The sequence below is a fragment of the Agelaius tricolor genome, unplaced genomic scaffold (assembly GCF_023055355.1).
Source record: "Agelaius tricolor isolate 1412-34295 unplaced genomic scaffold, bAgeTri1.0.p SCAF_14, whole genome shotgun sequence".
In the NCBI taxonomy this organism is placed as follows: domain Eukaryota; kingdom Metazoa; phylum Chordata; class Aves; order Passeriformes; family Icteridae; genus Agelaius; species Agelaius tricolor.
Window position 1 is genome coordinate 1,330,847 of NW_027269274.1, and position 284,913 is coordinate 1,615,759.

A 284,913-nucleotide genomic window follows, 5' to 3' on the forward strand; every position below is an offset into this window, starting at 1 on the left:
GTCCAGGCCATGAGCTGGTTTGTGCAGCTACACAGCCTTGCAATATTCCTCAGCTGCTTTCCTGCCTTTCTAAAGCCTTCCTCTCCCTGCACATGATAGCCAAGCATGAAACACATCCCTGGAGCCAGCATTTGACTTCACCTGTCCCAATGCATGTGTTCCATATCACTTGAGCACATTTCCTTTTGTAGAACCTATTTGGAGACAATTAGAGGGACGGATCCTGAAGATGCTGCTTTTCCTGGTGAAACTTTCCCAGGAACCATTTTCCAGTGGAAATTTTTTTCCTCTCTTAGAAACTGGACAAAGAAAATTTGTTCAGGTTTCTCAGCGCTAAGTGCACAGTAAAATATCTCTTGAAGAAATCAAGATCAAAGCTCGCACAATTAGAGACAAACCAAAATCAAGGGCACCTTTACCGAAGCTCATTAAAAATATCCTTTGTACTGCTCTCCTGTGTGGCACCCAAAGTCTCTTGAATACTGTGGTCTAATGAGAATGCAGTGAGGGTTTTTTCCCTCCAGTATTTTTCTTTTCCATAGTTAGCAACTGTCATAGTTTAATTAAGGGATGTCAGAGGCACGGAGCGCTGCCCCAGGATAATCAGACCCTGCTGGTAGATAACTGCTGAGGTGAAGACAAGCAGGAACAGCCACCGTGCAAGTGCCAAATCATCAAGGGAGGGCAAAGTTCAAAAATGGAACTGACAATCCTTCCTTTATAGAGGTGGGAGATGCTTTTGCCAGCCTTTGTGAATGGGCCCCTCCACCCAGGTCTGCCTCACAACCCTTTCTGAGCTCCTGACTCCTCTCCAGCCTCTTTTTGCTCCCATGTTGTGCCTTGCAGGAAGATTCACTGTGAAGTATCTCTCACAGACAGATGTGCTGCTGGCACAGTCCTTTCCTTGGAGCAGCCACTGACATGCCCTAAGGGAGGATCCCAGCTCCCACCTGGACACCCTTCAGCCATGAGCCCTGTGTAACCTCACTAAGAACTGACCCCCAGCCATTCAAATTTCTACAAAGGCTCCCACTGCCTTTAATTTAGTCTTTCAAAGCATTCACGTCTTTATTTGTTAATATTTACCAAAGCCCTTCCAGTCTTTGCTCTTTGATTTTGCAACCTTTTATGATTCTCACTAGATGAAGTTTTCTTTTCCTGAAAAACAACCCAGCCCCAGCCCAACCAGCTGCGTGCTCCTCTCTCCTGCTGTTTGTGCCTGCTTTCCTGGGAAGGTTGGCTCCCTCTCCTTTTCCCTTTCCACCCAGGTCATTATTGATCTGATCATTCCAGCAGCAGTTTTGTGCTAACAGCTGTCTCTGTGCTGTGCCCTCTGATGAATCCATGACCTGCTAACCATCCTGATTTCTTGCTTGTTGCCCTTGCCTGCGTTCATTCACAGATCACACAACAGTTTTTCATAGGGGTGGTCTATGCTTTATTTCACTAATTACTTCTATTTCTCAGCTTCTGTAGCACAACACCTTACGGGTTCCTCATCTCTTCAGAATTATATTCCAATTAGTGTACAGGTACTGTATTTCCAGCAAATATTTTTAATAGAAAATGTGCCCTAAAAATGGCATGCAGGAGTCCCTGAATAAGTTCATCAACACAAACTGCTCTGAAGATGGCTGGATGGGGCTCAGGTCCAGGCTCAATCCCTATTCCTGATGAGGAGCCCACCAGACACACAGAAATAAAAGAAAACCTCTCTTTTGGATTATAACACCTTGTACAATTTTCCCATGGCACTGGGGACAATGCCAGCATGGGGCTACAGCATTTTCAGACTCCACAGGTCAAGCAAGATGGATAATTTTTCTTGGATCCTGGCTGATCCCTCACTGCATTATTAACAGACAGCTGTATTTTGATCAGCTTTGAGATAAACTTTATCTGATCCAGTGGTGAGGTTCTTCAAGTGAGACCACCCCACAGAGGTCCCTGGGTGAGGGGTTCAGAAAATAATTGTGAGTAACAAAGAGGACCCAAATAATTCCTTCACTCTGAGAAATGGTGTGTGTCTTCTGAGCCAGGAAACAAAAGGATTTCCATGGCATTTCCGTACAAAAGTATTAATGATTTAATTTCCATGAAACCAGCTGCATAAAAAATTCTGTGGCTTTCCCAATAAACTGTGATAAAACCAAGCCCCCATACTGCTTAATTGCACTTATTAGCAAGCCAATTGTCTGTCACATTTATTTTGTTATGCAGGCCGTGTTTTGTCAGAAAGAGCATGAGGTTTTTAATCAAACTTGTAATAATCACCACAAGACAGATTTTTGAAGGGCACAACTTCACCCAAACAAGCACATTTATCATCGCTGAGGACACAGAAGAGGTGGCTGTATCTTGGTATATGAAAACAGCTGGTTGTATAAAGATTTATTTCTTCCATCCTATTCTGACCCTAATGCATTTGCAGACCTGCTTGATGGACCTTGGGGTGAGCCTGGGGCTCAGGTCCCTGCCCAGGTGAGGGGAGTCACAATGCACAGCACATAAATCATCGTCAGACACACAGATTTACATGCTCAAAGACTGTCACGTTGCTTCTTCTCCAGCTGGGACATCTGCATGTCTCTCTACCTGTTCCACCAAAGTTCAGCCCCACAGCTCTTCTCTGTCCTGAGAGCCTGGTCCAGCAGGGACGTGCTCAGCGAGCACAGGGCCGCGGGCAGAGGTCACAGCAGTGCTGCCTCCCTGGCAGACGTGGTGTTCCCAGTGGACTCTGGCCTCTCCTCGCTGTCACACCACCCCTGTCATTGCCCTCAAGGTGCCTGGCACGAACATTTCCTAGGCTGCAGAAAGCACCGCGACTGAACTTTCCTTCCAGACGTTTATCTTAATAACCCACACACATCCTTAGCACGCCTCCCTGTTCTTGTTTGTTCCATGAATATTCCAGATGATCACAAAGGTTGTCCAACACTCTCCACCATAAATCCTCGGTCTCAAGTTGATTACAACTTTGTAAAGGTTCACTGGCTCTCTCTGCCAAGGAAGCAAGGGGGCAGGGATATTTTGTCCATGCTAAAATAATTCTAAAATAATTTTTTTGTGAAAAGGTCTGATGCCAACATGCCAACAAAACCTGGCAGCGGAGAGAAGGGTTAGTTCTGCCATCTGAACGCTGAGGTCATTGACCTGATAAGCTAATAACTGATAAGCTTCCGAGAAGCTGCAGTTGTTGCATTTCTCAGCAGAGGTTTGATAGATGCTCCCAGCTGAATTCCCCGAGAATCTCATTGATGTGAGGGCCAGTGGGCTCTCCTCTGCAACTGCAGATGCTCTGGGCTCAGCCTGGGCACTTGGGCTGAAGATGGGATATTTAACTTCCTTGTTTTCCTAGGGATCTTTGGGGGTGAAGCTGCCCCACTCAAGCACCAGGAGGGCAACACCTGCACTTGTGTTCGAGAAACTGCAGTTTGTTCTAGCTCAAACTATTTTTTTTTTTTTTCAGAAACTGGTAGAGAGCAGTAGGGCTGGAAGGGAGATTAGGGGCCAGGCAAGGATGTAAGTGCAAGCAGCCCTAAGAGTGAAAGTCAGAGGAACAGGCTGAAGGACAAAGTCCTGATGGGCTCAAGCCCAATGTCTGGCAGTTCCCTTTCACAGCTTCAACCAGATCCTAAATCTTCTAACTCCCACTGCACTTCCACCATCTGCAAGTGTCCATGAAACCTTCTGGCCCTATGCAAAAAGCTGTGAGAGCATGGCTGACTGCCCCAGAGCTGGCTTGGGGCATGTGGGTCTCCCAGCCACAGGCAACACCCTGAGTTACAAAGGTAAAGCAGCACACCAAGTTCTTGCTCATTAAGAAACACCCTCCACTCTGCTCACCGGCTAGACAGGGCTCCGTGCAAAAAGCAGGAGATGAATATCTAATAAGGCTTCTAATCCATGCCCAGAGATAAGCCAAATTCATTTTGCACAGGCATCTCTTTTCAGTCCCGGATTTGGCAGCCACAGAATTGGCCTTTGAGGAATGTTTCATGACTGTGCTTTAATCATTTGGGGCTTCACTGTGCCAGCTGTGGTACAAGTGGGGACAATAATGACCAGGGAGACATTTCTGTGTGGCAAAATAGACCCAGCAGCCACTTTTGTGTAGTAAAAAAAAAAAATCCAGGTGGGTACAAGAGGCAGGAGGACACTGAGGTATCACAGGTGGGTGAGGGATGGTCACTAATGACTCATGGAGGCAATTTAGAGATTTCATGGAGGCAATTTAGAGACCCAGAGTAACCTTCCAGTATCTGAAGCGGGCTACAGAGAAGCTGGAGAGAGACCCCACCATGACCTGTAGTGACAGGACAAGGAATAATGGGTACAAATCAAAAGAGGGAACATTTAGTTTAGATATTACAAAGTACTTCTTCCCTCTGAGGGTGGGGAGGCCCTGGCACAGGATGCCCAGGGAACCTGTGGCTGCCCCATCCCTGAAAGCATCCAAGGATGGATGCTTGGAGCAACCTGGGGTAGTGGGAGGTGTCCCTGCCCATGGCAGAGGGGAATGGACAGGATTTAAGGTCCCTTCCAACCCCTTAACATTCTCTGATTCCATGAATTTGGAAAAGACAGTGAGCGTCCTTGCGCGCAGCACACGCAGCGAGGCAGCGCTGAGGCCGCTCACACACACGCGTAGGTGCGAAGAAGGAAATGTCACATTCATTTTACACCGTTTCCCACGCTCTACCATCAGCAGGATCGCTGCCCGGCCGGGACATCCACTGTGTCCCTGGGGAGCGGAATTCACACTATTTCTGAGGGGGGGTGAGGTGAAGGCTGAGCGGTGTGCGGCTGCCCGGGGCCGGGCCGGCTGTGCGGGCACGTTTGCCCCGGCGCGGTCCGTGAGGGGCGGACCGGGCCGGCTGTGAGGGAGCGTTCCCCGCGGCATGGCCCGTGAGGGGCGGACCGGGCCGGCTGTGCGGGCACGTTTGCCCCGGCGCGGTCCGTGAGGGGCGGACCGGGCCGGCTGTGAGGGAGCGTTCCCCGCGGCATGGCCCGTGAGGGGCGGACCGGGCCGGCTGTGCGGGCACGTTGGCCCCGGCGCGGTCCGTGAGGGGCGGACCGGGCCGGCTGTGCGGGCACGTTGGCCCCGGCGCGGTCCGTGAGAGGCGGGCGCTGCGCGGCCCCGAGCCGCCCCCGCGGCGGCCCCTGAGGGCGGGCCGGGCCATGCGGGGCGTGCCGGGCCATGCGGGGCGGGCTTGCCCGGGCCATGCGGAGCGGAACGTGACGGGGCCGCGCCGCTGTAGGAGCGGGGGAAGCGCCGCCTCCCGCCCGGCCCGGCCCGGCCAAGCCCCGGCTCCGCACGGGGACAGGCGGGCGGCCAAGGCGTGTCGCGGGCGTGCGGGCAGCCGGCTCCCGTCCTGTTTCCCTCCCTCCCGTCAGCCCGGCCCCCGCGGGCACGGCCCGTGTCCGCCCGCCTTCCTGCCGCCCCCGCCGCCGCCTGGCAGCCGCCCCGCGGGGCTTTCCAGCGCCGCCGCCGCGCCCGGCACGGGGGGGCCAAAAGGCGAGAAAAGCCCCCAAAACCACGAGCTGCGCCAGCCGCGGGGCCAGGAGCGCCTTCGGCCGAGCCCCGTTAGGGGCTGGGGACGGACGAGGTGCAGGTAGCGGCTGCCGCGCATCACCGCCCGTCCCCTGAGCCCTCCGCCAGCCCGGCTGTTCTCAGCCATTCTAAGATAAAATAAAAACACAGCACTGCTGGATTTTTATCTCGGAGCTGCCTCATGGGCAGGGATGTCACCCGCAGCCCCGAGAGTGATCCCGGGCTCCCGCGTAGCCTTGGACGCGCCCGCTATGCCGATGTGGCACAGCGCCGATGCCCGAAATCCCGAATTCCCGAATTCCCGAATTCCCCGCCCAGCGGAGCGGCTCGGTATCTTTGGAAATGTTGAGCTCACCTTTTGCTAAGCACACTCCCCGGGGATTTCGGGAGGTGCAGCAGGCATTTAAAATAGAAGAACATATGAGACCTTGTTCTTTCCAAAAGGCCTAAGCATGCAGTTGCATAATATTCAAGTGTTATCCCTGTAATTACATTAGGTTTTACTTTTCACAATAGTAAAAAAAAAAGAAGTTCAGTCAGAACTTCACTCTGCAGAAACTAATATTTCTTCTTTTTAACATTTTATATATTTTATTGATAATATTTTACTTTAAAAATTAAAAACACTGCTTCTCAAGCTGTTACCTTGCAGTTTATTATTTATCAGCGCAGAACTGCAGTTACTTGGGATCTGACTGATCCACTTGACTCGGGCTTGCAAGGACAATGTGATTTTCCAGATTTTATTATGTTGGGACTTATATATCTGGAACCCAGCGGGCAATTTATGGCTGCAACATCGCGCCTGATGTGCCAGTGCCATTAGTGGCATTCTGGGCTGGTCTTAAATGCTTCATCTGCCCCAGTCAATGCATTATAGTGGTTCAGCAGAAACTGGTAATTTAGCACAATCGATGTCTTGCTTCCTTGAAGAAAGAAACCTTTCAGAGTTTTTAATTCAATCTCTCCTAATCTGCTGGAGGTATTGTATTTCCCCAATATAATACTGAAAAAAACAGTTGTTTTTAAATAAAATATGCCTAATACATAAGTGATACCTTAAGTAAAAGTTGAGCCCTGATAGGGCACAGAGAGATACGATCTCTCTTTAAAACAATATGAAATGCAGTCCAAATGTGTTCATGTTTGTTCCAGTAATGAGGGAAAGGTGGTGGTGGTTAACAAGAACCAAGAGAAAAACCCCCGGCACAGTCATTTTTAAAGTCAAACTGAGGTCGTGCCAAGCCAAGAGGGAAAATGTTTTCTGCTGTATTTTCACATGACATCGAGGGGGTTGGAGAGGCTGCTGCTGCCCTGCCCTGGCACCAGGAGCATCCGTGGCTTAAACCTGAGTGTTCCAGGGTGGGTGCCCTTGGCCAGCTGGGTGCATGGAGGGGTCTGGGGTATATACACACACCTTTAAAAAGTGAGTTGACTACAACACAGGGATTCTTACATTAAAATAAAATTTTTAAGTGCATCAACAAATGGTTACTGCAAGTACCAGTGACTTTCCCAAACACCTTTTCATTTCATTGTACCAATTCTTCTACTCAGTGGCCACTTGCTATAGCACGTGTGTATCTTTAGAATGAGCAGGAAGCTTTTTCCATAGTGCAAGAGATGGCAAATCCAAATCCCAGCGGGGCTGGTGCAGAGAGGTGATAGTAAAGTGAAGAAACCTGGAACAATCTCTAACATCCCATGCCAGGAATCACCCTTCTCATCAAACGTGTGGAAGACAAATTGATAGTACAGGAATGGAGAAGGTCAAAGAAAGTCTATGAAATATTTGACCATTTTGTATTTAAATCACTTCTCTGTAGCTTGTATGCAAAGTGCCAGCCTGATGCAAATCAACACTGCTGAGTCATGGCCAGAGTGGGGAAAAAAAAGGTAATTTAAAGTGTGACCCAAGAACATTGTGAGGGAAAGAAAATCTTTTTGAGTTTGGAATTTGAACCACTCCTTCATGACAGTCACAGCATACAATTAGAGGACAGTATATCGAGATAAGAAATGCTTAGAATGACTTTAATCAAACATTTATAAAGCCCAAATTATTGTAAATATCAGGTAAGGAACTGCAAAAATATTTTTCATCTCAGCATTTTTCAACAGCTTAAAAAAGAAGCCCTCAACTTAAAGTCAAAGGTACAGCAGAGTAGATGGGTAAAATTCTGAATAGCAGCAAAACCTGCTATCAGCTCTGGGGGTATTTTGTATAAAATAAGAATGTATCAATGAAAAGGACATGATTTTCCTAGTCATTCTGGGTTCATGTCTCTAAATATTTTGGGGTTCATTCTACAGAGGTTCTGGTGTAAGGCTGCAGGGTTTATCTTAGCCCTGTTTTCCCAGCTGAGGATGCAGGGCAGTGCTGGAGGGAGTTCGTGTGAACACAGGGGAGAAAAGCTGCTTTGCTACTGCAGCAAAACAACTTCAGCATTCCGTGCTATTCCCCCTGCCCGTGGCTTTCTGAGAAGGGAGGCTGGGGCCGGCTCAGGGCAGGGGATGGATTTGGAGTGAGGGCTATCGCCGTCCTGTGTCCCGCTGGTGCTCGCAGGAGGGGAGCAAAGTCCTCCTCGTCACTCTGCCGTCACTCGGCACTTATCTTCAAAGGCCCCGTCGGTAGGGAGCTGTAACAGGGCAGAGGGAGAGAGGTGGCAACGAGGACTTTGGGCTGAACCGTGCCTGCAGCAGCAGGACTGCAGCCCACGGCGTTGAACTTGCGGTGTTCAGTGGGCTTTATCAACTCCCTTGAACTGGTAGAGGGTGCTGGCTCTCAGTTCCCGGCACAGCTCTTCGCTTGAATTCCCATTCCAATTGTTCTGCTGGCTGAGGTTTAGAAATCTGTTAGGAGAAAATTTTATCCCTGTTATTTCCTACCAATCACATCCTTCCACTCTGGCATTTTCCTGCCTTTCCCTCTCAGTTTGGGTGAGGCCACCTGAGAAGATCCCTGGCCAGAGTTTGGGCAGGAGCTCTGCCTCTGAGTGGGTGTTATGAGAAAAACCCCTGAGCATTCAAATGAAGGACAAGAGCAACAGCTGTAGTAGAGTTTATATTCCAGTGATCATGGGACTCTGGGTCGTTTCCTATCTGTTTTTCAGTAAGGTGTCCGGGGGTTATAAAATGAGCAGTATTTATCTGACCCGGGAGGCAGAGACATTACCTCATTGTCACGGGGTCAGTGGCAATTAGAGTGCAAAGCCCAGCCAAGCAGCGCCGCTGGGTACAATAGTCTGTGGCAGGCTTAACCTTTACGGTCACCGCTGCTGCGGGGGACAGCATCGGAATAGCCAGAGCAGAAATGCCCTTTCCTCCCCAAACCCCTCCCAGGCAGCTCACACACGCTCCTCCCTGGATATGTTAAAAGACTGCAATATATTAATTTAGGCAGGATGGACGGCTTAATGATTTATACCAGTCTCGATTTGGAGTTAAAAATTAAGTTCGTCCCCAAAAAGGTGTAGTAAGGACTGAGTGTAACACAAGGGCAGTAATTTTTAGACATCAGCCAGCTGGTGGTTACTGTAAACACGGTGTACAAAGGTGAGCAGCCAGGTCAGCAGCCGTGCCCAGCGTCACCAGCCCAATTTAACCTGCACCTGGAGACGATGACAACGGCACCGGGGAACAGCGACGGGCCCTACCCACTGCTGCCCACCAGCAGCTGAGCCTGTGCTCAAGGGCATTCAGAACTGAAACCAGGTGCTTTTCATCTCTGGAGGTGGCACCCTGATATTTCTGGCCTGTTCACACACAGTTGTACGTCACACACAGCTCCTGTCTGTGGGTGACAGGCTCGAATCACAAGGTAAACCCCAGCTGTGAACGTAAGGGCCATTCACTTTCAGAGAGCACCTTGAACTGTCACCCCAGAGGAGCCACTGAGGAGCGGCGCTGGTCACAACTCCCCAGTGTTACTCACTGGTGCCTGCAGGGCTTTGTCGGGGGTGGGCAGGATGCTGCGGGAATGCGCCGCAGGAGCTGTGCCTCAGCCTGGCCGCCTGCCACCAGGGCTTTCCTGCTCCCTGGAGTCACCCAAACCTCTGATTCACACTGTCTGCCCAGCCTGCTCCTGCACCACTTCATGCACCACCTCTAGGCTCTTGGCTCAGGAAAACTGAATGTTCTCCCTATTCATTTTTTCACTGTATAAAATGTGGGGTTTGGCACAGGCTGAGCTGACCCTGGTCTCCCAGAGAGACAAGTTGGGAGAGAGGGGAGGGGGCAGCACTGTAGGTACTGTACAAGCATATGATCTTCCCTCTTGCTTTACAATTCCAGTTACTCAGAATTAGGGTGAGGGTGTGGGTAAGGAGCAAGATTTTCTCCTACAGCCATGTCAGACTGAGTGCTAGACCCACAGAAAGACCAGGAACTAGGCTTAGAAAATACCTGAAAAGCAGAAATCTGAGAGTTTATGTTCTTACCTTGTAGGCACTAGCTCAGGCCCCGAGTTGGGGGGTCTCGTTTCTTATGGCAATGGGGAGAGAAAGGTGGGTGTACATGGGAGGCAGGAGAGCCTCTGGCACAGGGATGTGGCCTCTGGTCAGCACTGAATACACTTCCAGCTGCTTTTCTCCATGCTGGAATCACAGCTGGGAGCTCTGCCCAGGGCAAGGTGGGAAGCAAAGCGCAGAATGCACTGGGCAGCAGCCTGGAAGAGCCAGGTAAAAGCTTTAACTAGCAAGATGTCCCTGAGACAGGAGCTGCTTCATTCCTCCTTGGACACTTATTCCTTCAAACCGCTCCCAGGTGAGGGGATCCTGCAGCCCACAGCCTTGCTATCCATGCCTGCTCCAGGCAACAGCCAAGGATTTTTATTCACTCCACCCCTGCCCTGTGCATCTGTGGCAATGTTGAGGAGCAGTGGTTGGTAGAGCATTCCCTTAATAAATGGATTGCTCTGTTTGGGGTGGTACAAGGTGGCTCCTTCGGGGCCATCCACTCATCCCAGACATCCTTTGCACTGATGCCCTTGGCTCTGTGCAGGAAATTTTCACAGGGCCAGGAAGAAACTTAGGAGCGGCCGTGATGGCACTGACATCAAAGGGCTGCGAGGAACCTGCCTTTCCATCTCTTCCCAGCATTTACATTGAGCCGGTTTTAGAGGCCACCGTTTCCTTCTATCCCTCCCACTTCCTAATTTTAGGGAAAAAAGGGAACAAGCTCTGGTTGCCAACCACAAGCACACACCTTTGGGAGAGAGGCTCCTGACGCAGCAGAGCAGGATGTCTGGAGCACATTCAGGAGGAGCCCATCAGCAGCATTTCCCTGTGGGTGACTCACCCTGCCCGGCCAGCCCTGCCTGTTTGAGGTTTTCCATAGCCCTAGTCTTGGCTTCTTCCAGACTTGGAGCAGCTGTAGGTTTGGGGGTGTCTCCAGGGTGAGTCTGGATTTCCATGCATTTTGGGTTTAAATAGCTTAATTCTCTCATCAGCTCCCGATCTAAGTGGACACAATCCAGGTTGCTCTCCTCAGAAGTCTGCTGGCTGTTGAGGTGACCTTTTGTGCCAGAATGAGATTCACTGGCAGCAGAAATTCAAATTAAAGGCAATAAGTACATTTATCAGTAAAAGCAGTCGGTCACAGGGCCACATTGCAAAGGTCTACACCAAATTTAGCATCACATGGACATGTTCTTGAAGATGTGGGGCAGTTTTCCCACCACTTTAGGGCTGGACATGGGGAGATACTCTGTGATTTGAGTCCTGCAGGTAGTTGTGCTACTGCACAACCACAAGTTGCACCAGGGAAGGTTTAGATTAGATGTTAGGGAAATTTTTTCACAGAAAGGGCTGTAAAGCATTAGAACATGCTGCCCAAGGAAGTGGAGGAGTCACCATCCCTGCAAGTGTCCCAAAAAACCTGTGGAAGTGGCATTGAGGACATGGTTTAGTGGTGAACATGGTGGCAGTGCTGGGCTGACCATTGACCTCGTGATCTTAAAGGTCTTTTCCAACCTTAACAATTCTGTGATTCTACTTGATTATAATGGTTCTTTGGTTTGTGAATAATGAATGATCCTGTGATTAAATTGCTGTGAAAATTCCCGTGGTGTGTAAATAGAGGCAAGCTGCAGTTTTTAGCTCCTTTTGGGGTTGCTAACATCGAGGGGATAGAATTTTCTTCTTGGAATGTGATTGTACATGATGTTTGCACCCATCATTCATAAGGAAAAGTTTCTTACAGACTTAACAGATTGTGTTTCCATCTCTGCTGCGTAAAAACAGTGTTATGGACACAAGCGAAATGGAAATCATAACACAGCATCTCCACTATTTTAAGAGTCATATTGGAACACATGGAACAGAGATGGAATTCCGCTCTTCACTGCCTTCAGATTTGGTGTTCTGTGTATTTACTTAGCGCTAGAAAAGGAAAGTGAAAACAAACCCGTTGCCTCAATAAAGCCCAGGAACAGGCTCTGCTCCTGCCCATTCCCTTGGGACCAGACACCATTTCCAGGCAGTGGAAGGTCTCTGGGCAAGCAAGAGCTGCAAAGTCATTCCTGAGATGAGACAAGAAAAGGGAAAAAAAGGGCTGAGAGTCAGGGTGGGAAGAGCCATCTGAGGAGAACTAATTGGTGAGAAAGCCGAGAGACAGGTCTGAGGGATGATAGTGCTTCTGGAGGGAAGGGCTGCCTGGAAATGGGTCTGGCTGTTCCTGCTCCGTGGGGCTCCTGGGGAAGCACCTGCCTCGAGGCAATTTATTCAGCTGTCAGCATGTTCTCACACAGACTCTGGATGCATCCCAGCACTGGGAGCTGGGTTGCGCACAGGGTGCTTTTCCCATCTCCTGGTTATTGTTGAATTTCAGGCTTTTTTCCCGTGTTGTACTGGCTCAAACTGCTCCTGTTTCTCCCATGGAGACCTGAAAATAGGGAGAAGATTGGGCACTTCCACACCAGCAGTCAAGCTCTAAATCAATCAGATTTTCTGGGGGTTTTTTCGTTATTTTGCTGTTTTTTTTCCCCTGTAAACTTCTCCATGCAATTCCAGCTGCACCTCCTGAATTACTCTGATTTGGTCCAGAGTTACTCTTTAATTTTTTTTCCTTACACAATTTCAATTCCAAGTGTCCCCCTCATACACGTAACTGCAGCACAGCAGCCAGGATTGGGCAGGCTGCCCTGATCCAAGTGTCCGGCGTGGCACCTCCTGCGTGCATGTCACAATTTCGGGGTGACTAAGCACATTGGCAGTGGCTTTCAGTGGCATCTCTAGAGCACTGCTCTATATTTGTCTTTCCTTCCTCTGTTTGTGTCGATTTAAAAGAAATAAAGCGGCTCCAAGCTGCATGCTGACAAGATTTGGCGATTCTGGATGGCAGGAGGGGTACGAGGCTCAGCGCAGCGAGTACTGGAAAGATATTTGTCACTGCAGATTCTGCTTGTCATATGCAGAGATGACATGCAGATCTCCCTCTGACAGATTGATAGTCATTCCGAGATGCATCCACCCACAAAAACCACAGACATGCTGCTTGACTCAAATCTTGACTTTAACCACAACTTTGTGATGCAAAACTGGTGGAGTTTTTGGTACTTTTTGTTAAAAATGAAATCTTTATAGGGGTTTTCCAGCATCCTTGCTAGTTACTAAAAACAAACCAACATCAGCCTACTGGATGGGACAGCTCAGTTTACTCGTGGGTGGTTTTGACATTCAGCTCATTAACATGTTTAGTCTGAAAGAATGTTGGGAAGGTAGTAAATAAAAAATTGGATGGAGAAATACAGCATCTCTCCAGAAGTTACTCCTTATGTCGCAGTGACAATGCCAGTTTCACTTAGAAGGAATATTTGTCCTGATTTTACTCCAAATACCCACAGCTTGTCCTGGGCGAGCTCAAAGCTTGGTCGGTGTGTTTGTAGAAGTAAACGCACCGTGCTGGGTGTAAAGGTTACACTCTGTGCTGGCCGGGGCCAGGAAGTTCACAGCTTGGCATGGAACTTCCAGTGCAGCGTGGGAGAACCTGGGGACACGGGCCCACAGCCAGGGAATCTCCCAGGGAAACAGGGAGCCTCCCCAGTCCGTCAGCACCAGCTTTGTGTCCCCAGGTGGGGAAGGCACTTGACATGGAACTGGCCTTGGCTGTTCTGGCACGGGGTGGCTCCTCCTGTGCACTCCTGACAAGCTCTGGGATGGCGCCAATGGAGCAGGGATGTTGGACCAGGTGATCCTTCCCACCTGACCCATTCTGGGATCGGATCTGTGCCTGGAATTGCAGCCAGGGGGTCTGCAGAGCATAGAGAACACACATGGCAGTGTCTTCGGCTGCTTATGTTGGAAATGGGAAAGGGAAAGTACTCCAAATAAGTTTCTCTTGTTCGGAAACACAATGGGCAATTTAAAACCCCTATTAGGCATGTGTGTAGGAGCATTTCCCATCCGGGGAGACCAGGGGGATTGCTATGGAGCTGTATTATGACTTCCCTGATATCAATCAAGCCCCCATTATGTAACGAGGTCTCCATCACGCGCGCCCCAGCGCGAGGCCCCGCCGCGAGCACCGAGGCTGCAATCCCCGCTCCTTTGTCCTGCCCTCTGCCAATTTGCTGCAAAATTGAGGATGAGGCTTGAATTTGCCATTGTGGCGGTGCTGGGGCCGTGGCTGTGCTTTCAGAGCAGTTATTTGCATTGCCTTGATTAGCATGTCACCTGCTTCATTAGCGGAGAAAAGGCTCCTCCACACGCTCAGCCAGTCATGCAAATTGAGGAATGCACGGAGATCCTTCCCCTCTAGGACTTTCCATTATTAGCAAAATTGGTAGATTCGGTTTGTTCCTTCCTCTTCAAAAGGTCATTTTTGATTTCCACCTCCAAATGGAAGTTCTTATTTAAGAGACAAAGTAATCGTGGTCCCAAACTTTTAACATCCAGCAGTCCTGCTTAATGAAACCTGATGCCAAAGGAAAACCCAAGTGTGTGCAGGGCAGGTGGAACCTCCCTGGTTTCAATCTAATCCTTAAACCAACAGCCATCTCTCTGTCACCCAATCATTGATTTTACTGGATGTCAGCGATGTGTTTTCAGAGCCAAAAAACTCCCTCCTGTGCAGGACCTAAACTTACATTACAAATGCCTTTCTCAGGTTTTGGAGGATTTTTTTCACTTGAGAGTCCACTAATTGTGAATAAAGCTTTTTGTGATGTCAGAGATACTCAGCTTTTGTGGAAAAGAGTACCCCAAATGGGGAAATTAAACAGATCACTCACACAGCTTTTCTCTGAGATCAGGAAGTTGCCATGGGGCACCAGATCTCAGTCCAGAATGGGAAAGTCCTAACACAGATTTGACCTCAGAAGCTTCAGGGACAGAACCACCACCAGCCCCAGCAGAGTTTTCACCATTCCCTGTCTCTGCTGGCACAGCCATCATGGGCAGAGGAGTTCAGCCAGAAAGAAAAATTTAAAAAAGCTTAGAAAACCTAAGAGTGAAAGAAGAAAAAAGGAAAAATGTGATGGTCATGGATGAAATGTCACTGCAGAAATGAATCTGCAGTCAGGAATGACCTGTTCGTGGGCTGAGGGGAGGAACAGAGTCACTTTCCTCTGCTGACCAGATGACACAGCCTCTGCTCAGGCTGGGGACACAGTGTGACCTCCTGAGCCATCTGTGCCACCCCCGGAACCACCCACCCGCCCTGCATCCCCACTGCTGGGGTGGTGGCTGTGCTCTGCTTCTCTTGCTGCAGCTGCACCCGAGGGAGAGAACCTCCCCTTTTGCATCTCCCCACAGCTCCTGGGAAGGCAGAGCCGCGGTGAGAGGCCCGGGTTCCACCCTGCTGCTTTCACACGGATCACAGAGCAGAGCAGGGCTGTGCCGGTGCCCAGGCACTCACTGCTTCTGCCTTTTTAAGGTAAAGATGAAGCAACAGCGCCCATCCTCAGGGGTGCCCTCTCAGGCTGTGCTCAGCCGCCTCCCTCTCACCTGACTGGCACAGGCTCTGGGAAGCCTGACAAATTTGTGTGTCTGCTTATCCCTGGATGGCAGGAGGGGAAGGAGTGAGTCAGGTACGTGTCTCTGCTGCTCAGGGAAAACGAAATCCTGCTCCTCCACCGCGCCGCGCCGGCGGCAGCCGCAGCGCCGCACTCCCCCTGCACACACCTTGCTGCAGAGGGGAAGACAGATTTGCCAGGAGATATATATGGAAATACATGTGATTAAGGAGTCACAATCTCACCGATAAATCAGGCTGGGAGACTGCTGGTCAGGCTGCCCTCCTTCCTCCCTCCCCTCGGGTGCCCTCCCGCTGAGCTTTCCTGATGACCTGAGCTAGGGGCACGCACCCACCTCAGACAGTTGTGTGCACTTACCAGATTAAAGATGATTAATTGTACCAGGTAGTTCCTGCTACATCTTAATCAAATACACATAATCAGCAACGCTCCTGTGCACACGATCCTTGGAGCTGGAGGGGTTTTTAACTCTCGCATGCTCCCATGACAGCCACAAACCTAAACTATCAGTGGGGACAGTGTGAAGTATCCCAACCCGGAGTGACCACAGGTGAAGTTCCCTGGGTGCCAGTGCCTCTCACTGCTGGAAGAGGGACATGCTCTGGTTTAAAAAAAATCAACCTCTGGCCCTGTGGGCACCGGGAAAAGCCCCATCCTTACCTGCCAGGCCCCTGTGACACCACATCCCATGACACCTGTGTGTGACAGAACTGCCACACACCACCTTGGAGGGGACACAAACCACCAGCAGCCTCTGACCATAGAGTATTTTGCATCATTTATTTAAATACCTATATTTATGCATTTACAAATTTTCATAGCTCTTTCTGTAGCTTTTTTTCATTTTTTTTTCTTTTGTAGACAGTATTGCAGAGAAGTCAGCTTCTGTAAAATGAGGTCCATGTATAAAACTATGCAGCGGATCGGAGGAAAAAAACCAGCCAAACAACAACCCAACAAGTTTCCTTTCACACTCTGGAGAATCAGAAACCAAAGAAAGTGACCAAATGAAAGGGGGCAGGGAGAGGAAGGGGTGGGACAGAGCAGCCTCAAACCAGTGGCTCTCACACAAGCATTACACACATCAGTGCTCAGCTACAGGACACGTTTCAGTCGGTGCAGTGCCTGTTTGCTAAAGCTTTAGCAGGCACGTAGGTCTCTAATGAAAAAATAGAAGGAGAGGATCCTACACACTGAGAATGCAAAGCCTGGACAGCCTCGGCTCGGTCCTGGGAGACTGCACCGACTTGCCAGCAGTGCATCCTCATTCCAAACTTCATTTTGCATAAAAAGTTCCCTTTAAGAAATCTTAGCATTTAAAAAACCCGGCGTCTGAGCTCTTCTAGCTTCAGTACTCTAAAGAAATCTCTTGAAAAATACCTCCTGCTTTCCTCACTCGGAAGCTTCAAAATAATGTTTTGCTTTAATCGATACCAATCGAACAGCTCACGGAGTCCCAGCATCATCCCTGGGAGGAAGAGGCAACAAATATGGCATTGCAAGATATTTACACACATGGTACAAAAATGTCCAAGGGTATGAAAAAATCACCAGTTACACAATTTTGCAGCAGCCTCATTTACACCTGTAATTTTATACCATTTATTACATTGTACTAACACACCAGATCCAAAGATGTGCACTCCCTTAGGACATTCAGGAGTTCCAAATATATTGTGATTGCATAATTCATATTGCACAATTGTATAAAAACATAAATACTAGCTATTCTATTCTTTTTTTTTTTTAAATACAAAATACATGTCACATAGTCAAATAATCTTTTCAAGTGCAATTCAGGTGCTCTCTTAAGTCCTTCCAAGGAAAAGGCAATTTTGATAGTTTTGGCACAAAGTTTAACCTCTGTCCCGTGCCAACAGTTCTAATCACAATCCACGCGCCCCCAGCTTGATAAGAGTAGCAGTCATATACATCTAAGTATAAAACCAGGGTATTTACAGGATGCACAGAAGGTTCAGGGAGCAGCCTCCGGGCCGGGGGTGTTCGGGGTGACCCTCCCAGCTCAGGCTGGTTGCTGCTGCAGGTTCACATTCATGGGCGGGGGGTGTCCAAGGAGACCGATGCGCTGCTTCTGCTTCCTCTGCTCTGTCATCTGGAAAATTAACAAGTTTGCTCATTAGGCCCCGGCGCTTCCTGTGCGTCAGCTCGCCCGAGGGCCTGCTGTGCTTGGCGTTTGCTGCAGAGCCCTGGCTACAGCCAGCGCCTGCTCCTGGGCCAGGGGTGACTCCAGCCCCAGCATGGCCATGAGTGTCTGTGTGCCCGGACACTGCTGTGCCAGGGACAGCCCCTCTGTGTGCCCAGACACTGCTGTGCCACGGACAGCCCCTCTGTGTGCCCGGACACTGCTGTGCCAGGGACAGCCCCTCTGTGTGCCAGGGACAGCCCGTCTGTGTGCCAGGGACAGCCCCTCTGTGTGCCCGGACACTGCTGTGCCAGGGACAGCCCCTCTGTGTGCCATGGACAGCCCCTCTGTGTGCCCAGACACTGCTGTGCCAGGGACAGCCCCTCTGTGTGCCCAGGACAGCCCCTCTGTGTGCCCAGACACTGCTGTGCCAGGGACAGCCCCTCTGTGTGTGCCCAGACACTGCTGTGCCAGGGACAGCCCCTCTGTGTGCCAGGGACAGCCCGTCTGTGTGCCCGGACACTGCTGTGCCAGGGACAGCCCGGCAGAGCCCGGCAGACAGCAGGAACTGGAGCAGGGAGCAGCCTGCAGAAACCTCCCCTGTCAGGAATTCTCTGTAACCCGTCCAGCAGAGGGGGCGGAAAAAGGGGCGAGCCCTGCAGTCAGGCTGGGAATACCCTTGCCTTTGCTGGAAAATGCTGAGCACTCCCTGCTCTCATCCCGAGTGAGCCAACAGCCCTCCCCATCTGCCAAGGCAGGACTTAACCCCCTCACTGCCACACAGCCCAAACTTCAGCGTTCCCCATCTGCTTCCCTCTCATTAAATGACGTTCTTCCAATCGGTGAACCGTGAATGGGAAATGGATCACTGATATTACTGATATTGGGAAATGGCCACAAACCAATGGCTCCATTCTGGTTTTTTTAAAACTCTGGGAGGCTTCTGGCAAGTTACATAAGCCATGTAAGGAATGACTCTGGCTGGGCAGGGTCTCGGGTGTGAACAGCTGGATCCCACAGCTGGATCCCACAGCTCCCGCCACGCTGTGGCTGCAGAGGAGCCACAACACGGGATGGCTCATAGGGAACACCAGGCCAGCCTCATCCCTGCCCCACCGAGGGCACCTGGGCTCCCCCAAGAGCCCCCACACCCTCAGGGCTCAGCACTTGATCCACACTCCCATCCTGCTCCTGCTGCTCCTTCCAGCTACAGCCACCATTTAACTTCTCCAGTTTGTGCTGTTTAATGACAAATGCCAGCCAGTGTCACTGCTTGTGGCAGCAACCCCAGCAGAAGGGAGGTGGCGTGTACATGTTTAGTTCATCTGTCACGCATTTGGGATGATGGAATTGGTAAAGTTGGAAAAGACCTCCAAGATCAAATCCAACAGTCAACCCAGCCCTACCACCATGGTCACCAGGAAACCACTTGAGAGGGTCTGTTTAAAAGCCCAGTTCCAGCGCTGATGGAGTTTCCCAGCTGGGGCAGGGTATCCTGGTGGCTGGCCAGTGGCTGACCTGGAGCTTCTGTGGGAATGGGATTGCTACAGACGGGCAGTGGGGGACAGCCTCTGCAAGGCTCCTTTGGTGCACGCCCCACAGCTCACCATGTGCCCAGGGGCACTCCCTTAACCACCAGGAAAAGGGCTGAAACACCATCATTCCTCTTGAAACCATAATTAACCTTGACCTCAGCCCAGCACCTTGCTCACTGCCTGGCCCAAGGGGAGGCAGAGCTGCTGTTTTCCCTTTCCCCAGGGCTGACTGCAGCCTCCCGAGGCCAGGGCACACCTCCTGGAATTCTCTCCACAAAAAGCTTCTAATGCTCCACAGGGAATGGGAGCAGGAGGAGAGGGGAGGGTCCTCCCAGAGCTCCCTGAGCACACACACAACCCACTCCCTGCTGAAGCTGAATGTTAAACTGCTGCTAAGATAACCCACAAGTTATGGAAATGCAGAGAGGCCACAAGGACTTGGCTTAAAAATGCCCCTTGACATTAATTATCTTCACTGAGCAAACTGAGAGTCACAATCTCACACTGCAAATAAACTGATTCGGAGGATGCATGGAATAAAAATGGAAAGAAAGAGGAATAAATAAAAGGTACTGTAGGAGATATTTTTCAGGCTGGGTAGAAAAGGGATTGTGCACCCTGGTGCAGGTGTTTGTAGAAGATGTGGCTTTAAAAAAAGGGAAGAATAAAGCAACCAACCATAAATAAGAGGGAGAAATGCAATTTTGGTGTCAATGCTGAACATTATTAATCCTGCACTACGCTTAATGCTGTGTGGAGGGCACAGGGCTGCAGGAGGGAGCAACTTATTGCCATCACATTTACTGAAGAGTGAATCTCCTGCAAAAGCTCTCCAGTGACAGCTCACCTGGGCTAACAGGCCATAAAAGCCAGGCACAGCAAATCCCCAGGGAGCTGCCAGGCCCTGGAATTGTGCTGACAGGACCCAAACACTGCCCAGGGGGCCCGGGGTTCAGCTGAGCCAGGCTGGGCTCCCCAATAACGCCTGGGCCTGCCAGAGGCAGACTGGCTCCAAAGGTTATGGTGAGCTGGAGTCACCTTCAGGACAGGGCATCCCCCTGGACACAGCACCTGCCTGTGCCCTGTCACCCTGAGTCTCACCTGGAGCCCGGGGGGCTGTGCCCAGCCAGGGCCGGCCCCAGGAGCCATGCTCCAACTCTGGGAAGGATTTCTGGGTGATTACATCTAATCCCCTGCTGCTGCAGACAATTATGGTGTAATCTTTTCACACAGAATTAAAGTGATCAGGATTTTAATGGCTCTTGGTGCACTTTGGGGAAGCAGGCAGGCTGGAACTCGGCTTCTAATAATTAGAGTCTCCAGAAACCTAACAAGCTTGAAGAGCAAATGAATGAGAGGTTTTCCCTTTATTTAATTACAAGAAAATAAATACAAATAAAAATTCCCTGAGTTAGTTCCTTTCCTGGAGACAGTTCCTGATCAGGAGGAGGGATATACTGGCTTTGTCACATAATTGGAGCATCCTGCATCTTCAGCAGGGCTCTCAATAATGGTACTTAGGGGAATTCCTAAAAGCTATCACCACACTAATGAAGCTGGTTTCCTCTCTTGCTTTTACAGTCAAATAGCCCTCTAAAAGCTAAACCCTTCATTCTTATTGTCACAAAGAGCAAGGAGAGGTTTTAGCGCTTGGTCAGCCAAGAAGGCTGCAAGCTTCAGAAAGAAGAAATGTGTCGTGAGGCTGTGGCCAGTGGGGAGGCTCCTGTGCCTGCACTTGGAGTCAGAGCCTTCAGCAGGGAGACACAGGACACATGGGGCAGGGTAATTGTTTCCAGGCAGAACAGCCAAACCACTGCCTGGCAAGAATTAAAGCCCAGACAAAAGAGCAACTGCCTCTGCCCTCCATCCTCAGACCAACTGGAGCAAGGGGCTCTGTGGCACCGTGCCTGAGCACTAATTACAGCCCGGGGCAGCGAGGCTGTCAGCTCCCAGTCCCCCACATTAATCCCTTCCTTGCCTCCACAGGGTGCTGGGGCAGGGCCCAGCTGCAGCCCCAGAGCAGAGCTGATGGGAAGGCAGGAGCTGATCTCAGGCAGTGCTGGCTGCTAGGGCTCCTGACAGAGGAGTGCTGCATGGAGACACCCAGCCAGCCCAGCACAGCACAGCTGGCCAGCAGGGATGGCACTGGTGCTGGGAGAGGAACTGACCCAGAGCTGCTGGGCCACCCCTGCCCCGGGCAGCTCCATCCACCACCCAGGTGCAAGTCAGCAATTAATCCCAGCCAGTGCCAATACCTACATCAATTCACTAATTGAACCATCTGGCTCAGGTTATTAATACACAGAGATAAGCAGCCACCACAAACAGCTCCTGCCAGCACAGGCAGCAGTGCTTTCCCTGCTCCCTCCAGTCAGGCTGGAATCCCCAGGGACAGCACCAGCTGAAGCCCTGCTGCCTCTGTCCTTCACAAAGCCATCGCTGGGGCTGGGCTGGGCACAGCCCCACGACAGCCTCGAGCCCAGCCAAGGCAGAAGCCACCCAGCTCTTGCTGCAGAGAAGCTGCTGCACCAGAAAAACCCTGTGAGGTCTGTGGAGCACTGGCTGGTTCGCAGCAGCAGCAGCAGCAGCGTGTGGTGCAGTGCAAACCCTCCTGGGATATGTGAGCTGCAGGCTGAGGGTGACAGCAGCCAAATCACATCTGCTCAGCAGCACAGCCACAGCACAGAGCGACCAGCACCACCAGTAACCACTCGAGTGCTCCTCCAGTTTTCTCGGTGGGTTTTGAGGTGCACAGGGTGACACAGCCCCGGTGTCAGTGTCACACCCTCTGGCTGACAGGATCGCGCTCAGCTCTCGGGGTTAAAACCCCAAACAACAACAACAACACCCGCAGGCTCCCTGCCCCAGCCAGGACTGATTTAAGTTGACTCTGGTGATTTTTTTAACACAAGTTTTCCCTTTCTGATGTGGCCACTTTGGAACTCGCCAGCTGGGCCAGCACCAGGCAGGTCAGCTGGAGCATGGGGCTCTGGAGGGACTCTGGTTTGTTCACTGCTTTCCTACCCAAGAGTCACTCTGGGGAAGCTCTTCCTGGGGTCTGCAGAACCCCAGCTGCAGGAGGGGCTGGCAGGAGCCTGTGCTGCCCATCACAGTGTGTGCCTGCTCCTTACCTGATCCTTGAGCTCTGAGAGCTGCCCAGAGAGGTTGGTCACGAGCTTCATGGTGGACTCCAACTTCTCCTGCAGGTTCCTCAGCTCGTTCTGCTCTCCCTCCGAGTCGCTGCTGACCAGTGACATGGCCCTCATCCGGGGGAACCAGTCCAGGTTTCTCTCCTGAGGATCACAGAGCAGGGCACAATTAGCGTTTGCCACCTGAAAACCTGTCCCCAGAGCACGGCACAGCTCTGCAGCCACGGAACATTCCTCGGATGCAGCAGCTCTGTTCTTATCTGTAGCTATCTGCAGTTATCTGCATTTGCATCTCACTGGAAAGTTTGCAAAGTGCCAGCCCGAGGCACTGAGGCACTGCTGGGAATTGGGGCTGCTCATTTCAGGTTTCCTCTCCAGCTACTCACTGCCCCCAGCCCTTGCTCCCTCACATACACCTCAGCATAAATGCACAACCACTGGACATTAAACCAGCCCAGATGTCACGTCTGGACAAGCATTTCCCAGTGCTAGAAATCCGCTGCCATCTCACTATCTTTTCATTTGTGTTTGAGGAAGATTTTCTGCTTTTTTGGTCAAGCAAAGCTTGGCTGTGCTCTCTGATAAAAGAAACCAAGTTCTGGAAATTCTTCCATAGCTGAAATACTTCCTTTTTAATGAAAAAGAAAATCCTATTATGACTGTCTGGTTCAGGCTAAAATGAGGGACAGATACAATGCACTGCCTGTAGGGCTTTCCCACAGCCATACAAAGTCTCTCATAGTCCATGTGTAAGTTGCACTCAGGAGTGTCCCTGGACACAGGAATGTCACTGGACACACACTCAGGCAGAGGAGCCTGTACAGAGTCACACAGGCACTCGTGTACTCGCCAGAGATGTTAAAAATAAAGGCAGGAGCGGAACAGAAAGCCACAAAAGAGGAGGAGGGGTGCACCCCACGTCCTGACACCTTACACTTCAACATCAAACTGGTTTCCCATCCAGTCTGGTTCTCCTCCCACGCTGGAGATATGCTCTGAAATGGAAGCTGAACTCGGGCTGGCTGAGATAAGGTGTGTGTGCTCTCACAGGTGACACAGCTGGGGAGCTCTGAACACACCAGGCACACTGAAGGGCGACTGCATTAACACCAAGGGATGCTGTTAATCAAAAATCAATCAACACCGCTGATTAACCAAAGCTCACCCCACTGGCTGGCCAGGCTCTTCTCTGGGCTCCCAGCTCGTTTTTAAAGCAGCACTGCAAACTCCTGCCTTTTTGTCATTCCCTGCCTGAATCTCCAGCTCCAACCCCTTCCCTCCATGCTCCCCCTCATTCCCAGGAGCATCCATCCTGCTTAATCAGGGCTGTGCACCTCTACAGAGAGCTCCAGTCACATCCTCTCTGCAATTCAGATGCGATGCCAAGACTCATCAGCCTAAATTAGCTGCCTCTGATGTGCCTGGAGTTTCCTTTTGCCAGGATGAGAAGGCAGAAAGCAGAAAGCAGGCCCTTTCCCATGCAGGCACCACAGCATTCCCATGTGATGCAGAACTGCCAGGAAGGCTGTTTGCTCCTGATCTCTGTTTACAGGGCAGATGGTTTCTGCTAATAAAAGGGGGAAAAAAAAAATCTATGTACAAAAAAAATATGCCTTTACCAAGACAAGTGCCAAAATATTTTGGACTTTAGGGAACGGCAGTCCCACAATTAAGGTTTAATAGTAGGAACAGGCAGCACTGCACTGTGTTCTTCCAGCTGTAGTAAAAGCCTCATTAGGGAGGAGAGGGCAGCTCAACATTTGTGCTCAGGTCCAGCATCTCCCACCCAGGGAAAACCAACAACACCAGCTGCACCTCCTGCTGTTCCCCCAGGGAAGAAACAAGGGCAGAGGACGAGGAAAATTAGACTAAAATGCAATTTATATTGGCAGGATTACCTGGAGCCTCAGGTCCACATCCTGAGGTTTCTAGGCAGACACTGAAGCTCCTGCCTGCCCCATTCTTGCTCCAGAAATATTCTCCTTATTCCCAAAAACGTTTCTAAGGCCATCCCCAGAGTGTTCCCAGGCCCCTTCCTTGAGAAGGATGAAAGGGATGAGGGAAGCACCAACTTTCCCTACCTGCAGTGTTTCATAACAAATACCCCAAGCACTTTCCAACATTACTCTGCAATTTAAGCCAGCACTGCAGCTGCTGTAGAGGCTGTGACTTGATCCTTCCAGGCCTGGAAGGTGAAATCAAACAGCACCCACAGCTTCTGCAGCCTGCTCAGAGCTTGCAAACTCGCTGGGTTTCTGAAAGCCCCAGCCTTCAAAGTCAGGAAATCTTGGCTTTGATTTGAACAAAACCAACAAAGCACCTCTAGTTCTCATGTCAGGCTGAAAGATGAAAACCAAACCATGAACTCCAGAGGCTGAGGCAGGGGAAGGCTGAGGACAAGGAGACACAGCCCTGTGGGCATCTGAGCTGGGGCCAGGGCTCACACTTCAGCTGGAACTGGCAGTGCCCTCTAAGTGCTGACCCACCTGGGAAGGGTTAGGGGCACCTGGAAATTCCCTGTGCAGGGACAGCCTCAAGGAAGGACCTGGACATCCCCTGCCCACTGTCACTGATGTGCCTCCCCACTCCCACAGCTGCTGGCACCACCCTAACCCAGCATTCATCCGGACACATCCAACTGCCACCCAGCAAGAACCAGGGGCTGTCCACCCAAACAGGCTGGGAAAGCACGGGGAGAGAGGTGCAGCTCCATCCCCAGGATGCAGGTAGGGCAGGCACCAGGCAATGCTGCTGGCCCAGGCTGGGGCTGGTCTCTCCAGAGAGGACAGAGGGAAGCTGCCAGTACGGCAGGACACAGCTGTGCCTCCTGCACACACTCCTCATGCTGGATTTCCCTGGAAACCTTCAGCCTGTTCTTCAGCCCCCCCCAGCCCTGCAGAGAGGAGCTGGATGTGACCAGGCTGCTGACACACAGCCCATCCCTGTCCCTGTCCCTGCTGGGACTGTGGGGGTGTTTGCTTTCAAATAAATATTTAAGCAGAGCCAGCACCAACGGAACGGAGCAGGAATGCTGAAAGGTCAGGGGATGGTGATCCTGCTGGGCCAGCCTGGCTCCCAGCACTGCCACTCAGGGGTCAATAAAAGATTTATATCTCCATGATCCAGTTTCTGCTGAACTTCAGCTCAGCCCTGGGGTGCCTTTAAAGGCACAGCTTCATGTCCATCTTGGGGCTTTGGAGGTGTTTCAGAGGCACTGAGTGAGCCTGGAGAGGGGAGGCTGCCCGAGCTCCTGTGCAGCTGCTGGCACCCACAGACCAACGATGCCCTCTGCACCCTCTGCCCTGGGACACCGGGGTACAATCAGTTCCCCATTCCCAGGATCTTGGGGTACACTGTGCTCTTCTTCCCTTCCCAGGATCCAGGGCACCCTCAGCTCCCCATTCCCAGGATCCCAGGGTACTCTCAGCTGCCCATTCCCAGGATCCTGGGGTACCCTCAGCTCCCCATTCCCAGGATCCAGGGTACTCTCAGCTCCCCATTCCCAGCATCCTGGGGTACTCTCAGCTCCCCATTCCCAGGATTCGGGGTACTCTCAGCTGCCCATTCCCAGGATCCAGGGTACCCTCAGCTCCCCATTCCCAGGATCCAGGGTACTCTCAGCTCCCCATTCCCAGGATCCTGGGGTACTCTCAGCTTCCCATTCCCAGGATCCCAGGGTACCCTCAGCTCCCCATTCCCAGGATCCAGGGTACTCTCAGCTCCCCATTCCCAGGATCCTGGGGTACTCTCAGCTTCCCATTCCCAGGATCCAGGGTACCCTCAGCTCCCCATTCCCAGGATCCAGGGTACCCTCAGCTCCCCATTCCCAGGATTCTGGGGTACTCTCAGCTCCCCATTCCCAGGATCCAGGGTACCCTCAGCTCCCCATTCCCAGGATCCAGGGCACCCTGAACTCCCTGTTCCCAGCCCAGGCCCAGCCCTGGAGCTGCAGCAGCCGGAGCCAGCGCAGCACTGCCGGAAGCTGCCTGACCACAAGGGCTGGGTTTCTGGGTTTCAGGCTGCAGCTCTTTTCTAGGTAAAGTTGGAAAAGTCCCTGCTGCAAGGGCAGCAGCAGCAGCAGCAGTGTCACAGCCGGGTGGGGGTGCTGCCATGCCCCTGGGAAGGCAGAGGAAGCGCTGCTGCCATTCATTCTGAGAAGCGCCGGCTCCTCCCGCCTTCTGCCGAAGAGCTGGTTCTGAGAAAGGCTGAGAGGCGACCTCAGCATGGGCTGTGCCAGCAGAGGCATCCCCCTGCTCCTCCTGGGCAAGGGATGGCAGCTCATGGCAGGCAGTGGAGCTCTGCTCGCCCCAAGGACTCACCAGACCTCTCCAGGGTCCCCATGTACCCCGTGCCTCAGAGTTACGGGTGCTGAAGGGCTCATTCAGCCCTCTCCAAAATAAATCCCCACAGCTGCCAGCAAAGGGCTGCCCAGCAGCATCATTTACAGAATCACGGAATTATTTTGCTTGGAAAAAACCTCCAAGATCACCAAGTCCAAGCTGTGCCCCATCTCTACCTTTTCACCCAGCCCAGAGCACTGAGTGCCACGTCCAGTTGTTTCTTGAACACAAGCAGGGAAAGGCAGCAGCAGCAAATTTCAGTTTCTGTCATGGGAAGTTAAAAATCAGACCCACACAGCTACAAAAGAGCTCTGTGAAGCACTCTGAAAATGCATCTGTTTGTTTGTGGTGAGATGGGACTCCTCTTGGGTCTTTCTTGAGCTTCCTGGAAAAATCCCCACATCAGGTTCTGTCTCTGCTGCAAAGGGCTCACCATCACTTCTTCCACACGGAGCTGTACTTCTCCCCTCCATAAAAAACAGCTCCTGATGGTGTCTCCCCCCTCTACACAGAACATTCTAAATTCCTCCCATGCCCTGTGTTGTCCCACAGGAGGCTGACAACACAAGGTTCAGGGTGCAATAAGCTCCCTTTCTCTGTTCAATACCCAGGTGGCACTTGGGCTGGCGCAGGGCAGGGAACCCGGAACACAGACACCATTCCCAAAGGTGCAGGATGACCATGGCCCTACCCCTGGGACAGCTCTGCTGTAGGTGACTGCCCGGAGCCCAGCTGAGCACAGCCAGCCCGATGGAGCCCAGGGCTCCTGAGGGCCCTGTCCGGCCTGCCGAGAGGATAAGGCCACGTCTCCACACCATCTCCTCCTGTTGGGCTGTTTGATCCCACTGAAGTAGGGCACGCTACGCCCCCAGAGCTGGGCAGGACAAGCGATTCCCCAGCAGAGGCTGAGCTGCACAGCTGGTGGCAGTGGCTGCTGTCACCCACATCCTCTTGCACAAGGGCCAGCGGGGTCAGGGGATGACTCAGGGCCGGCCTCACCCCAGCCCGGGGCCACCTCGGGCACGCTCGGCCCCAGGGCCTTTCTGGTCCCAGGGTTTGTGTTCCCAGTGCTGGTTTGTGTTCCCAGGGCTAGTTTGTGTTCCCAGGGCTGGTTTGTGTTCCCAGTGCTCACCCCACGGTTTCCAGGCAGGAGCCTTCCCCCTCTCCGACAGGCACCCACCCTGGCAGCTGACTGGGATCCGCCCAAAGCCGGCATTATGCAAACATCCATTCCCCAGAACTGGCCTGAAGCCTTTCCTTCTGCTTTCATCCACTCAGGCCCTGCTCATACACATGCTCAGCCCAAGGGGAACCTTTGCCTGGTCAGCTGGGATGCCGACCCGAGATTCTCAGCATGGATACCAGGTGGTTTATCCCAGAAAATCAAGCACTGGGTTGGAAGGGATCTCAAAGCTCATCTTGTTCCACCCCCTGCCATGGCAGGGACACCTTCCACTGTCCCAGGTGGCTCCAAGCATTGTCTAAGCTGCCCTTGGACACTTTCAGGGATGGGAAGCCAGAGCTGGGGAAGATGAGGCTGACCATTCCTTTCTGCCAGTGCAGCTCCTGGTTTGCACCAAGGGTGGAACAGGTTCCTCCCTGTGTGAGCACAAAGCTCAGCCCGTGCCTATGACACAGTGTTTCCAGCAGCCCAGGGCCTGCTGCCAAACACTCCAGGCTCTTCCAAGCCTCTGCCATGATTTCTTGATTAACCCTGTAATTATATTGGCTAACTCTGGCCAGCTATCTCAAGATGCAGCTTGTTGGGAAGTTACCACCAAACAAAGCACTGTCAGCTCCAGGTCACATCCTGACCTCCTTGGTCTTCCTCCTCCTCCTCCTCCTCCTCTCCCAGCTTGCACCAGTACCACGGTGACTGGTAGCCCCAAAACCCCAATTTCCTCATCTGTAACCCAGTCATTTGCACGGGCTGCTCACTCCTGTGTCTGCAGCTGGTTTGCTCAATATTGATATGACAAATCTCTCCTATTTGACTCTGCCTGAAGTACAGGATTTCCAGGCACAAATGACAGATGAACATAACTACATTTCCAGCACTTTCTCAGACTGTAATTTCATGTCCATATGTCTTTCACCAGCGCTGGAATCATTAAGGGCCTTTTGGAATGCTTTGGGTTGGAAGTATCCTGGTGTGCCCTTGTCATTCCTGGGGTGCTGCAGTGCAAAGCCAGTCTTGGCCATCTCCAGCTGAACTGGGTTTCATGGAGAGCCTGGGACATGGCCACTCCTCAAAGCCATCACCACTGCTGAATGCCACCTTCCTGCTGGGTTTCAGAGCAGTGACTGTCCCTGCTGGATAACTCCCTGGGAAAGGCTTCAAGTCACACTTGCACTTCTAAAAGGATGCAGTTTAAAAGCCTGACACTGATGGAATCTCATCTTCACTTACCAGGAGGCTGTGCCTTGGCAGCAGTCACTCAAACCCAGAATCAGAAACACTTTACAGGACAGAGCTCAGGACACCAAAGCCCAAAAATATACTTTAAAAACCCCAATAATAAAAAAAGCCCAATAATATACATATACTTTCCCCAGTTGGGAAAAAGCCCAATAATATGCTTAAATCCCCAGCTTTGTACACAGAGGTTAGCTAAGGTACAAAGGGAAATCTGTAACCTTCATTCCTATTCCAAATTCCTTTAAGGCTACCTGTGCCATCACTCCTATTTGTAAATGGTTCCTTTTCAATGACAACACAATCCAGATTTGGAAGTCAGTGCCCTCGATCTGGACATGGAGCTTGGGCAACTGTGACACCTCTGCCTCATTTCTGCAATAAAGGCTGCTAATGACACAGATCCTGCTTGGACTGAAAACAAAGGGGAACTGCAGGAGCTAGTCAGGAAGATCCATGCTAACAACTTTCCCAAAGCAGCCTTTACTTTTTAATGAGCACATCTGCATGCACAACCCCTGACAGCCCAGGCTGCTCGAGGTGCAGAGCAGGGGATGCAGGAGTCGGGCATGCAAATATTTGTCTGTGCTGTGACAGCCCATGCAGCTGCCTGCAGACAGCTCAGGAATGCACACAAACCCCGGGTGCCTGTGTGGTTTTCTCCTTACCGAGCTGCAGAGTGAGAGATTTTACATATTCTAAATGCCTGCACACAGCTGGCTGTGGCAGAGCCCTGCCAAGGCCCCAGTGACAGCTGAGCTGGCAGGGCTGCTGTGCTGCCCAGGCTGCCACAGCAACTGCAGGCAGAGGGCAGAACTCCAGGAGGAATTCTCAAGCCAGGATGGGAAGATAAGACATTTAAATGAACTAATCTGCAGGGAGTTGCACGGAGTTCACATGAGTCATCTGGGTGTGGATGTCAATGTCTGGCCAAGGCAATAAGTGGATCCCCCCACCTCCCACACACAGGGTGTTATTCAGACATCACCTGATCTTCCTGGTGACTGCAGAGCCTCCAGAACCGGGGCCTTTGTTCCTGGGAATCACGGGAGGCACCCTCAGCATCCTTGCCCATGCTCCAAGCACGGAGCCAGCCCCTCTCTCTGCAGGATGGAGTAGAAACACCCCTGCTCTGACCAGCAGAGCTGTACAAACACCAGGAGCTGAACATCACCTCTGCCACCAAGAGACGCTTCCCCACATCCACAGCATTGTCTGTGCCATTAAACTGATATTAAGGAGGTGGCTCAGGGATGCAGTGCCAAGGGCACTGCTCCACGCCAGCTGCTGAGATCCCTTTGCCATCTCAGGGCACCACGAGGCTGCCAGGGCAGGGGGGCAGCAGGGCAGGGTGGCTCAGGGCAGCAGTGGGGTGTGCACAGCCTCAGCTTCCCCCACCCCACCCCTGCAGCCCCATTCCCTGAGCATCTCCAGCGATTCCCAGCACGGATTCCTGAGATGCCCCGAGTTTGACATCATCTGCGGCAGCAGGCACACGCTCCCCTCCTGATGAAAGAGAACATTATCCCTGTTTACAGCAGCAGGAATTCCAGCCTCCATCAGCAGCCTGGACCTGCAGCTACAAGCCCAGGGCAGCCTGGCCCTGCATGGGACTGAACCAAACCAGTCCAGATCCAGAGCCCAACAGCCCCAAACTGGTGCCAGAACAGGGCTATGGGAGGGAGAGTGACAGTGCCACAGCAGCACTGTCAGAACAGTTAACAGATTTTATTTTACAGAATCCCAGACTGGTTTGGGTTAGAAGGGACCTTAAAGCTCATCTCACTGGGCAGGGACACCTCCCACTGGTCCAGGCTGCTCAGGTCAGATCACTGCTGGGTTTTTTTGACTTTTTTGATCAATCTTCAGTGCCCTAAACTCAACTCTATTTCCCAGTGCACCTGTTGACTTCTTTCCTCGTGATGTGTTTGAACTTAATGAGCTTCTGTCTGTGAAGAAATATAAAATTCACTAAGGAATTGTAGTTAATAATTGATTTTCAAGGCTACAATTTCTTTTAATGTGGGGCCAGGATCGTGAAGGGTGCAGGATGAATGCTATGGGCCAGATCCAGCTCTGCCATACCCAATACAGTGGGAATCCTCAAAGCTGCCTTTCTATACACATTATTTTTAGACAAGAAAGCATCAAAATTCAAGATCACTTTTCAAGGTGCCTGAATATTCACTAACTGCATAAATGAAATTGTCCAGGATTCTTTTGATACCACAGTGCTTAAAATATTCTTAAAGCACTGCACAAGCAGCACTGGAAGCAGCTCACAAACTGACAGTGGATATAATTTAAGTGTCCTAAATTCTTTAACTTTTTTCTTTACTGTTTTGTAGTGTCATAACAACCCACAAATACTAAATGGCAAAGGCAATTTTTAAAATTGTATTTTCTTAATATTTTTTTCTTTCATTTACGGAGGGACAGAAATCCGAGTATTCTGAGGGCATTTTGTTTGGAGTCAGAGCACAGGTGAAACATTTGAGGTGTGTTCTGCCATCACAGGGGGACTTGGAGCACATGATGCTTCCTAGCCCAGCTCCTAAAAACGGGCACAAGCAGCAGCTGAACGCTGGTCCCACGCACAGACAGCCCGGGGAGGACGTGCCCCATCTCTGTCACTATCCAAGATGTTACAGTGCCACCTTCAGTCGGAAACACGGGAGGAAAATCCCTTTACAAGCCAGCCATGCCCCAAGGAGGCTTCCCAGGAGAGGCTGGTGGCTGCTAAGGCAGCCCCTCCACAGTGAATCTCTGCCCAGGCACTCATGGCATCAATTTAATTTAAAGCTTTCCTCGGTCTGTCCCTCTGCATGCACGGGATTTTGCCCAGAGAGGCTGGGGTTGGGGAGTCCCCATCCCTGGCAGTGCCCAAGGCCAGGCTGGAGCAGCCTGGGACAGTGGAGGTGTCCCTGCCATGGCAGGGCTGGCACTGGGTGGGCTTTGAGGTCCCTCCCAACCCAAACCAATCTGGGATTCTGTGAGCACAGAAAGCCTGAGGAACAGATGAACTAGGCCCCACCCAAATTATCCCTAAAAACACCTTAAATGGGAAAAACCCCACTTCTGGCTCCTCCAGCAGCATTTAAAACAGGTCTGGTAGAAAAACAGATTAATCATGTTTTACACCCAGATTTCAGGGCAGAAAAGGAAGTTCTAATGTTAAAGGACACTGGGAAGAAATTGATTTTCAGAGTAAGCTTTGCCAAATGGCTCCTCAGGAATCCATGGACTGCAGAGGCCTCCAGAGGCAGGGCACAGCAGCCTGAGCCTGGGGCAGGATGATGCCAGAGCACTGAGGTGAAATCCACATTTCCTGCCTGTCCCACACTCCTGCAGGCACACCCCACATTCACCAGCCCTCACTGAGACCTGCTCTCAGGTCTTCATTAAAAATTGGCTCATGAAATGCAAACCCCACCAACTACAGACACACTCCAAACCTCTACCTAGAGCACATGGTTACATAAAATTGCATCTGCATGAGACACTCTGGCTATGCATAATTTATCCCTACTCCCATGCACACACAGTAATTAGCCCTTGCTGACACTTAATGAATGGGAATTCTCATAAAAGTTCTCCAGTTTTTGTGCTTCATGCAAACATATTCAGTGACTAATTTTTGGTTCTTATCTAATCCAAGCCGTTCATCTGAAATAATGAATTGGTTGCCAACTGAAACTTTCTTTTAACTGCTTTTAACAACAACAAAAACACAGCACAAAATCATCTTTTAGAGGCAAAAGCACAACACAAAATTGTCTTTCAGAAGCAAAAGCCCTTCAGAAGTGCAGTGCTTCCCCCTGAAGTCATGCGTGCTGCGGGGGGATAAAGGAAGGGAGCAAAATAATCAGGCAGGCTGGGAAGCAGCAGTGATGCACTTGGTTATCTCACTGTGCTAATCCTCCATCAGGTGACTGCTCACAAGATTGCTTTAAGCCCTCATTACTGAGGGAGGACTCCAGAAGTAGGACGGACACTCTGGTGACCCCAGAATAACACGTTTGACCTTGGAGAGGGCTCGGGGGGATTGGCAGAGCCACCCCAGGGAGATGGAACCTCCCAGCAGATGTGCAGGGAGGGGGGCAGCAAAGTGCTCTGCTCTAAGGAAATCACCCTGAAATTCTAGAAATCAAACAGCTTTTGCTCCCCGGCCAGAAGACACAAATTAGTGCCTGGGCTTTGGATGTAATTCCAGGAGCTCTGAACCTGCAGCTTGGCAGAGATGAGGCTTTTAATTCTCTCATTAAAAGCCCTTCCAATTGAGTAGACATTAATTGTAGATTTTCACAATAATAAGCTCAAATCATATGACAACAAATCCTACAAGTCAGTTGGAGATATTTATACCAGGACAGGTTATAACCTGTTGGTTGTGCTTCAGACACTTCCACCAGCTTGAAAATACTCCCCCTAAATGTGAATTTAAGGCAGAACAGCTTCTCTTCCCCTGATCCAAGCCATGGGGAGTACCTGGCTGTCACCACTCACTGTCACCTACTCCAGCACACACAGAGAGGGCTCTGGAGGCTGGGAAGTCACAGGTACATTTACAAAATAAATTAAATACAATACAGAGCACTGTACCAAATATTCCACTGGATTGGTCTCATCTAGGAAAGAAAAAAGCAAAACTCCAAACTCACCTTGATCATTTCTGCCACATAACTCTCTGGTCCTGTGTATTCTGTGGAATCTTTGACTTTCACTAAGACAATAAAGCACAAATAGTGCCACATGTTGTGCTCTTCCTTAATGTGCTCTTCAAAGGTCACTGTCTTGTTGTCAAACTTATCTCTCTCCAAACCTGTGAGAGGACACAGGGAGAAGAACCCTGAGTGTTTGCCAGCTGGGGAGCAGGAAAATCAGCTCTAGGACAAAACTGATTTCTAAAGTCTGCTGCACTTCTGCAAGTCACAATCATTCTGGAATGGACACTGAATAGCAGGATAAAATGTGACAAACAGCCAGGGAGAGAAGGAAGGGGAGAAGGAAGGAGAGAAGGAAGGGGAGAAGGAAGGGGAGAAAGGAGAAAGAAGAAGAAGAGAAAGAAGAAGAAGAGAAAGAAGAAAGAAGAGAAAGAAGAAAGAAGAGAAAGAAGAAAGAAGAGAAAGAAGAAAGAAGAGAAAGAAGAAAGAAGAGAAAGAAGAAAGAAGAGAAAGAAGAAAGAAGAGAAAGAAGAAAGAAGAGAAAGAAGATAAAGGAGAGGAAAAAAGGTCAGACAAGAAAGAGAAGAAAGAGGAAGAGAAGGAAGAGAGAGTAAAGTGTAACAAGTACTGCTTATATTTATTATACATAACAGAAAAAATTGGTTAAAAAAGGCAACAACCCTGTAGCAAGCAGTTAGTTGGATTTCATAACACATCTCCTATTTTTGGGCAAACTGATAGCAAAAGCAACGTTTGCTTTGCAGCAAATTTCCAAAGGTTACCCCGTCAGGCTGTGTGTTATGCAACATGGCAGGACCATGTCAGTCAACCACAGCACCTCCACTCCCAACCTCCTGGTGGGAAAAGCTTCCACAGGCACGCTTGGAAAAAATGACTGCTCATAAAAATCCCTCCTGTTCCCATAGGAAACTGTTCTTCGAGGCAGAGGGGAAGCAAGAGCTGAAGTCTTGAGGAAAAATGGCATCCTGAGCATTCCCCATCTGCTCCTGCTGCCAAGCTGCAGTGCACGTGGTACCCAGGAACATGAACTGGCTGAGGAATGCAAGGAGGAACAGCCAGCAATTCAAGGCTTTTTCCTCTGAGCTTGCAGCTCTCCCTGGCTCACCCAGAGTAACCCCTTCTTGTTAAGTGTGTCTCCACACTTACCACAAATAAAGCAAGTTGTTTTTAAAATTTCCTCTTTCTTCTGTTTTTCACTCCTTAAATCAGCAAAGGTGTCAATGATCACCCCAAAAATCAGGTTCAGGACAATGATGATGACCATGAAGAAGAACAACAGATCATAGATCACTCTAGCAGCAAAGAGAGGTTCCTGCAAGATACATTTTGGAATTATTAACAGCCCAGTTAGGTACACATCTCACCCTTAATACAACCCTGCCCCACACTCCTTTGCCTGAGGTTCTCCCCTGCTGATGCTCTCCAAGGGGAACTCACAACTCAAAACATTAAATGAAACTAAAAAGCAAAAATCACTGAAAGAAAAGCCAAATTGATCAGCTGCCAGTGTGGGATCTCTGCAGAGCTGTTCTTCCTGTGTCCAAGACTTTGGACTTCTCTCACTTTCACAAGAGAAAAAACTCTTCTGTCACACACTGAAATTTGTTCTCACCCCTCCCTGAAGCCCTTCCATATTATATACTTATATTAATCTGCAGTGTATCAACAGAGGATCAGTGTGGACCATAAAGTTTTTAACTGGAATTTAATATCATTAATTGCATTTAATAGCTGTGTAAGTTGGACTTTTCAGTGCACATTCCACATTTACTGCAGGCCTGAATATCCAAAATATCCAACCCCCATTTTCACAATGATCCTGCCAGTCAAGAGTCAAATTTATTATTAAGAATTAAGTGACTTTGAAGGCTAAGTTTTAGAAAAAAACTTTGAAATGTCAGGTAAAACAAAAAAGCACTGCCCCCAGTGTGGCTTTGGGAGTGACAGCCTGAGCCTCAGATCACAGAACCAGCACAGAATGGCAGAATGGGTGGGAAGGGACCTTAAATCCCCCCCAGGGACACCTCCCACTGTCCCAGGTGCTCCAGCCCCAGTGTCCAGCCTGGCCTTGGGCACTGCCAGGGATCCAGGGGCAGCCCCTGCTGCTCTGGGCACCTGTGCCAGGGCTGCCCACCCTGCCAGGAAGGATTTCTTCCTAAATGATGGACAAAAAATCTTAAACAGCAGTCAGAGGGGGAGCCAGAGGGGTGTTATGGAAAATTCCTGCTGCTTAGCCTGGCTCTCACTCTGATGACAGCTCCAAACCACATCATCCTTCCTCCCCCACACTCCCACCAGCCCAGCCTGGTCCCTGTCCTCTCCCCCCTCCCATTGACACACTGCCTCTCCCTAGGGATGCTCCCACCAAAGCTGGTGCCCCTGGCATCCAGCAGCCACCTCAGCATTCCCTGAGCACCTCAGGCTCCTCCCTCACTGATCTGTGCTCATCTCCTTCCTTCAGCTCCCACTGCTGCTCTCTGGGCCCACTCTGGACATGCCAGAAGTGATGAAAGCCTGGGAGGTGTGGCTGGTGCTCGGTGTGACCCCAGGGATGTGCCCCAGGGATGTCCCCCCCCCCAGGGATGTCCCCCCCACCAGGGATGTCCCCCCCCCAGGGATGTCCCCCAGGGATGTCCCCCCCAGGGATGTCCCCCCCCAGGGATGTCCCCCCCCAGGGATGTCCCCCCCCAGGGATGTCCCCCCCCAGGGATGTTCCCCCCAGGGATGTCCCCCCCAGGGATGTCCCTCTGTGTGTTCAGAGCAGTGCACACACGCTCTCCCAGCAGAGCAGATGCCAGCCCTGCTCAGTAGCACTCCTCCACCCCCAGCCCTGGTAATTTACCTCTTTGGAAGGTTTCCTGAGCACATCACCTACTCCACCCCCGCTCCTGAGCCCGTGACTCAGAACAGTAACAATGCACATCAGCAGCGTCTCGCACGTATGCTCCTTGTTCTCTTCCTCCAGCTCCTCAGTGAGCAGCTCTGGGAACACAGCAAGCAAAGACACGTTTCACAGCCAAGATTAGCTCTAAATCCTCCTCTCCATTCTTTGCTGGGTATGCTTTCTCCCCCCTCACACTGCCAGCCTGTGCTGCCAATCCCTGTAGGTTCATTCCCCAAATAATCAAAGAGTAGTGTGGGTTGGGGGCACCTCACTCATCCAGCCCCTGCCCAGCAGGGTCACCTGGAGCAGTGACACAGAACACAGCCAGGTGGGGCTGGGATGTCTCCAGAAAGGGAAACTCCACAATTCCCTGGGCAGCTGCTCCAGGGCTCTGCCCCCTCCATGGAGAGAAGCTCTTCCTCGTGCTGAGGCAGAACCTGTTCTGGTTTATGGCCACTGCTCCTTGTCCTGTCACTGGGAACCACTGGGAAGGGTCTGAAAGCATTCTCTGACACCCCCTGGGGATATTGTAAGGATTGATGGGATCCCCTCTCAGTCTTGCCTGGACTAAACAGGCCCTAAACAGTCTCTGCCCATAGGGGAGATGCTCCAGACCCCTCCCCATCCCATGGCCTTCCCTGGACCCTCTCCAGAGCCCCCTGGGAGCAGATCTCCTCCCTGCCCTCCTCTCCCCACCACCAGTTTTCCTTTGTGCCTGAACTGCTGCCTGTGACTCGGTGAAATCTCTCTCCATCCCTGCTCTCATGCACAGCTCAGCTCAGCAGATGCCTGTTTATACAGAACCCGAGCTTTTTGACAGCTCAGAGGACAAAGTGTTGCCTCTTCCACTCTCCCCTGGTGCCTGACAGATTGCACAGCCTTTGGGCTGCACTCAAAATGGCAACTTCCACTCGGAGCTTTCAAATGGCTAAAAGATCCCTGCTTGTGGAAACAGCACTCTGCCAGAAAAGCAGCACACCTCTTCTGACCTTCTCTTCGCTCAGCTCGAGGCTCCAACTTCACTGCTTCACTTGCAGAGCTGCTAAAATCCACTCCCTAACCTCACACACTCCCCTGTACCCATTAAACAGCTCACAGAAACGCTCCTGAGCAGATCCCACCTTCCCACAGCCAGCCCTGCAGGGGCCCCAGTCCCTGTGCAACCCTGAAATAACCAAAACCCGAGAGCAGAGGCCAAATATGGGGCAGCAGGAACATCCCTGAGCACACAGGACCCTGGCACTATGCTGATTATTTGTCATACACAAACATCCCTGAATTTTCCTTCCTGCAGCCAGCGAGAAGGAGCTGAGAGAAGCAGCTTTTCCTGCAGCAAGGCTGAATTTTACTGTCTCAGAGAGGACCCCTGAGCCAAGCAGAGCCTCTCCTCCTGTGAGCAGGGGCTGGTGGCCATCGCTGACCTTTGGTGGCCATGCAAGAGCTGCCCTTCCCAGAGAAACTGGGATGTTCTGTCTGCCCCTCCCAGCCAGCACCGTAAATCTCCCACATGGAAATTGCATTTTCTAGGAATAAAACTGAAATATTTCAATACCCAGGTAATATCTCACTTTCTTGATCTCCCAAAGCCCCCCAAACCTATCCTTGTCTACTTAATCCATCAAGCACTTCCTGCCATGATATTAAAAGAGTTTCCTTAGTTTGAGACAGAAACAATGCTGCCAATGAACCATATTTCACAGGGCATTATCCTCTGAGATCACATTTAATAGCCTCATGTTTTAAAATAATAAACTTTGCAAAGAGGCAAACTGCATCTCTTCCTTCTGCAATTGATGCAGAAAATTAAAGAGTATGGCAGTGTTTTATGAAGTCTGGTTTAGTTGTAAGTTTCTCTGCTTTAGTCACTTCATGTAAAAGATGTTATTTATGCTGCTGGCCTCAATTAATCCTATCTCAAGTTAATCTCGTGATAGCTTTGTTCTCAAATTTATTGCATAGGATTTTCTAAAGAAGCCATTTTAATTGAAGGTGATTAAGTAAAAAAAGAGTGCAAACTCAGGGTGTGAGTTAGCAACCCCAGAGAGGTACTCACGGTCCGAGGGGATGATGGAGGAGCAGTTTTCACTGCTCCCTGCCTTGCACACATCTGAGTAGAGGAACTCTCCAGTCATGGTCTCACCGGGCTCTGTGCGATCTGAAACCACAAAATGCTGCATCAAAGGATGCTCCAACACCTTGCAAGGTGACTCCTCAGGTGTTGGGGCTCCCCATCACACTCAGTGTGCAATTACAAGGCATTTAGAGCAGTATCTTACCCTAGAGTTTAGAAGGGCACAGTTACATCCTGATTTACACACGCCATGGTTTTAAATTCAACCGCAAAACCTCTTTTATTTCACAGAATCCCAGATTCACTGAGGTTGGAAAAGACCTCCAAGATTCTCCATTTAGTGGCTGATGCCCCAGCCCAGAGCACTGAGTGCCACATCCAGCCCTTCCTTGGGCACCTCCAGGGATGGACACTCCAAACCTTTCTGGGCAGCCCCTTCCAAGGCCTGACCACCCTTTCCACGGAGAAATTCCTGCTGCTGTCCCACCTGGGCACCCCTGGCACAGCTGGAACCCATTCCCCTTGTCCTGTCCACGCCCTGGGGAACAAGAACCAACACAACCCGGGGGAAGGAGCTGCCGGCACTGACCTGGCAGCAGGGTCTCGTTGGGCAGCTTGTCCACTTCCAGGATGAAGTCATCCTTGAAGAAGAGGTAGCCCACGATGGAGAACAGGTAGACCAGGATGAGGGCGAGCACGGCCGTCAGGATGATGGAGCGCCCGTTGCGCGTCACGCTCTTGATGACGTTGAGCAGCGTCTCCTCCCGGTACACCAGGTCAAAGAGCTGGGGACAGCCAAGAGCAGCACGTGGGGCACCAGCAGCACTGCTGCCACCGTGCCCTGGCCCAGCAGCAGCGACTGAGGCAGCTGTGCCTCCCCTGCAGCAGCCCATGCTGCGGGCAGGTGCTCCTGCCCCGGTGCTGCACACACAGCAAGCTGCCAGCACAGACTGCTGCCTGCCTTTCATTTCATAGTATTATCTACCCCCTCACAGCCTCCAAACAGCTCACTGCACGTTGCAATTTGCTGTTTTCTTTAAATCTTAATTTATTGAGCATTTCATTAAGTAAGCAATATTTTCCCCCAAAATCTGTGTTTGGATTTCTCTGCTGATGTTTCCTTCATTTTTCAATGGGTCTGGGATAACCCACAGCAGAGCCCAGGCAGGTTGTGGCAGTGATCCTGATGGATCACAGGACAGGTATTTGTTAAACTAGACCCCCCTTCAGTGTTATTCTAGAAGCACTGTGCTGTGCAAGGTGAATCCCACCCCAGACAGAGGGAATGTGTGCCAGGATCTGTGTCCATCTGTGAGGGCTGGAGCCATGGAGACACTCCAGAGCCATCCAGCTGCTCAGAAAGCACAGACACTGTGCTACAGTTATTGATAATAACACAGCAAAGCATCTCAGCCCATCTCATTCTGCCCCATGGCAGGGACACCTCCACTGTCCCAGGCTGCTCCAAGCTCCAGCCTGGCCTTGGGCACTGCCAGGGATGCAGGGGCAGCCACAGCTGCTCTGGGCACCTGTGCCAGGGCTGCCCACCCTGCCAGGGAAGAATTTCTCCCTCATATCTCATCTAGACCTCTCCTTTTTGGTTTAAATCCACCCCCCCATGTCCTCTCCCTGTGTGCAAGAAGTCACACATCAGCAGAAAGGATGTGGCAGGAGTCCTGCTGTCTCCCTCAATAAATTCTCCTAAAGAAAACCTCCAGTCTGTGGCTCTTCCCAGTGTCTGTGCAACAGTTTCCCAGCAGAAAAGCAGAAATTTTCCTGGATATGCCCAAGATGGGAGTTCACAAACAGAGCAGATGATGTTCTGAAGGCCAAGCCAACACCCACCAAGAGGCTGTAAAAGAACTCGTGCACGAAGAGCCCCAGGGCACAGATGAGCAGGTACAGCAGGTGATAGAGGAACTCCACGTCCATGATCATGGCCTTGTACCCTCGCGTGAAGGTTCCGCAGTTACCCACAAAACTCATCAGGAAAATGATTTTATTACAAACCTAAGGGAAGATCAATCATAAATTAGTTACAATATCATGGAAAACAGGACTCTTTTTTCAAGCTGAGGGTAACTAGGCACTTTGCTGGGCAATCCTTTCCAATGCTTGACCACCTTTCCATGGGCAAATTCCTGCTGTGCCCACCCTGAGTCTCCCTAGCCCAGCCTGAGGCCGTTCCCTCTGCTCCTGTCCCTGTTCCCTGGAGCACAGCCCGATCCCCCTGGCTGTGCCCTCCTGGCAGGAGCTGTGCAGAGCCACAAGGGCCCCTGAGCCTCCTTTGCTCCAGGCTGAGCCCCTTCCCAGCTCCCCCAAATCGGACTCACAGTGCATCACTTCGTGAGCCTCACACAGCCCCATAAATTCTGAGGCACTTTGGGTGAATAACTTCATGCTTTAGGTCACAGACTCCTCTCCATGTTTGTCTGAAGCTGGAGCTGTTCCTGCACTGAGCAAAACCACAGCTCTGTCTGCAGACTGGGGAACCAGGATTAAATGAACGACTCAGAGCCCTCGTGTGAGGAGCAGCCCAAAGAGGGAATTACTCCTCCGAGCAGTCCCACCAGCACGTCCCAGGCTATTTCTGCTCCGCATTTTCACACAGGGGTAAGGAACCCTTACATCAGGGGCAGAGGAGGTCAGAGAAGCCCCCGGGTGCTTACATTGAAGGCTCCCAGCAGGAAGAGGGTGGGCTGCAGCCCCACGGAGAAGATGAGGCGCAGGATGGTGGAGGCGATGAGGGCGCGGATGCCGTGCGGCTTGGGCAGGGCGATGACGATGGCCAGGGAGATGAGCATGGCTGTCCACAGCAGCCCAGACAGGTGGGGCTCCAGCGTGCCTGGGCAGAGGCAGAACACACCATTGCTGCCCAGCCAAACCCAGCAGAGCACTGCCACGGGTCCTGCCTGGCTGGGCATCACCCACCCCTTCAGGCAGCCCTGGTGGCACAGCAGCACCTGAGCCCAGAGCCTGCAGCAGCTTTAATTACAAACTCGTTACTAAATCATTGTGCAGGTGATAAGTGCTACGGGATCTTCATTGTGGTGCTCACACCTGAGTGCTGAGGGCCCTTTGCAGCCCCTTTTGCTGCGCAGAGGCAGTGCCTGGGCAGGTGAGGACACTCCCTGACACTCCCCCTGATGTGCTTTTGGTCAGACCCTCACACCCACTTTTGGCATCTTTTGCTATTTCTGGGTCTATTTAGACTGTCCCCTGAGACTGGCTGCTTACACAACACTGAGCCTGTGTAGCTAAAAATACACTTCCCTGAAAGAGCCATAAAAAAGATCCAACCCAAAACACCATTTACCCAGGCCTATGCAGAATGCCAGACACCTCTTCCTCAAAGTGACTTAAAAAATTTTTGCCTTCAAGCAACTGGTTCCTCAACAGACAAAAAAGAGAGATCCCCCAAATTTCACAGCACTCTGCAGCCCTTCTGCAAGCACATCCTCACAGAACTTGTGTCTGACTGGCAAGATCCTCACCCAGGGCTTTTTCCCCCTGCTCCCAAATTCAGGCAGCCTAGGAAATATTACTCTCATCTGACTACCACGAGCAGCCATTTAATCTTGTTCCAAATCACTGCAGATTAATAAAGACAGCAGAGGATGGATGGAAATTAAAAGTTAATAAGCGTAAAGTTGAACAGCTGTTTTGGCTGCCTGGGGGGAGTTTGGGCTCCTGGAGCTGTCACACAGCACGAGGTGCAGAGCTGGGAATGGAGTCACTGGGTGGGAACAAGCACCAGCATGGGGAGGAACAGAGGAAATGTGCAGCAGCTTATTTAGGAACGACTTATCTAAAATCTGAATAAGATTTATTGGGAATTCATTTGCTTTCAGGAGTTGCAGCAGCTCCCAGCAGGCCTGAAGAACACCTGGAGTGAGTGAGGCTCTCGGAGGCTCCCTGGGACACCCAGAGCCCAGCCCAGAGCTCCAGGCTGCCCAGCAGCACGAGGAGGGCAGTGCCAGGACCTGCTGGGACCCAGCTGTGCCACCTCAGGGCCCCAGGCTCCCCTCTCCTCCCAGGGACAGAGGCTGGGAGCAGCATCCTTGTCCTGGAACACAGGGCTAAGGGAGGTCACTGCTCGACTGCTGCACCCACCCTGACCCCAGAGCCTTGCTGCAGCACAGGGACTCCCTGCACAGCCACTCCCATGCAGCCAGCAGGGACTTCTGCCTGTCTCTGGAATTCTCACCATTCCAGCACCAAATTCCAGGCATCCAGTTTTGTTTCTGCTCCTCAAGTCAGAAGTTTTACAGCTTCTGCTACTGTCAGATGCTCATCAGCTGCTCAGTTCACCGTGTCTGAGCAATTCAAGACACTGACAACTTCCCCCAAACAGTCTGTTTGGAAGAGTCTTTTTTTTTTTAAGCTAAATATAAGATACACATGTATTTATTTATTTTACTTTTTGGATTCTAACTAGGAGAGGAAGAGGTTTTATCAAAATGTTACCTGATAAATAAAGAATTTCAAATATGTAGGGTAGGGCACCTTCAGAATGCCAAACAATCCCCCCACAGCCTTGCAGTTTGTAATCTCAGAGAACTCATTTAACCAGCAGCTTTCCTGGCAGCCATAAATTCAGAGCTTTTAACTTGGGATCTTTGCAACTAGAGACAGAGATTCAGTTGCTCTTTGGGCTTCTTAGGACCTTCCAGCCAGGATCTGGGTTTGTCCCCACCCTGGGTGTGACACTGAGGAGCAGCAGCTGCAGCCACAGCCTGGTGGTCCTGATGGCAGAAGGCAAAACTGTTCTGGAATTTGGTCTAAAATCTCCCTCTGGCAGGCTTTTCCAGGATGCAAACCCCCTACACACCCTTAGGAAAAAGCTCCTAAGCAGACATTGCCATCCCCCTGCGAGTGATGCACGTGGCACTGCTGAGAACATCCCTGTGGATTTCCCAATGCAGGACCCAGCCCTGCCCTGCCAGGGTGCAGCTCTGGGAGAGGCTGCATCTGCTCAGTGGCCCTGAGAGCCACCAGGGGCCTGGCACTGTGCAAGCCCACGGTGCCAGCCCAGAAGTGGTGGCAGCAATGTGGCACCTACTCCCTGTGGGAATGCTCTGCTCCCCACACCCCGGGCAGGCAATGCTGGGAATGGGCTCCTCTCCCTCATCCTCCACAGATTCCTGCTGGGCACTGCTCCCCCTGGCAAGGCAGGGCAATGTCACCCACCCCCAGCACTCAGAGCCCTCCTGGAGCACCAGGAGAACTCTGTGGAAAATGCCATTGATAAACTGCAAGCTCAAGGAAAACAACACATTCAACATTTCACCTATTTTTAGCTCAATCCTTAATTACAGGACTTTAAACTGAAGTAGAATAGTCAAGCAATTAAGGGAGGATGTTTGTCTCAGGTAATTTTTTTCCCCTAGGAAAAAGCATGGCTCTACATTTTCCTTAAAAAATGTCTCAAGAAAGAGTAAGAGAACAGCAGAGTTTAAAACAAGGCAATTCTGTTGCCAGAAAGGCAAATTCTGTTCTCCTACCCCCACAGCAGTACACAGACACGAGTGGGGAGAGCAGGATTTGGCTCACTACACCTTATTTGTTCACATGCTTTTTTAGGTTAAACATCAGTACCTCCTCGAATTCCCTTGAATGGGTAGAAAAATGCCACGAGCAGGTTCATGAGGACAGCCAGGTTAAAGGAAATGCTGCTCCAGAAGGACATGTTCCGAGCACACCAGTACAGGAAAGGCTGAGCTGAAAGAGAGAAAAGAATTTCTTTTTAATGGAGGGTTTAGTAAAAATAAAGAGATCTCTATAAAAAAAAATGTTTCACCACCAAAACAAGTTTGTTTTCAGTTTGCCCAAAAGCACAGCATCAAAAGTAATAATATTCATGGCTTATTCCGAATTTTTTTTTTTATTATCCTTTATCTTGGGCACCCTTCAAGTTTCCTAGATGGTGTTTTAAGGCAAAGGATCCCTGTTTCCAACATGGTTTAGCAGCAGCAAGAGAACAAGCTGAGGAACTGCAGAGATCAAGCACTTGAGGTCTCACCTAATAATATACTTTGTACTCAGAGTCACACCAAGAGCAATTTGGAGGAGGAAAATGAGCTCCAGCCCCATCCCTCTGTGTTCTGCTGCTCACCTGCACCAGGCAGTGCCACCTGCAGATTCATTTTCTGCTGAGAACAGCCCAAAATAGCCCCAGAATAACCAAAGGGTGAAGCTCCCTGGCCTTCCCTCTGCCCTGGGGGGCAAAGGACTCAGCACATCTGCCCAGAGCTCAATGTACAACCAACAGCACATTTAAATCCTTAATGTTACCCAGAAATACTTCTCAAAATGACTCCTAATTTCAATAATCCCTGCAGCCAGAACCAAGAGGCAGAAAGCACATAGATTCCTTTGCTGAAGTGGTCATGGACCCAACAAAGCTGCCTTGCAGTAATTCCCTCTGCATCCAGGCAAAATCCCCCTGATTTTGGCTCCTGCAGGCTTACTGCACAGCAAACTGTGTCCTCCTGAAATCTGGGGTAGTGAAAAAAATCCATTCAAAATGCTCCCAAAGGGAAAGGACAATTTTGCCCTGGTGGAAGGAGGCAGCTGGTTTAGATATCAGAGAGCAAAGAAAAAGCTCTTAGTAAAATTTAGGAACAAGCTGAAAATGCAGACTTTGGGGGGAATGATAATTTATAACATGCAGGAGAGTTCTGAGCCTTGCATAGCCACCAGCTCTCTCCTCTAACACCCCCAGCTAACAAAGGGGTAAAGAATTCCACAATATCTCAATGTTCTCAATTTCCTTCTAACTGGAAGAATGTGTAACCAGATTTAATTAATTTATATGGGATTATATAAGGGGGATTATAAAGGTCCAGGTTTAACTTTAAACCTTCCTTTGGTGGTGGACACTGCCTCTCTGTCTGTGTAGTGCTTCTGCCTGGCTTTGGCAGCTCATTTCCATTCTTAATTAACAATTAAGAGACTTCTGGTGCTCAGATTGTGGGCCAGCACCATGAGCTGAAGGGAGAAGTATCTTTATTTTAGAAGCCTTTTTGAGGGTTGAATAGACTCTAACTGGCATCATGTGAGCACACACAACACTGCCAGAGGTCACAGCTCCAACACAAACTACTGAAAATGTGAGAAACGACTCCACAAATGCAAAAAATCAGAGGACAGGCAAGGCCTGGATATTAGAGACAGAATAAATGATCCCAGTTTCCTAAAGGAAAGAAAAAAAAAAGAAATATTCTCCACTTCTGCAGGTGGATCTTGGCTAATTTGTGGCCTGTTGTTAATGATGGATGCCTCCACAGCTTGCTTGGAGACAGCCTCGAAGACAAAGTGACTCAAACAACAAAACCTAACAGAATCTATGGATGCTGCTGAAACTGCAATTTGTTTAGGATGTCACACTCCCAGATTTCTTGCAGAGCTCTCAGATCTTTGGAAGCAGTCCCACATCTGCCCCAGGAGGGGGTTCCAGAGCAGTCCTGCTCTTGCCCTGGAGCTGCAGTGGGGCTGGAGCAGGGGAGGTGCTCGCAGATGGAGGGGCTGAGTCCAGCAGGAAGGAGCTGCCTTATCTCACACTTCACAGGGTCCCTGCTCCCAGCACTGCCCACTGAGCCTCAGCATTTGGCCTTCAGCTGAACAACAACAAAAATATTAAGCAAATGAACTAAAACATTTACTGGGAGACGTGGTGGCACTCTGTGAATTAAAATATAATTTTGAGGGATTTGCCAGCTGCCAGTGGGAACATCAGAGGGAAAATCAGAGCTTGAAAGCACCTGTGTTCAGACATTTTAGCATCACAGGCATGGAAGGGACTTATCAACCTGTCAGCCAGTCTACTTGCCAAAAAAGGATAAATTCTACTTTACAAGTACTCAGAAATCCATCTTTAACTTGTTCTTGAACATCTCCATCCCTACAGATGCCGTAAGTCCACAGAATCTTTATGATTGGAAAAGACCTTTACAATCACCAAGTCCAACCTTGCTGCATTCCCCAGCCTTACTCCCCCCTGCATCCAGCACTGCTCTCCTCAGCTGGGTCCTCCCTGAATCCTGAATTTGTTTTTACAAACAAGTTGTGGGTTTGCTGGTAGATAAAACTAGTACTGGGAGATCAAAGAAATAATGGGAAGGATTTTACTGATTGATGAATGGAAAAAGATATTTGTTTTACAAATAAACTTTAGGTTTGCTGATAAATGAAATGAGACATTGAAAGATGAAAGAAACAATGGGGAAGAAAAACTCAAATTCTGTAAGAATTAAAAATTAAAAGGGAGGGCTATACATTAGAGGGAAATTTTCAGTATCAGGTGTATTGGGGAGTTTGTATTTTTAAAGTATTTTACTTAATGGGGAAAGAGAGAAGGCAAATGCAGCCAGGAAATTGGGATAAAAAGGAGGCTGTATCTTCCAAAAATTGGAGAGATTTCAGGGGAATGTTTCATGGCTTCTCTCTTGATTGGAATCACACCTCAGCGCTCCGCCCCACGTGGAGCAGCACTGACCCACCTCGCAGTTTCTTCTGCCAGTTCATCTCGTTGAAGAGGTCCTCAGACTTGAGGAAGAAGTCGTTGATCTTGCTGCCCTGCTCGTCCCTCTCCGTGGTGTAGTAGATGCGCAGCTTGGACTCCTTGGTGAGGAACTCGCAGATGCTGGGCACGGGGAACACGATCTGCTCCATGGTGCGGTCCGACCTGACAATCTGCACAGCAGCCTCGTCAGCCCTTCTAAATGCTCTCAGCTCTTGGTTTTCCCCCTGTTTTGCTCCCCCCTTTCAAACCAGCACACACATTTCCAAGGAACAGCAGCTTGACACAGATTGCATTTAATTTACCTTTCAGGGCAGGTCTACATTTAGCTCCAGAATTGTAATTTCTATGCTGTGGTCTTACTCTGGCAGTACTGGTCTTAGCTGGGATTTCCAAGGGGCCCAGAGAATCCCACATCAAAGCTGGGATGGAGTTCAGAGCAATGTGGTGGCCCCATTCAAGAAAGTTGCCAAATCTGGGCCATAGACAAGTACAAGGAATAACAGTTGTATCTGTATTGCCTATTGGAGAGTTTTGGGAAGTCACAGAACCATGGACTGGTTTGGGTTGGAAGGACCTTAAAGCCCATCCAGTGCCAACCCCTGCCATGGGCAAGGACAACTTCCAGTGTCCCAGGCTGCTCCAAGCCCCATCCAACGTGGCCTGGGACACTTGCAGGGATAGGGCAGCCACAGCTCCTCCAGGAAATCTCCAGATCCGTGAACATTTTACTTTTTATAAAGCTCTTAGATGGCACACGAGGCCAAACTGTCATTTGAATCCAGAAAGAGTGGCAAAAAGCTATCACAAACTTTCTGGATTCAGCAACAGCACCGGCCAAAATGTAACAGAAGCGAAGCCACACTTGCTGCTGCCAAGAGAGCTCTGCTCAGCTCCATCCCCGAGCCCACACATGACAGCTCAGGAATAGCTCCCCCCGCCACTGCCAGGGAATTAAATAAATAACTCTGCCTGCATGTTCTGTAGCAGAGACAACAGTCCACAGGCAGGCAGGCAGGCAGAGCCGTGGCAGCACCATGAATAATGCCCTGGGGCTGCCCTCCCTGTGGCTCAGCCCCGGGGTTCCCTACCTCGATCTGTGCCGTGTGCTTGGCGTAGAACTCCAGCGCCTCGTCCCCCTCGATCTGACCCCCTGGCTTCAGCATGTTCTGCAGCTCTTTGTTGTGACGAGCCAACTAAAATAAAGGAATGCACAGGGAGTGGGAGACACCAGATGTCTCTCTGTGATATTAAATTTCTGATTTTTGGCATAAAAAAAGAAATAGTACGCAGTCAGCTGCTAGGAAAGGGCAAAGTTGACAGAAGGCTTGTTCTGTTCCAACCAGACACCCTGCAGCTCTATTTTGGGAGCAAGTCAGAATGATTCAAATATGTATTTCTTTAATGCCAGTGTTGTACTCCTCTTTTCCCCATCCTCTCCCACCCTTTGCCTGGAATCTCTCTGATCAAACAGAAATTCACATTTGGTCTGTCCTTCTACACCAGCCCAACCCAAAGGTGTGCTCAACACCCAAAGATCCAGGCAGGGACAAAGAGAAAATCTGCATCAACTGAGCAGCAGATGTCCAGAGCACTGCTCCAAAAATGCTGCTGGATGCTCCAAATTCATCCTGCAGCACAGTGAGGGTCTGTCTGCTCAGATGCTGGAGGAACAAGAAGTCTCTAATGCAGTGAGAGATGCAGCACCAATATATTAAGTAGATTTAGACACAGTTTTCTCTCCTTTGGTTTTTTGCCTTTCAAACACACATTGTATCAATACAATGGCTCTGCTTGGCTCCAGCAGAGAGAGAATGTGGCAAGGACTGAGATTTCTGATTACACTTTAATTGATCTGTGAGTAGAATTTCTTTGGGAGTATAAAGTAACCTTTGATACAGCTGAAAAATAATACACTGCTGCTCAGTGCTGCCAAGAATTGAGCCACGTGTCCTCAGGAACTCAGTCCAGAGCCTGCCTGCTTCCCACGATAAAAGAAAATTCCCAAAATTTTCTTGCATTGTACTATTTTTGTTTCCGATTAAAATTAGGATTCACTCTGATAACAGGAGAATGTGCAGTGAGTCTGCCTCAGCGATGAGCCATGAAAACAATTCCAGAGAAAAGCAGAGTCTGGCTTTTCCCAGTTTGGGACTCGTGGTGGAACTCTACCTGATGAGCCAAGATATAAATGTTGTGTCCCACGTTCCTTGGAGATGCAGCGACATCCTCCCCGTTCTCTCCATCCTCAAACTCCACCTCTCCCTGCAGATAAGCCTTCTTGATCACCTCCACCTGGAGAAGGAGACAGGCAAGGAGAGGAGGCTCAGGCAAAGGGTGGGAGCTGCTGAGGGCAGCACTCCCAGGGACGGGAATGGAGCAGAGCAGGGACATTCAACGGGAGCTCAGTGGATAGGACAGGATAAACTGAACTCAGCTCCAGCCCAGCTCACTGGCTCAGCAAACTGAACCTCACATTGCCCTGAAGGTAACATGTTCCAGGCCACCCTCTCTGCACCTGCATCACATTCTGAGCTCAGCTCCAACACAGCCCTGAGCACTGGGATGAGTCAATGGTGCCTGGGCTGCACTTCGGATCTCCTGCTTGTGTTTTCACCAGCTCACACATGAACCAGCCCCAAAACCCTGCTGGGGTTCACTGGACAGCTCTGGGGCCACAAGGGATTGTCACTTCTCTGTCTCCTGTGTGTCAGGAGCTGGGAAGGGGTCCTGGGACTCACCAGCTCCTTGGGCCTCATGTTGTAGAGGATCCTCTCTGCGTTCTCACTGTCGTGCCTGCTCTCCATGATGGCCAGGAGCAGCTTGGAAGCATTGTTCTGAGGGCAGGGGAAAGCAATGCAATCACTGCCAGGAGCCAAGAAATGAGGGTCCCCAGCCTGAGTGGCACCACTGTGCTGCCAGAAGGGCTTCAGGGACACGGGTGCCACAGGCAGCAGCCACTGCAGGCAGAGGGTGCCAGCCAGCCCAGGGCTCTCACCTCACCAAGCCCTCCCTCTCCTCTCATTACTGACCTACACAACTTATCAGGATACTTTAGCAGTTTATTTCCCAAATCTTACTCATTGAAAGACATCAAATTAACCCCAGCCAAGGTTTAAATTTCTAAAAATGCTGCTGTTTTCATGCTTGTGCTGTTTTGTTTTGATTTAAGGATGCTGCAGCATCACCACAAGCTCTGAGCTCCCAAATGATGCAGCTCAGCTCTGCTGAAGATGCTGCTGATTAAATCAAGGGACAGCCAGGGCTGAAGACACAGATGTGCTTTGCTGCTTTTAACTGAAATCACTCTGCAGTCTGCTCACGCCAAGGAACACAGGGAGGAAATGGGAAACTACCACAAGGCACCAGACTACTTTAATACGAACAATTAAGATTAAAATCCATCGTGCCTGACAATAAAACCCAATAAAAGTATTTAATTTTGAAGTATAACGCTAATCGAGTCTAAAAGCATTTTTTATTTACAATAATAAAAAACCCACATTACCCATAATAATGGTGTGAGTCGGCAACGGAAAACAAGGAGACACTGCAGTGTCAGGCAGGGCAATAAGTCAGAAAGGAAATATTTCTCATGCACAGGCTGAAGCAAGAGTCCTCTGGGACTGTTGTTGCTAGAGGGGAACCTGCTCCTGTGTTTTTGTGTTTTGAAACCAGCAGCAGGGCTAATTATTTCAGCATTAATATGGACAGCCATAAAGAATTGTTGATTTAATGTCAACCTATTAAACAACACCAATAAAGTGTTAGGAAAGTAGTTGCAACATGAGAAATTTCACTTCCACAGTCCATGTAAAAGCTCAGCAACAACAGAAGAGTTTTCATCAGCTTTAGGTTTTTTACAGGAAGTGATTTTAGGATTCCTCAGCATATTCTAACTGCCTGCATCCCCCATCTGAGAACTGGTGGCTCCATGTCATCATTTAAAGGATGAAATACCTGTGACAAACAATCTTTGGGCACTGCCTGCAGCTCACTGATGTGTATCATTTTTGGGCACTTACGAATATTGGGATATAACAAACACCCACATAATTTTAACAGGAAAATCACATTTCATCCCACTGTTAACGTGCCTCACACAGAGCATTCACTTGCCTTCAGCTCCAACACGAGGTCCATCCTCTTCTTTCCCAGAGGGTTGATGTCATTGAGAATTAATGCTGTGATGATGTCAATGCCGTTGGACTCGTGGGTAGCAATGCAGTTCTGTCCAAAGAAAAGTCATCAGCCTTCATTAATTGCCTGCACTACAAACACAGCCCGGGCCAGTGACCCCTCCGAGCAGCAGAGTCCCCTCTGTCATCACCTCGTGGGCTGCCCAAGCTGGAAAACTGCACACAGAGCTCCAGGCAGGGCAAGAACAAAAGATTGACGGCATTTTGTTCCAAGCTTTTCCTCTCCTCAGCCATGGTCCTGCTGGAGCCCCCGGGCTCAGGAAGCAGGAGAACCACAGCTGATAAATGAAGCATTTCCATGCCAAAGCTGCAGGCTGGAGGAACAGTGCTTTACTGAGATTAGGGAGAGTTTTCTTTATTATAAACGTGCCAATCAACACCTACTTCAGAGCTGTCTACACAAAGAAAGGGAATTTCCATAACCTCCTGCCTACCCTTCAGCCCTGCTCTTGGAATGGCCTGTGCCTAAAATGTACAAACAGCAGCTTGCTGCCTTCAAAATCCAGAGAGAGATTCCTGCTCTATCCTTGAACTCCACACCTAGACCACCTGAGGGGTTTTATTCCACCTGACCCAGAGAGCAGAGGGACACTGACAATTCCCCCTGGCATGCACAGCCTCTCACATTCTCTTGCAGAGACAAGAAAGACAGAAAAATCACATTTCAGTCTTTCAGGACAATATTATGGTTCAATTAATAAGGAAATTGAGAGAATAAGCAGAAACTGGCACAGGTGCCCAGAGCAGCTGGGGCTGCCCTGGATCCCTGGCAGTGCCCAAGGCCAGGCTGGACACTGGGGCTGGAGCACCTGGGGCAGTGGGAGGTGTCCCTGCCATGGCAGGGGTGGCACTGGGTGGGATTTAAGGTCCTCCCAACCCAACCCATTCTTTATTATATCAAGTACAGCAATTCCCCACTCTCCCTGTCCAGTCTAATGGAACAGATCTTAGCAAAGCAGAAACACTTCTACTGCTTTGAGTGCTTCAACTCCTCAGAGGGAGCCCTGAGAGAGACAAGTTGATTATGAGGAGTTTATAAAGGAAAAAATCCTCCAACCTGGGGGGGAAATAAAGTGTTGTAAGACAACAGCAGGCTAGCAGAGCTGGGGCCCAGGGAGAAGGGGGGATGCATTTGCCAGCTCAGGGTTCATTACCTGGTTCTCATGGCAGGGCCCCTGACAGTACTCAGTCAGACTTTCCAGCGTCTGGTTGATCAGTGCCACGTTTTTCTCGTTTATATACAGACCCAGCAGTCCAAGTCCCCCAGTTGTGCTCCCACAGATGCAGTCCAGGAACTGCAGTGTCTCACACACCAGGTTGTAGTTGGTCTTGTTGTTCTGGCAGCGCAGGAAATTCTGTGAGGAGAGGGTCAAAGCCATGAGGGAGGGGAAAAACCATGCAAAACGCTGTTTAGCTGATAGTATTTATTATGTTCACCCATCCCCAGTTCCACTGCATGGTGGATTGCTCTGGCTCACTGTACAAGCAGTTTAAGCCTCTTTTCAGGGCTTATTTGCAATGCTGCTCTCCTGAGCAGCTTGCTGGCCTCATGCTGTACAGCAGAGAACAGAGTGCATCCCATAAACACAGAGATCCATTAGAGCCTGACACACCCAGCACAGAGCAGGCACTCTGGGAAGCTCTCTGGGGGCTGGAAGCTTCACTCCACCTGCTGCACTTCCCTGCCCAGCATCACTCAAGGCTCCCTCCTCCTCCCAGACCTCTCTGGGTTCCCTGCCTGGGGCCTCACAGCAGCTCCACCTGCACAAGAGGCACCTGAGTGCACACCTTGAAGGAAGGTGCCTTAAGATGGAATTCTCTCCACTGCATTTCTTTCCACGTAATTATTGTGATTCCTGCTTGAAGCTGCTGATTGGGAGCAGCTCCTCTAATGAAAAGCCAGATTTGCCACCATGGATTTAACAGCTTTCTGCTGTTATTTCTCCTATATTCCAAATGAAGAAAAGCACCAAACCCACCCAAAACTGAAGGACAACTAATGAAAACCAATCTCCCAGTGACTCAGATGCTGTTTGCCAGTGCATTCCCAGCAGTGCTGCAAAGATTAGCAGCCACTACCACTTGCTTTTCCTTCAAGTTTCAGCGGGAAAACTCTTATTTAGCTTAATTCCAACAGTAACAACAATTCCAGGGTGAAAAAGCCCTCAGAGGAACAGGAGCCATGGAGTATGGAACCATCAGGGTCTTTCCTGCCAGCCCAGAGAGCAGCACTGTCCCTGGCTGTCTCTGCCTGAGTCAGACTAATGAGTCTTTTAAGGCAACCAGAGAGAGAAATTGCAGATTCAATGGAAGGCGAAGCTAAAAAAGGAAAACGCTGTCTATGAATGCAGACTAAAGGTGACAGTGATTCAGCACATTTCAGCTGATTGCTCATTTAGTATCCTGACTTCTGATTAACTTGTCAGAATGTAAAAAAGGTTGATCCTACAGAAATTGGAGCTCGTGCCTTCCCTCCAGGAAAAAAAAGCAAAATGAAAGGATAATACCCAAAGTGAGGAGGTAAAAATGCTCCCTGGCTGCAGCACAGCATTTATTCTAATTGCAGCTAAGCTGGTACCTGACCTGCTTGACCCACAGTCAGCAAGGAGAGAAGAGGAATGAGGCACAAGACATTGTTAGGCTGAAACAAGGGGAAGGAAAAGATTGTACAAAACACATCCCTGCTGCAGTGTGAGAAACTGCCCCAGGGAGTGTCTGCTGCTGTCTCAGCCAGGACAGAGCGAACTCCTCATTTTCAGTCCCCCAGAGCACCTCAGAGTGGGAACACAGCTCTGCAGTGCTGAGTGTGCCAGCCCACTGCACCCCATGGGAGTGTGCACCCTGGGACAGAGCCTGCACCAGGAGCAGCAGCCACAGCAGAGCCAGCCAGAACACCTGGGAAGCATCCACTGCTCATCCCAGTCCTTGCATTCATCTGGAGAGGGTACTGCAGCTCCTCCAGCCCCATGGAGGGCTGTGGAACAGCATCCACACTGAGCAAACTGGGGCTGTACTGGGAGGGGAAGGGAAGGGCTGCCTGATGCAGAGGGCACAGCACTGCAGCTGCCTCAGCACCCAGAGACCTTCCTCCTCCTCCTCCTCAGCACAGCAGCTCCTCCAGCACGACTGGCACTGCCCTGTGTTTGCCCATCAGCTCCCACAGCTGCCAACAGCCTGGAAAGGCTCGGGGTGCCCAGCACACACCTGCACCAGGCAGGTGATCCCAACTCCCTCATTGAAATGTCATGTGCAATTCCTGGAGAGCCCTTCCCTGGAACTTCAGGCAGCGAGTCCTCTGGCACTACTGCAGGGAGCTCAGTTACATGTACCAGCTGCAGACACCAAGATTTTGGAGGATCAGACACCTGTGCCTTCCCTTTGGGGCTGACGGAGAAGCACAAACCTCGAGGCAGAAAGAGGATTACACTGGAAAAGCTGCTCTACCTTTTTTTTTTTTTTTTTATTGTTGCTACAAAAAGAAAACCCTTTTTCTCTCAGAGCTGACTACAGCTACCTGCTGTTTGGGAAACGGAATTGTTCAGGCCGGGGAAGAGCTCAGGCCAAGTTTCTGCCCTGGCTGGAATTCAAGTGTGCTCCTATAGCTGCGGGTGCCTGGCCAAAGGCAGCAGCGCATCCTGCGCGTGCGGTTTGGAACCGCGCCACGGGAACGGCACCGCCAGCGGCACGAGAATCCTCTGACAGAACACACATCAAAGGGCTCTTTTCCTTCAAAACGAGAGAAAGGCTGATGTGTGTAACCTGGGCACTCAGAGATGCTCCCAGAAGGTTTCCATGCAGCTGGGATCCCACGTGCTGCCCTGCCGGGGCATTCCCGCTCAGAGGAAGCGATTTGGCAGCTCTGCAAAGCTCTCACGCAGGGTCCCACGCTCCTGCCGGCCACGGAACAATGGGCAATCAAGGCAATTATTGTTCTTTCTGAGGGCATTTAGCACATTGTACAGCGCCTCACCAGCTCCTCCATCCCAGCCCGGCAGCACTGAACAAAAATCATCTGAATTAGAGCGCCTTTGTGAGGGGGAACCTGCTCTGGGCTCCCTGAATTGTACAAACACATCCCAGGGCAGCACAGGACACCGAGGCTGCCAGGACCTTTGGACACTGCCAACTCCAACCCCTGTCACGAGGCAGCTGGAGCAGAGCCTGGCCCGTCCTCTCCACATCCCCCATCAGGTGTTTACACACATGGGTAGAGATCCTGAGCCTTCTCTCCAGCCTGACCTCTCCCAGCTGCCCCTGCCTCTCCTTGCCCATCAGATGCTCCAGTCCCATGGTCATCTCTGACACTCCCTGCTGGACTCAGAATCCAGGGCTGGAGCCAGAATTCCACAGAGAGCCTGGGGATCCAGCTTGTTTAGATGTTTCCCATCCCAATTCTCCACCAAGGGTAGGATTCCCTTGCTCCAGACCTCACCAGGGTCTCAGGGATGTAGGGTTGGTGAAGGCCAGTCCTACCAGTAAGGGGCAAACTGAAGGTGGCACTGAGCTCCCTGACTTTCTCCATGCCCTCTGTCACCAGGGGCTGTGCCCATTCCACAGCAAACCCCACCTCTACCTATCTCCTCCTGTGTGGATACAACCTAGAAATCCTTCTCACTGCCCTTCGTGTGCCTCAGCAGATTCACCTCCAGCTGAGGCCTTCCTGACACCTTCACCATGTGTTCAACTCTAGTTAGGCACATGAACAGATCCAAGAAAATCCAGGAGAACCTGGTTACTGGAAAGTTAATCTTGAAGGCTGCTGGAACCAAAGTCCCAATGCCCTCTTCATTTTCCTACATGATTTTTCTTTCTTTTCTTTCTCTCCCCTCTCAAAAGCAAATCAGTAACTTCACAGTACAACACCTGCCTGATTTTAACAAATACTTTTTAAAAACCCCAAGAAGTGTTGATCCCACCACCTTTAATGTATGCACCTTTCAAAGACCACTGGATAACTGGATTTGCTCGTATCAGCCCAGCAAGGTGCAAGTACTTTTTTTTGGATTAAAATCACGACCAAAGAGAATAATTGGTCACATAATCCATTTAAAAAGGCCTGGGGTGAGGGATAATGGTGTGGCAGCAGTGAGTGCAGGAGGCACCTGAGCACAGGTGCCCGGAACCAGGCGGTACCTGCAGGTCCCGGTTGTGGTTCTCACAGAGCAGCTGCAGGAAGCGCAGGATGGGCTGCATGATGGAGATGACAGCACTCATCTCCAGCTCATCTTTGCTCTTGTCTGCTGCAGCCTGGGCCCCCTCCCCTGCCGAGTAGTGCTCCTCGGGGTCGGCCTCTCTCCGGTAGGTGTTGTACGCCTTCCGCGTGGCCGCCGACGCCTCCAGCAGCTGGTCCCGCACCTCCTCTGTGATCTGGGTCATGGGCTCCCTCACTGCAACACACCAGCACACATCCTCCTCAGGGAAGCTGTGTGGGAATCTGTCCCCTGGCAGCTTCACCCGCAGGCCCAGCTGATGAGCAGCAGCTCTAGGTGAGTACGTTTAGTGTAGGTGAGGGGCTCGTGCCACACTCTGCACCTCGTACACCAACCACAGCAGGGTTACCAATCTGGGGATTAATTGGTTAGGGCACACACATCTAGCACGAGCAGGAGTTATGGTAAAAGGACCTGCTTCAGAACAAAATTAGATTTTCTTCACTTATTGTTAGAGAAGGCACTGACCACAACCCACAGCCCGGGGTTGTTCCTATGGATCACGTTTGGGCAGCTTGTCACAAGACAAGGCAGCAGAGTCTCAGCTCAGAAAGACTTTTCCTCATTTCAATAACACAACCTCACAAATGGATGAAGAGGGGATGAAGCTCTCGAAATCCTGAGCCAGGGCACCACTGATCTCTGAACTTTGCTCTGTGGGATCAGAGATCAAGGCATTATTGCATCAATTGAAATGAGTTCAAAACACACTCCCTGTCAGTTCAGAAGGGGAATGACTGGGGATTACCTCTTTTCCTGTTGGGGACATCTCTGTCTGAGTCTTCATCTTTCTTTTTGTTTCCTAAGTCACTGGTGTTGACTGTGACAGTTGCCTTGATTTCTTGCTGCGCCACTTTCATGCGGTCATAAAAAACCTTAAAGAACTTCTCAGATTTCTTATCTTCCGTCAGTCGGCAGAAGAAGGAATGCTACAAGAGAAAAGGAACAGCATCTGTAGCTCCACACGCAGGTCTGAACCCAGGCAATTCCACCTTTCTGCAATGTGTGGTATCCTGCAGGACTGGGAGCTTTGTTAGCAGTTAGGGAGCTGAAACTCACAGCAATGGAAACGTGAAGTTTACTGTGAGGCAGCTCCAGTGTCTCAGCTTTGTTAGGTCTCTCATTAACAACTTCAAATGCAGGTTTAAAGAGAAGTGAGGACAATAAATCGCACCAGCCTGATACAACTGGGCAGCACACCTCACTCTCAATGAGGGAGATAAGGTAAGTACCACAAATTAAGGTAAGGAGAAGGGAATTCCCTATAATTTGATTATCAGTGCAGAAACACAAGGGCATGGGCAAAATATAGAAGAAGAACTGTCCTGCCTTCTCACCCTCAAATCCGAGGGACTGTGACTCACAACAGGCAAAAGCCAATGTTAATCACAGTCCAAAAATGTACAAACAGGGCGATGCTGTGAGGGACATCTTGTGCTGAGTTTCCCCTGCCCTGCCTGCAGCAGGCTCCTTCAAACCCCTTTTAGTTCCCACCCCAATATATCTTTAAGTGACAGAAAAACTCAAAGCACTGACTACTTTTAAGAAGGTTTATTACTCTTCTTCTGCACATATGTGCACAGAGACAGAAAGTTCTCCCTAAAATCGAGAAGAATACAAATCATGCACAGGTCAAGAAGGAGCCAACACAGTGAGTGATCAGACAACTCTTGATGAAACCAATATGCTGTTACATAAATCAGGACCAGAGCTTAAACACGACTGAAGGATGAACTTGTAAGTGGGTCACCTTATGCAGAGCATTATGAAATTAGTTAGCATTCTGCAGTGGCTCGCCATCCAACAGCTTTACATGATGAATAGGAATGAAGGCTGATTTATTGAAAAAACAAATTAAAATGGGAACAGCAATATATCCTGCCCGCTCTGCTGTGGAGCACACGGGGCCGTGGCTGCTGCTGCCTTTGATCACTCCAGCAGCTGCACGGAACACACGGAGTGACTTTGAACACTCCCAGAGCTGTGCCTTTGATTACAGGCTGAGCAGGAGTGGGGCTATTTAAAGAACGTGGTCAATATTCAGGAGATACCCCTCCCACCACTGCAACACCTCCCACCTGCCCTTAGCACCTCAGGTAAACTCTGAAGATTGTGTTTATTTCTGGTATTAACAGAGAGGAGGGAAAAGAGAACAACCCAGGGCAGAGACCCCAAACCCAGTCACAGCAGTACCCCCTCCTGACACCCACCAGAGCCCAGCAGAGCTGCCAGAGCACTGCAGGACTCTGTGCCCTCTGCCCAAACACTGCTGGGCCTGTGATGTGCCCAGGCTGATCTGGGTGCCCAGTTCATTTATTAGCATTGCTACAGTAAAAATAAAATATCCAATCCAAGATTTTCTATCGACAATTTGAATGTTTTCTCATAATGTTTTTCCATGGCTTTAAACTGAACGAGGGCTGACTTAGATTAGGTATTCAAGAAATTCTCCCCTGTGAAGGGGGTGAGACTGATCAACAGCCCCTCAATAGCTGGGGGGTTGAGGCAGCCAAGCCTGAACTAACTCTGAGACTTGGTGGCTGCAAGGATAGAGAGAGGAAGAGTTTGTATCCAAGGAGCATCTTGGAAATTTCACTCTACAAAGATTACAATAGTAACAACAACAGCAACCATTTACAGATAGACCAGCAGAAACCTCAGGCTCTAAAAAGGCCAAACACTTTCTGAAAAATTTGGCTGTCAGGAAGTGATGGCCATGACCTGACTGTCACATCTGCAGAGCCCAGACAGGAGGAATTTCCCTGTGATGAAGCTGTGCTGAAGGAAAAGCCTTTTTCTAATGAACCACACCAAAGAAATACCTTTTATGAGAGTAATTACTTCTTGCTGACAGACTTGATTTTTGTCGTCTTTTCAAGCTTTTTAACTGAGTTTCCACTGCACTTCAGAGAAAAAGCCCCAAATGAAAGGAGCATTTCCAGTAAAGCTTTTTGTGCATGCTGTGCATACACTGAAGGGGTGTCACCAAATGATTGTTTCAGTTTAGGTCAGGATGCCTAACACCTTCACACATATGAATCAACCACATGCCAGCTCCCAAAGATACTGTATTTTAAGAGGTGTGATCTTGCAAGTTGCGCTTGAGCAGGTAACGGGTGGTGATAATTATGACAGAAATCCTAAAATCTTATTTACAGATATAGCCTCCAAGCAGAAAGTGGAGAAATCTCCCTTTTTAAAACGGAAATCGAGTGGCCATTTTAGAGCACCGTCTGCTGGGGTCCTGGCTTGTGTACAGACACCATGGAACCACAGGCTGCTGAAAGAGCAAGCGTGGAGGAACAGCCAACCTCCACACTCCTGTGGGATTTTGAGGAACAGAGCTTTAAACATAGCCCTGACACTGCAGCATCTGACACCAGCCATCCCTGAGGATCCACTCACCATCACACTGGGGTCTGGGAGCTCCTTGGAACCTGCTGCAGGCAGGGAGCTGTGTCCCATAAGGAACCAGCAGGGGCTGTGTCTGGCTGTCCCAGTAGGGAAAAGCTGTCTGAGAGGTGGTGGAGACACAGCTCCATCTGGTACTGGAGACATGGACAGTGAAGGCCAGAGAGGGATTTGTGACAAGAGCACAGGGAGTGGCTTCCCAGTGCCAGAGGGCAGAGTTAGATGAGATTTTGGGAAGAAATTCCTCCCTGTGAGGGTGGGGAGGCCCTGGCACAGGGTGCCCAGAGAAACCATGGCTGCCCCTGGATCCCTGGCAGTGTCCAAGGCCAGGCTGGGGCACTCTGGGCTAGTGGAAGGTGTCCCTGCCCATGGCAGGGAATTGGAAGCAGATGGTACTTAAGGTTTCTTCCAACCCAAAGCATTCTGGCATTCACACATTGTGAAACTACATTTTAATTCAACCTTGCATTGTTAATGTCTGTTAAATCCTCAGCCCTGCACAGGAGCCATGGCAGGGCCACAGCAGCCTGGGAGGTTTGCCCCATGGACTCAGGCTCAGCAAAGAGCTTTTCCAGTGCCCCCAGGCCAGGGAAGCCCAGCTGATCTCCAGAGCACAGCAACCACGGCTGGATAATGGGATGGTGATTAATTACACAGCCTCAGAAGGAAACACAGACCCTCCCCACATGACAAGAGTGTCTGACAGCACAGATACTCACTGTGAGCAAGGACATCACCACAGAGCCCTCCATCATTTCCAAGCAGGGAGCAACCAACCACCTCCTGCACAGATGCAGTGATGCACATCCCCACAGAGATGCCTGTGCTGGCTTCTCCTTCCATCCCCTTGAAACAGTGAAGATCCCCCTTGAATCATTCAGTGATGTTCAGTGTTCCAAGGGGATGGAAGGAGAACCCATCTGCAAAGCAGCCACGCCACTGCTCCTGCTGACATCCAGAGTGAAGCACCACAGAGCAGATCAACTGATCACACCAGCTACCAGGAAACCTGTGGAATAACTTCCTTTCCTCTCCATCACCCAACTCTGCTCCTAAGGGACTCCAGCCAGAAGCCTCATGCCCAGCAGGGCATCCCCCTGGGCCAGAGGAGGTCAGTAAGTAAATCCCATCATCACCTATGACTTTATCTCCCGGTGCACAGCACAAGTGGCAGAAGAAGGGCTGCAAATCCAGAGATGGATTTCTCTGGAAAAGAAAAACCAAAGGCCAAGTTCCAATTGCAGGACCTGGACCAGGAACAGCCCTGCCCACCCTGGAGCACCAGCAGCCCCTCGAGCTCCCTCACTGACTCTGCCTGTGTTTCATGTGTTTTTTGAGAAAATAATAATAATAATAATCCTGTCTTTCTTGAGGAAGTGTCAGAGATGATAAACTACATCTCTCTATGGTCTGTTCCAGTGGTTAACAACTGTTAGAAATGTTCTTTATGCCCCTAACTTCCAGTTACTGATGTTTTTTTAAGCCTGTGTCTCTTCTGTAGTTATTCCCAGGAACTTGGTCTCCTCTTCCCTTCTGACTATTTACATACTCTGTGAAATGTTTACCTAACGTTTCGTGCTAAACTGAAAATACCATTTTTGCTTGCTGACTTTTTATTCAGCATTACTATCATTTTCTGTGGTGGGTATTTTTTGGCATGTTCTTAAATATTGCAAATCATTAACAAGCTGGATTGTAGAACCACATTAAAAAAAAATAAATCACCAAAGAATGGGCACATTTCCTGGCATTAACATTTAATTCTAAGACCTTTGACATATGTAATATACAGAATTTCTAATGATGAGTGGAAGAGAAGCTCAGCTAACTCCCCAGCACTTCAGGGGGGATGGGGATTATGGAGGCAGGATAACCACAGGGCAGGGACAAATGCTCCTTAACATGTCTCTCATACCAGCAGTGGGTAACAAATTGGATTTAAGCCAGCAGAACTGACATCTGTCCTGTGGAGAGTGAAACCACACAGCACAGCAGTCTGGTACCTTTGTGTAAGGTGTACAGAGGACACACCCAGGTAACTAATCCACTCTAAATGTAACTAATCCACAGTAAATTTAATGATGAGTGAGCTTGTGCCCAGTGTAGGATTGTTAAATGGGAAAAAACCAAAAAGAGGCAGCAGCTGAAGGCAGCTGATTTCTAGCCCTTGCCTCTGAAAGCCTGGCCAGTTTGGGCCGTGTGTGCTGCCCCTTAACTGGGAACACCTTTCCCTACCCCGTCACCTGGCTCTGCCCCCAAGTCAGGACAGTTCTGCCAACCAAGAAAAGGAACAGCACTGGGACTGTTTCCATTGGAACACCTTGACTCGCTCCAGCCTGGGCTGTCTGACTGATCCTGGGAGAGGCAGCAGCAAAACCCAGCAGTTTAAGCAAACCCTGGGTTCAGGCAGGCTCTGCTGAGCTGTGTTTGCTCCCCAGGAGGGGTGGCCTGGCCTGAGGCAGCCCTGGCTGCAGGAGCCACCCCGAGGTTGCCGTCAGCCCACGGAGCTCGGAGCGTTCCCGGGGCCGCACCCTCCCCTGGATGTTTCATCAGCCACCAAGCCCTGCCAGACCATCCCAACGCATCCCAAAGAATTCCCCAGCAAAACAAGCTTCTGATTACCGAGAAACCACGGAAAGCAAAACCCCAGCAAGCACCTCAGCAATTAAAGCAAACTGCTTTAGCTGTTGTCTCCTTTCCTGTTTCCCAAATGCCAGTGAGCAGAAAATACCCCTGGAACTTGGTGAGCCAGGGAGATTGCAGAGAGGAAAGTCCCTCCAGAAGGAGGAGAAAGCTCAGTGATCTGGCTTCAACTCAGGACATTTTATTCCAACACTAGAGAGAAATCATTGCAGGGACCTCAGCTTGCTCGGGTTATCCAGCCAGGCTGCCAGCACGAACTAATGCAAAACTTGTGTGCTACTTCATCTCTGCAGGAAGTTTGCCACCCCCAGACGACTTCTTAGAGCTGGACTACTTCAAACAAGCCACATTTTAAGGGGAACTGCACTAACACAAGCACTGAATTAAGCACAAGTGCCAACCCTCTACATTCTGCCTAAACATATTGCGAGGGCTTCCACTGCAGAGAATTCCAACCTAACTCTGCTTTCGGTCCCTCCTCATTTATTTATTTTAAATATCACTAATCTCTCTCTCTCTCTCAATCTCTCGTACGTCCTGGCTCGCTGGAGATCCATCACTTTGGGCATGAGTGATGGATATCATTAGTCTTGCATAGCTTAAGGAAATGGCAGCTGAAATATTTCACACTGAACATACTTCACAGTTTGAAATAAACCCATAAGGAAAATCTGCCAGAACACCTCAATTGCCTGTTTTTTTTGCAAACTGTAAAATAAACTTTGTCCTGAAAGCAGAAGGAGGACTTCCCAGCTCTATTTTTCACAAATAAGACAAACTCTCCCTGCCATGGGCATCCACTCTCCACCCTGCACAGCTCTGCTCTTTGCTGAGGGTTCTGCCCACTTATAGGAGAATGTTTTTTGGGGGTGATGAGTGTACAGAGCCTGACCTGTGGAAATGCTTGCCTGTCCCAGCCAGCTTTAAATGAGACCAGCAGCACAACTACACCAGAAGAGCCCCTGTATCCTACTTGTTCTCCTACTGCAACACCCAAAATCTTGATGCAACTTAAAGTCGTCTCCCAGAAGAAAGCAAGAACAAACCTCACACAGAGACACTTCCCTCACACCCCTCCAGAGCCAGCATGAGCCCTTGGAAGGATGAGGTGACACTGGTGGAGGCACAGTGGGGGAACAACAGGCACAAACAGCACTGTGGGGTCTGGGCTCACAGATGGCCTCGGGAGCCTGGGAGACTCAGGGTCTGTCCTGCTGATTTGGGTTCCTCCTGCATCCCTGTGGGAACATGCAGGGCTGGGTCACTCAGCTCAGCCATGGCAGGAGCATGGGGCCCACATCCCATGGCAGGAGCGTGGAGCCCACACTCCATGGCAGGAACAAGGAGCCCATATCCCATGGCAGGAACAAGGAGCCCATATCCCATGGCAGGAGCATGGAGCCCACATTCCATGGCAGGAGCATGGAGCCCACATTCCATGGCAGGAGCATGGAGCCCACATCCCATGGCAGGAGCATGGAGCCCACATTCCATGGCAGAATCAAGGATCCCATATGCCATGGCAGGAACAAGGAGCCCATATCCCACAGCAGAATCATGGATACCATATCCCATGGCAGAATCATGGATCCCATATCCCATAGCAGGAGCACGGAGCCCATTCCCCACCGAACCGGCAAGTGCTGCGTAGGTGTGAGAAACAAGGAAGTCTGCAGACTCCCCAAAAGAAAAAAAAAAAAGTGTAAGATCTCCTTGAGAGACAGAGGAATTAAAGAAAACCATAGCAACAAGTCAGTCCACCTACCCAAACCACCCACCCACCACCAGTTTCATTTGCTGACGCACTTCAAAAACAAGCTGGCTCCTACCCGCTCTGGAAGGTGAGCAAGCCCTGAGAGCTCATTAAATTCCCTTCTCAGCTACTCTTGTGTGCCTGCAGCTAGTGAGCAAGTGGGATATAAATAGAAGTTATATAACAGTGCTTTGTTGATTCCTGTGCTTACCAAAAAAAAGGCAGCATGACCTTGTTTTGCTGAATAGCTTTGCCTCTGCCTGCTCCGGGAGGACTTTAATCCTGCTAGGGATCATCTTGAAAGTTTATGTTGGACCTGGATCCCATGGAGAGGAATTGGGAGAATTCCTGATTTACCTCCCTGCTCGCTCCTTGCAGGACCAGGATCCCAGTGGAATGCTGAGAGGAGTGCCACACAGGAGGTGGTACCCAGCCATGAACACCACGAGGCCACCAAGGCACAGCTGAACCCTGAGGTAGAGCCTCTTCTCCTTTTTTTCCACCTACACTGCTCAACCACACAGATGGGCACCTCAGAATCCAGCAGGAAACTTCTCTTTGGGAAAAAGACTGGAGGATGCTCTGCTCCAGGAATACTGATGGCCCAGACACACCTCAGGAAACAGCAGGAGCTGCAGGTCAGGAGCAAAGACAAGGTGCTATCGTTACCATCTCACCTCACCCAGCCTCAGTCTCACCTGGGCATCCCAGTGCCCTGAATGAAAACAGAACCTGCCCTGCAGGAAGGATTCCTCACACTGCATTAGCAGGGGGGCTGGGCTGTTTTGAACATGGTGGCATCCAACAGATGAGGAACACTGAGACTTCACCGTGCTAAAAACATCAAAATATACGAGGAGAAGATGGGTGTGCTCCCACAGGCTTGGCAGCCCCAGATCCTTACGTGCTGTGGAGCTGTACAGCATCAGGACAGAGGTTCCTCATGGCTACTGCAGGGCCTGTGCCTTCTCTGGAAAGCAACTCCACTGTCAAGGAGGTCAGGATCTGCACAAGGTTTCCTTCTGGAGAGGGCTCCTTCAGAAAAGGACAAGATCTCTGCCCACAGTTGATGATGCAGGTCCTTATCAACAGGTTTTTTAATGTCGTGTTCATGACATGATCAGATTTTTTTTTTCAAATGCTGTATTTTATCTTGAGTAAAAGCACATTAAAACAGTGAAAGACACAGGCAGGTGATTGTTTAACATGTGCCAAGAGATTGCTGGGTGTGCACTGGTTTCCTAAACAGGTACCATTAAAACAATGTAAAAAAAGATACCCCATCCTCTATCACAGAATTCTGTCTGTTAGAAGCAAACAGACAATTTAAGACTTGTTTTATCAATGATCAGAAGTTTTCAAGTGCTATTTACAGAAGTTTAGTGACCCAAAGACATTCTTGCCTCTGCAGCCTTTGCCATCATATACAATTGCCTGTGCTCACTGATATCTGTGACTGCTGTAAATCTTGCAATAAATAAATAAATCTGATTTTAGAAGTCCAAACCACAAATTAAAACACTATTGTATCACTAAGCCAACATCTCACCCCACCAGTACTTCTCTAATGTTTTGCAGAGTTTTCCCCTTATTTTGCAGGGCAGTTGCAGCCACATAAAAAAAGAAACAAAGTGTTCCTGCAACCAAATAGGACATTTTGGTCACAGTATTTCACAGCCAGTGCTACAATGAGCTCAAAGACATAAATTTGTCTTGAAGTCTCTGCTCTCTCAACCCCAAGGGCTGTGGCTGACCAGCACCAGTGGCTGGTACAGCCCAGCTCTGGGATTCCCTGTGTCCCCCAAGTGCCAGAAACACAAAGAACTGGACAACTCTGGATTCAACTCCTTTTGTGCATCAATCCTGCAATTATGTAATAACTATCAATCATCTCTGGACTGCTGGAGGCACAGAAAAGGAGACCACAATTCACCCTGGTGGAGTTTCCTCGCTGGTGGCAACGCATGAGGAGAAACGTTGAGAAACGTCAACTGAGTCCAAGCATGGAGCAAGACCAGGGTGGGATGGGAGAGTTGTGTGAGTCCAGAATTCCCTACCAAACCTGACTGCTGAGGAGCTGGCTGCTGAGATTCCTGTACCCACAGCACCTGTTCCAGGGACAGCACAGCCACAGCCTCCAGCCTCAGGGGCACTCAAGGGAGGGCACACGGATCCTCTGGGGAGGCTCAACCAAAGAGCTCTGGAGTTCAAACAGCTCCAAGCCTGAAGCTTTTTTCACTGTCACATCTCCAAGGAGCCTCACACACCCCAGTGAGCTCCAAGCCACCACTGCATACAGCACTGATTCACTCCTGCCATGCTGTGATGGAGGCACAACTCTCCACCACCAGCGGCTCATCGGTGCTGTCTCGAGCCAGGGTGGCCCCTGCTCCTCATCCCTTCCTCAGCTGCTGGGGAACAGAGCTGTGCAGCACATCCCACCATCATCCTCTGCAAAGAGCAGCAACTCTGCTCAGGTGCCTTAAAGCCAGGAGTAAATGCCACTTTCTGAAAAAAAAAAATCAGCTTTTCCTTGTGTGCCAACTCCCATCCTCTGTGACTGCAGCCCACCTAGGGGACAGCAGTGGACAAAGGGAACTGAGGCACCACCACTCTCAAGTGACAGAGGTGCATTGTGTCACCTTGGGGCAGCGCTTAAACACTGCCTGCAACAACCAATGTCATCAACCTCATTTTACCTTCCCCTGCTGAAAGCACCAACATGTGCATGTGGGTAATTTGTCACGCAGGCTGACTTTTGAGAAGATCCCTAATTAAGGGAGCAGAGTCTCCATGGAGAGGTGTTATGTAAGGGGCTTTACTTGCCATTAACTTCCACCGACCGAGGAAAGCCGAAACTCGGTGGAGGTGAGGCAGAGGAACAGCACATGGGATTTTTATTTAGCAGATGAGAGACGAGCGTTGCAGGACGAGTCCTCAGTGATCTCCTGCACTGTCACTCACTGGCTGTACCAGAGAGAGCCTGGCCCTGCTGCCATGCATGTGGGGAGGGACTGAGCGCTCATCCCTTCCCAAGGAGATGCAGCTCTGAGCAGCCAGCAGAGCATTCCCTGCTCTGGAGAAGGGAGCCCAAGGCAGCACCAGGACAGCAGCCAGGCAGTGGCACCAGGGAGCAGGGCAGGCTCAGCCCTCACCCTCTGGAGCAGAGCGTGGGGCACCCCCAGGGCTGCTCAGAAGCGCTGAGCCAGCGCTCCCCAGGGGGATGCTCAGGGTTATATAAATTAATAAAGGGGTTGATGTAATTTGCAGCTCAGTGAGTCGCAGCATTTGTCAAGTTAATTTGTTGTCTGGTGCTGACCCCGTGGTTCCACCTCTGCTTCTGTCTCTGTGCAAACGAGGGCAGGCTTCCCACTGAAACCCAGGGCTCCTGCTGAGCCGGAGTGACAGCCACCACAAGGTCACCACCATCCTGCTCCCAAAGAACCTGACAGCGTTTCCAAGTGAATTCCAAAAGCTAAAGCCCAGAAAGTTTCCACCCAGAGAGCTGGAAGCGGGCAAAGACCTTCCCAGAAGAGCTAATTTGCCACATTCACATTCACCCCTGCAGCAAAACACGGAGCAGCGTGGGATCCAGGGTGCCACACACCACCAGCTCAGCCTCCTTCCTGAGGTGAACCAGGAGCCTTTTCTCTTGTCCTGCTTCTCCCCCACATTCATTTTCTTAACAATACAATAAAAATCCCTCCTACCAATTACAATAAGGAACGTTTCGAGATTTGCTTTTCTGCTGGAGTTGGCAACCACCTACTTTGCCTACCCTTAATACTGGCCCTGCCTGCACCTAATGAAACAGCAACACCTATTGCAGTTATCCCTTCCCAGCATCATGGGGATCTGCTCTCCCACTGAAGCTCATGGGAGTTACCTGGGAACTCCCTTTATTAACCATATTACAATCATCATGTGCAAGCTCCTGTGTGTTGGTACAAACCTTCTGCTGCACTCCAGGCGGAATCAATTTCCCGTGTGAAAACCTGGAGTTAGGAAAATGCCATGCAGGGGTGACACATTTCTGGCTTTGCTGCCAAAGAGCCTTTTTTACATAACCTGCCCCTATCCCACCACTTTCCTATTCTCAAAGGCCTGTAGATAGAGGCAATTGAAGTTCAGTAGAAATGATTCAAACTGAGCACAGAACAAACTTGTTTGGAACACTATCAATCAAAAGCTGCTAATAATAACAAAAAATAAATGTTAAATGAAGATAAACTCTGTTAGACCTCAAAGACAAAGCTGGCTGGGTCAACTTTCTCAATGACAAATGCATCTGATGCAAAATGAACACAGTTACTAGTCCAGAGACTGGGGATGACTCTTCCACTGGCACTTACTGGAAATTGCAGAAGAACTGCAGAAAATCCACTCTGCAGGTTGCAGAGGTTGCCAAGCCCTACCTACCCACTCTGCAAAACTTATCGAGGAACACCAGAGAAAGACTGGGATAAAACACAAGGGAAATATCAGGTTAATTTTCCCAAGTGCATCTCGTTTCCATAAGCAGCCAAATTTTGCAGCGTGTTTTGTAGAAATTAATTCCTGCTAAGGGGAGGCCATCACTTTGCTGCACTCAGTAAATCTTCACTGTGTCACAGCCACAGGCTGCTGTACAAAACCAATCAGCTTTGCAGATGAGCAAGTACCCACACAGCTCCCCTGAGCAGCTGGGCTGCACCAGGGCCCTCTGCACTGGGAGCCTTTCTTCCTACATGGGGACAGCAAAGCTTGGGGACGAGTTCCCTGTCTCAGGATACCAGTTTAACCTGGCCATCCCATCCCTCAGCAATTACCTACCCTGGGAGATACAGCCCTGAACAAATGATTTCACTAAAGAGCAAGCCTCCACCTTTGCTTTGATTCCCAGTGTGGAGCCAGCTGCTCTCCCACAAGTCAAGCTTTGTGGTTGGTGTTTTCCCCACTGGAGTTCTCCTGACTTGGCTCTCTCAAGCCCTCCTGAGAGCTCAGAGTGCTGAGGACGTGCTGTTCCCAGCTGCCACTGCCAGCATCCCATGGGCCCCCATGTGCTGGAGCCACTGCAAGGCACCAGAAAACTCTCTCCCTACCACCAGGAGTTTAACCAGCATGAAGGAAAGGCACAGAACACGTCTGTGCACTGACCATGCTCCTTGTTTGCTGTTTGCCATCAAGTCCATGGAGTGTTGCAGCACGGAACACGCACATCCCAACAGCTCCACGGGATACTTTCAATAACATCCCATTCGTGCTTTGCATGCATGAGTAAGAGCTGCTGGGTGTGTCTGAGCCCTCAGAGCTCACAGCATTAGCTGTAGGCATCACAAGTCATTTGGTTCCTAAAACATTCTGTACTTAAAAGCAGCCCACACTCCAGCAGAGCCCCCTCCCAGCCCATCCTGCCGGAGCACGCACCCAGGGACTGCTGGCTGCGCTTATTCCTGACTGGGAAAGGATGGAAAACATCCACCCTAGGCTCTGGAAGCATGTTTGTAGAGGCTGGAGTGCAGCAGGAGCTGGCAGCAGTGCACAGTGTGGGGTGGAAGTGCCACTGCCCTGAGAGCCATCCATCACTCCTGACCACTGGGTTATTCCACAGCCTGCCAGCTCCTGCTCACAGACAGCAAATGCAAACTGAACTGCCTCCCTTTTGGGCAAAAAGGCGTCTTTGGAAAGGGACTGCAGACTTTCCTGTTGGTTTGCAGTGGGTGAGCTAAGGAATCTGCTTCCAACATGGATTTGTGCACTGTGCAAGTGACTCTGCCCAATCCTCTAGCACTGAGGTCCAGCACAAGCAAAGGATCTCTCCACCTCAGGCTGGTGCAGTTTGTTTTTCCTTCCAGCATGACAGTGAGAGGTTACCTGAGGCTCCCTGAGAGCTGCAAGGATGAAAGCTCAGCTTCCTTTACATTAGAGAAGAGCAGGAAATTTAAAGGAGTGAGTGTCCCCCAGGAATGTTAATCCTGTCATTGCAGTTTAAGGTGACACAGGCTTTTCAACACTCAGTTCCCACTTTATCCATTGCAAGTTTCATTCCAGAGCTTGTACACAGGGGATTAATGAGAGCACTGATTACAGAGACAGAGTGAAGGAGCCCAGAGACATTCCCTGTTCTCTCAGGGGAAGTTTGCATGGACACAGGAGGTGCTGCTGTAGGGATCTAGTGTGTGTTCCACCCACAATAATCAGTTACAACTGGTCAGGACTCAGCCCCACAGGCAGACTGCAAGCACAACACGTGCAGAGCTAAACAAATAAGATATCACAGATTCCATCATCTTTGTAAGCAAGTTCTGCTGTAATAAGGTTTTCCTTTCTGTTTGGAAGAAGGTAAGAGCTCGCTGGTGTGTGTTCATTAATCCACACCAGGGACAATCTTCTTTTAGGGGAATCTAATCCTTATTGAAAACACAGAAAGGAAGAACAGATTGAGATTGCTGGAGAATGGTGGTGGTCTGGAGTTTACCAAACCCTTATGTCAAATTCCAGTCTGAAATTAAACAGCTCATTGTAAAAGTCTCTGAGCATGTTACAGTTACTTAAGTTATTTGTAAGAGCAGTCAGTAACTTATCTACAAACCCATTTTATTACACATTCCTCTATACTGCCCTGGGAAAACACCTCATGTACTCAGTGCCCGTGCAAACATTCAATAAGTTCACTTTCGCATGGCAGACATTAATATTTCCCTTAATTACAGGTCAAAGATCATTCAGATAATTTCCCCTCCCGCCTCCTTGACCCTCTCAAATTTCCTGGATTTCATAAAAACATTTCCCTTCCCGACAGGGCTCAGTCACAAGATGGAGTTTTCCATTTCCCTACCTGTATCGTGGTGTTCCCACCTTCCAGCAGGGCAATGGCCAGCAGGATGCTCTCGTGGAAGACTCTGTCACTGGTGGCATTCATGATGAGATCTATGACCAGGTTGGAAGCACCCTCTTTATCCAGGTGGCACTGCACATCTGCCAGGCTCATCTCCCCTCGGCTCATGGAGCTCGACCCAGAGCTTCCTCCTGTAGAGTGACCAGGACAAACAGGTTGGCACTGCCCCCATGGGGGTGGCAAGGCCAGGGGGACAACAGCATCAAATTAAATAAATTTCACTGTACAACTGGCTTCAAATGGAATTTTTGTCCATCCTACCCCACCATCTCTGCAATACCATGAAATGGTTTTCTTTCAGAAATGGTTCATAATCTGACATCCTGATGGGCACATTTCCTAGATATTACCGCAAATATTAAATTGATCAGGATTTCTAAGTACGTTTATTCAAAGCAATGTCACAAACATCAAGCCAACCCAAGGCAGTCACTGAAAAGCACAGAGAGCTCTGTCTGCTAGATTTGCTCCCAAGTGCAGTCACCCACATGGACAGTTTTACTTTCTTTGGGAGCTCATAGACAAGACCATGAGGGAAAACAACCCAATTTGAGCCATAGGGTGCTGACTGGTCAGGAACACACATCTGTTAGATTTTATGAAAAATCCTTTTACTAGGATCTTTTCTCCTGAGAAGCCTCAGAGGAAAAGAAAAACAATAGGTATCTGCTGCTGTGGAATGCAACAGGTGCATCTTTGACTGGTCTCATGTGGTTGTTTTTAATTAATGGCCAATCACAATCCAGCTGTCTCGGACTCTCTGATTAGTCACAAGATTTTATTATCATTCCTTTTTCTTTCCTTGCTAGCCTTCTGATGAAATCCTTCTATTCTTTTAGCGTAGTTTTAATATATAATTTTCTTTTAATATATCATAAAATAACAAATTAGCCTTCTGAAACATGGAGTCAAGATTCTCATCCCTTCCCTGTGGGAACCCAAGAAATTCCTCTGGCTGCCCTAGAAGACTTGAGCCCCTGCCCAGGGGGCTCAGAGACCTTGGCACAGAGCCCAAGACCCCTGTGCCTTTGATTTAGCCCTTAGGAAAAACAATTACCAACCTTATATGAAGAATTACAAGCCATGGAAGTTTAAGTAGAATGATAGTGAATTTATCACAGGGTGAAAAATAGATTTTTTGGGGTTTTTAGAATGGGGGTTCAAGGGGCAAGATGGAGGAATGTGAGCGTGTCCAGTCTTTCTCTTCCTTCTTCTTCTTGGCCTCCATCTTCAGCTGTGATGTTGGCACTTTTAGATTGGTTTAGAGTAGAAGCTCACTGTCTAACATAGGTAATGGGTATTGGGAAGTAATTGTAAATATTGTACATTTAGTTTTTAGTATAAGAAGATAACATCACCCCAGGGTCAGGCAGAGTGCCTCTGACTGTCCTGCTGAGCGGACCTCAGCTGGACAGGAGAAAGAATTTTATAGATAAGATACAATAAACAACCTTGAGACAGAGAAATGAAGAGCTCTGACTCCTTCTTTGAGCATCAGGCTGGAAAAAGAGACTTTCCAACTTATCTCGAAGTCACTCTGAGCAGCAGAGACTCCAAGATTCCCTCATTCTGGGACCCCTGCGAACGCCACCACCCAGATCCCAGCGAGGGAGGGAGGCAGATGCCCTGGGGAGGCAGGCAGGGAGGAGCAGAGCGTGTCCTACCTGCCGTGGCAGCCTTGCCGGGGCCGCTGGCAGCCAGGGGCCCGTTGCCGAAGGCGGTGAGGCTCTCGCGCCGGCCGGCCGCGCGCACCGTGCCGTAGTAGCGGTTCACCAAAACCTGCCTCAGGGCCTCGCCCTGCAGGCAAAGAGCACAAGGAAATCACCATGGCAGCTCCACGAACAGGCCAACCACACGTGTTCATTGGCAGCAGTTAACCAGTTAGTTAACTGCTGTTAACCAGTACCCTTCTCGTGGTGAGGGAGGGGGAATGAAGCCCTGGAGAGTTGGAGAAATCCACCCAGCAGCTCCTGATGTGCTGGGGCAGGCTGGGACATTGGAGGGGTCTCATGGGGCTCAATAAGATTATGGGTTCCCCCATGCATCACAGAGACAGCTGCACTTCAGGTTTTGTGTACAGCTTTCTAGACAGATTTAATTTTCCGAGAGTTTCATTTTAATTAAGTTTTATTGTCTCGGTCTTAAACGCAAAGGAGTGGCATCTGTACAGCACCAACACAAAATCAAGAGGTGGATTAGAGGAACACCAGAAATGGTTTTAAGGAACAGTTTAATCTCCTCACACCTCTCCTGCCATCCCACCAACCCTGCAGGGCTGTGCTCCGCTGTCCCTCCATCAGCAGCTGACAGGACCCATCAGCTGCGAGCGGAAACCCGAGCGATCCCGCTGGATCCCGGCTCTTTGTTCCCTGCTGGCAGCTGCCCGAGTCACACCAGCCCTCCCACCCCAGCACCCAGCCCAGCACAGGGCAGGACCTCACACAACCCCAAATCCTGGAGCTCCCAGAGCTCCGGCACAGCCCCAGCACGAGCCAGCAGAGATCCAACACCTCCAGTCACCCCAGTGCTGCCACTGCAGCCTCCACAGGAATTCCCTGGGATATGGGGAGCTGGACAAAGCTGGAGGCACTGCCAGCACACAAACGCTGCACAGGGATTAAGGGATTTTTGTAAGGATTGTTGTCAATCCGGGAGCTCCTGCCCTGCTAATGGCAGTGTGGTTACAGCAGCACCATCCCAGGACAGAGCTGCAGAAGGGAGGGAAGGGCTTTTCTGGGGAGTCAGAAAAAAAAATTAAAAAAAATTTAGCCAAAAATAATTTTATATCAAAAATATTTCCAATGAACTAAAGCATCTTATCTTTAGTTCCATTCACAAAAAGTGCTTGTCGCTGATTTATTGATTTTCAGTTGTATTTCAAATGAAATTGGTTGTCTGACTATAGATTCAAGATGTCATTTAATACATTAGCTATCATAAAAGTGAAGTCTTACTCTTTAAAATTTCACAGGAGGCCTTTAAAACACAAGTAAATGGAACGACATAAATGGGCATTAATTGGCTTGTACAGAACTCCAGCCCTGCTGCAGTCCTACTGATTTTATAAACAGCTGGCACTCAAAAAAGTCACTTCAAGAGATCCTTTTACCCCAAAAGAAAAAAAGACAAAAGCCTGTCTGATAATAATCAAGTTATTTATCAAATTTCAGAAATCACTTCCACAGGGAGAAGCCCAACACATGCCTGAGCTGGTGAGGGATCTCTGCCCTCCCCACAGGGCTGGGGCTCAGGTCAGGGCTCCCACTGCCACCCTGTCACCACAATCCAGCAGCTTAGAAATGGTTCCTGGGGATTCTCAGTGTGAAGGCTGCAGCCCAGGAGCTGCATTTCATGGGATTAGATGGGGAGGGAGCAGGTGTCAGGGAACAGGATGCAAAATAAACACAAAGTCAGTGTTCCAACCAGCTGCTTCCAAAAACTCCCAAACAGCGGAAAAAAGGAAAACTCCTGTGGAAGCAACAGCAGGAGGAGATGAGCACTTCTCCAAGGGGCACATGCTTCCCATCACTGCTTGGGCCAAAGAGTGAACACGTGGCAGAGGCAAGAGACAGCTCAGGAGCTCCAGCAAACGCTGTCCTGGAGCAGCTCCTGCGCCTGACAGAGACATCAGAGTGCTCAGTGCACGAGGCAGGGCCTTACCCACCTCCCTGCTCCCAGCCTGGCAGGTGAGGGAGGCTGTGTGACAGAACAAGGCCAAGCCAGACAAAAAAACCCCTGAACTACATCTGCCTTGGACATGTGCACTGATTGGAAAGGCAGCTTGACACCCAGATGGGCCCTAGGACACAAATGGCTACAGGGGAGCTCTCACAGCACCTTCTTCCTCCTCTGTTGAACTAACTGGCAGTCATCCTGTCAAATGGCATTTAAACCAGGGATTTTTACTACTTATTACAAAGATAACACACATCCAGCCTCGAGAACAGCTGCTCAGCAAACTCCACCTTGCCTGAATTCAGGAGGGCAACTAAAGCTCTTGGAGCTGCCCCCAAATTCTCCTTTTGGCCCCTTGTGGAGCAGGAGGTGACTTCTATTCCATGGTCAAAATAGTTGGGGTGAGTGGAGACTTGAGCAGGACAGGCACCTCTGGTGTCTGTAGGTGTTGTGTATCCAAAACAAGGCAAATCACCCAAAAATACAGCAGGAACAAGTATCAAGCAGCTGTTTCTAGTCAGAGTGTGCTGATCCAGGCCTGGCAATACACAGTCACCAGCACTTCAAACTCTAACTGGAAAGAAAAGCTTTGGTTCCTACAAATTTATCCAAACCCATGGTATCAGCTAACAAAATACAAGTACGTGATCAGAGCAGAAGGGAGAAAAAATAAGTGGTATTTAAGAAATGTTCCAATTAATTCAGCTGCAATGCTTGGCTCCAGAACAGTTCTTTAACCATCCTGTTAGTGCTGTGCACCACTTTGACGAGGGCAGTGTGCAAACAAATATCAGATGTTTGGCACTAACCAGAAAAATCAAATATGGTACCTAGGGAAAAACCCAGCAGCATCCAGTTTCATCTGCATTCACACCAGGTAAAGTAAGGGTAAGTCACACAGAAACATCACTGTACCTGCATCAGCAATGCAGATGCAACACACAACTCCAAGTGATATCAGAAACTTGTTAGAAGCTTTAAAACAGAGCATCTTTCATGTTTTAGAGTGAAGCAGTTATAAGTTGTTGCTGTTGTGCTCCCAGCTACAAGAGCAAAGAAATGGAGAAAGGGACCAACGATGCTGATTTTGCAGCTTGGCTGGCTAGAAAGGGGTGGTGTGGCCAGAGGAGCCAGCTCCAGCAGCACTGATGGATGTCACTGCACAGCAGAGTGATCAGCACCCACAGGGAAGGTTTTGACAGTGGCAATGGACCAGACCAGGACCTGAGCTCAATTCAGAACAGCCAAGCACTCATTCCCCTTCCATGTAACCCAGAGAAGGGGCTGCAGCACCTCACTCTGTCCATAGGCTCATTTTTCGGATTTTCCAGCCAGCATTTAAACCACACAAGTTTCTTACATGACTTAGGCTTCACTGTTCACAGGGGAAAGGGAGAGATGAGTTCTGAATGTGCTCGACTGCTGTACATACCCTTCTATGATCCTCCAGTTGCCTCTGGGGTAGAGTTTGATCAAGCTCCTGCTGCACGTGCAGAAAGTTCATTTTAAAGCAGAACAACACTCAAGAGAGACCAACACCTTGGCACTCATGGGAATACTGGGGGAGTCACAGCTGGATGCGAGGCGGGAGATGAGGGAGATGGACTGACAAAGCACCAGAACAGGACACCTGCCCTCTGGCAGCCCTGACCCCTCTGCTCTGCCACCCTCACACACCCCCTGGCATGCAGGAGTGGCAGCAGTGCTCAGGAAACACGGCTCTGCCTGGTGTCACAGCTCCACACAGCTCCACACAGCTCTGGGGGCTCAGCCCACGCATGCCCATGCACAGACACACAGAGCACCCCCAGCCCCCTGGACACACACTCTGGGGGTGAGGGACCCCAGCACATCCCACTGTGGTCACTGAAACTCATTTGAGACTGGGGAGGGCTTCTGGCCCAGCCTGGGGGCTCCCTCCCCATGGCCAGGATGGCAGTGGGGAGCCACTGAGCTGCCCCTCGGCACAGGCACATCTCCAAATCAAACCCCTCTCACTTGAGAAATTCATTTCCAGGAATGCAACTTCCACTTTGCAAAGCTGAAGCACGTTATGGTTTTGCTGCTTTAAGGCATCTCCAAAGGTGTAGAATAACAGCTCTGTACAGGGACCCATCAGAAACCAGGAGCCATCTCCCAGACATCTCAAATCCATTTGATGACCACTCAGAGTTTCAGGTTACATTTAAACACTATTTCACAAAATTTACAAATACAAAGGCCTAAACCATCACAAACACTTCTTTTTCTACACGATCTCACATTTATAAAAACTTCACAGCTCAGAGAATCAACACTCTCCCAGATTTAGGCTTCCATGTTGTTTCATTTAGATTGGCACTGATTTGGCACCCAGTTGTACAATCTACCAATGCCATGTCTGGATGTCCCATGAATTTCAAAGGAATTTAAGATTTGATAAATTTTCCTGCCTTCTTTTTGGCAAATAATCTGCTTTATGGACATAAAGGGAATGGTTCCACATATCCAATTCCCTTAGAACCAGTGGCCTTGACAATGTGCAGGGACCCTGAGTTTGTCCACTGGGGCATTTTAAATGGGACACCAATTGCTCTGGAGTTATGAAGCTTCCACTAAGAACTTCCCTTTCCTTAAAGTATTGAAGTTTTTAAGTATGTGAGGCAAAGGGAAAACCAAATTCTGCATTAGGGGCCAAAATGAAGTCTCATTTTGCCAATGTAGGAAAATTTGAGAGGAGACTTTTCCCAGTGCCACCCTTAAAGAAAAAAGGAAATGGCTGAAAGGAACACACTTAGGATTACTTTACAAAATTTTTTATATTTTCACACTACCACACTGATGCTGTACTGGATTAAGGCACTTTTACAAATCTACTTCTTTCCACTGTCTAACACCAGGCAGGAACACACATTTCACAGGGGTTTTTACCAACAAGACACTCCACTAGGACTAGTGAAACACCAATATTTGTGCACTGTACAAATATAGGTGGCTGACACACCTCTACAGGGCTCTCCGTTTCTGGGGCTTGCGGCAGCTAGTTGAAAGTAAAATGCAGAAAAATTAGTCATTCCTCCAGAATCTTCCATCCCAACAGCAATCCAGTGGGCAACAGTGAGGGGAAGGGAGCTGGCAAAGCACTTGACTTCAGCTGAATCATCACAAATGAACTGTGGCTGTAATTACTGGTTACACTCTCCCACCCTGCTCCAAAAGGGCCACATTTGGCAAATTTTGCAGGTATCCTTTGAACATCCCAAACTGCTTTGCATGAACTCAGAGGCACAAGCAAAAAAATGAAGTTGCAGGTGCCCAGAGCACTTTTGGGGACCACACCCCCAGGATCTGTCACTGGAATGCTGCACATCCACCCCAGTGGGGAGGAGGAGGAAGCCAGGGCTGCATATCACAAAGGGAGCAGCCTGATAATTTTAGCTGAAAAAAAGGTGTTCTGTGGATTCTCATCTCTAAACATACTTTGCTCAAGATAAAAGATACACAACACAGCACCAAACAGGAGCAACGAAATAAGGGCCTGAATGGTGACAGCTTTTCAAATTTAAAATGCTGATCTTCAACTGAAACAGATGAAGACAAGTAACTTTTATCTAGTCAAGCACAGACACACAACAGAGAACTGAACATTCAAACTCAACTGCTGAATTAATTGTGGGGAAATTGCTGTAATTCTCAGGAGCAGACACCAGGAAATAACACCCTCACAATCCTGTAACCCCAACCTGAGCCAGCATTCCTGGCCAAGCGTGCCACAGGGATGGACAGACCAAGGGAGCACAGACTGGGAGAGCAGCCCAGCACCTGCTGCAGCCTGGGGAGCCCCAGAGGGAGGCCACAGATGCAGCAGGAGGAAAAATGAGACTCCACTTCCCAGGAAGGAGCCCCAGGAGCAAGCACTTCCCCTGCAGGGACTCCTTGGCCAGGAAAAAGACCCTTCTCCATTCTCCTCCTAAGGGACTCTGCTCCTGGCCAGCTCCCATGGCCTTTGGCGGTGGCTTCCTTGCATTGTCACCGCTCCTGGACACGTCTCAAGCATGCTGACCCCTTGTGTGGCCGAGTGGAAGCAGGCAGGGTTTGACCCAGAGGAGCAGGAGGGAACAGGAAGCAGCAGGTTCCTGCAGAGGAACACACCGTGCTGCCCTGCCCTGCTCCCAGGCTGCAGCCCCACAGCCTGGGCACATTGTCCCACTGCACAGCCTGCCTGGGGCACAGGAAACACCCCTGCCTTCCCCTGAGCCAACAGCAGCAAGGAAAACAGGCCTGTTCCCTGCAGGGGAAATGAGCTCCCTTCCTCCTGGGGAGGGAGACTGAAGCTCACAGGTCAAGTGGACATGACTGCTGGACTCGGGATTCCAAACAAAAGTTTCCTTCTGGGCACTGGTACAGGTTTCCCAGAGAAACTGTGAATTTTCCTGCCCTTCAAGTGTCCAAGGCCGGGCTGGATGGAGCTCTGAGCAGCCTGGGACAGTGGAAGGCGTCCCTGCCATGGCAGGGGTGGCACTGGATGAGCTTTAAGGTGCCTCCCAACCCAACCCATTCTGGGATTTCTGGGCTGATACCTCGACCCCATTTCAACCAAACATACATTTACATTTTGGGGCTGAAATGCCCAAAAGCACAGATGAAGAATCACATAAAATTGATAGTTTGCTCCTTCTCAAGCTAAAATTACAAATTCCAGCTCACAAATTCCTCTGTGGCACAGCCAGCACATCAGACCCAGCCCCACACACTGACCTGGCAGCAAAACCACTGCCCTGGGCAATGCCCACAGGGATCACCCACAGCAGCACAGCCCTCAGCCATCTTCCAGTAAGAATATAAACTCCAAATCCTGAAACTGCCATTCTTTGAGTCAAAATGGGGTCAAATAGCAAAGAATTATTGAGCTCTTGTTGCTGTGCTACACTTTGCACTCTCCTGTGTGTGCTGCAACAGCAAAATATCACCTTATGCTTTACAAGGATTGAACAGGGTGGGAGAGCAGCCCAAAGCAGTCATGTTTCAAGATCCCTTGTGCCTCCCTATATTTCAGCTCTGCAGCTATAAGAAAGGGATGGTTTGGGGGGCAGGTTTGTGGAGTACCAAACACAGGCAGTGATGAGCAGGACACAGTGGACAGCTTCTAAACTGGAACCCAGTGGGTGGCCAGGTCAGAGGCCAACATCTGCGCTTTTTACGGGCAGGAGGGAAAGATCCTTTCAACTTGCTGAGCAAAACCCTCTCTCTTCCTTTGAAGTTTGCACTCCCCCAAGGCTGGCCAATAAAGCACTCCTCATGAGGCATGAGAGGGATGCACAATCCCTGACCCTCTGGTGACCGCAGAGCTTCCAGCATCCACTTCCCCAGCACAGGCCACGTGTGCTTCCCAGAACAGACTGTCTGACTCAAGAGGGGATGTATGGCCCTCAAAAACCACCAGGGCACGTGACAGCTCCAGGCTGAATTCAATGTCTGAGATACAGATGAGCTTTCCACCCTTTTCCTTTGCAGTTCGGAGCAATTCTTCAAAGTTTTAGTTGCGTTTGCTTTCAAAATAACAACCACAATGGAAGCTGCTTAATCTTTCCTTCAGAGAAAATTCAAACTACTGCTGTGATAGAGTAGAAAAGGTTTGAGGAAAAGCAGAATGATTTTCATTCAAGTTTGGAGCATCAGAATTGCTTTTCTCCACTTTTTTTACCCAACTATGCAGTGAACACCCAGACCACTGAGGAGTGAAAAGGCCTGAAGTGCATTTAGGAGGCTGGTGGAGATTCCAGTTCACAGACTGGGGCTGCTCCAGAGAGTGGCTTCAGCAAAACAGGCTGGGAAACATCTCACATTGTAATTAATGAGAGGGAAATAATCTGATCAGGAAACTCACATTTGTGTGGCCACACAAACACCATTCAAAAACCTGGTCCTTTTCTCTTCGGCCTGACCAGACTTTGGAATTTTGACAAAATAATGGACAAACCAGCACAATTCCAAGCACCTACACTTCAGGCTGCTCCAGAGTCCAAAGGACTGAGAGGTGACAAACCTGACTGCTGAACTGATGACATTTTCCAAACCTCCACACAATTCCTGCAGACCTCTCCAAACATTCCTGTCTCCTGTCCTGGGAGGTCCCTGAGCTCAACGCTGAGCACTCTGCGGAAGCTGAGCCCAGCTCCATGGATTTGGCTCTGTGGACAGACAGTGGTGAGGAGTGGGATGCCCTGGGCTGTGCAGGAACTCAGGTTCAATCACTGAGAGGTCCCTTCTGGTCCCAAAATCTGTGAATTCAGGAACTGACCCAACTCCACGCATATGGCATCTCATTACTGGGGTGGCAGGGGGAGACATTTGGCAGAGAGGAGGAAATAAAAAGGGAAAACACAACTGCAAATTCAGCCAAATTGCACATTAAGCTTTTGATAGCCAGGTTGTACATCCACATGCGAGGAACTAGAGTGAAGATCTCAGATAAATGTTACTGTGAAGCCTCTGCCTCAGCTCCTGCATTGCCATCTACAGCAGGAGCTGGAATTCCAGTGGGAATGGCTGCTCTGATTGAATCCTGCAAGTCCCTTTCCACTTTTTCCTCCCTTCTCTGAACTTCTCTGCTCTTCCCTTTGAAATGCCATCAGCTCTTCCTTGAAAGGCACACAGCAAAAGCATCACCTTGTCTGATTGGTGGCAACAGACTAGAGCACAAATTATGTTGCTGTCCTTCATAACTCTTTAAAAATACCACAAAACTCTGTGCAGCTTCCTTGCCAAGTCCCCTTTGTAAAGCCAACACTGTTACCTTGTGGAGCTGAGGAGAAATTTGGATAGGAAATTTCTAGCCCCTGCAGATGATCTGTAGGTGTTTGTCAAACGAGCATTTGACTTGTTATGGAGAAGTTTCAGGGCAGAGGGGAATAACTGGGACCCAGGAGCACTGAACTGCTTTGACAAACTTCCCACGTTGCATTTTCAGGGATGGAGCATCTCAGCCCTGCCTAAATCAAGCAGCAGCAGGAGATGTGGGGCAGCACCTTGTTCTGGCACAGGTTCCCCAGAAGCCATGTAGGATTTTGGGGCCAGGGGCAGCCCCCCAGTTCCCAGCCCCATCACACACCCAGGGCAGGGACACGGCTGAACGTCCTCCCTGGTCCCAGGGAATGTGCAGAGATTTGTGCACTGCCAGCTGAGGAGGAGGCAGGTCTGCCACAAGGGCTGCCAGTGCCTGCACTACAAGGGCACCAAGATCTACCTAGGGGAATGCCTTCCCTCATTTTCCAGAGTTTTCAGTGGAGAAATCATCTTTTAACTCAGGCTGGGACTTTCCAGTGTCTGCCCTTCACTGGGAGTGCAGGCACTTCCTTCTCTTTAAATCCTGTGTCTTGCAGGACTTCTGCTGAATTCACTGAGAGCTGCCCTCACAATACATTTTACAGCAGCGGTTTTAATTAGCAGTAAGAATGGAATAACTGCTATTTTTTTGGTGACAAGTAACGGTAAGAAATGTTCCAGCCTCCTTTTCCAAGGATCTCACCAATTCCAGTCTGTGTCAAAAAAAAAAAGAAAAAAAAAAAGCCCTGTCCAAAGATCGCAGGGGAAAAAAAATATAGAGGCAGCCCACAAAAATTTATGAGTGCCTGCATTTCCTCTGCTTGAGACATAACAAGTGAAGCACTGTCTAAGTGCAAAACACACAAGAGAAATGACTGCAGAGTAAGATCTCTACAAGGAAAATAATTCCCAAGTGCAGCTTTGCAGCTCTGAAGAGGTTAATAAATTTCCTAACTCCAATCAAAAATGCATAAAACAGCACATATTTTGCACCTTAGACATTGCAATTTTAGTTTCTCATAGTAAAGAGCAGGGAAAAGGTTAATTCAGGCAACCCCTCTGAACAAGGATTTTCAGTTCCCTTTCCACCTACTCAAAACCTCAAGACTAATGCAAAGAGGTGAAAAAACCCCAAACCTAAACTTTACTGAGTGGGTCTGCAAGTGCATTTTGCTGGATAGAGCTGCCTGTAGATATATCAGCTGCATAAAGAAGTGTCACTACTGAAAAAACAGATAAAACACCAACACAACCCTAACAAATAACTAAATAACTGCAAGGGGAACTCTGTGCTGAATTTGGCTAGGTGGCTGCTGGCCCATACCCCAGAAAGAGCAGAGCACCCCCATTTCACCCTGGAAATTGGAATAGAGCTGCAGTGGTATGGGGTCAGGCTGGGGAGCAGCAGAGCACCCACATTTCAGTGTGGAAATTGGGATCTAGCTGCAGTGGAGTGGGGTCAGCTGGGGAGCAGCAGAGCACCCACATTTCAGTGTGGAAATTGGGATATTGCAGCAGAGGAGTGGGATCAGCTGGGGAGCAGCAGAGCACCCCATTTCAGTGTGGAAATTGGGATCGAGCTGCAGTGATTTGGGGTCAGCTGGGGAGCAGCAGAGCACCCACATTTCAGTGTGGAAATTGGAATAGAGCTGCAGTGGAGTGGGGTCAGCTGGGGAGCAGCAGAGCACCCCATTTCACCCTAGAAACTGGGATATGGCTGCAGTGGAGTGGGGTCAGCTGGGGAGCAGCAGAGCACCCCATTTCAGTGTGGAAATTGGGATCTGGCTGCAGTGGAGTGGGGTCAGCTGGGGAGCAGCAGAGCACCCACATTTCAGTGTGGAAATTGGGATCTGGCTGCAGTGGAGTGGGGTCAGGCTGGGGAGCAGCAGAGCACCCCATTTCACCCTAGAAACTGGGATATGGCTGCAGTGGTTTGGGGTCAGCTGGGGAGCAGAGCCCAGCCCCAGCTCGGCGCTACCGGCGCAGGCCGCGGGCCAGCGCGGTGCCTGTAAACATCCCCAGCGCCTTTATTGGCAATTACTGCTGAAGGTCACACATCAGCAGCGGGCCTAAATTCCAGGAAAAAAAGCTCTTCTTATGTAACTGCTGCCTGAATGTTGGCAGGTGCCCAGCGGAACAGCTCACTGCAATGTGGCTGGGAGGGGAAAAAGGAACATAAAAAATAAAAAAGCAAAGTAGGCCATCTCCCAGCGCGATCGGCATCCTGCGCGTGCCACCTGCAGGTCAGCGCCGACGGGCCCTGCCTGGCAGGCCAGCACAGATCCATGGCTCCTCCAGGATGGGGGCGTTTTAGCAGCCAGGACTCGCACTGCAGGTGGAAACTGGGCCACGGTGTCCCCAAAGGGCAGCCCTGGCCGGGGAGGATGGACAGGAACCTTTCCCAGAGCTGGGCTGGAGCACAGGGAGCCCACGGTGCAGCTCAGCATGCAACACCAGCAAATCTGCATTTGCATCACGCCTGCACTTCTCAGTGGGCTGAGGATTGCATTAACAGCACATTAAGCTGTTGTGTGTAATTACAAGCAGGGTTTAGCTCTTGCTGTTGTGTGAAGATTCTCACTTGGTGGAAGAATTCACCTTGGCCCCAAAGCTCTTCCCTGAGACAGCAGCACAGGCTCCATCAGAACAGGATTAGAGCAGCTCCAGCCCAGGAAGGAGGCCACCAACAGAGACTCAGCCCAAGGGCTTCTAAGGACAATGCCCTGCCTTGGGCATTTGGCTTTAGCTACCTGAGACACCTGCACAGAGCCCATGTCAAACACACCCCATTGAGCCCTTGAGCTGCTGCTCCCACCCCATGCCCCAGGAGAGGCAAAGAGCAGCCACAGCACAACCCAAAGGCCAGCTCTGAGCTCACAACTCCCCCAAACCAGGAAAGAACCAACACAGCCGTGGTGCCAGTGTGGTGAGACACAGTTCCTCATGGTTTGGGTTTTCTATCAATGCTCCACTGCTTCTCCTTGGAAAACTGCAGCTCCTCCCTGGCCCTCCTTTCCAGCAAAAGGGAATTCCACTTAAACCCTCAATAAAAGTGTGAGTTAGGACAACAGCACCCCCTCTGCTGTTCCCTTCCTCTCCACTTCTCCAGCACCCAAAGCCCCCAAGCTCAGTTCAAAATTGTCCAGGGCTGGAGCCAACCCCACACTCAGGGGATTTCCTACCATTGGGTGAATTCCAGCATTATTCACCCACTTCCAAAGGACACTCCCTTCTTCACTCATAAAAACATTAATGAGGATCTGTCTGACTTTCTGTCATGACTTTCACCAACAAACAGAGATCTCCTGGTGGTTTTTACATCCTTTGTTTTTGGGACCCACTGCTCACTGGGATTACCTTGCAGGACACAACTAAGATAACTCAACCTACATAAAATTCCACCATTCCACCATGAAATCATGCCATCAACAGCTACTTCAGTGGAGTATTCCCTGAGGGAACAAGGAGCATTTCAGCTGATCAGAACAATTCAAGTGTACATGGTCTTGACAGAAAAGCAAGTCAATAATTTTGCTAATATTGCAGAGTTTTGTATTCTTTGCCCTAAATGTTTACAGTTTCCAGGGGTGACAAGGGGATAAAAAAGGAAACCAGAGAATCCCAGGATTTCTGAGACTTGCCAGTGGTTCCTGCTCCATCTGAATCCCTTTCCCTGTGCAGCCAGTGCTCAGTGCTGATGGTTATACACACACCTGCTCCTTCCATGCACTTGCTCCATTAAGGAGCAATAAAATTCCTCCTTTGCAGCCTCCAGACCAAATCCTAAATTGTTCTCCACGCTCTGGCTGATTTACTGCAGGCAAAGACAGCACATCACAGCCAGAAACCAAAGGGGAAAGAGTTTCACATTATGACTTAATTTGCAATTAAACAATTCAACTTTCTCTCTGAAGTTTCTCCAAGCTAAAATTATACATATACACACGTGCTATTCTGGGAAGCTGCAGCAGCACATCATCCAAAGGACCTGGCCTGGTGGAAGCGTTTTTGTGCTACAGGTTAACTTCTGGAAACCAGAGCAGGCTGCTGGTGTGTATGCCCCAGGTTAAAAGGGGAAAAAACTGGGTTTATTAACAAAAAAAAAGAGAGAAACAGACAGCAGAGCACCTCTGTAATGCCAGGAGTGTGTGTGGAGCTTGGGGACACACCTGAGATCCCATCCCAGCACAGCTCAGAGGTGATGGCACGGCAGTAAATGAACTTGTGCAACAAGAAATTTGTCTTCCAGGTCAAAATCAGACTCTGGGCCAAAAGCAGTGATGGGAAACCAGTTTCTTAGGGAAGGGACCTTCAGCTCCAGCCCTAAAAGCCCCCCTGAACAGAAAACACCCTCCAGGCCAGCCCTGGGTAATGTGCACAGTATTTGTCCACTTTAGTGACAAATAGTTTGGCTTTCAAATCCATTTCACCAGGCAAGGTCCCCATATATTTCATTTTCAGAATGAAGTTTACCCAGTGAATTCAGGTGGTTAACAGCAAAATCAACGAGTCACACCGTAAATTGCTTTCTGTAGATTTCATGACCTACTCCACTAAATAAAGGTCAGAAACGCTTTAGACATTTTAAGTGGTTGAGCTTTGTTCCAAATAAAAGGCTGGCTTGGGAGAGAACACAGGAAACAAAGCACTGAGAGGAAAATATTTCTTTTTTTCCATGGTATTTCAGTAAAATAAGGTGTCAGTCAATCACTTTCTCAGTATTATACATTTATGCAAATTCCACACCCACACCAGGATTTTTTTGAGCTGATGAGGAAGTTGCAGAGCAGAGGCAGCTCAGCTCCCTCCGCCCTGCGCTGCTGCCCCAACCAGACACCAGGCTTGTCAGAGTCCTTGGAAAGCTCCACGTCAGCTGAGCTCCAAGTTTTCCCTCAAAGAGGGCTTTTCACCCAGAAACAGCTTCCCCAGGCACCCATTCCTCAGGTTCCACACCACCCACCCCACTGGGCACAGCCAGGGCACTGCCGTGCTCTCACCAGCTGCAGCAGCAGCACAATTCCTGCACAAGGACCTGCCCTCCCCATTCCCACCTGCACCCACCTTCCTCCAGCTCCTGCATGGGCACCATTAAAGCTCATTATTTGGCTTTCCAAATAAGCCAAATAATAAATATAACATAATAAAAATAATAAAAATAACCCCTTCACATATGACACAGGAATGGTGTGGCCAAGTGCTAAATGCTGACTGCTTAGAGCAGCTCACCCTCCAGATCTCATCCTAAACTTCACAGGATCTACCCATGGCACCAGCTGATTGCAGACTACCAAAAATGATAACTCCATCTGGATTAATATTCCAAGAAATGACATGTGGAATTAGTTATGGTAACTATTCCCAGGATAGACACACAGCAGACTGAAAACTCCACTAATTCACTGACACAGGCACACAAATCAGAACGCTCAGTGCTGCAGAGACAGGACAGATCACAGGGCTACTGGTAAAACAAGCACCATAGAAACAACACTGGAGAAGAGAAATAAAATTAAAACCTCAGCATTATCCAATTCAATGGTAATCTGCCGGGAAAGAAAGAAGGGGAAGAATGGAAAGCAAGGATTAGTAAGAGAAAAGAAACATAAATTTCATGTAAGGATCTTATAAATCATTTAACACTTGAATGCTGCAATCCAACGTTATTTCTGCAGTGGGCATGAGGAACATCTGCCAGCTCTGGGTTAGGGAACAGCCACTGCTGGGAGAGCTGTGCCAGGCAGCTTGGGAGGCAGGATGTACCCTGGCTTTGTTCCTGTGCCAGGGACAGACCACGTGGGCTGCCTGACCCAGAGCCAAGGACTTCACCCTTGGGCACGGGAGTGTCACGAGCCCTGAGCAGAGCAGCAGCAGCTCAGGGGCTGCATTTCCACTCTGGGAGGGAAAATGGAGCTTCCCAGTGCGAGTCCTGCAGAGCTGAGGCGAGTCAGCTGCTAGGCACCCGGGGAGACGTGCATGAATGACATGTTTCAGCACAGTGAAAAACTTGGGTCTAGCCTACACTGTCAATGTAGAGCAGTTTTGTGCCTATTAAATCCTGCACAGTATGCTCCCCGTCACTGAGCCATCCTGAGCGCGTGCCAAGCGAGGAGTCTTCAGCAATATGGAAAAATTTCAGCCTTCCCACAGGCTCCTGTACATCTGTGCTCTGCCCACGGGTTCTGCTGGCTGCTGAGGAGCCCCAGCTGTGGGAGCAGGGCTCTGGTGACAGGAGCACATCCGTGTCCTCCTGCACTGCCCACCCTGCTCAGGGCCAGCAGGGTGAGGTGATCTGTGTGCGGGAGAGCCACGGCACAGGAGGAGCCCTGCACATCCTTCCACCCTTATGTAAGCCAGGCTGCTCCAGAGGGCACCACGTGGGGCTGCAGCAGGACCACAGGCACTGCCAGAACCTCCCCAGAGCTCCGGGGCTGGACACGGCTGGGGAGGGACAGCTGAGAGCCCTGGCACAGGGGCAGGGCAGGGGTGGCAGCTCTGCACTGCCAGGGGCTTAAAGGGGCTCTCAGGAAGGAATCCTGCCCTGTCAGGGTGGGCAGGCCCTGGCACAGGCTGCCCAGAGACACAAGGGATGGCTGCCCCAGCCCTGGAAGGGTTCAAGGCCAGGCTGGCTGTGGAAGGGAGGGAACTGGGTCATCTTTAAGGTCCCTTCCAAGCCAAGCTTTTCCCTGGTTCTATGCTTGAGGTTGATAAACTGCTCCCAAGGGTGAGCTCTGCACCTCCATGGATGGAAGCACCTCTAGGCAGGGACTCCAGGATTTGCAGCAGGGTTTTTACAATATAAGAGGGGTTTTTCCTTCTCTCTTTTTTTTTTTTTTTCTTTATTTTGTTACACTACAGGATGATTTTAAAAACAAAAGGTGCTACCTTTTAGGTGGTGACTAAATTAGTTCTCTGAGTCACAAGGGAGAATAAATCCCACTGCAGTGCTCACAGCCAGACAGCAAAAGCTGTTCTACTACTACTGACAGTCTATCTGTGAGCAATCAGCTGCTCCTTCCGACTCAGAAATCACTTCACAGGCAGGCATATCCTGACTCCTTATGTAACTGAGCCACTGCTTCAGAAATCAGTGCTTCTGCCACACTTGGAAGATTTTTTAGCACCTTGTGGGGTTCTCCATGGTCTGAATGGTGCAAGGTATGTTAACTGCAGCTTCTAGAAATACTGCTTCATCCAAGTTAGCTGAATGAAGCCTAAGAAACTCCTAGAAATTAATTTCCATTTTGGAAAATCTCTCAGTGGCAAATTACATTTAAGGAAAAACTCTCAAAGCTCTGATTTGGGTTTCACTGGTGTCTGGTATACACAATATGCATCACACATTGCTTTTATTACTTAAGGTGACCTTGACAGTGGCTCCTGGCTGTTCTGACAGGAGAGGACACACTGATCTGCTTAGAGAAGGGTAAGATGTGATCTATGGTTACACTGAGTCTGTCACAGCCCCAGTGCTGAACATCAGGAAATACCAGCACCCATTAGAGGATCACCAGTCCCACTCCTTTCCCCTCCAGGAGCAGCCTGGCCACAGCTGGGATGTCTCAGAGAAGGGACCTTGAGGAGAGCACAGGAGGTGATGCCCCAGCACAGGATTCAGCCACTAGGGCAGAGGACAATGTGCCCCAAGGTGACACCTGCAGCTGTGCCCTGCCCTGCTCCCTTCCCATCGCACAGGGATGTGCTGCTTTCCCAGGGAATTCCCTCCAGCCCAGGAACTCACTCCAGCCCCTGCTGCTGCACAGGGAGACAGTGCCCAGGCAGGAGCAGAGCAGCAGCTGGAGCTGGGCTGGGCTGGCAGCTCTGGGAAGAGCCTTCCTGGCAGGGCAGGGAGCACAGCCCCGGCCATCCCTGCCCTGAGGGCATTTTCCTGGGAGTCTCCCCTGCCTGGCACTGCCTGTGCAGCCTGGCTGTGCTGGGAGCAGCCCACACGTGCACACCCACGTGTGCCAGGCTGCCACTGCTCCCTCCCCAGAGCCCTGCACCACGTCCTGCTCCTGCCTCCTGCCGGCATTCCCAGCTGCCCAGGATGCTGCAGGTTCCTCTGCCTGTGGAGCCTGTGGAGCATCTCCCTCCCTGGCAGCTGCTACAAACCATTCCTGCTGTTCTCAGACTGATCCCTGAAGTTTTTGCCCTTTTTGCTGTGAAGTGAGCACGAGCAGCAGCTCCAAACCCATCTGTGGGGGAGAACTGGGCTGAGACACCACCTGCTCCTGGGCACAGCTCCCAGGGGCACAGAGAGCCCTGCCCCACCCCAGCTCCCCCAGTCCCCACTCCCAGCTGCTCCCCAGCTCTGTGCTCCTCTGCTCCCACTGGGTGCCATGGGAAGAGCCTCAGCTGACCAGAATTCCAGGAGAATCTCCAAATCCCAGCCTCAGCTGACTGCAACCACTTCTAGAAGCACAAACATATGGGAGCATACACACTGTCCTGATGGAATCAAGAGCAGGTCTGTACCTACAGAGAAATGTTCCTCTCAACCAGTCAAGAGTTGTATGTAGGAAAGGGAAAGAAGAAACATGGGTGGCGTACAGAGAGTTTCCATCTGTAAACCACAACAAGATTACTCAGTTGTACATAAATTCAAATTAGCTACAAAACACCCTCTTGTTGTAAGGTTACATGACCTTAAGAGTCACCTAAAGCTGAGAATCAAATAAAGATCTTACAGCCTTCAGAAAAAGGTAACAAAATTGATATTTTAGAGTGCCAGCAACTGCAGGGATTAGACTTAAACTTCCCAGTCTCAAGAAGAAAAGCAGCAGAAACAAGCTTAACTTCAAATATGATCTGAAAGGTATTAGTTGACTAAAAATGTTTTGTCCCTGCTCCAGCCTAGAAGTGCTTACACATACAAAAGAGCTTGAAAAAGCATGAGTTTTATTTTCCTTTACTGAATAAAGCCAGTGTTTAACAGAATGCTGGACTGTACCTTACCTTTTCTCCATAGCCTCTATCTTTGGTCATCATTTCCCTGAGCGTCTGCAATACCTTAATACACAGTTTCTCCTCATTCTCCTCCAGCAGCTGCTTTGTGTGCTTAATTAACCTGAAAAAAGCCATCAATCAGGTTAGTGCAAATATTCTAAAAATGGGGTAAGATATATATGCTTATCTCCACTGGTTTATGCTGCAAACAAGGTTTATCATCATACTGTTACACAACCATTTGGGAGCCTCCTCTCCAGAGCAACACCTGACAGCTCCCAGGGGAAGCTGTGGGCAGGAAAAGAGCCAAAAAACCCCTCTGGCTGCAGGCAGCAAGGAATCAGTGGGATCCAGGACCTGGTGGTCCTCCAGAACAGCCAGTTAACAGTGAGAAACCTGTTCCACTTGGTTCAGAAACAGACTGAGAGCCCTGGAGGTGCAACCCCAAATCCATCCCACCCAGCATGTGGGACTGACTCAGTGCCCAGCTTCCACAATCTCTGCACAGAGCCCACCCCTCCAGGAGGTGAGGGGGATCTGCTCTGAATTGCCCTCTAAATGACCTGGTAATCTCCCCTTCCCTTCCCTCCAGCTGTGGTGATGCCCATGACAACAACTGATCCTGGGGTATTCACCCAGCACCTCAGGAACATTCCTGGGGTGAAGGCAGGTATCAAGAACTGCTCAGCTCAAAGTTCAACTCATTTACACAACTGCTCAGGACATTTGCATCCTGCAGCAAACAGACATTTTTAAGCATTAGTTGGGAGAACATATCAACCAGTCTTTCCCCATTCCCACAAGCAGTTTTTCTTCCCCACCAAGGACAAATTTCCTTGACCATCCCACAAAATACTGATTTTTACAGGTATTTCAGAGGACATCAAGTATTCACCAAGCTGGGCAAGAGGGCTCCATTCCACAGGGCATGGGAAGACTGGGAAAAAACAAAACCAGCCAGACTTCTAAGACAACTTACTTGCAAATGAAACCTCCACTTTCACATTTCCTCCTGGCATCCGTGTTCTCTGGGAAGAGCAGCTCAGGCCTGTGGAGCACATCCACCAGCACTGACAGCTCTGCCTGGACCAGGGGGCGCAGGCGATCCTCCAAGGCTGACACGATGTCCTGGGGAACAGCCACACCAGGTTCAGACAAACATGAACAACACACATCCAGAGCTGAATCAACTTCACTAACGGTGCATGAGGGGCAGGACAATGAGCTCTGTCCTGGCTGAATAAACTAAAAGACCTCAGGGTTTGGTCAGGTGAGGTTTTCAGCGTTGCTGTGGCCCTGCAGGGGGAAGGGGGCTGTGCAGTCACCTGCAGCCTCTCGATGATGTTCCTGTAGTCCCTGGAGGCGGCGAGCACCGAGTCCCTGCGCGCGGCGTTGCGCGCCGTCATGCGCCAGTTCATGGCCGTCTTCTGCACGATGTTGTGGGACTTCAGGAACAGGTTGTTCACCTGGCTGTCCAAGTCCACAGGGATGGCAATGGCTCTGCTTTTGGCTGCAACAAGCACAATCAGTGGGGACTGAGACCCTGAGCCCATGAACCAACACAAGAACAGGACCAAGGTCTACGCAGTCCCTTCCTTCTACAAACTCTCCTTCCCAGGCTGCGAGGAAACAGCCTCAAGCTGCACCAGGGAAAGTTTAGATTAGACACTGAGAAATTAGGACATTAAGACTTTTTTTCCCCACAGAAAGGTTGTAAAGCATTAGAAAGGGCTGTCCAGAGAGGTGACAAAAAATATTTGTACGTGGCACTTGAGTTCATGTTTTACTGGTGATCACAGTGGGCTGGCAGCTGGACTTGACCACCTTAAGAGATCTTTTCCAACCTTAACCATTCCATGGCTCTTTGAGTGCAATTTAAAGAGGGCGGGGTCAGGCCTGGGCAGGATTATGTTTAGAGGCTTCCACACCTCAGAGCTGTTACTGTTGTTTGAGGTGTGGGAGTAGGAATCCTTCCCTAAACACACAGCCCCAACAGCTCGTGCTGGCACACGTGGACACACAGCAGCAGAACATGACCCCATATCCTGTACAAGCTGCTCTTGTGGACACTGAAAGTGGAGCGAATTCATGGGCAGGAGTGGCACTCCCAGCTGCACCAGGGAAGGGTCAGGCTGCATAGCAGGAGGAATTTCTCCATGGAAAGGGTGCTCAGGCTTTGGAACTGCCCAGGGAGGTGTGGAGTGCCCATCCCTGGAGGTGTCCAAGGAAGGGCTGGAGGTGGCACTCAGGGACAAGGTGGGGACTGGGCACTACTTGGACTCTATGATCCTGGAGGGCTTTCCCAACCTCAGTGCTCCCATGAAAACCATCTCCCTGCTGCAGATCAACAGGACTGCAGGGAGTTTTAAGGTCAGACAGACAAAGCACTTCATGTGGCAGTGACAACACCCACTGCTCAACCACCATGATCTATCAGCACAAGCCTGGGCTGTGAGTTATCCCAGTGGCACCTAGAGGACACAAACCACACTGTCCCTGTGGCAGGACAACACAGCAGCAGCCAGCCTGGATGGCTGCAGTCCTGGAGCAGGCAGCTGTGCTCTCCCCACTCCTTACCTACGTCGGAGAGCACCCGGATGCAGCTCTCCACAGAGGCCTTCTGGCTGGGCATGAGCCAGGTGCAGTGGTAGACCCTGAACACCCCCTGCAGCAGCTGCACGAACACGGGCTGCCGGGTCTGCAAGGCAAGCACAGCACAGTCACAGCCTCACCCCAGCAGGGCTCCCTGCTCCCAGCCCAGCTGCCGCTCTCCAGTCCCTTCCAGCTGCTCTGCAGCACTTGTTGGGCAACTCCCCGTGGTGGCAGGGTATCTACCACGGGATCAGCAGCTGCATGGGAAGGGTGGGAACCAATGCTGGAAGGGAAAATGAAACAGGAGCTTCTGCAGCAGAAAGCCCTGGTAATTGAAGCCTGACTAAGCAAAGGAAGTGAGCAGTCACCTTCATCTGTTTTATCAGAGCTATCAGCAACCCTGGCACACAGATTTCTCTTTTAGTGTTGACCAGCAGCTGACTCAAGAGGCCACAGGTAAATGGGGCTTGGCTATGTGACAGCAGAGCTCCAGAGTTGGAAACTCATCATCCCAGGCATTATTAGCTGGTATCCAATTCACTAAGAAAGCAGCTGTGTGTTATTTGGAACACAGGCAGTGGTTAGTGGCTAACACTGCAGCTGCTGCAGGATCAGCCAAAATCAAGGTGTGGTTTTCAGCCCTGAATTTCACAAGATGATCTTCCACTACAGACAGGTGAGCTGCTCCAACACACCCAAGCCCATGAGCTCTGTTCTTTCACCTTTGCAGCTGCCCAACAATAGTGACCAAAACTCCATTTGGTTTTGTACAGTGATTACTTTGTAGAACAACATATTACAACCTGTAGAGGAAGGAGCATTTTAAGTATTTGAATCTGAGAGGGAACACCCTGTGTCCCTGTGCCCACTAGCTATGGAATGCTTCTATCAGCTACAGGAACTACACCACAGTGCAAACACCACAGGACTTAGGAACCAGGGGAAAAAATACCTCATTTATTCTGGTCAACAGTAAAGCCTGTTTGCAAGAAAAAAGCGGAGTTAGAGTAAAAAGCCAAATCTATTAGCTAATGAAATCTATTAGATCAATTAAATAAAACACCATTACAAAATGTACAAGAGGAGAACCAAAGTTTAAGCCCCCAGAATTGCTAAGAGGCAAATATCCATTTATCCTTTCTGGAAATAAGCCAAACACCAAAAACCATGGCAATCAAAGCATTCACCCAGAGCCCTGAAAATACCAGCATGTTTGGATTTAAACCACCCACATATTCCTTTCAGTTCATGTCTAAAGACTTTTTGGTCTCCAAAACCCTTTAAGATGTTCCATTTGCTTAAACAAGGTCAATAAATCAAATAGGAAATTTACTCCATGTCCCTCATGTCTCCAGCTGCACTTGGGAAGGGAAACCTTGGGCAGCAACAACTTTGGAGGCAAACAGGCTGAACAACGTTTGCTAAAGAGAAGCTGTGGGCAGCTGTCCTTTGCCAAGAGATTTGTGTTCTTCTAATTTTATGTGATTTGAACCACATGATGGATGGACAAGGTGTTCCCTGAACTAGCAGGGCTGACTCAGGGCAGGAAGGATTTCAGTCAAACAAGCCCTGACATGAAGGACCAGGAGGCAAGAGGAGGCTGGCTGGGATGAGAAGGTGCAGCAGAAAGGGCAGGGAGGGACTGAAGCCAGAGCAGAGTGGCCACATCCCCTCCCTACAGAGATCAGCCCACCTGCAGCACCCCAGAGGGGAGGAAATCCCACCTGGAGCAGGGGTGGACAATAGGCTGTGCTCCTCAGGGGGAGAGTCCCTGGGTATAGACAAGAGTATTGACAGGCAGGAAAAGGGAGAGAAACCACTTCTAACTTGGAGATGAGGAGGAAAGATGAATCTAGGACAAGGCAGATCTATCAACTGAGAAGGGAAAAGAGGTGAACCAAGTGACTTCATCTTGCTAGACAGAGGGGGAGATTGAGAAACTAAAGAAAAACTGCTGATATAACATTAACAGATGGCTAAAATAAGATGGCAAGATGTGTATTCAAATGCTGCATCTCAGAGATAACAAGTAAGAGCAGGGCAGCTCAGGTACGTGGCACAGAGGAAGGGCAGAGCCCAGGACAAGGCCACAGTCTCCATGTCTCACTTCTCTGAGGAGCACAGAAGGTGCAATAGCAACCAAAGTCACCTGAGGAGCAAATCAGCTGCTGCACTGCTCACTCTGCTGAGGTCAGAGACAGGCAGGGGTAGGGCTGGATGAGCTTTAGACCTGGAGGTTGCACTGCAAACACCTGCCCTTGGCACTACCAGGTTGCATCAAGTTTCAACAGCTGCCCCTCTCAACCTCCTGCCAGAGCTGCCACACACCTGACCACTCCACCCACACCCTCCCAGAAAGTTATTTATGCATAAAGAACAGGGTTATCTCTGTACAAACATAAATATTAGGGCAACATCCTGACTCTGCTGCTCTGCTGTACAACTCTCTGCCTTCTCCCCTTCACAGGTGTTCCAAGCTCCTCCTTCACATTTCCCCAACTTCTGAACTAGCCAAAATCTACTTGGTGAGACACATGAGAGCTTCTGGATTCTTGTTCTGAATCCTTTCTTTTTAAGGGAAATTGAATCTTTCTGTAAAATATGCTGTCCTTAATCAATCACCCTTGCTCCCTCTGTGGTATCTGGGGCAGGGGTTGGATGAGATGGGCTTTAAGGTCCCTTCCAACACAAACCATTCTGGGATTCAATGACACACAAGAACTCTCCACAGAAGACCTTGGTGGCAGCACAGAGCTGAATGCACTGATGAATTAGTGTGCCATTTGAGCTTTTCTAGAAGAACATTTGTACAGTGACCTACATGTTTTTCCATTTCTACAGCCAAAGGACCAGTGTGGTCACCAAGAACTGCGATGTATTTGCCCCCCAATTACAGCAGCACTGCTCCCCCGTGTTTCCTTTGCACTGTCAATGGCACTAAGTGGAATGAACACAAGTGCCCTGGCAGTGCTCTCCCTGCTCTGTGTGCATTCCCCACCTGCAGGGTGGTGCTCTGGTCAGAGAAGGGGGAGCTGAAGAAGGTGGTGACGATGCTCATGACGATCTCGGTCACGTACTTCTCCAGGATGGCGTCTGCGTGCTTCCTGTCGCTGGTGTTGTTGCAGGCCTGCAGCACAAACCACAGCAGGGTCAGGGCAGCTCACCAGAGACTGGAGTTCCTCATTTCACATTGTCCTGGTCCCAGCAATGCAGTGACACGGGGGCTCTGCATCTCCAGCCCACACCAGAGCAGAGCCAGAGCTGCTCCTGGTTTGGTGTGCTGGCCCAGAGCATGGCTGGGGGAGGGAAAAAACCACAGTGTCTTGGAGGAAGGCAAGAGCAGGATGGGGAGCACTGAGGTGTAATGCTTTCGTATGGGGAAATACTTGGAATCCCAGGCAAAAAGCCATATGGCCAAATAAACACCAAGCCTGGAAAACAATCTGTCCTGACCTGCCAAAAAACGCTGAGTGCTGCTCAGGAAGGAGCTCAGAGATGTTGCCAGAATAAGCAGGCCAGGTGGCAGGACAGAAAAGGCACTGGACAAAGGAGCAGGGTGTGGAGCTTCACTGAGCTTGGGTTTGGGCTCGGATTTTTCTTTTAAAAAGGAAAATATGGATGTGTTCCATGGAATATGACTAATGAAATCCACAGGCACAGGGAAAAGGAGGCACATATTTGCAGGAACAGAGTATTCAGGGTACTTATTGCCTTGATGCACTGGGATGTCTTATCCTTACTGCTCTGGAATAAAGAGGTTTTCAGGCTGAATTCAGTTCCTTGGGGCAGATACATTACCCGACAGATGTCAACCAGGAAGTTCTCAAACAGTTTCCACATGTGATTACTGGTGTAAATCTCTTTCATTTCTACTTCTGTGTCCACATAGCAGTGATTCAAGAAGTTGATGTATGCTATTTTGACCTAAAAGTAGAGAAAATAATTCATAAAGAATAAGAACCTGAATGGTGGTATGAATGAATATAATGCCACATTAAAAGTGCTACACAGATAATTTGGCATTCTACTTCTTCCTTTCACTTAAACACTGGTGAAATTTAATGCCATGAATAGCAAGACACCATCCAATAAAAAACCCCCAGGATTACTGCAGACAAAACGTCAGCATAATAATAATTTCCAGTTCTGCAGAACCATCTGTTCAAGGTTAGCAGCACATCCATAAACCTCTCTGCCTCAAGAACCCTATAAAATAACCAAGTACAGCATCACATTGCCACTTGCAGGGTAGGGAGGAAGTATAAAAGGATTTAACAGGACTATCCAGGCTGGCTGGAGGTGCCAACAGCAGCAGCAGGGAAGGGCTGCAGTTCCCAGCTCGCTGCCCACCTGCACCAACCCCTGCCAGGCCAGACCCAGCAGGAACAACCCTCTCTCACCTCAGGTATGCAATCCTCGTGGGTCACCACCCTGACAATGTCATCCAGAGGGAGGAGGGAGTTGCACTTGATCTCTGTGTAGACGTTTTTGCCCTCTGTGCACACAGCCAGCAGCTCCACCAGGTGGATGTGGTACATCAAGGGGCTGTTCTCATCCATCCGGTCCCTCTCCGACCTCATCATCTGCACCAGGGTCTGGAAGGAGGCTCTGTCGTTGTAGAACACCAGCACATCCTCGCCTGCATTCACCAGCTGTGGGGCAAGGAGAGCATTCCATCAGCAGAGCCAAGCCTGGGATCCCCCCACAGCATCCCCTCCTGGGGCTGTCCCACTGCTGCTGCCCAGCCCCTCAGGGACACAGGGCTCCCTCCAGGAGGACATTTCCCATCTAACTGACCCCTTCTGAACCACTGAGGAAATTCAAAGCCAGCCCTGCAAGCCAAAGCCTGGCCTGCTAGCCAGAAGCTCTGCCAAGAAGTTTGTGACTTTCCATTGTGCCTTTCCATGTCACCCCAGGTGACTTCCTAAGGCAGCTGTGGACAGCCCTGTGCTGCTGGAGGGCTGCCAGGGATGGGAGCACTGCAGGGCTCACTCCTTCCACCCGTCCCAACAAACACCAGCCATTTGCCAAGGCCAGTGACACGTCAAGTCACACACTGGAGATTTCCATCAGCTTCACATTTGACACCTGGCTGGCCATGATTCCAGAGCAGCTCAGACCTCCTGGAACTCCAGGAAGGGAAGGAGATGGAGCAAACTGAGCCCTGGTCCACTGCTGAGCACACAGCTGGAGGGATGCAGGGCTGTTCTCCCACAGGGTTTGGGAAAAACAGCAGGGTAAGATGTAGAAGAAAACCCTCAGGGCAGCTGCTGACCTTGGGAGAGGCCCTTGCTGAGCATCTCACACTAAACTAAGTGTTGAGAAGCTCATGGAGCTGGTTTTGAGCTGAACAACAAAATATGAAATATTTTCCATCTTCCCATCAGGACTGATGCTCAAAAGCCAGACTGGACAAATCTGATCCTGGGGCTCCCCCTGCTGAGGAGGCCAAAACACTCCATCAGATGTGCAGATCTGCCAAACAGATCCCATCCAACATCCCCCTTAAAGGCATTCATTCACCCTTCTCTGACCTCTCCCTTTCATCCTTGCTCCCCAGTTTCCAGTTACCCACACACCTAAGGCTGAGCCTCATCTGCTCCCCCTTCACACTCGAAAGCTGAGTAAGCACATCTTGCTAAGACAATCTGCAAGGGCTTGGGGAGAGACAGTACAAAGGGGGATGGCTTCAAATTGAGAGCAGGTTTAGATGGCAAAAAAATATGGGTGGTGAGGGCTTGGCACAGTTGCCCAGAGAAGCTGGGGCTGCCCCATTCCTGGAAGTGCCCAAGGCCAGACTGGATGGGGCTTGGAGCACCCTGGGATAGTGGAAGGTGATTCTATGATGGTTCTAAAATTTCATAAAAAACTCTCATCAAAATGCTATCATGGTGAAATTCTCCTTCTGCTTTAGTGATCTTGAAATTAAACTACTTCTCTTCAAGCCAATTTTGCTAGACAAAGGCACCCTTGCTTGATAACCCCACCTACACTGCTGCTGGGTACAGGCCTGGGAAGTAACTCGTGCCATTAACAACCAACCCCTCATTACACCTGTGAGTCAGGAGCTCAGAGAGCTTTTGGTCACAAAAAGCCTGAGCTTCCTGGGAGCTGTAATGCTCTTTTTGCATGGTGAGAGCTGTCAGCTTCTTGGCAGTCCCCGAAGCGAGAGGATCAATTTGTCATGTTCACCAACTGCTATGTGCAAACTTCTGTTCAGACCCTGCAAATCTCTGCAGCTCTCACCTCAGCCATTACCATATCTTGGCATTTCTTAATGAATTTCCCCTCTGCCTTGACGATGGTCTGCAGGAACTTGATGTACTGAACGTTCCTGCCGTGCGTCTCGATGCAGTGGACGAAGTGCTGAACCACGCGCTCGTTGATCTCACTGCAGAGCTGGAAGTTGTTCATGAAAATGTGCTGCATTGTCACTGCTTCCAGGATCTGATGGAGGGGATGAAAGAGCAAAACGTCAGAAAATCAACGACCCAACACATCCCCACCGGGGTTAGGGTAAAGCCAACACTCCTGCAAGCACAGGGCTGAAGGGAATTTTGCTGAGGGCCTCAGCTTTCAACACCACTGCTCCTATCTCAGCCTGTTTTTCACTCCACTTCAGCCTCTTGAACTTTCTACACTGAAACTGCCCTAAACAAACATCTTGCCAACTTTTGAGGCTTTAGAATGAAAACAAAATGTGACCTCTTCAACCAGTCTTCCAACAGAACAGCCCCAGAGGTATCACCAAGGACAGTGCAGTCCCTTCTCCTGCTAGAACAAAAAAATAAATCACAGCCTGAGGTTATTCTTACCCCTGGGTTAAGGAACAGGTTTATGTGCTTGTGCAGCAAGGCCTGGTTCTGTTGGTTCCCAGCACAGAAGTTCTGCAGGAACTCGTGTGCAAGCTTCATTATCTCCTGCATCCTCGTGTCTTCAGCCTGGGATTGCATGACAAAGAAGAGGGGGTTAAAAAGAATCCAAAGGTTCACCTTGAGGTGAGCACAGGATGAACCACAGCTCCAGCAAGGGAACTGTCACGTCTCTCACACCCCGAAGGAAAACAAACCTCCACCCAGTTCACAGACGCTTGGGATGAGCTAGGCCAGCTCCACGCTTCCAAAGAGCGTCAAAAATAAAGCCCATAATAGAAATTACAGTAGGTTATTCTCTAAAAGTGCCTATTCCACAGCCAGGCCTGCCAGCAACGTGCTTTAGTCACTTCTACTCCTCTGAACGTCCCAGCCCCTTGGCCAAAGCACACATCATCACCTCGGGGCTGCCCAGGAGAGCTGCCACGTCCCACAGCCCTTCCGCAGCCACGCACGGGCAAGCTCATGGCAAAGCAGCCATGGAAAGTTGCTTTTGCACCAGCTCAGCCCAATTTATCTTTACTGGAACCTCCTTGCAGCCTTCCAAGCACTGCTGAGGAACCAGTGCCCTTCCTCTGACGTCAGCGTGGATTCCCAGCCCACCGACGGCAGGAGCCGCGCTTTGGAAAATTACTGCCTGTTTTTATTTTTAAGGAATTTCGTATCTTTCCAAGGATGAAACCCCTTCCACACTGCCTGTCTGATGCACATTCACATGTATGGGACAGAAAGGTGATGAGAAGGCGTTGAAAGGTGTTTTTGCTGCTGCTTTTTTAGCAAAACATGACGCAAGAAACCACGAGAATTAACATTAATCAAAGCTACGTGTGTAGAATTACTGGTTCTCAGAAACCTGATGAGTTTGAAAGAGAGGACAGCAGAGTGACCAGGAAGATGTGCAGAGGTGCCTCACCTCAGTACTGATAAATACCTGTCAGCTGTGATGGATGAGCAGCCAACGTGATGACCTTGGGGTGTGCTGTGTCAGCACAGCCTGGTGCTCTGCAGGCTCACAGGCACAACCCAGCCCCAGTGGGCTCCAGCCTGCACTGCTGTTTGCCCTGATAAGGCTAATTAGGAGCAGCAGACCTCACCTGGAGAGCCAGTGGGTATTTATTCACCTCTAAGGGGGAGTTTAGGACTCTACAGCTGGGGGAGGGTCTGTATGCACTGCTCATAAACCCCTGGGGCACCAGGCACCCTCCCTTCCCTCCTTGTCCCCAGGATGGTGCTCACACAGCTGCCTCACAACGAGGGTCTTGCTCCCATCAACACAGCTTAACCTCAAGGCAGCACCTGGCTCACATGAAAAGCTCAGAGCTGAGCCTTAATGCTGCAGTATGATTTGTGAATATTTCTTCAGGCAATCTGCATATCCACAGGCTTCAAATAAACAGAGCTTGTCTGAGCTCCTTATTTCTGAGAGTGGGTATTCTATGGACTATGAGGCTACATAAACCAGCCTCTGTGCATCCAATCCACAGGGAGGAGGTTCAGGAAGATTCAGAGGAGGTATCAAAAGCCTGTCAGCATGACACAAAGCCCCACCTTCTCGTAAGGGATCTGCAGCAGCTCCAGCACCACGGCGTGAGCTCCCATGTTCCTCAGGAGTCGCTGCTGCTGCTTCCTGCTCTTCCTCACCGAGGCCCCCTCCTGCACGCAGAGCTTGCTGAGCCGCAGCAGGATCTGCAGGAGACACTGGCCTTAGAGCCCAACTCTGGCTTTCCTTCCAGAGAACGCCAGGTCCCAGAGAGCAGCACCAGGGACCAACTCATCTGCAGGAGCAGAGCGGCTCCAGGCAGCCCCTCGTGGCCCAGGCTCCATCCCTGGGCTGCTGGACTTGGATGATCCTTGTGGGTCCCTTCCACCTCAGGACACTCTACAGTTCTGAGATTCTATGCTCCTGCAGAACTCAGCCATGTCAAGTGAACACAACATCAAGCTCCACAGCAGAGCCACAGACACACCTTCAGCTCACACCACACCAGCAGCACAGCACGTTTTTCATCTGGTACTTTCTACATTAAATTTCAACAGCACAGTGGCTTTGAGTGCAAGGTACTCAGGACAGGGAGAATTAAATGGCTTCTCCCCTTGCTTACTGTCTTTGTAGTCCTTAACAGTAAAAATATTGTGTTATTACCACTGAAACAGCAGCAAACGTCACGTTTCTCACTAATCCATTCTTAAGGAAAGAACACACACGTCGTGCTTATTCTATCCTGGCTTCTCATTCAAGTTGGGATTTGTTATTACTCAGCAAATAGTTTCCACAATGGCAGAGTGACTCAGACTTTCCTGGGTGCCTCCCTCTGACTGCAGCTCTCCAGAGCTCTGTTACTCATTTACACTTCCAGTGAACTATCAAGAAGCAAAGTTTTACCTCTTTTACTACCCGGTAGTTGTAGCTGCTAGTACTTTCAGGCTTTTGAGACTTGCTGTGACCTTCCTGAGGATAAAATCAGACAATTTATTAGTAGCTTATACTACTGTCTACATGAAGGCTAAAATTACCGTTCTAGGATAGCGCCCGCTCTCCTCCTGGGAAGGACTGTCATCCTCCAGCTCTGACAGCCTCAGAAAAACACATACAATTATCCTGTCAAGTCACATTGACCTCTAGGACACAAAACAAGGTGAGGGAGGGATGATTTCAGAGGCAGCAACCTCCCGTCCTTTGCCTGTCACATTCTGTCTCTAATCAAGTCTCCCCTCAGAAAAAAAACCCCTTCCTTTCTCTCCCTATTGTTATTAAACTGTCACTGCACAAATACCAAGAGATTCCTCACAGCAATGTGTACAAGAAAAGCAACAAGTGGATTACTTGTATTTACTTCCAGCAATACATGTTCCTAAACCAGGGACTGCTTCTTGCATCCCCTCAGCCAGTCTTTCCTGATTGCAAATTACATGGAAACAAGATACTAAAAGAGCTCTAAGCCAGATGTGCATGTGGGGAAAATCCTCTGTTATCAGGTAGAGATAAAGCACAGTTCTCTGCTGTCACCTGAGCAGCTCACAGCTCTGCCCTTACCTTACTTGCGGTACTTTTGATTGCACAAATCCCATGCCACTGGTCAGTGCTGAAAGGGGAGCCAGAGCAAACCCAAACCAGCCCTGTCAGACCCTAAAGGTGACACCTCAGGGCTGCTACTGGGCATCACCTGGCTCAAGTTCTGCTCTCATTCCTGCCTCAACCTGAAAGCAGTAGAGAGAACCTCGCCTAGGCAGTGTGCTGGGAAGAAGGGCCTTGTCACAGTTCTGACAGCAGCTACACCCTCCAAATACCCACCCAAATTCACACAAACACAACCCAATTACCTCTTTCTTCTTGTGCTCGTTTTCACCTGGCACACTGTCCATGGCCTCATCAGGACCTTGGCCTTTGTACACCCAGAGCTCAGATTTCTCCACTATTGACCTCAGCTGGTCCAAATCTTGTTTGATCTGCTTGTAGTTGTCAACATCTTGGCTGGTAACGAGCAGTTGAACCTTACAGGGAGGCAAAGCCATGAGTTGCACAAAAAGGGCTGGGTTCAGCTGCCATAAATACATTCAGATGAGGAATAACTCTCTCCAGACACACAGGTACCTGCTTGAAAGCCTGAAGGACTTCTTGTCTCTGGCTGAAATGCCTGAAGAGCAGCTGCAGTGCACCAGACACCAGGGGAGGGTAATCGTGCATCGTTAAATGCAGCAGGACCCGGAGGAAAGTCCTGCCCCCGTGATCATCCAAATCCAGAGGGGTGTTCTCCTCACTGGAAACACAGCAGGAGTTAACCAGCACATTAGACTGAGGGTCCCAGCAGGTTCTAAATTCTCTTAGCAGTGGCAGAAAACCTTTTTTTCTTACTTTTAAATAAGGGGGGAAATTGTACTGAGACTCTATTGCAGCATCGAGCTGAGATGCACTAACCCTGCACCTTGGCTTTCACCCACAGCACAGAGCCCTCCCCTGATGATCCTTCTGGCTGAAGAACCCCTGTTCCTTATCTCTGGATCCAGATGGACCCTACTCTGAGCTGCATCAAGGCCATTTTAGGACAATGAAGCTGTTTTCCCAGTGCCCACTCCTTGGGAGCCCTCCAGCCTGGGGACTTCCCCTCGATTAGCATCTGTGAAGAGATACTTTCCTTCCACCAAAAATCCCCTCAGCTTGTTCTTCAATGTGTTCAAAGTCCAGGGCTCCTGAAAAAATAAACAAGACAAATACATGAGATCAGAGTGACAGCAAAGATGTCTTTCCAGCTTAAAAACATTTCAAATGGCAAGTGGGACCTGAAACAATCATCCCATCAGCACCTTGAAGATTCCAGAGTCTTCCCTAAGCCACACAACCTCATTCCTTGCCAAATAACCCACCTGGTACATTAGCTGGCATTTCCTGACTACTGCTTCCAGTGGGGGATTCAGACATCTGGGCATTGCTTTCATCAAATTCATGTTTAAATATACAAAGCAGGCAGGAGATCCTGTAGTCCAACCGCACGTTCAGAATAAACTGATGACACAGAAGTAGGAGAAATGTTGAAATAATCTGTGTATTTCCACCACATCTACAATTCACACAAAGACATCAACTGAGCAGGGATGTGGATTTAATCTGGCAAAGTTACCCAGGGTGGTGAGGCCCTGGCCCAGGGTGCCCAGAGCAGCTGTGGCTGCCCCTGGATCCCTGAAGTGTCCAAGGCCAGGATGGACAGAGCTTGGAGCACCCTGGAAGGTGTCCCTGCCCATGGCAAGGAGTGGAACTGGATGAGCTTCAAGGTCTCTTTCAACACAAACCATTCTGGGATTCCATCTTTCCATGATATGTAAATATCACCTTCAAAACCCCCAGAACTCAGTAATATTTTCCAGGGATTTCAACGAGCATGATACACACACATAATAAATACTGATGAGTAAAACATTTTGGCAGGGTTCTGGTGCCTCATTCCTGTGTGATGCTGGCATCCTCACCCCATCCCTCAGGAAAGGAAAGCAGCACTTCCATCTCCATCCTGAACACACGCTGCTGCTCGCCCGGGGCTCTGGGACACAGGAGCAGGACATGAGCTGCCAGGAGCCAGGCTGTGCCATACAAGTCACCACTTCAGCTGGGCTGGACCAGCTGGTGCCACAGAAACCTCCAGCCTAGCAGAGACCACCTTCTCCACGGTCTTCCCCTTGAGGAAGGAGCTACAAAGCCAAGAACACTCAGAGTTCTTGCAGCTTTCAGGGAAAATGCTTAATGCCAGCTTGAATGGCCCCTGGTAGCAGGGAACACTGGCACACTGAAATAGCCCCCTGCACATGCCAGGCCACGAGAGAAGCTCTGCCTTGAGCTGAAATTAGCAATGGTGCAGGGAAGGAATGGAGCCTCCCCTGTGCTGCACCTGCTGCTGAGCGAAGGGCAGAGCCTCCCACGGGGCACGGGCAAGGAACAGCAGGGCTCTCCTGCTGCTCTGCTGCCTTCACCCACCAGGCTCTGGCAGCATGCTGACCCCCAGGCCTGGCTGATGAAACTTCTGAGCACAGAAAGCACTCCCACACCCAGAGAGGGAAGATGCATCTCAGCTCAATAATTCTGAGTCAATAACGAGGAAAAATGCGTGCATCCTAAAGACGTTGGGGTGAGCTAGTGAGAAAGGCAGAGATGGAAGAGAGAGAGGCTGGCTGTGCATGCTGAAAACACATGGCAGGCTGAGGGCTGTGCCAAGAGGAGTCTCCAGATCTCCCCATTCCTCAGGGCACTTCTGATGGCCCTGCAGACCCAGAGAAATTGGGAAGACAACAGGGTGGAAAATGACAGCTCTGCCTCAAGTCAGATACTCACAAAGCACTGCTAAATACACAAATGTCTACTGCAAACTCTTTTCTAATAAATTCTTTCAATAATGGCACAATATTGTCATAAACAAGTTAGGAGCCCTGTGCCTGACAAGGTCACCCCTGCAATACTTTCCCAGTCTGAGAGCCAGAAGTACATTAAGAGGCAGCAGAACACAATTAATGCTGGAGGACAGCACGAGGAGCTGCATCCATGTGGTACCTGGAGTATCTCGATGATCTTGAGCTTGGTGTCCATGACCAGGATGTCCTCCTTCTCTGGCTCACTCTGCTTGACATTGCCCTCAGGGGCAGCTGCCAGGGGAGTCATGGGCAGGAACCCCCCGCCCCTGAGCACCACCTGGGTCATCAGCTCCCCCACGCCGTGGATGGACCTCATCACATTGCTCCCTTCAGAGAGGAAACACAAGGGTTAGTGTGCTGGGATGGGGCTGCACTGACAGGGCAAGGACCAGCCACAGCCTGCAATGGGAAACTGTCCCAACATGACACATCCACACCCTGGGGACAGGGGAAGCCAAGAGAAGCACTGCAGTGCTTGGAGAAGCCTCCTGCCCTTTCCCATCACAGGCAATATTCAGCTTTACAACCAAGCCATGGACAGAAAGGATTTCCAAGCACAGCACCACTGGCCAGGGAGGGAGGGGATTGTCCTGCTCTCCTCTGCACTGGGGCAGCCTCACCTCCAGCCCTGGAGGCAGTTTTGGGGGCCAAAATGTAAGATCCAAAGACATTAGAGAGCACCCAAAGGAGGCTACAAAGATGGGGAATGGACTAGACAAGTGATATAAGGAGCAGTGAGATTTCTTGGTCTGTTCAGATGGGGCAGAGCACACTGAGGTCAGACCTCACTGGGTCCCCTCCCAAGGGGCAGCTCCCAGCTCTGCTCCCTGGGACAGGGACAGCACCCAGAGAACAGCTGGAGCTGGGCCAGGGCAGGTCAGGCTGGATTTTGGGGAAGGTTCTTCCCCCAGAGGGTGCTGGCACTGCCCAGGCTACCCAGGAATGGGCACAGCAGCCCCAGAGCTCCAGGAGCCTTTGGACAGCACTGCCAGGGATGCCAGGGTGGGATTGCTGGGGTGTCTGTAGGGCCAGGAGCTGGGCTGGGTGAGCCTGGTGGGTCCCTTCCAGCTCAGGATGTTGTGTGACTTCATTGTTCCACCCCACAGTGACATTTTGAGATGAACTAGAGCCACCCAAGAACTTTCTGTCCTACACTTTCCAGCCTTACCTTTACTTTCCTCGCCTTTTGCCATCTTGGTAATAGGGAAGATGGTAGTGATGTGCACACAGTCTAATATAGCAAGGAGGATTTTGGTTAGTCTGAGGAGGTCACAGAAGTTGTAGAAACCAAAATATATCAGATTTCTGGCTAAGTTAACAACCTACCAAAATAACAATAAAAAGCCTGATTAATACTAAACATTTTGCTATCACAGTCAAGTTGTCTTAACACAGTGACAAGATTAAGAACCTGGCTGAGGGTCACACTTTATCACAATATCTGGGAATTCTGCAAGACTGTCCAGCTCTACATCACAGCAGAAAGTTTCCTATTTGCCTACAAATACTGCAATGCTTGCAGTTCATGTCTGTATCTGCAACTGATATTCTATAGCTCAGACTGTACTTGTCTCATTACAAAACAGGGCAAGACTAGAGGGAAGGTACAGATAATTTTTATCATTGTCTTACAAAAAAGATATCACACCCATAAAGCTGAGCTTGGTAACTTCCAAGCTATAAAATTCCCCCACAAGTCCACCCCATAAGGACCCACATAAAAATACCACATACAGGGCAAATAGTTAATGCAGCCCCATTATTAGAAGTGTATGACATCAACTCTATTTTTTTTATAGGATATCAGAGCTTTTCTTAAATCAATGGTTATTTGTTGCATGGATTTGCAACAATTTATTTGATTAGACTATTTTAACAGGTCAGTAAGGCACAGGACACTTTTTCTCTTGGTGAACATCAGCTCTGGAGACTCTCTGTGTGTGTGCAAACAGTGTTGAATTTTGGAGATATTTATTCAGAGTAAAGCCTGGCTTTGCAGTAACACTGAGAGCCCAGAGAGAAAACAAGGCTGCTGCAAACATCAGACAAACTGATGTGCATTAATTGTATTTCAAGAACCATAATTGCAAACTCACAAATTTTAGTGGGATTACTTGCACAAGGAGAAAGGAGCCAGCTGAGGCTCAGCACTCACTAATTACACCCACTAATTACTTGCCAAACTACCTGGTGCTGAAAAAATAACCAACATTCCACAAAAAAAATAGGATAAAATCAGAACTGGATAACTACCTCAAAAGTGAGCTTATTTTTCTCTTTATCAGAGAAAGGGAACCTCTGACACACCACATCTCTTAAATATTCCTCTACAAATTCCATTGTTTGTGCAAATCTCTCCTTAATTTCATCTTTGGAAGTTCCACTGCTATCATAGCTGAAGAGGGGAAAAAAAAGAACAAAAAAAAGAAAACAAAACAAAACTTAGCATGCAAATACACAGGGCTCTTTTCCCCCCAGAACAATTTTTCATTGGTTTGTCAAAATCTAAGAAAAGCTAAAGGCTGGTAAATAATTTATCCAAATGAGGGAGTCAGGACACTGACACCAGAATTTCCTGGCTTTTGTTGGTTTATCCCATATGCTCATTAGGTACTATTTTAAAACATCTGAGGAAAATAATAATAAAAAAAAAGATAATTTGGTCCCAAAAAACACAAAAAGCAACCTCATTATTTGAGTGGAAACAATGACAAGTGATGTGTAGCACTGAGGAGAACGAGTGGCCAAGAGAGCCTGAGTGGGGATGGTATTTTTCCTCCAAATAAAACCAATATATATGCAAAGCAGATATTAATTTTTAATATAAATTCTAGGGTTTTTTCTCAGTATGTGCAGAATGACTTTGAGAAGGACAATCCCACCACTTCCCACAAAATACTTTTGCTTCCTATTTGATCACTTATTACTGGTGAGCTCCTGCCAGAGCTAAAACCATTTGGTTTTATATTTTGGCCTTGAAATTTGATTTATTTTCTACTGCATCTCTCTCAGCAGAGAAAACCAGGCTGGCAAGGGAGGAAATACAAGAAACCACTGAACACCAGTATTAACATTGACAAAATTTAAATTCCTAAGACATCACTTCAATTTTAGGTGTTCATTTTCTCCAACTGAAAAAAATGAGCTCTGAACAGCTGAGTACTATTAATTTGGAATTGTTAATTATAGAGTTAATACAAGTGGTCAAGAAACCATGTGTCTGCTCCAGCTGTGGCTTTGTGTAGGTTTTGAGCTCTGTGCCAGAGGATTTTCCACTGGAAGTTCAGGAATGTGTCCTTGTTTGAGCATCTTCCCCCTGTTTCTGCTGGTGGTGAGCTCCCGTAAGGACAATCTGTGCTGAGGGGACCACACTCAGAGGAAATGGCCCCAGACTGGGGAGGTTTAGAGAGATTTTAGTGAAAATGTCTTCACTGGAACCGTGGTCAAGCCCTGGAACAGGGGCCCAGGGCAGCGGTGGAAGCACCATCCCTGAAGTGTCCCAAAGATGTGTGGATGTGGCACTTAGGGACACAGCTCAGTGCTGGACTTGAGCTTGAAGGGCTTTCCCAAGCTTAACAATTCTGTGGTTCTCCAACCAAATGAGGCAGGAGGAGAGAGATGCAGGTCACTCCATGGTCACATTGCCCAGACACGCTGTGACCACTGAGCTCACCCCACACACAGGGAGCTTATTTCATTCTCAGCAACACCTTACAGTGTGTTTGATTTATTTACAAACAGCAACTGTATAAACAAAGCATGACTTCAGGCCTGGTGCTGCCTTAAAACCCCACAGCTGTTGCATAAGGGTAAAACCTTGTAAAGTCACGGCTCAGGCCTGGTGCTTGGGCTAAGTACAGCTGATGGCTGGGCTGACAAGGATCTGTGAGAATCAATCCTGCCCAGAATCAATCCAGCAATCATCCCTGTCCCAGGGGAACCAGCCTGCACCTGGGAGAGGAGGGACTGGTACCCGCGGGAGGCATCTTCTACCCAGGAGACAAGAACACAAATGCCTTTAGAAAATGAAGTGTTTGGCAAGCTCTAGCAACTACTAACCAATGAACTGAGTACCAACCAATCAGAATGAAGCAGGATACTTTCAGAAAGCCATACAAACACGAGCAGCCAAGAAGAAAGCTGGGTGCAAAGGCCCCGTGTCCACGCCCGCCGTGCCCCGAGCAGCGGCAGCCCCGCACTCACTCGTCGATGGCGATCTCGGAGGGGATCTCAGACCAGAGGCGGGCGTACTTGACGGGGGTCACCTGCTCCTGGGGGTCCCTGTCCACGTGCATGTGCAGCATCAGGCGGCAGAAGGAGGCGCGCAGGTCGTAGGGCAGGTTCTCGTCAGCCATGCAGCGCAAGATCAGGTCCACGTCCAGCTGCCCCGAGATCTCGTTGATGGCCAGGTACTGCCGGTCCAGGCACATGCGGGCAAAGAGGTTCAGCTGGTATCTGCAGGGGAAAGGGGAAATATATATAGTGTATATATAAAGCAAAGAGGTTCAGCTGGTATCTGCAGGGGGAAGGGGAAAAGGAAATTCCATGTGTTAATTTAGATGGGCTTGAGGATTATGGTTTAATTTGCTGTGTAAAGTGTGTGTGTATATATGTATATATATATACATATACACATATATGTATATACATATACACATACACTTTACACAAAGTATATATATAAAAATACACATTTGATATAAATATATATACAATCTACTTTAACCATTAGAAACATTTTATAGATAGAAACCATTATATATATACATAGAAACCATTATATATATATAGAAACCATTATATATATATACAATCTACTTTAACCATTAGAAACTAAGCATATAAAATATATATAAATAAGCATATAAAATATATATAAATAAGCATATAAAATAAATATAAAAAGCATATATAAAGTATACTTTATATCCACAAAAATATATATAGTGTATATATAAAGCAAAGAGGTTCAGCTGGTATCTTCAGGGGAAAGGGGAAATAGAAAATTCTATGTGTTAACTTATATGGGCTTGAGGATTATGGTTTAATTTGCTGTGTAAAGTGTGTGCATATATATATACACACACATATACACATACACTTTACACAAAGTATATATATAAAAATACACACTTGATATAAATATATATATATACAATCTACTTTAACCATTAGAAACAAAGCATATAAAAATATATATAAATAAGCATATAAAAATATATATAAATAAACATATAAAATAAATATAATAAGCATATATAAATATATATAAAGTATACTTTATATCCACAAAAATATATATAGTGTATATATAAAGCAAAGAGGTTCAGCTGGTATCTTCAGGGGAAAGGGGAAAAGGAAATTAGATGTGTTAATTTATATGGGTTTGAGGATTATGGTTTAATTTGCTGTGTAAAGTGTGTGTGTGTGTATATATATACACACACATATACACATACACTTTACACAAAGTGTATATATATATACATATACACTTGATATAAATATATATATACAATCTACTTTTAACATTAGAAACAAAGCATATAAAAATATATATAAATAAGCATATAAAATATATAAGCATATATAAATATACAAAAAAGCATATAAAATAAATATAATAAGCATATATAAAGATATATAAAGTGTACTTTATATCCACAAAAATATATATAGTGTACATAAAAAGCAAAGAGGTTCAGCTGGTATCTTCAGGGGAAAAGGGAAAATAGAAAATTATATGTGTTAATTTATGTGGGCTTGAGGATTATGGTTTAATTTGCTGTGTAAAATACATATAAAAATGTATATACAATCTACTTTAACCCTTAGAAACAAAGCATATAAAAATATATATAAATAAGCATATATAAATATATATAAATAAGCATATATAAATATATTTCAAGTATACTTTATATCCACAAAAAAATATATATAGTATATATATAAAGCAAAGAGGTTCAGCTGGTATCTTCAGGGGAAAAGGGAAAAAAGAAAATTATATGTGTTAGTCTATGTAGGCTTGAAGATTGTGGTTTAATTCCCTGGGTAAACTACATATAAATATATATATATATAAACTACTTGACTTTACAAACAAAATGCCTACTTTGAAAGCAAGTATGCTTGAAAAAACTTTTATCTAAGAGGTCTCCTTTTGAGCTCCAATGGGCTCAAATAAAACCAGGTATTAGGAATTTTCCTGCAAGAATCATTTGAATGAAAGAAACAATTCAAAACAAAATGGTTATTTAAACACATAATCTAGTCGTGCTTTCTGCACTGCCACAATTGAGTCTGTCAAATGACTCTCAGGGGTTTATAACCCAGACACAGGAATTTGGTCTGGGCTGAAACCTGACCTTACACTATGCCAAGAACTCTGTGTCTTGTCAAGTCATCTGGAAACCTCAGCCGTGTCAGAGCTGCCCAAAGCAGGGCCTGGGCTGTGCAAGCAGCCCTGCACCCCTCCACGCCCAGCCTGGGGCACCAACACAGCTTCGTGCTGGTGCTGCTGCCAGTGCAGGACCTAAAGGCTGGGGCAGAAAGCAGGAGGCACAGAGAACAGTGACTTCTTCCTAACCAAAAGCAAAGCAACCCACACACCCAAATCCTGCAACCCCCAAGTGGACAGAGATCCCAGTGGTACCTGCAGAGGATTTTCCAACACCCACCAGCAGGAAACCAAGCACAAAGGGCTTGGGAAATTCAACACGCTCAAAGCCTCAACTATTTTTTAAAAACCAGTTTAAACTGGGTCATGTCAACACCTGGACTCCCCACCACAAGTAACTTTGTGCTTTCAGCTCCTACTCCTGAGAGCCTTCACCCTCCCTCTCTGAAGGCTGTTTTGTGCATGGAACAGGAGCTTTGCTGCCCAAGCACAGCCTGTGCACCCAGGCCTGCCCAGGCAGCCCTGCTGAGCTGGGAGCTGCTGGGTGCTGCTCACCTGTAGTAGCTGAGCACGTCCCTGTCCTCCTTCTGCCCCTCCTTGGCGTCCTGGGCCAGCTCCCGGATGCTCTTGCTGCGGATCTCCTTGTTGCTGTCCCTCCAGAACAGCCACACTTCCTCCTCATCCTCTCCAACCTCCAGGGCATTTTCTCCACTCGACACCTCCTCAAATTCAAATCGAGAGAGCACCAGCCTGGGGGAGAAGAGGAGGTTACATTGCAGACCCACATACATCCTTCACATCACTTCCAAGACACTTGCTAAAATGCATCTTGCCCTTTCAGCAGGAGCATTTTACTACACCAACTCATTGGGGTGTATTATTGAAAGCATTAGATTATAAGCTTTCCATTCAACCTTAAGAAGATGAACATTTCAGCTCCTTTCAAGTGAAAAAGATGAAGAAACAAGGAAGTTAAAGACACATAATAATGGACTTTCAAAAGCTTCTTCACAGGACAACTGATTCAAAGGTCATTCAACAGACCAGGAAAAGACATGGGAAAAAAAAAAATTGATTCATTCTGTATCTCATAAATGCCAAATGGATCAGAACTTCTTTCAGTTTATGTGATGAAGTAACTAGAAATAAATCAGTTCCTGATACTAAAAAGGCTTCCAGCAAAGAAAATATCAACACCTGAAAAAAACCCAAATTAAATACTCAAGGACAAATAAGTGATGTACCAATACTAAGAGTTCATGGAAATAAATACAGCCTTTATGATTTCATGACAAGAATTAAATGTGCAAGTATACTCTCAGCCATTTGTGTTTTAAACACTACCTGCTTGCCTTTTGCAGTATTTTAATAATGGCTATGTATTCCCTAGTACATATATTAAATAAAGCATTTTTACCAAAGACAAGGGTGATTTGGTGCTTGCTATGAGGCCTCAGCAATGGCAGAGCAGAGCTGGAACCCCAAACCCCACCTCAGTGGGAGGAAAGGTGAGCAGAGCTGGAGCAGCTTCTGCTCTGCTGCCAGCTGAGCTCCCTCAGAGCTGGGGGAGGATCAGCCCAGGAGCCTGCACACCTCCCTGCACACAAGATCTGTGTGCTTGGGATCAAACAGGAGAGATCTGAGGGGTTTCTGCCTGTGGGGCTGAGGATGCACCTGGCAGACACCTGCTGTCCCCAGCCCTGCTCCCCGTGTTTGAAAAGGATCCCACACAATTAATTCCCTGCTTCCCTGGGATGTGCCAGCAGCATGCTCAGCTTTGAGCCACCTTCCTTCTGCTTCACACCAGGAGAACCATCTTGAAAGGCACAAACTTACTTGGTTTCAATAAGAATGTCTGCATTGGCTGGGTTCAGCACGGCCTTACAAATCAGCTCCTGTGTCACGGGAATAGACTTGTTCATGGAGACACACAGATCTGAGAGGTAATCCAAAAACCTGTTGGAAAGCACGAGCCAAGAGGGTATCAATCACTGTTGAAGTCTACACTGAGGCAATCTACATTTCAGGAAGCAAACATTCAGAACTCCACTTGAACAGAGCAGAGCAAGACTCGCTGCCCGAGGGGACGGCAGGGCGAGTGCCAGAACACAGTGAACTGGCTGTGCCTCCTCCTGAGCAAGCTGGCAGGTACAGACTTTTCCCAGAAGGAGAAGGGTAATCACATATTCAGGAATGCAGCTCTCACCTGGGCTCCCTATTTTTCCTCACGAGACTCACAAAGGTGTCAATCTCAGCAGCTGTGATGTGCTTCTCCAGGAGCTTGCGGTTGTTATGGAGCAGGGCTGTGATGGTGTCCTCAGCCAAGACATCATAGCCAATCTGCTTCTGCATGAAGCCAAACTGCTTGGCAATGTATTCCTTCAAAACACACAGGCAAGGAGCAAGGGGGTGCAATTAGCCCTCAGAATTCAAAATGATAACAGAAAACAGGTGGATGTTTGTCAATACCAACATCCCAAGGAGCAAACTGGGTTGGATCCAAATTGTTTGTGTGAAAGAAAGCAAACAATGACACCTCTATCCCTCCCCTCTCTCCTGGGCTAGACAGCAGCAAGGCATTTATACTAATTTGACAGGACCTTGTTTTTAATACATGGCAACAAAACTGAACAGCCTTAATTTACAGGGCAACTTTCAATAGAAGCTGTAGTCAGCAAGAGTGAACAGTCCTGTGATTCACCTGTGTGGGACAGTTAGAAATTCTGTTGTTTTCTAAATCTCACTTAGAACCAGTGCTAATTACATTATAGTCTCTGATAGATGAAAAATAGAATGAAACTGAGCAATCCCAAAAGCTGTTGCTGACTGTGCAGCCACAGCAGAGCAAGGTTTACTTTATGGGATAAAGCTTTTTTTTTTTTTCTTTCATTTGAGCAGAGGAACCATGCTGGTGCCATTGATCACGACAGAGGTATTTCCAACCTGGTTTTTCCTGTAGTCCTGCTGGGAGTGCCTGAGCACCCTGTAGCAGAGCCTGCAGATGTGCCTGAAGGGCGCGTGGCGCTGGTCCCCCAGCTCCTCCAGCCGCAGCATCGGCCCGTCCCCACTGTCCGTGAAGGGCGCTTGCAACAGCTTGAAAATCTGCAAGTTTAGTAAAAACCACAGACACAGCCCCATGAGGCACTGCCTTCTCCTGCTCATAACTAGTGCCAAAGCTCTGTGCCTTTGTATTTCCAAAGGTACATCAGAAATAGGCTGCAGTCACCATGGTTCTTGGCCACAGAGCAGCCCGGACAGAAGATGCTGATCACCTTTATTCAACAGCATCTGCTGGAATTTTTAGTTGCAGCAATGGTGAGCCTACAAGCCACTGCCCAGAGCCTGCTGAAAGCTGGAAACTCAAAGCACCTTTTGCTCCCAATAATTTGAGACCAGAGTTTCACAGAGCCACAGAATGGCTTGGGTTGGAAGGGCCCATGAAGATGATCTCGTTCCATCCCTCTGCCACATGCAGGGACATCTCCCACCAGGCCAGGCTGCTCCAAGCCCCATCCAGCCTGGCCAGGTTCTTTTTTCCAACAACCCTTCCCATAGGCAGAGCTCAGAGAAAACCCCAGCCTACCTGCTTTAGAATATTCTGCTCTCTCATCAGCTTTTGCCGTTCTCTGTTCGGTTTAGAAAACACCACCTCAAGGACGTCCTGGCCAGAATTAGTTCCACCAGTAACAAAGTAGACCAAATCCTCCAACAGCTTGGTAACAGATCTATGGAAAAGCCAGAAGCTGTTAACATGAGAGTACAAATTCTGTGTGCTAAAAGAGCAGTGCCAGGGTAAGTTTACACAGATTTCTAAATGCTAAGTGAAAAACTAACAGCAATTACAGGCTGGATAAAGCTTAGAGGTTTGCACAGAACTTAAAATTAGAAACTAATGCTCCCCCATTGCTGCAGCCTCACTGTCCAACAGCTAAACCAGAGCAGCAGCAAGGCAAGAAAATCCCTTCAGGACAACTCTATACTTGCCAAGTTCTATTTGGCACTTCTTTCAATTGCCACAAAGCATAAATCAGGTGATAATCTCTCCCAAATAAAAGGCACTGGCTATGGAAGCACACGGGCCCGGTGTGACACAGCCACCACTCCTGTGCTCTTTTTGTGTGGCCCCATTTTCACAGACACGGTCAGAGGATTTGCAGCGAGTCACATGCTCAGTCCTCACAAGATGGATTAGGAATTCCCACACTCCATTTGCAGAGGCATGCTGGGGATTAGTCCCCCAAAGCTCACAACATTTCTCATGCTCTCACTTCATGGAGGACAAGAACAGCTGGACAGACCAGGCCTGAGAACCTCCACTATGGACACAACATCATCAAATCCCATCAAGGAGGAAACCAAATCCCTCTTCTATAGCTTACTCTGATAAAACTGTCAAAGAAACAGTTACTGACTACAGGAAACAACATTATCTGACCCCAATTCTGGCTTCCTTACCTTCTTTCATTCTGGGTTATTGTTCCCTTTTCCAGCTTGCCAGCAATGGAACCTAAAACTTTGCTTGCATCATTTGCAAAATCCAAGTCCCGAACCTCTGCAGGAGAGACTGGCACTATGGCAAAAGCTTCTTTGTCCTCCTTCACTGGAGAGGTCCCAATCTGAAAGGCAGAGAAGCTTTATCAGCAAACCCCCAGGCAGAACAAAGCAGTGGCTCACACTCAGGGACAATGAAAGAAAAGCCACCCTCTGCTTAGGCAGCATGGGAGCACTGCTGAGCCCAAACTCTGAGAACACTCTGTACAAGCTCAAAGCTGTCCCTAAACTCAAAGGAGCAGCAGGTGAGATGGCAAAATGTTGCTGTAGCCAGTGGAAAAAATATCCTGCTCCTGATGACTGTTTTGGAGTAGAGGCTGAACAGTGTAACTAGAAAAATACCAGGAATCTGAGCCATTAAGAGCAAATGTTGCACAGGCACTGTTCATTACTGTCACATGCTCAGTTTGTGACAGGCTCAGGGAGTGAAACTCCTGCCAACAGGTATGGAAGTACAGGAGTCAAGGGATGTGCTTACACAAAGTCACAGAACTTACTTTGAGCATCACAGGTTTCTCCTCCTCTTTATCGATTGGGATGTTGGTGCTGTGAACCCAGGTGTTGGTGCAGAGGTGCCTGAGCCTCACGTAGGAGTTCCTGAAAGAAAGTCAGGAGTGCCCCAGCATGAGTCAGCCTCCCAGCTGGGAAACCTTTGCATTGCTGGGATTTTGAGATGCTGGCAGAAACAAGTGGAAAAGAAGTGTCATCTCTGTCCACCCTGCATAGCACAACTGGAGCAGCATTCTTATTGCCTCAGCTTGCTCTGTGAACTCACCTGAGGAGGGTTTCTTCTGTAGTGGAAGAGATTCTGCTCTAAAATAGAATCACAGCTACTCTGAGCTGCTGTAACTCAGCTGCTGCACAGCAACAATCTGAACCTCTTCCCATCCACTTTCCCACTGCTATCAGCTGCCAACTTTTCCCCTTACCTCTGGGGTTTTCAGCTCCCTGATACTCCAAATATGGGTACCTGATGATTTAGGGAGTTGCTGAATAGATGGAAGAAACTTGCTGTGCTTTCTCAGTGGGAACAGCAGCAAAGAGCTGTGTGCAGAGTGTGGCACTTGGAAGGGTGCAGCAGCTCTTCAACAGCAAGAGGTGCCACATGAACAGTGAAGAACACACAAACAACAGAAAATCCAGTGCTAAATAGTTGGTGTTACATCCTAACTGGATGAATGCCTTGCTAGAACACACAAGGCTTTTAGTCCCAGGTCATTCCTGGCAAGGAAGTCACTTAGGAAGCCACTTAGTCTCAATTTCCCCATGTGTATAACAGTGTTCTCTTACTTATACCTCAATTGTAAAGCACTCAAGGCATTTTCTGATTATTTGCACATTCATTAGACGAGGAACCTGATTCCAAAGGCTAAAAGGAAGACAGCGTGGGGCAGCTTTGCTTTAAAATCCCACCAAACCCCCCGAGCTGCACAGAGGTCACTGTACCTGGGGACGAGGCTGTCTCCCCCTCGCAGGGTGGTGGGGTCCAGCTCGAAGATGGAGGAGATGTCGTTGCCCTCAGGCACAGACACCAGGGAATAGGCCATCTTCTCCTGGGGCCCCCGGCCCCGCCGCATTGCCTCCTGCTCGGGGTCCAGCTGTGGAGAGAGCCCAGGGCCTCAGGGGAGCCCTGCAGAGCCCCCACACACACGGGGGGCACTCTGGGCAGTGGGTGCAGGACACCAGGACACTGACAGCAGCTGCTCTGGCCACGCACACCTTGCTTGCTTCCCCTGGGTCAGCCCTGAGTGCCAGCACAGCAACTCCCCCTCCACGCAGAATTCAGCTCACAGACAGGGCCAGAAGAGACAAACCCCCCCAGCCACTCACCCCTCACACACTGGGAGCTCTGCCTGCCTTCTGATAACACACATCAGCTGAGATCCCCAACCCTGACACTGCCAGCTCTCCAAACACACCCCACACATTGCAATTACCCCTCTCACCACATAATTAACGAGCTGAAAACATAAAAACCCGGCCACACCATGTACCAACAACCTTGCTGGGAAATAATCAGCTTCAGCAGCAAAAATGGGAGCCACATCCATCAATCCCAGGCAAGAGAAACAAAAAGCCAATCAAGGAGTTGGATGTCCTGCTGCTCACACTACAGCCTGTGCTGCTCTCAAGCACAAAAACGTGTTCCAAAGGCCATGGCACCAGAAGGATCTTTATTTCCAAGGTCCCAGCAAACCCCCAGCCTCCTCCAGCAAAGTAAAGATACATCAATTGGATAAAACCCTGGGGCTGCAGATGAAAGGACAAAAGGCTAGGAAAAAACAAAGATGAACTGAGAAAAAGGAACAACAACTTTCTCCAAATCCTTTCCTAAGGAACCCCCAGCTGTCACAAGACCCTGAAGAAGCTGCTCACTTATCCTGGCACGCAGGAACCAGCTGTCCATGCATCTAAATCCTGGCTGCAATCTCCAGGGTGACCAAGAAAGCACTTTCTCAGCTTCTCTGTGATGGTGGCACCCAAGGGAGTCAGCACTCAGGCACCTGCCTGTCAAAGCCCTGCTGCAAGGCACTGCCATCCTGGAGCAGATGGAAAAGGTATCCAGTGCTGCTTGTGCCTCAGGATACTCCCAAGTTAACATATTTGCAGTCAATGAACTTGGCTGCAAAGCAGTGACATTTAAAGTCTGATTTTGTAGATGGGAACAGGCAGTTATCTGTATGGAACAGAAATACACTTTGGGAGTGTGCCTTCAAGGGAAGGAGCAACTCTACACTCAGAGTCCATCTGGAGAGAAATTCTGGGAGAAATTCGCTCACTTGGAATGAATTCTCTGAATTTCAGCTGTCTCCTTCATCCCCCCCAGCAAGGGGAGGGAACACAGTGGGGGACACAGCTGCTCTGCCTGTCCTTTGGGAGACAATTGGTCACTTCTTCACACCGGGGCAAAGCTGAACACGAGCAGTAAAGCAGAACGCAGGAAACGGGGCAATTCAGGGAGCGCCGAAATTCAACCCCAAAGGTGACAGGAGCAGCCCCCTTTGCTGCAGGAAGGTGGAGCTGGCACCTCACCCATGCCCATGGAAACCCTTCCTGCACAGCCCTCTGAGGGACAAGGAGAAAGCACCACCAGAACCAGTGAGCTGTGCACAGAAACCCTGCACAGATCTGTGCACAGATCCTGCTCGCACTTGGATCACAATGGAGTTTGGATAAAGTTGGATAAGGCAGCCTACACCCTCCTGTCACCAGTGAAGGATAAACGATGTGGCAATTTCCTGTCAGAGCTGAATTATGTGCTCCTGGTCTCTTCTTGCTGGTCTATTTTTGCCATCTAGTGGTAAAGAGACAGAGCAGGGAAAAACCAGCGAGCTGAGGCAGTGCATGGGTGTTATCCATGCACATGTCAGCAGGACACAACACAGGAGCAGGGTGTCTACCTAAAGCCCCTCAACACTGATTTAACTTTCAAACAATTAACCCAACAAAACACCTCTGGATTCCCCCCACACCCCAGGGAACAGCTGTGGGTGGGGTTTGTTCAGTTTTTTTGCCATGTTTACTGCAGTCAAGCTGCCAAATGCCACCAAGAAGTAATGAGGATAACAGCTCAGTATCTGAGGGCGAGGGAAGAATTTAAATGGCCAGGCTATAATGAAAAATCCTTTTAGGAGGAAAAATGCACCCTGCAGGATTTCCAAGCATCACATCTATCTCTTAGGAATGGAAGGAATAGCTCTTTGTCATACCCAAATGGCTCAAGTCCTCCATAATACAGGATAAATGGCCAAGAAAGCTGCATAAGCCTATCATCAAACCCAACTAAATAAATAAAATCCACAAAGCAAAGTGCTGTTCCAGTTTTCTCTGTTTTCAGCTCCTGAAGCAATGCTGGGTCCCTCTGACATCAAAGGGAAGCTTCTGCCAATACAGAGCACCACACACTCAATCTCTGACACAACAACATTTACTGACAACACAGACTGGCTCCCACAGGAAAACCAGAGGAATGGCACTGGAACCACTCTCCCCCTGCCATTCCTGCTGTTATTCTGCTTTCCTGAGACAAGGTACAATAACAGCAAATTTGCTGTTTAACACAGAGGTCAGACAGGCACAGCACTGGGGGACATTCCCTCAGGGACGAGTCCCATCTGGTGTCACCTTGAGCACCTTGATCTCCAGCCCACAGCAGGACAGAGCTCCAAGGAAGCAAAGGTTGAGGAAACAGGAAGACAGAAAAAGATACCACGAAGGGAGGAGTTGAGGGGGGTTCAGGTAATGTGCTAATTCAGTTCCAAGTGGGTTCTGCACTAAGGTGTCAACACCCACTCTTTGGACAGGCCATAAAGGCCTCCAGAGGCTTTCAGGTTTTTAGTTTCTTCACTAACAAGGAAGCCTGGGCCAGCTGTGCACTGGCCAGGGCAGCCCTGGGCCCGTGCCAAGCCCTCCTGAGTCAGGGGCAGGACCATTCCCTTGCCTATACTTACTGAGGATTGACACTCCAGGTCATCTTCCTCATAGTCAGGGTTTACCTGATGGAACAGAATCACAGGCAGGTCAAACTCCAGCACAGCTGCAAGGGGCACACAGCCTGAGCATCAGCTGAGCTCCCGTGGGCACCAGTGCCCTGCACTGCTCTGGGCATGCAGAGCACACTGCCCACACCCAGCACGGCTCACCAGGCTGCCAACCTGACACATAACCTGCAAACGTGCAGGGAGAGCTCTCTCATCCAGGGGAATCACTACAGGAGCAAGAGTACACAGTTACCCAGTTAATGCTTTCTTTTTGTTGTTTAAATTCCAAGTGGAACTTCCAGCTATAAGCTACTGGCTTGGAGAAATCTTTTAGAACAAACATTATTGTAACCAGGGATCAGGTGAGCAATCTCCTCTGGGATATTCTTGTATGATCTCAGAGCATTTTTTTGTTTTGGTGGATTAGAAAACCCAAGATTTACTGGAAAAGCTCTACACTGGACCACTACTGAAAAGGATTTGCAGTGTGCATGTGACAAAATGCTTCTGGTTTTCCAATCTGCTTATCAGAAGAATATAAAATAGGACTTTAATCTGGGCTTTTCTCTATCTGCAGTTCTTACAGACCGGTCTGAAGTCAGTGTTTTCATTTTATACTCAGTTCTATGCTTCTGCTCAAAAATCAGTGATTCAAGAGAAATTACCAACACTTGAATTCATTTTCCCCCCAAGGCTCTCAGTCATTTACCATTTATTCATCAGTTAATAAAGTCACATTGAATCCAGTGCCCACATGACAGGATACTATTTAGTGCCTATTCTTTGCAGGAGAAGTTCTCGGCTCGAGAATTCACACAAAAAGTGCAATCAGCTCATGACTACCCCAAACCACGATATTCCTTCAGCTCTTTCATCTGATCTCCTACATTTAGCATCTCTTTTGGTATTAATCCAAATGACCTCTCTCCTCCCCTCCCCATGTCCAGTTCCAGGGTGGGAAACGACAGATCTGGAGAAGGTGCCAAAGGAGGAGAGCACAGTGTGAGGCAGGCAGAGGTGCCAGCCCAGCCCACGTACCTCTGCTGCCAGGTAGTGCCCCGTGGCCAGGTGCTTGAACCTGAAGAGGCTGTTCCAGTAGCCAGCTCCCCCCCGGCAGGGATCGTGCTGCACCACCTGAGGGACAGGGAACACACCTGGAATGCAGCACAGACCCCCTCCCTGCAGGACCTGCCTCATTCCAGTGCAGGCAAGGGCAAACACAAGCAGGGCTGAGAAATGATAAAAACCTTTCATCTGTCACCAGGACTGTGCAGGGAATGCTCTGAGCTGGCTGGGAATAGTTCCCCCCAGCTTGTGAATGAATTAAGGAAGGGGCTCTCTATGTGCATGTGCTGCCAGGTCTTGAAACAAACCCCTACAGCAGGCAACAAATCCATTACCCTATGGCTATTACTAAATTTCTGGCTGTTTGAAGTGGATGAGGGAAGACACCTAGAAATATTTCAAATGCAACAATGCTGTACAAAAGAATAAATATTTGTATTTACTGAAAAAGTGGGGCAAGGAGTGCCTCCAGCACCTGTAACCCCATATTGGCTGCTCTGTGGGTTAGGGTTAATCTGATTCCTAAAGAAAACTCATCACAGCTGACCTGCTCCTTTCTGCTGAGGGAAGAACTCTCACCTGTCCAGGTAACTGCACACACATGGGGAGTTACCACAGACTGATAACATGCCAAAGTCATGCTAATTACAGGCAGACTTTCATTTGAAATACAGGAGAAGCTGAATGTCACAGCAGATACTTCTGGAAAAGGAATATAAAAACACCTATCCATCATTACAATTTATTTTTTGATTCTTATATGCATTTCATAATTGAATCAGATTTAAAAGTCATAAACCAATGCTAATAATACCAACAGACTGAGGCTATTTTCAGAAGCCAGTGATGGCCAAGGTGTTAGTCACTCTGTTTAAAAGCCAAGTGAATTTAAAAAGCCAGTTCAGACAGACTAGCAAGGGGCTGCAGCCTCCTATCAGATGAGGCTATACATAATCACATTATTCCACACCAAAAATAGAGCCTTCAGTACACTCAGCAGGACAGTGGAAATTACAGGCTGTTGTTAAACTTCAGTGACTGGTAAGAAAATGATTTCATTGATGTTTCTCTGTGCCCTTTTCCTGAACTGTAAAGCACCTGAACTGGAGAGCTCTGTGCTGCACCATCAGAGATCAGAGCTCCACTGTGACTGTGCACAGAAAGCAAGTGAAGGAATTCTAATTTCAACTGGTAACACCAGGAAAATTTTACCTAAAGCGAGAAGCGCAGACAGAGAGCTTTAAACAGAAGGAGGAATTGTTCCTAGCAAGGCAGCCCCAGCCTGGCAGTCCTCACCTCCACCTCCCACAGGGCTTTGGAGCTGGTGGCAGACGTGGCTGACTGCCTGCCCGTGGTCCTGAGGAACACGTGCTGCTTCTTCCTGTGCTCGTCACACGTCAGGAACTTCTCCTGCTCGGCGTGGAACAGCCTCACCACGTCCCCCTGGCAAAGGCAGGCAGCAGGCTCAGCAGGGGCAGTGCCCAGCAGGGCCCCAGCTGCAGCCAGGCACGGCTCTGCCTCTCACCCCTTTGAGGATGTCGTCCTTGTTGTCGCTCCATTTCATGAAGAGCACGATTTTCCAGCTGGTGTTGCAGTTCACTGAGTTCACCTGGAAGGAGAATGAGACCATCAGTCCCACTGTCCTGTGCCTGCACAAGATCCTGCCTGGAGCCACTGTCTGATTTTCTAGACAATTTTCACCAGAACACTGCAGGCCTGGCTGCATCACTCTGGAGAAGCAAAGTCTTCTCTGTATTTGCTCCAGAACAAGTAATTGCAGAGCTGACTTGCTTGGAAGCCACTTGTTACACATCTGTGCTGGCAGATTTAACTTTCTTCACAGTAACTAGTATGGGGCACACCACTGTGCCACAACTCCTGATTTGGAAGGAACAACTTGTTTTTAGCCAGCCATGCAAAAGAGATCAAACTCAAACCTCTGCCAGCCCCCAAGAGAAAGTAGAGCTCCAAAACTCTTAAGTCACTGATTACCAGGATAACCATTCCCAATAAGCAGTGCCACAGGTACCAACCAACTTGCTGAATCCCAAACCATGTACAAAGAGCTAAGCTGAAGCACAGAGAGGTTTTGCAGCTGCTCCAGCTGTGCCAGAGTCCCCTTACCTCATTGCATCCTGGATTATCCACAAGCTGATGGCTACTGGCATGGAGAGGCTGGCCAGCATTGACAGGATTCAGGACTACTTTGTCTCCAATGACAACCTGCAGAGAAGTGCAGCATCAGACAAATTTGCACCCTGAGAAAGCTCTTTTTCTTCATTTTTAGTTTTTTTTAATGGGAGCCATGGGAGGAAATCACCTTTTTGCAGCCTGGAGAGATGGCAGTCTGAGTGCTCCACCAGGATTCTGTCTGGTTCAGAATTTAGCTCACCAAACTCAGTGACTGAGGCAAAAACCCCTATGCTACTGGACTCACAGCCTTGCAGACAAAGCAGACTGAGTTCTGGTACAGATGGGGCTACAGGATAAATGATGGCTGATTGATAAATTCACCATGTTGCTTGCCAAACACACCTGGCCTGAACCCCAGAGCACCCTGAAACTTATGACCTCCTGGTTTTAGGCAGATTCCATACCCAAGTGACTCAGATGTTGCACAAGAAGGGATTAAAATGGCAATGCATTTAAAGATTTCCCATGAGCAGGACATTTCACTTCCTTATTACCTCACTCCTCACATCCAAAGTGATGACGAATTTTGATTCTAAGCTGACAACACTGAAAACCAAGATGCTAATTATTCCTTCCAAACCTCCTGAAGGAGCTCAACACTTCCTACCATTTTGAATTGAGCAGGAATTGTGCAAGGCCAGCCTAATTAGGTCCCTTATTCCCTCCAATGTTAGATCATTCCACGTTTCCAAAATACAAGTTACCATAGCAATTTTCCTCCCCCTCATGACAGCATAGCAAAAAGGTTGTTCCTGCATCATCATCACGCCCTGGGAGATGTGTGCATTGCCTTAATTGCAATGCCAGGCCTCCCAAGTGCAGGCTGTGCCCCAGGGATGTGTGAGGAGCCTGCTCCCAGCACTTACACTGTCCCCGATGGAGCGCAGCTTGTAGAAGGGCTGGATGTAGAACCAGGAGCCTTCATTTCCAGCTTCATCCAAGGTCACCCTCATTGCATTCTTCTCTAGCAGAGCTGGAAGCCTCTTATTTACTGTTAAGTATTTGTTACTTTTTAAGTGAAGCAGCTAGAATAAGAATCAGAGTTCAGTTCTAAGAATGCTCCTGCTCCTCCCCTCAATAACCCGAGCGTGCATCAGACAAGTGCAGTGCTACACAGGAGAGCAAACTGAGCTCTGGGCAAACCCTGATGGACCCAGGCACAGCTCCACTCACACCCAGACACAGGACAAAACACCTTCAGTTAATCCAGCTGTCCCTTGCCCAGCTAGGACAAACACATGGAGAAGCCCTCATCCCTTTAAAACAACTTGTCCAAAAAAACCCAGGACCAAAACTTGTGAAATGCTGGGGACTAAGTGGCTCTTCCTGGTAAGAGACAAAGCTGCTCTTCTCTTGCTTTGATTGGTCTGATCTAACAAAAAAATATAACTATTTCTATTGATTTTCTTTCTCTGTGTCAGTTTATGATTTCTATTTCTATTGATTTTCTTTCTCTGTGTCAGTTTATGATTTAAGTGTCAAGATTTCACTGTGAGAGGATATTTGGTGTTGTACATGTGCCACCTCCCAACAACTCTAATGAGGGCTCTAACAAGGATTTCTGAAGAAAACCATCAATGGTGACATCAAAACCAAGCACAATTAACCCATAATAAAACACTGATCACATCACAGATATAACACCCAGGATCCCCCTGCAGAGCACAGTGAAACCTGGCAAAACTACAGGCTCTTGATCATCAATCCCAGAAATCTGAAGTCCACTGAGCAGGCAATTTTCAACTAAATCCTCTGCAGCTTGCACAGATGTTCACAGCCTACCTGGATGACATTCCCATACTGGATGACTGTTCCCAGCAGTTTTCTGTTTTCAGTTTCGTTCTGTTTCTTTTCCAAATCTGCTGCATGCTGAAATTAAAGGAGAACAGTTCAATTGCTGAGTGTTTTAGAAAAGGGGGTTTTACAAAACTCCCTTTTCTTCAAGATTATTTCAAAGGACTGGAAAAACAGCAAGCATCTGAAAGAGCCTAATTTCCTCTTTTTCCAGCTTCCAACAGTGTAATTTCCAATTCCCTTTTTCAACTGTTTGGGGAGATAGACACACATCATTTAAGTAACCCGTAATTTGGGTACAATTGGACAAAATTCTGGAATAAAACATGAAATGAAAAGCTCAGACGAGACAGAAGACAGATACCTAGGGAGGGAAAGGTGAAAAGGGGATGGGTAACAGCTCCAGCCAGGAATTCTATCTTCCTTTCTACTGACTTCTACACAAATTGAAGAAAAAGAACCCAAGCTGAGGTTCTGTTTTCCTTTGGCAATACAGGCTCCAGCTGGCATCCAGGCTGTGATTTTCTGGAGCCTCCAGTGCCCCTCCCTGTGCAGCAGGACCACAGGGGAGGCACAGAGAAATGCCCACTGCAGCTCTGGATGGGAGAGTTCCCCACTCCCCACACCTGGGCTTGTGCTCCCTGAGCTGATGGAGCCTCTGTGCCACAGCTGAGCGTTTCTGCACCACCCTGACAGGGCAAGCAAAGGGGAAACCCTTGCCAAATTGAATTATTATAAAGACACAAAGCCCTAATTAATAATTAACAATGAGACTCCTGCCATTGCTGTTTTACAAGTGAGCTATTTGGCCCAGGCTGTTTTTAAACAATTTCATTTAGTAAAGAACTTCTTCACTTCACAGGAAAGATGATGTTTTGAATTAAAAACATAAATCTGTGTGTGCTTTAACTGCTATCTGGAGGTGGAGAGCAATTTAAAATTGGACTTTTTAGGAGGCTGAGCATCAAGGATTATGGTTTGGTTCTCAGGTCTCAAGGACTGTGGTGGGTCCAAATTTTTCTTGGAGAAGAAAAGCCCACAGATCCTCACTACAGGGAGGTGAAGGACAAAGGAGCAGCTGTTTGCACACTGTTAGAGAATTTCACCAGCTCCAGCTCACTCAAAATGTGCTGTTTTCAGATGCTGTGCTAGGTATGAAAACTGCCTTCTTACTCCAGGAGAACCTGAGATACAGCTGCTCTCACAAATCCAAAATTTCATTCAGTCACGCAATGCAACACCATTTTCTCTGTATTACTAAAATACAACTTTTTTGCTTGTGTTGCAAGTATTCTGTCAATAAAAGGTTTCTTGAAGACACCAGAGCCCTCCCAAACAACAGCAACCACAGCCAGGACTGCCCTGCCACACTGGTGCCACACTTATTATAAACACAAAACCCAATTTTTCTTTTCTGTGCAAGTTCAACTAGGACTTAGGATGTACTACAGAAGCACTCCTCAGACCTGACAGTCACTCCAGGAGAAGCAATTCTGTGGCCACTAGATGTCAGCTCCTCAAGCAGCTCAGACGCTGCGACCACAGAGAGAGACAAGTGTCCCAGATTTGAAATCCCTTAAATGGCATTAACTTAAAATAACCTGACCTCAGCATGGAGAGCTCCATGGCAGACAATAAATTCCACCAGCAGACAAACAGAAGCCAAAAAAGGCAAGTGATGATGATGAACACGTCTTGCATCATCAGCTGCGTTGGAAATGCAATGCTCTGATAAAGAAATCTCATCCTGGGCAGAGCTCACAGCTGTGAGCACAGGGGTTCAGAGCTCTCCATGTGCCAGCAAGTGGGAAAGGTGACACATGGACACACAGGACTGGCAGGAAGAAGTTCTGATATAGAAATGTCCATGGGACACCATTATTTTCAAGCCCCAGGTCACTGCAGACCTGATCCAGCCCATCAGAGTTCACATCTAAGTGATGCAGATTGAATAAAGCCCAATAAAACTGCAAGGCACTCAAATCCTTCCTCCAAATCAAGCAGGTCTTGGTGGGACATTTCTGTGCGAGCATTACTGGGCTCAGGCTAATCCTGGAAAAATTTCACCCTGGAAAAACCTCACCCTGGAAAAACCTCATCCTGCATTTCCAGGACCCTGGCACAAAAGGGTCAAGTGTCAGCTGAGCAGGGAGAGGTCCCAGACACCCACACTGGGACGTACTCAGGGAAAGGGAGACAGCTCCACATGAGAATGCAATCCAGGGCAATGCCAAAGCCTTTTCCTTCTACATGTTGCAGTATTTAGACTCTAATGTCCATGAAAACTCATAAACTCTCCCTTTTGCTGATGCACAGCCAACCCCAGAACCCCCCTCACCCTAAACCTGCTGCCACAGCCTCCTTCCCTTACCAACAGGAGAAACACGGCCCAGGTGAGGGAGCTTTGTGCTACCAAAATAGCTTTGTCCCTGCCAAGCTGATACTTTTGGGTTATAAATACATTTCTTGAAGCAGAAGGAGTCCACCAGTGGGTCTTTGTGAAGTGCAGAGCAAGGCAGCCATATGGCAATCAGCAAGTGACACTCTCCTACGGGGCCATTTCGTATTCCAGGCTACAATGAGCTTAATATAGGCTCAAAGAACCTAAAAATATTCAGAATTGTAATTTTGACATGAAGTACTCCAGCTATGTAATTTTAACATAAACACTGAGTTTATTTAACTCTAAAGTCAACAGATGGTATTTAAGTTAAGTTGGCTTTTTTTTATATAGGAGCTCTAAAAACAGCAATCAACTGCCTTACTGAGTTTTCAGCTGCTGAATGTCAACATTTTACCCAGAAAATATTAAATACTGCAAGCTAATAAGGAAGGAGAGGCTGTCTGGCCTCATAATTACTCATAATTACCCATCAACCTTCCCATATATCAACAGCAGCAATGTTTGTTTGAGCAGTCCCAATAGATTGACCAGCAGCTCCTGGTTTCCCATGCTGGGATGCAGGGCCTGAGAATTCTCTATGCAATTGTTTCAAGGGTCCCTTTTTTATGCTTTTAACACCCAAAATGCTCCCCTGGAGCATTTTATCTCTACCACAGGTTAAAGACAAGAGCTCCTGAGAATTCTCTGTGAAATTGTTTCAAGGGTCCCTTTTTTATGCTTTTAACACCCAAACTGCTCCCTGGAGCATTTTATCTCTCTATTTTATCTCAGGTTAAAGACAAGAGCTGCCAGGGCTACTCCAGTATCGTGGAAACAGCACTGGGGGACACAGGCCTTGAGCAGGAACAGGAGGGGGTTCTGTCCACTTTCTGTGACTCAGACAGAACCCAGGGAATGGCTGGAGCTGTGCCAGGGCAGGTTTAGGATGGATTTTTGGGAAAGGTTCTTCCCCCAGAGGGTGCTGGGCACTGCCCAGGCTCCCCAGGGGAATGGGCACGGCCCCGAGGCTGCCAGAGCATTGAACAACACTCTTGGGGACAGGGTGGGATTGTTGGGGTATCTGTGCAGGGCCAGGAGCTGGGATGATCCCTGGGGGTCCCTCCCAACTCAGCTTATCCTGTGACTGTGCCATAAATAAGAGGATTGAAGACTTGGACTGGACATCTCCAAAGGAATCTCGCACGCTGATTTATTTCTACGTTCGCTCGGAGTCTCCTCCATAACTGTGCCAAGCTGGCTGGAAATGCTCGTTTGGAGCAGGATGGGTGTGAGGAGGGCCCTGCAGAGGGATACTCACGTGCAGTTTGTTGAGCAGCACAGCATCTGTCGTGCTGTTGGCTCCGGGCTTTGCTGCCTTCCAGAACTGCTTCTGCGCCGAGTAGCGGTTCATGGGACACAGCTTGAACAGGCAATCTAGAAAAGCAGGGAACAAACACAGCCATGGCTTCAGCCTCTCATCATCATCATCTGGATTCCTGCTGCTAACGGTCTCCAACCATTCCAGCAGCAAGGAAAGCTTTATAAACAAATTCCAAAAAGCTCTTGATCAGACAAATGCTTTTCTGAGCAACAGGAATGTCACCCCGTGCATGATAAAAACTAACTGCTGCTGCCAACATCTGATGCAAGACCAGAAAATTTATAACTTGTCCCAGTCAAAAACGGTACCAGACTAAAATGGGAACATGTTCCAGTGCTTTCCCAGGCAAACAGACTTGGTTTCTGCACTTTCAGCTTGGAGTTTTTGTACTTCAGCAGGTAAACTCTGTCAGGCTGGGGGCTTTTTGCTTTGGATTTTTTCACTGCTGTTGTCAGTTTAGTTCTTAAATCAAATCCTTTCTCTTGCTAGGGAAAACTGGGCAAAAAAATAGAAGAAAGTCCTCACCTAATGAAGTGGCAGCAGCATAAAACACCCTCAAACAACAGCCTGCACAAGCACAGACATTCAAGGCATGGCTTGAGGTAACATCAAACCCCTCAGGGTGTCAGGTTCTATACCCAGTGCAGCAGCACAGTTTATTTAACATTCTGCCTGGCTAAAGCCAGGAATCACAGCTCATTAGTCTTATTAAAAATACATTTCTGTATCAGAGATGCTAACTTATCAGTAATAAACCCACATGAGCTGCAGTGACTGTTTTTCCTCCTGTCGTCGCTAAGCAACGGAACACGCAAAAAAATAAATTCAGCTATTCAAAGGGAGCGCCTAAAGTAGCAGCTCAGAAGTTCAAACAAAGTGCCAGAAGAGCCAGGAGGCTGTTCCCAGCCTCTCTGGCAGCAGAGTGGATGTCAGGCTTCAGGCTCCTCATTCACATTGCCTTTCTCCAGGCTCCTGGTGTATCCCAAGGATCAGCACCGCAATTTGGGAAGCAGCAAGGTGAGGAGAAACCCACCTGGGGTTTATCCTGTGTGCCTGAAAAGCAGAGCTGCTTGTCCATGGGTATTCTGGATGCACATCAATCAGAAAGGGAGACGCCCCATGCTGGAGACAGGTCATGGCAGCTCTGCCAGAGGGTGACGTTGCTGAAGGGGCTGAGACAGACCTTGGTAATTTCACCTCTGGATGCTGTTTGAGATGGACACCATCACTCTTCTCATGCCTTTCCTCCAATCCATCCCCAGAGCCCACCAGGCAACACCAAACACCTTTCACAGAAGGGCAAAGAATCCCAGAATGGTTTGGGTTGGAAGGACCTTAGAGATGATCCCATTCCACCCTGCTTTACCAGCCCAGGACCCCAAAACCAGAGCCAGCAGGAGCTGGGCATGGCTCAGCTGGGGCCCTCTGACAGTGACACCGGGGAAGGACAGAGCTCAGGGCATGAGGAGGGACACTGAGCTGCACCTCTGCAGAAACACTCAGCTCCACTTCATCCCCACTGCCAGCCTGGGGCTGCTGAAGCAGCAGGCAAAGTGCAAACCGCACTTCCCAGGTTTGCTCCTCACCCTTTTTTCCATTTCCACCAGGATGATTCACAGAGATTGATAGCACAGCAGAGATTCAAAAAGCCACTGCGGGCTGGCACTTGGAGCTAAGACTCTGCATTGTAAGCAACACACTAGTTATAAAATTTTCTATTTTTGCTTAAACCATCAGTTCGCACAATGACAGCAATTAACACACAGAACTGCAGAGAAGAATTAATTGTATGCTAGATTTAGTCACAGTGCAGTTCTTTCCATCCTTTTTTCAGTCAAGAAAGTTTTCAAGTTAGGCTTAACTTCCAAATTGTTAACTGCAAGTAACCCCCTCTCCTGCCTGAAGCACCCAGAAAGGGCTACAAGAGTTTGACCTCGTCCAGTGCAAGAAGGGAAGGCATAGCATGTTTTCCTTACATCTTCTCCCTTGTAACAAAGCTACTGATCTCAAACAAACAATGAAAAGCACCCAATATATTTATTTTCTAGTATTTGTTCTATGAAATCTATTTCTGAAGTGGATGAGAAGCTCAACTTTGCCTTATTCACCTTCATATGGCCACCAAATGTATTTCGCCACAGGTCAAACTACATGAACTTTCTGGCCAGAAGACTTTTAGATCTCCAGACCCCGCTGCCTTGGATGTTTACAAAGTCAAGGATGTGCTGGCTGAGCACCATCGTGGTCATTGATCTGTAACCCACAGTCCTGATGACTCTGCAAGATAAACCCGTGCTTGTCAGACACCATCCTTCTGGAATTTAGGTCTAGTTCTACAACAGGAGCCAAAAATCCAAAGCCAAAAATTAAAAGTGAAGCCAAAGCAGCCCAAAGCATCACAGCTCCCTGCTCCGCTCAGTGATTCAAGCAGCTTTAGCCACATAGGAAAGGTGATAAATAAAGCAATTACTGCACAGTAACGACATCTTTTTATAGACTGTTTGTTGCATATTAACCAGGAAGGAATGCATTTTGCTTTCAGATCTTCATGATACACAGTGAAAAATGGCAGAATTGCACAATGAGGTAGTATAAAAATAAAATACTACGTCACTGTTGATGAAATGATGATACATCAAGCCTGAGCACCCAACAAAGGCCCTGCAGGAAAAAGGGATTGCATAATCCTACACTACCCCTTCAGGATGAGGAATGCTCCATGGGCACGTATTAAATGTGCTTTTCAGTCCTTCCCAGCTAAATCCTGCTCTTCCCTCAGCAACTGCTCCACATAGAATAAAGTGAGGCTGCAACTGCACCACGTGAGAGATGAATGCTCTCACTGGTGGGACACTCACAGCCCACGTGGGCCTCTGCCACCTGCAGCTCCTGAAATATCACAGCGAGGATTGGTTACCCTCCGCGTGCACCGGCAGCACAGAGGAGTCGGCAAAAGCGAGGATCCTGGGAAGGGTAGAAACCCCCGTGTTCCAAAGTATTTTGGGGTTCAAGGAAGAGGGAAACTTGCCAGCGACGTTATTCCAACTGCCATTCCTTCTATCCCATGCTCTTCATTTGCTCTTCTCTCTTCTGCATTCTCTTCTTGACTAGACTGTGCTCCTTCTCAAGCCAGCAGGTTCCAAACTTCCAACCCTTCCCTCCAGTCCAAGCCCAAGCAACAACATCTCAAATGCCCAACTTTTGCTTTCACAGTACAGTGAAAAACCTGACAAAGACAGCTTTTGCTTTTTCTTACCATGGATTCCACCACATGCAATTTTATGTCACATTTAGGTAGTACATTAATAAGATTATTTGAAAATATAATGCAAGACTTCTCCAAAATTGCAAATTTGCAAAAAGGTTAGAGAGGCTGAAATGACAGGAGAAGGGAGTTGGGTATTTCAGAGCCCACCCAAGACATCAACACCTTTTTCACACAAAACTGCCTGAAAATACCTAAGTCAAACATTCCCATGTCTCCCCTTCAGATGTTTCTCCCACTGTTTTGGGCATCAATTCCAGTCTCCCCTTGAGATGTTTCTCCCATTGTTTTGGGCATCAAGTGTTGCCACTACGTCAGTTCCACCCTTGGTCTATGGGACAGCTCAGAAAGCTCCTGAACACACACTGCTGCCACCCAAGGCTCCCCCAGACAACATCAAACACCTCTCAGAGAATGGCAAAGGTTCATGGAATCATGGAATATCTTGGGCTGGAAGGGACCTCAGAGCCCACCCAGTGCCACCCCAGCCATGGCAGGGACACCTCCCACTGTCCCAGGTGCTCCAAGCCCTGCCCAGCCTGGCCTTGGGCACTGCCAGGGATGCAGGGGCAGCCCCAGGTGCTCTGGGCACCTGTGCCAGGGCCTGCCCACCCTCCAGGGAAGGATTTAATCCCAACATCCCCTCCATCCCTGCCCTCTGGCAGTGGGAAGCCATTCCCTGTCCCTCCTTGCCCTTGCAGTCTCTCCCCTCTCCTTTTTGTGGCTCCTTGAGGAACCATCCTGGCTGCTGCCAGAGCCCAGCTCAGCTTTGGGGGCCCCAGCCCATTTCCCTCCCCCTGTCCTTCTCCAGCACACCCATTCCAGAAAGATCTGGAAGCAGTTTCAGCTCCAGCCAGGCTGGTTGTGCAATCCACCACTCATCATTTTTTCCAAATCTCCACTGCCTATTTTAAGCACTTAGGAGAAGGTCCTCACCAACTTTTCTGCAGTTGGAGAGAGCAGGAATCAAATACTTTGCTGGCAACAAAAAGGTGTGCTGTTATTTCGGGTTTTAAACCCAGATTCCCCAAAATGCCAACTGGAGAAAGGTAAGAACCAAGAGAAATTACTCCCCCTCACAAAAAAATTATACTTTAGGGTGCTTTCAAATGAGGGAAATCTTATAAAGATGAAGATCTTTAAATAAGTCACTTACAAATCCACTGAATATTTAACACCAACACAGCTGTTTCTTCATTACTTGGAAAAACCAAACTCAGTTTTGCACAGCAAAACTAAAATTAAAAGAAAACCAGCAATTCCCTGCTGAAATTTAGCATTTTCTCTTCAGACTTTTCTATACTTAGATACCTGATATTTTCCCTAGGCCAAAGCCTGCTCACAGGAGAGAATAAACACACTGATAGTATCTTTTCTTTTTATTTTAAATATGAAAGAATAGCAGCAATGAAGAAGTAACGTAGCTGGCAATGATGGACACACTGTAAATAGAAGTTGTTGACTTTGTATTTATGAAATTGCACAGCTTTAATACACTCACAAGGATGGTAATGCTCCACAAGATGAGGAGTTTATTTAAAGACAAAATGAAGACCTCTCTTGTGCTCAAATGCAGTATTTTCACACAGAAGACTTGGAGAATAACACAAAATGCACATATTCAGTCACAGACAAGTTTCACCTTTTCAGAAACCCTTGGATTACTCCATCATCTATTTTATACTTGTTCCCTCTGAGATTTAAAATTAATAGATGACAGCCTAAGAGGTTCAAAGAATATAGAACAAAAGCAGCTACAGAAATGTGTTGATTATTAATCATTCCCGCATTTCCATGAAGAGGGAGAAAAAAGAAGCTGATCCTGCTGCAATGCCTCTCTTTGTGATGAGAAGACATCCTTTCATTCTCAGTTCTCAGGGATGGAGCTTTGCTGGGAGCACAGCAGCTCAGAGCAGAACGGGGTTTTGAGGTCCCAAAGGAGCTCCAGCCACCCACAGCTCCACCCCAGCAAGAAACCAAACCTGGGCCCTGCACATTCAGCCTGGGGGAAGAACTCCACTCAATTCCAGCCTCATGCTGCCAACAGTTGTGCCATTCCACAAGGGGGGAGACTGAAGCACGGGTGAGCAGGGTTGGTATGGAACAGGGAAATCTGGGGCTGCCCCTGGATCCCTGGCAGTGCCCAAGGCCAGGCTGGATGGGACTCTCAGCACCCTGGGACAGTGCAAGGTGTCCCTGCCATGGTCCTTCCAACCCAACCCATTCAGGGATTCTATCCCAGGCCCAAAGGTCCCATAGCAATCCCCTCCCTCTGCAAAGAGCCCAATCACTCAGGATTCAAACCTTGAACTAATTGCATGACAGAATTTATCAGTGGTTTCTGCTGTGGTGACGTCTGTTACCTCCCTGCTTTGTCCTACTGCATCTTGTGTTTCAAGGGCTTTCAACACTTTGCTTTTTAAAGCAGAATAAAGGGGGGAAAAATCATGCTTGCAACCAACATTTAAATTGAGAGCGTGCACGATTTGTGATCTAAATATATTTTAATTTCTATGTTAAAATAACCACCCTCAACTCCTATCTGCAAGACACGAGGGTAACCACCCTCTTGCTATTATATTCATTTATGCAAAGCTCTACCAGTGGGAATTGCTGCTTCATTTGTTCAAGCTGTAACAACACAGGAAATAATGTAATTGTTATTAACTTGGAGCTGAGGTATCAAAGCAAAAGGAGAAGACTGAGCAGAGATTTCAGAGAGAGAAAAATTATCCACCTGAGAGCTGGACACTGAATATCAATGTCCGCTAAAGCTGACCTGAGAAATGCACCTTTAAGTAAACACCTTGTGCTCCAAAGAGTTCAGAACACACCAGTGTTTGTTTTATTTCTACACGTAACCTCTTTGGTCTCCTTCAAAAAGAAAACTGCTACTCGAAAAGAGAGAAATATTTAGACACTGGATACACAGGCAGTTCCAAAAGGAAACATTTGCAGGAAAGACCAGATGCTTTTTTCTATCTCTGGTACTGAGGGAAGATGCTGGGTGAAAACACAGAGCCAGAAGGGAGAGCAGCACAAGTAGAAAGGAAAAAAACCCAAAACCCCACTGATTGAACTACACCATATCCCATCTGACATCCATTCAGGCTAAAAAAGCAAGAAAACCATTCCTAAAACCATTCCTCTCCTTGCCATCACAATGGATAATGTGTTCCTGGATGGGCAGCACTGGCTACAAGAGATCTGAGATGGCAAAGCACAGCAAGATCCCCCAGAGAAAGCTGCTAAGGACACAGTGAGTGCACCAGGACCCCTGGGAGCATTAAGGTGCAGCCTCATTTATGGACACAATGGGTAACTTCAACCAGGAGAAGCTACTTTAGAATAATCTCTTTATAAATCATCAAAGCACCTTGATGGCTCCTGGCTAATAACAGAACCAAGTCAGGAAAAAAATCTCTCCGTGTTGAGGAGAGAGGAAAAGAGAGAAAAAACCCCTTAAGTGAGGGGTTCAGAGCTGCACACATTAATGAGGGCCAACCCAGGATCCCAAGGAAGCTGCTGGTCCCACTGAGGGTTTCTGTCTTACCTCAGCTCCATCTCTGGTCTGGCATGAAAAGAAACCCTGAATAAGAGGTCACCTGGACAAATGGAAAGGCCATCCCTTTCTCTCCCTCATAAGCACAGAAAATCAATTTTTACACACAAGGAGAAGGATTCGTACTTTATAGGAAGGGAATTCAGCAAACTAATGTCACAGGAGTTGCAGAAGCCACACTGTTGTGGCTCCAGCCTTTGTCCCAGCCTGAGAGCTGGATCCTTGACCCAGGAAGCCATTCCCAATCTCCATTTCAATAGTTTCCATGACAAACCTCCCTGTGAGACACCACCACAATTCTCAGGACAGGAACCCTGTGACATTCCCTCCTCAACATCTTTGGGTCTTTTCAGATTACATTTTACCCTGGCAGTAAGCCAAAGCATATTTATTTTCTGGCTGAATTTCATTGAATTTTGGCTGCTCACCCCTTGGATTTCACTCTCACATTTGCTTCTTCACTTGCTGCTTCTTTTCCGGATGAAAGTTCCTGCTGAAAACAGGGCAGGAAGTGGGGGCAGGAGGCAGGGAAAGCTTGGACAGTCTGAGCACAGGAAGAACAAGGAAGATCAAATTTCAAACCCCCTCTGGAAGCATCAGTGTTGACCAGCATGGAAAGAATACTGCTCTGCTATTAGACAGAGCTGACTGAACAGCATAATAAAAGTCACTTCTATTTAAAAACATTTCGTGTGTGTTTCTCAAGGAATGAGCCGCCACAGCATCACGCAAGAGAAAAGGCAAATTTTTCAGCTGTTCAATAAAGCAACTCCATTTTCAGCTCTTAAATGGATTTGGCTTCAAGAAAAACTGCATTGCCAAAAAAATATGTAGGGAGATTAAATAAATATTTGATAATATTATTGAGGTCTTGCTTGGAAGAATGGAAGAAATAATAAAATTGAATTTAGTGCTTCAATTTTTCTTGAGCTAATGAAGCGCTTGGGATCCTTTTCCTGAATTGCTTTATTTGTTTCTCTCCCTCTGCACCAGGTGCTGCCCTCCTGAACTGCCAGCCCACTGCCTCCTGCAGAATCCCAAATGCAGGTTCACAGGGCTGGGAGCCCCCTGGAGAGATTGCTCAGCTCATCCCTCCCTTCCAAGGGCAGAATCAGCTCCACTCCTGAGGCATTACACCGGAAGGGATCCCTTCCAGCACTCCACTATTTCTGTATCTAACCCGTTCATTTTTACAGATTCCTGCCATGGAATCTGTAAAAATTGCAGGAATCTGTAAAAATGAACATGGACATGGCAGAAGAGAACTTCTCCCTCTCCCAGCAGTACCTGCAGGCTCCTCTGTCCCACATCTACCAAGATGCAAGACTGGTCAGGGGCCTTCCTGCCCATTTCCCTCCTGGATTTTCACTCAAACCTTTCTGGAAGTACAAGAAACTTCACTTGGGGCTCTGCCAGAAAGCAGAATTGGAAAAAATAATTACTGGGTTTTAGCAACGCTTCTTTTTCTGTATTTTCCAAGGCAGCAACTGCACTTTTTGTCACAGCACAGCACTGACACTTTCTTTTCTAACCACAGTTCCCACACCGTGGATCCTTCCCTATCGCACTGCCACGTGCCCACCCTCCTTCTCTCTGGATGAGCCAACTGAGAGCAGTCTTGGACAGATTCTGAGTGAATTCCGAGCTGGTGTCTCCTCTGCAGAGCTCACAGAGCACAGCCAGCTGTCACCAACACTGTGGGCAGACATGGGCAGCACCCAGGAGCTTTGAGCTGCCACAGACGCTCAGCCTTCCAGAAACTGGCTTAATAAAGCAAAGATAAATGCAAAAAACCCAGGCCTGCCTCAACTCTAGGAAACAACACCCTGGAGCTGAGCAGAGCAGAGTCCTGCTGCTCAGCTGTGCTGCAAACCCAGCACAACACCCCTGCCCACATCTGCTCTGAGTCTGCAAGTCTGATTCCTTCCTTTCTACTGCCGGACTCGAGTCTTCCACCTCCCGAAGGCCTCTCCCTTCTCTCCACTTTAAACAGTCCCCATCCTCTCTGGCAGGGGCCCAGAGATGCTCTGCTGAGCCCTAGCAAGTGATGCAGCTCAATCTGTCCAAGCTCGCTCCGGCGCTGGGCGCCGCTTCCCCTCCTGGGAACACAGCACGGAAAACGCCAACAAATCACACAGCTAATTAAAACCTGGCCTCCAGAACGTAATCCCAGCACTGAAGGATGCACTCTGGAAGTCATTTTAATAAGCAGGTTATGCTGACAAGGTGTATATACCCCATAAACACAAGTGCTGCCATATATTGCCTCTGCAGCAGCAAAGCAGAGAGCAAAACAGCCAAGCACTTCTAAAAAGCACAATATTCCAGTCTGACGGCACTTAGGAGTTAAGCTGTGCCAGCACCGCTGCTGAAACACAATCCACGGCTTTAGAGATCAAAAATGAAAGTGGAAAATAGTCCCTAAAGCAGTAAAAGAGCCCCTTGCAGGCAGAGCTCGGAGCTGTGCGTTACCAAATAAGGGCAGCGAGCGGCGGGAGCCAAGGCAGCGGAGCCGGGCTGGATCCGCAGCTGAGGCAGGCAGGGATGGGAGGCAGCCAGCCCCGCTGGGCTGCACTGCAGAGGGGAACAGCAAATGCTCCCTGGGCCTGGGCGGGAGCAGAGCCTGCCAGCATGGGCCTGCAGGGGTACCCCCCTTGGGGTACCGTCCCTGGGCCTGTGGGGCCGGCAGCGCAGGGCTGCCACTGCAAACACCAACCCCAGAGGCTGTGAGAGACACCCAGGGGCTCCTGCCATCTCCTGAAGCACCTGAGAGACACACAAGGACCAGGCTGGAAGAGACCATCAGGAGCATGGAGTCCAACCCAGCCCCAACCCCTCAACTGAACCCTGGCACCCAGTGCCACATCCAGGCTTTGTTAAACACACCCAGGGATGGGGACTCCACCACCTCCCCAGGCAGGCCACTCCAGAACTTTATCACCCTTTCTGTAAAAGCCTTTTTGCTAACATCTAACCCAAATTTCCCTGGAGCAGCTTAAGACAAAGCCTGCAAGGAAAACCCCAGATCCTGGGGATGTCTGTGTGTCCCACAAGGATGCAATTCACCTGCTGCATGGAGCTGCCCAAGTGCTTCCACACAAGCACAAACACAGAGCTGCTGAGCAGAAACTGCTCCTTTTTCAACTTCAGCTGAGCTGTTGTTTTCCTCTCTCTTTTTTAAACGCATGGATGTAATTCAATTTATTTCTGCCTGCTCTACTAGCTCATTGTCTTCCAGCAAAAGAAGCGGAACACGCTCTCATCCATCTCAGGGATGTTTCATCCACGCTCCCAGTGTGAGCCTTCTGCAAAAATAAACACTCTGTTAACTTGGTGTCTATTTTCCAACAGACAGAGCAGCTTCTCTGGCTCCTTGGCTTATCACAGCTGAGGAGAACAGGCTGTAAGAGCCCCCAGGAACACCAAAACTTCCCAGGATAAGCCAAGGAGTTAAAACACACCTGCAAAAAACCCACAAGATTCACTTCTTTAACTCCATGTGCAACTACAAAGCAAAGAAGTCTTGGTTTAGGTGCTGACAATGCCTCCCCCCTTATTGCCCTGAAATCCAGGAGACAAAAACACTCAGTGAAAAGAATGTCCTGTGTGTGTGTGCCTGAAAACTCCACAGAAAATAAATGTATTCAGGCTGCTTTGTGCTACAGCTATTTAAAAACTTCCTTTTCCACAAAGAACAATAATTAGGTATTTTCACCGTTTTCAGCCATTTTCAGGCTGCCTTACTGACACAATGATCACACATGAATCAGGGAGGGAGAATGCTGGATTCAGAAGTGATGGATGGGCTGGGAGAATTATTAAATAACACCAGCTGCACCACTGAAAGCATCCTACACTCACATCCACCCAGAGTCAGCACAGAGTCGTCCTGGCTCACAAACACCACCCCTGCCAGTAGCCTCCAAGCAGAAATAACCTTCCAAGTTCACAAAAATGAACTGAAATCTCCTCTTAGCACTGTCTGCTCCTTTCCGTTCTCTTCCTCCATTTGTTTCAATTACTGTCTTTATTTCCAATCATTAATTGTATCATAATTGCATTAGAACTGTTTTCTGGTTGTGTCAGGTGGTCCAGTCTCTACTTCCAGATCTACACCAGTTTTGAGCCTTGATTTCAGGTTTCAGACTAATTTAATCAGGTTTCAGAAGAATTTTCCTTTTCTGCACAAAATCCTGGCATTCAGGAACAGCAGAAGCAACCAAGAAAATCTGATTCTGTGCCACGGATTTGATAATATCAATTAACAGCTGAGGGTCTGCAGAGCAGGACAGAGGCACAGAGCAGGAGGTGAAAGCCTGAAATGGTGACACAGGGCCAAGGCAGCCACACTCAAATTTAGCCCCATAGAAGGACCCAGCCCTGCTGGTTCCACAGCCAGGCTGGAGCACCCCAAAAGCTCCTGGAGCCCTCTCTGGCTCTGCTGTAAATTGAGGGGAGTTCTCAGAACTTCAGCACACCTGAGCGGTGCCACTGCACCCCTATGGTGGCACTTGCTGTTCCAGCCCCCAAAATCCAGCCCTGGCACCCTCAGTGCCCCTGCCAGCTCTCCCCCAGAGGAGATTTCAAACAAGGCTTCCCAGATTTATGACTCCAGAGGAAAACTGCAGCAGCACGAGGCAGCACCAGGCTGTGTTACTCACCTGATGACCACAGGAATAATTTTTACCCACAATTCCAACCTTTGGGAAAAAACAAGATTCTCAACCCCTCAATCCAACAAGCAACTCCCACATGATAAACCAGACACAAGTTATGAAATCTGGATTGCAGTGTCCTTGGTATTAGAGGTGCTCAAAAAAAAAAAATATATATTCAGAAATAACTGTTTCAGCAAATCCCAAATGAAACCCAGACAATTGATGTTATCCAAAGGCTCCATCATGCAAAGTGCAAACTGTCCTGATAAAATATCTGAACCTTATTCCAAGATAAATGGCACAAACAGAACACAAATTCCCCTTAAAACATCTGAGGACAAGGAAGTTATATAAAAAAACCCAAAAAAAAACTACATGAAAAAGATGTGAAAGCTGATTATCTGCAGTTTCCTGAGCTTTTCAATCTGGATAAGCACTTGGGACTTTCCACATGTATTTCCCATTTTACTGAGCTGCTGTGAAGAGGACACCACTAGGAACAACAAGGTAAAATTGTCTGCCAAGTCTCTGGACTTTTAAAGGTGAACTTCACGATCCCACCTGTGCCTTCTCTCTGTTCATTGAAAACATTCCAGAAGTCTGCCACTTTCCATCACATACACAAACTGCACCTCAGGGATTTGCAGAACAAATCCATTCTTTTTTATTAAGGAGCACTTAGATACTACACGCAAGTGAGATGAAAAACTTCTTCAGGAAAGGATTAAGGGTCCAAACAAAAGATATTGGCCGGCACCAACTCAGTGAATTGTATTTCCATGATCTCCAGCCCTTGCAGAAACAGAGAACCACTAATGAACACAAGTGTCACTGGTGCCCTGTGGCAGCACTTGCACTGTGCAGATTTCCCCTGTGGCTCATTCCAAAAGCTTTGAAGGCTTTTTTTACAAGGTGAAGCCACTGCAGGCATGGTTAAAAATGTGACAAAACCTCTGTATTTGAGGAGAAGCAGATGAGCTGCTGGAGAACCACGTGCACTGCAGAGCAGTTGCTGAGCCAAATCTCTTCCATGACATGTGAGAATAATCCTGTATTTTTTACAGGACAATACTGAGGCTGAAGTGTGACAGCAGCTCCGAGCAGGCACAGAACAGCACACAGGGATGGAACAGGTTTGCTGCTCCAGCCCTGAGCTGCACTACTACAGACACTGCCAAGTGTGACAGTTTGCATGCACATTATCTCCATTTCTTGGATGTAACATGTCTGGAAAGTTGTCATCAGCTTGCCCACACTCCCAGACACCGAGTCCCACGTCTGGGGGCACAAATGACCGCTGAACTGAGAGAGCTTCCAGCCTGCACTCCCGGGCTGCTCGTGGATTCTGAGTGACTTCACACACCCCAACCTCGCCCCAGAGAACAAGATTTTCTTACCAAACACCCCTGCGTGGTGCTTTTCCTAATAAATACACCCAAACAGCTGCTGAGTACAAGCCTTAAGCCATATGCCTGTTACATACACAAATCAACTTTTTCACTAAAAATATTTAAACTGAAACTGTTGATAAACCCACTGTGATGGAGCAGATGGATCCGTCAGTTCCCCATCCATCAGAACACCCTTTTGCTAGATTAAAAACTTTGCTAGATTAAAAAGAGGACTTTCAAAGTAATAGATTAAAAATTTGCAGAGGACTTTCAAAGACAGTAACAGAGTTGTTCTGCACAACCTTGAAGGGGCAGAGTCACAGAATGAACTAGGCTGGAAAAGACCTTTGAGATCAAGTCCAGCCTATGAGCAGACACCTCCTCACCAACTACACCTTGGCACTGAGAGCCATGTCCAGTCTCTTTTAAAATCAGCTTAAACAGTGCAGAAATGCACACAGGGTGGACAAGGAACTTGACTAAACCCAAAGGGCCATGAAGGCCACCATGCCCATGATGTTGTCACCTCCTCCCTCCTGAGCAGTGCAGGGAAAGCCACTTTGCTCACACCCTTCCCCACAGCCCATGTGGGCTCTCCCCAAGGGCTGCACAGAGCTCTGGACAGCACGAATTCCCAGGATTGCCTGCAGGAGCAGCCTCGCTGGAGGATCCTCCCCCGGTGCCCCCAGGCAGCTGCTCCTGCCTACTCCCACCCCACGCTCTCCTCCATGGCAACCCTTCCTGCACAGGGGAAATGCAGGAGAGGAGCAGGGATGAGCGCTGAGAGCTCAGCACAGCGGGCACCAGGAGCGGCTGCACAGCCAGGGCAGCACCTCAGCCCTTGTGTCAACTACAGCCAGAGGTGGGACTGGCTCCATGTGAGCCCCAAAAGCCACAGCTGGCAGCTGGAGGTGGCACCCAGCACAGCGAGCCCTCCCAGGAGCCTGTCAGAGCTCCAGCACAGATGGAGAATTCCTGCAGAGCCACGCCTGAGTTATTCCCCTGGGCACCTTCCTCTCCCAACCATCACAAATAGCCAGGCCTATCACCTATTCCTGCCATCCTCAGGAGTGTTAAACAGGGATTAAAAGGTTCTTGCAGCCTGACCACAGCTACGTGGTTCCTTCCTGAACACTCCACTAGCTCTGGTCTGTGTGTACTTACTCAGGATCTGCACTGGTGTGTATTTACTAAGGATCCACTCTGGTTTGCATTTACTCAGGATCCGCTCTAGTCTGTGTGCATTTACTCAGGATCCGCTCTGGTCTGTGTGTATTTACTCAGGATCCGCTCTGGTCTGTGTGTATTTACTCAGGATCCGCTCTGGTCTGTGTGCATTTACTCAGGATCCGCTCTGGTCTGCATTTGCTCAGGATCCGCTCTGGTCTGTGTGTATTTACTCAGGATCCGCTCTGGTCTGTGTGTATTTACTCAGGATCCGCTCTGGTCTGTGTGTATTTACTCAGGATCCGCTCTGGTCTGTGTGTATTTACTCGGGATCCGCTCTGGTCTGTGTGTATTTGCTCAGGATCCGCTCTGGTCTGTGTGTATTTACTCGGGATCCGCTCTAGTCTGTGTGCATTTACTCAGGATCCGCTCTGGTCTGTGTGTATTTACTCGGGATCCGCTCTGGTTTGTATTTACTCAGGATCGGCTCTGGTCTGTGTGTGGTTACTCAGGATCCGCTCTGGTCTGTGTTATTTACTCAGGATCCGCTCTTGTCGGTGTGTATTTACTCAGGATCCGCTCTGGTCTGTGTGTATTTACTCAGGATCCGCTCTGGTCTGTGTGCATTTACTCGGGATCCGCTCTGGTCTGTGTGTATTTACTCGGGATCCGCTCTGGTCTGTGTGCATTTACTCGGGGTCTGCTCTGGTTTGTATTTACTCAGGATCTGCTCTGGTTTGTATTTACTCAGGATCCGCTCTGGTCTGTGTGTATTTACTCAGGATCCGCTCTGGTCTGTGTGCATTTGCTCAGGATCCGCTCTGGTCTGTGTGCATTTACTCAGGATCCGCTCTGGTCTGTGTGCATTTACTCAGGATCCGCTCTGGTCTGTGTGCATTTGCTCAGGATCCGCTCTGGTCTGTGTGTATTTGCTCAGGATCCGCTCTGGTCTGTGTGTATTTGCTCAGGATCCGCTCTGGTCTGTGTGCATTTACTCAGGATCCGCTCTGGTCTGTGTGTATTTACTCAGGATCCGCTCTGGTCTGTGTGCATTTACTCAGGATCCGCTCTGGTCTGCATTTGCTCAGGATCCGCTCTGGTCTGTGTGTATTTACTCAGGATCCGCTCTGGTCTGTGTGTATTTACTCAGGATCCGCTCTGGTCTGTGTGTATTTACTCAGGATCCGCTCTGGTCTGTGTGTATTTACTCAGGATCCGCTCTGGTCTGTGTGTATTTACTCAGGATCCGCTCTGGTCTGTGTGTATTTACTCAGGATCCACTCTGGTTTGTATTTGCTCAGGATCCGCTCTGGTCTGTGTGCATTTACTCAGGATCCGCTCTGGTCTGTGTGCACTTACTCAGGATCCACTCCGGTCTGTGTGTATTTACTCAGGACCTGCTCTGGTTTGTGTGTATTTACTCAGGACCTGCTCTGGTTTGTGTGTATTTACTCAGGACCTGCTCAAAAGTTCCTCTGACACATTGAGAAACTCTCACTAGGTGACCTGACTGCTTCAGCAGCAGCTCTGTCCAGAACCAACTCTCTCCACACCACTCCCAAAGAGCTTGAGGACATAAAACAGCACAAGGCAAATCTCACCCTCGAGGACATTTAGTGCTGTACAGAGGAGCTCAGCATTCATCTGGAACAAAAATCTGGGTAAGCTTACCTTTACACTTGAAAAATGATAATTATTTATAAACAAACATTCTCCTTTCTACTCACCAATATCAGGGCACTACTATGCCTTTTACACTGTAAAAATCTAAATATTGGAAGTGCGGTTTAAATTAGCACAGTGCACAAGATACTGCCAGTGGATTATCCACCAATAAAAACCACATTTGGAGGCGGGAGAAACTCTGGGAGCTTCCAACACGCGCCACACAACAGATATTCAAAGTAGCTGAGTCACTGTGGGTTTCTGAAATGAGCCTCCACCAGGACTGAAGGAAGGAACATGAAGTGACAGGCACTTCAAAATCTCTGACAGATAAAAGTTTTTCTTTTAAAGTTCCTGAGTTTTTCAGTCTAAGGCTGCAGCTTCTTTACTTCACACTTTTTTCCCCCTTTTATTTTTGGTTTTTGAAGACTTTGATATCAAGCTCCCAACACAATGTTTAACTTCAATCCTGCATTAAACATCAGAGCAAGGACCAGGCTGAGCAGACTTCTAAAAAGCCAGTGCAGACAGACAAATCCAGCAAAGGTACAAGAAAGAGAACAGCAAATGCAAACAGTGCAAATACCTGGAGGGAACACAAGGTACAGCAAGATGGAATTAATTCAGTGTGAGATGCAGGGGGCTCCCCCAAACCTCTTCTGGTTTTAGGCAGGAGCAAACCTTGGGGAAGGATCCTCAGTACAGCACAAATCTATGCAGACATCAGGTAGGAAAATAACACAGAAAGCTCAAAGGAAAGAATTTCTGCTCAGAAAAATCCCCTGTCCCTGGAAATGGCCTGAAAACAAGAACCCATTTTTATGGGGTTTTTTCCCCCCAAAGAACTTTACTTTTTCTCTAAGGTTTTGGGATGTGCTTCTGAATTTCAAAAAATGAAAAACTTGGATATTTTCATATTTTTTCCTCAGTAAGGGATTCATGGAGAAGCTGGAAGAACAGAATATTTCTCCTGTTCGATTCTGAACATTGTTTTACTCATTAGTGAGAAGAATAAGAACTCCATGTGGACCCCACATCTCAAAACCTTGCTAAGATTTCTCCTCCCATCCTTCCACAACCCCCCCTCTCCATTTAGTGGGTGCAGAGGCAGCCCAGGGAATTGTGACACCCCTCTGGAAACACATCCTGAAAGAGCTCAGCCTCAGCACAGCTGCAGGGCTTCCCTCTCAATCAAACACTGCATAAAGGCACAGATTAAATCACATTTCTTCCCTTTACAGCTCTCCCTGCTACTCCTCTGCCTTCAAGGTCCTCCCAATATTGCTCAGCACTGAGGACTGGGAACACTGAGCAGCTGTGGTGATGCCTTCTGATCTTTCAAGGTAACTGCACCTAAATACTGAAAAATAAACATGAAAACACATCCTTTTTCAGTATTTTTGCATCAGATAAAAACTACAAATTAAATGTCAACCGTGATATTAAAATTAAAAGGATGTGCTGTGAAGTATTAGTGGATATTCAGAGCATAAGCTGCTACAATTAAACATAAAATCATCTCTCTATGTTGTATTCCTTTCTCCTACAATGTTTATTTGTTTATATATACATACAGAAATATACACATGAACCTGTAAGGAGACTGCAATACAAATAAGCTGTTAAAACCCAGTTCTCTGCAGGCAAATTCTGATCCCAATGCAGAATTATCATCTGTCAAGTTGCCCAAATCATCTCAGAACACAAAAACTTGCAGCACATGACAGGCTGCATATGGAAAAAATTATATTTGGGATTAAATCTTATAGATCATATTTGAAGGATCTTCTCCTCATTGTCATTTTTCATGACCAAGGCCATCTGCCTGACAGGGAGTGGGAGGAAAAATTCTTCACTTATTTTAAAGCTTGTCAATGCCAACCAAGAACGTTATTTGTAAAATCTATATTGCCTTCAGATTTACCTCCAGTCCCCAAGGCAGGAGCTCGGGGTGCTGCCATTCCTATTTACTGAGGATGCACTTTGCATCAGGGGAGGATCCCTATAGAGCCACCATCCCATAATAGTGCCCAGTGTTCCTGGAGCAAACACACAATTCTCATTGCCCAGGAAAATGTGGTGATCGAGTCACTCTTACAGAACCTCAATTTCTGAGCAGGTTCTGTGGCCATCACCTAAACAGGGGACATGATTTGCTTTCCAATCAACAAGGAAAATGCACTTGTGAAGGGCAGAACAAAGTAAGTCAACACTACCCCCAGTAAAGCTGCACCAAAGGCTCCAAAAGCCTCTTTGCTCAATCCTGGTGTTAAGACATGAGCAAGAAGTCAAAGGCACGTGGATGCCATAAAAATTTTTCCATAAAAACCCAGTTAAATGTCCCTGGCAATGCCCCTGGCTGAGCAAGGCTCTGTGCTGAAGCCATTTGTGACCAGGCAGCAGCACAGATCCAGCACTTGGTGCTGGAAATCAAAGCTGGGAGTGGAGCTTTTGCCAGATCAGCACTGCAATTCCTGCTTTTGGGAGGGGTTTGGGAAAGCACCCCAGGAACACCCAGCTCAGCCCTCCCTGCTCCTGTCCTCCCCTTCAGACAGGACTGAACCCTCCCTCTCTCCCCACTGCTGCTGCTCACACTCCAATAATGCTGAGATTTATTCCTTTTCTCTGACAATAAAGCACAGCTTTAGGGCAGCAGGAGCAGCTGAGGGCTGGAATCCCCAGCCCAAACCAGCCCCTTTGGACTGGCTCCCAGAGGTTTGGGCCACCACCAGCCCCAAGCTCTGCCCCTGGGGCTGCTCAAAGCCAACTGGTGCTGCCTGGAGATCACGTGCTGCTCCAAAGGGAGGGAAGGCATTTTTGCAGCTCTAGCTCAGATTTTTTCCTTTTCAGGATGGCTGCTCCCTCATCCAGCTCCCTCACTTCCTCATGCCTGCAAGTTCTGTGTTTATTTTTTCCTTGTATAATTTTTAACCTCGACAAATAAAAGGGTTGACATTCACCGAATGCAAGGTCCAAGTGCTACCAGATTGCTCCTGCATAGCACAGCTCTGTATCCTCAGTAAAACCCAGCTCAGGCATCATTTGCTCTGGTTCAGGCAGGGGAGGATCCTGTGGCAGTGTTCTCAGCACTGTCATGGTTTCTCTGCTTGCAGGAGATTTCTTCCTCTGAACATCTCACTGAGAGCTACACAAAGGCTCTTCAACCACAACACAAGGAGTTATGTTTCCACTGAACTTCTGTACATTACATAACCAAAACAGATGCTCATTGCCAACACTGAGGCCTCACTGCTGACTATTTTCACAAATTAGGAATGAAGAAGTGTTAGCCCTAACACACAAGTCCCTCGAGCTCCTCTCTGACTGAAGAGTTGTTCATCAGAATAAAATTTTCAAGGCACACTGCAGTCAGTGTCAACCTGTAATGGCTATTCTGGTGTTTCCACGCTCATGTGAGACATAAGGCTTCTTCTACACATTTGTCAGGGACCACTAAAGCTAATCCAGGATTTTTTCAGCTCCCTACCCCCAACCAGCCACTTGCCAAAGCAAGGAAACAAACAGTTTATTCCTCAAGATCCAGTCAGGTGCTTTTCAAGACTGACCTCAAAGCAGCAAATTCCTCTCAGGATGGCAAAACCATGCAAAGCAGTTTTCAGAGACAAGAACCTTCACCAACAGCTCACTTGTTTCCCGGAGTTTGGATCACAAACTTTCGAGTCAGGCAGGAAAGACTGGAGGTTTTTATACACTCAGGCCCCAAACGAGCAGGAGCTTGACAGATCAGCACTGGCACCTGGCTCTGCAGCCAGCAATGTGAAGAATGCAGCAGGAGGTGCTGGAGGAGAGGGATCCCACTCAGGTGCTGACACATGAAACACCACCCTTCATGCTGAAGGATGACTCCAGATCCTGCAAGGAGAAGGGCAGAACATCCCATCCCCAGCAGGGTGGGAAGGGAGGCAGCTGTGAGTGGCACAGGGGGCTTGCTGAGGACACCTGGCAAGGTCTGCAGTCCCTCACAGCACATTTCATGGCTGGCTCTGCTGGCAGCCTCTCCACTCTCCTTCTGACTGCTCTCAAACACAAGCACTCACAGCTTCACCTCCCTGAGACATCACCACTGCAGCCAGGACTCTTCCTCAGTGAGGAACAGGCTGCCCAGAAAATCAGAAGGGAAATTATTTAACTTCTGGGTTGGGTTCCTCTTGGACTAATGACTTCCATGTGGCACTTGGACACAGCACCTGCAGGGCCTCCTTGATATGGGTACTTGGCATATTGATCTCTTGTCTTTGCAAGTAAATAACCTAAACTGAAAATACTTATGAACTGTGACTAGTTTTGAAGTATAAAGCCTTATTTTCTAAGTAAAATAATTGAGGTTTTTAGTATAATTCCTGCTACTGCAAGCAGCACAGAACCTCATTGTGCCCTAAAAGCAAGAGATAGGAGATGACACAGAACAGACTGAGAAGCTTGACACAGGGGTGTCCCAGGGATTCACCTGCTCCTTCTGAGCAACCAAACACCCCACAACCACAGCAAGGCAAGGGATGAGAGGAAATCACACCTGGCCACAGAGGCGTGTCAAGGGGGAAAAGGTTGAGAGGCCAGATGTGGCTCCCTAAAGCTTACTGGGAAAGGCAGACCTAAAAACAAAACTCCTGAAGCATCAACATGCAAATCTAGGTGTGAACTGGAGGCTCCAGGAGCACGGATCACACCTTCCCTGGGTGCTCATCAGCACCATCAAGCCAAGGGGAGCCAGGAGGCTGTGCCTGAGGCTCAGTGCTGCAAGTGTCAGCACTTCCAAGCTGCAAATGCTGTTCTGAACCAAACCTGAGTGTGTTTGGCACCAAATGTTTGTGCTCCCACACACCCAGCACAGCCCACAGCTAAGGCCTGGGAATGTCTTCAAGGGAACTGCAGCTGCTTTAGACTGAATACAAGCACTTCTAACCTCAGCTACAAAGCCCTGCCACAAGAGCTGATGATCCACTGATAATTTTAACTCACTGGCCATTAAATTCCAAAAGCTCCCACCAAAGTGGGAAGCATCATTTAGATGATCCTTGCCTAAAAAATCTTGCCCTGTGTATTTTGGTGTCTTCAAGCACCCAACAGCAGGTGAACATAGCTCCAAAAACACCAACAGAAGTGAAGAACAGACAGCCCACCCAGCCTCCCACCCCAGCCTTGCCTATTTTGTATTTTTTATATTTATGCCCAAATAACCAGCTTGCACAGAAGAAAACAATAATTCATCACAACTCCTGTACTGCAAAGAAACAAATCTTTGGCTCCAGGTTACCAGAGTTGGATAAAACCTCATCCAGGGCCAGGTCAGTGAGCCTGGGCACAATAAATGCACCTCAGAGGTGTTCTGGGCTGCCAGCAGGATTTTACACCCCACACCTCACCTGAGGCTCTCAGCACTTCAGATAATGGATGTACAGCTCAAGATGTTCCCAGTACCTGGGGGACTCCTGTCCTCACACACAGAAGGTTTTTCCACACAATTGATGGCATGATCCATCTGTCTGCATCCTTCTGAAGGAGTGAGGCTCCTTCCTCTGCAGAGCAGAGCCCGTGCTGGCAGCAAACACAACTCCCACCCTGAGCTTCACCTGAAGGTCCTCTGGAAGTGCCTGGGATTGCTGAGGCTCCCCAGCACCTCAATCCTGCCAGCTCACAGAACAGACCCTGAGAGCCTCTCAAAAGAACAGGGCACAACTGATGGGGTGCACAGAGGAACACACTTGACTACTCTAAATATTAAGCAAGCTACAAATTTTAATAACTTTGCTATATTAAAAGATAGGCACCAATGTCACCCCACCCCCACAATTCATCAAGGCATTTCACTCCCTTGGGCTCTTGTGACTAAGTATAATATTTCATTAAATATCCTGTTCATACTGGCTTATGTACTAGGGAACACACTAATTTTAGAAAACTGATTAGCTAGTTCTTTCTAACTGAATGTTATTGTAGCTAAGGTCAGATTTTGCACTGAAACTATGGCAACAAAGCCACAGTATTCTTTTGTCTACAAGGTTGGGACCAGGTTTATTAACACAACTGCTCTACTTAATAGCTCAGCACTGCTTTTTGGCAATCCCTTCCTCGATCCTACCTGAAATACCCTGAGCTTTCCACGGGGAAAAGCCTCAGACCTGCAAGAGTTGAGAAAGAATGAGTGCTCAAAAGAGCATTTTGTTTATTTCTTCAGTTTTGGGCACAGTCAACCCCCCCTTGTCCCACACAGGGACACGTCAGGATGGAACTGCCACCCTCATTTGCAGAGGGACAGATCAAACTTCTCCCCAGGAGAAAGATAATAATAAATTAAATCCCCATCCTTCCTCTGCTGTACCTGAACCAACAGATTGGGTTTCACACAGTGTTCCAGTTATGCATATTAATGGCACTTTGTGTTTCAAAGGGGCTTTGCTCTGCCTTCATCTCCATGCAGACATCCCAGATGAAAGCTCTTGGAGCCCACAGGTTGGCAGACAGCTGTTTGGGAACAGAATTCCAGGGAAACAGAGCCCAGCCAGTGCCTGTGCCCCAGAGCCAGCCCCTCCTCTGTCCCCAGCTGTCACACCAAGCTGCTCAGACCCTCTTGATCTGTGCCACACAGACCCTTCCCACCCATCTCAGCGCCCATCAGCGGGACACAGACAAAATCCTGAGCACCAGGAATCACTCAGTAATCATCATTTCTCTCTGCTAAGCACATCAGCACAGAACCCCTGCAGGGTTTGGGGTGGAAGGGACCTTAAAGCTCACCCCATTCCCAGCCTGCCATGGCAGGGACACCTCCCAGTGTCCAGGAACCATCCAGCCTGGCCACAGCTGCTCTGGGTAACAAAGCGCCACAGAGTCAGGATGTCTTTGGGATAGCCTGGAACTCCACCACAAATAATTTCCCACAAACTTGTCTGGCTTCACAGGCCAGTAAGGAACCACTGCAAGAGATGTGGGAAATGAAATAAAACCAGCTTTCCAATTCACTCTCCACAATAAAAACACCCCAACCAACCTTCCCTTGGATTCCTGCATCCCCCCTGACCAGGGCATCCCCAAGCCTAGGCAGATACAAAGCAAACTTTTGTATTTGCATGGAAAAGCAACACTTCCAACTTCCCAGCTTTTTTAAAATATCTAAATGCTGCAGTGGCAATTGTCCCCAACATCTGCTTGCACGTAGGCTGCAGTGGGCTAAAGTTTCACAATTCAGAGGCAGGATTCAGGATTTCTTCATCTTATAAAGGGCAGCAAATTCAAATGCACACAAGCAGTTGGCAGTTTTCTAGTGCAGCTCTATAAATACTGAAAGATTCCTCATCAAGGCAGCAAAATGTATTTTAGATTTAACTACATCCTAATTCAGCAAGACTGAAAGATTTTTTTTTTACTCAAAATGCTCAATGCTTCAATTTTGAATTAAAAAAAATATAGGCACAACAACAGACTGTATTTTTATCATTTTTCTTTTCCATCAAACAACTTAAAACAACTTACTTTGATTTTACACTTCTTATTTTGATTTTTACTCATTCTGAAAGGGGGGTAAGAGGCATCTTTTTTCTTTTTATGGTGTTTGGCTGTAAAACAGAAGTTGGTTTAAGTGGGTATTCACTATTATGCTCCACTTTCTACTTCTGGTATACAGGCACAGGCATTTTAATCTGACTTGGACATCTCAAAATTGGAAAGGAGTTTCTATTGCAAGTGATGGATGTCTCTGCAAGAAGGCTTTGGCCTCAGTGCTCAGGCACTCCCCAAAGTTCTGCTTCCTGCATGAAAAACAAATCCTGCTATTTGAACTGCTACTATCAGAGGGAGAAAAAGAAGCCATATTTAGACTCCAGTTTAAATATTCCTTAAAGGAACCCAGGCACTTTAATATTGAATGCAGCCAAGCATTTCAGCAGCATTAGAAACTCCATGTTCAGAGGGAAAGGAAGCCCAGACCTGGCTGTGCAGCTCAGGTCTATCCCATCCTGTTCCAGCTCAAACCTCTGCAGAACACCCACTCCAACTCAGCTGAGAGAGTCAAACAACTCAGGCTACCTCACATCAGAGTTTAAAAAGCTTTCACCACAGCAGACCAGGAAAAGTGTGCATGGAGAGCACCAGGATTCAAGGCTGCCCACAGGAGCCTCAGGCTGATCCTGATCCCACAGAAAACTCCTGATGAACGCAGGGGTGGCACTGAAGCAACCCAAAGGGCACTATTTGCTCTCATACTCCTCCAAAACTAACAGGCAGAGGGACCTGGCTATTTGTTTTAGCTTGTTTTTTAATTTTCAGAAGTGTTTGGGAAAATTAACTCTGTGACCCTCCAGCTGAAAGAATCCCTAATCTCAGCCCTAATGCCCAAGCATAAACAAGCTTGCCCTGGCTAAATAAGGGTAAATAATGTGTATGTGTGCAACAGAATGGCAGAGCCTCCAGCAGACCTGCATGAATCACAGATTTCCTTCATATTTTTCCTTCATATGGAGTTTCCTTCATTCAGCACAAAGCAGGAGTGGGGAGGCTTCATATCAGTGATGGCAAAGCTGTGAAGGATAAAATAGAAACCATTTCTGCCAGGGAGAAGCAGATTGACTTCATCAGGGCTGAGCACAGGGATAACTCAAGAACACCCATCAAAACTGTGGATATTGGAAGGAATTGTTGTCTGGGAGGGCGGGCAGGCCCCGGCACAGCTGGGGCTGCCCCTGGATCCCTGGCAGCGCCCAAGGCCAGGTTGGAGCAGCCTGGGACAGTGGAAGGTGTCCCTGCCCAGCAGGGCTGGCACTGGATGAAATATAAAGTCCCTTCCAACTCAATCCATTCCATGAGCCACACTAAATTCAGTTTTTATAGCCACATCATTATAAATTAAAGCTGCCTGGGGAGCTCCCCCCGCTGCAGCTCCCAGGCTGAGCCCCCAGGGCTGGCCCCCAACACCTGCAGAGGCAGCAGCCACAGGAGCACAGCGTGGATTAGGATCAAAAGAACAAACAGAATTTGAACTACTCCTCTTCTGCTTCGCCATGAGGGTATTTTAAGTCTAAGATATGGGTTCATTCCTTGAACATCTTGCCAAAAAAAGAGTGTTGCCCAGCAACTACTAAAACAATGTTCTGGAAGGAGGGAGCTGCTGGACAAATTAACCCAGTGAGTGCCCTTTTTGCCAGAGTTTCCAGCAGCTATTGCAGAGCTGCTGGAAGGCTGGCAGACAGCTCTGCATCCCAAATAAAGAGCTGTAAGGAATTTCCTGAGAAGCCTGTCAGCCAGACTGTTTTGCTGTAGTAGCAGTGTCTTGCATTAAACAAACACGTTTGGCTCGGTGCAGGGCTGTGCTCCAGCACCAATGAACACAAACCTCTGCAAATGCCCAGTCCTGCTCACTGAGAGCACACAACAGCAGCTCCAGCACCAATGAACACAAATAAACCCCTGCAAATGCCTGGTCCATGTCCCTGAGAGCACAGAGCAGCAGCTCCAGCACCAATGAACACAGATAAACCTCTGCAAATGCCCAGTCCATGTCCCTGAGAGCACAGAGCAGCAGCTCCAGCACCAATGAACACAGATAAACCCCTGCAAATGCCCAGTCCTGCTCACTGAGAGCACAGAGCAGCAGCTCCAGCACCAATGAACACAGATAAACCCCTGCAAATGCCTGGTCCATGTCCCTGAGAGCACACAACAGCAGCTCCAGCACCAATGAACACAGATAAACCTCTGCAAATGCCCAGTCCATGTCCCTGAGAGCACAGAGCAGCAGCTCCAGCACCAATGAACACAGATAAACCCCTGCAAATGCCCAGTCCTGCTCACTGAGAGCACAGAGCAGCAGCTCCACACCAAAGAACACAAATAAACCTCTGCAAATGCCCAGTCCTGCTCACTGAGAGCACAGAGCAGCAGCTCCAGCACCAATGAACACAGATAAACCTCTGCAAATGCCCAGTCCATGTCCCTGAGAGCACAGAGCAGCAGCTCCAGCACCAATGAACACAAATAAACCCCTGCAAATGCCCAGTCCTGCTCACTGAGAGCCCAGAGCAGCAGCTCCACACCAAACCTCCAGCCCTGGGCTCTGCTGCAGCTCCTGCACCAGGGCAGGGCTGGGTGGCACCTGCAGAATAAGGAACTGAGTTTGTGTTTCAGCAGGAATGATTTCCAGTGGAGATTCCAGCTCCAGCCCAGCCGAGGGTCAGCTCCAGTTCACACTTCCCACATCAATCCATGCACATTCAAAGGAAATTCATTTATAGCCCCTTTTCAGCTATGGCAATTAGAGCTTCATAAAAACACTAAATGTCTTTTCTGTTTAAAGAAGTGCAGATAACTAAGGGAATGTCACACTCTTTCTTTTTTTGGAGACTCACACAAGTAGGATTTCTTCCAGGAATCTCATCTGTACACAGCACATTTACAACAGTTAAGTAAAAAAACCCTTCTTTTGCATATTAACATTATTTAAAAAAAAACACTAATGAATGCACTCTTCAGTCTTCACATTTTGAAAAGCAATTTTAGAGGACTTTTGAATTGTCTGGAACTGGAGGCACAAAGGGCTAGAGAAATGCTGTACTTGAAAAAAAACCCAAACACACCCAAACCACTGCATTTAAAGTGGACACAGAAAGCCAGAATAAAAAAAAAAATCCACTGAAATCTTAGACCATAATTGCCATCCAACCTCAAACCACTGACCTCAGGTGCTAAATAATTCTGCTTGGGATGGAAAATAGCAAGAAAAAGAATCAGCCTTCACACCTTCCACTGATCAAATGAATATTTTAATGACCTAGAGGCACCACAGCATTTAACACGTGAAATAACTGCAGGTAAACACTCACAGGAACTCGAGTGTGCTGCACTACCTTCTTCTGGAGCTCCTTCCAACTCCAGCACTTCACTTTTTTCCATCTAATAATGCTGGGATTCTTTTTTCTTTTTTAAACCGTCCCCTTTGCACTTCTTTTACCAACCGTCCCCCTTGCACTTTTTTACAAACCGTCCCCCTTGCACTTTTTTACAAACCGTCCCCCTTGCACTTTTTTACAAACCGTCCCCCTTGCACTTTTTTACAAACCGTCCCCCTTGCACTTTTTTACAAACCGTCCCCTTTGCACTTCTTTTACCAACCATCCCCTTTGCACTTCTTTTACAAACCATCCCCTTTGCACTTCTTTTACCAACCATCCCCTTTGCACTTCTTTTACCAACCATCCCCTTTGCACTTCTTTTACCAACCGTCCCCTTTGCACTTTTTTACCAACCATCCCCTTTGCACTTCTTTTACCAACCGTCCCCTTTGCACTTCTTTTACCAACCATCCCCTTTGCACTTCTTTTACCAACCATCCCCTTTGCACTTCTTTTACCAACCATCCCCTTTGCACTTTTTCTCCACACTCCAGCCCTGAACATCACCCCCTCTCTGACTCTCAGCTGCCTCTTGCCCCTCACCCTCTCCAGGGCTCCCCAGCACCAGCTCCATCTGCCAGCCAGCTTTTCCCACCACTTCTGTCACCAAAGACAGTGCTGGTGTCCCCAGGATGCCTCTGCTCCTTCCGTCCCTCCAGCTCCAGCCCATCCTCCTGCCCCACCACGCTCACTCCCAGGTTCCCTCTGTGCCTCCAAGCCAGTCCTCCTCCAAGCAGTGATTTCCCAGCACACAAACCCCAGCTCAGCTGGGAAGGGGCTGTTTTTAGGAACACATTCCTCAGGCAGGGCTATTTTCACACCAGCAGCAGGTTAGCAGTGTTTACTGACAGAACATACTCACATTCAGGCGCTGCTGCCAAATCCCTCTCTGCAGGCACAGGGGTGGTGCACACACCCCCACTCTGTGCACAGCAGCTCTGCTCCATTTCAAGGGGCTGAAGAGGAAAGAAAATCCCCCACCCTCTGGAGCAGGGCCTTGCTGCTGCCACCAGATGCAAGGGATTAAATGTAGCCCTGGCAACATGACTTTTTACAACCTGAAGCACCTGTGGTTAGGGGAAAAAGCAGGGTGGATTCATTCTGCCACTGGATAGACAGGCTTGAGTTTCACACTGAATTTTCTTGGAATCATCTATGCATATCTAAGCAGACAATCTTGCTTCTAGAGATCTCTCCTCACGTTGATTAAGCATGAAATTTGTATTTACAACAGTTTTACATCTGCCCACAGAGGAGAGAGCTGCTCTAAGAAGCTCAGAATGACTTCTCAAAAAAATGGTACCAAAAAGAAGATCCCCAAGCTGGGCCAAAGGTGACAGGCTCAGGGTCCCTCCCAGAGGGGACTGACCTGCACCTGGACACCTTGGAGCACAGGGACATAAAGCAAGTCACAGAACCACAGCAGTGTTACCCAGTCCTCTGTAAGGGGACAATCCAAGTCACTTCCATTTGATTCATTTTCTTCTTGTTCCAAGAAGATTTCAGAACATTCCTTCATAATGAATGTGAACCAGTGCCTGACACCAGTCCTCAGGCCTGCAGCTGCTGTGATGGCCAGCATGATTCCCAGGATGGCTTGGGCTGGAAGGGACCTCAAACCTCAGCCCCTTCCAGCCCCTGCCATGGCTGGGACACCCTCCCCTAGCCCAGGCTGCTCCAAGCCCCACCCTGCTACATAAAAATGGAGTATTTTCCATTTCTGGTGAGGATGAGGTGATAAACTCCACAATTACTTCTTCTGAACATATTTATCACAGAAAGCATTTTATCTCAGACTACACTTACAAAGTATGTGTATAAATAAGAGAAAAGCCTGCTAAAATTTTATGGCTTTTGTTGCCGTTTACCATTAAGCATAAACCTCCCCATGAAAGCTTCACTGAAGTAACTACAAAGGTTGGAAAAGGTTCACACCATTCTTTCTCCCTGTATAAATTATAAGTAATATGAGAACATTTACAATGTCTAACCACGGTGTTTTATGTCAGACAAATGTCTCTCTGTACTTGCAGTTCCTAAACTGTGCTAGCAAGAATTGCCTTTTTCTCATTCTTTCCTCTCTCTCTGTCTCTCCCTCCGCCTCCCTCTGCACCCAGCAGTCTCAGTCAAATCTGCTTTTATTCTTCCATACAATTTTAACATCAAGAACGCCTCAAAAGTCAAGGCTCTGCTTCACATAACAACATTGTTCTTTCTTGGAGAGCTTACCACTGAATGCTGAACCTTCCCCAGGTTGCCTCTTTGGTATTTCAATTATCAGCTCTTCAGTTTTCCAGGAAAAAGGGAGAAAAACCAACAAGAGCTCACAGACTTCAGCAATATTTTAAAAGGAGAGCTTCATTATATGTGACATCGTGTCATGGCAAAAAAACCCCAGAACCACCCAAATACCAGCAAGCAAAAACCAGCAGTACAGACTGTACACGATTTTCAAGGGCAATCACCTGCAGTTCTGGCCAAACCTGAAGAGAATTATGGTGATTCTGAGACCCTGATAAAGGCAAAGCATAACCAAGGAAACAGATTCATCCAAAGAAACAAGGCACAGGTGCTGCTACACCTGAAACAATAAAATCCAGACCAAAATTGTAGAATATTTGGCTGAGTTATCCTCTGGGTGAAAGATGCAACCCAGGGGTGAGAAAAGGAATTCGAGGTCTTTGCAAACAAAATCCCAGTGAGTGCTTCTCTTCTTGTCTGAGGCCTTTCTTGAACAAGTCAGCCCTTGCCAAACTGAAAAGCAGAGCACTAATTTCTTATCACTGAGCATAAGTTTCCTGGCAGAATGAAAGCAAAGCCCAAGGTAGCTCATATCAAATTAGGTCAGATAACAATAGTTGTGGCTAACACTTGCTCCTTTCTATTTTCCTCCTCCCTGAGGTTTGGTACTGGGTAATTAGAAAGAAGGTGTGATAGAATGGAGAAAAAGAAATTAAATTCCTAGGGACTGTGAACATTTGGATAGATCTGAAAAGCAAACAACTGACAACCTCAACCCCATCCCCTCACACAGCTTTCTTCATTCCTGTTTGGCTGGGACAGAGTTAATTTTCCTTGCAGTAGCTGGTAGAGCCACATTTTGGATTTGTTGCTAGCACAGGGGTGTTTCAGTTACACTGAGCAGATCTCTGCTCCCCACCTCCCTGTGAGGGCTGGGGGCACAGCCAAGCCCATGACAGCAGCACACAGAGCTGGCAGTGCCTGCAGAGGTGGCATTTGTCTTGGCCCAGCACCTGCCTGCCCATGGGAAATGGGGAATCAATGCACTCTTCTGCCTTACTGCTGGCTGAAGCTGCTCCTTTATCTACTGAACTGCTTTATCTGAACACTCTTCCTCTCCCAATTCTCTCTGCCATCCCCCTGGGTGGGGCTGACTCAGGTTAAACCACCACAGACATTCAACACACACATTTTTCCTCGTGGGTTGCCATCCATGGAAGAAGATGACACTAAAATATGCCACAGAAAGCACAGAGGTCAGAAATTGTTACAGAGCACTGCACAAAACAAAGAACCATTTCTAGGCAGAAGGGTAAGGAGCTGTCTGACAAACTTACCTCTGAATTTTTTGGGTGGGTTGTTAAGATCACCTGCTTCTGGCTGTACCACACACCGATCATCCACAAGGCTGCAAAGAAATGAGCAGTGAAGTGAGATCCCATCCCCTGCAGCCCCCTCCATCCTCGCCAACAAAACCAAAGTCGTTCGCTTGCAATATTTCATCCGAGTGGCCACTTCAGCAGAAGACATTCCCCAAATGCCAACTTATGCCAGGTCTTTCTAAGAAGCATGCAGCTAATTATTACTGTTGCCCAGAGCTTTGCTCCTGGTAGGTGGGACAATAAATAAGTCATTGCTCCTGTGTTCTGCATCATCCTTATGTGCCCTGCTCGAGGTGCAGACAGAACAGCCCATATTCTAGGGAGGTGACAGACAGCCTCAGGACAGCTCCTGCCTCTTGGACAGATTTGAGTCACGCTGCAAATGTGTTTGTATGAATAGAGAACAGGAAAATATGGCAGCTATGCAAAGTGGACACTGACCCTGTGAGCCCTCAAGTATTAAGAAATGGCAGGAAGAGTCACTGCCACAATAAAAATTGACTCCTGAGAGAAAGGAAGGCACAAATGGACCCTCCTGCTCACCAGGTGAGCTGAGGGATTGAGCCAACCTCCTCCTGTCCTGCCAGGAAGAAGGGGAGCTGGACAAGCAAAACCAAGAGATTCCAAGAGGGAATGCCAGGACAGAGCCGTCTGTCCCTGCACAACAGGGTCAGCTGAAATCCCACAGAATAAAGGGAATAGGTAGGAAGCCCCTGTTCCCACTGCTCTGCCTGAGCAGCTTTGGATCAAGGTGGAATTGGGCTTTTCCCAAACTGGAAAATTGCACCTGTAACCAAACACTTTGGGGCTTGATTTGATCCTAAATGACTCAATTTGGCCCCTTACAACCAATCTGTCAAAGAGGCTTTCTACACAAACGTAGAAAGTAAAACTCCAAGGTCAAAGGTTTGAGAGGTCCATTCTCATGCAGAATCAACTGGAGGAAGACTGAGACCTAGAATATGAGAGTTGTTCCTTGCAGAGGCTGCTCACATGCAGGGAGCATCTTCAGACAACAATTAGAGAAAATAAGGAAGTGCATGAAAATTAAGAGATCAGAGAAATTAAGAGGGCTCAACAGTTTTATGCATCTAAGATTTGCATATGCAAACATTCAGAGTGAATTGCTTTTTCCCCATGGATTTTCTCCCTACTCAGTACTATATATATATATTTATATATAGGTGCTCCAGCATGAATGGTATTAACATTTGAGCTGGAGCACCTGCTTCTGGCGAACAAAGGGCCAAAAATATCCAGGAAATAGGTTACTCTGATCATCCCATACAGATAATCTCAGTGCAATGCATCCCTCTCATCTGAGATTAGGTTGAAAATAAAGAGGAACTTCCCAAACTTGTAAGAGGAAAATTTTCCAGAGTGAGAAACACGAAAGAGGATAGATTGTACACCAGTAATCATCATGATGACAGCACTGAGTCTGGGAAACAGCAAGAGTCAAGTTCTGATTAAGCAACATGTCATAGGAATATTCAATAGGAACACTCTTCAGAGATTTAGGACAGCATTAGAATGTAGAGTGAGTGGTATCTGCTCCTCAACCTTCAGGAACCACATAACAAGTCATTACACATCGTTATGACATCAGACTGTCAAAACTCCACATGGGCTGGAGGACAATTACACCAAATCTTGCCTTTGCTGCTTTAATTTTCTCCAGGACAAAGACTAAATTAAATATGGGACAAAACTAATTTGATTACAGAGGCTTATTAAGATGATAATGCATTTCATGTTTCACATAGCAATTAGGATTTCTGGCTTAAATTAGGCTCAGAGATATGTGGCCATTATATAATGCAGTTCCCTTAAAACAGCACTAACCAAATCAAAGAGGAGGCCTGAACACAGAGGGGTCCTTAGGCCTGCCATGAGAACATCTCATCAAGCCCAGCAAACACACGTGCTTGGGGCCTGTCATGTCCACAAGGACCAGCCATGGTGAAAAACATCTGCTCAGCAATGCCCTCAGAAGCCACAGCCACTGCATACTGTTCATCATGCACTGCATGGGATCCACATGGCAGAACAACTTTCTACTTGGCCTGCAGTTATTTACTGCCAAACTCGCTCCAGGACTGGGAAGAGAAACAATAGGCAGCTGTAGAGGATAACTCATGTTGCCAGTGTTCAGCAGATAGTATTTGGCCCGTCACACAGCTGATCCAGGGCTGCACAGTGCACGTGGCATATTTGACCAGGACCTGGGAAATTTGTCAAATACATTTGCCAAATACTATTCGACCAACCCTACTTACTACCATCCCTTGCTTTTATCATACCTTCTCTCCTTTCTGGCAGCATCCCATATTTTCTTCTCTTTCCTATAATAGATCATGGTGCATCTTCAGTGTCTGCTTCCTTCTCTGCCCCCTTATATTCCAGAATCCTAATAGCTAGAGGACTAAACCTACAAGTTAGTTTGGAGTCACTCAGGTGAGATTGCAGCCCACTGTTTCCTGGGGAGGCACTTACCAGGATGCTGGCTCTGTACCCTGCTTGGGAGCTCCATTTACCAGAGGCATCTGGGCTGTAGGCATCAAAAAATGTGCTGTGACTGTACCCACCCTGAGGCCCCTGGGGCTACTGGAGATGAGAGAGAGCAGGTTGTGTGTGTGCCCCTGGCTGGGCACAGCCCCGTGTGCCCCTCACTGCTCCTGCCCTCGGGAACAGGGGCCAGAGGAGCTCCTGGAGCTTCTCCCCAGGCAGCACCCAGCTCCTGATGTCTGCAGAGGTTCCTCCTCAGCAGGATCAAACATTCCCTGGCTCTCCTCAGAGCTGTGTTCCAACCCCATGGCTCTGCTCTGCCAGCTCGTGCTTTTCCCACGTGAAAAGTTATTTTTGTGGTTGACGGAGCAGCATTCCCCTCTCCTGCTGCAGAGCACCTGCCCCTGGCCTGGTGGAAGGCAGCACAAAGGGGCTCTGTGGGAAGCACAGGGGGCAGGAGCTGGCACAACACAGCTCCCACTGCAGCTCCAGAGCTCTGGCAAAGCACAAGGGTCAAAACATCTTCTCCTTTGATAGGAGAAAAACAATTTTGTTTGTGGGAGAAACCTCAAATTAAACCTCAATTTTAAAGCCAAACTAGCTGTAGTGGCGAGTTACTGGTATTTAAACCACTTGGCTCGGGGATTTGATTTATTTTTTTGTTAGATATATGTTTTTTTACACTACTTCCATTGCCTGTGCTACATCCTGTGTGCAGTCAGCAGAGTGCACTGGGGTCTGCTCATCCCTGACTGGGGGAAGGGGCAGGGAGGGACAGGACGGGACACACGGATGGACACGGGACAGACAACAACATGAAAATCATTGGATTGCATTCATTGCCCTCTACCCCTCCACCTGACAAGGTTCTTCCTCCCCACCAAGGACATAAAACTGCACCACAGCCATGGATACACTCTCCAGCCTCCCAAAATTTACCTTGCCATATTCACTTTAGGCCATTTTTAAATTTAGTGTCAAGTCTATCCATAAAGCTCCCTTGCTTTAGCCAGTATTCCCTGGGATCAGGCTCAGGAGAGCTAGCTGAGCTCTGCTAGTCTTTCTTAGAGGGTTTTTAATACAAGAGAACAGCTGTTCTTACCCCAAAGTGCTAATAAATCCATTTGTTGAGCCCTCTGCATAGAGAGAACAAATATCTCCAATATGAAGGAAGCTCGACATCTTGTCAGTCATCTCTGGCTTATTGCCCCTGGAAGAAAGAAGAAAGAATAAAGCACAACATGAATCAGGCAGAATTCCTTGGTGCAGCTACCAGAGGTTACAGCAACAGGAGCCTTTGCCTTTGATTGTTGGTTTGTTTGAAAAACCGAGCAAGTTCTCGCAGTGGAACTTCAGGTATCAAAGGAAACCCAGCAGGCCAGAGTGCCTGCTTGGAAAAATAAACCAGGAAAAACAAGCAGCTACTGGAACCTCATTGCACGTGGGACTGCTTCACAGGCAGGCATTCATCCCAGAGGATGCTGGATTTCAGTGCAGCTGCAGCAGCCCATTCCATCCCACCTGCCAGAGGGAGAAGGGGAGAGGGGACTGCTGCACTTTCTGCCACATTTGCATCTAAATCATGTTTCTTTGCCAGAATTAAAGGCAGGTTTAAGCGTCCTTTAAAAGTTCTCCTTTGTGCTGGAATGGTACCCCTGAGAAATTCCAAATATTGACCTGATTCACAGCAATGTTTTTTGACAAAATTTTGACATGACACCAGCAGGCTCCTGCTTGGACCTGCAGTCCCAAAAGCAGAATCAGGTGAAGACCCACCCAGCACACCTGACAAAAGATTTTTGCAAGTAAAAACAAAGATTAAGATTTTCCCAAAGTCAAATGCTTTATCAGACAACCAAATCCCTGTGAAATCAGTAATTCTTCAATCCTGGGTTTAATATAGACGGCTTAAATGCAATACTGAGGAGACAGACACTGAGTGTTGCCAACTTCAACTGTATTAAGAACTTGATTTTCTCTAAAGCCCCAAGTCCAAATGACACAGGACCCACCTGTCATTTCAATAAATATAGAAAAAAAATTGAGTTTCAATCTGTCACAGCAACAAAGAGCCAACATAAGCCCAGATAACAAAACCAACAGAACAGATTTTCAAAGACATCTTTCCCAAGCCCATTTCGTGGTTTCCTGGAGATCCTCCCAAGCCCTGCTTTTTGATCAGGGAGTTCAAAAGGCCCAAGCAGCTCCTGTGCTTGGGGTTTCAAGCAGCAGGAGCACCGAGGCTGCTCCAAGCTGCTCCTCCTGGCAGGCTGAGAGCCAGCAGTGCCCAGGGCCACGCTCCCACAGCTGCGGCTGTGAAAGAGCTCAGACACCTCCTCCCTCTCTCCCCATCACACCCAAGGAGGTGCTCAGTGCTCCAAGAGCAGAAGGAGGGAGCAGCACGAAATTCTGCTTATTCCAGAGCACAGCCCTGCCTGGCCAGGGATAAATATCCCCTTTCCCTGGGCATTATCTTGTTTACCAGAAGCACAAGGAGCAGGTTGTTAGGCAAGCTTGGAGCTCAACAAGGACAAGTTCATGGAGATCTAAAAGGTGATGTTTGCTGCTATGAAAGGGCAATAAAAACCTAAAGTTACACTTTTCTCCTGAAAAGCTCCGAGCAGCTCTCCCTCCTCACTCCCAAAAGATCTGTGCTGCTGGGAATAACAATAACAACTTTCATTATTATTATTCTTAAATCAAAGCACACCATGGACATTCTATCCCTGCAAATCTGTGTCACTGGTACAATGAAAAACAAATCCAGGAAAACCAAGAGATAACAGGCCAGGCTGGTATGCAGGTAAAGGGGTCTCAGCTCCTCTGGAATCAAATCTGGGTGCACACACCACCAAACCCTTTGGCTCCAGGCTGCCTGTTAAATGCCAAGTCCTTCAGCCACTGCATGTTACACAGTCTGTTCCCATTCTTTCTTGATAAGTGGACAGGAAAACACTGCTACCTATTTTAAGATATATGCCAAGAAACATACAGAAATATGCAGAGTGACAGAATTAGCAACACTGGAAATACAACTTTCCCCATTTCCTGACTTGAATGTTAAACTACCAACTTCAGACTAAAAAACTTTTCATCCCTCAAAATTGGGCTCAGCCCTGAATTAATACAGCAAAAAAGCAAAAGCTGTCTAAGGCAACAAAAACCACAGATAGTCCCCAATTAACCCTTTCTACCTGGCATTAAGGTTCCCTCTCCAGGCTGTGGGGGGGATGACTTTTTCCTCACAAGAGGCAGATGTTCACCACAGCTGTTCCCAAGGGAATGTGAAGGTCAAAGTTATTGACTTCCATTAGAGATTTTTTTCTTGGCCAAAAAAATAGAAAAAAAGAATCTCAGACCACTGCCCAAAACCAGGCTAAGGGATGGACAAGCAACTTCCTGCATCACTTTCCAGGACACAGCCTCAATTTTCTAATTTTCTTCACTGAGAAAGACCCCACCATACCATAAAATTGTAACTCTGATATATCAAGATAGTTCAAAATCCCAAAAAAGTCCCACTGACAGCTCTCCCTGCAAATGCTCAGCTTGGCCAGGGCTCAGGACCACGCTGGACTGGCAGATGGAGAAGGGACTCAGTGACCCCCAGGCCTCCCCACACAGGAGGGAACAGAGTCATTGCTACACTGAAATTCAGCTCCAAAGCTTTTCACAGTTTCCTCACAAGGGACTGACAAAACCACTCCAGTTACTGGCATCAGATGCTAAATGATCAGCCACCTCAAATGGAGGCTTTTCCTACCTCTGACATATGAAATGTGAAGCAAAAACTGGAAAGTTTTTAAGAGCAAAGTTCCCAGGTACCCAGTTTGAAAAGCTTTTTCTAAAAGATGCTGTCAACAACAGCTGGCCGCACTAATCCTCCCAAAACCAGACCTCTGTGGGGGTCATCTTTGATTATTTCCTTCAGCAGGACAAGCCAGAAGCGGAGGCAGTAAAAATCTGTCAGCCTTGGCACATTTATCCAAGTTCACAGCACAGGGAGACCACAGGGACTGAGGAGAACAGGTTTGCTCCTGGACACGTCACTGAGAGCATCCATCCATGTGTGTCCCCCTGGCTGTGAGGGGACACTGCCCTCCCCAGGGCACTGACACACACACAGGATGGCCACCAGAACTCCCTGGGAGTGCAGGACAGGGGCATTTTCACAGCCCCCCAGCACCTGGCTCTCGTGGGTACAGCACAGTCGTGCTGCTGCAAAGGCAATTGTGCTCCATGGACAAATACAACCATTACCCCACTATTTATTTATTTTAGATACGCCAGTGCCAAGAGCAACTGATTTATGCTAGATGAGGGGACGGCCCTAAGAGAACATTTGCAGTTATTCTGTGCACAATCCCAGTTTTAATGGCTCTTTCATAGCCCTGCAAGAAGGGATTCCTGAAGGAAATTCATCCTGTTCCAGCTGAAACACGGCAGTGTTACCCAGGGAGCACTGTCCTCCTCTTCCCCTTAAACACTGCAGGAAAACAAGATTCCCTCTAGGTAAACTCACTTTAAAAAATCAAAGATGAAGCACTGATAAGCATGGCATTATCTAGCAAAAATGAAGCCAGGTTTCTCCAAGCAGCTTAACTCGGGTGGCAGCAACGTCAACAGCAGCAACCCAAGCTGTAAAAATAATGTTCTTTTCTCACCAAGCTGAAGGTTCACATTTTAAGAAACAGAAGGACTTGCCAGGATACAAAAGAAAGATGAACTAAAAGTGGACTGTACATTGAGAAGTTAACTATATCTGCCCACAGACATCAAAAAATTCCTGAGCTATGAACACATTCTACAGTATTTTTTTTAAGCCCTGAAAGATGAATCTTTATAATTCTGTTGGTGACTGCTTCCTTGTGTCTATATCAAAGTCAGTGGCTCAGTATGTTTTATATACAGTTTAACTGCACAGGGAAACAAAAATCAATTTCTGTTGAAGACACTGACTAAAATAAACAAACAAAAATCTGCTCCATTTCATGTGAACTTCACAAAACTGACCTACAAGTTTTTCTGCCAGCTCTGCTCTATGGGTCTCTATGAACACGCATTAGGTAATTTCAGGCAGGGAATTAAAGCCAGGAAAACCTGCGATTCAGCCCAGGGGTTTCAGCACTTTCCCCCAGCTCTGGTGAGCACAAATCTGCAGCACACCACCACGAGTGGGATCTTCTGACCCAACAGAACCTGACACAGCTCCAGGGTTCAGTTCTGGTTATTTCTTACTACAGATGATCTTGTGCGTATCTTCAACACAAGCTGCTTTTCCTACAGTGACAAGGACTGAACAGAAGCAGTTCTGAAAGGCAGAGGAAGGGTTTGTCCCCAAAGCCAAGGAGAAGCTCTGCAGACCCAGAATGGTTCCCACTAGCTCCCAGTCCCTGTTGGATTTTAGGGCACAAGCAGAGCATATGCTCAGCCTAATGGCCTTGAATAAGCCAGGATAAGCTTAATATAGTCCCTGAAATTCAATCCTTTTTCTCATGAAAACACATTTCATACGGGCAGTTAAAACAGGATTACCAGTGAAAACACCTCGACATCAAACTGACTGTTCAATATCAAACACCTCGTGAGACAGCTGCCTTCTGAAACACTCAGAACGGGAAATGCAGCTGCTTTGTAAACATTTCACACTAATTTCTCCCATCACTCATCTCATTCCCGATGCTAAGGCAGAGAAAACAGGTTCCAAGAGCTGGGAGTTTGCTTTCCTTGAAGAGCCGAGTCAAGGCCCCTTTTGAAGTCCCTTCTCGCAGGGACTGTTTGTGACAACATCCCTGCCCTGCCATTCCTCATCTCCAGCATTTGTGAAAAGGCTTTTTCAAAGAATTCAAAGCTACTTCCCTGATTTCATGTCTCACACGTCTGCTTTGTGTGGGATTTTAATTCTTTACCCCGCGACTGCAAATCCTGTTTGTAAAATAAACGAGCCCAAATGTGTCCTATTGCAAACTGCCTGATTCCCAGCTACTGGGATACAAATTACTGTGTCTTTCTAAGACGCTTTAATGATGTTTGTTTAGAGCAAGAAAAAAGCTCCTTGCTGTGCCCTGCAGTCCCAGGATGCACCCAGGTCTCTCCTGGCAGATTTGCACTGTGGTTTAGGGCTCAATTCAATAAACACTGGCAATTTTATATGTACTGGTACCAAAACTGGAGCAGCACTTCAAAGTCTTTTTCACTATCTCGGTTGTTTAAGAATAGAATCTCCAACTGTACTTAAGTGTTTCAACTTCATTACTGCCGACAGGAAATTCCAGAGGGAAAGTTTAATTCTGTTTCAGTTTTTGACAGAAGCAAGACCAGAGTTTAAGGGCAGAGAGACAACAAAGAAGCAAACACAAAGAACTGCTTAATGGCATAAGCAGAATCAGCCAGAAATTAACAGATCTGAGAACCCCCAAGACCAGGTAAGTCTGTGTTTGAATCAAATGGAATTGGGTCATTAATATTGGTAAATCAGGCCAAGCAAGTTAACATTTTTCAATGCAACCAAACACTGTATTATCCTGACAATCCAGTGCTTAGATAATCTGGTAAATCCAATTTTTACAAGATTACTCGGCTGAAAATTTGGTCCTACAGACTAACCAAGATTTCATCTGTTTTTCTGGATAACACCCACAGAGCATTCTGTATTTTCACAGGTACAGCTAACTTGAAAATCTGAACCCAAACCTGATGTTTCTCATCCAGTAGAAAAAGGAAGGTTTCCTCCCTGAGGATGCTAGGAAAGATTCCTAAGAATCCCATTAGAACAGCCAAGGAAGGGAGGAAGTGCTTTATTTAAAAGCTCACCCAGTGAATAATCACCGTGCTGGGGCTGAGGACAGAGCTCTGTCATCTGCAAAGCTTCTGACTTTGCAAATCTGAAAGGAGCTCTTTGCACTCGCCAGGGAAAGGCAAACGAAGGGATTTTGGGAGAGGATCCCGAACACCAGGATCCTCTCACACCTGCAGTGGGAGCCAGCTCAGGGCCAGCGCTGGGAGGGCTCAGCACTGCTCGTTTTATGCACATGGAGCTCCATTTCAGAGACTGCACCTTAAAAAAACCCTATCAGTGCAGTACATTTATCTACCACAGGATCTTGTTTTCCCTTCAGCTGCAACCTTTCATGTCCAGGAGGCTGCTCTCTGCCACCCATGGGCGGCTGATGAACCGTTAGATTAAGGGGGAGAAATGCTCTTTCTCAGACCAACTCTTTTTCCTCCTGGCACTTAAAATGCAGCAGATTTTTTTTCTCCAATTTCCAGGCTGAGCAGGCAAGATGGAGGCTGGGGAAGAGGGGAAGGAGGGAGCAGCACAGCACTGTGACTTTGTCAAGGACATGCAGCAGGTCAGACTCAGGGCCCAGATCTGAATCCAGGTCTCCCAAATCCCCATCCACCAGCCCACACTCCCCTCTGCTCCCAGGGGAGAGATCACACTCACTGCACATCTCATTAAGCACACACTTCCCCTTCCTCTAAAAATAAGTAGGAAGAGCAGTGTAAATTCACACAGCAAGATGAGGGCCAAGTTAATTACATTCTATTCATACTATTTGCCACTCCACAGATAAATGGATTTATCATATCAGTGACAAAGTTATTCCAAAGTTACTATTTCATAGGTGCAACTGCAGTTTAAGAAAACAGATAAAGGAACTCATTTTGGTAACTTTAACCTCAATAAAACCTCAGTACAGGAAAGCAAATGTGCACAATGTTCTCTTCTCCTTAGAAAGGGCGCCTGCTTTTTTTTTTTTTTAATTATTTGCCCAGTGCAACCAGACAAGCCAGTTAGAGAAAATTCAAGTCAAAAGCATGGAAGTTACACTCTGACAGCAATCCCTTACACAGCAGCCACTGACTGAGGTAAGAAACATGACTGACAGGTCCTATTGACAGGCATCTGCAGGCAGCTGGAAAAAGAAACTCTATTAGAGACACACTGTCAGGAGAAAAATATCATTTCTTTGTTCCAAACTAAGTACGACCTGACAGCATCTTCTCAATCCCATTAAAAGGAAGGAGCACTCTCTGAAGCTGATACCTCCTGAAGGCCATCCTGGCTGGCTCCAGCCCTGCTGGGAGGAGGCAGCCTGCACGTCAGCCCCTGGACGAGGCCCCGATGAGCACACAATGTTTTCCAGCATATTTCTATCAGGAGAGAGCTGGAACACGCCAAAAGGACCAGGACAACCAATGTCATGGGGAAAGAGAGCAAGCTTGGTTTATTGCACCAGCTGGAGCACAGCCAAGGAACAAAGATGGCCAGGGAAGAAGAGGGTATGGAACAGTCCCAATGTCACCTGCATGGCCAGGTATCTGCTGAGGGCTCACCACAGCAGGGGCTGGTTCCTGCCCTCCACATCAACCCTCTGCACTCCTCAGCAAACCCAACACTCCCTGAACTCAGCAGCTTCCTCACCTGTCCCCAAGCAGCCTCCATGCCCCGTGTCCCCAGTGCCTGGCCCCTTCCCAGCGTGTCCCCAGTGCCTGGCCCCTTCCCCAGCATGTCCCCAGTGCCTGGCCCCTTCCCCAGCATGTCCCCAGTGCCTGGCCCCTTCCCCAGCATGTCCCCAGTGCCTGGCCCCTTCCCCAGCACGTCCCCAGTGCCTGACCCCTTCCCCAGCACGTCCCCAGTGCCTGACCCCTTCCCAGCATGTCCCCCTGCCCTGGCCCCTTCCCCAGCATGTCCCCAGTGCCTGGCCCCTTCCCCAGCATGTCCCCAGTGCCTGGCCCCTTCCCCAGCATGTCCCCCAGCCCTGGCCCCTCTCTCTGCAGCTCCACACCTGGGCGGGGGCTCCCTCTCCTCCATGGCGGGTGCGCTGTCGGCCTCCAGGGCTGGGCTTGGCAGGGTGTCCCCCGGCACAGCTGGGTCCCCTCGGGCAGAGAAGCCAAGGCCTGTGTCCCTCTGGCCAGCCCCTGCTCCTGCAGGCTCCGAGGGCTGTGCTGTCCCCAAGGCAGGAGCCTCCTGTGCGCCGCTCTCTGCTCGTCCCTCCCGGACACCTCCGCTGGCTCCCGGCTCTCTGGATAAAACCTCAGCCCTGGGACAACCAGCCCAAGAGGAGGAGCCACTGCCAGCACATGATGAGCACGTGTGGAGAGCCACTGGTGGCCAGGGGACCTACTTTGAGCTCCAAAGCCCCGATGGGCCGGGCTGCGTTACAGATGAAGGCTCCAGTTCCCAGGCCGGCTTTTACCTGTTGGCCTCCCAACTGTAATTTTCCAGAAGGCAAGGGTTCAAAATGCTGAACCACCCACGAGCATCAGCATCTGAATCTACTGAACACTTAAGAGAGGAGCAGCCAAGGACTGCAGTTATTTTGATCAGAAGTTCTCAATTAACCCTTGGGATCAGGCACCATCAGCCAGCTGAGGTCGGTGTCTCCATCTGTGGCCACGTGTTTCTCCTTGGAGCGGGATGCAGATGGGACAGAGCTGGGCTGCAAACAAAGCTTTCTTCTTCACAACTTCTTGGCAGATTTCTGAATTTCTGAAGAAGCGGACGGGATGGGCCAAGGCACAAAGAAACATTTTTACAAGTTTCATGCAAAACTGCTACTAAACAATTGCATAAAATAAAAAGCCAAGTGCAGCCTTCAGGCAGCAGCCATTTTTGGCCTATTATGATCAGAAATTTCTTTCATGTGCATGCTCAGAGATTATCACCCTCTGACCACAGAAGATCATGCACCAGATGAGGAGAGGATGAGGAACCCTGTGTCCTTTGTGACACTGGGTTCAACCAACTGAGCCTCTTCCCTTAGAGCTCAGCACCACATTACTCCAAAAGCAGAGGCATTACCCAACATCCTAACCCAGAAACCTCTGGCATTTCCATTCCTCAGAGCTATTCCCCCTCCTTTGATCACCTCTGCAGCCAAATGATCACAGAGTCACAGACTGGTTTGGCTCGAAAAGGACCTGAAAGATCATCTCATTCCACTCCCTTCCACTAGACCAGGCTGCTCCAAACCCTGTCCAGCCTAGCCTTGGACACTTCTAGGGAAGATCATCAGTGAGATATGAACACTCAGCTTCCTGCAGCACTCTTCATGTTGGGGTTCTGGCACGTGAGGCTGCAGTTACATTGCCACAAGCCACAAATCCAAAATCAAGGAACACAGACTTCCATGGGTTTCCAACCCATTTTCTCTCCAGAGGGTTAACTCACTCAGATATCAACTGACATTTTATTCTCCACAGAATCCTGCTAGGAAGTTCTGATCCAAGTTTTGACAAGCTTAACCAAAACCACAAGCATGAAAATGAAACTCCTCTGAGTTCAGAATCCACAGCTGAATGTTGCAGCTTTCCTTGCTTGAATTGCAATTTCTGTCGTTTCCATTTCATCTTTTTCAAGGAATACAATCCCAGAATGGTTTGGGTTAGAAGGAACCTTGAAGATCATCTCATTGCCTCCCCTGCCATGGGCAGGAACACCTTCCACTACCCTCATGTTGCTCCAAGCCCTGTCCAGCCTGGCCTTGGACACTTCCAGGGATGAAGCAGCCACAGCTTTTCTCAACAAATTTGGCCCCATAAACCACAAGTGCCCTGAAGACCTAGAAATGTACCTTCCCAACAGGTACAGCACAGGCAAGAGCCACACAAGGAGCCTCTGCATGCCTCTGCCAATCTAACAAGTACTTGCAGCACCCTGGAAAGAGGGATCTGCCTCCATCCCCAGCCACTGCCTGCTCATGCCAAGACAGAGAACAAGGCAATAATTGCTGTAGTCCTTTCGTAGTGTCCGTGGGGAGCAGAAATTAGACAGGAACATCGAGCCAGATCAAAGCCCGTGAAGTTTTGGCATCCTGCCTCCTGCAGCAGCCTCCAGGAGAGGCTGGGCTGCACAGGAATCACTTGGAACAGCCACGGACACAGCCAGCATCCCACCCTGCAGCACAGGACACTCCCTACTGCTCTCCCAGCCTGCAAGGCAGCACGTGTCCCCACCCAGCACAGGCCACTGGATCAAACTGGGCAGCTTTTGACACCCCAGATTTTCATTATCCCACACAAACAGCACAAAAAAGGCTCCGGGCCACCCAAGCACCTTCAGTTTCTGTTGCTATCTTAGCAGAAAAAACTAATTAGGGACATACAGTAATGCAGATCTTTAGGAACCAGGATTTACACCACAGTCTCATTGTGACAGAGATGTTACATTTACATAACCTTCTAGCAGCACATGATTTTCTGCCTCTAAACCCTTTGGTCTCCATAAGCTGCTTTGCTGAGGTTGCCTTCCCTCACACTCACCCACGGGCGAGCCAGCAGCTCGTCTACCAGCTACTACAGAGCCACTACCCTCATCCCACCTCCCACGGGAGCCTCACAGCCCTCCTGGCTTTAAGACAATCCTACAACTACAACTATCTTGTATTTATGGGGTAATAATGTCTCAAAGACTCCCAGCACACTCTGCAAGTTGACACATCAGCTATTCCAAAGCAGTGTGCTGAGCACTGAGCAGCCAGCACAGCCACCAAACGAGGCCACAGGATCATGGAAGCTGGGAAAGATCTTCCATGTGTTGAGTTGAACTGATAGCACCCAACCATGGCAGGAACAGCCACATCTGCTCAGTCCTTGAGCACCTTCAGGGATGGGGACCCTACTGCTTCCCTGGGCAGCCCATTTCAGTGCGTGACTCCTCTTTCAAGTCAAGTTCTTTTTCCTAATATTTATCCTAAGCCTCTCCAGCCCAGCATGAGCTGTTCCCTCTCCTCCTGTCCCTGTTCCCTGGAGCAGAGCCCGACCCCCCAGCTGTCCCCTCCTGTCAGGGGTTGTGCAGAGCCAGAATTTCCCCCTGAGCTCCTTTTCTCCAGGCTGAGCCCCTTCCCAGCTGCTCCTGGGACCCTTCCCCAGCTCCATTCCCATCTCTGGACACACTCCAGCCCCTCAATGCTTTTCTTGCACAGAGGGTCCCAGAGCTGCCCCCAAGCCTGGAGGTGCCCCAGCAGTGCCCAGTGCAGGGACAGGCCCTGCCCTGCTCCTGATGCCACCCCAGGGCTGGGGCAGCTCAGGTGGCCCTGGTCTCTTGCCTGATGGGGCACAAACGAGCCCAGGTGGCCAAGAGCAGCTACACCTGCTCCAAGAGCTCCTCAGAACAAGCAGCACCTGCTCTTCTGATGGCTCCAATTCAAGGGCAGGTACCAGACAAGGGCTCAGGGTATCTGGGATCTGCCTTAATCCTGCCTGACAGCCCTGAACAAGGAGTTCCACCTCAATGCTGTCCATTTCAGCAATTTACAAAAAAGAGACCAGCTCATCTGACGAGGAGCAGCCTAAAGGAGCTTCTGCCTCCAGAACAGCATCTGGACCACCCCAATTTGACCAGCCCCTGGGGCTATTCCCTTTTCTCTGACACACACACACACAGTATGGAGGAGCTGGATCCCCAAAATTCACCCCAAACCTGCCACCCCTGCAGGTTTCTCATGCTTGCCACACTATCAGGGACATTCAGGGCTGTCTTTAGCAGAGGAGTTACTACCAAGTCAGAGTAAGAGCTCAGACCACAGCTCTCCCTCACTTGTGAGCTGCCAGGACTTGAGATTATTTCTTCACTTTAACTCAATTTGTGCATTTTCTAGACTACAAACAGGTTTGTTGAGGGAACATGAGAGGGCTGATGGTGCTGTGGATAAGATCATGTTACAGAACCACTGAGGCTGGAAAAGACTCCCAGGATCATCGAGTCCAAGCTGTGCCCAAGCCTCCCCTTGTCCCCAGCCCAGAGCACTGAGTGCCACATCCAAGTGTTGCTTGGACATCTCCAGGGACGGGGATTCCACGACCTCCCTGGGCAGCCCTTTCAGTGAAGAATTCCCACCAAAACCACACTGCTCATTTGCAATCAGAGATCACAACTGTCCCTTGCACCCCCTCCACCCTGCTCATCAGTCCCAGGACAGCTCCATTCATCCAAACCTGCAGCTCCACCAACCACCATCAGAAATAAACCAGATGCTCTCCCTCCTGTGCTCTTCACTAAGGCCTCCTCCACCCTCCAACGATGGTGTTCAGGATTAGCACATCTCATAAAAACCATTTCCCCGAGCTAAGCTCCACCCTATGATTGCAAAGGCAAACCAAAGTTACTCCTGTTTGTTTACTTCCTAATTTATGAAACCTGGTAAGAGGAAATTATTTCCAAGGCTTGATCAACACTGCAAAACAAGCAGATGGGAGAAAAAACCCTCATCTAAGCAAACACTTTAATCTTGGGGAAATAAGGTATTTCAACAAGAAAAACCCCTGTTATTGACAAACAAGAGGCAGCTTAAAGGAAACATTAGAAATAATCAGCTCAGCATCAGCTTGTTTTGAAACACGCTGCAACTGTGGTTTTGTTTTCACAGTGATTCCTTCTTTTGGCTTAGGCACGCTGAGCACTACAGCTTCACACCAGCTCAGGCTGCTGAGTCCCACAGTGGTCAGTTCCCACGTTTGTTTCACCACGTGTCCTGTTAACCCTGCATTTCTGGCCGGATGGACGCCACCAGCTTTCTGCACTCACCGAGCAGCCAGTGCTGGGCAGCCAAAGCTCTGCTCCAGCCTGCAGTGCTGTTATTGCTCCAGGCACTTACACCAGCACAGCCACCAGGTACTCAGACATGGAATACTTGCTGTTTGAGGAAATGGGTGTAAATTAAGGCACAGAAAAGAAACCAACGAGAAATCCAGCGCCTGGCAGCCCATTAAGGTGGCCACAGAGGAAGCACTGAGGGGAAGGAAGGGATATTGGCCTCACATGGCATCACAGCTGAGCCCTGCAAGGAAAACAGCTCCACCTCGGGCCTCTGGCCTGGGCTCCGAGTCAGACAACCCTCCGGCTCAACCCGTCTCAAGTCCTGGGATACCAGGCTAATTCCCGAGCCCAGCAAAACAGCCTCAAAGCAAATAACTAAACACACGCTGAGAAATAAAACACACGCACAGGTACCAGTCCTCGCTAATAAATAAAACCAGCGGCTCCCACACACGCTACTCCCCGCACGACTCTCAGTCACTAAATCTTCATCAGGCAAAGATCTGGATTGTATTAGCCACGTTCTCCCTTCGTGATTTGTGAGCAGCAGGACCGCAGCCCGATCCATCTGCGGCTGAGCAGGCACAGAACCGCTGCACGGCAATAAATTCAACTCAAGCCTTTCACCTGTTGGAGTCTGTTCAGACAAACTCCGGGCGGCCAGAGCGAACCCACCTGGGGCCGGGACGGGAAGGGCTGAGGCAGCCCCGGCTGGTCCCGCTGCATGGAGCACGTTCCCTGCGGGAAAAGCCCGCACAGCCAGGGGCACAGGGAGCCCGTGCCCCCCGAGGAGCCCCCCAAAACCCGCAGGGCTCGGGCGCTCGGCACGAAGCCCTGAAACCGCTCGGGACTGTGGCACATCCCACGTACACGCATGGGGAATGCACATGTGCCCCCACCCCTTCCCCCGCCGAAGTCCAGTTATTGTAGTCCAGGAAACAGCCAAATATTTGGCCTGTCAGGCCAGTCAGCGGGACCCTCCGAAACATCCACCCACAGCTGCCCGCTTTTTGACCATTTAAGAGGAAGATCGCCCATAGCCAAGTCCCCATCGGCGCTCACAAGTGTTTACATAACGCCAAACATCGCTCGCAGCCGAGCCCCGAGCACGGGGGCAAAAACACGGGGAAAGTTGGAGCGGAGGCGCAGCTCCGCTGCCGGGCCCGCGGTGCTCCGGGGGCCGGGACCCCGCTCCGGCAGCGCTGCGGGACCGCCGGGACGGCGCAGGGGGCTCTGCCCGGTCCTGTGAGGGCTGCGGCGGCCGGGCATCCCCGCTGAGCACGGGAATGCATCCCTGCACAGCAGCGGGCTGCATTCCCGGCTATCCCCGCCTAGCAACGGGCTGCATCCCCGGGTGTCCCCACCCAGCACCAGGCTGCATCCCTCGGGCTGCGGGACGGGGCTACCCCGACGGCCACTCACCGCCTCCCTCCCTGCCCAGCCGTGCCCACTCTCTCCCGGCCGTACCTGGCTGCGGAGGCGGCGGGGCGGGCTATGGACGGCTCGGCAGCTCCATACCGGCGGCGCTCCCGGTCCCGCTCCCGGAGGCTGCGCCCGCCGCCGCCTTAGCTGCGCGTCCACATGGTCACTGCGCTCCGCGCCCGCCGCCGTGCCTTAAATAACCGGCAGGGCACGCTGGGTAACCGAGTCCTGCCGCCGCCGCGCCGCCGCGGGGGCGCGGCCCACGGGACTACAGCTCCCAGCGTGCCCCGCGCCGCGCTCCGGGCGGGGGCAGCGGACAGCGGAGACCCTCGGGCTCCGTGCGGCCAGGAACGGGGACGGAACCCGGGTCTGTGCGGTTGGTGATGGGGAGGGATCCCCCTGTTCATGAGAGCCCCACCGGTTGGGGACGGGGATGTGTTTTGTTCCGGGGGTCCGCACAGAGCTCGGGAGCGAGCGGGGGGGGGAGCGTACGGGAGTACCGGGCACAGAGGTTGCCAGAGTAAACCCTGAGTAAACACTGAGTAAAACAGGTGTCAGCGCTGTTTGGGGAGCGCAGAATAGCGGGAAGCGAGGGCTGAGGTGAGCACCTGCCTGCACAGGTGCCGTCACCTCTGCCGTGACTCAGGTGCGAGCCCTTGGCTGAGCAGTGTCCCGGCCGTTCTGCAGGAACTGCTCCAAACTCTGGAAATAGCGAGTGTCACTGGAGTTCCTCTTCACTAAAATTACTGCACGGGGGGATCACTAACGAGACATCAAAACTTCATCCAGAATGACCAGCAGCGAATAAAAAATAGTAATATTTCATTTATTTTTGTATTATGTAATTATTTGTCCTTAAATATTAGCCAAGGTTATTCCCCACAGTTACACCCTGATTTTCCTGCCCTCTGTGGCTGCCTGGCAGGGTGGGTACAATGTTTGCCTGCAGAACTGTATCGCTTTAACTGGGATTTAGGTGAAGGAAACAGTTCCCTCATTCATTCACTGTCACCCGCAGCCACGTGCTGCCGTGGGTAACAGGTAGGAATGGTGTTCTTGTTTGTTTCTCTCTGGGGATACAAACGAGGTGTCCTCGCTTGTTTCCCTCTCTACAGCAGCAGGAGAACGCTGGTGAATTGGAACAAGCCCAGATTAGCCAGTTTGAAATCAACATAACTTCCCCTACACTGGCTCTCCATTAAAAATAGCTCCAGAAGAGTTGGAGCTGGGGCTCTGGAGCAAGGATATGCAGAAGCTGAAGCTGTGACTCAGGAACTGAAGCGAAGGTCAGAGAACAGAGTTTTATGGGTTTCCTACATGGCTGCAATACTACGAGCCATTACTCATCAGGAATTTGGCAGAGTAGTGGTGCCTAATATCATTAGATAATCCTAATGAATTCTTGTGTAATCAAATCTAATCTCTGGATGGGTTCAGCAGCGGAGGCTGCGAGCGAGCGGCTGCAGCGGCTCCAGGGCAGTGACAGAAGGGCTGTCACCAGAGCCAGGGGCAGAGCTGTGCCTGCTGAGCACCTTGAGCAGCTCTGCAAACAGCGTGCCTTAAAATAGCTCCAGCACTGAGGGATAAATCCAAGCAGCAGCACTGGGGGAAGCACAGGAACAGGCTCCCCAGGGAGGGAGTGGAGTCTGCCCCTCTGGAGACATTCCTCCCCCCGAATACCAAAGCCCTCATTTTTGCTTGTGGGCTACCTTTGATTCTGGGTCTTGGTCAGTTCTTCAAAGGCTGAGGAGCTCATAGCATCCCAGAATGGTCTGAGTTGCTCCCAGCCCCAACCAGCCTGGTCTTGGACACTTCCAGGGATGGGGCAGCCACAGCTGCTTTCTCTGGGCATGGCACCATGTGCCTGGGCCTCCCCACCTCACAGGGAGCGATTTCTTCCTAATATCCAACCTAAAGCTATTCTCTGTCAGCTGGAATCCATTCCCCCTTGTCCCCTGGTGGCCCCTCACCAATTTTTGGGCATTCAGCCAAAAATAGTGACCAAGCTCTGTGAAGAACTTGCTAGATTTGAAGGGGTGCTGGCAAAGACAAGATCATCATGGAAGCTTCCAATGCAGGAGAACGTTTCCATTTGTCTTTGGGAGCTTGCTTTGGGCTGCTACTGCAGGCACTGTGAGTTCATGGGGCTCCTATAGTCGTACAGCACTGAAAAGAGATAAAATTGTAGGGCAGCGTGGGAGTGGGAAAGGTCACCTTGGGAAGGACCAGAGTATTCCCTTACAGGAATTTTCCCTGATAACGGGACCTACAGGAGGCAGCCCTGAGATGGGAACAGTCCTGTTCAAATGAGGGCTGGGCTTGGAGCCCACACACCCCCAGAGGGTCGAGGGAGCGAACTCAAGAATTCAGAGAGGAAATAGTGAAAAAACACTACTTGGTAGGTATCACTTCAGCCCTGGGAGCTGCACTGTGAATGTTTGGCCCAATTTCACATGTGGTTTCAGTCACAGGAAAACAACTTGTGAGGGATTTTTATTTTTTGCTATTGGAGTACTTTGTTCTTTTTCTCCTTTTCAAACCCTGTTCTGCTCCACTCCTACTTTATTTTTAGCAATTATGGAAATTCAGCAGCGATGAAAGATGTTAAAATGAAATTTGAAGTCTTTTATTTGCTTTTTTATTTCTATTGTCTTGTTTTATGTTGACAAATTTGCAACTAACCATTGGCTGTTTTGGAAACATTGCACCTCCAGCCTACTGGGTGGCTTTGCACGGGTTTTGTCTCTGCTGTTTTGGTTTTGTGTCTTTTGTCAGTTGCAGGTCAACAGCCCTGGAAGAAAAATGAGAGCAGAAGATATTCCAGGACTGTGGGGATCAATCTGCTTCCTCTTGCTCGTGGCTGGTCTTCACAATGGGGAGGATGATCCCACAAGTTCCCAGTCCTTAGGGAGATCCATGCAGGCACTCAGGGATGAAAAGCACTCCTAGAACAACTCAGCCTCTCATGAAGCGCTGGAAAATCTCTCATTCCCATCACATTTTAATAACAGCAAGATCAGAAGCATGGGGACTCCATGGGAGGAGAGAGAAAAACTAAAGCCTGCATGGCTGAGCACAAAAGGATCCACAACAGCAAAAGTTCTCCAAGTCCTCAGGATCTCAGAAGCAAACTGTAATTATTTCATCTGTTCTCTGGGGAGAGTAAGGAAAATGAACCCTCCTGATGGAGCCACACAAATGATGCACACAAGAATTCCAGGGAAACGAGCCATGAGAACGAGTGGGCAGGATACACCAGAGAGCTGTCCCAGCTCGTTGGAAATCAGCTGATTTTCCTGAATTCCAGCACCCCATGGCCAGAATCCCAGGGATTTGTTAAGGGGAGGTTATCCTGGCAGACTCTGTTCAGTTGTAGAAGTCTGTAGAATTTGGATGCCTACCTTTTGTTTTCACTTCAGTGAATTGTGTTGGGAAATATTTAGCAGGAGAAAATAAGTTGGATTTAACTCTCATTTTCATGGCCATTCATTCCTTAACAAAGGGCAAAGATCACCGTGCCAATGCAAAAGGAATATTTCCATTTTCTGACCCCAAAGCAGCAAGGGTTGGTTGTATGATTAAGTTTGCACTCATTTGTTTTCCTGCACTCTGATGCTTTTCTGGAGCACATCACAAGGCAAAAGGGACTAATGATGGATAATTGGAATTAAACCCTGTGAGGCTTCCTGTCACATTCATATTTTCTGGAAAAATGCATTTGCCCAGGATTTTCTCCTGGGAAGCTGAGAAGCCTCAGAGAAAAAGGAAAACAAATTCTTATTTCATTTGCTTCTCCTGTGTTGTGCTCACACGTGGGATGTGTTTGGGGATTCTTTACCCACAGGTGATTGTTTCATTGGCCATTTTGACTTAATGGCCAATCAGGGCCAAGCTGTGTTGGGCCTCTGGAGAGAGTCACGAGTTTTCATTATTATCTTTTTATCCTTCTGTAAGTATCCTTTCTGTATTCTTTAGTATAGTTTAGTATTCTGTAATATAATATAGTATCATAAAATAATGAATTAGCGTTCTGAGAACATGGAGTCAGATTCATCATTCCTTTCTGCCACAGGGCACCCGACAAATACAGTATCCTCCAACACTGCCATTTTACACAGCAAAACTTCACAGAGCAGTGCAGCTCCTTTCAGCATTCACACACACCAAACCCCTCCGTCACTCGTGCTTCTCTTTGCTGCAAGTACAAGCCAAAATTACATTGAGTATTTTGAATTAATATCCCGCAGGATGAGTAAAGATTTATTTCGGTGTAGGGGATGATGCAAGAAGATCCGTTCTGTTGACAGCTCTGAAGAGAAGCTCCCACAAGAAAGTAAAGATTTTACAGAATCTCCAACAACTTCAGTGAACTGCGGGAGAAATGAAGGAGAACCCAGGAATTGTGATTCCCTGTTGGAGAGGGGCAATCCCAAAGCACCTTTCCAGGGACAGGCCTGGGAGCATGCCGGTGGTGCCCCTTATGAGATACCTGTGGGGACACTGGAGGTGTTTTATGGACACGTGGGATTCCTGTGGGCATTTGAGATCTTGGAGTGGATTTGAGATCCATTCGAGTGGATTGCTGAGCTCCCCTCTCGGGGTGCTCTGCACCAGGGAGGGCTCAGCAGAGCAGGAACCGCTGTGGATGGCGACCCAAGGGGACAAGAGGGGACGGGGGGTCAGGAGAGGACGGGGGGACACGAGGGACACAAGGGGACAGTGGGGTCAGGAGGGGACAGAGAGGGACACAGAGGGGACAGGTAGGGACATTGGGGAAGGAGGGGACAGGGAGGGACAGAGAGGGGCAGTAGCATCAAGAGGGGGACGGGGTCCACGAGGGTCAGGAGGGGACAGGGAGAGACATGAGGGATCAGTAGGGGACTGGGGAGGGGACAGGGAGGAACAGTGGGGTCAGGAGGGGACATGAGGGGTCAGAGAGGGACACGGAGGGGACAACCCCGGTCCCGCCCCTCAGGGCGCGACGCGGCCCCTTTAAGACGCTCCCGATCACGTGACAGCGCGCGGCACGTGGCCCCGCCGCCAAGATGGCGGCGCCCGCCCGGCTGTGCCGCTGTCTCTTCCCGCTGCTGCTGCTGGCGATGGGAGCGGGAGCGGCGGCCGGGACCCCTGGGACCCCCGGCACCGCGGGCTGCGGCTGCAGCGCCGGCCGGGCCGCCGGGGACGGGCGGGAGGAGGCGGCGCGGCGCTACTCGGCGGCAGCGGCGGCGGGCAGCGGGCGGAGCCGCGGGCAGGGGCCGGTGAGCGGCGGGGCCGGGCCGGGAGGGGGCTCGGCCACCTGAGGGGCTGGGCTGGGCCGTGGAGCGACCCCGGCGGAGCACGGTCTCCTCCGGGATAACGGAACAGCCGGGGAACTGCTGTGGGGAAAGTTAAATTAAATTATAGGTGGGTGGGGTGAGCCCCTGAGGAACTGGGCTTGGGCGCGCGTGCTGCTTCGGGCCCCACCTCGCTCTTGCCTCACGGAGAGAACGGGAAACATGAGGGAGTTCATCTCCTGCTGCCTCTGTTCTAGTGCTGGGAAACTGCGTCAGCCTGGAAAAGCCTGTGTGCAACAGGCAGTGGGGGAACTCGCTTCACAAATTGGAGAATATTTAAAGAGTATGAATTGAATAATTCCCTGTTGTGCTTGGGATCCATGTCAACGATGGATATTTTGTGTGACAAACCTGAGCAGTTCACTTTAGGTCTGGAGGATGAAAAAATCCTCTGACCCTTCATGCAGCTGGCAGCTCCAGCAGTAGGTAATGAAAGCTAATTACTAATTATGCTCACAACATAACTTGATGATGCTCAGCTGGAAAACACCTTTACCAGCAGAGAAGCTGGGAGAAGAATTGGTCTCTGCATCACCCACAAACAGGTTTATTTATTTCCAGTATGGTTTTAGAACTGGGGAGCCAGCAAGAGTTAATTTTGCACATGATTTTAGCCCAGTGAGCTCTGAGCCTGGCTTGGAAACCTCTTGAGGGAGTTGTTCCAGCTACCGAGGCTTGAAGAGAGATAGGGAGGGAGGAAGTGGTGCAACTTTGTGTTGTCATTTCCTAAGTCCTAAAAAATGTAAGCAAATTTATCCTGAAGCCCTTTTATGGAGTCAGTTTCAGACTGTCTGTGAGAGCTCAGATTCTTCTCAGTGGAGAAAGTTACAAGGACACAGCCAGCTTCAGATGGGGGTAGTCTGAAGGAGAAGCTGCTTGTAGCATTTTTTATGGGCCAGTTACAAGGTGTGTGAATTTTAGGTGTGGCTGGGAGAGACCTGAGTGGGAGAGCTTTACAGTGAGAAGAAACATGGAAATGGGATGAGAAAGGTGATGCCAAATCCTCATTCCCCTGCCCTGAAGAGGCAGGAGAGGTGCTGGGGAGCTGCTGTGAACTCATTTTCTGCTCCTTTGCTGCCCTGGCAGTGGTGTAGCTGCAGGAATAACAGCAAAGTGTAACATAGGAAACGCAGCATGCTTCTCCTCATGGGAGCACCAGCATGACCCAGACTTCCTGTGAAAAATGGGGATTTGTCCCCAATTGCAGTTCTGTCTGCTGTTTCCCCAAAATGCTGTTTCCAAATCAGCTGCAGAGGCAAGCAGCAGGAGCAGCCTGGGCTCCTCAGTGTCTCACTGTGCCTCCCTGGGGCTGTTTGCTGTGCAGATGGTGCTGATCCCAGCAGGGGTGTTCACCATGGGCACCCAGGAGCCCCAGATCCAGCAGGATGGAGAGGGCCCAGCCCGCAGAGTCCACCTTGGCAGCTTCTACATGGACCAGTACGAGGTCAGCAACCTGGACTTTGAGAGCTTTGTCAACTCCACAGGCTACATCACTGAGGTGAGGCACCAGGGCTCCCCTCAGCCTGGGACAGCCCCAGCTGAAACCAGCCTTGTCTTTTTGAAGCATGTCACAGCACTTGTTTGGGAATTGCACACTCCAGTATTTCTGGTGGAGGTAGTGGGGAGAGGGAATTGCCTTGCTGTCCTGGGCTGAAAGGACAGTCAGGGGTTTGCTGTTGTGTTTAATAATTGTCACCTGAGCTCACATCTGTCCTGCAGCCTGAGTGAGGCCAGCAGGTGTCTACACGGGGTTTTGGGGTGGTTTTTTGGTATTTGGGTCCTGGAGTATAGGAGTGTGCCCCCTGTTAAAAGAGTGACAAAACTCTCCTTTGTCCCCTCAAAAAGGAAATAAGCCCAGAAGTTTCTCTCTTTGATTAGGTGCAAAAGCCACCTCACAGGCCTGGGGGACTTCATCTCAAACTTAAGGATAGCCAATTGGACAGAAGCCAAAAAGTCTTGCAGTTGACTAGAAAAAGAAATTAACAAAGAAACTAATTGCTTTTGTGAGGTGTTTTACCAGGAGCAAGAACCTCCTGCACCTGGCTGGGTTTTTCTCTGTTTGTTATTTTGCCTTTTATTAAACCTTTTTGTTTCCAACACTGCAACAGAGGCCATCCTGCTGATTTTTATGCCTCCAAGGGTAGCTGAGCTATCTTGAGTGTGTTATAGACCTCCAAGAGCTAATGAGACCTAGTTCAAAGAGGCTACTGTAACACTGGAGCTCTTTGTACCAGGTTAGATTTTCCTTAGTTTAGAGAAACCTGAAGAAGGGATTTAAGAAACTGATACAGCCAGGGGTTCTCAGGCTGGCTCTGCACAGCTCCTGCTGGTGACAGAGAGCCCTGTGCCTCAGGAGGAGACAACAGCAGCTGCAGTGATAACTGTGTGCCTGTTCCTGGCAACAATGGACTAGGAATGTGTTGGGGTTCCTGCCAGGAAGGAGCCCCTGTGCCTGAAGCTCAGATCCCTCCTGACAAGTGACTGTTCCTACGCAGCTGTGACAAACCTGACAGCCCTTTCAGGGAAATGCAACCTGGGGAAGGAGCAGGTCTCCAAGGAGGCACTTTGCTGAATTCACTTGATGAACTGGTTCTCATTTGGAAGGCAGCATCCTCTGCTTGGATGAAGAGCTTCTTTTATCTGCTATTTCTGTTTCTTAGCTCCATAATTATGAAAAAAAGGGAGGATTAACTATTTTGAGTTGGAACAAAGCTTGCTTGTAGCAAACAGCTTCTGGGATGAGCACGTGTGTGGTGGGTTCAGTGTGGAATCACAGAATATCTTCAGCTGGAAGAGACCACAAGGATCACCAAGTCCAACCCCTGGCTCTCTGCAGATACCCCAGCAGTCCCACCCTGTGCCTGAGAGTTATCCAAATGTTCCTGGAGCCCTGGCAGGCAGAACTGCATCATGTGGGGGCTGTTGCAGACCCCATGGCTCAGCTGGTGTCGTTGAGTTCTCCACTTACAAGTGACAAGGCTCAAGTCTTTTATTGTGCTTCCCAAAGGAAAAATAATAGGAATGAAACATGCCCTTTCATATTAGACTGATGACTGTAGCATTTGAAAGCAGTTGGGACAATCAGAACTGCATTTTTAATGAATAAAAGTAAAAACATGTGCAGAAGCTCAGTGAGCTGCCATCTGCCCAGTGGCTGCTGAACAAAAACAACATCCAGAGAAAAAGTCCCTTCTTTTCTGTTCCAAAACAGCTTCCTTGAAAGAGAACTCAAATTCACTATTAGAATTTGTTTGGTCAAAGGTTGGGCTTGATGGCCTTGGAGGTTTTTTCCACCTTAAGGATTCTCTGAATTTTCTTATCCTTGATAAAACGAAGCTGTGAGTGTTGAGTGTGGTTCCAAGAATAGCACTCCTTTGATGACATAATGGTTGAATCCTTTGTTCTTTCCACAGGCAGAGAAGTTTGGTGACTCTTTTGTGTTTGAGGGGATGCTGAGTGAGGCAGTGAAGGCTGACATCCACCAAGCAGTGAGTAGCACAGCAGGGGAAACCTCCCTGAGCAATCCCTGGGCTCTGCTGGCAACCACAGCAGGGAAAACTGAACTCTGTCATGTCCCCAAAGCCAGGTGCAAAAATGGGGATTATGGAAAGGTGTTTGGCCAGGAATCATGGGCTGAAGTGGGGAGGATTTGCAATCTGTTATGTCCTTTTTCTTTAAAAACAATTAAAAGCATCAGTTCCTGATGAGCAAAAATTGGTATCAACCCCTTGTTGTCTCTTTTTGCCCCCTACCTGAGAAGTTCATGCTGTCTGTAAGATTCCTTATCTTGTGAATGGCTGGAGTTTATGACATTTCTCCTCTCCAGAGGATCCTGTGTTCATTTGCTGCTTTTCCAGCTCCCCTCATCTCCCTGGGCACCACAGTGATCCTGGGAGGGGCAGTGCTGACTCCTCTGGAGCTGATCCAGTTTTCCTGTTGAGTGAAAGTGAATGTTGGTTTAAAAAGAAAGACATTCCTGTACTAAATCTTCCCTGCCCTCTCTTTCCTCTTTTTCTGTTGTGAATGTGTTGCTGAGCCTTCCTCAGCTTTCCTTTACCTCCTCCTTAGCAGGTCAGGTGCCCTTTGCAGCTCTTGGCAGATAAGCAGATTGTGTCCTGTCATCTCCTGGATGAGCTGATCTGCTCTGAGCACAGGTTTGGACAAAATCACCTCCTGAGCTCCCCTCCTGTCAGAATTCTCCTCAGCTCTGAAGGGGCACAGTCTGATTTTTGTTTTCAAGGGGCAGCCTGAGAGGTGGGAGGTTTCAGGAAGCCCTGTGTGAGTGTGTGCTCTGAGGGGCTGGCAGAGAACGTGGGATTTGGGTTCCTGCTGCCAGGGAAGGAAGATTACAAGTGCAGTTTGTAATCTTTTAATTCAGGACTAGCATTTGTGCACTGGGAGAGATAAGGCTAAATTGCAGTTCCCACCACCAGCATAACTGATGCTAAATCCATCCATGGGTTTGTTCTGCTTTCTTAAAAATAATAAAAAATACAAATAAAAAAAAAGAATGACTCATCCCATCTTCCCATTGGAGAAATTCCTTTTCCTGTGTAGTTCTGTGTTGCAGAAATCCCTAAATCAGTGTCTGTGTTTTAAAACAAACAAACAAACCCCAAGAATGCTGCTGTAAGCTCAGCCTTGGCCATTTTGTAAACACAGAGTGTTGGGAGCCACTTTCCTGAGCGTGTCAGCCAAATTTCCAAGTGTTGGCTGCAGTGCTCACAGGACAAGTGTTATGCCAGAGGCCTGGGATGGAGCCCAAACTGGTCTTTTTTGGCTGCTGCTTTCTGAAGGTTTTCTGGAGCTGTTAAAAGTAAACTTGCTGTTAAAAGTCACCTTCTTCAATCATAACTATCAGATGAAAAGCAGAAATAAGATATAAATATTGGTGTGTTACTGGCACTGCAAATCCCTCCAGCCAACCAGTGGGAGAAAGGACTGTGGTTTTCCTTTGCCTCAGTGGCTCAGGAGTGTTTTGACTAGGATTTTCTCCAGGTGAAGCACAGGCATGTTAAATGTAAATGTGAATATAGGGGAAGAGCAACAGGAATGTAAATTTTTAAAGCAGTATTTCATCTGCAGTGAAATAACTGAGGAAAGGTGGAAGTACCAAATGAAATAATTTAGAAATGATGAGCTGTGTGTGTGTCTGTCAGGGGTTTTGCTCTCTTTGGCCACTTTGTGTTCTCCAGTTCTTAAAGCAGATTTCTCAGAGCCTCAAAGGCACTGGCTGAGGCAGAGCTGGGGCTGCTGGAGGAGTGACCCAGCTGAGCTCCAGGGTGATTGTTGGAGCTCTGGGTGTGCCTTTCCTGGAGGTGAGGTGGGCTCCCAGATCGCCACTGACAGGACAGGAATGTGGGCTGGCCTCAGCTCTGGAAGGGAAGCAGTAAAAAGGGGTGGAGCAGCCAAGGATGGAATTGTTGCAGATTTCTGGGAACTCAGGTTTTAGTTTTGGCCTCCAAGTTTGTGGTGGTCACGTGGCAGAGGGAGGATTTGGTGCTGTGCCAGATGAGGGAGTTACTGATGGAACAGAGGAGGGCTCCTTCAAATGGAAAAGGATTTTGTGGGGTAAGGGGGGAAGGTCCTTTGAAGCTGAGATTATTTGTGAGGGCTTAAAAAATTGAGAGCTTCACATCTTAAATTCTTCACATGCAGCTTGGAGAAGAGAAGGCTCTGGAAAGACCTTGGAGCCCATTCCAGGGCCTAAAGGGGCTCCAGAAGAGGACTTTGGAAAGGGACAGGACACAGGGAATGGCTCCCACTGCCAGAGGGCAGGGATGGATGGGATATTGGGCAGGAATTGTTCCCTGGCAGGGTGGGCAGGCCCTGGCACAGGTGCCCAGAGCAGCCCTGGCAGTGCCCAAGGCCAGGCTGGGTGGAGCTCTGAGCAGCCTGGGACAGTGGGAGGTGTCCCTGCCATGGCAGGGCTGGCACTGGGTGGCATTTAGGGTCCCTTCCAGCCCAAACCATTCCATGATTCCATTTTATTCTGAGGGATTTGAGAGCTCTTGCCAATCCCTGCTGGAGTTTCCTTGCTGCCCAGGTACCATGGATGGCACAACAGGAGTGCAGCCTCAGTCTTTGCTCACTGGAGAGTAGTGGGGACATCGTTATTCTTGGCTCATGGAAGGCAGAAAATTAATTTTTGCTTCAACACCAGATAAATTCTGCACTGAACAGCCTGAGAGCATACAAATGTGTGCTGCCTTTGTCTGTGAGGGTATGGAATTTTGGGTCTGGAATGCAGTGGAATTGGCTCACTGGCAGCTGAAGCCAGCACTAAGTTCTGGCCAATCCAGAACTGTGGGATGCTGCTTTCATCCCTGTCTGTATGGAAATCTCTGCAGTGGCCTGGAGCTGTGCAATTTGCCTATTTCACAATAATCCCAAATTGAAACATTCTGCCTTTCAGCTGAGCATCCCAAGCTGCTGCTGAGAGGAGCCCTGGCTGCAGGTGGGACAGCAGTGCCAGTGTGGGCAGGGTGAGCTGTTCTTGCAGCCCCCACTGCTTCAGCTGCTCCCTGCAAGGAGCTGGAAGATGGAGCTGCTCCTCTGTGGGTTTTTGTGCTCTACTCCCACTGCTAAGAGGAGGTGCAGGAATTCTCCCTGGGAATTGCCAGGAACATCAGCCTGTGTTATCAGAGCTGCAGCTTAAAGCAGGCCATGGTTTGTGCCTCAGGATAAATCCGTGCACATCTCCTCTCCTTACAGCTCACGTGCTCTTGATCAGTGGAAAAAATGACCAGTTGGAGAGCAGATTTAGATGTTGGCTGGAAATTAGACTTCCAGAGGTGTCTGCCTTCACCAGGAATATCAGTTCCTCAAAAGAAGCTTCTTCTGATTCCAAAACTTGCACTTAATGAATTTGACTGGATTTGAGCATCACGTATTTGTGGTTATTTTTCTTGGAGGATTGACAGGGCTGTGAAGTTTACACTGTCTGAACTGAAGTTCAATGACCTTTCCTTATGCACAGAAAAGGTCTCTTCATAAAAGTGCTTGTTTCCAGTCAAGTCTGAAATATTTTTTTGTAGTTGATGACTTACAAAGTAATATAATGTTTTAAAGCTGCTGCCTTTCCTTGGTGTGCAGTTTCAAACTGCTGTAAAATACTGGATTTTAAGGCAGATAATATTCAATATTAAACAAACCTCCTTGTTGCTTCCTGAGCTCATGAGGGAGGCCATTAACATTAGAAATTAAGAGTGAGAACAAATTCTTCTGTAATTAGAGCTTTGAGGGAACTGGGACTTTTAATTGATAGAATAAATAGCATGGGAATTGCAGTAGCTGGCAAAATCAGGTATTCAGAGAATCCTGGAAGGGACCTCTGGAGATCCTAGTCCAGCCCTGATGCAGGTGTGAGCTGCCTGCTGGACAAATCTTCTGCTCACTGTGAGTTTTGTTTGTGTGGGGCAGGATTTCCCAACCCTGGCTCAGTCCTTGTGCATGATTACAGCAGGTTTGTTCTCTGTGGGGACAGTCAAGTGGATCCATTGCACAGTAATTATTTTTATTTCTTAAACTTCTCACCCTATTAAAAATGTTCTGTTTTCTGTCTGCCTCTTTCTTCAGTAGTTCATTAATCAGTGCTCAAGGTTTAGGATCTGGCTTAGAGCAGGAAGAACTGTCAGAGATTTATGTGTATCTGCCTTACATGAATAAAATAAAACCTCATTTAAAAATTATGTTCTTTACCGAATAACAAATTTTTCCTCACATCCTACCAATGCTAACAAGATCCTTTTGCATATTAAAGATTATACAGAGCTGAACACCATCTGATTGAAACAAGTGGTAACCTATTAAGCCAGCTTCTGAACTGGAGTGGTTTTTTAAGAACCCACCACTTAATAAATGAGTTTTAAAGTGGCTTCCAGACTTGGGCTGCTTTTCACTCAAAATCTCTTTTAACACAGTTAATTCAGAAGTTCTTACTCTGCAGTCACTTTTGGTTTTTTCCAGCTGTTTATCTTGACCTGGAGTAAGGCTTTTAAAATACTTGATTAAAATAGCATTAGAATGCTGTAGCACAAAAAAAGCTGATGTTTGGTGCAGTATGACTGGACAGCAGCATGAATTTGTCATATCTTGTGGGCCTGCCTTAAAGTTCAAATCCACAGCTTTGTTATTTCAGGGGACTTGCTACTTGATGGAAATGTTGGAGCCTGAGCCAAGATGAGCTCCTCTGTTGAGTTTATTTTTGGTAAATTTTTTGGATACATAAATCTGATTTGAATTTGAGATTTGCTCCTCAAGTGGGGGTTGTTTTTCTCTTGAACGTGGCCTGTGACAGGTTAGTGCAAGAATAATAAATGCTTTTATGGCTTTGGGCTGGGTGCCTTTGGGGTGGTTTTTAGGGCTATTCCCCTACTGCAGCAGTAGCAACGGGGCAATGCTGACAATGAAACTCACTTGGTGATGTTCCCCACTCTAATTTTCTTTTCTACATAGATTTAGGAAGGAATTTTCTTCGAGCTAATTGTGAAGTAGTTTAAAAATCTTGACATTGTGAGGTAATGGAGCAATTAAAGCTAGGCTGTCCCAGCCCACTTGGAAAGGAAAATGGAATACTTAGGAGGAGAGTTTTCTGCAGGCTGTTAGTGGGAGCTCAGGCTCCAGCTCTGCAAATTGCTCTGCCCCAGTGCAAAGCTCGTGGGCTGGAATTAATTGTTTGAGCTCTTCCCAGTGTTAGCACACTGGGCTCTCCTTTCACAGTTCTCTGGGCCTGCAAGAAGCAGAACAGGGAGTTCTTAAGGTTTAATCCTGGAGGGGAGAGCAGGATAATCCCTGTTTCCAGCTGGAACAGACCAAACCAAGCCTTTGTGCCTCTGCTTTGCTCTGGGAATGTTTCCCTGTGCACCAGGGTGTAAGGATTGCAGGGCAGGTGTGGGCAACCTGGCACAGGTGACATGCTGCAAGAATTCACCACAAGGAAGGGGATTGTCCTCTGATTCAAGATCTATTCAGCAGCATCTGCTGCTGTTTGGACAGCAGGGATCTGTTGCCAGTGCACAGAACATGTTTCGGAGGGAAGCAGAACGTGAAGTGTTATGAAAGTAACTAAGCTCATTATTGGCAGGGGAGGACTTGGCTGTATTAACTGTGATGTTGTAATATCTCTGTCTAATTAGCTGTTCTGCTAATTAGATTTAGAGCAATTAAAAGCTGTAAAGACTTGTGAGAAGTTCTAGGAGAGAACTGTGGATTTCAGGTAGGAGATTTCTGGAAGGAGCAGCCCGGGGTGTGTTCACTGGAGCCAGGGGCTGCCTTGGATCAGTCTCCAGGTAATTCTTGCAGGCTCTCTGTGCTCTCCCTGTTATCCCTGTCCCAGCCCTGCATGTGTGACTGCTCTGGGTGCTCTGCAGAGCCTGGCAGCCATTTGGTGCTCAGCTCAGCAGAGCCACAGCCGGGAGCTGTGCACACGCAGTGCTTTCCTGTGGAGAGACATTTTTCTTGGGTTAAAATAAACCAGCCTGATTGAAAGCATCTGCTTTTTCTTTTGCATCACAAAAATGTTTTCCAGAATTAAAGTAGTCTAAAGTGTAAATCTTTGCAGTCTCCTGCAGAGATGTTTTTATCCAAAACCCAGCAGTTTAATTTACAAAAATATGTTGTGCTTAGAAACTGTCGAAATCTTTCTTGTGATCTTTCAGATTTTAGCTTTAGCAAGTGGTTCTGCTGCTCTTTTATTTTCCTTAAATAGCTGTAAAATGCTAATTTTGGATTTCTGTCCTATTTTCAATGTAGTTTAAAGGTCAAACCTCAATATGGGCAAGGAATTGGTTAAATGGGACTAGTTTTAAACCTCTTGACTGTTGTATCAGTTTAGCAGCCCCATCACTCTGAAGCTTTAGTGCTCAGAGTTGAGCAGAGTGTCTGCAGGAAGGTCTCATTCTGGGGTTTGAAGCTTTAGTCCAGGATTGCTGATTGTTGATTTCCAGGGAGCTTTTTCCATACCCAGATGTGCTGTGGGCAAAATCTGTGTGTGCTGGGAGGGGAGGAGGGAAAGGCTGTCAGGGAGTGTGAGCACAGCCTGCTGAGGCTCTAAACCCAGGATAATGTGTGTTTGGGCATTTGCTATTGAAATATCCACATGAATGATTTGATGTGGAGCTTGGACCAGGGTTTTCTCAACAATCTCTGTGTGACACAGATCATCTCTTGTCCCACACACATGTAATTACATGTTCTGTTGAAGGATGCAGCTTCCCCCAGAAGCTGCTGTTAGAATTGTTTGACCAGACTGATTCTGGGTCTCCTCAATACCAGCTTGCAGTGATGCTTTGGCCTTTGCTATAAGGGTTTGGTGAGTTAAGGGGTAACACTCTTGGCACCTTTCCTACCTCTGTGAATAACACTTGACAAAGTCTAGGACTAACCAGCCTCTGGCTTGTTTACCTCCTAAAGCATTCCAGGCTTATTTTCTCTGATTTTTGTTCTTTATAGACATTATCTCTGTAATAGGAGTAGTTTGGAAGCTGCTGCAATAAACCCACTGTTGATGGGTGGCATAAATGTTCCTTTCTTTGCTTCAGTGAAGGCCCCATTATTAAAATAATTATTTGTAAGTGAATATCAATCAGAACAGTTAAGCATTGCTTTGAAGTAAGCCTTATAGAAGAAATCCCTAAAGAATGTCTTCCAGAAAAAACTCCTTGGCATTGAAGCACCAAATTTGAGACTTCTGGTTTGAGAGAACTACTCAATGTCTGCATTGCTACAGATGATTTTGGCTGTGTGATGTTTCCCAGCAAACCAGCTGGGGAAAAAAAAAAAAAAAAAGAGAAAGGCTTCATGCTTCACTTGCCTTGTGTGGTTCTTCTGTCTCCACCTTCTGGAAGCTGAGAGCAAATAATTTAAAATCAGCTGAGTGGGTTAATGACCTGGAAAGCAAATGTGTTGCAAAATGAGTGTTTGACCCCCAGCTAAAGGGCATCATCAGGGATTGTTTCAGTGATGTCAAAACACTGAGTCCAGGGAGTAAATAATTAGGGTGAAAATGCTCTTTAGGCCAAAATTGTAATTTTTTTTTCCTCTCTGCAGATTGTATCAGACTGAAGTCAGGCAGGAGCTGAAATTCACACAGGCACAGGCTGGTTTGGGTTGGAAGGGGTCTGGTGGTTTTTCAGCAAATCCCTTAGCTGGGAATTGAAGTGTCCTTCCCTGCTGCTCTTGTCCTTTTTCAGGTGGCAGCTGCTCCCTGGTGGTTGCCTGTGAAAGGAGCCAGCTGGAGGCACCCTGAGGGCCCTGACTCCAGCATCTCCAGCAGGTGAGCCATGAGCACCCATTCCATCACAAAGCACAGGCAATATCCCTGGCTCCCACAGGAATGGGGCTGCAGGGGAGGGCTTTTATTCAGTCCCTGCTGGCTGCTGCTTCTGGGGCTGTTTTCCCACCTTCTGTTGAGCTGCATGCAGCATTCCATGGCCGTGGTCAGTGATGGAGAGCACAAAGGTCTGTCAGGGCTGTGCTGACTGAGCCTCAGTGTTTGCTGTTCATGTCTGTGGGCCAGCAGGGAGCACAGCAGATCTTCCAGGGTCACAGACTCCTGACCTGGGTTTGGAGGGGAGGGATCAATCCTCCCTGTGTGCACACTCTGGAGTCTGGGCACTCTGAACTCTTCCATGTGGCTGGCATTTGGAAGCCTCTTTCTCTGGCAACAGAAGACTGAGGATTTTTGTGCTTTTTTCCACTGTGTTCTGACTCTGTGAAAAAGCAGTTGTGACTGTGTAGAACCTCTGAATGCTTTGGAAAACTCTGTTTTTTCTTACAGTTAGTGCCATCCTTTGCCTGCACAAACCCTGAAGCTTGCTGGTCCTTGTCTTCATACAATTGCTCTCCATTCTGAAGTGGGATGAATTTTAGGCCTAGAAAATCAAATTACTGTCTTCATTTGGGGCCTCTAACATTGCAACTGCTCCTCTGACTAGGCAGGTGTCAATAAAGTTGGCACTTGATCAGCTAGTGAAAGTTTCTAGCAGCATTTTGAAATCAAATCAGACTCTCTAGCCTAGATCTAGTAGGTTTTTGAGTCCTCTAAGGACAGGACTTTGTTAGTGCACCATCATCTGATGGCTGAAACGCTCAGTAACGAGTTATCTGCTCTCCAAGGGCAAGGAAAGAATTATCTGAGGCAAAAATAGAGATAATAGCTGGAGGCATTGTTAGGGGGAGCCAGGAATTGAGGTCAGAGGCAGCAGACAGGAGCTGGAAACCTGCCATGAAATTCTGGGCTGGTGCAGACCTGGCCTGGCACAGCTGCTGGGAACCTGGAAATGACCCCAGGGGTTAACAGGGATACCCTGGATTCCTGAATGGGGCAGGAAGAGAAGTTTGTAGGAAGTTCCTCTCTCTCCTGGACCTTCAGCTCTGGGAGGATCTTGGTCTGTTAGGGGCTTGGATGGATTCTGCAAGAATGGCTGGGCAATTTTTTCTGCCTTTTTCTGGAAAAAGGGACAAGGATTTTAATGTCAGTCCTGGAACCAAACCCCATTAAAGATGGGAGCTCTTGTGTAAACTGTGACTGCACAAAGCACCCAAGGAAAGTCACTTCCCAGCTAAATTTCTGCAGTTCAGGTTCCTGGACAGGGTGCTGCAGAAGCTGATAGAGTTGGTGAGACTCTTCCTCGTGTCACCTCTCCCTCACAGCCCCACAGCTGACAGCAAGGACAGCACCCAGAGCAGGAGGAGAGAACAGTCAGCATTAAATTGCATTTTCCTGTTGAGCATCCTGCCTTCTGGCTGAGATGGCCCTTGCCAGGCTGCTTTGGTGCAAGATGCCCTGTGCCAGGCTGGTTTGGCAGTGGTGATGCTGCAGGTTTCCAGTGCTTTCCTGTGGCTCTGCAAGCCCAGGCTCCCCCAGAGGGCAGGGCATGGACAGTTCTGGGTGCTGCACTTGAGAAACCACAAACCATAAATGACTGCAGAGCTGGAGGTGGCAGCAGCATGAGACAAACAGAAGTTCATTATTTTCTCCTCCTGTTTCCCTCTGATGGCTGCATTTCCCTCCCAGCATTTTGCTGCCTTTCCTTAAGTAACTTTGCTGTAAAGTCACCTGGTGCAGCTGTAGCTCATCAGTCCCGTGTGCCCCTGGCTGGCTGGCTGTCACATTGTGCTGTGCAGCCCTGAGTCTGCCTGGTGCCCTGAGGAGCCTGTCCTGCTTGTTTTGTTCCCAGAATGGACCATCCAGTCCTTCATGTGTCCTGGAATGATGCCCTGGCCTTCTGCAGGTGGGCAGGGAAGCGGCTGCCGACGGAGGCTGAGTGGGAGTACAGCTGTCGAGGGGGGCTGGAGAACAGGTACCTGTGCAGGGAGGGGCTGCAGCTGGCCTGGCAGCACAGCCAGGGCTTCTGAGGGCTTTGTTAGCCCAGAACTGCTCTGCAGCCAGGCTGGGGGTGCTCACCTTGAGGGGAGAAGGCTCCAGGGAGAGCTCAGAGCCTTTCCAGGGCCTGAAGGGGCTCCAGGAGAGCTGGAGAGGGACTGGGGACAAGGGATGGAGGGACAGGACACGGGGAATGGCTTTAAACTTAAGGAGGGGAGGTTTAGATGGGATATTAGGAAAAAGGTATTTATTGCAAGGGTGGGCAGGCCCTGGCACAGGTGCCCAGAGCAGCTGTGGCTGCCCCTGGATCCCTGGAAGTGCCCAAGGCCAGGTTGGATGGGGCTTGGGGACACCTGGGACAGTGGGAGGTGTCCCTGCCATGGCAGGGGTGGCACTGGATGGGATTTAAGGTCTCTCCCAGCCCAAACCAGTCTGGGATTCTATAAACTGACTTTATTAATTAACAGTGTTTGACAGCTGCTCTGTTTGTCTTTCCTCAGGCTTTTCCCATGGGGCAACAAACTGCAGCCCAAAGGGCAGCACTATGCCAATATCTGGCAGGGAGAATTCCCCACCAATAACACAGCAGAGGATGGGTACAAGGGGACTGCACCTGTAAGTGTGTCTCAAAGACAATCCAGCATGTGGAAATGATCTTAATCTTCCTAAAATTAAGGTCTGTCTTCAGGAGCATGAGCCATGGCTGTTTTCCATCCCTGTGCTCTTTCATTTTAGATTTTAAGTTGCATTAAATTTCACTGCAGGCTTGAACATTATCAGGGGACTCCTTTACAAGCTAATTGAAAAGTAAAGATTACTTTCATTTTAACTTCTAGTTCCTCTCAAACTGACCTCTTTTCCCCCCTCCCAGTCAGTTTGTAGTCAGAAGCTGAAATACTTTCTGCCTGCACTTCTGGCTTTGCAGTTTTGTGAACCCAAATATCCCACAATAATTTAAAAGAAATTTAACTTCCCTTATGGGGAACCTTATGGGTTGGGCCTGTCTAGTATAACAACCAGAGTGGCATTTTAAAAGCAATCAAGAATGTGAATGAATTATTTAATGGTATTTAAGTAAATCCAAAAGTTTCATCAGAAGAGGAGTGTGCCCAGGCAGGAGCTGGCAGCCCCCCTGGCTTTTCCTTGGTGAGTGGGGTCAAGTCCCTGATGCCAGGTGTGTCTGCTGCTCAGACAGTGCCTCCCTGGAGAGGCTGAGTCTCCAAAGGCAGCGAGGGGATGCTGTGTCACACTGAGCAGGGTGACACAGAGCTGACCACAGCCTTCCATCCTGCTTGATCTGCATGCAGGACATGGAAGTGTTCCAGGTCTGCACTGCTGATCCGGTGCCTGCTTTTGGGGCTCCTCCAAGAGCACCTTGAGCAGGGAGGTGTGAGGATTCCAGCCCCTGTGGAGTGTCACAGAGCTGTGTTCCCTTCCTGTGCAGGTCTCTGCCTTTCCCCCCAATGGGTACGGCCTCTACAACATGGTGGGCAACGCCTGGGAGTGGACATCGGACTGGTGGGCTGTGCACCACTCCCCCCAGGACCTGCACAACCCTGTGAGTGTTGGCTTGGCACACCAGGGGCTCCTTGCTGGGGGAAACCTTCTGTTCTGTGCTCCTGGGCTGGGGGATTGGGAGCATCACAGCACGGCTCACCCACGCTGCAATTGCAGTGCTCTGATGCAATTTTGGTGTTGTTTGGTTGGTTATTCACACCTGGTTAGCCATTGAATCCTTCCCAACTGCCCTCATATTACAGAAATCAAGAGTTCGTGGAATGACTTCTTTAAAAAAAGGAAGAGTTTTAGTTCATTCATATTGCTACAAGCTGTACTTATTTTCCCCCTCCCAGGCAGAGAACAAACCATTGTGAATTATCTTTCTGGCTTCTGGTAGCTTGTTTTAAACTGAACATGTGATAAAACTGAGGTTTAGGAGAAGTCACCAGGCTCTGAGAAGTGAATCTTTGTTTTTCTTTGTGGCAGGCAGATGGAGGTTCCTACAGGGTGAGATGTGTGAGGTCACTGATGCTCTGTCTCAGCAGATTCCAGTTCCAGTGTTAGACCTGCTCCTCTCCCAGTTATCCAGGATGAGAAAATCCCATGATTTATAAATATAACAAGTAAGGCCAGGTAGAGTTTGTCACTCAAAACCCCAACAAATACAGTGGTTTTTATTTGCTAATAATTTACAAAGCACTTTCAGGTTTATTTTTATTCCTGGTAATTACTTGTGAAGGCAAGACAATCAATTATGGAACCCTCCCAACAATCTGTGTGCAGAATTCCATCCATTCCTTGTAACCAATCCTCAGCATAGCCCAGATCTTTCCAGTGCTAGAAAGCTGCTTTGAAGATTTAGGATGTTAATATGATAAAAAACTTTGCCTGAGCTCTGACCCTCTGAAAGAATTCAGAGTCTTTTCAGCCCAGAGAACACATCCTATATTTAGGTTACACTGCCTTGTGCTCTGCAGAGACTGAAGAGCTGGGCTCTGATAGATCTGGTGCTAATCAGTTCTAATGTCTCAGAAGATAACTGCAGCCTGGCTATTTTGGGACACCTTTGCACACGAGGAGATGCAGTTTCCTTACCTGTTTAACCAGAAAAACCCTTTGGAATTCACTTTGAAGTGCTCTGCCTCAGACATTGGATTCTGACAATGAGTTTGCATATGAAAAACCCCTAAAAGCCTCATTGTTAACACCTGATTTTTAAATACTTCCTGAAGTGTCTGGGTTTAAAACTTCAGCAAACTCTTGAACAGAGCAAAATTCACAGGGTGGTTGTTCCCCACCATTGCCTTAATGCAGCAGGGAAGTGCTCCTGCCTTGGCATTCACCAACACCTAAGTGTCTCAAATAAATGATTATAATGAAGGTGCCTCACTGCAGTCACTGAATCCCAGGGTGGTTTGGGTTGGGAGGGACCCTAAATGCCACCCAGTGCCAGCCCTGCCATGGCAGGGACACCTCCCACTGTCCCAGGTGCTCCAGCCCCAGTGTCCAGCCTGGCCTTGGGCACTGCCAGGGATCCAGGGGCAGCCCCAGCTGCTCTGGGCACCTGTGCCAGGGCCTGCCCACCCTCACAGGGAAGAATTTCCTCCCTAAATTTGTAACTGATCCTTTAGCAGAGAAAGCCAAGTGTGTGTGTGAGGTCCAATCAAACCAGGGTCCTTTTAGGGGTTATTTTGTGGTGACTTCTGGCTCTGATTTTTTGTATGAGCTGCAGTTCTCTGATTGAAAACTGATTTGTCTCCAAACAGGGTAACCATGTGGCTGTGCACTGGAAATCACCACACACCACCAGAAAGTATCTGTTTGATGTAATCAAAGAAGTTCAGCTTTGTTTTCATTAACAAAAAAAAACTTCTGGGTTTTTTTAGTAACTTTCAAAAGAACAATCCTACTTTTATGAGCTTTGGTAATGGAATGCACAAGCACTTATGTAATCAGACTGGAATATGGCTGTTGCAGTATTCTAGTACAGAACAACCTTGTTAATTTACAGTAAACTCTGGGGTTTAAATCTGGGATCAAAGTCTGGACAGCTCTGGCCTTTTGCACCAATGTCCTTCCCCTTCAGTACCAGCTGGTGCACTTCTCTAGGTCAGGCCATAAAACAGTGGTGTTTGATAGAACAGAGATTTGCTTGTTTTAATCAAATGTGACCTTAATTGCTGGGCTGAGATTAGTTTTTATGAGGGGAAGCACAGCCAAGGCAGTTTCCTTCATCTATCAGTGAGATATGTGCACAAGCAAATATTAACTGCAAATGCTGCTGATGATGTCTGTTGGTTTTCTGACATCTTTGCCAGTTGTTTATCATAAACTCTTTACCTTCAGTGATTTTAAATAAGAGAAGAATGATATTTTATAATGGAACAGATTAATGGAGGACAGTACAGCATTTTTTTGCAGGTGAGGTATTTCAGGGCTGTAATCCTCCTTTAGAGTCTGTGGGGGTCAATTTAAATCAGTTTTATTTTGTTACTAATAACCTTTGATGCTCAGTTTTGGCCTGGTGGAAGGTCTTTGTAGTTAATAACAAGATGCACTTCTGAGCCTTTGGTTCACACACTGCTCAGTGCAGGTCAGCCCTTTGTAATTGCTGACACATGACAGATTTAGGGCTTTCTAACCCAAACCAAAAATGTTCCTCTTCATTTAGAGAAGTGTTTTTGGAGCCAGTCACACAGATTGCTGCTCAGCCCTGCAGCATTTAGGGGAAATCCTGCTCCACAGCCCCATTGTTCTGCTTTGTCTTGTTCCCACAGAACTTTTTTTAGGTCAGTTTTCTCCTGGCTTGCCTTGAAATGAGATTACCAGGCTGGGTGATGACTGTGCTGGTTGGAGGCTTATCTCAGAGCAGGGACTGTGCATGCACCTGCAGGTGTTTGGGGAACATTTCCAGAGGCCTCAGTGGGAGCAGGGCTGGGCTGTGGAGCAGCACCCAGGCTTGGAAGGAGCAGATGCTGCCTCAGGGTGTGCCTTTCCTTCAGTATTTGTGTGCCATTAAATGCCCAATTCTTTTTCACATGGATAAATTTTGGCAGGAAACATGAAGCTGCTGCAATTTGTGTGGTGAACTTTCACACAAAGCTATCAAACTCAGGGAGCTTCTAGAGTACCAACATCAACTCTCAGGGTTTTCTGATAGTCCCTGGGATTTATGTTCAGTTATAAATGCTCTTCTGGGGTAGATTCTTCTAGAACATCACCCTGGTAATGCAGACCTGGGTGGGAGACAACTGTACCCCTTGAGACAGGGTAGGAGAGTGGGATCCATGGCAGGTGTGACCAGACTGGGTCACAAGGTGGTCACTGAGGAAAGCTGGAGCTCATTTCCTTCCTGGTGAAACCCTCTCTAGGAACCCCCCTGTTCCCAGGCATTATCAGTGAGCAGCACCTGCAATGTTAAATATTTGAGGCACTGGGGAGGGAGCACAGTTCCTGTCACCTGCAAATCCTGTAGGGCAGAATTATTTCAAGCTGGCTGCTTCAGACACCACTGACATCTGTGTCTGGAATATTTCTGATTGCTTCTTCTCCATCCCCTTACTGCCTGTAATCAGCAGTTATTGCTGAGTACTGACCAGTGTCCTCCCTCCCCAGCAAGGGCCGTCCTCGGGCACGGACAGAGTGAAGAAGGGTGGATCCTACATGTGCCATAAGGTAACTTATGTGCTCTTCTCCTGTTCCTCTTCCCTCTGAAAGCACTTGACCATGATCCTCTGACAGTTTCCTGGCAGCCTGGATGCTTGTCAAGGGGTTTCATGGGATTTATGAAGAGCAACACCTGATGTTCCCAAGGACCTCTTTTGCTTAGCTTGGAGTTAAAACAAGTAAGTTTTTTAAATCAGTATGGGTTTTAAATGCAGAACTTAAAATTGATGTAGGCTTCTAATGGTGTTTTCATGATAGAGCTGGAGTGATACTTGTCAGAGTAGAAAGGATGGATGTGACTTTGTTTTTCAAGTTTTAGAATGGCTTTTGATCCAGAAAGGATATGGAGCTCTGACTAACCTGGGCTAGGGAAAGGTGTTCCTGCCCAGGGCAGGGGTTGGGACTGGATAAGCTTTAAGGGCCCTTCAATCCCAAATCCTTTTATAATTCCATGGTTCAATGGTATCAGGTGTTTGCAGAGCTGGCTGGGGGATGAAGTGTTTGTTGGTGGCATACCTGAAATCCTTCAGAACTGCCAGAGTGATGGCTGTTCATGACATAAAATAGTGTTTTAAACTCTGCTCATGCAGTGCTCAAAAGCCCTCATTGTACTTCTCCTGTTTCATTAAAGCTGTCCTGTTCTTCCCTTGCAAAGCCTGTGGCTGGCAAATCACTCTCATAATTAGATTAAATTTTCTACAGTGAGATCCCATTTTCTACACTGATTTCCTTCTTAGGTGAAATCAATGTCAGATGTTAATTAGCAGTTTTGATTAAATTAACACTGGAATAGGCTCTTCAGTGATGAATAACATGACCCATTTTGGAGGTTTGTGAAGATTCTAGTCTGCCCTAGTCTTTTTTGTAGGTGATAAAACTAGGCTGTGTATCAAGACAAAACCACTGACTACTGTTAGTACAAGGGCTCTTTATTAGGTGCTTGATATCAGCTCAGACTGATCTTTGTGTGCTGGTGCTCTTCTCCCTCTCAGAGCTGACAGAGCCTGAAGTTGCACCTTTTTACATCCCATCCCAAAAGTCTGGCACCTCACTCAGGGAAATGTTCAGTACCTGTCCATTCCAGTGGGGCACTAGCACATGGATACACAGCTCAGCCTCTGAGGGGAAGCTGAATGGCTGTTTTGGCTTTTTCCCAGAGCAGGAGAGATTCTTGGCTGACACTTCATCAGACACTTTGCCTTTCAGTCTAGTTTTTGTGTCAGCTGGTGGCCGTTTAGGATTCCCTCATTTCGAACTCGGCGATTTCCATCCGTAGCACTTCATCGATCTGTCCCACAGCGATGACGTTTGGCTGTATGAACCTAACTAATTAATCTGTTAATCTAACAAGCTGCTGCCTGAGGAGCCCCAGCTGTGCTAAGAAGTTCCTTTTCTGTGTTGCTGTGCAGTCCTACTGCTACAGGTACCGCTGTGCAGCCCGGAGCCAGAACACCCCCGACAGCTCCGCATCCAACCTGGGCTTCCGCTGCGCCGCCAGCACCGCCCCGGGGCCACGCTGAGCCACTCGCAGGGCATGGCAGGGCACAGGAGGGGCTGCATCCCACCCCAGGGACAACAAACCTGGGCAGAGTCCCTTGCTGATGGCACACCTTGGAAAAACCTTGCTTGAAGTTCCTGCTGAGGGAAGAAAAACCAGCACGACTCAAGAGCGCTTGGAGAACCTTCGTGTTCACGAGCAACCTGGCCTGGGTGGTTTGGGTTCAACTGGAACAAAACTGAGCAAACATGGCAATCATGCTTTCAAAGATTGCTTAATCCCAGAATTAGGCTGGAAAAAACCTCCAGAATTATTGAGTCCAGCCCTTGACTGATCACCACCTTGTCAAGTACAACAGCTCCTCTTTAGACAGAATCTTTATTAATAACTTTTATTTATGTAGAATTTCTACACTCAAATGCAATAAGCAAAGACTTTATAAACTTTTAGACAGCTTTAAAAGAAATTCTAGGCAATTAGGAAATTCTAGGCAGCTTTGAGAGACAATGAAGGAGTCAAGAATGAGGACTGGGAGATGACAACTCTCCCACAGGCAGCTTGCCCTCTGTTACATTCCACTTGCAGTGAAATCATGTCCAGAAATGGGCTTCTCTCGGGGAGATATTTGCTGCTCTTTAGGAAGTGCCTTCTGCAGCTGAGGGAGGTGATCCTCAGGGTGATGATGATTAGAAATCTTGTACATATTTGAATAAAATATCAAGCATTTGTTTATGCCAAAGATTTTTATTGATGGAAAAACACAACTTCCTTTGCATTTCTTAGACGCAGTGGAGGCTTATTTTAGGGACTTGGAAAATGCAATACTGGCCTCATTAGAAACTGAAGCTAATGAATGATTCCACTTGAATAAGAGTCATGGAAGTGATGGCAGATGGAACTGTGAGCCCTAAGACCTAATAGGGTAAATTTTTAAACTGTTTTGTTGAAAATAAAATTCCTCACTGAGAAGGAGAGGAATTTTAGCAAGTGAGAAGGGAAATGGGAGCAATTGAAAGCAACCTCGTTTTGGGATCTGAATGTGACTGTGGATTAACAAAAGCCTTGGCACTGATACTGGTCCTTGCCAGTGTTGTCTTTGCTGTAGAAAATTGGGTTTGAGTTTAATGCAAATCCATCACCTGGCAGCTCCTTCTGCAGTGGTTTCATGTTAAGAAGATGACACAGGAGAATGCCTGGGCAGCCCTTCACCAAACACCAGCCTCCAGTGGGGGCCAGGTAAGCCCAGCAAGCAGAAAAATCTATCCCAGGACACAGCATGATGTGGCATAACATGGAGATATTGATAATCATGATTGCACTCAGAGAAGAAGGGAGGAAGGGGGATGAAGGGAAGCTCAGAGCCTTCTGAGCTGTTTGACTGGATTCATTGTGGATGAGCACACTGAGCTGTGAGGGGCAGACTGGAGCTCTGAAGCTGAAAGGAGTCTGAAGGAGCAAGTGAGCAGAAATTCAGCAGATACAACTAAGAGTCTATTTCTTTCCTAGTTTCTTGACAGGGAATTTTTTTAGTAAGCTTTTGGTCCACTCCCCCAGGCAGCTGCAGTGCCAAGGCATGGTGGAACATAGTGCTGTATGGAAAAAGGCCATTAACAACTGTCAGGATGGTTTAGAACTCAATTAACAATTATTTTGTTTTTGCAAGGCCTTCAGTGTGGCTGTTTTGAGCAGTCCAGCACTGTTCCTGTTGTGGGAAGTTTGCTCCAAGCAGATAACTGGGATCAGGTCACTGCCAGGAGCTGCAGCCCTGGCGTGGGCTGAGGGCTTGAATTGCAGGGACAGGGAGCTCAGCTGTGCTCCTGCTGTGGGGCTGTGATCAAGGACCAGATACTGCTCAAGGTGGTTGGGTTTTTTTTAATCTGCACTTCCTTAACTACTCAAAATCTTGCCAAGTGCATACTCATAACAGGAAGGTAACAAACTGTGCTGTCATCCTGAAAATGAGGAGTGCAGATGCTGTAACACTCATCTTGAAACTTTACTCAGGAGGGAAAGAGGAAGTGGATTGGATCATCTGCTCCCAGCCCTGTGTCTGACAGTGGCTGGCATGATGCCTTCTCAGGGAGAAAACCAGATAAAACTCCCTTCTTCCCAGGAGACCTTGCAGTCCAGGCTGTGCCCTGGAATCCTGTGCATCCCAAGGTATGGGATCCAGGGAGTAGCAGCAGGAACCCCAAGAGGCAAGGACTGAAGTTCATGTCCACTCAGCCTATAAACTACTTGTGCCAGCAGCTGAAATCCTTTGGAAGGTTCTGCACTGACAGAAATGATGCTTAATGATTAACCCTAAGAGAAATGACGTGGTCGTGTTTATTTTAACATAAACCCACAGCTGTGTCTAAACCTCAGCAGCAGCAGGAAGGCTCTTAAATGGGAGAGGTTAACACTGCATCTTATCAAGGAAGCAAACATAAACACCAAGTAGGATTTTGTTTAGTAAATAGCAAAATGTCCTTTATCCTGGTCAGTATCAGGTTAATCAGAGTGGTTTGGGTTGGAAGGGACCTTAAAGCTCATCTTGTTCCAACCCCCCTCCCCAGAGCAGGGGACCTTCAATTCATTCAGAGCTGCATCCTTGAATTATTCTGATCATATTTCAATAGGAAAGTAAATCTCCCAATGAATATTGAAATATTGAGAATCATTACTGCTCTTTGAGAGTAGACAGGATTAGAGAGCTCTCAGTTTTCAGCTGTTTGCATGGATGCCTTGTGAAGGAGCACACTGAGTTGGGAGTGACAGCTCAGTCCTTCAGTGGCACCAATCCTTCAGGTCCAAATCAAAGTTGTCTGTAATTTAAAAATGAAGTCACTGATCACCTGCAGAACATCAGATCCCCATGAGATCCACTCCCTTGTGTGTTTTATGTCAAAGGGTGTGGAAACAGGTGCAGATCCAACTGTCCAGAGGGTTGCTGGAGGGTTTGCTGCTGATGGCACAGTGTGACATGAATAAAAAACTGCATTGCAGTTTATCCATCTTAAATATCAAAACCAGCCTATGTGAAGCTGCCTTAACTTGATCTTTGCAGAAAGGAAGTGGAGAACCTGCAGTTACAGAATGTGCCCATGTGGCAGTGCATCCCTGGGGGAAGGAGGTGCTCAGAAAAGCCCTGCACAGCTCTTGGAGCCAGGCAGAGATGATGCAAAGAAGATGCAATGACCTTCTCCCTGTGCTGCCTTGCTTAGTGCTGCCTGGCCCTGGAGTAGTGAAAACATGGCTCAGTTAGCAGCTGAAAGAACCCTCGTGCATCTGTCAGCTGTTCAGCACAAAACACAGATCTGTTGCTGTTCAGATGCACTTCTGTGTTTCTCCCTTCAGGCAGCTGTCAGCACCATCCTGCTTCATGCTGCAGGGGTTGCTTTAGCTTCCTGAGCAGGTACTGAGTGCTGGGGAGTAACAGATTGCAGAGATCTGACTGGAGCAGCCTCGAGGCTGAGGTGATTAGAAAACATGGGATGTGGTGCTCCTCAGGGACTGCTGTCCTGCACCACTTGAGCACAGCTCAATGGCAGTGAAACAGCCACTCAGTCACAGCTGCTGTGGGCATGCAGCTGGAGAAGGGACACACCAAGTACTATAGCTACTCTTACATCAATAATTAGTAGTTACTATGCTTTGTGGAACAACAACAACAACAACAAAATTACAGCAAGTAATTTAAAACCAATAATTTAATGGATTTTAAGAACGTAATGCCTTTCTTGCAAGAATCATGGTTCACGGTGTTATTTTCTTGTGCCACTGTCAGTGACTTTCCTTGCTCATGTCCTGTCCATGTACAAGTGCCAAAGGCACAAATTCTTTCTGAAAGGTACAAACTGAGAGAGCTGCTTTAACATACAGCAAGCTGTCAGAGGAAAACCAGGCAAAAACACCAGGCCTGGCTTAGTCACTGATTTTGGAACATCTTGAAGCTCCAATAATCCCTTGTAGTATCCACCTTGAAAAGGTTTTTCCATAAAATTAGTTCTTGAAACCATGTCTCTTCCTACTCCTCAAGCCCCATGTTGGGACACAATGAGTTTAACTGCTAGAGAAAACAGTATTTTTAGGTGTGTTTAAGGCTTAAAGGCTACAGAGAACTCGCTGGTGTGGAAAACAGGGAGCTGTCCCAAGGTAAGAAGGAAGCACACGTGCGGGAACCACAGTAGCAAGGTTTCCTCAGGCTGTTCTCTTCCTCCGGAGCTTTGCGTTCTCTGCTGGCTCCTGGGACATTCCGGAATCTTCCAGAGTAATCATACGTGAGTTCCTCTCCAGCAGCAATATCAGCAGCTGCAAAAAGCGCCAGTTTGGGCACCATGGAGTCAACTCTGACGGGCACCATGACGAGGTTGGGCTCACAGGAGTGGTTCAGGAACCTGCCCACGTTCCCGATGCGCGTGGGATCCACGAAGGTCTCCATGACGCGCCCGTCGTGCAGGTGCTCCCTCACTGCTATGATGTAGTTTGGCTCCTGTGGGCTCTGGGCCTGGATCCTCCTCTGAGCCTCGGCAAAGCCCAGCACCTCCCCGGCATACTCACACACGAAGCTGCCCTCAGGGATGGGCTGCAGGGCGCGCACGCCCCAGCCCTTGTGCGGCGTGCGGAACACCTGCAGCCGCAGCTGCAGCCCCCGCTGCACCAGGCGGTTCTGGCAGCCCTCCCCGCAGCAGCACAGGCTGTTGCACTCAAACACGGGCCTCGAGAAGGGCTGTGGCTGCTGCTGCAGCTGCTGCTCGGCCAGCAGGAGCCCCAGGCTGCTGTAGCTGTGCCCGCGGCTCAGGCAGGGGCACTCGGGAGCCGCGCAGGAGCGGCTGCGGCAGGAGCAGCCCGGGAAGGTCACCTCAGTGGGGTCCAGCTCTCCGTCTGCTCCGGCCACGCTCTCGGGGCTGTACTGCAGAGAGAACAGCAGTCAGAGCCTTGCAGCACTGCTTGAAACCAGAATGGTAAACAAGTTTGTGTCTGTAAACAGCTGATCCCAGAACAAAAATCATGAACGCTTTGTTTTTCTGTAAACTTCCAACTCAAACTTGTCTGAAATGTTTAAAATACAAATCCGATATTCCATATAGACCAAAAACCAACTGATTGCTCTTCTCAGGGAGGTGGTAGAATCACCATCTGTGGATGTGTTCAGAAAAAGACTGGACATGGCACTTGGTGCTATGGTTTAGTTGAGGTGTTAGGGCACAGGTTGGACTCAATCTTAGAGGTCTCTTCCAACCTCATTATTCTGTGATTCTGTGATTAGTGTCTGAATTTCTCAAAGCAACCCCCTGGCCACAAAAAATGCTTAGCAGAAAAGAAATCAGCTCATTAGACCCTACTATGTACGATTTTCATTTCTAGAGATAATAAAGATATTTATTTATGGATTATTTATTTGCAGAATTATCAAGGTATTCTTAAAGTAATTCTCCCTACACTTCAAAATGTTCAATAAGTTACTTCTAAGGTTAATCTATAGCTCTGCAAGCCACAGAATTTCAAATACGCAATTATGTTGAAAATGAAGATACGTTCAATTTATCCGTCCAACTTGTTGTATTCACACTTCCTCCTAATTCCGGTAGAAAATCAGGTTCTCAAAATTCCACTGATGCCCCCAGCAGGTGAATGGCTATAGAACCACGGAGTGTTGCGAAACAAAACCCGATACAAACTGCTACATTTTGACACCAAGGTGTAAGGACAGCCAGAGGGTATTTCCACTCCCTCCTCAGCATCCAGCTTTATTTAGAAGCCTGGAGGATGTGCTATCACTAAATATTGCATTTCACAGCAGCTTGTACCTGGCAGTTCTGGGTGTTGTGAAAGATGACAGTGCATTTGCAAATTCCTTTTTTTGATAAGCATCAGCATCTCAGTCACTCGGCTTTACTCAAAACCAAGTTTCATGTTCCTCAGCCACCATTTCGGTGAAATACCGAGCACACCACGCAATTCAGGGAGATTTGGCTCTACAGGGATCACAGCTTAATTTTTCCTCAAGCCTTATTAGAAGTTTCAATCTGGTTTGTATAGACTCTCAAACACTACCAAAGCAAATTCCTAGGCATCCTGGAGTAACAGGACAAGCAGGAATAGAAACAGACTAAAGGACAGCAGATTTAGATGAGATATTAGGGATAAATCCTTCCCTGTGAGGATGGGGAGCCTTAGGCACAGGCTGCCCGGAGAAGCAGCGGCTGCCGCACCGCCGGTGGCGTCCGAGGCCCGGCCGGAGGGGCCTGCAGAGGGACGTGTCCCTGCAGTGGTAAGTGTCGCTCCAGAGGGAGGTGTCCCTGCCCCGCTCTCCTCCCCGGTGTCCCCACCCGGTACCTGGAAGGCCGGCGGGGCCTCCCCGGGCGGCCACAGCGCCACGGGAACGGCCTCGCTGCCGCCGCTCAGCTCCGCCATGCCCGCGCCCCGCCCCCGCTGCCAAAGCACCGCGCCCATTGGCTGCGCGGGGGCGATGCCGCTCGCTGATTGGACAGAAACGGTGATTGACAGCGCCAAGAGGAGGCGGTGCCGTGTTGCGCGGTCCCGTCCCCATCGGGGCGGGCACTGAGGCGGAGTCCCGGCCCCGGCCCCGCTCCCGTTCCACACCGGCCCGGTCCAGCCTCGGTCTCCCTCCCGCTCCTCTCCCGTTCCACACCGGCCCGGTCCCACCACAACCCACTCCCGCTCCGGTCCCGCCCCGCATCCCCGGCCCGGGGATGCAGCCGCCCTCAGCAGGGTACGGGGAAATGCCGCCGCACCCCCTCCGGTCCCTCCCTCCCTCCCCGGGGCTGCGCCTCCAAACCGCGCTGCGCTTCGTCCAACCTGTGCGAAGTGCTCAATGGTCAATATTAATGGTAAACCACGGACTTGTGTCAATTCCTGTCAATCCCTTGTCATTTTGAAGGTGTTCAGGGTTTTTTGGGGTTTTTTTGGGTTATTTTCTTTTTTTTTTTTTTCGACAAGTTACTGTGTCTGAAGAGCGGATGGGGCTCCGAGCCCCCGTGCAGGGCAGGCAGTGCCCCATGCTCCTGTCCTGGGAATGGGAACAGCTATGGCCATTGTAAAAAATGGGTCAGAAACTGTTTTAAAATAGTTAATAATTGTTGAGCGTGTACTGTTAAAAAGTCTGGTTGTTATATTGTAAAAGGGGTTAAAGGGTAGTTATAAGAAATTCGGTACTCACTGTATTACACCTCAGCAAGGTGCACTGCCCAAGCGAAAAGAGCGTGGACAGAGCTGTAATGGCCAATCCAGCGCCTTAAACCTTCGTGCAAATGAAGGATCCCAACAGAAACCAGTCCAGAGGGACAGAAAACAGGGTGAAAGGGGGCATCCAAGCCAGGGTGCCGCTCCACGTGGGACATTGGGGACATTGCTGCTCAAGGAAGGAAGATCCAGCTCAGCACTGCAGCATCCTCAATGGGAATGGTCCTGCTCGACCCGTGGGCCCCCTAAGCTTTAGGCCTTATTATAATAAATGCTGAAATCACTGTACCTCCAGGAGTGTGTTCCTGTTTTCTACATCTGGGGGTCATGGCTTTTGGCAGGACATAATCCAGCCAAATCAGTGTTCTGCATGATGGGAAACACAAACCCATGGAAACAAGTTGTGGCTTGGGATCACACACTGGTTTGGGTTGGAAGGGACCCTAAATCCCATCCAGTGCCACCCCTGCCATGGCAGGGACACCTCCCACTGTCCCACACTGTTCCAGTCACGTACAACCTGGCCTTGGGCACTGCCAGGGATCCAGGGGCAGCCCCAGCTGCTCTGGGCACCTGTGTCAGGGCCTCCTCTCCTCACAACCAAGAATTTATTCCCAATCTCTCACCTAAGCCTGGCTCAGGGAAGTCCTGCCTGTGCAATGTATGACATTCTTCTCAAGCATCTCACACCATCTCTTTGATCTCTTTCGGAGCTGGAAACTGCCCTGTGTCTTGGGAAAACAAAGCCAGGTGTGCTCCCCTGCCGGGGGATCCAATAGCTTTTGTATTTAGCTCAGGTGTTTTGCATTTGAGGTTGACGAAGCTGAGGCTGTTAAATCATTTCACCTGTAGCTGTTAAAGCATTTCACCTGAAGCTGTTAAATCATTTCACCTGTAGCTGTTAAAGCATTTCACCTGTAGCTGATAAATCATTTCACCTGAAGCTGAAGCTGTTAAATCATTTCACCTGTAGCTGATAAATCATTTCACCTGAAGCTGAAGCTGTTAAATCATTTCACCTGCATGAGCCAGGTGTTTCTATTTGGAACTTAATTAGCACACCTACAAATAAGCCCCTGCCTCAGAGCTGGCAGTTAAAAGTTTCTGGACTGTGCCCTGTGCTCCTTGAGGAGGGTGTTCCTTGTGGCTGCTGTTCCCTGGGATGGTTACTGACCTGGCTTTTCTGGTCCCTCTTTCTTCAATATTCAAGTAGAAAGTTGTTGCTTCTTTTGTTTCCTTCATCCTGTCTGGAAAAAGGGGCTGAGCAGTAGCAGGGGAGTTGCTGGTGAGTTTGAAATTTGTGTTTATGGGGGATAATAGGGGTAGAGAGCTGATGTAAAGGTAATGAAATGGTTGTTTGTTGGATAATTGAAAGGGTTGTTTTTGCACTGGGGCTGTAAGAGGAGGGGAGGTACAAAAAAGGGACTTGTGGAGGTCTGTGCTGCTCCATGTCTGGCATATCTAATTTTGGGGAAGACTTTAATCAGTTTAAAGTTGTGCTGTGTGTGCTTTATCATTGAGTTTACATGGTGGAAAGGTCCAAGCACAGCCTGTGGTCCTGGGTTTGTCCACCACAGCTGCTCATGGTGCCTTCAAGCCCCCCCTGCCCTCCTTGGGGTGGGTGCTCTCACCCTGGAGTGTGGGGAGGGCAGATCAGCTTTAGGAGAGGGGCTGAAATGCTGAGTGGTTGGTGATGCTAAAATGTGCTTCAGTTTGGGGCTTTCTGTTAGTACCCAGCTGACCTTTAGATCAAGGCACTGATTTGGCTGCTGATCCCTAGTGCCAGATGGAATTCCCTACTATTTTGAAATAACTGCACTAACAAGTCATTACTGTGTTGTAGAAGAAACAGGTTGCTTGTATGTGCAGGGGAGAGGTTTGGGAATCTGCAAAAGGTCATAAAAAATCTGGTGTTTTCTTCCTCTTTATCTCATTTAGTGCTCTGTTGTGTTGAACTATGACTGGGTTGAATTGTTGGGAGGTCCAGGGTGGGTGGAAAATGGGTGGAAGCTCATTTTCATTTGTTATGTAAAATTGTTATGGAAGCACGGCTTAAAATGGAGCTGGAAGAGTGAATTGGAGGTGAACTTTGTGATGCTCATCTGAGGCACCTGGGAATTTCTTTTGCAGTCTCTGGGATGAGACTGAAAATCCCTTTTGTTACTTTATATCTATTAAGGTGTTGAATTTTCCCCCTATATAAATGATACTTTTTTCTCATAAGTATTTTTTCCGATCCCTCTCTACACTCTTTTGGATTTATTGATATTCTTTTAAACATTGGCATTTGGGAGGTTTGCCCTGCCTGAACTGTGAGTTTGTCCTTATCTCACTCAGGGTTCTGGTGGCTGAGGCTGTGTGCTGTGCCAAGGTGGGGGAGCTCAGGGATGTGAACCTGTCCCTCATCAGCTGCACCTCAGGGAGGTGTGCTCAGAAACCTCTGTACTCTCCTGGCCTGGAGGAAACTGGACGTGAAACTTTCCTGTCTTTCTGCTAGGCAAAATGCCCAGGAATCAAAGATTCCAAAGTGGTGTGGTGGAAGCTAAACCAGCCTGGGTGATACACATGGAATTCCACGTGTTTCTGCTGTCCCCATCAGTGCTCCTGGGGATCTGGTGCAGCCCGTTCTCCATCAGCTCAGCTGTGTCATCCCTGTGCTGATTTTGGCCCCAACTCCTGGTTTTAGGGCTCTCCCAGGGAGGGTGACCAGGAGCCCTTTGCTCAGGAGCCTGTTTGGAGGCTCCCTTGGCTTCCTCCTTTCTTGTAGGACCAGTCTCTGAAAGAACGAGGTAAAGTAAAGGAATCGTGTTCAGGGCATGTGAATGCCACGGCCCGGGCTCCTGCTGTGCGCTAATGAGCTGCTGAAACCCTCCCCAGGAAATGCAGGCTGCAGTGAGAGCTCTGGCCATGATGTGTGTAAATCCTGGAAGCAGGAGTTGAAGATCAGTTTATTTAAGCGTGCCTTAGCTGCTCCGAGAGGGCTGACCTTGGAAAATGCTGTGTTTGAATAATGCAGTTTATCAAAATATCTCCAAGTGCTTTTGCAGAGAGAGATGAACTTTGTTTCCTTCCTTGTTCAGATAAGAAAACTGATGCAGGGCACATGGAAGAAATTCAGCAGTGGTTGAGCTCTTGGTTATCATAGGGCTCTGCATTTCATCCCTTCCCTTGTGCTGCTCTTGCAGCATTGATTGGGTAACAGGAACCATAAATCTCTTTGCCAATACACTCACCAAGTCTTGACTTTGAGGTGAGTAGCAAAGTTTTATCACTCAACACTGTCCCATCCTTGGATGTAAGCAGAACAAGTTAGAGCAATGAGAACAATTCAGCTCTCACCGTGCAAATGGGTTCCTCGTGAATAGGAATTTTGTGAAAATTAGTCTTGATGTATTTCAGGTGATTAAACTCACCCCTGTTTTGGCCTGGCAGCAGCAGGTGAGCCACTTACAAAGACAAGATGGACCCTTCATCTCCTGGCTAAAACTGTGCTGATGTTTGGCAGGGAATGTTTCCTGATATTTTTGTTAACAGAGAAAGTCACAGAACAGCCTTTCAGTTAAACAGACTTCTGTGTAACAGTATTTCTTCAAAAGAACCTCATTACCAAGTGAGACACAGAACTGCCTGCCAGACTGGCCAAATTCCCTCCCTTTGAAGTGCACATCAAATTCCTTCTGTGCTCCCCATCTGCCTTGTATGAACAAACCTCGTTTGACACCGGTGACCTCTGGCATTTCCCTCTGCCTGAGGGAGATGTATTTGCACGGCACTCAAATCTTTTATGGGCTACATGTGTAATGGGCAGTTCAGGGGGCTGCAGGCAGTGTTGGAGTGGGTGTCTCAGGGATACAGCAGGCTCAGCAAACTCCTTGTTTTAGTGTGCTGCTGCTGGCCAGAGGCAGAATTGCCCCTTCTGCCAGGGGAAATGGAGCTGAGACAGGATCCCTGTTGTGTTTGTGGGGTTCCCAGATGAAGGAAGGGATGATGAATCTGACTTCATGATCTTGGAGGCTAATTTATTATTTTATGGTACTATATTATATTAAAGAATGCTATACTAAACTATACTAAAGAATACAGAAAGGTTAAAAAGATAATAATGAAAACCCGTGACTCCTTCCAGAGCCCTGACACAGCTTGGTGCCAATTGGTCATTAAGTCAAAACAATTCACATGAAACCAATGGAACAATCACCAAACATGTTCCAAAGCAGCAAAACACAGGAGAAGCAAATCAGATCATTACTGTTTTCATTTTTCTCTGAGGCTTCTCAGGAGAAAAATCCTGGTGAAGGTTTCTTCAGAGAATGTGAATGCCACATCCTCTTAAAGTTTTAAACCTATTTTACCTTTCTCCTAATCCTATCCCACAAAAAAAGGTGATTGTATTAGTGATTAGCCAACACCAAACCCACCACATTCTTTAGTACATTAACAAAAAAAAAATCTCAAAATTAAAAAAAATCTTAAATTAGCAAACCAAAACCACTACAGTGTTTTCATCTCAATTGCCCCCAAAGGACTGTATTGATTCAAGTTCTCTTCTCAGTGAATCTAGATGTTTCTTTTTCCCAGGTCTCATCTCTATAGCTTATAAAACAGGGCTTAATGAAAATTTCTTATGATTTTTTTTTAGCTTCCTTTTAAAAGTAAATAATTGAGTTTCCTGCTCTTGATTTCTCATCACCAGTGTGGCCTGGTGCCTGGAAATACTGATTGGAGTGGTTCTTTTTGGTGGATTGGTGTCAGTTCGGAGTGTCTCATCTTGATGGGTAAAATCTCTCAAGAACTGCAAGAATGCAAGTCCTGCAAATGCACAGGAGCCATGATGGAAAATTGTAATGCTCTGTGAATAAATGGAAGGTTGAGTGAGGAATAATCACATTTATCTTAAGTGAATGTTGGGTCAGGCCGGAACAAGTCCTTCTAGTTCTCATCACAGGTAGCATCTTGGTCTGAGCCTTTCCTTTCTTAAATGATTTAACAGTAATAAAAATGGCTTAGGGTTTGGGATTTTCCCCCCCAAGCAATATTTGCTTAGTATATTAAATTTGCACTGTGATGATTCTGTGCTGTTTATGCTTTCAAAAAGATTTCACGTTGCATTTTTTTCCCATTTGCGTTGTTGAAAGAGATCTGTTTTGAGAATAAAAATGTTGCTGATCTTGTTTTGCTGCTTCATAACTGTACTCTGGCTTATATGAAATCCATAATTTTTCCTTGTTGGTAGGACAACAGAAAACATAAAGGTGAAACTAGAATAGGAATATAGATTAATGTTAACTGTGTGTGCTGTGGTTAAATAAATCACTTAATGATTACAGAATAATAATTCAGTGTGGCCTGCAGTCAGACAGGATGCTTTTAAGGGGGGAGGAGCTGTATGAAGAATGAATTATGTGTGTTTAATGTAGTATTTCACTGTGATAGTAAATCAATTCCTCTCATCAAATTACCCAAACAAATTTATGAGTGTGTATCCAGGGCAATTAATAAACCATCTTGCATAGGGCTGAGAGATGTAGTTTTGTGCTGTAACCTTTAAATACAATTTATCTCAAAGGCATAATGCTTAAATGCTAAATGTTCCCTCTCAAAGAAAATTTAGGAAGGGAAAAAAAAAGAAATAACAAAGTTAGCTTATGTAGGATTTTGGTTTTTTCAAAATTAATAGCTCTGAAAGGTAATTAATTTTGATGTAATCCCTCAATTTTTATCTTAATGCTCTATGCAACACTGGTTTTGGGTGGCTTTAAACTGACAGAGAGTAGGTTTAGATTCGATATTAGGTAGGAATTTGTGCTGGTGAGGGTCTGGCACAGGTGCCCAGAGCAGCTGGGGCTGCCCCTGCATCCCTGGCAGTGCCCAAGGCCAGGCTGGACACTGGGGCTGGAGCACCTGGGACAGTGGGAGGTGTCCCTGCCATGGCAGGGGTGGGATGGGGTGGATGGAAACGTTCTGGGGTTCTGTGGGAACCTCTCAGTGCTGGGAGGGCTCCCAGTGCTGAGCAGATGGGAACATGGAGGGCTCCCAGTGCAGGGCGGGTGAGCAACTGGGAGGTGGCACAGACACATTTTATGGAAAATCCTTTCCTTAGGATTTTTCCTCCTGAGAAGCTGAGAGGCCTCAGGAACAAAATGTACCCAATGGTTATCTGCTGCTGTGGAATGCAACAGGTGCATCTGGGATTGGGCTCATGTGGTTGTTTCTAATTAATGGCCAATCACAGCCCAGCTGGCTCGGGCTCTCTGTCTGAGCCACAAGCTTTTGTGTTATCATTCTTGTTTTTTCTATTTTTAGCCTTCTGATGAAATCTTTTCTTCTCTTCTTTTAGTATAGTTTTAATGTAGTATATATCATAAAATAATAAATCAGCCTTCTGAAACATGGAGTCAACATTCTCATCTCCTCCCTCCTGCTTGGACCCCTGTGAACACAGCCACAGGAGGGCTCCCAGTGCGGTGCAGATGGAAACTGGGAGGGCTCCCAGTGCTGTGCAGATGGAAACTGGGAGGGCTCCCAGTGCAGTAACTGGGAGCCAGGGGCTCTCTGTGCCTCCAGGCGTGTCAGGGCTCAGTCAGTGCCAGCACTCACAGCAGCTGCTCCTGAATGTACAAATCAAACCTAAAACCACCAGTGGGAGGGTCCAGGGATGTTTCTGGGCAGCCTCCAGGTGGGAAGTGAACTTTTTAGGAATATGTTATCCCTGGGATGATTGCTCTGGCCTCCAGGGATGTGTCCTTTGCATCCAGCCCCCATCACCAGTGCTGAGCAGGCAGAGATGGAGTGAAGGCTGTTCCTGTTTGGAAAACACCTGGAGCTCTGTTTTTAGTGCAGCATTAACTGGGTTTGAAGGGTGTTGCATAGCAAGGACTTGAGATCCTCTCCCCATTACTAAAGTGAGAAGAGTGATAGAACTCCTGTAATGCAGACCAGCAAATTAACCCTTTGTGCCAGTAGTCTTACTGATGGTTCTGATGTGCTTTTGGTGTGTCCAAGGGGTGATGAGCCCTGCAGGGAGGGCTGAGCAGCTGCTTGGCCAGGCAGCTGTGCTCTGCTGTTGTGGGCTACTCAGCTCTGACCACATTACATGAAATGTGGACACAGTGAAAAGCAATCTTGCTTTCAGAGGATTGTTGGTGACCTTTAAATTAGGGCTGGGAGTCTCATCATGAACTGCCAGGGCAGGAGACATGACTTACTCCCCTTTCCCTTGGAACTGAAAGGTTATTTTCACTGAAATTACCACTTTTTACAGAAAGGTCAGATCCATATAGCTGCATCTCGAGGAGCTACTCAGTGACCTTGTTTATCTCCCAGTGTTTGCAACTTCATAATTCTGGGTGGTTTTTTACAGCTCTTCCTGTTGTCATCCTTTTATAACATTGCAGAGAGCCACGTTTGATGGGCTCAGTGTTGAACTGCTGCAAATTGTTTCTGTTCACTCAGCTGGAATAATGGCAAATGGCCCTAGTGCCTGGCTTGGTGCTCTGTAGGAGCTGTTGTTTAACTGCTTCTGGCTGCTGTCCCCTAAAACCCCTGCCTGGAGCCTCTGCTTTAGGGGTGTTAACTCTGCTGGGCCTGCCAAGACTTTCTGTTGTGTATTTCAGTTGCTGACTTGCACACAGTTTCAGAAATCACAAATAAAATATATATGAGTCCCCCAAGTGCCACTGGATTTCACAAGGACTAAATCCCTGAATTGTTTTAGGGGCTTGCTCTTAAATTAGATTTTACAGCTCCGTGCTGAATAAAGAATCTCTTTTCCAAAGGCTTGGCAAAGGTTTCTAGAAAGAAAAAAACCCCAATTCCTTGCTATTTAGGTTATTTGTGACTTTATATACTTGAAAGAACCAAGAACTTTGAGCCATGTTTTTGCCCATAAGTCTGATTGTAATTTAATACTCTTTTAATCAAGTGGGTAAAATCTTGAATTCAGAAGAATGGTTATGTGCTGCTTATATAAGCTGGTTGTAAGAATTAGTTACTCTCTTTTGTACAAAAATTAAAAATAAAGGGGGGAGAGTGGGCTAGAGTGTATTTAATTTCTCAGTTGTTTGTTTTTTTAAGTGTGCCTAACATTAAGTACGGGTATTGAGAGTCAGGAAAGTGAAGTGGATATTGACTCCTCGGCTAGACTTTGTCTGTTGTTGTTTGGCTTGCAAGAGAAATATTTATAATCTGTTTATAGCTCCAATGTTTTGTTCCTGTTAATTTCGTGTATAGTTGGGTTGTTTTCCAGCTATCTGCCAAGAGATGGCGATGCGAGGCTGCTCCGTGTGCTGGGTGAGAGCGGGGAACACCGGAGCCTTCCTCCCCAAGCTTCCTCCCGAGGCTCTCGGTGGCCTCTCCTAGAACAGAGCAACATTTACCAGTTCATCTCATACGAGAAAATTGAGAAAATAAGCAAAATTAAAATTTGTCTAAAATCTGCTTTGCAGTGCTCTGTCAGCTCTGGGAAGCTTCACTTCCCTCCTTACATTTCTCAACGTGTGCTTTGGCTGGGGTGGAGTTGATTTTGGGCTGGTTCCGTGCTGTGTTTCACTCAAGAGAGATCCAAAGGCAGCTCTGGGGCTGGCATCGTTTCCATCCCCTGACAGCAGTGGTGCAACTCTGATTCCTGCTGCAGGGAATGCTAAAAGGGATCATTCTTACCAAAAGCAAGTAATGGGCTAATTCCCCCAAATCAAGCCCCCTGTATTCCTGCTAGGTGCTGTAGGGTGCAGCCAGGCTGGCAGGGACAGGTAATGCCCCTCGTTTGTCAGAGGTACCAGGCAGCTGGTGTGCAAGCCCTTCTCCTGTTGGACAGCCCCAAACTCCAAGCACAGAGCTGTTCATGCTGGAAATCTTCCTTTTTGTCTGCTGAGTAGCAGTGATCCCAGAGAAGGCGGGTGGGAGCTCAGAGGGTCCGGCTGCAGCGTTTCCCTGTGAACCAGGCCTGGCTGGGGCTCTGCAGGGGCTTTGCTCCCTCCTGGGCTGTGCCCGAGTCTGGCACTGCTGGGACCTTCCTGTGCCTCTGAGGGCAGCTTGGCTCCTGCTGGCAGGCAGAGGCAGGCTCTAAATGCTATAGATGTGGGATGTGAGTGGGGAGAGCAGCCCCTCAGCGATGAGAGCAGCCCCCTGCCCTGCCCTGCCCTGAGCCTCCCTGTCCCGGGGTCCTTGGAATTCTCCTGGGCTGTGCTGGGGCTCTGGACACTGCTGTGCTGCACTCACCTGCTGCTGCTGATGGGGAGAGGATTCCTTTTGTTAGTGTTCAAAAACACATCATCACATAAGTGATTGTATGTGGTGCTTTTTATTCAAGAGCTCTGGGAATCGGGGTAGTTTCCACCCAAATCTGATTCCGACCATACATTCGAGGTGAACGTGTTTTATACTCTATCATTACATAACTTAAATGTTAATAATTAAACTTGTATTGTTCTATTGTATACACAGATTTCAGCTAAACATAGCCCCCCTTTAAAGTTCCAGCATTGTTTAGTAATGAAATATAATTATTATATAACCATAAGAAGAATCATGAGAAACTATCACCACATCTAACAGTTATATCATTTGTCGTACTGCTTACGCAGGTGCAGTGATCTGAGAAAACACAAAGCCTAATATTTTCAAAGATTATTTTTAACATTTTCCAGGGCTCCACTATCACTTTCAGGCTGGAAATGTGTTCTTAGTGTCCCTTTGCAAGCAAGTGTTAATAGGGAAAACTCTTCAGTTGGTGGCCATTTGTTGCTGAAATCTGAGGCTGCTTGTGTGACACTGGCACTGGACTGAGTTCCCTCTGTTCACATGGGATGTTTATCACAGCACTATATCAGGACAGTTTTGTAATATTCAGTCTAAATTTTCTATGTCTCAATACAACCCAACACTGCTTGCTAATGTCTCCATTACTAGAGTAAATATTTTATACTCTTATTCCAATTTTACAGCTTTTTCTAATTTTGAGTGAATGTGAGGTTTCTTATCTGTGCACATCTTTCTATTTTTTCATTTCATCTTGAATTTAATAGGTCTGAAAGTTTTAATATACACTCCAGTCATTCTAAAGACATTCCTCGCTGGAGGAAAGAATAACCTGTGTAAAAAGTAAATAAAATTTATAACCATTTGAGAACTAAACCTGAACTTGTGTGTCCTTCCTGGTGTCTGTTCCAGAGCCAAGGCTGGAATCCTGCTCTCAGTGGGTTGGTGTCTCTGTTCAGCTCTAGTGCAGATGGTTGGCAGGAGCCCAAACGCTGGTTCTTGGCCAGCAGGACATGAAAGTGGGGAGGCAAACTCTGCTCAGAGTCCAGGGGGGCCTGGCCCTGATCTGTGTCACAGAGGCCAGCACAGCTCCAGTGTGCTGTGCTTTTACTTCAGAGCCACACGGGGAGGGTTTCAGCCAGGAGATGAGTGAAGGACAGGAAACAGAGGGCCAGAGGACAAATGACTCATCAAAGATTCCCCAGCAGGATGTGGCAGAGGATTCAGGTCCTTGGAGTGCATCCTGGTCTCCCTGCCAAGAGGCTCAGCTAGAGCAGAGCACCCAGAGCTGCTGCCCTGGCTCTCCTCACCCTGCTCCCTCCAGCAGGGCTCTCCTTTCCCTCTGTGCTCCAGCAGAGGCACTGGGAGAGCTTCCCCTGCCCCCAGCAGCAGCCTTTGGGTTACACCTGGTGCTGTATTTGCTGGGAAATGTCCTGACTTCATGTTCTCAGAAGGCTAATTTATTACTTTATAATATTATATTAAAGAATACAGAAAGGATGCTTATGGAATGTTAAAAAGCTAATAATGAAAACTCATGACTTTTTCTAGAGTCTTGACACAGCTTGGCACCAATTGGCCAAAAAGTCAAAACAACTCACAGCAGAATCCAATGAAACAATCCCCAAACACATTCCACATGAGCACAACACAGGAGAAACAAATGAGATAAGAATTGTTTTCCTTTTCTCTGAGGCTTCTCAGCTTCCCAGGAGAAGAATCCTGGGCAAAGGGGTTTTTCAGAGAATGTGAATGCTGCAGCCTGGTTTTACAGAGGAGCCAGTATCACCTCCAGCATTAAACACCTTGGTCATTTCTGTGCTGTTCTGGGTGTGTCAGAGCAAATATTCCCTAAATTCCTGTTCCTTGGGGATGATGGCCACGTGCTGTGGCAGACACTGAGGGTGCTGTGCCTCATCCCCTGGAGCTGGGGCACAATGGGCACTCTGTGCTCCCACTCAGCCCAGACCCCGTGTGCTCAGCATTTGGGATCTTCCCTGCCTGGATTATCTGCACATATGCCAGGGTGGCAGGCTCTGAATGATTGCAGTGCAGGGGGGCAGAGGGACAAGAGCCTTTTGTTGGGGGTGTCTGGGCAGTGTTTGCTGCCAGGGATGGATTATTCTGTAGTGGCTGAGTTTTGTGCACGTGTCTGGACAACCCCTGGGGTTGCTCCTGAGTTTTCAGTTGATCCCTTCACAAACCTGTGCTCCTGGAATTCTAATGAAGGAAGTTTATTATTGTTGCCATCACAAACTTAGTTTGAGTATTGAGAAACTCTTAAGATTAAGGGGGGAAATTAATTCCTGATGATAAGAAAACTGAATGCAGTTACCAAGGGGTTTTTGCCATCTGTCAGCATTGTGCCTACATATATATATAGAAATATATGTGTGTGTATATATATATATATATCCAACCTCTCCAGTCATTTTGAAAATCACTTTATTTTATTCCCTTCCATTTTTTTTCATGGAGTGCTCTGTTCTGTACCCAGTTAAATCTCATGCTAAAATCTGATTTCTTTAAATTGCATATTGTATATTCATCCATTGCTTTATATTCCATACATGCTCAGAATATTTTTGGGTTTTTTTAGGACCCATGCTCACTTCAGAACTTTTTTACCTCAGGCAGCAGTTAAGGGGTAAAGAAAAACCAATCCCTTGACCTAGTTATGGAACTAAAGCCTGCAAAGTGTCCACTGGTGGGGAGCCTCCTTGCTGGAACTGTGCATTTTGATTCCTGATTGCCTTTGTCTTTCCATCTGTTCATCTCATCTGCAGCTCCTGCTCTGTCTCTCACTGAAGCTGTGATTGCTGGTGTGTTTTATTGTGTGCCAGACTGTTGGGGACTGGCTGCTGACTTCTTTCTACTCTGCTGCTCTGCTTTTGTTCCCCTGGCTCAGATCCGCTGCTCTCAGTTCCTCTCTCTTGCTCTGACAGACGCTTTCCTTCCAGGGAAAAGACTCTGACAAGATTCTTAGAGCAAGTAACAAAGCCAGAATACTTTTTTGCATAGGATCTGCTTTTTCCTGTGGCCTTTTATCTGAGTTTGCTCTTGTCTTCTACCTTCACAATGTCATTTCAGAACTTTGTGTTGCCTGTAGTTCTGGTGCATAATCTTAGTGTGATGTAGGATGTTTTCTGTTAGGGCTGGAATACCCTTTCTTTCCTGGCTCTGATAATGAGCTGAGCAGTGCTTTGAGCTGTTTGTTGGATTTATCCTCACCACCCTTGCCCTCCATCAGGGCTGTTCCCTCCTCTTTGTTGTGGCAGTGTGAATGCAGAGCAGCCCTGCTGGTTTGTGCTGGGTTTCACTGGGCACCAGCTCGAGTCCAGACCTGGCTCTGGGCTTCTTTCACTGAGAACAGAAAGTGAGGGGCTTTGTGATCCTGAGCTCTGAGGGAGGATGCTGCTGAGGGGATGTTCCCAAAGTGACTCCAGGCTCTAATACAGGCACAGGCTTGGGATCACAAAATGCTCTTGTGGTTATTTTTCATTCCAGCCACCTGAGAAGGATGTACACATGGTAAAGGAATTGGAATAAGTAATTCATGTCCAAGATTCACTTTTTTTTTTAAAAAGGAGCTTAGAACTTTCCAATATGACAATGCTTCCCTCTTTTCACACTCCCACTTTCCTCTGTTTTCCCAGGGGCTTCTGAAACATAATTAAGCTCAAAGTAAATTTTTCTATCCTGACTGGCACACAGTGCTATTGACAATATAAACAAAGCTCACAAATTGTTTAATGCAGGAGAGATAACCAAGAGGGGGGAATAAGACCTGCCTTGCTCACAGGAGCTGCAGGCAGGAGTTTTGCATTTCCAGGCTCCTTTAGTGCAAACCCAGCAGTTTTGGGCAGGTTCAGTTTGAATGTCCCTCACCATCAGTCACAAATGCAGCTCTCCCTGAGGGAGCAGATTGTGGGGTGGAATGAACTCTGGCTCTTTGGAGGCCAGAACACAGGAGCTGTGGCACCTCTTGGCCTTAAAGGCTGCAAATTTGATCTTGTGGCTATTTAATGGATCCCAGCCATGTTTTTAGAAGAGAGAATTGGTTGCCTTTATCCCTGGGGTCCCCAAGGGAAGCAGCAGGAGCTGTCCCATGGCAGTCAGGCTCTGGTGGCAGCTTCTGCTGTGCTGGCAGTGTCTGGGTGTGTTACAGCATAGGGAGAAGATCCATATTTCACAATACATACAAGTTTCCTATTTTCAAGCACTTGGACTCTTTACAGATGACAAAATAGTTGTTGGACCAGTTTAATTTGTTAATTACCATTGATTGTGTTAACAGAAATGGATCTCAGATGATCCAAATATTCCTCACTGAGATCCAGAGGATTGTGGCAGTTGACACCAGAGAATCTGCCACTGAGGGACATCAGGTTGGCTGTTTAATTACAGAATTAAAATATGTTCATATAAACTTGTTTGTGAATGATTTCCCATAATTCACTGGTTTTGTTTCATTAAATTTTGAGTGGAATAATAAACGAACATTTTACTTTAATCAAGTAAGATTTGTAGCCTAGTGCTGTAACGTGCAAAAGACTGTTCAGCATTTATACAAAATAGGAATTGAATTAGTGAGACACTGAGCTTTAAAAAGGGAATTTTCTGTGTGTGAGGTATCTCTGCTTCCATGAAGACATCTGGAATTTCAGCTTACTCTGCATATTTGGTGATGTGGAACAATTTAAAGCATGTTATTTTTGAAATCTGTCAGCTTGCAGCGGCACAGGAGAACATGATGACATTGCCTGTGACATGATTTGCAGGCTGAAATTCTGTTAGCCAGCCTTGCCCTGCTGGTGGAGCAGCACTTGTACTGTAGGATGTTTTAAATCCTTGTAATTAGGGCTGCTCTGTAGATGGAATAATTTCCCTGTGGTGTCACTGGGTGAGATGGGGATGGTCCAGTACTGAGTGCTGGACATTTCCTGTCATTTCTAGGGAAAAGCTGATTTTTCCCCTGTTGGATCTAAGTCCAGCTTGCTCAGACTTGGGGTGTTTGATGAAACTTGAAGTCAAATCAACTTCCATCAGCTGAAAGAATGAGAAATGTAAGAACTCTTCAAATCTGGCAATTGCCATCTCTGCCAGGCTGTTCTGCCTCTGAAGGGAGGGCAGCTGCTGCAGTGCTGTTGGAATTCCAGGCTCTGGGAGGTGGTACCAGCAGCAGCTCCCATCTCACATCCCCTGGGGGTTTGGGGTGTTCCATGGGGTGTGCCCTCAGCTGCAGTGCCCTGGGGGAATCACCCAGGGCATCACTCCCAGTGTTTGTAGGAGGTGACACAGACACTGCAATGGGGCTCTGCAGGTGGCTGCACAAAGTTTTATTCCCCTTTTCCTCTTGGGAGGGAGGTGACCTCGAGCTTGGCTGTTCCTCCAGCCCAGGTGTGGTGTTGCTTTGTGGTGTTGCTTCCAAGCCCTCCTATGATATTTTGCCTCCCTTGTGCCTTTAAGAGGTGAGGGAAAAGCAGCAGCTGAAAAGCTGCTGAGCAGAACATTCCCTAAATTGCTGTTCCAGAGGCTATAAAGGAGAAAAGACCCTGAGGTGACCTACCTGTGTTTGGCTCCTGCTTGTACAACTTACTGTGTGGTGCTGGGATAGCAGGAACAGCAGCATCCTGTGCTTTTCCTGGAAAAGCAGAGTAAGAACAAGAGAGGCAGTGTTTACAGTAAAGTCAAAACATCACCTGGGCTGCTTGTGGAAAAATTCCAATGGACTTTAAATCTGGAGGTGTTTCCTGACAAATTGTACTGGTGTGTTCCAGGGTAGGAGTGTCTTCATAAGTGTGAGTTACCAAAATGTCTGCAAACTGGGAAAAGCCAACTTGGAAGTTTGAGGGATATGTTTAAAAGAAACCTAGACCTGAAGGGAAAAAAATATAACCGTGGCATTGTCTGTCTGTGATAAGGTCTCTGAGATTTTTCTCAAATAATTAGCAGGATATAAATATATCAGTTCAAAGAAATGTGCAAATCTCTTCTGACAAACATTATTATCTAGAGGCTTTCTTTTTATCTGCAGGCATTGTTTCTTGTGCATCCATGGTTACTTATTCTCCCAGAAGGGGAAAAAAAAAGAGATTTGTCTGTTCCTAGGTATGGTGTTTTACCTCTGGCTAGAGCTGTGCTATGGGTGAAAAAGTTTTTCTGCATAATCTATCCTGGAAAATGGTCAATAACTAAACCAGAGTAAAAGTTAATTACCAGCTACTTGGTAAGGCCATTAAAAACATGCCCGGGGGAAGAAGAGGCTCTGGAGATAAAAAGGAGGTAAGGAAGTGAACACGTCAGTGTGTGAAAGGGAAGAGAGGAGTTCATGTACATGACATAAAAGAAGGCAGACGTTTGTAACTCAGTGGTTAAATGTTATCTGCTAGAGACCTTTTAGTTGAAAAAACCAAGGCAAGGTTTTATCTCAGATAATCATAGTGTGGTTTGGCCTGGAAGGTATTGTATTTGCAGGGAGCCCTGAGGAAGGCAGGAGTGATGAATCTGACTCCATGTTCCCAGAAGGCTAATTCAATATTTTATTATACTGTATTATATTACAAAATACTAAACTATGCTAAAGAATACAGGAAGGATACTCATAGATGGCTAAAAAGATAATAATGAAAACTTGTGACTCCTTCCAGAGCCCCGACACAGCTTGGCCCTGATTGGCCAGAGAGTCAAAACAACTCACAGCAGCATCCAATGAAACAATCTCCAAACACATTCCAAAGCAGCAAAACACAGGAGAAGCAAATGAGAAAATTATTGGTTCCATTTTCTCTGAGGCCTCTCAGCTTCCTAGGAGAAAATCCTGGGCAAGGGGATTTTTCCAGAAAATGTGAATGTGACAGGAGGGGACCTGAAAGGTCGCCTTGTTCCACAGCCCTGCCATGGCAGGGACACCCCCCAGCCCTGTCCAAGCTGCCCTTGGTGCCACAGAAGGAGCACATTTGGTATTTTTTGCTGAGCAGCTGCTGGCAGTATCTGAGAAAATCCCAATTCAGCTTTTCCCAGTGTCTGTCAGGAATCCTTGCAGCACACAAAGTACCAAACTTTGCTTTTCTCCTGGGGGGCTCCTGTGTCCCTTTGGTTTGGTCACAGTGGGGATGTCCCTGGGGTGGCCCTGGGGACAGGAGCAGCCTGGGCAGCTGGGGACACTGGGCTCTGGGACAGGGGCTGGGGACACTGGGCTGCAGCTGGGAGCCTGTGCACGTTAGGATTTTTGCTGTGTTTGGCACCAAAAACAGCAGAAAGAGGATGATGGGGCAAAACCTGGCCTTTGAGATGCTTTGTTTAATTTTAGTGTTTTGCTAATGTGCTTTTTAGTATGAGTTGAATTGAAGTGCTTGAGAAGGATGCCTGGATCTTGCTCTGCCTAGGTAAGAACTAGCCCCATTCTGTCACATAGTCTGTGTTTTAATAAGCCTTGTGCACAGAGTCTGTGTGCTCCACAGCAGAGCAGGGCTGACCTAAGAGACTTGTGGGTAATAATTCATATTCTGTAATAATGAGTTTTCTCTAACTCTCCTTCCTGCTCCCCATCTGCCTCAGATTTTTCACTGAGTAGAAATTGAAGATTTTATAGATCAGAATTCTGCTTGGTGTCACAAAGGACAAACATTTGCTGTGGGATGGGACACTTGACCTGCTGTCACACTGCAAGTGTGTAGGGACCTCCAGGGAGCTGAGGCCTTCCTGAACAGGAGCAAAAATACTGAATTTAATCCTGAATGTTTAGGTAGGTCCTCATCAGTGCACAGGCTGATTGCAGTCTCAGCCTGGGGAATGTGGGCAGCCTTTCCCTGCAAGGGGAGATGTCTCATCCTGCAGCTCCAGTGGGATTAGACACATGGAAATAACAACCACAGTGAACTCTGACTGCTGATGGTGCTGCTGGGGTTGTACAGGGGGGAACACAAAGCACTGGGCTGTGTCCCTGTGGGCAGCTTTTCCAGACCCTTCCTGCAAAGGCTGAGTGCTGCCAGAGCCTGGAGGGTGAGGAGGAGACAGAACCCTGGCTGAACTGGGATTTCCTCAGGCAGGAGTTTGTAGGAGCCTGGAAAGCAAATTCTGGGAAAGGCTGCAGAGCCAGAGCTGGGCTGCTGTGGGACCTCAGGGGACAAAGGGCACAACTCACTCCAACATCTGCATGAGAAATGCTCTGGGTGTTATTTCACTCATGCTTTATTCCAAAACCAAGTTAAACTTTGTGATGTGGTTTGGTGTCCCTGGTGGGATTCAGTCAAACATTGCACTTGATCTCAGGGGCTTTTCCCAACATCAGTGAGTCTGTGATTTAAATTATTTGCAAAGAATCTATCAGCTGGTTGATAATTTGGACCTGAGCTTTCTGGCTGTGACAAAAAGAGAACTGGAGCCTGGAAGGCAACAAGAGTTTTGCAATGAAGGAGATTTCCCTAAACCAGCTGATAGGAAGCAAGGGACAAGTGTAGCTGAGACATGGCATCAGGGAACAAACATAGCTTTTTTTAAAGCATTCTCTAATACAAATGAGTCCAAAGAAGTAATTTTAGTTGCAAGAGCCTAATTAAGCCCTGTGATGTGAGCAGAAATAGCCAGCACAGAGCAGTAAATGAGGCCATTCTGGTCCTGAGAAGTGCGTTTGGCAGAGAGAGCTGAGGCTGCAGAGAGCAGAGCCCTGGCACAGGGGGCTCTCAGCCTGGCTGTGCCACTGCCCTGGGGTTCCCTGCACTCTGGGCTGCAGCAGGGCCTCCAGTCCTGCCCATGAGCTGAGCAAAAGGCAGAGTTGGAGCTGGTGAGGACTGTGCTGTAACCACTTTGAAGTAGTGCTGTCAGCAAGGATGAGAGTAGCCAAGCAGCTTTTGGGTGTGCAGGTGCAGCAATAGGTGTTTCTTCAGGGTTTAGCCACTTCCAAGTTTATTATTTCTACCCCATCACAATTTCATTATTTGATTTTATTAAAAGATAGTTCAGAGACCATAACAGAAGTGAGATTTGTGGGCAAAGGTTATCACCTTAGCACTACAGAATGTGGAGTTTTTTTGTAACTCTTTTCCTCTGCTTGCCCTTGATGCACTATGGGATTGGAGTTGGGTGAGTTGCACCCAGAATTTGGGACTGAAGGTTTGTTTCCCCTTGTCATCCATTGCTGTTATGGCAGTGTTTGGGTTGAGAGGTCTCCTATAAAAAAATGAGCTTGGTGGTTGAAGGTGGCAGCAGTTTGGTGGTGCTGGGGGCTGAGAGGGGCTTTGGGAGCTGCCCAAGGGCTGTGCAGGAGGGGGACCTGAGCTGGCAGCTCCTGTGGCACAGGAGTTCTGATCTGATTTCAGCTGCCTCTTCCCTTCCATGTGTTTATGGCAAACACAGAAGCAGGTGTTGTAAGCATTTCCAACAGGCTGTTGAGCTCTTTGTGGGTAGCAGTGCCTGCTAGAGTGATAGTCAGCAAATTCTCCATTGACAGAATAATTTTTTATGCTGTGATGATGAGCAGGTTCTGTTATTATGCTTCAGAAGCAAAACCACAATCTGAGAGTCCTTTTCATGTCCTTTTTGGGGTCCCTTTCTGTGCTGAATTATCTTGGTAAGGCTGAGCCTGACTCTGAGCTCTGGCCCACATTTAGTGCTGTCCTTTGAGGAAGCAAAGCACAGTGCAGGATGCTCCCAGCCTCTGTCTCCTGGTCTTTAGCTTTTCTGTCTTACATGGAAGCTCCCACTGTGGAATATACAACAAAAATGGATTTCACTTATGATAATGCATGCTCAGCACTCCAAACCCCAAGGGAGGGATTATTAAGCTTGCATTTCTTCATTGTTAATGATTCTCCAAAGGTGATGAGATTAGTTGTTTTAGGAGCATGAGGTAAGTGTTGTTTTTATTAGTTCCTGGCAGATGGCAGCTGGGTAATGAATGTGGAGGGAGTGACAATTCACAATCCCAGGAGTTCAAAAGAGAATTTTTGGTCTCCAGAGAGTGGAAATGGGCCTGTTTAGCATCTGTGAGATAAGTTTCTGCTATCCATTGGAAATTCTTTTAGCCAGGAAACCACTGAGTGATGAAAATTACTACTTTATTCTCTGACTTCTCTAGGCTTCACAGAAAATCTTTCTTAAAAAGGGAAAATTGTATTTATCAACTAGAAAGTTCAGAGTGAGTTTCTTTTAGCTTTATACCAGTGGAGTTTCTCTGGACAATATCTGGAGCAGTAGTGGGGTTTTTCCCAGTCAAGTACTGAATTGGAGAAACTTCCACATATGGGAGGAAAATATCTGTACTTGTTCTATATAAATAGGAAAAAATAATTTTGCTTTTCCCCTGCCACATCCTGTGTCATTAATTTAATATTAATTTCATTAATGTGTTTTCTTCATGGAGGCACAAAGAAGGGAGCCACACAAAACCTCTCCATGGTGTTCAGTGTGCTGCTCCAAAGGAACTCCCCTGCTTTGGGGCTCTGCTCCTCACCCATGGGCTCCTCCTGCTCCCTCCCTCCATCTCAGTGTCACTGTGGGTTTCTCCCTGGCCTAGGGACACTCTCCATACTTCACAGGAATTCCAGACACAGCTTTTTTTCTGAACACTTGCTGTAATTAAGGTGGAACACTCTATTTGCTGGGTGAATGGGAAGCTCAAATCCATTTTAAAAACATATTTCTGTATCTCTCAGTGTTGCTTTTGAGGCAGCATTATGGTTTGGGAGAGTTTATGGTCACTGAATGCCAGTTCCACTTCTTCCAGGGATTTTCTGTGTTACAGTCTGAAGATAGTCTGAGTCTGTAAAAAGATGATGCAGATTTGCATTTATAAATTGCAATAAGGCCCTTTTAGGAGAGCAATGTGTGTTGCAAAGCAGCATTATGATGATTTAAAAAGAAAGATGATAATCTTGAAAATGCCCATCTAGAAATAAAATGGAAAATAAACCCTTTGTGTGGGTTTAGAGAAGAGGATTTTTTGCTTAGTCTGGTGACTCCATTAGTTTAAAGACCACTTCCATGTAGCCAGCAAAGATTATGTCCCCAGAGCAGATGTAGGGTTTGGAGTCCTGCTGAGGTGAATCATCTCTTCAGAGCTTGGGTTTGCTGGCAACAAAGAGAAGGAAACAGCTGGAGAAAGCTGTGAGAGGCTTTTGGGGGTAGGCCTCCTATAGATTATTCTCCTAATTGCTCTAGCTGAGCACACAAGAAGAAAGGCAGAGCCAGGGGAGGGGTCTTTATGAAAAACAGGTCTTTTCTGGTAGCTGATTATTGCCCTCCTGACTGGTGTGCTGTTAAGGGTGAACTTGGCCTCTGCATTGCATCATTTAACAAATAAAAAATCACAGCCATGTCCCCTTTCCACCTTTCACTGTCTCAAGGTATATGGTGCTCTAATTGCTCCTGGGTAGGGAAAATATTAATCCAAACTCTAGGTATAAGAAACTCATTACAGATTTAGATTTCCCCTCTCTTTCAGTGGGACTGGGCAGCAGATTTTTGTCAGGCCAGAGAGCCTGAACCTGGCCTGGTTTGTGCTTGGTGTCCATAACCCCCAAAGGCAGGAGGATTAATCAGATGTGGCTCATTATCACTGAGTACTTGGGAGATAATGAGGGGCAGGGACTCTCTGGCTGTAGCTGTTGAGGGTGCTTGTTGCAAATAACAGAACACAACAATAATTCTCTGGGATCAAACCCCTGGGGTTTATTAGTTGCATTTCTCTCTGATACAAAGCTCTCTCCTCCAGGCTCAGCTCCATTTTGTGCTTGCTGCTTCCTGGGATTTAAAGCCCTCTAGATAATTAACTAATAAGCTAATTGCATTCCAGCCAGGGTTCCTGGGGGCAATATCCTCCTGTTAGATACAGGCAAATAGGTGCCAATGGAGTCATGAGATGTGGGCACCTGACCTGTGCCAGTGCCTCTGAGACTGCCATGGGATGGTTTGGGGTGGAAGCTGTGGAGCTGCCCAGCCCTTTCCCGGCCTGCTGGGCGTTTCCAGCCCTTTCCTGGCCTGCCGGGCCTTTCCGGCCCTTTCCTGACCTGCCGGGCATTTCCAGCCCTCTCCTGACTTGTTGGACGTTTCCAGCCCTTTCCTGACCTGCTGGGCATTTCCAGCCCTTTCCTGACCTGCTGGGCATTTCCAGCCCTTTCCTGGCCTGCCGGGCCTTTCCAGCCCTTTCCTGGCCTGCCGGGCATTTCCAGCCCTTTCCTGACCTGCCGGGCATTTCCAGCCCTTTCCTGACCTGCCGGGCCTTTCCGGCCCTCTCCTGACCTGTTGGACGTTTCCAGCCCTTTCCTGACCCGTTGGACGTTTCCAGCCCTTTCCTGACCTGTTGGACGTTTCCAGCCCTTTCCTGACCTGCCGGGCCTTTCCGGCCCTTTCCCGGCCTGCCGGGCCTTTCCAGCCCTTTCCTGGCCTGCCGGGCCTTTCCAGCCCTTTCCTGGCCTGCCGGGCCTTTCCAGCCCTTCCCTCCTGGCTGCTGCCCTCTCTCCTGGGTGCTGTGTGTCCCTGGCAGCCCTGCCCTGAGGTGCTGCCAGCTGGAAATCAGAAAAGAGAGAGACCAACCAAAGCACTTGCACAGAATCACTGTTTCACGGTCTCTGCGTTTTACTGTAGGAAAGATGTCCAATTTGGAATAAACAGCAGTGGCTGTTGGTTCTCTGACACAGCTGAACCAAGCCCAGTGTTTTCAGCACTGGTTCAGGCTGTTGTCACTAATAAATCCAGCCCCTCAAGAGGCACTTCAGTGAAAATCCAATACAGAGCTCTGGAAGCTGTTGCTGCCCTCAGACACAGGAAAGTTTAGGGCTATACCAAGAGGAGCAGTTATAAATCTGAGCACATCTGGGTTTTTTCCTTTCTCTCTGCTTTTTAACTCATGAAATCATGTAAATGGCTTTATGCTTTTTCAGCATAAGAGGCTATTGCAGAAAATGAGTGGTGTTTTGGGAACTGCTGAGTATTTGCTGCTCCTCTTTTTACCACTTACTGAAGTTACAATGCCAGAAAGGACAGACTAAAGATGGCCCTTGCCAGGTGAGAAGCGCAATATCCCAAGGAAGACTTGGAAGTGTTTTAGCTGGATTAAAAGAGGAGGTCCAAGATGGCAGCAGAGACTTGTGGGTTTATCTGTGTTCTGAATTTTTCTGAGAAAATGGTAGGAAAAAAAAAATCAATTTATCCATAAGTCTCCCAGAGAGTTTGGTGGATGGGTGCAGTGCTCTTGGGAAGCTCCTAATGGTTCTGGAGGGAGGGGATGTTCAGTGAGGTGCTGTTTGCCTGGAAGCTCCTTTGGAGATCATCATTAGCTCTTAATTCCTTTTGAGGTGCTTAAAATATGTATCTGGTAGTTTTGATAGCAGCTTGAATTGCCTCCACTGAAGGAGAAAAGCTGCCAGGATAGTGAGTGGGGAGGTGGGGTTGGATTTCTGTGAGCTCCTTCCCTACAGCTGTGGGGCCATGGTGACAAAAATTCTCAGGGCAGGTCAGGATCCTTTGGCTGTGGCTTGGGAAGGTGCTGGACTGGGCTCCATCTCTTAGCAGTGCCTCCCTGCCTGGATTTGCTAATTTGGGATGGGGTTCAGCCTCCTGTGCTGCTCTGTCTCATGGGAATGGTCAGGAAACTGTTTCTGGGAGCAGGACCTCAGTGATAGGTTTCTGTATGTGAAAATCCCTCTTCTCCTCCACTCTGCATGGTGCCTTTGCTCTGTGGGACTGCTTTGTTCAAACACTTTACCCAGTGCTAAAGTCCTGTACACACATCATTAATTTTTTCTAGTATGGGATTTGTGCTTGATTCTTTATTTTCCTATAATAGCCAATAAATATTCTAAGCACCGTGCTAAGGAGTTTTCTACCCAGTGAATTCTCAACCTTTTCTACTGAAGTTGTTCTACTTATTAGGGAAAGCTCAGCCTTTGAGAAAGAAGTGATGGAAAAGAGTGATTATAGCCAGTGGGGTAGAGGACTCCTGGGATGGACCAAGTGAGATGGAGAGAGCATTCTAATTGTGGGCCTCCTGAATATTTATTTATGCAAAAAAGAACAGGTTCAGTAGGAGAAACAGAACAAGGTCTCCCTCTCAGGTGTTCTAGAGATCATCTCCATGCTTCCCTGCACAGCCAGGTTTCCTGGGTTTTGTATGGTTTTCTGACATAAGAGTTCTGGTTTCATCCAAATGAGAATTCCAGTGGAACGACATGAATTGCCTTTTTTAATCTGCAGTCATTCAATTTAGGTTTCAAAATAACCTTGTTCTCCACCTGACCTGAGCTCAGAGGTCGTGTCCTGTGAGGACCAAGATGCCCCTGGGTGTTTCTCTTGGTGTTCTGTCCCTTGGGGAGCTGTTTGTGTGTGGGAAGCCCAGCAGGAGCTGTAAATCCTGGAGCTGCCTGTGCAGGTGTGAGGGGTGCTTGCAGGAGCACAGAGCAGGGCTGAGTATTTCTGTGCTGAGACAGAAATATGGCAGCCTGAGGGAAAGCAACAACAGTTTTTTAAATCCCAGGCTTTATTTAGAAGAGCCTGTAAGTATTCTCAGTTTGTCTGAAACCCTAAATCTGTGCCTCACTTAGCCCCAGCCCCCAGTGGGGGAATGGAGATCAGTTTACATAAGCTTTTGTCACTGAAACCTTAGATTTATGCACTGTAGTTAAATCAGATTTACGGGACACCATTAACTCTGAGAGAATGACCCAGAGGATATAAAGAAACTTCAGCTGAGGAAATATTTTATTTTAGTGTCTGGAGGAGTTTTACACCTGACAGACACTTGCACCCTTGTGCTGCTGAGAGTTACAGCAGTGTATTTCTGGCTGTGGAGTTGATGAGGTTGCTGGAGTGCATTTGAAATTCTGTGGCTGGAATTTGGCTGCAGACAGCCCCACAGCTGGGGCTCCAGAGCTGGCAGGGCTTGTTCCCTGGGCTGGGAACACCAGTGTGTCCTGCTCCAGGGCAGGTGGCACCTTCACAGCCTGGGTTTCAGAACAGCAGGTTGGTTTGAACAGCAGCTTTTAGCACCAGCAGATACCAAACAGTCTGCAAGTGTCCCTGCTCCTTGCATTGATGTGTGCAATCAAGGGAACCTGGTGTGATTTAACAATGGAATGCTTGTGATTTTACAATGGAAAGCTGCAAGGGAGGAAAAGACCTGGATGTGTCCCTGTAAACCAGGAGCTTGATAGATCCCATCATCTTCCCTTCTCCCGACATCTCAAGCTGTGGGGGTTGATGAAAACTGTGATTATTTAAAAATGAGTCAGGAAAGGGCCTTTCTTCTTTCTCTCTTCTTGCAGGCCAGGGAGCTGCTGGTGATTCCCCTGTGCCAGCCAAGTCTGGAGGCTGTGGCCAGGGCAATTCCCTGATCCCTGTGGGTTTGCAAGGCTGAACTGTGGTGTGCATGATAACTGCCAGTTCATTATTGCATATCATGCAATTTCCTGTTTAGGCAAATTTCTTATCCTTCTATTTATTCTCCAAATTACAAAGGAAGTTACTTAGAGGGTTGTTCTTTTTCTAGAGTAAAAATTACATAGAATTAGTAGAACAGAACATACTATGGAGGAACTGTGATATATATATATTCAAGACAATTCTAAGTCAAATAAAGTAAATTATTAAATGGCATCAAAAGCTGTGAAATTTTATGAATAAAAAAATCAGGGTAGAATGATTATAATCATGAGACAATGACAGGAGCTTTTGTTGTGATATACACTGATAGTGTCCATGAAAGGCTAAGAGATGAGAAAAGTTGCCAAAGCAGAAATTAGACTGCAATTATGGGTATATTGGCTGGGTTTGGGGGTGAAGATAAGATTTTAAATCTTAGAAACCTCTGGTATTTGCAGCAAAATAAATAGCCTCATCTGAAAAGGCAAAGCAAATCTTGATTAATCCTGCATAGAGAACAGGACATGACTCAAGATTCTGCTATGAGGTTTGTCATCATTTTATTCAAATGTGACCTCCTGGGAGAAGCAATAAATCTAGCACAGTAGAGCATTTAACTTCAAAAAACACCTAGGAGGCTGTTTAGACATAATTTTAAAGGAACAACTGAGAGTATAACATGTTCAAGCACAATGATTTGGAAAGGACACCGACAGCATCATTAGAAAACAAATGGGAAGAGAATAGAAGGAAAATGTAAAGAACACATATTCAGATTAATTTCAATTAAAAACCCCAAGAAAAGCTGAAAAAATGGAGGAATTGACAGTCTTAATGAGAAAAGGCCAAGAACACACTCTGAAAATGAGGCTTTACCAGCCCGGCACTCCTGATTTGAGTTAACAGGTAATGGATGGTAAAGTACCAAACAATCATCCAGTCACTCAAGGGAAGGAATGGGCCAGCAGAAAAGTGAGTGCAGGATTCCCACATGGTGCAGGGAAGCCTGGGGAGGCTCCCTCTCAGCTCCTTTTCCTGTGGGAATAGTCTCAGGAACTGTCACAAATTGATGTGTCAGGAGGAGATGGTCAAAGCAGTCAATAAAGGAACCAAATGACGGGAACAGATGGCAGCATCCTTGGTGAAAAAGGAACTTAAAAGTGGGCTATTAACTATGGAGTAACCTGTCACTTAAATCAGCCTCTGTGCTCTGGAGACAAAGAGGAATCCTTCATGGGAGGGAGGAGGAGAGGTGATGTGGGAGCCGCAGGTGTGGCCGAGAGAATAAAGATTATCAGGCATGCATAGAAGCACAAAATAACAGAAAAATAAAACTTTCTAAGGGATTCATGCCTGGCAAATCAGATTGGTCTGAAGGAGCTAATGCATGTGTGCATAAGAGTGCTTTAATCAGTATGTGTACATTAATTTTTTCACAGCATTTTTGACAAGGTCCTTTCACTAAGAAAAGCCTTTTATTTGTAGTGTAAAATGGATTAGTAACTTGCTGGTAGATGCAGAAAGAGAAGGTAAGGATAAAAGTCTGAATTTGAATGGAGGAGGGTTTCCATGAGTCAGACAGATCAGTTTTGTTTGACCAGGTTTGTGCTGGTCACTTTATTTGTGGCATGATCAGCTTCTTCCTTTACCTGCTGTCAGTTCCCAGGTGTTCATTTTAAGATCTGGTGATGATACTTGGAAAACATCTATGGGTGAGATGATGCTAATTTTGAAGTGTATTTTTGTCACAATGAGTTGCCAACTTAAAACTATTTTTAAATTATGTTTGTGGGCAGAGGGTGAACAGCTTCCCACCATTTGAGGGGATGAGCAGCTCTGGATTTCTGGTGTGACTGCTCTTGTCCTGCACTTGTCAAGTGTGTGTTTATTTGTGCTGTAGACAGACATGGTCATGCCTGCTGCAGTGTCACTGACCTATGGAGACAGCTCCACAAAGGTTTTCTTATTTGAGCACAAAGTATTTGAAGCAGCCAAACCAGTCCAAGTATTTTCAGCTGTGCTGGAAGAACACAAATGAGAAATTTGCTTCTATTAAAGGAAACTGTGCTCTTTGCAGGAACAAGACATGTCCCAGCTGCTTCTGTTCCTTCCAGCTTTCTCCTTCACCTCAGAGTGACTCTGTCCTGGTTTGGAAAGACAGGTGCCTGCTAAGGAAGGCAGGAGCCTCCCCTGAAATGGAAAATGTAAACCCCCTCCCACTGAATTGCTATGAAATTAAAATTAAGGGGCTCTCAGGCAAAAACTATGGGAGCAGGAGTAACAGTTCTTTATTAGGGAAGAAAATAAAAAGATAAAATAAACAATGCAGTAAACCAAACCAACAGTGCCAGAGTCAGAACCCAGCCTGACACCCTGTGGGTCAGGCTGTTGGCAGCAGTCCCATTGGAATTGTGGCTCAGCCCTCCTGCAGTGCCAGGGCTGGTTCTGCTGGAGCAGGGATCCTGGAGAAAGGTGCAGTCTCTGCCTCTGAAGATCCAGGGCAAGAGGCAGCTGCTGTTCCTCTGGGCAATCCAGTGCAGAAGCTGAGCTGGTGTTCCAGAATCTCCAGATTATATCCAGGTAGGAATGTTTGAAATCTCAGATTATATCCGGGTAGGAATGCTTGGCTCCTCCCCCTGGGCTCACATCTCCCAATGGGATGCTGTAGCTCTTATCAGCCATGCAGGGACATTCCATAGCTGTTATCAGCAGGTGTCTCCCTGGAGGGAGGGGTGGTTGTGGAAGAGATAAGGAAAGCTGCCCACTGAACAGAAGCCAGCTGCCATCCAGATGGCAAACAGATACAATCTGCTTGGTAATCCAGGACAGACACACAGGTGCTGGGCTCAGGGCCAGAATTCCCACTCAGGGGGTGAATTCCCTGGTTGTGGTGGTGTTTGCAGGGGTCCCAGGACCAGGGAAGAGATGAGAATCTTGACTCCATGTTTCAGAAGGCTGATTTATTATTTTATGATATATATTATATTAAAAGAAAAATATATACTGAAACTGTACTGAAGAATAGAAGAAAGGATTTCATCAGAAGGCTAGCAAGGAATAGAAAGGAATGGAATGATGATAAAATCTTGTGACTGACCAGAGCCTGAGACAGCTGGGCTGTGATTGGCCATTAATTAAAAACAACCACATGAGCCCAATCCCAGATGCACCTGTTGCATTCCACAGCAGCAGATAACCATTGGGTACATTTCATTTCTGAGGCCTCTCAGCTTCTCAGGAGAAAAGATCCTAAGGGAAGGATTTTTCATAAAATGCGTCTGTGACACCTGGTGGTGCTGGCTGTGCCCTTTCCCACCCCCTGGGCAGGGAGGGGTGGCAGTGCCACGCTGACAGTGCTGGGTGTCACTCTCTGAGCTGGGGCAGTGCTGTCCCTTCTGCCACCCTGCTGAGAGCCAGGGCTGCCATCTGAGCAGGGAGCTGCTTCTGCCCAGGTTCTGCCCAGGCTGAGGCATTTCCATGTGCACCAACAGCGCTGGGGGAGTCAGAGCAGCAGAACTGGGCAGTCAAACATGGAACAAACACACAGCTCCTTACCTGGGTCACTGCACTGTGCAACCATCACCAAACCAGCAGTGCTGCTGTCTGCTGTCACCTCCTGGCCCTGGAAATGGGAATGTTGTGACAAACTCTGTGTTAAGGCGTGAAGAGTTATTTTTAGCTTTCCACCTGGAATAAAACACCTCGTTTGAGTGTGGAGGGATAAATATTTTCTGACACTGTAATGAACAGCCTGGTTGACAGAAGGGTTGTGGTGCTATTAATAGACCTGTACCTCTGTCTCAGTGAGTTTTAGGCACCTTTGTTTGGAGCTGTGGGAGTTCAAAACTGAAAGGCAGGAGGTTCAGATGGGATATTGGGCAGGAATCCCTCTCTGAGAGAGTGGGCAGCCCTGGCACAGGGTGCCCAGAGCAGCTGGCGCTGCCCCTGGATCCCTGGCAGTGCCCAAGGCCAGGTTGGATGGGGCTTGGGGACACCTGGGACAGTGGAAGGTGTCCCTGCCATGGCAGGGTTGGCACTGGATGGATCTTTAAGGTGCTTTCCAACCCAAGCCACCCTGGGATTCTGTGATTAATTCCAAGGGATGCCACATCTGACAGCTCTGAAGTGAGCTCTGTTTAGTTCCCCCTGGGTTTGTTGGCATGAAGGGCAGGCCCTGGAGTGCAGGGCAGGCTCCCAGCCCCAGCAGGCAGGGCTGGGCAGGCAGGGATGCTCTGGCCCTGCAGTGGAGCAGCAGCAGTGCCAGGAGGAGGAGGAGGAGGAGGAAGCGCTCGCTGCTGCACGCTGGGGCTGGCAGGCAGAGCCTGCACAGGGACACAAAATCACCAGCTCTGGCCCAACTCATGAAATCTGTCAAAGCTTTGTCCTTGAACATTTACATCTCCTCAGAGAGGAAGACTTCGTTGTGTTTGCTGGCTTTCAGGGTTTGTCCTTGGGTTTGCAGCAGCATGTTGAACAGCAATGTGGAAACTCTTGATTATCAGCAATGTTGCTTGGTCCTGCTGCTGCCTTTATATAGCTTTCTTTTCCTAATATTTGTTACTAAAATACACTTTGGTTCAATTAAAACAAATCTGTTCTTTTTTGTTCTTGACCACCTCAGTCACTAAATCCTACCTTCTAGTTCTAGTTTATTGCTGTTATCTCCATGCCTACTTTTTTTCACCATTAAAAGAATTAGAAAATGGAAGAGATATGCATTTTTTTTAGCTGAAGTAATGTGTCAATTCTTTTTTTCAATAATAAAAAGTTGATAGTTAATCCTGTAACATTTCCAGCTTTGCTGGACCCCTGCTCTGTAGCAGTGTATCTCTGTACATGCATGGAATTAAATTTGGAGTTGGGGAAACTCGGTGTTAAGTGAAGGAGACTCAAGCAGTGTAAAAGCTCCAGTGTTCTCTGGAGTGATGGATTTTGTGTACAATCACTGCAAGCTGTCTCATTTTGTATTCCTGTTCTTTATTAAAATCATTTTCCATGCTTGCTTAGGGCTAAATTTGACTGTCCCCACTTCATGGGGACAGGCTTCCAGAGCAGGCTAAGCAGGGGAAAAAACCTGATGGTACATGCTAGAAATTGGATATTAAGCCATATGACTAATTCTAGTTCTGAAATATTCTTTTTTTTTTATTGCTTTTGTGGCATAAGAGGCTTATTTTACCTGACTTCAGGCTTCCCACACAAAGCTAAGCGAGCACAGTGTGAAACAGCTTATTTTAAGGTGGAAAAAGTCATTAGCTGTCTCCTGCTGAGACCTTGTATTGAGAAAGCCAAATTATAACTCACTGAAGTTTAGCATGAAGGAGAGGTAAATTATTGTTTATGATTTTCCCGTTTCCTGCTCAGAGCTCTCAGCCTTGTTAGCTGAGCATGGTCCATGACCTTCTGGGGCTGTCAGGGATGGGGCAGGAGCTGAGCTCACAGAAGGAACTTGTTACAGCACTCAAATTAAACACTGGCTTCTCATCCCCTTGCACCAGCTGAACATCCTTTGCAGAAATCCCTTGCAGGCAGCTTTGGACTGAGAGCACCAAATGCCAAGAATTTCAGGGTTTCTGAAAGGGTCTGTGCCTGCCTGAGCAAACGAGGGGCTCCTTGGGGCCTGAGCAAACAGCTCAGGATGCAGTTGCTGGGATAATATCCCACTACAATTAATGGCTCTTTGGTTTTTTTACCATCTCTCTCTAGTTATAAATGTTTCAGGGCTTCTGGGAACGTTTCATGAGAGCTGTTTCCATAGATTTTATTAGGTTAAATGTATATTTGCCCAGCACAGCAGAAGTAGCTAGATAGAAAAGGATGTTCACAAAATGTCTTGTGACTCTTGAAGTTTTCATGCAAGAAGGAAGATTTTATTCATAATTTCAATTGCAGCCATGAATTTTTTCCACTGTCACTTGTTATGCTAATAGTCTGTCACTGAGGAAGGGCTCCTCACTGCCCTGAGAGCAGAATTCAAAATGCAGTTATTCATCCTCAGAGCCTCTGCATTTGTTTCAGGGGGTGTGCAAGTCCTGTGCTGCTTTCCCAGGCATCTCTCTCTGATGCAGAGGAAGGGGACATCCCTCTTCTGTGGGGCAGGAAAGAGGAGCTCTAGGATGTGAAGAGAACTCTAGAATCACAGAACTCATCATGGCATGTCAAGTGTTGGAGGAAACCTCCAAGCCCATCCAATCCCACCCCACCCCAGGGACACCTTCCCCAGTCCCACATGGCCTCATCCAGCCTGGCCTGGAGGTGCCCTGAGAGGGAATTTGGGAACCTGTTCCTGTTGGCAGCTGGTGGAAACCAAACTACAAATGCAGGCAGAGCTGTAGCTAAGCCCTAGTTTTGAGATGATATTGAATTCAACTCTGTGCTCTCCCTGCTTGGGGAACAGGAGTGCTGCTGGTGTTTCATCTGCTCAGGACAGACAGATGCAGCTCCAGTTGGAAGGACAGCCAAGCATCTCTTTCTGTTGAGTTAGCACTTGTTATTTAAGTGGGAAACAGAATAGCTTTTGTTCACAAGGGGCTCTGTGCCTTGTACAGCACTAAGACTATAACCAGCACACTGTAATGCACAATAAGTGTTGAGTATATTTTCATAAAATAAATTCTTGGCTTCTTTAACTGTAACCTGAATAGGAACAATATATGATTATGCCTTTTAAGCATTTCTTAACAAGAATTTTTTTGAGCAATCACTGGAGCAGCAATTGGTGATATAAACGAGGGCATTAGCACTCAGACCACAGTAACAGCATCATTAAAATGCAGCTTCTGAGGTGCACTACTTTAAATTTGCCTCATTATATGTGCAATTAGGGACCAAACAATAAAATGGCCATAATTTTTCAGCAATTTCTTATCCTAACTGCCTTTTTTAAAGCTTAATTAATGTTAAAGAAAAAAAGGAGGAAGTGGTGGGCTGAGCCCAAGTTTAACAAGCAGAGCCATCCTTTGGAGTGATGGATGAGCAGTGCCTGCGCACAGCCCCGAGCTCCTGTTTGCTGTGGCAGGGAAAAATGGGCTCCTGCTTTTAGATCCTGCCTCAGTGGAGAAGGAAAGGCTGGTGGGGTAAGGAGGGAGAGCTCCTGCCCTCTCCAAAGCAAGCATTCCCTCTCCGCCAGGGAAACGGGAGCAGAGCTCTGCAGTTGGGCTGCACGTTTGCTTCTGCTCAGATAAGATGTTAATTAAGATGGCAATCAGACTGAGGGGCTGATTGTAATGTATACACACTGCTGCTGGTGTGTGCATTTGTCATCCATCATTTTGGGTTCAGCCAGATGAGCTGTGGGCTTGGCACTAAGGAAAACCAGCAGGAGGGTGTGGTCTGCAGCCAGAGCTGTTCCAGCAAGGATGGATGGGGAAAGTGGCTTTCTTTCCATCCAGATCTGCTAATCCTCTTCAATATTCACTTGGAATGCCACTGCAGATGCTCCATTATAGACGTTTTGATGTTATTTATTGCTGGTAACTGTCATTTGAATAGATAGTGGATTTGTGTTGGTGGAGGAGCATCTGGGAAGGACAGGACAAGGATAACTGTGGCACCTAAGAAGGAGAAATCCATGTGGAAAGAGAGATGTTACCTAAAAGTGGCTCTGGAAATCGTATGGGATGATGCTGTGGTTTGGGACAGGAAGCAAATGATACTGGGATAATTGGAACTGCAGAAAGGAATTTAAAGTAGAGCACAAATAATTGCCAAAGGTAAAACCAGGCCACAGGATGGTCAATGCTGCTGATGGAAAAGGCCTGAGGAAGACTGGATAGTTGGAAATACTTGAGGAATGTTCTCTGTGTAATTAAAAAGATGACCCAGGTACATTCTTTTGAAGTGATGGAGAAACTTGGGTGATTTCTTTGCAGATAGCAAGGTAAATTTATTTTTCCAGCTAGTCATGTTTCCAGGAGATTTTTATCTGGTAATTGTGTTTGTCTGCAGTGTGCAGATTGATGGGGAACTGATCCTGCTTTTCCTGTGAGCTCTGGCAGGGTCAGGGTGTTGGAAGCTGTGACTGACACTGATTTTTCAGGGGTTGCCTTCAGGAACTGCCCCTCCTCAAAACAAAGAAGTGAGAGAGGTGAGCTCACAAATACTATCAAATCCTGAGAGCTGAGTATCAAATACTCAGAGTATCAAGCAGTGTGGATGTGATGAGATATTTTCTGTGCTTGGTTAAATATCCAGACATCTCCAAATCTTCAGGAATAAATGCACTGAACTCTCTCTGTAACCCTTCAAGTACAGGATGAGGACTGTGGAGAAGGAGCCATTAAAATGGCACAGACAAAAACACCTCCCTGCCATGGAAAGGGTTGGATAATTTTGTTTCTTTGCTAAAGGGGAAAGAAATCAGCCAGCGGATGTAGGCTCAGGTACTAACTTTAAATTAGCTTAACTTGCTGATGCCTTAAGACTGGGGATTAGTGAATTTAATTATGGGAGCCAGGAAGCACATTAAGATAACATTGGGCCTTAAACTAAAACCCACAAAGCAATGAAATTAAAGTTGGTGGTTTGTATTCCATCTTGATGATGTCCTTTTCTTACTGTGCTGTGTCACAGGAGGCCCTCCCTGCCCCAACTGTCCCTTGGTGACAGCTTTTCGGCTGTTTTTTTTAATGAACAAGTGACCTTTATGAGCTTTTCCTGTTGGTCTCTTTGACTATCACAATGTCCATGGACTAAAATCTGGTTTGCCAGTGGTGGTGCAGCTGCCATGGTCGTGGTCAGGTCATCTTCTCATTCTCTTCTTGCTGTTACAGCCCAAGGCAAACTGGAGCAGTTTTGTGAGGGCTTCAGCAAAGGATATTTGTCTTTCTGGTGGAGACAGGTTGTTGGTGTGATGCTGTGACAGAGTGAGGAAAATCAGATTTCATTCCTGCTTTGCTTCTACCCTCTTGCTCAACCTGGTCTGCCATTCATTACTGGGGTTTGTATCTGGGCTTTGTATTGACTTGGTTTTTAGGAGAGACTCAAGATTAAACCACTTCAAGCCACTTTCACAGGAAGTTCCAATTCTGAGTCTATTTGCTGATGAATTATGCAGTATTGACCTTCCTCTCTCCAACACAGGGTGATGTTTTTCCTTTCACTTGTCTGTATTGAAGTCACACACCCCTAAGTCACACTTAGAGATCTTTTAAGTCTCACAAGGCTTCTGGTTGAGTTGTGCCATTACAAATTAGAGGCTTTAGTTGACACTTGGGACTGTCCCGATTTCTGGGAAATGGGACATCACCTGGACATTATCTGACTTCTGAGCTCTTACAGGGCCTCACAGAGCTTCAGAACCAAAGCTGGTTTCCTTTTGTCCTCCAATAAGAAATTATTCAAAAACCTCATTTCCCCATGTTGTTTGCTCAAGTTCTCTTTTTATTCTCTGCTTAGCATCCACTCTTTTTTTTAAGATGTGTTTAAAAGAACTTCTTATTTCAATAAACATTTTATTCCCTTTCTGGCTGGTGGCTTTTCAAGGACCTCATGGAAGCTAAAAAACATGCAACTTTATTCTCTTGGTATGCAAATTTATTCTGGTTTTGCTGTGTATTTCAGGGTAACTCACTTAATTTTTGTTTCATTTTGTTCCCGATAATTAAAATTGTAGAATAGTTTAGGTGGATGGGACAAAAACACTTGGGTCATTCAAAAAACTCATTAGTCAGCCTGGCAGGGAGTGCAGGAGAGCAAAGGGATCATCCCCTGCTGGGCCAAATGGCTTTGATCCTTCTAGAAGCACTCCTGGTCCTCCCTGTGTGTCAAGCAGTGCAGTTCCAGACTGAGCTTTCTGTGTTTCAGCCTTGGTTTGGGATGCTCCTACTTCTGGGACAGTGTGATTTGGAATGAAAGCTTTTTACTTTCTAATTAACAAGTAATAATAATAATTTTAAAAAAATAGAAATTAACATTCAAGGCATAACTTCCTATATTTTACAGCCTGTATTTTACCCTTGGAGTGCTGGCTGCCAAAGCAGGTTTGGTGCTCAGGCTCTTACCTGGTCCCATTCACCTCCTGCTGGCCCATTTGTGTCAGGATCTTTTTGTGCCTTGGGTCTGGGGATGTTTGTCAGTGTTTGGCTGAGGGGATCTCATTTTGAGTACTGAAGACATTGCCTTGCACTGTGCTGGTGGCAGTTTTGGGATTTGGTTTTTAGCTGTATCTCATGGAATTCGGCTGGTTAAAAACCTGGGAATGAGTCCCAGGATCCCAGAGTGGTTTGGCTTGGAAGGGATCTTAAAGACAAGCTTGTTCCAGCTGCCTGACACAGGCAGGGACACCTTCCTCTAGCCCAGGTGCTCAAAGTCTGTTCCCTGCTGCTGTGGGAAGTGAGGCATCATCCTGGGCATCAGAAACCCTTCAAAACCCCTTCCTTAAATTAGAATTCCTATGTATGCCTCCTGTACTATCTTTTTAGCATTCTGTAAGTATTTCTGTGTTCTTTAGTATAGTTTAGTTTAGTATTCTTTAATGTAATATAGTATCATAAAATAATCAATTTGCCATCTGAGAACATGGAGTCAGATTCATCATTGCTTCCTTCATCACCCAGCAAATGCAATACCTGAGCAGCTCAGAGCCAGGCAGGCACCTCCAGCTGTGTCCTCAAACACCCCTTCCCAGGACGGCCACTGTTGTCCTGTTTTTAAGTTTTTCTAAACTTTTAAATGTTTGTAAGAAACTTTCTCACACACTTTCTGTAAATAACTCATTGTTTTGCATGCTTTTGTAGGAGAAGAGAAATTTGATGGGCTGTTGGTTTGTCCAATGTCATTGGAGAGGTGGCACTGTCACCCTCCAATCCACTGTCACCCTCCAATCCACTGTCACTTTTGAAAATCTATAAATGTTGGAGTCAGAAATGAAACACTCTCTTTTTTACCTTAAAATCTCCAGTGTCCATGCTGTTTTATTTCATTCCTAGAGCAGCATACACTGCCAGGGGGCAGGGTGGGGTGTTCCTGTCACCTGCAGGGCCAGCCCAGGACCCTGCTTGTCCTGGGTGCAGGGACCCCTCCTCCTGCCAGTGCATCCCCTGTGCCTCTGCTGTCCCTCCCTGGCTGCCAGGCTCCTCTCACACCCCTCAGCCTTTCTGCTCCACTTTGAGGCGCTCATTTATTGATCAGCTTTTGGCACTTGGGAAAATGCCAGGTTTTAGTATTAGCTACTGGCCTCCTTTTATTGCAGCCTTATAAAATTTTATTGTTCCTCTTCAATGCTGAGGATGTGTAAATGTTTCTCCTAGAATGGCTTGGATATTTTGATATTTTCTGCTTTAACCTGTAAAACTCTCATTGTGAGAGATTCTCTCTTGCACCCTTCTTGTAGTGTTGGACATGTTTTAAAAACCTGTGGCCTGTTTGGAACAGTGCATGGCATTCAGAATTCCTGCAGGTAAAAGTTTAATAATAAATTGATATAATAAATAAATACAAATATATTAAGTATAAATAAATAAAATAAAGTAAATAAATAAAATAAATTGAATAAATAAATTCAATAATAAATGGATATAATAAATAAATACAAATATATTAAATATAAATAAATAAAATAAATAATAAAGTAAATAAATAAAATAAATTGAATAAATTCAATATTAAATTTATATAATAAATAAATACAAATATATTAAATATAAATGAATAAAATAAATAATAAAGTAAATAAATAAAATAAATTGAATAAATAAATTCAATAGTAATTATAATAAAATAAATAAGTATCAGTCCCAAAAGCTCTTACCCAACTCTTCTTTTCTAAAGTATCCCAACAAAACACAATATTTTAGAAAGACTATTTTTCTTGTTAATATCTTCCCACTAATTAGGCTTGGAGTGAGGAAAAAGGTGCAGGAGAACATCTGGCCTGGGGATTGTTTTGCTGCCACAGAAGTGATGGAGAGCACTGCAGGGTTTTTGTACCACCTGGGGAAATGGAGAAGTGCAGAACCCATTAATAATCAATATTCCTGATTATTGGTGTGCCATTGCCTGGTGCAGCTGGCTGGGTGTTGATAAAGGCCATCTGCACAGAATGTTCTGGTAACTTTGCAGACCCTCATTGCTGTGGAGGAGGTTTGCTCTTAAGGAATCTCTTGGAAGAATTCCAGCAGGATCACCTTCAGAGCTGGTACATGACTCAACAGTTCTTCCAGATGAGAGCTGTGAGAATATTTTGTGATTAGTTAAATATCATGTAATTTTAATTAGCCCAGCTATTTTCTATCTGTTTTCTTGGTATTTAGTTTTCATTTTCTTTAGCATGGAATTGTCATTTACTTTTGTGCTGTCTCCTGGTGAGCCAGTGACATTGATTAATCCCTATTCTGGTGAGAACATTCCAGCAGAACTGTATAGAATTTTTCCTGTTGCAGCTTAGCCCTATTGCTGCCAACTTCCCCCTCTTTAGCCTGACCTGTTCCTTGATGAAAAGAAATATTTATGCTTTTAAGACCATAGAAAGCAGTGGTGGTAATGGTGTGTGACCTCAGTGTCACAAAAGCTGTTACCTTTTACTGGGTGGAATAATTGCTTTGCTTATGTCCTGCTGGAAAACTGCCACACTGTATGGATCAAAAATTACTAAAGAAATGAAAAGTAAAGGGTTTGAAAACAGCTATTTACATAATGTAAGCTGTTATTTGTTATTTAAACTTGGGGTTGGAGTTTTCTGTCATTATATACGGAATAGTTGACTTTCCTAATGCCAAATTGGGTAATAAAAGATTAATCAGTTGGCAAGAGCATAAACTCTGGGAGACAGAAGTGGGTTATGACAATGTTGAGAGGAAATGGTGTTCTTGAATTCAGTTCTGATTGTGACTGACAACTTTTTGTACCCAGTTCCAAGGTTTTGGTGCCAGTTTAACTTAGAGAGCTGGGTTTTATTTAGCTCCATGTGGGTAACAGGGAGGCCTGGCTGCAATATCCAGAAATTCTCCAGAGTGTGGGTCATCCCAAAGGGTTAAGGAAACTAATAGCATAACCTCATCCATATCCTTTCTGCCCTTGGAGTAGAGATAATGTGGAGGATTTCACTGCAATAAACGATGTAATTATTGTTTGTGGTGAGTTGCAGCTGCTATTAAAACTCCAGACTAATTCAGCTTCCATCTATCAGCCAGCAGAAAGTCAGCAGCCTCTGTGCCCGTTCCTGTCTTGTGGTGCTCCATATTTCTGCTGGTGAAGTTAATTGGGAATTTCACGTGGGTTTCCCTGCTGAAGGCTGGCACTGCCTCCCCTGCACGGAGCAGCCTCAGCAGCACTTTGGGGAAAAGGAGGTTTCTGCTTTAGTGCTGTTTTAGGCATTTCCCTTATCTCCAGCCCCTGCAGTGCTGCCACAATGGCTCCGGGACTCTTTGTGTGGCAAATCCTGGCAGCAGATCCCACATCAGCCTTCTCATGAGTCACCGTCTGTGGCACAATCAGGGAGCCCCAGAGCAGAGGGGCTCTGTCTGGTGCACAGCAGAGCTTTCAGCTGCCTCTGAGCAGATGGGAGCAGGAAATGAGGAGCAGTGACAAAGATTGCATGTGTTGGATTCTCTGTCATAAATTCATCTGAATGCTGGGCTGCTGTGTGGATGCACAGAATCAGCCCTCATCTCATTTTAGGAGCACAATTTGTTTTATGTTTGGCATCTCTATAGCCTTTGGCTTGTCCCCTGTGGCAGCAGGAATAGAATGTAATTTTTTCTAGAGCTTAGTTTGCTTTTGTGTATTTCTTTGCAGCAATTAGGTGCTTTAATTTCTTATCTCCTAAGAAGTTGTTCCTGCTCTTAGTTCTCTCTTGTTTAATCCATGCTGCTCTGCTGCAAATGTTATCTGTGCTATTCAGAGGCAAGAAAGGAGTTTCACTGGCACTGTGATACGAAGGGTCAGAGATCAAACTACTTAATTCACTTTTGCATGGTGAGTTCCACCAGGACTGGGTAGAACAGGAGTCTCAGGACCTGTGCTGCTGGGTGTCCCCCATCACTGCCCTGGAGTTTGGGTGGTTCCCAAGGATGTAACACAGAACCATTTCAAGTTCTTGTGGCTTCCACAGCTGCTTGTTGGAGATAGAACAACTGGAATTGTGCTAATCAAGGCCAGGAGAAAAGAGCTCTCACTCTGTATTGCAAGCAGTGAAATATTAGAGTTGGAAAGCAAAGTGGTGACCATAGGAGAGAACAAGAGAATGTGAATTTAGGGGGGGATGTCTGTTGGCAGCTTTGGATTGAGTGGGCAGGCACTGGAACAAGGTGCCTGGCGGGGGCTGGAGTCTCTGCAAGTGTTTAGGATGGATGTGGCACGTGGGGACATGGGTTAGGGCTGGTGATGGTGGGTCTGCATGACCCTGAAGGTCTCCTCCAATGCTGCTGATTCTGATAATTACATAAGAGCAGTTTGCCCAATTTCATCCAATTCAAAGCAGCCTCTCCGTGTTGTGCTCTACTGGAGCTGGCACTGGGGGTTGTCCTGGTGGGGCACCTCTCAAATGTCCCTTCTGTGACTTCTGGCACAGCCCTTGGGGGTTGGGAAGCCAGGAACTGACACTATGAGGCACTTCAGGGCCCTGGGGAGAGCAGTGACCATCTGGCCAAGGCACTGTGGCTGCCCCAGGAAACCCAGCTGCTAAACAGGCACAGCTTGTTCAGAACCTGCTCATTCTCCATTTGCTCGGTACAAAGTGAAGAATATTACACCATGTGACCAAATATTCATACAAATAAGATCTTAAATTGTTTTTCTCCTTATGCCATCTGTTCTAGCTGCTAAGCTAACACAGGATTTGATCTTGTATTATTACTTGCAAATGGAAACAAATGAGATGGAGCTGTGTGGCAGTGTTTTCATTCCACACCATCCATCCCACAGCAGGTCTCTATTAGGCAGGGCTGCTGCTTCTTCTGCTTGTGGGCAAACGTTTGCCTTGGAGCCCATTGATCCTGGGAAGTGGCAGTGGAACTGAGGCTGTGCCTATTCCTGTGTCTATTTACTTACTTTAGGTTTGCAGAGGCTGATGGAACGTGAAGATAAACAGCATCATATTTCCAGCAGAACTATTGGATTCATAAATCCTCAGTTATTTTCTCTCTTAAATTTTCATGTTCTGTAAAGAAAAGGTGGTAGATGGGGTAGCCAGAATGTGGAACAACTTGTTCAATCATCAGCAACTGGTTCAATCAGTTTCCACTGATTTTCCTGGGATGGAATAATCCTTTCTCCCAGTAATTTATGTGCCTCCATTGTGTGATTCCCACCTACCAGCCTGGGGATATTACTTTGAGGTGCAGAATTACTGTCAGAATCACCTCAGATACAAATAAGACATTTCTTTTCCAATACAAAAATCAAGACAGTTCCTTGCACTGGGGGTTACTGGAGGTTTCATTGTGGATTTAATTACCAAGATGACAATTTTCATGTCTCTTGTTGACTTGCTGTTACATTCCTGACTCAGCACCCTGGCAGCTGCTGCCTGTACTGGGTGCAAAGTTATTGAAAGGTTGCTGTTGGAAAAGCCCTCCAAACATAGACCTGTGTGTAACTGCTGAGTAGTGCAGCACATTTCACAAACCCCTGTCACTGGGGGTTTGTCTGTTAACAGGGGTTAGACACCCAAATCTTACAAATTGGAGAGTTAGGTATGAACTCTGTGAGCAGCTGGGAGTGGTGATTGTAAAATTCAGCAATTAATTCCTGTAGAACCTCGAGGAAAGAGATCAGAGCAGTTCTGTGTGAGAGGCTGGAGCTGGGTCACATTTCCAGGCCCATGTTTTGGAGGGGAACTCGTGAGCACGGCCAGGTTGGTTTAGAAATCCCCAGCCTGGTGTGGAGTGAGGTTTGAATTTCTGTGCTGGCTTTTATATATAGGAAGAACCATAAATGTGAAATATTTAGAGAAGAATGTGACAAGCAGCTTCATCATCCTGCCTGCTGAAAGGGAGCTGGACTAACAGTTCAATAATACATCCAGTTTTGTGGTTATTAATGCTGTAATTACTCATGGTGTGAACTGTTTTCTTCTCTGTGGGTACAAGGAGAAGGACTGATGGTGTTCAGATGTTTTTGTTCAAAATGCAGTGTGCTGAGCATCATCTTGTACCTTCTTAAATCACTGCACTATCCTGGCAGTGTTTGTACTGGGATTTGTGTAAAACTGGAGATTTATCAGTGCTCTGTGAATACTTAATAATAATAATGCTCCTGCCTGTACCTGTTTGGTGTCTTGGTCTGAAAAGTTCCTTGTAGAAGAAGACAAGTCCAAGACCAATATTTCTTGGAAATGTTCACACATATCCCTTTAGGCTGTGTTTTTATTGCCCCTTGTTAATACACTGAAATGGAAATGTTCTCCTGTCTGCTGCACAGATCCTGCTCAGAAGAGCTGTAGCTGAGTTTTGTGGATGATTAATAAAGGAACAGACTTGACTCATGTTTCTCTCAAAGACTGTACAAGAGGGGAGAGTGTGGAAGGATAAAAATCAGCGTGCTTAATTATTAATAGTTTTTAAAGAAACTGTAGATTTGAAATCCAAGCCTGAACTGCAGTTTTACCATCAGCAACGTGTGTTTGTGCAGGATCTGTGAGCCCTGACCCTGCAGGTGTTGGGTGGCACACCAGGGTCCCCAGCCAGTGGGGAGGCTGTGAATGCTGTCAGCTTTCCCATCTCACCCCTGTGTGTCACATCTCACGCTTTTGGGGGTTTGCAAAGCTGTCAGCACTGGGGAAACCCTCTGTCCTGCCTGCTCTGGCTCTGCCTGAGCCAGCAAAGCACAAACTTGCTTTGTGCCAGTTCCCAGAGAGCAGCAGAGAACTCCTCACGTGCTTGTTCCTCTCAGAACAACACAGCCCAGCAATCTCCCTGCCATGGCTGTGAAAGTGTGGAGCTCCTCCTGTGCTGCACTTCTGTGTTAAACAGCATTAGGAGGAGTGGATTGCATTAAAATGAAATCCTTCAGCTCCCTGCAAAAATGGTCACCACTGCAGCCTTGCTCAGTCTCTCATCAGATGGTACCAAATGTTCTGGCTCTGTTGTTTTTGAGAGATTCAGAGAGGACATCCCTGAGTCTGCAGGGGAGGGGGGCAGGATTGTCCATTTGGGATGTGGAGTTTGTCAGAAGGAAGGGCAATTCCTCTTGAAAATATTCTACCTAGGAATAAACACTCTTCTTTTTCTGTTTCCCATGTTGAAACAATTGCTCAGCAAGCCCTAGTGTGCTCCATGGAAATATCTGGCTGACTTAAGGAGCTCAGTCAAAGGTGCCCATAGAAATTGTCAAATGTTGTATTTTCACATGTTTTAACTTTTCCAACTGAAAGGGGACCCTTGAGGTTTAAGCCAACTGTAATGCAGATGGTTTGGAATGCTTTCATGGGAATATGAACTCTTTTGACTCATCTCCATACCTTTGGTTTTAATATTTTTTTTCCCCTGGCAGTTTGGTAGAAATGAGAAAATCTTTGTAATTTTTTTCATTTTTTGTCAGGGGTTCTTTTTAATATTCCTGCTGTAAATGATTTAGTGGAGAAAGTCATCTCACTGTAGAGAAGGAAGATTCCCTCATAACTTCACTGAATAAAGGTCAGGGATTGGTGCTGTTAATGGAAAAAAGAAAGGAATTGTGAAATCTCTTCTAATATTTGTGCTTGGTCTCCAAAAGGAAAGGTTCAAACTACATATAATTACCATTTCCAAGTTTTTCAATGTGCTTCTTTCTGCACTTTTCTGCCTTGAGTTGTGTTCTTTCCCTATTCATTTATCAGCATTTGAGCATCCACCAGAAGTTTTTGTGCCTGATGCTGAGGGTGGGATGGAGATCCTAACAAAGCCCAGGACAAGGGGATGGCAAAGGAAACCAAGTGACTTTCTGAGAGGAAATAGCACACAAAAATTATCATTTTTTGGTTCAGGACAATCAGGCCATGTCAGAACGTGTGAGGCTTGTGGGAATAATCAGCATTTCCCACACAAGCACTGATGTGTTAACAGCAGTTCTAATTTAATGTGAAAAATAATTTCCTTGAACAATTTCTTAATTATCTTTAGGACAAGATGCTGGTTACAGGTGATAATTTTTATTGAGCAGTAGCTACAAAGTATGAAATTACAGAAATACTGATACTGTTTGATCTGTTCACTTTCTGTGCACCTCGTTATGGACCAAGTTCAATGAGCAGGGAAAAATTAGAGTGTGTTTAAGACATTTTGGGCACTGTATGTTTAATAAGGAAGAATATGCCTAAGGAAAACCTTTGTTCAATTATTAATTTGAATTTAGAATCCAACTAGAAATCCAGCAGAACAGTAAATACTGGATTTGGAACTTTGGTGTACTTAATATTCTTGCTAAACCTTTTTCTTTGAAAATCATCTAATTTTAAGAACAAAATTAGTTTAAATTTCACTGCCAGTTCTCTTTTGCTGCCTCACTCACAGTCTGCTGTTGCTTTCAAACAGAAAATTGTTTTGACAGTGTCAAATACCGGGGTTGGTGCTAAAGTTAAATCGGATTTTAATTCCTCACTCTGCTGAAAGTGAGCAGATTTGTTTGCTCACCAGCCACTTAGCACATGACCTTGAGCAAGCCTGTGCAAGGGCTGCACTTCTGGAATAGTTGCCTCTAATTAGAGGAATTTTATTCTGCTCCGTGTGCCTCGCAGGGGTTTGAATCAGGACAAACACATGGCTTGGGCCCTGTGTCTGAGAGGAGAGCCAGGAGTGAATAAAACACTCTGGCTGACCTTGGCCACTGACTTGGCAAGGAGCACCAACAGAGATTCCAGCAGATGACCTTGTGCTCCATTCCAGAGTCCCCCCAGGGCTGGCAGGGCACAGGAATCTTCAGGAGCTTCAGGGCTGCTGGAAATGTCTCTGAGAGGTTTGTGGTGGGTTCCCTCCTGTTGGTGCTCCAGAGCTCCTGGGGAAAGTCATCATCAGCCACCTACAGCAACCTGTGCTCTATTGCTTCCTTTTTCCACCCTTTTAACTTTTTTCTGTCAGTAGCCAGAGACTTGAATATATCTGTACAATTTTTACTCTTGTCATCAGGCCATCTCCACAGGCAATCAAGTTAATTTTGAATTGTCTGGAGGAATTATCTTGAATAATCCTGAGGAAAGGTGTGAGGGTGAGCAAAGGAAACCTTTCCTTTCTCCTTGTTTGTGAAAAAACCTTCTGACAAAGTCTGAGAGAGGTAACTGGGGCTGACAAATCAATAGCAGAGCACTGTAAGGACATAATAGAATATGGCACAAAACCAGCCTTTCCTCCAGGGCTTCCCAACCTAATTATGGAGCAAATATGTAACTGTATCAGAGACTGCTGTTGAGCTTCTAAAATTCTATAGAAAACATACTATTTTCTGTTCCATTAATTAATAGCAGATTTGGGACTCTGTGTGATTGCCACTTTTATTGACAGGTTTATTAACTTCTTTGCTACCATAGTCATGGCTTTAATAGACTTTATTCTTTTCCTCTTCAGTGTGATTTTTGTTATTGTTGGGGATTTTTGTTTTAATCAGTTTAACTTAATTATAACTGTAGCACCTCAGCATTGTGATGGAGGCCAGCACCATGTTACACCCTGTTAGTGCTGTGCATTAAAGGAACAATGTGTTAAATAGTAAATAAACTTGCTTTAGGTATTCACAGAACTGAAACTTTTGGGTTCAGGGTCAGTCTCTTGCATATATGTTTTGCAGTCTGTTCAGTGAGCCAACTTTAGAGCTGATTCAGTTACAGACAAACTAAGCAGGTGAAAAATTCCTCTGATGTTTGAGATGGGTGCTGGTACAAATTCCTGGCGTACAAACCATGCACGAGCTGCTTTTGCAGGTGAATCTCACTTAGGACACCCAATCTGAGCTCTGCATGTCCCCATTCCCAGTGGGATCCTGTGTACCTGGGGCTGCCAGGGCTGTGGTTTGGGGTTTTTGGGGGCTCCAGCAGTGGCTGTACAGGGCTCTGCTCACCAGCAGCAGGAGCAGTGGGTGCCTGACCCATCTGAGAGCTCAATAATGAAAATCTTCCCAGTGGGGCCAGTGTGTTCTGAGAAACTGGCTGTGCTTTCACCTAAGGAAGGTTGAGCCATTTTTAGGAGGTACAAACAGTTTCAGTACCCTTGAAACAAGAGCAGGAAACAGCAGGAGCTGCCTGCCAGGCCTCCAGGAGGCCGCTGGATTGTTTGCAAATGCAGAGTTTGTTTTGTGGGATGGGAGCAGAGTCTGGCAGGAGGCAGAGGCAGGGATGTCAGGAGCAGTTATCACCAGGCCAAGCCATTCTCTAAAGCTTGCCAGATCTCTAAACCCTGCCTGTCCTGTGCCACACAGAGCAGGGGTTTCAGGATGGACACCCTGAGTCCCCCACCTTCCCAATAAGCCACAGGTGCTTCTCTCACCTGGTTGCACCAATTGCACAATAAAATCAACTTTTCCTTGCATAACCTTCTCCCTTCCACAGGAGTGAGGGTTTTCTTTTCCCTCCTTTTTTAGCTTCTCTGGAGCCTTTGTTCTCTGTAGGGAGAGGAGAAAGGAGCAGCATTTTAGCAGGAAAAGAGGCTCCTGCCTGCAGATGAGCAGGATGGAGGGGCTGTGGTTCAAGAGCTGGGATTCTGCCTCTCTGCTCCCCAACATGTGGGACCTGGGCTGCAGCACTGTTGGAGGGACTGTTTCTGTATGCAAATGCTCTGCAAGTTAATGATGATTTCTGGCATCAGTAACCACTGCAGGCAGTGGTAGCTCATTCTTTGCTTCTGAGAAGGATGTACAGTCTTTTGTTACTGGCATTATGTGATTGGAACATGGCAATTCATCTCCTGACAAACACGACAGTGCTTGGAAACATTGCTTGTATGAGTGTTTGTACATGTATTTGTTTTGCATTATTAATACATAAGCTTTTTTCAGCAGCTTTTAGTGAATTACTGAGTCTTGACAGCAATAATCATATTTACTTGGCAAATCTTTTTTTTTTGAATCCTACAATGTCCTTCAGAGTTTTTGAGCTCTCATCTCTCTCAGTGCTGTTGTATTTGTAGCTGCTCTTTAAAAGTGCTGAGGTCTGAACTTCATTCTCTAAATGTGGAGAACACCAGCAAAGGGTTGGTTATTTTCTTTGTGAGCTCTGGATAGAGTAAAAGCAGTGAGATGATTGATGTGCCCTCCTCCTGGAGTGCTCACAGGTGTTCATCTGCACCACTGCTCTGGAACCCAGCTGCTGGCAAGGGGGATGAAGTCAGACCCTGGTGCTTTTCCCATTCCACTGCTCTGGCTCTGCTGACTCCTGTTTCCCTCTCCAAGCAAAAGGAGACAATTTCCAAGTGGTTGATGATCATCTCTTTTTTCCTTGCATTAACTACACTAATGGGTGGGATCTCTGCTGAAACTGTCTGAGCATCCTTGGTCAGGTGGGATAAAATAGATCGGGAGAGCTGGAGCCCATCAAACACATTTCTGCACTAGATTGAGAGAGGAGCAAATTAGGCACTTCAAAAAGCAATTCTTGGCAATCAGAGAGGTGGTTTGAGTTATTTAGTAATTGATCAGCCAATAGCTGAACTCTTGTTTGAGGATACTGAATTGTTAGTAAGGACCTGCCTGAGGCTCCTTCACACTCTCATCAGGATTCCCATAAAATACACCAATTAATCTGCAAAACAGTAGGTGTGCAGCTATTGACTGCCTGCTTCTACATCCACTCAAGAAGGGGTCACCAGTTCAGGTGTCTCCAATTTACCTTTGGAGTGTGCAGCCTTGCTGCTGTGGCACTGCTGGGTGTCTGGGGGATGCCCTCACCTTCCAGCTCCAATCCCTTTTGTAGAATGAGCAAAAGGAAATGTTCCTTTGTGGAGAACAGCCCAGGAGCAATGTGGGCACCTCCTGTTCTGGTCTGGAATGAGCCAGCTCCTCCACCTCAGCGTGGAGGAGACACAGAGGAGCCAATCTCATAACTTGGGCACCTAAAACTGCCTCCCCTAAAGTTCCTAATTAGAGATCTGATCTTTCACAAGATCTACAAATGTTTTATTCTTCTGGAAACCCAAAAGCTCACTTGCTCTTCACAAGGATATGTCAGGAGCAGCCTAATTTGTCTTTGCCCAAATGTGGTTTGAGCTCCTACAACTGCAGAGTTCTTGAAAAGGAAATTTCCAGACTAGAATCTGATTTCAGACAACCTAGGCTCTCACCTTCACCATTTAGATGTGTCGTTCACTGTGTTTTTGGAGAAGTTTTTAGGTCAGGTAAGGTAAAAGATTCACTGGGAATTCATTGGGAATTCCTTGGAAAACTGGGATGTTTGGGAAGGGGATGGTTCATACTCTTCTGTGTAGAACAAGGTCACAGTACTTAGGTCATAATGTAGAGCATGGTCATAAACTCATTGTGTATGATGAGTTTTTTTGAACTCTTATCATTATTATCAGGCCCTTTTGCAAATCTCATTTTCCAAGCACTTCCAGAAGTTTCATCTCTGTATTTTTGGTTTTTCTCAGTTCTGACAGTTGGCAAACACCACAGAAGAAGATCCAGTAAAGAGACAGATGCTGACTTAGTGTGTTACACAGTTTGAATGACAAACCAAGATCAACAGATCATTATTTTTCACAGCAAGCAGAGAGAGATGGCTGATTTTAGTGCCAACCTGTGCTGATAGGAACTCCTGTGCTCCAGAATGCAGCACAACAGGAGTAGCTTTCTTGCACTATTCCAGGCTTTGCTCTGTTTGATTGCAATTACATTTTTGATATTCAGGCCACTTCCAGTTTACCACTGCAAAAAAGGAGGCTGATGACCTCATCTGCTCTCCCTCAAATGAGAATAACTTGTTCCATGTTGTCAAATAATTATTTTGATTTTCTCAATTTATGCTGATTTCTGGCTTTATTCCCAGCTTATTTAGTTGTTCAGGGCAGGTGAATTAAGTGTAGGCAAGGTTGTCTTTTACTCTCTCTTGTTATGTCTTATTGTTACCTCCACACTAAATCTTGATATAATTTAGAGCATTCTGCTGCAGTTGCACATCATTTGATGTCTGCAGAAATCCCACTGTGTCTTCAGCTTCTTAAAGGGTAAAAAGTGATTATTCCTTAAGAATATGTAAAGATTATTCCTTAAGAACAAATCCAGGGGTTGTGGAGAGCAGCTTTGGAGGCTTTTCCCAACATTCCAAGGCTCAAGGATGAATCAGATGCTTTCCATTCACCATCTTGTTGTACATATGAACACAGTGATGGTGTAATTCAAAATTCTTTGATTATGAGATGGATTAAAGAACCATGTGGAAATGCCAGATAATATTTATTTAACGTTTTTGTTTGACTTGTGAGGATTGGGTGGTAATTGGCTGAAGGAAATGCTTATTTCTGTTTCTCTCATCGTCTGTTAGCACCATCAAATCTGTTCCTGGGAGTGTTTTTCCCATCTCTCAGCCTGGTTTTCTCTTTGCTGGCCAGCTGATGAAATGCACACACTGGCTCAATTTTAAACCCAGGTTTTGACTTAATTCTTGCAGACAGGAGCTGAGGGTTTTGCTCTGAGCAGCTGGTCTGGTGAAAGCTCTTGGAAAGCACAGCCACAACCTGCCAGCAACTCACAGCTCCAGGAGCTGCTGCTGTGAATCTGTGCTCTCCAGGAACTGCTTTTCTGCTCTTCACTGCCTGTGAATTCTGTCACCCAGGAAGGGCTCTTGGACCTGGCTGCTCTCGTGTTCTGCTCATGAATACTCAGCCCTTGGGGTTCTGATAAAATCAGGCTGTGCCATGGGGCTGGATAAATCCAGCAGGTTTTCCTGGGACTGCCTGTTATCTTCCCAACACCTTCCCTGGCCTTGGCCTTGGATGTTTCCTCTGTAAATGATGTAACAGAACATTAATATGGCTGTGACAGGACACTGGAAGTGCCCCAGCAGCTCCCAAATGCTGTGAACACAGGAACTGTCCTGCCCTGACAGTGACACCAGAGTCATTTACTGATGGTAGCACAAAGGATTGCAACAGGTGTCATTTCGGCACAGGTGCACCTGGTTTTCAGGCACAGGCAATGAATTGTGCTGGCAGGTGAGGGATTTGGGCCCACACATTGCTGTGTTGTGCCATCAGATGATCCTTGGCAAAATAAACCTGGATGTGGGGGTGTCAAGGCTCTGACTGGGGGCCAGAGCAGCTCCTGACACTGAAGAATATCCCCCACATCAGGGCCCTGTGCCAGTGGAGGCTGCATCCATGTGAATCCAGCTGGTTTTTCCTCAGTCTCATCTTGCTTTTGTTCCTTGTAAGTAAATGACATTTAATTTAAACTTCCTTAATACTTGGAATTAGCCACTAATTGGGTGAGCTGGTTAGGTGTGTTTAGCAGCAATTCACCTAAAGTGAATGAGCAGTCACTCACCTTCTGTCTGCTGACCTCATGCCATTGCTCTCAGAAGAAAATTTCTTCTAATAAATGGATTTCAAGCAGAAAAATGTGTTTATTGTGGTCTTGATAGTGGAAGTGAGCAGCAGCATGCAGGAGGATGGCCAGCCAAGCTGCTCCCCACCCTCACTGCTGAATCACTGCAGCCATCTTCAGAATGTTTAATTTAACCCCAGGAAAATGATTGGAACAATTAATTCCCTACTGTAGTTTAGATGACAGCTTATTGAAGATGTCTTGAAGGTGCCATGAATCTGGTGCTGATAATGAGACCTTTGAACCAGAGGGTTGGGTTACATCAATATTGATCAATGGCCAGCTGGATAAACCATAAACATCAAAAGCCTTGGAAGTGGGAGGTGAAACTCCTGAGCAGCTCCTGAACTGTGTGCTCACATCAAATCATGCCCAAAGTCTGAGGCAGGAGATCAGCCCAGCATGGCAGGTGCCTCATTCCCTTTGTGGATCAAATATTGTCCTCCTGCTGCTGCTTCCAGTATTGCCTTCCTCCTTCCTCCTGCCTGGGCTCAGCCTTTCCCAGGCACAGCTCAGAGCCTCCTCACTTGCCTTCCAAGTCTCCTTTGTGCTGTTGGAGCAGCTCTGAGCAGAGCTCTGTTTGCTGACAGGAGAAACCAGGGTGTCACTGATGGCTCAGATACTGTGACTTCAGGCAGAGTGTAAGAAGGGATAAACCATAAACATCAAAACTCCTTTCCTGGTGCTTGAGAGAGGAGAACTTGTCTGCTTGTACCTGTTTGTGAAACTCTCCAGGGAGTTTTCCTGAGAGGCTGTGCATCCATGGCATTAGTGCCAAATCATCCTGGTGATCTTCGTGCACCTTCCCAGTCCCTTTCCAGATTTCAGTGCTTCCACAGGCTGTGAGGCTTGGAAATGGCTTCCTGCCAGTATCAGTTCCACAACTGCATGTTCTTTTGAGATCACAGAGGTCTTTAATAAGAAATAGTTGTATGATAATGCAGTTTTTGAAGAGAGAAGTTGTTTTGCCATGTCTGAAATAATGTGACAAGTGGCCCAGGGACCTTTCAGTGGAAGGTGTTGGGAAGGGAGTTGAAACATGAGCCTCAAGGTCCCTCCCAACCCATACCATTTATGATTCTCTGAAATACTCTAAAGGTGAAGAAGAAACCAGACTGTGGCTTTTGGAAGAAATCTTATTTGTTGCTATGGATTTCAAGATCAGGAGATCCCTAATGCAAAATGAAGACGTGACTTCAAATGGTGTAGTGGGAAAGGAGGTGTTTTCTAGTCTTTTGATTATGGTGCTGATCTGAATAGAAACACCCAAATCTATTTTGACATGATGATTGGAAACAAAGCTAACTCAGTTTCCAGAAGTGACAATCATACCCGAGGCAAATTTATTTCCCTCTGTCATAAAACTGTACCACCCACTGAAATTAAGCCTTTTCCTTTGGTGTGTCAGGTAGGAGCATTCTTGAGCTGAATTTCAAGCGCTCTCTGTCCCTTTCAGCATTCAGGCTGAATTTTGGGGGTATTAAGATGCACCAGGAGTTTGGCAGTGACTCCTCATTATAAATCTGTGCTCAGGAGCCCCGGCGTGCACAGCGAGGGTCGCTGCTTGCAGAGCATATTTGTTTTCTATTTTCTAACCTGCTCAGATTCAAATGTAGCTCTGCTCTTCTTGCTGTTTAACTTGATTTCTAACAGTGGGAACAATCAAGCCGAGGGCGCCTGTTGTACCAGAGAATGCAAAGCGTGGCTGGAATTTGCTACAGGAAAACCCCACTTGGTGCTTGTCCTTTAAAAGGAAAACTTTTTAAAAGTTTCCAAAAGTTTGCTCTGATCTCACTTTACAGAATTCCAGGGCCACTGAGGTTGGAAGAGCCCTCCCAGACCAGGGAGTCCAAGCTCAGTCCCCACCTTGTCCCCAGCCCAGAGCACTGAGTGCCAAATCCTTGGGCACCTCCAGGGATGGGCACTCCAAACCTCCCTTTCCAGTGTCTGACCACCCTTTCCATGGAGAAATTCCTCCTGATGTCCAACCTGAGCTCCCCTGACACAGCCTGAGGCCATTTCCTCTTGTCCTGCCCCTTGTTCTCTGGCACATCTGAGTTTTCCCCCATAATCCCAGAATGGTTTGGGTCGGAAGGGACATTAAAGATTAGCTCATTCCAACTCCTTGCCATGAACAAGGACACCTTCCATGGCTTTGAACCAACTGGACTTTTATTCACTGTTTAGTGAGAGCTGAAGGGTTTTAGGCCCTGCTCAGCTCATGTTTAAGCTCGATAGCCAGGCTAAGCCCTGACAGCAGAGGGATTGTGGTGACCATCAGTGGCTCAGCTGTGTGTGAAGAAGGATTTCCAGAGTCTCAGTGTGCTGGGAGAGAAATCAGCCTGCTTACAGTGGCTGTTCCTGCATGTCAGCCCAATAGAATCAGGAGACATGGCAGGAAAATAATTGCATTCTCTTTACTAATGAAAGAGCCCTTCAAGTCACCGATGGTTTTACTGCCCTAATTACTTTGGAATGGCAATATTCAGTGCCTTTGATTTGAGTTTTGTAATAACAGTTACTTGGACTTATTAGTTCCTGTGTGAACCAGGCAATCTTTTATGCAATTACATTTGGAATGTGTTTAAGTACATAAGGAAAAGTAGAGAAAAAAGAGGGAGGGGAAGTCATTAGTGAGCAGGATGGGTGTGCTGGGCAGAGATCCCAAAGGAGCCCAGGGCTGGGGTTTCAGCTGCTGCTTGTTCCTCTCGTGGTTTCAGTCCCATGGTGGCTTCAGCACCTTGGGGTCTTCTGAAAATGCATCCATTTACTTAAATCAAAGTTGATGTAGAAATAAGCTCCCACTGGGTGAATAGAGGAAAATTAAAGAGTAACAAGAAGTCGCAGCATTTTTAAACTTTGCTTTTTCAATCCCTTCTCTTGGTTTCTGAAGCATGATCCTTGAACTGCTGTTCCTGTTCCATCACTGAATTCTCAGAAGTCAGTGCTAAGCCCGAGGTGTATGTTCAGCTTAACAACCTGTGTAGTGTGTCTCACTAGGCTGTACCTTTCTGCCTTGGCCAGCTTGTAATTACATATTCCCACTGAGCCTGTTTTCCCATCCATCAGCAAGGCTTTTATTCCTCTGGATTTTGTTAAACTCTGTGCAGAACCCGGGAACAACTGCGGGCTGTGCATTTCCAATTGTTTCTCCTCCTTTCTCTGAGTCTCTAGCCCTTTGAGATATCCATGGGGTGGTACTGTGCCAGTAGTGAACTGCTGGGTTCAAAACCAAAGGCAGGCATTCCAGAACATTTTTATTTTTAGGTCCTCCTTTTCTTACTCTTGGATGCTGTTCCTGCCCTCCTTCAGCGCGATTGCTTGCCAAGCCTTGCGAGGCAGCTTCAAACTGACATCCAACCACAGCTTGAAATGTGCCTTGAAATCTGTTTTAATTAGATATGAGCCATAATAATTTAATTACAGATCCACCCACTAAATTGTCTGTTTTGAATTGGAGCAGCCACTTTGTGTACAGAAACAGAAATGTTTGGAATCGACACTTCCCTGACTCCTATCAAGGGCATTCAAGCTTGGAATAAAGTCCCAGAGTTCTGTGGCTGTTTAACCTCCAGCCACTAATTATCCACAGCACTTGGAAAATCTGCCAGATTTCCCTCCATACAAGTCAGCTCTGGCTGCTCCTGGGGGATGAGATGTCTGGGACATCTTGCTCTGAGGCCTCTCCCAAGTGCAGGATCACTGCTGAGGAATAAAGCTAGAGCTGGGCAAGTGTCTCATGGCTTTCTGGACCTTTCCAATAAGAATTTCCCATTAATTTGACTTAAATATCCATTTCAGAAGGAACTCCACCCTTCAGTGTGGGTGCAGGGAGGCTGCTGTCCATGAGGATTCCCTGCTGGGAATGGTGGCTGGGTGGTGTTCAGCTGCCTGCTGTTGAGCTGAGTTATTGCTGGCACATTGGCCACCCTCAGAAAGAATGATAGAGGAATTATTGCATGCATATTAATTATACAGAGTGGGTTAGGCCACTTGGGAACACAGGATCACCAGTGCTGTGTGCTGGCACCAGCAAGGAGTGCAGCCCTCAGTGAGTTCAGAGCCAGAAGAACCAGGTGGGAGCAGACAGGTCAGTTCATGGGAGCTTCTTGGGTAATTCTGCTGCAAAACCCCACTTAGAACCCTGAGACTGATTGAATCAATCACTCAGTCAGTCTCTGTGTCTATTACAGACACAAACAGGGCTTGTTCAGTTAGTGAGAGAGCAGTGCAATGCCTTGGGGAAAATACCTGCAAGCAGGCCCAAGTGACTGTGTGAATGTCCCTAAAATAATGCAGCACAGTCAGACAGGAAACATTCATTTGATTTCCTCTGATTTATCTAAAATAAGACTTTAGGTGAATTCTTGAAGGGCTTTGTATGTTGAAACTAATGTCTGATGCAACTATAGAAAATATTACGGTTGATAGCACAAATTTTCTTTACTTATTCTGGTTCCTGTCTGTCATCTTGTCAGCTTTATGGTGTGGGTTCCTCTCACCTTAAAGGTAAAATAGTAAAGAAAATCTGAAGATTTGGAATGGGTTTTTATCTTCATATTTACAGATGAATGGGCTTTAGTTTGGTGGTTTTTACTTCTGTCTGAATCCTTGAGATGTTTTGTGGCTCGTTTTTCCAAAACTGTTGGACAGTTACTGTGATGAAATCCCATTGATGGAATTTAAGGGTTAGCAGGGAAAATATAAAATCTAAGTTAGAGGGAAAAATATAAAATCTAAAAAAAAAAATTAATCTCTGCCAGATACAAGCTCCAAAAGGAGATCACAGAATCCCAGAATGGTTTGGGTTGGGAGGGACCCTAAATGCCACCCAGTGCCACCCCTGCCATGGCAGGGACACCTCCCACTGTCCCAGGTGCTCCCAATCAGCCCCAATGCCCAGCCTGGCCTTGGGCACTGCCAGGGATCCAGGGGCAGCCCCAGCTGCTCTGGGCAGGATGTTTTGGGATGTTTTGGGATGTTTTGTGTTGTTTCAGATGGTGGCTGGAAAGAAATAATTTGGCTTTTATCATCACTTATTTTTTTGAACAATGCTTATTAAATGCTCCTTGCTGGCCAGCACCATGGTTGGAAATCAAGATGATTTCATGATGCATTTGGCCATCAGCTGTTGCAGGATTGGCCCAAAATGTTCATCTCTGCTGCCTCTGAAGGAGAAGGCTGGGGGATCACATCTGTCAGGTGCTCCTCTGTTTCCTTGGCTACCACATCATTGAAATGCCATCTCTTTTATTGGCATTAATGAAAATCTGCTGGGATACACAACTTTGCATGATCTGCAGGGATGTCTTTGGAATCACGAGCTGTGTTCAACATTAGCTGGGGGGATGTAACATTTTGGGTGCCAACTGTACGCCTCTCCAACAGGATGAAAATTAAAAATAATATTCTTATAATAAATAAAAAATAATAAAAAGAATAAATACATATCTTATTCATTAAAGAAGATGAAAATATTAATAATATCTATTTCTATTAATAATCCTTGAGTGACACGTTTTGCTTTTTGAATCTTTCCTTCCATGACACTAATGTGGCACTAAGGAATTTTTTCCCTGAGAACTCAAGTGTGAGTTTCTTAGCAAACACCTATAATTAGGTCAGAATTTTATAAAAGGCTTTCTATTTGCATAGAATAGCATTAATTTTGCATTCTTCTATCAGATGAAACATGGAGAAGGAACAAATCATTTATTCATGCAAAACCAACCCACATGAATCATTTATTTACCTCTTCTGGTAATTTCACAAGCTTACTTTTCATGCATCAAGCTGAAAATTAATCAACATTTTCTAGGAGTTGATTTTGTCCAGAAAAAAAAAAAGTAATAATGACATAAATACTTCTTATGTAAGGAAATCATCCAGTGAATTTGGGCAAAAAGTCTGTGCAAGTTGTTTTGGGGATATTTTGGTGCTGTTTTTTGTGGTGTTTGGGCTTTTTGAGGGTGTTTTTGTTCCTTAAGGACAATTTGGACTCCAACCCCTGTTGAATCTTCTTTTCCAAACGTGCATTGAATTAATGAAATCTCTTGGTGGAGTTGGCACCTGCAGGTGCCCCTGTTTGAACATTTTGCGCTGTTTCGAGCTCTTGGTTTGTATTGAAGGCAATGCTGGAACAGCCTGGGGGTGTTTTAGATGCAGGCCTGTTCTCCTCCCTGCTGTCAGCTGGCACCAGGGCTTTGTGCTGGGAGCTGAATCTTGGCTCTGGAGGGTGCTGGAGCCTCCTGGCTCTGGAGGCATCACTGCTGGGCTGCACTGCAGAGGTTTAGGGTTCATATGAAGCATTTTTGCTCAGTGCTTTGCCACGTGAGACGCTAGAGAACTATTTCAGATATCCTGCAGTTTACCAAGCTTTTCTTGTCTCTTCTTAGGGTTTGGGCTGAGCTTTTCCAGCAGAGATTCCTGTAACATTCTCCACTATTCATGTCAGAATCGTTTCCTTGCTCTGCTGTCCCAACTCTTGGGCCCTGCTTCGAGGGCAATGCAAACAGTCTGACGTTCTGTATGATGGATAATTGGATTGGTAACAAAAGCACTTTAAAGTTTATTGGCTCTTCACAAGGCCTAGTTTCAAGGGTAATTAAACATCTCATTATATCTGGTAATGTTAATTGCGGTTTTAATTTTATTTGTACAGTGACATTTGCTTTGGCTAAAAATAGTGTTTGTAATTGGGACTGAAAGGGGGAACTGGAGAGAGATTTATGAGCTTTTTATTGGGAAGGGGAAGTGGGGAGATACCTGTGTCAGAACAAAGCTGCCTGTTCTGATTAGTCCAAAGTGTTGATTATTCAAAAAAAGGGCATTTTAAACTGATGCAAGGCACGCTGGGGTTAGTTAGATTGCAATGTGTTTAACACCTTGTTTGTGTAGCTTTAAAAACACCATGTTTAAATATCACATTTACATCCATCAATGTGCCTAAATCCGACATCAGCGGGTTCTTCTTCCTCCTCTTCAAAGGTGTTGTTTGTGTCATTGAAGCCTTAGGGTTTTAGGTTTTACAAGTTTGTCTGAAATCTTGCAGGTCTTAGAAATGACACAGGGATTTCTGTTCCCATCCCATGCTTCCATGGAAGGGGAAAACCAAGCTGAATTACCAGGGCTTGGTAGACTTGAATTGAGAAAGGAAAAAAATGTTAATATGTATCTAAAAGCCACAAGGACAACATGAAACAGAGGAAAGTGCAAGTCTGGAAATAATTTATTTGCTCTCTGAATAATTAAAAAGTTATTGTGAGGTACGTGATAATGCATGTAAGGCCTCAGCTTGTTGATTATGCTAATTTATTCAGTGTATTAGAGTTTCCAATTAATGTTCTCCTAACAATATGCCAATTAAACATTCTTGCATTTAATTAGTGATTTCTCTTAGTCAGTTTGCCTTGAGATAAACATTACAGAGCACTTTGCACACGTGCCCAGGTAACCCTGGCCGGGTTCATTTGTGGGCAGTGCTGGTTTGTTCCCTGGGCTGGGGCTGCCCCTGGGTCCCTGGCAGTGCCCAAGGCCAGGCTGGACACTGGGGCTGGGACATGGGAGGTGTCCCTGCCATGGCAGGGCTGGCACTGGGGTGGCTTTAGGGTCCCACCCAACCCAGTCTGGGGTTCTGTGACTGCTTTTGAAAGGTGAATCCTGGTAATTCCCAGGGGAAATTGCAAATGGCCCAAGACATCACCCTGTGTGTTCATTTGCATATATGTAAATGGCCTGCCTGCCATCAGTGCTGCCACAGCTGCTGTGGCTGTGCCAGAGAGCCTTGGTGAGGCTGTTCTTGCTTTTGGGGGAGTTATCCCAACCTCTGACACAGCCAGACACAGGAGATGGTCAGATGGCACAGCCATTCCTTCTCAGACATGTTTTGGAGATCAGCACCAGCCTTTGCTGCTGTCTGGGGGCAAATTAAAGCCTCTGAGAGGTGGAAGTTTTCATCTGTGGAGGCACTAACAAAGAGAGCTGCAGTTCCTTAACGAGGCGCCTGTAGCAGGAACAACAAGGTGATTTTAATGATGCCTTTTCTGCCTTCACTTGCAAAATGATTCATCAATTGCCAGAAATACTCCTGAAGAGGTGCCTGTTGGGTGAAGGATGTATCAGCATCTCTCAGCAGAAAGCAGCACAGTTTGTGCCTCCTGCTGTCATCTGGGACCTGTGTGGGTGCAGGGAAGAGCAGGGGTGTGGGCAGCAGCCCAGCCCTGCACACCTCACACCTGGGTCACTGGGGTGTTTCCTGAAAAATCCCTTCACGAGGGCTTTTCTGCTGAGAAACCTCAGAAAGGAAACGTCAACAATAATGATCTGATTGCTTGGAATGTGGCCTGGAGGTTGCTCACCAGCAGGTGCAGCTTTGATTGGTTCCATGTGAATTGTTTGTAATTAATGACCAATCACAGCCAGCTGTGTTGGGACTGAGACTCTGGTCATGGGTTTTTATTATCATTCTTTCTAGCCTTCTGATGTCTCCTTTCTCTTTCTTTAGTATAGTTTTAGTGTATCATTTTCATATAATATATTATATGACACATGTAATAAATATAATATATAATACATATAATATATAATGTATATATTTTATATATATAGTGTATATATTATACATATAACATATAATGTATATATTTTACATATATATTGTGTATATATATTATACATATAATATATAAAGTATAAATATATAAAGTATATATTTCATATATATATATATTGTGTATATATATATATAAAATATATCAGCCTTCTAAGAAATCTGGAGTCAGATTCATCTCTCACCTCATCCTGGGGACCCTCCCAACACCACAACAATTGGTGAACCCACACCTGCACTTTGATGGCTCCATCTCTGCACTTCTCCAGGCTCCCATGAAAAATGCCTTTTCTCCTGTTGCTGCTTTGCAGCTTTGCTTTCTTTGAAGCAGCGTTGAATGTAACACACTTTTCACTGGATAGACTTCAAATCAGGTTGTTCCTTTGTGGGGAATGGGATTGTGTGGCTCTGGGGCAGTGTCCCCCTCTTGCGAAGTGATGGAGTGAGAGGTGGTTTCGTGAGAGTACAGGAATTATCTTAATTGACATAAATCATTTGAGGGACTGTCAACAGAATATTGCTCCTAATCTGCTTTTTCTGTTTCGTGTAGGGATTTCTATTTCTTTCTAAGGATTAATGCAAATCACACATAATTACAGATTTTGGAGGTGGAGGCGAGTCCTTTTGAGACATTAAGCAGTGTCAGATTTACTCCTTCACATAATCCTTGGGCTCCCTTCTATGGAGCTGTGTGAAACAGACTCAGGGAACTCGTTCAAAACGAGTTTCAAAGTCCTTGCTCAATTTCTACCACTGAGTGTATTCCCATTGTAACTGGGAGTGTGGTTCTCAATGGTGAGAGTCACTAATCTCCTTAAATAACCCATTGCTTAATGTGATTGTGTGAAAGAAATCCAGGAAAGCGAGCAGCAATTAAAGCTGAAATACATAAAATCAGCTTTGTCCTTAGAAGTCAATTAAAACATCACCAGGACAAAGGGAAATGCCTGGCTGGAAGATTTATTATCCCAACAAATCCTGTATTAGACACAAGCAGTTGATGTGCTATCAAACATGGCCAGGGTGACAGGTGAGATGATGGAAGCACAGATGAGTTAAATGAGTTTCAGCATGTCTATTCCCTGTAGCTCCTCAATACAAACTCCCAAGGATGGGGCTCAGCCAGGAGGTGCCAGAGCCCTGCAGGGTCTGTGGGGTCAGGACACCTTGCTGAGGAACCTCTGCTGAAACTGGGGCATCTCAGATGTTCAGTAATTTCCAGTCTTGTGCAGAGGATAAAGTGCACCCTGCCATAGCTCCTGGCTATGTCTGTCTCCAGCACTCCTATTTATAGCTGCAACTTTGAAGCTGATGTGGACTTAAAAAAAAAAATTAAAACCCAGCTTTTTCACTGATTCTGAAAACTGCATTAATATTAAACAGCAATTAAAAATCTTTATGTGGAGGCAGAGGAACACCATGAAGACATTTAAGGAACAAAAAATGTCATCCCAAAGAGGAGAGTGCTCAGTCAAGGAGTGGGATCTGCTGGCTTGGGGCCATGGCAGCAGCACATTCTACTGCAGGAATTCAGCTGCAAACCCAAAAAGTGCATCTTGGCCCTTGTGGTTCAGGGGAACACCACTGCTTTTTAAACTGCCTTTTTTTTTTTCCTAATGTGGAACAAGCTGTCTCCTAACACCATCCTTCAACTTGTTTTAAACTAACTGTGGAAGGAGGGAGCTCATCCTGCACGTTCTTTAAGAGATGGTCCCTATTCCTGTGATGGAAATTTAGAATATATTCTCAGTAAATAAATAGAATAGCATTTAAAGGCTGTGATCTCTCAGCTAATTTATGGAAAAACAGTGGAATGAGGTGTAACTTAAAGGGCTGATTGTTTTAACTGCTCTGCAGCAGTGATGCCTTGAGCTGGGGAGTTCTGTCTCCCTCCAGAGTGTGAGAACTGCAGGAGTCACAGTGAGCTTCTGCCTGGCTGTTGGAGCAGCAAAATCTGCTTTTCTTTCTAGGTGGCAAACACACACCTGAGTCTGTTACGTCCTGGGGGTCTTATTTTATATCCAGAAGCATCAACTGTGTGCAGTTACCACATTTACTGCCCTTGATACTGCCCTGACAAAGAGAGCAGGGTTAAGTGGGTTATTGGGAATTAGGAATTGTTCCCTGTGAGGGTGGGTGGGCCCTGGCACAGCTGGGGCTGCCCCTGGATCCCTGGCAGTGCCCAAGGCCAGGCTGGATGGGGTTTGGGGACACCTGGGACAGTGGGAGGTGCTCCTGCCATGGCAGGGGTGGCACTGGGTGGGCTTTAGGATCCCTCCAACCCCAACCATTCTGGGATTCTGTGGTGCTTTGAATGCTCAATTGCTTTGCATTGTTAAATAGAGAGAATAGTTCTGTTCAGGGAGGATTTTGGAGGAAATGAAGGAATTATGCTGCTTTAGTACCAATTCATTGAGCCACAATTGGTGGCTTTTAGTGTGAGGTCAAACTGTAGGCAAGAAAAACTAAGTTCTCTCTAAAACTCGAGTTAAGACTAATTTCTCACTCTGAACTGGAACAATGTACTAAATGCTATATAAATATAACTAAATGAAAGATTTTATAGAGCATTAAATATTTATAGCACATCAGCTGCCTTTAAAATGCATTTCCTTTCTCTTCCTGGGCATTTTAAGTCAGCTTTTCATTGCCTGTGACTGGTTTATTATGGGCTCTGATTTCTGAGCTGGCATTACAGATGCCCTTAAGTTTAAGTGAATGCATTTGTGGTGGTTGCTGTGTGATGACTGTTTTACTCTGTAAATAGACTATAAATTATGTATGGAGAATTTATGAATTAATCTATGGTATATATCTTGCACTCATAAATATTGTAGAGCACCTTGTAGCCTCTTTAGAGCTCTCTGGTGGAGATCTTTAAGTGCAGGGTTTTCCTGCCGTTCTCTTGTATCAGGAATAAGTAGTTTTGATTTTCTGCAGCCCTATTTTCGTCCATCTTTCCCTTCTGCACCTTGCCAAGTGCACAGCAGAGTTGTCCAGTGTGTATAATGGAGCATGGGATATGCCTTGCTTCACCTTTCTGTTTTGAAAGGGAAATAAATCATGAGGTTCAGACCTCTGGAGCTGTTTTTCCATTCACCTGGCTCCACTGAATAATAACACGTTTTCCCCAGGCAGCTAATTACAGGGTGAGATTAATATGGCAGCAGATTGTAACCACAACTGAAGAGCTCAGGAACTAACTATTAACACACCCTTCGTGTCTGTGGAGTAAAACCTTCTGTCCACTGGAAATCAGCCTTTCCTGCAGTGCTGTGCATGGAGCAATGTCCAGGTTGAGGCATTCAAACCCCCCAACCATTAGGTGCCTCTGTGTCACTTCATTTTCTCTTCAGTTAACTGGGCTCAGAGAGCTGGGGGCTGTGATCTTTGGGGTGGGATCAGTGGGTCCTGAATGAGTTTCCACACAGGGGGCTGTGATCTTTGGGGTGGGATCAGTGGGTCCTGAATGAATTCCCACACAGGGGGCTGTGATCTTTGGGGTGGGATCAGTGGGTCCTGAATGAATTCCCACACAGGGGGCTGTGATCTTTGGGGTGGGATCAGTGGGTCCTGAATGAATTCCCACACAGGGGGCTGTGATCTTTGGGGTGGGATCAGTGAGCTCCAGGATGAGTTTCCACACAGGGGGCTGTGATCTTTGGGGTGGGATCAGTGAGCTCCAGGATGAATTCCCACACAGGGGGCTGTGATCTTTGGGGTGGGATCAGTGAGCTCCAGGATGAGTTTCCACCCAGGGAACAGCCTGGGCAGGCGGCTGCTGTGCTTGGTTTGTGGCTCTGCAGGTGCAGGCAGTGCCTGGGCTGGAAGCTTGTCCAGCTGCCCTGAGAGAAGCCAGCAGGAGGATGCTTTCCTATCCCAGACCCAGGATGCTTTCCCTGGGAGCTCCCAGCTTTGTGTGAGCTGGGGCTGTCCCAGAGCTGGGCTTTGGCTCAGGAAGTGCCCTAGGGGGAGTCCAGGACTGGGATGTGAGGCTCTGCAGGAACATTCTGCTGTGCTGGTGTTTGCTCTCAGTGCTGCTGATAACAGGAGGGATGGGTGATGATACCAGGAGGGATGGGTGATGATACCAGGAGGGATGGGTGGTGGACAGGTGATGATACCAGGAGGGATGGGTGCTGATACCAGGAGGGATGGGTGCTGATAACAGGAGGGATGGGGGCTGATAACAGGAGGGATGGGTGATGATAACAGGAGGGATGGGTGCTGATACCAGGAGGGATGGGTGATGATAACAGGAGGGATGGGTGCTGTTCCCTGATGGATGCTTGGAGCTCCCTGGATGTGCTTCTCTCGTTCCATCTCCTTCTCCACCCTGTGGCTCCCGTCTCTCTCCTCTGCTGCTCCAGCTCTGTGGGGCTCTGCTGATGCTTCCCACTCTGGAATTTGTCTTCAGCCTGGCAGTGCTGCGTTAGAAGGGTTCCATTTATCCCCTGCCCTGTGCAGGGGTGTGCCAGGAGCCCAGGGAGGGCACCCCAGCACCCAGCAGGAGCTTCCCTGGGGTCACCACAAGGACAGGGAGGGCAGGAGGGGCTTGTTTGGATAGAGGAAACCCCTCATTTTGGGTGTCACTGTGCTCCTCCTTTCATCCCAGCCATCATGTTCAGAATCCCTCCAGGGATGCATGTCAGAGCCAGCCTATTGATCCAGCTGGGTTATAAATTCAGGAGCATCACTGCAGAGATTTATCACACCCTTGACTTACTCACAAAGATAGTTGAAAATGGAGCAAGGCAAGTATTAGCAGTACCATAGATTATTCTTTTTGTATTGTAGTTCTAGGTGATTTATGTGGGAACAATGGGCATTGGAACAATAATTAGGTTCCAGATGGATTTGGCTTGTCATATTGCCAGGAAAAGGGGATAGTTTGATTTATCTGTAGTGGCTGATGAGCACAGAAGAAGGTGCAAAGTGGAATTCTAGCTCCAGATTTCCTCAGGAAATGAGGGATTGGGAGGTAATTGGAGCAAGGCAGGTGCCAACAGGAGGAAACCCCAAACTCAGACAGCAGCTCTGAGCTCTCTCTGCTCCTTTGCTGCCTTTGCACTGGGTCCCAGGAGCCCTTGGTGGGTTTTATTTGGTGCAGTTGTGCAGCACTGAGCCTTTCAGAGGGCAGTGCTGTGAGCAAGGTCTGTGCTTTTGAGTCCATGTAGCTCAGAACAGGATTCCTTGGATGCCCAGAGTTTCTCTGGCCATTGATAATCTTTGGAATTTGGGGCTTTGCTAAATCCAGCTCCTCATTCTGTAGCAGTGCCTTGACTACAGCAATTGTTCTTCATCCTATTTATCAATTCCAGCTGTAAAACTGATCCTTAAGTAGTGGCTTTCTTAGTGCATAATGGAGGAAAATGCTTCTTGAAATGCAGGATTTTTTAAAATGGCCATTTTAAAGAAAACAAGAAAAGAAAGTGCAAAATGCAATTTTTGTGCCTTGGGGATGGATCTGCAGTTCTGAAAAGGAGATGGGGTTTGCAGGAGCTCAGCCATTGTCAGGAGCTCCTGTTCTCCTGGCTGTGCAGTCGAGGGTGTGGGATTCACAAAGGACCCAGGTAAACTTCCACAGAAACCCACATTTGTCTGCTTTGCTTTGAGCTTACCAAACAAATCCTCTGTTATTTGCACAAAGCAGTAATTTTGCTCCCAGCTCTCTGTTTACTACAGAATAACAAACACTCCTGGGTAGATTTATCTCACCACACAATTCTGCAGGTGCCCTTGTTTTCAAATCTTTGGGATCTTCTGAGATCATTACCTGATTTCTAGAGTCTTTCTCTTCATGCATCCTGAAAATAGATGTCTCCAATGGGTTGCATCACCAGCAGTGGAAAGCAGGAGGAAATCAGTGGTTGTTTTTCCAGATCCAGGAGGGGCTGGGTGCATCCTGGACAGATTTTCCTTGGGAGACATTAAGTCTGATGGATGTGGTAAGGTGAGGGTCTGTTTGCAGCTTTGTGCCTACAAGATCTGGGGAAAAGATGGCTGGATAAATGCATAGCCTCAAGCTAAAACATGGTTTTCTGTTATTTCCTTCAGTCAAGCTTTAAAGTACATTTCCATCCTCCAAGATAAAAATCCATTTCATCTTAAAAAAAAAAACTTCAAGTAAATACTCTAAAAATTGTGCATCTCCTTAGAGACTGGTGGAGAGTAAAAATCAGGAATACAGTTGGATTTGGGACTCCAATTCTCACTGATTTTAATTGAACTATTGCTGGTTTCCAGAGTATGAGTCAAAACAGAGCCATCAGCTCTGTGCTGATTTTAGAGGCTAAAAAGGCAGAGTAGAAGACAGGGATTAGCTGGGGAGAACATGAGTCTGGATTTCTATCTCACACCTAGGAATTTTCAGGAATTCTTCCACTATTAAAAAACCCTGTGGGATGGAAAGGGTCCATACAACACTGCAAGAGGGTTTATCCCCTGGGATTAGTGCACAGAGCTCTGGACATCAGCCAGGATGGGGCATTTGGGTCTGTTCTTGGTCCATGAGAAAAATGATTGCTGAGCCTTGAAACAAAGCTTGATCAACTCAAAGAACCTTGAGTAAGGAAGATCTAAAAAGGAAAACAATATCTTATTAGTCTAGTAGTGATGAAATAGTTGAGTCTGTTTTTTGTGATTATTAAAATAATCACAAACTCCCAGGGTGAGTCCCTGCACAAGGGACACCCAGGGCTGAGGGCTCCTCTCCAGGCTGAGCAGCCCCAGCTCCCTCAGCCTTTCCTGGGCATGGAGGAGCTCCAGGTCCTTCAGCATCTCCCCTGCTCTGCTCAGCAGCTCCATGTCCTTGTTCTCCAGGCCCTTCAGCATCTCTCTGCTCAGCAGCTCCATGTCCCTGTTCTCCTGAACTTCTTCAGCATCTCCCTTGTCCTGCTCAGCAGCTCCATGTCCTTGTTCTCCTGAGCTTCAGCATCTCCCCTGCCCTGCTCAGCAGCTCCATGTCCCTGTTCTCCTGAGCTTCTTCAGCATCTCCCCTGCCCTGCTCAGCAGCTCCATGTCCTTGTTCTCCAGGTCCTTCAGCACCTCCCCTGCCCTGCTCAGCAGCTCCATGTCCTTGTTCTGCTGAGCTTTTTCAGCATCTCTCTGCTCAGCAGCTCCATGTCCCTGTTCTCCTGAGCTTCTTCAGCATCTCCCCTGCCCTGCTCAGCAGCTCCATGTGCCTGTTCTCCAGGTCCTTCAGCATCTCCCCTGCCCTGCTCAGGAGCTCCATGTCCCTGTTCTCCTGAGCTTCAGCATCTCCCCTGCCCTGCTCAGCAGCTCCATGTCCTTGTTCTCCTGAGCTTCTTCAGCACCTCCCCTGCCCTGTTCAGTAGCTCCATGTCCCTGTTCTCCTGAGCTTCAGCATCTCCCCTGCCCTGCTCAGCAGCTCCATGTCCTTGTTCTCCTGAGTGTCACAATAGGACACAAAATGAACAGCATGCACAAGCTGAGATGTCCAAGGCGAGAAGAGGGCAGTTTATTTCTGAACTCCAATATTTATAGACTTTCAAAGGTGACCATGGGTTGGAGGATGAAATTGCCACCTCTCCAGCCACACTGGTCAAACCAACAGCCCATCAGTCCTCTCCTCCTCCAGAAAGGAATGCAGAACCACCATTATTTACATGAAAAGTGTGTCAGAAACTCCATTACAGAAATGTAAACGTCAGAAGGCTTAGAAGAACTTAGAAGAAGAGGGTGACACCTGAGTTGCTGGTCCAGAGCCCTGCTTTGTGCTGGGCTTGGGGACCACCATGGCTTGGTACCAGAGCCACCTCAGTGGCACAGACACCTGTGCTCAGTGAAGCTTTCAGCTCTGCCTTTCCTGTTCTTTTCTGTTTCCTTGGCACCTTCAGAAGCCAGTCTTAGAAAAAAAACCTTTCCATGAGCTGCAGCCCAGAGGGGAACACGGAGCTTGCTCTCATTCATTCCCCTCTCACTCCATCAGTCTCCCTGCTGCCCTGCAGCTGCAGAGGGCTTGGAGGCTGGAATTAAACCACAGGTACACATTGAGGGAATACAATTGGGAAAATAGCAGATAGGATGTTCTCAGGCTCTTTTCTGACCCCAGACCGAAGCAAAAGCAGCAATAAAACACAATTAAATCATGTATTGATTTGTGTATTGGAGAAGAGTTTTCTCTTGAGCTACAAGTGGGATTTCAGATTCATTTCTCTTGTAATTCAGCACAGGCTAAAGGACACTGTTTTACAAACCATGGCATTCTGGCTTTAGTGCAGTCAGACTTAAAAATGATATTTCATTAAATGGCGCTTTGACTTTTAATAATAATAATGTCATGAATAATTTAAGAAGAGAGTCTTTTTCATTTGCAGGGAATATGAAGGAGAAGTTATTCATATCCCAAGCTCTTGAGAAAATGCAGGGGATTACTGTGGGGATGACACATTGCAGACAGCTCAGAAGGCTGAGCTCTTCTCAGTTTTTACAGAAGACAAGTGTCAGTGCAGAGGGGCTCAGGATTCCCCTCAGGCCCCAGGAGTGTCCTGGGAGGATGGGAGAGGGATCCCCTTCCTCTGTGGAGCCTGGGCTGAGCTCATCCTGTGATGTCAGAGCTGAAGCTGCCAATTCCCAGTGCCTGACAAACCAGTGTGGGTTAAGCTGCTCCCTGTGCAGTGCAGGGGCTCCCTGCCCACCCATCAGCCAGGCCCTGCTCCTCCTGCAGCTGCAGTGACCTGGGAACCACAGCCTGGGAACCAAATGAGCTCCCTGAGCTGCAGGAGCTGTTTCTGGAGGTGGAACCTGGCCCCAGACTCGGTGCCAGTTCCAGGCATGGAGTCAAAGTCCTTCTGCTGGCCTGGGTGCAGGAGCTGGTGCAGCCGGCCCTGCCTGGGCGTGGAGGAGGCCTGGCTGTGGCACAGGCACTGCTGGTGGCTGCAGGCTGGGAAACCAGCCTGACCCGGGCAGGCCTTGGCTCTGAGTGCTGCTAAAAGGCTCAGGGGCTGCACTGGGCTGATGCAGGGAGGTGCCAGCCCAGGGCATCCTGGCTGCTGCCAACACGGCTGCACTGGGGCTGGATGGGGTGCAGGACACACAGCCCCCAACCTGAGCATCCCACGGGCACATCAGCTGAGAGAGAGAGAGCTGGACACAAGGGAACTCCTTTTCCTGCTGATAAAGCCTTTGAAAGAAGTTATCTTTTAGTGCTGAGAGTTGTACTCTGCTGCTGAGGAGGAGGCAGTGCTGGCTTTAATCGTGTTTTCCTACTTACACAGAAATTTAAACTGCTTCACCTCTGCTTGCTGGGGACCTGGAGCAGGGCTGTGCTCCCTGTCCTGGGGCTGGGCTGCATCACTGCTGCCATCCCAGCCCATTCCTGGGCTGCTGCTCTGAAAAGTGCACATTATATGGCTCCATGCAGATATTTACTGTGTGTGTTTTGTCGTATTGATTAGTAGTGCTGTATTAACATTTTAATAGTATGGTAAATGTAGTTTTGTAATTAAAATGTAATTTTTGTAGTTAAAACAGGAACTATGTATGTGGGATATTTTTTTTTAAGAAAGGAATGAGGTACTTGCACCAGATAGCAGCCACAGGACACCTAAATCTTTCAGAGAAAGAATTTATTGCTCTCTTATCAGAAGAAATGAACTTTTTCCCGCCTTGCTCAGCCATGAAGATGCTGTTAGGGTTCAGAGGGAGAAGCTGACACTGCCCAGCCAGAATCCTGTGTTTGAATGGAATTTATGCATCATGGATGAGGTGTATGAATATGCTACAGGCTGTTGTTTTTAAGGGTTAATCCTCTGTTAACGTGGGTCCTTTTCCAGGCTTATTTTGCCCAGAAAAGGTACCCAGACTGTCTGTAACTCTTTGTTTCTATTGCCTCGTATTGTCCTAATCCTAATTGTCTAAATTATTACTCTAATTGTGGAACAAAGCCGAAGTGTTTCCTTCTCTTTTGGAACCTCATGCTCTGGACAAACCCAGCCTCTTCCATCCTTGGCACAATCAATTCCCAGATGATCAAGTTTTCCATGATAACGTTTCCCAGCTCTGTTTGGCAGCACGAAAATCCGAGGATCAGTAGTGAGTGTGTATTTTTCAGGCTGCATTTAGACCTTTTTTTGCTTTGAAGGACATCAGTGTAATGAGGCTTGATGTGTTCCCCCTGTGAGGGAAGGGGTTGGTTTATAGCCTGTAAAATGAAGGCTCTTTCAGGTGTGCTTTTCATCCACATCCCCCTGCTCCAGGGAGTGAATTCTACTCGGGTTTTACCAGCACTCTTGGTGCTGTTTAGCATATTATTTTCTGTAGCTCAGAAAGGGAAATCTGAAGGTGGCAGACAGAGAGGTTGAAGCATATGGTATCCAAATAAAATACAATTTAAGGTGGTGTGAAACAGAGAGGACAGACATCTGTCCTGGGATTCTAGCACTTCTCTGGGCTGGAAATTCTATAAAACCTCATCCTTTTGGAGGAACATAAAATACAAATTGATGGCACAGGAATTCCTTTGTCTATTTTTATGTATAATTTATGCATTTGAATGACTTATTTAGTATAAAAATATGGATTGGTAGGATATTGCCACATCTTCCTGGTGATCTGCACCAGTACAAAAAAAGGTGCATTGATGGAATGGAAACACTGGAGCTGAAAATGTTTTTAGTCAGTTTATAATCACCCATTACAATTTGTCTGTATTTGTTTCTCATCATTCTTAATGAACTTTGAGAAGCTCTCCACTGTAGCACTGTGGAAAGTATGAGAAGGAACCCATAGGTTCTTTCCTTACTAAGTTCTGTCAGGATATTTTTGCTGTAGGTGCCACTGATTTGGCCTTCAGCCCCTGACATTTTGTAACTAATGAATAACTAAATAGTTATTAGTAAATAGTTACTTAATAGTTAAACTGAGTGGAGCCATGGGAGAAGTCCCAGGCAGATGCCATCAGCTGGCCTGAGCTGTTGCACAGACAACAAGTGCTCATCTCTTTGTGATGGGAAATTATTCCAGGTGCCCCCAGGGAGCACCAATGAGAGGAAGAGTGGCTGCTCATGCAGATGATACTGAAATTATGAAAATATTAAAATGCACGTGATAAAATCTGGGTGCCTTCTCTGGGAGATAAAAGCAGCCAGTACAATGCTGAGCCTGCTCAGCTCCTCCAGAACCTATTTTCATTGTCACAAAGGAAAGGCAATAGTAGTACTTGGATTCCACTTGTGTTTATTTGGAAATGCAACATTGTTCCATCCTTTTCTTCTAATATTTTCTGCCTGCTCATTCAAGAGCTCTTCTTCTCTGATCTGGAGTAACCTTCTATTTCTCAGCTTCATTAACTGTATTTCACATAGAATCTTAAGAGAAATAACTCTCTTGCTTTATATTTCAGATTCTTCCACGCTTTCTTTACACTTGAAATTAGCTGTAACTTGTTATAATCTAAAATATTTGCAGATTTCTCCATGTCATTGCTATTCCATTAACTGTCTGTCCAGCCTGTTTCAGCTGCTCTTTTATGAGGATGATGATGCTGAATTTAATTCCAGGCTGGGAGCAGTGCAAGGTGTCTCTGCCCATGGCAGGGGTGGGACAAGATGAGTTTTGGGGTCCTCCCAGCCCAGCCCAGTCTGGGATGCTGTGATTTCCTGCTGCTTTGGGCTGTGCTTCCCTTCCTGCAGCACAGGGGCCCAGCTCCAGTCGTCTGCTCCCTCAGCACCCACAGGCACAACTTGGCTCTTTCCAGAATAAATGATTTTGCTTCATTCCATTGGTTTAACCCATTGCAAAATCGTCTGATCTTGGAATAAATCTCAATTAACTGGAAGCCTTATAGTCTTTGATCAAGATCTCAATCTCTTTTAATTTGCAGGAATATATTTTATGCAAATTTCTTTTTTGTCTCCTTTTTTATTAAATATACCTTTTTCCCCTTTTTTGGCTGCTCTGCTCTATGGTGGAGGAAGATTAAGCTTCCAGTCCTCATCCTGACATTTGACCTTTACTTATCTCTTGCTAATTCTGTCAGCTTTAACAAAATTGTCTTATTTCCCCCCATGCTGATAGACAGTGGAGGTCTTTCAAATTATTTAAAAAAAGGGAGGGGGTGAAGAGGAAAAACCCATGACCTTTAATTAACTTTCTCTAGATTTTCCATTGAAATGATTCATGTATGCCACAGGATTTCACTGGCTAGAGATGTGGGAACTGGCTGTGTTAAATGTATTTCTGCATCATCAAACAAAGCAACTTAAACAGATAAAACAAGAGCAGAGGTGTGAGGTGGGTCTCACAATGTTATAGTGAAAATGTGGATTGTGTTTCCTGCACCACTTTCTGTGGGTGTAAATATACTCAGTATTATAAAATACATTAATAACTCTTCTTATAAATATTCAAGGTTATTAAAAGATAAAAATGCTGCTGTTCCACTCAGCAGAGGAATGGTTTGATGGAAGAGCAACCAAGAGCTAAAAGAAGGGATGCATTCACCAATGGAATTGGTTGCTGTGCTGAGATGGGAAGGGAGCAGCAGGGAATTCAGGGAATTCAGAGCAGGGCCTGTCCAGGGGCTGCTGTGCAGCTCTGCCTGGCAATATTGTGCACCATTAACTTGAACAAAGGAAGAGCTTCTGGAAAAACATTGGGTTTGTTAATTAAGTGCTTTGCACCCTAGGAGTGGGGAGTCATTAGCTGCTCTGTTCCCCCAAGGACACCGAGCTGTTTGTGAGCTCAGGGATGCTGGGCATCAAGGGCTGTTTATTTTCCAGGGTTAGATTCATCTGCTTCTTTCAAGTAAAAATAAAAAGATTAAACAATCACGACCAAGCTCTGCAGTCAAACAGAAAAACGAAGGCGCTGCGTTGCCCGTAGTAATGAGGAGGATTAAATTTGCACAGAGCCTTCCCTGGGCTTTCATTGTGAGCATGGCCAGATGTTCCCAGAGCTGGGAGCTTCATTATGAGCAGCAGAGTCAGAGGAGCTGCCATGTGCTTTGCTGGGAAGGCTGTACCTGTTCTGATGATTGACTTGGAGCCATCTCTGGAGCTCATTTGGGGGCAGCAGAAAGCTGAGAGCAGAGCCCAGCCTGGTAAACATTTAACTGCTTCCTTTCACACTCTGCTGAGCCCAGGCACCAGCTGCTCCTTTTCATCTGCCTCTCTCTTTTGTTCTGGGCTTGCTGTGCATTGGGAGTGACTTTGGTATCGACCACATCAGTTCGGGTGAAATTTTTGCTTTAAATTCCAACTAAGAGTCTGAGATGACTTCACTGGTTTTTAATGCGATTCTTGTCAATTATGCTGAATTATTTATAGAACTGTTCAGGCTAGCAAGAATTCCCTGTGGGAATTTCTAGCGTTTTCAGCAGATTTCCAATCTGCTGTTTTGTTAAGGATCCACTGGACAAACAAAAGGCTGTTGCTCCTTCATTAGGAAGCCACTTGTTTAATGAAGCTTTGCCTTCTCTTCCCATGGCCTGCTTTGCTGAGGCCCAAACTCCACAAGTCAGTGAGTGAACACCAAGTTCTGTTGTCTTCTCTTTCCTTCTAGGCCTTTAATCCCTGAAAGGCACCTGATTTGAGCATAATTCTCCCTGAATCCCATTTGATCTGAAAACAGATGTCTCCGAGTCCTGATCCTGTAAGGTTGTGAGCTAAAGAGGTGGTGTTAAATCTGTTATAAAAAAATACCCAAATTGTGCCACATTTCCCATGGCAGCACATCCCAGGGATGTCTCCGCCACTGAGAGCTGGATCAGCACTCACTGGTGTCCACTCACTTCCTGGGAATCATACAATAAAACCACAAAATTATTGAGGCTGGCAGAGCCCTCGCAGTGCCAGCTGTGCCCGACGCCTGCCTTGTCCCCAGCCCAGGGCTCTGAGTGCCACATCCAGGGGACACCTCCAGGGATGGGCACTGCAGAGCTCCCTGGGCAGTGCCAATCCCTGAGCCCCCTTTCCATGGGGAAATTCCTGCTGTGCCCACCCTGAGCCTGCCAGCCCAGCCTGAGGCCGTTCCCTCTGCTCCTGTCCCTGTTCCCTGGGGCACAACCCGACCCTCCTGGCTGTGCCCTGTCACAGACACATTTTATGAAAAATCCTTTCATTGGGATCTTTTCTCCTGAGAAGCTGAGAGGCCTCAGAAACGAAATGTACCCAATGGTTATCTGCTGCTGTGGAATGCAACAGGTGCATCTGGGATTGGGCTCATGTGGTTGTTTTTAATTAATGGCCAATCACAGCCCAGCTGTGTCTGACTCTCTGGTCAGTCACAAGATTTTGTTATCATTCCATTCCTTTCTATTGCTTGCAAACCTTCTGACGAAAGCCTTTATTCTTTTAGTGTAGTTTTAGTATATAATCTTCTTTTAATATAATATATATAATAAAATAACAAATCAGCCTTCTGAAACATGGAGTCAAGATTCTCATCTCTTCCCTGGTCCTGGCACCCCTGTGAACCCCACCACAGTCCCCTCCTGGCAGGAGCTGTGCAGGGCCACAAGGGCCCCCCTGAGCCTCCTTTTCCCCAGGCTGAGCCCCTGCCCAGCTCCCCCAGCCCCTCCTCACAGGACCCAGCAGTGTCATTTCAGAGCCATTTTCCATGTGTGTTCCTGAACTCACACATTCCCTGGCTGCACAGCTCCGTCAGGAATAATAATAATAATAATAATAATATGATAAGGATGTGCAAATGGAGTGATGAAAGCAAACAGATGAAGTCAATGACAGCACAGTGGTGCAAGGTTGTGTCTCTGAGGTGTGAGATAATGGGGAGAGATCTGAAATACAGAAGGATTGGGAGGCTGGAGGACAGAGGGAACATCAGTCCTTGTTCAGAACGGGGGTTGGAAGGATCTGTAATCTGGAGATGTTTTATTCTGGGTTCCAGCAGCCTCTCCAAACCAGTCCCAGCATCTCTCCAGAGCCAAAGCAGAGCTTTAATCCAGGGCTACAGGATCAAATACCTGAGCTAAGGCTGCTCTGGCATGGGCAGGGCTCTGCTCAGCCTGGCTGAAGGATAATTCTTGTGCATTTCATTAGAGCTGCCTTTCCAGGGACCTGTGGGCTCCATTTATCTCACACTGGGGTTTTGAACTCTTATTACTCTTCATGCAACTTCTATAAATTACTAATGATATTTTCTTTAGCATGAGAATGTCAATGAACTAATTATTCAAAAGAATAATGTTTAGTAAGGTTTTTCAGAAAATATGGGTTGTAAGAAATACCATGTCTCAGTTTGGCTGCACTGATGAATAGTCAGAATTTATTATTAATTTGGATGGTAAATGTTGCAGGAATCTGCTACAGGAGTGAAACTGTACATTGAAATATTAAAAATGTAATTTTTGAGTATATAGATTAAGCCCTCAGTTGTAAAGGGCCGTTTTTCTTATGCAGCTGGTCTTCTGCTGGGGTAGATCTGGATGATTTCTGCAATATTACTCCTGAATTTAAAATGTCTGGAAAAATTGAGGCCAGCAAACGATGAGATTTGCACTGTTTTTCTGTGGGGATTATTGCTTCACTGGACTATGGAAATAATATCCATAAATCCTTTGGTTTCATGAAGAGCAACGTACAGAATAACTGTGCTGCAGATGGGGAAGAGAGGAGGAGGTGAAATACTGAAATCCTGGTAGATTTTGCTGTGGCTTAAAAAAAATAATTTACAAAAATCCCTCATTTTTTTGAAGATTTATCACCATTCCTTTTAAAGTGGGGCTCAAAAAGGTTCTAGCCCCAAGACAACAATACTTAAATTGCATTGAAATTATTAAAATTAATTAACATTAATTAAAATAAGGACCTTAAAATACAGGATTGGTGGATTGTCAGAGCTCAGAGTGGGGCTTGGCTGTTCCCCTGTGCCCAGCAGGGCCTCCCCTCCATGGAGTGTCCAGCTCGGGGGTTTCTGTTTGTCACAAAGCCCTGGGACCCTTGCACTGCGTTGCTGCTGCACCCAGGGACACCTGGAGCTGTGCACATCACCCGAGTGCCTGTGCCCTGTTTGTTGCTGCTTCCTCCATGGCACAGATAAAGCTTTTATCTCTTCTTTTGTGGAGCGGGAACGACAACCTGCTGTCAGCTGGGCTGACCCCAGTGCTGCAGGAAAAGAGAGAAAGGGTAAAAATCCTCCCCCAGAGCTTTTACAGCAAGTGGTGCTTGCTCTCCTCCCCAGCTCTCCCCTCCTGCTTGGGGCACAGAGGAACTGCGTTTTGCTAATTAATGCCTCACTTCTTTTAGACTTTTTATCTAATTGGTACAGAAGATGGAGGTGGTTCACCATGAAAGAGCATCAAGTGTTTTGTTGAGCTGCTCCTGACAGTGACTGTTCTGGTGCAGTGATGGTGCTAATGACAGATCCTTGCTCACTGACACTCTTCCCAGGAGAGGATGCCAGGGGATGGATAATTGGACATACTGGAACCACCTAGAAACTTTTATATCATTTTATATTGAAAAGATAATGACCATTTCTGTCTTGAAGTGACCTAAAACCTGTAGAAAGGCAGTATGCCAAAGCACATGGAAGCTGGGTCCTGTCTGCCTCCTGACAGACATTTGTCAGAGGATTCCATGTCAATTTGGGATAAATTTAAATGTACTCCTAGCTGCATACTAATTCTGGGTATTAGTGCCTGTCACAGCCTGGCTTGCATGCA

The 284,913-nt window shown here is 47.7% G+C and overlaps 3 protein-coding genes and 1 long non-coding RNA gene across 13 annotated transcripts; 2 read left to right on the forward strand and 2 right to left on the reverse strand.

Moving 5' to 3' along the window:
* Positions 1–16,288: 16,288 nt before the first annotated feature.
* On the reverse strand, positions 16,289–178,301 carry ITPR1 (inositol 1,4,5-trisphosphate receptor type 1). Of its 7 annotated transcripts, none has more exons than XM_071439293.1 (61): positions 178,144–178,301; positions 164,236–164,343; positions 160,581–160,651; positions 130,331–130,446; positions 126,618–126,704; positions 125,702–125,860; positions 124,767–124,865; positions 124,168–124,251; positions 123,939–124,085; positions 122,616–122,711; positions 121,548–121,592; positions 118,543–118,694; positions 117,594–117,693; positions 117,001–117,161; positions 116,129–116,270; positions 115,489–115,647; positions 114,752–114,924; positions 114,382–114,501; positions 113,101–113,295; positions 110,349–110,600; positions 108,399–108,540; positions 107,314–107,467; positions 106,285–106,472; positions 104,613–104,751; positions 104,384–104,438; positions 103,843–104,008; positions 103,572–103,742; positions 102,634–102,699; positions 101,799–101,936; positions 100,194–100,319; positions 99,625–99,825; positions 97,779–98,030; positions 97,177–97,302; positions 96,377–96,505; positions 93,364–93,484; positions 92,112–92,296; positions 91,766–91,914; positions 90,796–90,907; positions 87,360–87,386; positions 78,023–78,058; positions 76,472–76,519; positions 73,029–73,161; positions 71,305–71,495; positions 57,429–57,609; positions 56,604–56,857; positions 52,625–52,825; positions 51,391–51,501; positions 50,013–50,108; positions 49,444–49,566; positions 48,363–48,467; positions 47,252–47,444; positions 44,349–44,471; positions 41,420–41,595; positions 40,596–40,760; positions 39,340–39,535; positions 38,733–38,834; positions 36,638–36,777; positions 34,942–35,107; positions 33,772–33,932; positions 22,337–22,498; positions 16,289–17,640 (listed from the first exon to the last, which is right to left on the reverse strand). In XM_071439293.1, the coding sequence occupies exons 2-61, from the start codon at positions 164,325–164,327 to the stop codon at positions 17,551–17,553; spliced, it is 8,250 nt and encodes a 2,749-aa protein (XP_071295394.1). In that variant the 5' UTR covers positions 164,328–164,343; positions 178,144–178,301; the 3' UTR covers positions 16,289–17,550. The 7 variants fall into 7 exon arrangements, with proteins under 7 accessions (XP_071295394.1, XP_071295392.1, XP_071295398.1 ...); XM_071439291.1 differs by having other exon boundaries at positions 76,472–76,522; XM_071439297.1 differs by having other exon boundaries at positions 103,843–104,004; positions 104,380–104,438.
* Positions 178,302–178,403: 102 nt separating this feature from the next.
* Positions 178,404–182,135, forward strand: LOC139595673 (uncharacterized). Its single transcript, XR_011681087.1, has 3 exons — positions 178,404–178,465; positions 179,214–179,384; positions 180,343–182,135. It is a non-coding gene; the product is annotated as an uncharacterized lncRNA (long non-coding RNA).
* Positions 182,136–183,122: 987 nt separating this feature from the next.
* SUMF1 (sulfatase modifying factor 1) lies at positions 183,123–204,161 on the forward strand. 4 transcript variants are annotated; one of them, XR_011681107.1, is made up of 10 exons: positions 183,123–183,356; positions 184,756–184,929; positions 186,845–186,919; positions 194,624–194,706; positions 196,613–196,735; positions 197,259–197,373; positions 198,203–198,316; positions 201,874–201,933; positions 202,000–202,103; positions 203,334–204,161. XR_011681107.1 is itself a non-coding variant. In XM_071439298.1 (9 exons), the coding sequence occupies exons 1-9, from the start codon at positions 183,144–183,146 to the stop codon at positions 203,442–203,444; spliced, it is 1,068 nt and encodes a 355-aa protein (XP_071295399.1). In that variant the 5' UTR covers positions 183,123–183,143; the 3' UTR covers positions 203,445–204,161. The 4 variants fall into 4 exon arrangements, 2 of the variants coding, with proteins under 2 accessions (XP_071295399.1, XP_071295400.1); XR_011681108.1 differs by lacking the exon at positions 201,874–201,933 and having other exon boundaries at positions 201,976–202,103; positions 203,334–203,377; XM_071439298.1 differs by lacking the exon at positions 202,000–202,103.
* Positions 204,162–207,096: 2,935 nt separating this feature from the next.
* On the reverse strand, positions 207,097–209,897 carry LOC139595737 (histone-lysine N-methyltransferase SETMAR). Its single transcript, XM_071439300.1, has 2 exons — positions 209,744–209,897; positions 207,097–208,316 (listed from the first exon to the last, which is right to left on the reverse strand). The coding sequence occupies exons 1-2, from the start codon at positions 209,858–209,860 to the stop codon at positions 207,516–207,518; spliced, it is 918 nt and encodes a 305-aa protein (XP_071295401.1). The 5' UTR covers positions 209,861–209,897; the 3' UTR covers positions 207,097–207,515.
* Between the last annotated feature and the right edge of the window lie 75,016 nt (positions 209,898–284,913).

Coding starts and splice junctions, on each gene's coding strand:
- SUMF1 (XM_071439298.1), top strand. CDS start 183,144: ATGGCGGCGCCCGCCCGGCTGTGCCGCTGTCTCTTCCCGCTGCTGCTG. Junction 186,920..194,623: donor AGGCTGACATCCACCAAGCA/GTGAGTAGCACA, acceptor GTCCTTTTTCAG/GTGGCAGCTGCTCCCTGGTG. Junction 198,317..201,873: donor CCCAGGACCTGCACAACCCT/GTGAGTGTTGGC, acceptor CTCCCTCCCCAG/CAAGGGCCGTCCTCGGGCAC.
- ITPR1 (XM_071439291.1), bottom strand. CDS start 164,327: ATGACTGACAAGATGTCGAGCTTCCTTCATATTGGAGATATTTGTTCT. Junction 122,712..123,938: donor AAGCCCTGTGGGAGGTGGAG/GTGAGGACTGCC, acceptor CCTGTCCCTCAG/GTGGTGCAGCACGATCCCTG. Junction 73,162..76,471: donor AACTGGAGGATCATAGAAGG/GTATGTACAGCA, acceptor CTTTGCCTGCAG/GGCGAGGCCCTGAGGCAGGT.
- LOC139595737 (XM_071439300.1), bottom strand. CDS start 209,860: ATGGGCGCGGTGCTTTGGCAGCGGGGGCGGGGCGCGGGCATGGCGGAG. Junction 208,317..209,743: donor AGGCCCCGCCGGCCTTCCAG/GTACCGGGTGGG, acceptor TTCTCTCTGCAG/TACAGCCCCGAGAGCGTGGC.